This window comes from Antedon bifida, chromosome 10 (genome assembly GCF_963402885.1).
Source record: "Antedon bifida chromosome 10, ecAntBifi1.1, whole genome shotgun sequence".
In the NCBI taxonomy this organism is placed as follows: Eukaryota; Metazoa; Echinodermata; class Crinoidea; order Comatulida; family Antedonidae; genus Antedon; species Antedon bifida.
In genome coordinates, this window is record NC_136235.1 from 1868877 (window position 1) to 2157234 (window position 288358).

Sequence of the window (288358 nt, forward strand, 5' to 3'; positions counted from 1 at the left end):
AGATTGCCTAATTGTAATATACTTTTTAAAAATGAATCCCGCATTTATTGACATCTTTAGAGGTCAAAAGGTCACTGACCTTTAATCAAAAATGCAATTTCTTCTAAAATAGCTTATGAATTTCAATTTTAAACACAAAAATACAAGAAATCTTATGCAAACTAATGTTTTCTTAAACCTATAGACACAATAAATAAGAAAATTGAAGTTAACATTTTTTCAAAAATGAATATGCTGTTCATTATAAAGAAACTTGTTCGTCATTAGTAATTTGTGACAATTATGGGGTAGGGGGTAACATTTTTGCAAATAACTTAAGATTTAGTTAACAGATTTACATTTTCTTGTTATCATTATGTAGTGTATGGATTTCTTTATTGTAATATGCTTTAAAAAAATGAATCCAACATCTATTGATGCCTTTTAGAGGTCAAAGGTCAATTACCTTTAATCAAAAATGCAATTTCTTCTAAATTAACTTATAAATTTCAATTTTAAACACAAAAATATATAGAGATCTTATGTTAATGTTTTCCCAAACCTATAGACACAATGAACAAGGAAATTGAAGTTAAACAAACAAATATTCTGTGAATTTATGAAGACATTCTGTCTGTTAATAGTAATTTCTTATTAACAATTATAAGGTAAGGGGTTACATTTTTCCTAATAACTTTGTATTTAGTGATCACATTTGAATTTATTTTGGTATTAATATGTACTGTGTAGGTTGCTTAATTGTTATATTCATTTTGAAAAAAATAAAATGTAACATATATTGACATCTTTTTAGGTAAAATGGTCATTGAACATTTAAAAAATGCAATTTCGTCCAAATTTACATTAATAAAGTTTCAATATTTAACGCAAAAATACAACAAATCTAATACAAACTTTTTTTTAAACCTATAAAGACAATGGACAAGAAATTGAAGTTAAAGATTAAAAACAAATAAACATGTGTACAGTAATAATAATATTAAGAATTGTGACCGTATTAGTAATTTGTAATTATTCAAAATTATGGGGTAAGGGGTAACATTTTTGCTAATAACTTTGAATTTAGTGAACAGATTTTGCCTTTCTTGGTACCAATAAATAGTATATCAACTGTTTAATTGCTATATATTAAAACATTATCAAATTGTTATTACCAATAGATTTATGTGGTTTTTATTTTATTAAACCTATAGAAAAATATTAACCGTTTAGTATTGTTATAGGTTACGAAATAACATGACCTTTTGGAGGGTATACATTATTTGATTTATTATTAAAGATGTATTGTCCCTTGAAACACAAAAAAATGAAGATCAAAATATTCTAAATTTAAATTGGCCATATCAAAGTAATATTAAAGTTATTCACTTTAAGTCGAAAATTCGAGCCAAAAGCAACAAGTTTACGTAATTTACAGGTAAATTCGTTGGATTACATTTCGTCTGGAAAATCGTTGCGAGCGAAAGTAAACAAAGATTTCAAACCATGAGTACGCATTATGCATATGCTAATTATGATTGTTTACAACTCGTCACGGTTGAGAAGGTATTTTCACACAGATCGTGAGGAAGTTTTATGATTATGCATACAGAGAGTAGCCAAACAAGCGCGTTTCATTATGGGATATGTTTTGACTGAAAACTTTGACTGGAAGTCAAAGTTATTTTTTTAACAAAAAACGTCTGTATTTCAGTTAAATGATTTTTTTTTCGACAAATTTTTGGTGATAGTTAATAACTATATGATACTTCAAAATGACCCACCTTTTTTCGAAATCTGTTATTTTTTATTTTTTTGGAATTAGTCAAAGGGACAATACATCTTTAATTAAAAATATCGTTGATGTTTCATTGTTATTACATATTGATAATAATATTAATAAACATATCCAGCTTCTGTGTTGTAAATTGTTTTTTATAATTTACATATTCCAAACATTCAATTGTCTATAGTAATCATAGAAATGACAATTGTTTAGATTACCAATTATATCTGTAATTGATCTGTATTTGTAAATGATAAGATATTCTAAGGTTATAAATGTTCATCTCGTCTGCAAATTAGGTAGTTTTCTTCTTTTTTTTAAAAACAAAACTGTTATGGTATTGTAATACTGTATTACAGGACAATAACATTTTCCTTCATCTTGATTTAAAGAAAACAGTTAGTTTATTCAAACTCATTAATATGTCAATTTTTTAGATTTTCATATTAGCTGCAGTTCAGCAATTCACACTTACTAGGAAATTTACACTACAGCCTCAGAGACCGGTGGCGCTTCCACATACGTTTGAAAGAACTGGGTATCTCTCTGTTTTCATATCTCAGTTTGAATTATATTGGAGGATAACTCTGACACAACCACCTAAAGTTAGGTCCAGTCAATGCAATTTACACAGGAAGGAAAAATCATATCTGGTATCTTCAGAAGAGACTGTCATGTATACTTTACATTTTCTTCATTGATCACAGACGCCACTGAGCCAAATAGTGTTTCTATCCATTGTTGGATGCCCTTCACATCTCTAGAGAATACAGACTGAAGACTATAACGTGCTGTACCAGGGTACTTGGTTCTAGTATTTTTGTCAGCTTTTTCCATAACATTTTAAAAGATATTAGCGGTAACATTGATCAAAATCGGGAAACTTGCAAAGTATCACATTCCAAAATGTCAAGGAACATTGTACAAGATCATACTTCATTTTGCGATAACAAAATCATGTCTTTTTAAGATTTCCATATATACCCAGTTGTTTTAAATGATGTAGGCTCCACTGGAATTTGACGATGTAATATAATAGAATTAATTCTATTATGAATGTGTGAATTGCTAAACTGCAGCTGATATGCAGATCTGAAACATTTACCTATTGTTAATGAGTTCATTTTTGTAAACCAAGATACAGGAAATTGTCAGATGAACATTTATAGAAAAGAATATCTTTTAAATACAAATTTAATTGGTAGGCCCTAGTGTCATTTTTAAAATTACTATATAAGTCGATTAATTCATTTAAAGTACAAAATGTAAAATAATAACAATTTACACAGTATAGCCTAAAAACTAGAGCAGCAGCGTGAAAATAACCAAATACCCTATCAAAAGTAGTGGAGCTGTAGCTTGGTAATTAACGTGCTTGCCTTCCAATCCCAAGGTCCGGGGTTTAATCCTGACCTAGTGCCAGGGTTGTAACTCACAACTCTTTCAACTCCACTTCTTCACGATAAATTATAAAATAGTTTATCCATCCTGTAACTTTACGATGAAATAAATGTTTTTATAAAGCTCTATATCCTCATATTAAAACAAAATCATTATTTTTTTTTTTCAATAAATAAAATAATGTATACCCTCCAACAAGTCATGCATAATGTTATTTTGTACCCCACAACAACACTAAATACTACAATTTTTCAATTTGTCTACAGGCTTTAAATAAAACTACACAGCCACTATTGGTAATATTATTTGAGATCAAAATGTTGCATAATTTTTTGATATAACAATTTTTAATTAAACAGCTTATACAGTACCCTACTTATTGTTACCAAGAAATGCAAAATATGTTTAATAAATTCAAAGTTATTAGCAAAAATGTTACCCCTTACCCCATCATTTTAAGGATTACAAATTACTAATACGGTCAAAATTCTTCATATTGTTAGGGCCTATACATGTTTATTTGTGTTTAATCTGTAACTTCAATTTGTATTTGTACATTGTCTGTATAGGTTTAAAAAAAACACCAGTTTGTAATAGATTTCTGGTATTTTTGTGTTTAAAATTGAAACTTTATTTATGTTAAATTTTGACGAAATTGTATTTTTTGTTAATGTTCAATGACCCTTTGACCTACAATGATGTCAATATGTTACGTTTTATTTTTTCAACATGAATATAACAATTAGCCAACCTACACAGTACATATTAATACAAAAAAAAGCAAATTAGATCAGTAAATACAAAGTTATTAGAAAAAATGTTACCCCTTACCCTATAATTGTTAAACAAAGTATTATTAACGGACAAAATGTCTTCATAAATTCATAGAATATTTGTTTGTTTAATTTAAATTTCTTGTTCATTGTGTCTATATGTTTAGGAAAACATAAACATAAGATCTCTTATAAGTTTGTGTTTAAAATTTAAATGTATAAGTTATTTTAGAAGAAATTGCATTTTTGATTGAAGGTCATTGACCTTTGACCTCTAAAGATGTCAATAAATGTTGGATTCATTTTTTAAAAGTATATTACAATTAGGCAATCTATACACTACATACTGATAGCAAGAAAATGCAAATCTGTTAACTAAATTGTAAATTATTCGCAAAAATGTTACCCCCTACCCCATAATTGTAAACGATTACAAATTACTGAAAACGAACAAATTTCTTCACAATACATACCATATTCATTTTTTGTTAATCTTTAATTTCAATTTTCTTGTTTATTGGGTCTATATGTTCATGAAAATATCTGTTTGCATAATATCTATTGTATTTTTTTGGTTAAAAACTGAAAGTTATAAGTTAATATTAGAAAAAAAATCGTTTTTTATTAATTAAAGTTCAATGACCTTCTGACCTCTAATGTCGTCAATATTTGTTGGATTAACTTAGAAAAATATATTACGCTTAAGCAGTCTATACACTACATACTGATACCAAGAAAATGCAAATCTGTTCACTCAATCCCAAATTATTAGCAAAAATGTTACCCCCTACCCCATTATTGTCAATGATCACTAATGACGAACAAGTTTCTTTATAATGCACAGCATATTCAATTTTGAAAAAATGTTAAATTCAATTTTCTTATTTATTGTGTCTATAGGTTTAAGAAAAAATTAGTTTGCATAAGATTTCTTGTATTTTTGTGTTTAAAATTGAAATTTATAAGCTAATTTAGAAGAAATTGCATTTTTGATTAAAGGTCAGTGACCTTTTGACCTCTAAAGATTTCAATAAATGCGGGATTCATTTTTAAAAAGTATATTACAATTAGGCAATCTATACACTACATACTGATAGCAAGAAAATGCAAATCTGTTAACTAAATTGTAAATTATTCGCAAAAATGTTACCCCCTACCCCATAATTGTAAACGATTACAAATTACTAAAAACAACAAATTTCTTCATAATACACAGTATATTCATATTTTGTTAATCTTTAACTTCAATTTTCTTGTTTATTGGGTCTATATGTTCATGAAAACATCAGTTTGCATAACATCTATTTTATTTTTTTTGTTGAAAACTGAAAGTTTTAAGCTAATATTAGAAAAAAATTCATTTTTTATTAAAGTTCAATGACCTTCTGACCTCTAATGGCGTCAATAATTGTTATATTTACTTATAAAAATATATTATGCTTAAGCAGTCTATACACTACATACTGACAAAAAGAAAATGCAAATATGTTCACTCAATCCCAAGTTATTAGCAAAAATGTTACCCCCTACCCCAAAATTTTGTGTTGCATATTTTCCGTAGGCGGTGTTATATAATCCTAAAAATTGACTATTAAGCTGTACAATTGACATTGCTATCATGGATTTCTGAAAAGTAGACATATTAAGCTTTCCAAAAATGTATGGTAGCATTTGCCACCAATTTGATACCGAAAAAATGTCTGGCCCATGGACTATAGTATATCAATACAATAAAACTACCGTTACTATTATTGAGTTCAATAATGCTTTAATATAGTAGATATGAAGTTTAATAGTATATTATTATACTGTAGGCTACATACTCACCTATGAGTAATAGAACGAGAGTATGTATGATTGGCCCTTTTATTGTTTCTATTGATATTTAAACGAGCGTTCATTCCATCTTTTCAAATACAATAGGGTTGTATACACCCAAGTTATTTTAGCCCATTGACACTCATTGGAGCATGACGTTTTTGTTGTTTGTACGTGGTACTGTTCGTTCTATTCTCTATGAAGAGTGAATTACTTATATTGAGGCGTAGATATAACTGAAATATCCACTAATTTTAGGCATACAAGTACTATTTCATCCATAATGGGATATTGTAGATTAATTGGAAATACAGCAGTTTTACTACAAATTATATGTTACGCAATAAATGCACAGAATTCAGGTAGGGTTTTGCAAAATATTATCAGTACTATTTTTTAAGATCACGAAGAGCAGATGTGGTATGTAAAAGTGCTAATACGCATTGTGACTGGATCTACACTGAATATCGGGCTACATTTTGGCTTGATCTAATTTTGGGTTTATCAGGACTAGCAGAAATAGTACGATATAGCCTAAATGTACCTTACATTATACAGTATTTATTTCAGTGAACCTTTATTTCATTTGCTAGAAAATTGTGTGAAAGTGAACATTGTACTATAGGCCTACATAGTAAACCAAAGTGTTTCTAATACCTTGATATAATAGGCAAAATTTTAAAACAACATCTACTCTTGAGCGTTATTAATGATTTTTTTTCACAATTATCTAAGTCAAAGTGACGAATTAAATTCCAGTTCATTTTTAGAATTGTCCAAAAGTAATAATAGCATATTAATTGCCCTACAGTACTGTACATTAAATCCAAAGTTTCCAGTACTTGTTTTTACTGTACTGTACAAAGTAAACTGTAAAACATCTGAATAAATAATATCGGTGATATGAACTGCCGTTGGCATAAACATGGAAAAGAGACATTAGATTTAGAAGGACGTCGTGAAAAGGTAAACAGATTATCTGAAGAAATTGCCAGATACATCTACTAATCATTGGTTATTTTTTTATTACTGAATAATTCGATATACTGCATTTATTATTCTTATTTCTGTTATCGTCATGCAAATTAATATCCCTGACATACCGATCTGTTGAATACAGTATACAATATTCAAAGTTGGTATCTTTGTGAGTGAAGGAATAGTTTGATCGAAATGTGTACAGTTAATGTTTTGTATTTACAGGAACTATACTTTTAGTTTGTGTAACACTCCAAATAAAAAGAAAATTAACTATAAAAAGTGCTCGGTACAACACTTCAATCTGTCTATTCTTTTTATTTCAACAATTTCTATATAGTTTGACAGCAATAAAATGTTGATAAAATGCGCTGTACTGTCAGGTACGGTATTGTTTTGACAGTGATCACTCCTATTGTTGTATCAAAATCTATAATATTGATTGCACAAAGATGAAAATTATGTTTCGGAAATGTAATCAAACAAAGCTGTATGCATTTGACAACACGTTAGAGACTTGGTACTATACAAACACCTGTAATGTAAACAAAAAAACAACCTTACCGTAATAGAGATAGTATTAAATAGATGGCTATAACTACTGTTTTAAATATTCGAGGTCACATTTAATTGTGTGGCTATTCTCAGGGTTTTTTTTTTTTAAATTATTAAATTTCCAACTAATGTTAGTTTTGCATTTTCTTTAGTGTACAGTAGGCATTCTATTTTCGGTTGCTTCGTGTGAATTTAACTGGAAGAAGGAGTCAACTAATAATTATAGTTTTAGGTCCGTGTGGTAGACAAAATCATACAACAGTACTGTACGCCTACAGTACAGTACAGTACGTTGCCAATGTAGTATCAATCTTCTAGTATGTGTTTTTCATGAATTTACTGTATCTCTCAAATGATTTTCTATCACATTCCTATGGTGCAATAAAACAAAAGATTAGTGAAGTAAAAGTATTTCTGAATATTGTCAAAATATTACTTCCTTAGTTATCAAAGGTATAGTCATATCCAAAGGTATTCTTGTAACAATCGGCTTGATGAACCGTAAAATATTTCTAATAATGATAATAATTCTGTACATGAACTGAAGCGTGAGTATCTAATCAGAACTAGAATTCTATATTCGCCATTTTCAACTCAACAATGTACGTTACAGTAACTAAATATCAAACCCGAAATAGTGGTTGATACAATATCACAGCAAGTCTACAATTACAGTAATGAAATTCGCCAATACCGTCTTTTGAAAGCAAAGTATTGCTGTTTATGGAATACTGTAGCTATGTTATCGTACATATTTTATGTTCAACAAAGAAAAAAAAACCAATTGTTTCGAACCGTTATGTTATTACCAGAATTCTAGAGTTAAAGCAGTCACACTAAAGATTTGTAATATAAAATTTGCTAGGCCTAAAATACCTTTACTGTACATAATAATAGTGACAGTTTTACGTATTTTATAGTGCTAAAATCGATAATTTATAACTCAACATTGGCATTTTAATTTGCCAATATCCGTTTGTATTTGTAATAATCCGTTATAATAGGATATATCAAATGGTCTACAGTTGTTTACTGATTACTGAACTTAAGCATTCTTCCTTCTGCGATTACAGATTTTGATTATCTTTTTAATTGTTTGAATTCCAAGTAAGGAAAGTTAATCGTAAGTAATCCAAATGTAAACTATACGTACTGTAACTTTGAATTCCATTAGCTTATCAATAATCGCACTAAATCCTGCTTTTCATAGATGTATTAATCAAAACTAGCTATAAGTTTAACAAGTATTCAATACCTGTATATACTGTAGGCCCTAATATAAAATATACATTTTGGAATATTTTTACTAATTATTTTCCTTGTAGTTTTTCACAATGTATAATTAAGAGAACAAAGAAAATAATGTGCTGGTCATCAAATCTTAATATGATTTTCTAAAAGTGATAAGTTAAGCTCTGTCTACACTATCAAAGTAATTTGACAAAAAATGTGATGTAACCAAATATGGTAGTGATATGCCCAAATATGGTAGTGATATAACATCATCGTGTCCATATATGGGCACATTTTTTGTCACATACAGTTTGATGGTGTAGACCGAGCTTAAGAAATAGCACGTTATGTGTCGGTGTCACGTGGACAGATTTGTGGATTGTCCGTTTTTAACATTTTGTCTGTTCTCGTTTGGCGTAACTTGCCATGTTTTGTATTTTCAGGTGACGTGCGGTTACAGGGGGGATCTAACATATTCGAAGGTAGAATTGAAATTTATGACACCACTGAGTGGAAAACAGTATGTTTAGATAATTTCGGTATTGTCGACGCTGATGTGGTATGTCAACAGTTATTTAAACGTAAGTACATTATCTTGATAAAGCAATACGTTTGAATACTGCAATTTTTACTATTCATATGTTGGAACAACTTAAAATATTAATGCTGATATTTCTTATGTTCATTAAAGGGTTCTTTTAAATTTGACAATACACACAATATTATTTAATATACTTAATTAATTACAGAAAGTGCAATATCAGTAGTAGATGGGTCACAGTTTGGGGCTGGGACCAGTGATGATTCACTAACTGGAGTAGCATGTACAGACACTGATACAACGTTACTAGGTTGTTCTAATTCTGGGTATTCAAATACATGTAGTAACCATGCAGGTGCCAACTGCCAAGGTAAGATATTTGTAGTATTTTAAATAAATGTTTATAATTCAATTCAACTTTTATTTCAAACAAACAGTCAATATGATACAGCACATATAAATGAATAAAAACAAAAGGAAAGACATTCTATTCTGTAACAAACATCACCAAATGATGAAGGAGGGTGGACCAAGAATTATCCGTTGACATAATTAGTACCTCTCTTATTTGTAATAGTTTCTGGAATCCATCAATATATTCATGTATACAATTGTTTTGCTTGTCATTATTCTGTCAAGAAAACATTGTATTTATTTATTATTTCCTATGATTCTAAACTTAACCGAGTGATAGCTTTTAACATGTTTAATGCAATATTTTACAAATGACACAATTACTTGATTACCATACAGAATGACGATACAAATTAGATGAATATATATTGTGTAATAAAGTTTGTAACTTTGTTTTTGTTGTTTAGTTTTTGGGTACTTTGGCTGCTATAACAATGCAGTGGTGATGCCATTACAAGGACCATTACTTACTGGCAAGGTAGACTTGACAATATCTAGTTGTATCGAATCTTGTCGAACTCGCGGTTATGTGTATGCTGGACCAATAAATGGGGACAGATGCTCGTGTGGAAACACAATTGAAACACCTCATGTCGAGGAAAATCTGGTTTCAGAAACATTTTGCAATGTAGCCTGTTCAGGCGACAGTTCACAGATCTGTGGTGGAGACGTTTACACTAGTATTTATACATGTAAGTCCAACTTTTCTACAATTTACCGTTTTCTTCCTTTTATGTTATTTTTATACTGTATATTATAATTATAGATTGAAAACATGTATGCACTTACTTATACTGTTTACAAAACCGGTTAACAATTTGAATTATCAAATAACAATTCAAATCTTTCTCAATTGTAGCTTCAATCGGACAATTTGAGGGTACATACACCCTACCGGAAGGCTTTGTATATTCTCCAAACTTTCCAAGTTCCTATTTAGGAGAATCAACTTCATGGATGCTAACTTTTGAAAATCCAACAATTACTACGGTAACAATCTGGATGTTTGACGTATCAGAGAATGCTACCTTGGTGCTTACGTCTGGGACTGGTACCCGACAGTCGTATTCAGGCTCAGAATCACTCATTCTTCCACACGTCTGGACTACAGACCTGACGTCATCACTTGAAATCCGAATTGGAAGTACTACAACGCCAGAGATTAGTAACGGATTCGTTATTACATATGAAGGTTAGTTATTTGACAGTTAAGATTATATTAGAAGATCTAAAATATTGATGACATTTTATTTAGTAAAATTAAATGTTTTCTGTTAAAGACAAGGTCAATTTCCTCTTGGTAAAACGAAGAGTGTTATTCCAATCTTCCCTGGTCAAAGACAGTTTTTCAGCAACAGATTCCCTTCCCTGATTATTACAATGTTTCTAATATCAACTGAAGTTGATGTAATAAATGTGGATGGTCGATAACATTTATTTATAAAAAAAAAATTGTATCGTGTTTCCTAATATGCAAAAATACAAAACAGTACGGTAATAAAAATGGCTGAGAATAATATTTATATTTTTGTCCTCTATAATCTAGCTGTCACCGGAAGCTGTGGTGGTGATTTTGGAGGTACCTTGGGTTACATTGCATCCCCTGATTATCCTGAAGACGTGCCTTCTTCGAGCGCGACCTGCACATATTCCATTACAGCTCCGGACAATTACATCATCATAGTGGAACTCTTACAAAGATCACTGCCTAGTGGAAGTTCATTGGTATTGGTTGATGATGGTGTGATTAATAGTGTAACAACTATCGGAACGTTTGCTCCATCAACTACCAATATGGTTTCTGTTACTTTCGTTTCTAGTGCTTTGTCGCCGTCTTCATTTCTCATTAAATACACAGGTTAGTTAACCTATTTACTCTTTATATAGTAAACGCAGTTAGTCTATAAAGTTTAATAATGCCATATTTTGAAGTATCTTTCCTTTTGCACTTGTAACAGAAGACAGGAGCCACCGGAATTAGAATAATATTACTGTATAAACAAGAAGTTATTTCACTCTTCCTAGATTACACCATGTTATGGTGTAATGGTATAACCAGTTCTAATCTGCTATACTGTTGCCCAGTCATATATTATAAATGAATGCTACTACTTTGATGAATGACTGTAAAATAATGTCAGTACATGTTCCTATCAAAACTATATATAATACCCGTAGATGTATTGTAATTTCTAATATTATTCCATTGATATTGTGTATTGCTTTCTTTTATTTGAGTTGTTGTGTATTTATTGCACACCTTTGTTGAAAATATTTGTGACGCGTTACCAACATTCCTGTTTAGTTTAATAAAAGTATATCTTTCTATAGCTTCTCAAGGTCCGTCTGACGCGTTACAAACATTCATGTTTAATAAAAGTATATCTTTCTATAGCTTCTCAAGGTCCATGTGACGCGTTTCCAACCATCCCGTTTGGCACACTAGATCCAAGTGTAACTGGTACAGTGTATCGGCCTACAACGGTGTCATTTACTTGTGATGCTGGCTACTCATCGTCAGACAGTTCTGTAACCTGTATGGAAGACGGCTCATGGACGTCAGCAGAATGTACAGGTAACAATGGAACGTGTTTAGAATGTGATTGATTTGATTTAATATCAAATTAGAATCTTACCCAACATTAGGTTAGATTTAAGTCATTGCACTTGATATGACTTTACCAACTATAGACTATTAGTATATTCCTTGTAAATCATGAATACAGTAAAACCAATTTTATTGTCATTATATGTAACAATAATATTTCAATTACACGTGCACTCACACTCCTTCTTTGTTGTTTGCTGTATCTTTTATGAAACTATGTTGTTTCAGATTGTTAATAATAATGTAACCATGTTCTCAGTTAATTTGTGTTGTGTTACATATTGTGCTGTATGTCTGTCTTTCTGTTGAACGTAGTTAATTGTGATGCGTTGCCTACTATTATGTCTGGTTCTATTATTACGGGTGACGATACTGTATTTAATCCGGGTGAACAACTAAACGTGAGTTGTGACGACGGATACACAGCATCTGCATCTATGATCACGTGTTTGAACGACAATTCTTGGACGACAGTACAATGTATTGGTATGTTGTAATACTACGCCTCGACTTAAACTAAAATTGTTTAAGCCATCTCAAATGGCGTAGACAATACTATCCAGTAAAGCTTGGTTCCCACTATAGAGACCAAGCAAGTTTACCAGTAACAATCGAATCGAAAATGATCCATCGCCTGTGATTTATCAGATCACGTACGTTGCGCGTACGCCCTTGTGTTGCGTCTGTAGCGATCAGCACATGCTGAGATATGAACCATAATCTATTATTAATATAACCATACATGTATTATTGCACTTTCCCGATACCATTGTCAGTTTAGTTAGATTAGTACTGTATGTTGATGCACTGTTCACACTTGTGTTGTCTTTCCACGATGAGTATTCCCTTTGTAACAATACAATTATATCTTTATGCATGTCTTTGTAGAAGATCCACCAACCACAACAGAAAGTACAACTACAGCCATAGATGCCACTACTCAAGCTGTCACCACCGCTCCAGATGTAAGCACGGCTGCTCCAGGTGTAAGCACCGCTGCTCCAGTTGCAAGTACCGCCACTCCTGATGCAAGCACTGTTGTTGCTCCTGATGCAGACACAGTTACAACAAAGACTGTAACTACTGATTCACCATCTACTACTGCAGCTGGTGATCAACCAACTGAAGACGCAGATAGTACGACTGAAGGTTCAACAACAGTGAAGTCCACAACCCGATCTGAACAAAGTCAGTTTTGCTTATTACGATAGCATGTCTCATTTATAGAAACAATGCTTTATTTGAGTGTACTTAACATTTATAGTCTGCTGGTCAAATAGACGACCTTTCTAAGCAAACTAGTCACCCAGTAATACATATATATATTCAAAATTAAATAATGAAGAAAGTTTCGATTATCACAAAATGTAATTAGCATACACCTGTCTACACGACGCACGAAAGAAAGATGTTTAATATTTTTACTAAAATTAATTTAGAAGATGTTTCTTTTTAGTATCGTGACGCATAAAGCAATGTTATAACTAACAACTTGTTTAAATTTTGTTTTAGCTTCAGATTTATGTCGAGTCAGCCGAGATCCTATAATGCAAAGCTTAGATAATGTAGAATCTGCTAATATTTTAGCACTAAATGTTGGCAACCCGTTAGACTGTGAAGGGTATTTGACCGGTATAGAGATCTTCAGTATAGACACATCAACGGTTACCATCAGTGTACTAAGGGTATTTGATTCAGTTATTTTTCAGAAAAATAATAGGCTTAGCTCATATACTAAATAAATGGTTTATTTTTTAAGTGTAGGTATTAAAAAAACATACAATAAGCATTTAATTTGGTTTTATTAGTTTTTAGAAACGAATAATTACCAGCTGATTGGACGATTTGAAGTTGTTGGTGTGACATCTGATGTAGTAAAACACTCGTTGCCTGCGGATGAATATATTCGATTTGAAAGCGGTGATATGATAGCAACGAGCTCCAGAACATCTTCACCATTGACTTATTCAACTGATGAAGATTCGGTAGATTATATGATATGGAATATCACAGGAAATGACGTCTTTCACACTACAGAAGTTGAAAATGTGATACGGTTGACAAGCACAGACGACAGACCAAAGAGAACTTACTCATGGGCTGTTTTCATTACAGGTAGGTATTTTGGTATAACGCATGCGCAAAAACAAAACGCAGTAGTTACTTTTATTTGTCTAATTGGAAGTTTAATGAACATTTTGCGCATTCTCACATATTTCTAAAAGGAATATCATTTAGACCTGATGCTACGTACTTTAGGCTCATCGATGAAGGTCATACTATAACAACTACCGTTTTACATGTAATGAATAACTTTGCAAAACTATATTCCTAGTAGATAGAGTAACTGTATGGACTAATTTGATCGATTGAGTGATACCATATTCATGCGTATTGGCACGAGAATAGATTAGAATAGATTAGACATTGTTTTATAATTACAAATTTGTCATGTATCAGCATTGAAATATAAATATTTTGAACATAAAATAAAATAACTTTTTTAACAGTTAATCTGACGACATGCAGTAAGCCAGACATTGATAATGCTGTGATAACACCAGACATGGAAGTGTACCAATATCAGGATACGATTGAAGTTAAATGTAATGATGGCTACACTCCAGATAGCGCGAGGTCACTGCAATGCCTCGCGAGTGGTTCCTTTGAGAGCTTTGAATGCACTGGTAAGGCTCTTCTTTACTCAGTATATGCTTTACCAGTAGACCGTTTTTTTACAGTTCAGTTGAAGCTTTAAAATGAAAGTGCAAACTAACGTATAATTGGAATGCCATTGTTGTTGCAATACGCATATGTCTCATAAATAGATTCTCTCAAAAGCCACAATTAACAACTCTTTTTTGTTTTATTTCAGAAAAAGATCGACACACATTTTTCATTATATTCGGTAAGACTAGAAAGAAAAATGATAATAATATTAAATTCAGATAGAATGTAATTATCAATTTACAATATACAAAACTATCACAATAAGGTAAACACTAAAGTACAACCAATTATGAAAAAAAAAACCACTTTTCCTTGACAATATTTCTTGATTTTTATCCGTTAAGGTATTGTTTGTGTCGGTGTGTTTGGTCTACTTACAGTAATTTCTTTAATAATGATGGTATGTGTAAAAGAGAAAGCACCTGTAAGGACAAAACAACCAAAAAGAAGGTAAAATCGTACTATAAATGTGTTTTTATAATAATTATATGTTAAATATAATTGTATTTACTGTGTTAGAGGTACTGTACTAGAGAGGAGGAACTACTACATGACTACCTTTGTATAAACAAAATATATTTTTCTTACAGTACATTTGTATCAAATGGTAGCAGTCGATCAGACAATTCGCAGAGAATGCTGATACCCATAGAATACGACAACGCACGAGGTAAAGGAGTTGCTGTCAGTAATCCAATACCAATAGCTGATGAAAATCCCGCGCAATTAAACGATCTTCAGTATCCACCGATCGACTATCCTTTGGATGACGTAAACGAGGCCATCCAGGCGATCGATGAGGCAGTGCTTGGGTTTGACGTTGATAACTTTTCCCTCGCTGAATCTGGCCCAATGGATAACAGGTCTGGAGGGGACTCTACTAGGCATCACGTCACATTTTCAGATAGGAGATGAGATGAATTTAAATTAAATTATTATAACGATGTATAAAGATTGTTTTAAAACATAGAACGCAAGAACTGCAGTTAAATCATTGTGCGCATGTGCAGATTCTATAGAATCTATTATCACCAATTACACAATGTGGGTAGGTCATCGGTCGATAGCTTTCTATTAACTGTGTCATGTATATACCCATCGACTAATTAAGAAAGTAAATTTTATCAAACAATGTTACATTATTGTAATGAATAATTATTTTAGTATAATAGAAGAATACAAATTTTAATAAGTTTTATTTGTATTACAATAACAAATTTTTAGGAAATGTAGTAATTATTGTATTATTATGAAAACATAGACTTATAAGATTAAACTAGGCAAAACTTAAAGAAAAATAGATACGTACTGTTATCTATTAAACTTTCCTATGGGGTAAACTCTAAATAATAACATTCCAAATCAATTTAAATGCTATGTTTTGTATACTCTAAACGATTGCTTCTTTTCTGTTGATCCAATAGATCGAAAGTACTAACAATGGTACTTACAACAACGTTCCACAAACATTCAGTTTCAATCTACTGGATCAACAAAAAAGAAAAATTCTCCTCTATAATATTAGAATCCAAATAAAATAATTTTCAGATTACATTAAGTTGTAAGTAAATTGTCAAATAAACAAGGAACTTTGAATCATACATTTTTCTTCTAGCCATGAATATTGACCGACTTATGATAAATTAATGGCAACAACACATTGCTGTGTATATTATATATTAATTACTATTTATTCAGAATTGTGTATTTTATAGTAACAATGTACGTGTAGTATTGAAATGCAAAGGTTAATTTGATACAGCAGACATATACCGATTATGAAAAACTATACATATCAAAATATTAAATATTTTGCAGCATAAATTATACCTTAGGCCTATTTGGTATGTAACTAGTAATTCCAAGGCACCAATATCTTCCCTTTCTATATAAGTGATACGTGTCTCTTCTGATATTGGCCTACTGATAAACAACATTTAATTTAATATACTGTGACTATAATAATGCTAACATAACATAATTCAGTGGGCCTATATCACTATATTATACTACAGGAAAGATCTGTAAAATTGTCAAAACATCAATTATATTTTGTTTGAGTTATGTATTTATTTTAACTTTTACATTTTACACAACGACGTTATTTTAGTGCTGCGTTTTAAATCTCAACCTGGGGTTTTGTTTGTAAATAGTAATAGTTGGTATATAATAGTATGTTTAATCTTATAACCCGTATTTAGATTGAAGATTAATAAAGGAATTGTATTTTTTCATTTTCTTGTTTCTCTTTGAATGGTCTTTGTTTTCTTGGGAAGAAAATAAAATGAATATGATATATTTAGGCCAATGTTAAAACCACAAATTATTAAAACTATATATCAATTACTGGATTTTAATGGAGTTAACTCAGAGAGTAAGAAAGATTATAATGTGTGGAAACCATAGCTGATTAGCCAGACGAAACTGTTTTGACACATAAGTTACTTCACTGGTTTATAACTTATGAATTTTATCGCAGAAATTATATTATGTGTGAAATGTATATGGATACATACATTTCAGAGATTGTTTCCAAATCTACGTTTCATAAGCCGTTCATTTTATGATTTCATTTCATGTAGGCCTATATTATGCAGATGAGGCAAACATTTAATGGTTTGAATCAAATTAAAAATCATCAAAAAAATCTTTTATTCAGATGTTCCATTATTAGCCGCCCTCTGGAATTTATATCTTAACCAAGTTTCGAATTTTCACCTAATTGAACTTTATTGTCAAATTCTTTTGAACAACCGTAATCCACAAACAAAACCTCTCCTACCTGAAGTATTTACAAAAACCCATTGGACCGTGTTTTGAAGTTTACACAAATAACCCCATTCAAGCTAATACAAATAAATAGTGATTGTTGTTAAAGTTGAAACCTACATGTATCGCCATATTGGGTCTTCCTTTATACCAAGAACAGCTTGAAAACGGAATTTTTGAACGTGAAACTACGTACCCCGTGATGCATACTCTACTAGTTATAACCACTACCTTATTTTGTGTTCATTCTGGTGCAGCAAATATAATAACGAACTATGAAGGTTGGTGTCTTGAAGTTGTTTTTGGGAAGAAATAGTTAGATAGAATAAACTAGTACACTTACCTTATACTGTGTGTTTTACACTACAATAGGCCTACAGAATATGGTTAAGAATAGCAAAACCTTAACTTGAATTTCAAATTAGTTTTAGCTTTCTGGTAACATGTAGTACAAGAATAGGCCTACTGGTACAACCAGTATTGAAAATTAAAATGAGTGTTTGTTTTTAGTTGGTATTGGTATTAAACTGAATTAAAACATAACATTATGACATGATTACAGGGCTGTGTCTATTTTTATAAATTTAAATCACCAGGCTTATAATGTACAATCACGTCACAGTATATCTGTCAGTATATAACATGAGGTATTCAATAACAATTTGGATTATATTGCGTTATTCCTATAACTTGTCATGAAAATAAAAACGTTAGAAATTACTGGTAAAAAGGATGTTAGTAAAGCACCCTTAAAATTGGCAACTTAACTTTGCCGTATTATTGGGAATATTTTTTTATAATAGATTGAAATGTTAATATTTATTATTGTTTCTTATGAACAGAGGGGGACATACGATTAGCTGACGGTCCGAATCCGTTTCAAGGGCGTCTTGAGATATATCATAACGAATCATGGGGAACGGTTTGTTCAGATGGCTGGAACGAAAACAACGCACAGGTGGTATGCAGGCAGTTAGGTAAAGATGACTCACAATGTTATTTTTAATTTTGCATTTGATTATAATAAGAAAATCATTTTTGGTAGTTTCTATGATTTAAAATCTGTCTTTCGAGACTTTATGTTTGTAAGACTCAGGTACCAACCTGGCCTTGTCTCTCCAACAACATTTGAAAGTATTCAAAACATAATAGAAAATGTTTAAATGATAAATAAGATAAATAATACATACTAATATTTTAGGAATCACACTATTAGAAATGGTAACTCTAATTAAAGAAATTATTTTAGGTATAGTATAAGAACAATCATAATCCACACTCTTATCTACTAAAGCTCTTTCTACACTATCGAACTAGTGTGATGTGACCAAATATGGCAGTGACATGCTTAAATATGGTAGTGACATGCCCAAATATGGTAGTGATATGACATTTGTGTCACATAAACTTGATAGTGTAGACATAGCTTAAAAGGTATTTTGACCAAAACGTGAATGCTTTGGCAATTCTTAAATAATGAGTATAATTATTGGCCTATTTCTATTTATATTTTTCAGGATTTCTAGATGGAGTTCTTCTAGATAACGTGGTTAACAAATATCCCGTCACTTCAAACATTAATATATACTTATCGAATGTGGTATGTGATGGGTTAGAATCAGCATTGACTGAATGTCAATATAACGGCTGGAGTGTGAATGGGTGTAATCACGAACAAGATGTGAATGTTTACTGTAAAGGTAACGTATTCTTCCCCCGTTCATTTATAATTATCTTGTAATAACCAATTATTTTTAATTTGTTTGTAAGCTAAACTTAGTTATGGTTTTTATTTAATTTTTTTTGCACTAAAACTGCAGTAGGCCTATTCAAAAAGGAATTTATTTAAACCAACATGATACATATTTCTTCTTTCTTTCTTTCTTTCCTCTATGATGAAAACAGAATATGCACAAAAACCACTAAAAACTACTATTCTTTCCACATTAGACTTAAGTGAAAATTATGCATTATAATACTCTAGAAGCCTACGCAGATGAAATGGAATAGTTTAAATAGAGTCTACAATGAAACGTTTATTACAATCTTTAAATAACATAATTATACAATATGTATTAAGCTCTGTCTACACTATCAAACGTTATGTGACAAAAAAAATGTGATGCGCCCATATATGGACACGATGATGTCTACCATATTTGGACACATCACATTTTTTTTTCAAACTAGTGTGATAGTGTAGACAGAGCTTTAGACAGTAAGATAAAAACGGTACCAAACGATAGTAATTTAGTTTGACTTTTTTAGTCCACAGTTACAGAGGTTGTTTTGTCAGTGAATTTCCTAACTACGCTTTGACTGGTAAAGAGGTTGGAATGACCGATCCATTGAAGTTAGAAAGGTGTATGGAATTGTGTGATGGTTACGACTTCATGGGTGTGGAAGGAGGTGATTCATGTTTTTGTGGAAATGTTGCGGATGATTACACAAGGTATGGAGAAGTGGTCGCGAGTGAATGCACCCTACCGTGTGAGGGCGATAGTAAGCAGTTCTGTGGAGGAATAAGTCGTATAGCGATTTATGAGCGTAAGTGTCATGAGTTACCGCTGTATCCCTTCTCCTTGCCTTGAGCACGTTGTGGATATGTGCGCTTTATAAATCTTATTATCTTATCTTATCTTCTATAACAAATGCAATAAATTGTTTTTGAAAAATGAAAGAAAGACAACTATATATTATTTTGACTAGGTTAACCGTACTAAATAAAAGAATAGCAGCAGTAAGTAGAAAGGAGAACTCAAGGGAAAATCAATACATGTAAGAAAGTCCCCATAAAATATCATTTGATACTGATGTACCATAAAACACGGTAAATAAGATACAATTAACCGCCATTTTATTTATCGAAACTTGATCAATACTTTCTTTTTTGTAGGCTCTACTCATTTTCCGTTTTATAATGTTTGGGGAATTGTAATAATTATACTATAATACTATAAAAAGTGAATACATATGCTTTACCTTATTTGAATTAAAGTAATAAAATAAGTAATCAAATTACATATCTTAAATTGTAGGCAATTGTTTATCAACAAGTGCTTCCAGTGGTGTATTACTATCACCTAGTTTTCCTGGCCAATACAGTATGGATGACCGATGTGAGCAGCAGACAGATTTATCCATGAATGCCAAAACGCATGTGACCTTTCACCTTTTTGCGCTCACGGGTGATGACGCGTTAACACTTTCTGACGAGTTTGGAGATATAGTGACGTATACTGCGTCAAACCCACCCCTAATGCGAAGCGTTATTGAAATAGATACGTTAAATGTTGAATTTGTTTCCTCATCAACATCAAGTGGTGGAGATGGTTACGTCATAACATACAGTGGTAAAGTATTGGTTCTAAAGCGTTATTCCCATTTAGGTGCAACGCAAGGACGCACACACGCAAAGTCTGGTCGGACGTCGTTTTTATGAATCGGACAATTTCTTGTCTTGTGTGCAATATTCTTTGTCTAAGTCACTATTTGAATAAAAGTATGCCTTTAATGTTCATGTTTTTATAATACACTCCAATGGAGTGAACACTAAGATATGTCATATACAAACTAAAATGTATTTTGAATTTTAAAAAGTTATCACACATTTGTTTAAATCATAAATATTTGTTTGTATGTATGCAGGTGTTTTAAAGTGTCCGAGTTCTATAAAATTTGCAAACGGTTCTCTACTGATGGAAGACCTGCAGTTCTATTATGAAGGCGATACGGCACTTGTTATGTGTGACAATGGCTTTGTCCCTCTTCAAGAAGACTTAGTCTGTACTGAAGATGGCGAGTGGTTTCCAGTTCCTTCTTGTGTAGAAGGTAAAACGTATACTATAATTAATTGTAGCCTCATTTTTATAAAGAAATACAAAATAATCACATGAAACATGTCCAGGTTCTAGTTAAAGAAGTTGAAGAACTTCCTTCTAATCTTTACAGCTAGTTACCTCCGCCAGAATGGCGAGAGGTAACGAGGGCAGTCGGGTGTGTTTGTTTCTTTCTATCTTTGTTAGTTAGCAGGATTACTCAAAACGTCAATGCCCGATTTTAAAGAGTTTAAAGGATGGTTTTAGAGCTGTTTGGAAACACATGATTCCATTTTCATATGCCTAGGCGGAGATTTGTACTCTCTTAGTGCCCTTCTAGTTTGTTTATTTATTTCTATTTATTTTTTGTTTTACTTTATATTTAGTTACGTAAGGATCCCAGTTAGACATGGTTTCCTTCTAGTTGGGATCTTTCAACTGTTTTTATTCATCACGTGCTTGTATTATTTATTTACCTATAACAATTTACTTTTATATTGTATTTCTTACTTCTAGATGAATTATGCTATTTTGTGTTTTCAGTTGCAAATAAATAAATGTCATAACATGTAAGATGCCTGGATTAAGTACCTGTTATACTCAAAATATACTTCCCGTATCGCTTAATAAAAGCCTATAGAAAATGTTGGCAAATTAACTACCCTATGTTATATTCATTTGCCTAAGGAGCATTATCCTTATCCATTTACCTTGCTATGGTCATGTACTATTTTAATGATATCTTTTGATTAAAACATGCCTAATAAATGTTTTATCATCACAATTATTAATTTCAGTAATTCCAGGAGATCTTCCAGATGAAACAGACAACGGTATTGGAAACTTCGAACCAATTCTTCTAATGTGTAAGTTAATGACACGTTTATGATGTTACTGATTATGATGGGGTGGTATTAAGATTAACAACCGTGTATTTTGAAAATAATTATGATGATTATGAAGAAGATAATAATAATGTTGATGATTATAATGATGATGACGGTGATGATGATAGTAGTGTTTGTGGAATGATAGCTTACTCAAGGAGGATGAACCAGAAAATAATGATTGGAAGTGATTATAACGGTGGTTATGGTGATGATGATTTAATAACGCCAATATGACCCAGATAATGAAGGTGATGATGATAGTTTGTAATATACCATTTTACAGACCATCAGGCTTAATTTTTGTTTTAATTTGCTGAAAATGATTATTTTTGTGTGTTTGTTTTATTGTTAGGTGTTGTATTAGTGGCCATCCTTGGAATTGCATTTTTTATGGTGTTTATGGGAGTCATATGTTCAGGAAAAAGACAATCCAGGTATCGAAATAAGTATTAATAATGATAACTATTAATTACCTTGTATTTTGACGAGAATGGTGACAATAATGATAATATAATAGTGATTGTAGACATAATTAATAGGGAAATAAAAGCAATCGACAAGTGGTCTTCAATGTGAAACTGTCAATGATTTTATAATAGAATAGGTATAGGCTTATTGAATAAAATAAAAAATAATCTAGAAACACATTACTAACTTGTAACTATTTTCCCCCAAAACCATAGTGACAAAACACCACTCGAAAATGTTGACACGCCATCTGGATCCGACAACAGTGATTCGTTGGTGGACCGGGATATGTTTGATAGTAACCAGGGCAACGATAATCCACAGGTTGAAATAGAAGATGACGACGCTGTAAGCACAACTGAAGAAGAAGGACAATATTTATCAAATATCTATTAAACATCAACTTACATGTTGTTTGTAATCTTAAAAGTTTGAATTTCAGAATGCATGCGAGTATCTCAACAGTACACTGTCTTCGTCAGGTTAAACTAGTTTGACAAAACAATTGTGATGTGCCCAAATATGGAGAGATATGCTTAAATATGGTAGTGATATAACATCATCATGTCCATATATGTGCACATTTTCGTCACATAAAGTAGACAGAGCTTTAGAAGTCCTGTGAAGTAGGTCTATGTCAGTTGGATGTAGTATATTTGTAAAGTTCTTTTAACACATCACAAACATGGAATAGTTTTAATTAATTGAACTATCTTTCTGTTAATTTATTTAAGTAGGGCCTCTAAGTAGAGTTTGTACATAAATAGATGTATTTTAGTCATAGCTAGTATTTCTGCATAATTTATAAATAACTATAGATAGTTTATTATAGAAATAATATTTCTTAATATATTTATGTATTTTCATAGATTAAGATTGATATTTTTTTTGTGTGTCATAATAATTAAATGAACAACTAAATATTTTCCAATATTTCTCTCGAATATGGCTTATTTATCTTAAAGTCCGCCCTCTATATCGTCACACGGTTGGGTTGTGTCTCGCGGTTTTAGCGTTGAAAATAATTAAAAACTGCATATCTGTCTGATAACATTGTAGTGTAAGTTACAAAACATTGACGGCATATTCAAAAAGATTGATTGCTTTGGTATGTAATAGAAAATTGATGCTGAAAAACGTTTTTTCTTGGAATTTATTATGATTTGGTGGTGTTACAGTGTCTGTTATAAACAGTAAGTATAATTAAATGTTATCCAATTCATTCAGTAAGTGTTCATAGGATGGTTCTATTCAACTATACGCATGGATTATACACCATTTTCGGGTAATTATTAAACAATTTCTACAAAATATAGTATAACATTTTTATCAATCATTGCCTTTTTTGTATGACTGTTATCTCGAAAGAATGAAAAAAAAACAATCCCCATTAAGCTGCTCCAGAAAAAATACAAATAAATAGTTAGTTAAATCATGTTAGTCTTTTCTTATTTTTTGATTAAATTAATTATTGTTAATATTAGAAACTGAAAATGAAAGTAAAATATTTAACATTATTGCAAAAAAAGTGACCAGTATAATTATATAAGTGGTATGACGTCATAATAGGGGAGCGGTAGCATAGAATCTTTATCTTGATCTATATCATCATTGATACCATTACGTCATCATCCAGCATAACTTGATCATCGTCAAATCGATTTGCATCATAACTACTATGTAGATATTATGATTGTCATTATTGTCAATTATTACTATAATTCATCCTAATTATCTTTACCATATTTTCTTTTACGTCATCATCATAATTATTCCTTTAAACCATTGTAAGAAAACACCTAATAATTAAAATCATTTTCGCTTTGGGTTAATATTTGATAAAATACCTATTTCATTAACCCTAGTTGTGTTTTCGTTTTCTGTGATATAAATACATGTTTTATTATTAATTCAAGAAAAACAATGCTATTTCCGCCTGCATGTAAACGGGGACTTTTCCTATTTTCTAATTATTACAGCTAATTGTAAAGCAGCTGTTGTCGTGTAAATGAGTCATTATAAAAACGTTTTACTAAAAATGTGCGAGATCATTATTATCACGTAATAAACGGTTCATTTTATAAGCGCAAATGGGAGTGGTCACAGGCCACTTGGGTGAGAAACGTGTTGATTGTAAACCAGTTAGGCTAACAATATCCGACTAACATGCTGCAAGTGGGAACAATAAATGCATTCAGTAGTATTATCCGCCCATGAACTCTATCGACCAATGTTGAGTACGACGTCGCTCATAGATGCTTGAGAAAATACCGTCCTTTCTTATTCAAATAGCAAGCAACAACAATACGTGTTGAACAATCTACCAACAGACCATGCAAAGGATTCTGTAATCGCTTAATAGGTGAATGCGACCGACAAAAACCGTTAGGTTTCGAACGTATTAATTTTTCTTCTTAACCTCACAGCTGATTAAGATACTGCTGAAGAAAGAGTCTAAAGAAGGGATGTTATTGTAGCTACGATGGCTGATGTGTATCAGTTTAGCCTAGCATTGCTGTTACTATGTGTGTTACCATCGGTCCAATCTCAAGGTAAGAACGCAGGTTGCAAGACATGTACATTAGTACTATGTCTAAAATTTGTCAACACTTGAACAATGCATCAGCTTTTATAGACATAATTCAATAGTAATGTACATTTCTAAAGTATGCTCTAAATAAGTAATCGGTTAGCAAAATTAGAATTTTCTACACCGTAACATCTGCAGGATAGAGCTAAATATCACGTGTTTGTGGACATATAAAAATACATTCATAATTTCGTTTAATATATGTATCATATGACAATAGCCCGAGCTTTAATTAAACCTACTTTATTATAGAGGTGTAGGCATATTTCCACATTTGGGCCGAAGATCTACTAAATGATTAATTTTTTAAGCACAATTTGAGTATGGACGACACAGAGGGTATACAAACTTAGAAGGCCCATTAAACAAATCTTTCGTTTGAAGCCACATCTTAATGATACAGATTAGATGTTTTGAGTTATATAACGGATCCACCAAACCACAAAAGTGACCCCTTTTTTTCGTTTCTGCTATACGTTTTAATTGCATTTATCACAGTATAGGTCTATGTCTATTTTATGCAACATTATCGCTACTTCATCATCATATGCCTCCTGTCCAGTGTAGATAGTCTATTGTTTAAGGTTATTTCCTGTATGTTTCACAACATTAATAATGCCAAATAGCAAAGGTTGCCAAAGAGATAACATAACGGATAAATGAAATCGAATTATGTATTTACACATTTTTTTTATTATACATTGTCGCACCTCGTGTGGTATATTACAGGCATGCATGGAGTTAATGGTTAATATATTTTGTTAATACTCTGTCAATGTATATACCGTAGGCCTTCAAAGAGTAGGGCTAACAAAACAATGTTATTATAAACGTCAGTAAAAAAAATCCTATATGGACATTATCATATACTAAAATGTCTATTCTCATTTCAAGAACTTATCATGTTTTCTTGTAAAATGGACGAAATTAATATTAACTGTATAAGCATAGGCCTATTTTAAATTTTGAATCATATTTCGCCATTCGTGCTAAAGGAATCCAATTAAGTAATATAAGTGTCATGACAGTGTAATACGCCTATTCAATATTTTCATTTATTAGCATTCATAAACATCAATGACTATCTTTATTAAAGATTGATTTGATAATCAGTCTAATATGAAAACCACCACTTACGGACCAATGGGTAATTGTGCCGTGTGGTATTATGTATCTATAATTGCGCCTATTAAACAGTGTGCTACCTGTATTTTGATCTTTATTCTAATCAGCTTCATACCCGCCTTTTATTTTTAACCTGTTCCAATTTATTGTATTTTCTCACGTTGATTCAATTCAATTATGCCACTTTGTCTAGTATTCACACTGTGAATTCTTTGTCGTAACTGCGTGACAAAAGCACTTCAATACAAGTAAACTCGGTCCTTTATTAATACAATTTTACAGATTTTGTAATTATCCCAGACTGAACGTATTCGTATTTTATCAGTTAATGGAGGTACTGTCTAAAAAAAATGAAATAGGTCTACAATGTGTGTCATTTGGTACGTTCAAACTGAGCCAGGATGTTATCCGGCCACCGAACCGGAATTCGGGTTCAGTGTGAACGGAGCATTAATCAGAGTCGAACAGTGTGTGCCTGTGTGTAAACTGCTGTATGTATTAGGTAGGCTACACTACCGTAATAAAAACAATAACAATAGCAAGGATTAAATGATTATCTACTACCATCCATTGCATAAAATAATAATTTATTATTATTATTAGTCAGCGTTTGAAGAAACCACTTTAATTATTATTCAGGTCCTATAGGCTAAACCATCAAACCAGTTACTGAGCACGCTCAATTAATACGAGAGCTCTTGAGTATTAGCTCGAATAATTGGTATTTATCTACTATTCATTCGTAAATGGTAAACAATAGCGTAACGATGGATACGACGACCAGTATATTTGAATTATGCTTTTATCCTTATGCTCATTGGAGCTATCAACAAGTGTATCTATGATTATAAAATAACAAAATAATAAAAATATTGCTATTAAAAATTCAAAACCGATAACATTGCTGGTTTGGACTTAACACGAGCATATTGATTCCAATAAAAAAAAATTACTATGCAAATTAGGTTCCTTAATCATTATTTTACGGCGTAAGTAGGTTTCTATGATTACCATGACAATAATAATAATAATTTTTTAAAAATGTCCTTTCTATCTGCTAAAGATTGCTTTTGTTTTTAAAATGATGTAAGCTGATTTTACAATCAGAAAATACAATTTAACTATACCATATTGGTTCCAGTATAATTGTCGTATTCCACTACGTTATTTTTATACAGTGCATAATTATAGTACAGGAAAATTTCAAATAATTTCAGAAAAATATCGACAGAATGCAAATTGCGCAGCTCACTTGAAATATGGCAGTGTTGCTAAGATACATACCTATATAACTATTATACTATACCTAATTAAAATGCGTCCCAGTGTATTATTATATTCACATTGTTCTGTACTCATCAATTTGACATTTAATTACCTGTACAGTACATTATTATTCTGATGATTCATTAGCAAAATGTCAAATGATTAAACATTGTCATTTAGTACTGTATGTATACTGTCAATGGTGGATCAAGGAATGTCATATCGGGGTGCATTATGTAGGCCTATATATAAACGGAAATATCCACTTTTCACACTGTGAATTCATTGTCGTAACTGCGTGACAAAAGCACTTCAATACACGTAAACCCGGTCCTTTATTAATACAATTTTACAGACTTTTGTAATCATTATCGACTAAACATATTCGTATTTTATCAGTTAATGGAAGTACTGTCTAAAAAATGAAATAGGTCTATATAAAAACGGAAATATCAATGGTTAAACAAGATCAGATTCAAGTTATGAAGCGGAGTATGTTTTCATCTGATCTATCACTGTGTATAGTCAGTCTTACGTGGATTCGGCCCTTGATCTAATTTGTATAGATTATTTTGATTTATATCAACACATGTAAACATATTATTAAATCACAGACATATCCGGAATCCACGTAAACAGTTGAAAATGTAAGTCCTTCTTACGAATACAATAAAATATAAAGTCTTTTTAAAAAATACAATAAAATCTCCAAATCAAATTGACACTCAAGCACGTTTGGATGGTATACTTGTCATTAATGATGAGACAAATCTGACGTTAAAATTGTAATCTTCCGGAAATAATATAATATACTGTATAAAATAAACCATAAAATCAACAATTACTTAAAAATAATTAAGATAATGAATGGTGTTTCCATTATGTTTATTTATTAGTATTCTGTCAAAAGCATTTTTTAAATATTTAATGCCCAATTTCGGAAATCAAACATCGTCATACACAATTTAAAATGGAAAAAATTAAATTACATACTATTGTATTTTTATCCCATTAATAACATTAATAAACCATTACATATTAAAACATGTACTTACAGTACAGTATATAAGTAAATATAGATCAGGGAACTCATCCTCATAAATTATATTTACAGTATAGACAGATAGAGCCATCGTGAACTGGTACTATTACTATTGTAAACAAATTAATATAAATTCTTGTTTTCCGTTTCAGTGTGATATGTCGAGAATGTTAATCCATATTTTACTGTTTATTAAACATATGATTTTATATATATATAAAAAAAAACTATCGTAATATTTGAGGCCAAGGCTTCGTATCACCTTCCAATACTTCTCAATTGTTTTCCGTTTCATTGTGATGTGTCGAGAATGTAAACCCTATTTTTTAACTGTTTATTTAAACATATGATTTTTTTTTTATAATCATGATAATGTTTGAGGCCAAGGTTTCGTCTATTACCATCTTCAATATCTATCATCCTATTGTGATTAAATTACAAATATATAAATCAGTATTTTGGGCATCAAATTCATTATATCCTGATGACATTCACTTTGCTATCTTTAAAGCTCTATTTATACTATCAAACTAGTTTAATGTGTGATGTGCCCATATGGCAGTGATATGCTCAAATATGGTAGTGATATGACATCATCATGTCCATATATGAGCACATCATATTTTTTGTCACATACAGTTTGATATTGTAGACATAGCTTACATGGAATTTGAAGTTGAATTATCTTCGTCTATATTATCGTCTTTATTTAGAGTTAAACATGTGTATGTTTGTAATACTGTATATGGATCTACTGTACTATTAACACGTTGATGTCCGCCAGTAGTACTGAAAGGTTTCATTGTGACATACCAGTCAAAACTTCAACACATCCGGGTGAATTACCAGATCATGAATACATAATATTTTTAATTCTATTAAGTCTAAAATCTTAAATGAATTTGCTTGCGTCACATCCTACTATAAGGCCTCTTGGAATACTTTAACATTATTCACTCGCCGTTTTCATGTCAACGACTCTTCCAAATGTTTAACTGGATGACGTAACTAATGTTCTATTAACTAATTAGATGACGGTGATGTTCATAGCATTATTGCTTGATTTTTAAATTAATCTCGATTTTTTAAATAATTTAATCGTGGTATTCACATTAACGATAGTAATGAGGAAGACGATGCCGATAAAGACAAATAATTGAATAAATCTGCATTCATGATACATAAGGATATTGCTACCAATTTCATGTAATTTATACATTAATCATCCAATGCGTGGTGTAATGTTGTTTGTGTCCGAAATGTATACGTGGTGTCTTAACGAATACCTTACAACATCTACGTGTAGTCATCAATACAAACTCTAAATATGATATTGTATTTATCTGTTTACAATAACTACTGTAGGGTAACAGTACAGTAACAGTAACAATAATGATTGCTTTCAAAATGACTGGCATCTTAAAATTAATTCTAAACAAACATTCTAAACTGTAAATATTGTTTCAAAGTATGCCTAACGTATTTTTAATGAAATGTAGGAAACGGTTAATTATCCTTTGACGCAACAATGTCGTTTCTTGTTTACGAATGTGTACCCAAGGAAATTACGTAATTGTTTTTATTGACAATATAGCGTCAGGTCTAACAACTTATGTTTGTCTTCAATGTCATCGTTTAATGGCAATTTGTATTAATTAGCAATTTGTTTGACCTCAGGAACTACCCACCCTTATTGTTAATAGCTATTCTTTAATTTTAAAGGTCGTCGTTTGAGTACACATAATGATTTGACAAATCAAGTTATTAGTTGAACTTAAGTAATGTTTGTTGTTAACTGTGTAAATGACGTGTTTGATTTGAAGGTGATCAAATGAGAATAAACATACAAATAGGCCTAAAAAGGCAACAACAATTCATATACATAAAGAGAAATTCGTCTTAAGCTCTGTCTACACTATCAAACTTTATGTGACAAAAAAAAATGTGATTTGCCCATAGATGGACATGATATCATACCACTACCATATTTGGGCATCACATTTTTTTTGTCACATAAAGCTTGATAGTGTAGACAGAGCTTTAGAACCGACTGGCGGAGCTGCGCACTGCGTGGACTTTACTGAACTAATTAACGTATTGAATAATTAACATTATTTATAAATAGTAAACGTATCAAAAATCCTTTTTTTGTCATCTCACAAGTTAGGCCTATGATATGCCTAACTATTCGTTTGCTTCATTTTCATTCATTCATCATTTAACCTAGCATCTAATCTCCTTGGATGTACTTTTAAAATGCAAGATTGCTAACTAGATTACTTTTACTACTACTTAAATAATATTATAGTGTAACATTAATCTTATCTTGTGGTTACAGGTAACTATATGTTATTGGGATGTTTTTGGGACGATCAAATACGAGCTTTGCCTGATCTTACATCGTGCGCACCACCTTGTTTCACAGTCTGTTCAGCAGGCACGCCTTATTGCCAGACTGGTAGCATGACCGTGGACTTTTGCACAGATCTGTGTAGATCTAAGCAGCACAAGTATGCTGGTTTGCAGGCTGGAAACCAGTGTTTCTGTGGAACGTCAGGAGCAAGTTTTAGCCAATACGGTCAATATACATGCTCAATTCCTTGTGAAGGTAACAGCTCACAGATATGCGGAGATGTCTACAGAAATTCGGTGTATGACAGTGAGTTTGTATTTGATTTTTGAGGGGATTTTTTAAATTATTATATCCTATTCTATTCACAGTCATTCGTTTCAATTTTATTTGGGCAAACACATGGACTTGCAATGTGCCTGTCACACTAGGCCTAACAATATAAAAACACAATAACAATATCTACCATTATTTCTCCATTGACTACATTCACCATATCCATTCCTACAATGATCTTCCTCTATCTATCCGCAATTCATTATCCTTTTCCTCATTAAAAACTAGACTTTTCTCCAAACTATGTAATCTTTTTACAGACTTTAATTTTAAATTGTAAAATATTAGATCTAAATAATTATATTTATTATTTTTTCTTAATTTAACATATCAGTTATTTTCTATATTCCAAATTTTCTTATTCAGATTTTTAATTCTAATGTAATTTATTTTATTTATAGGCTTTTGTTTTTCTTTAACTTTTCTGTTTTTTTTTTGTATTTTGTGTATTGTATCTGTTCCGAGAGTCCCAAATAATGATCAGCAATTGCTAGATGGATCACCCTCATTAAATATGATTCAAATAAATAAATAAATCTATCCATCGACCTAGTGTTTATTCATTTACTAGGTTCACTCCTTTCCCAACTCCATCTGCCTTCATTTGTATTACCGGGCTATGGTAATTATCTGAACTTGAATGCATGTTAACAAAAGGGTTAGGATTTTCACAGCATATCAAGTGCCATGTGAAACATTATTTGAAGCCTGGTCTTTCACTCACTCACTAATTAGTAATATACAGCTTTATTGCCATCATGTACTTGTTTCTATGCGACATTTAGAAGGTTAAGAATAACACTATGTAGTGTATAATGTAAAGCCTGTTTTTTTTATTCTATTCTATTATTATTATTCTATATATAATGTAAAGGCTATTAACATAGGGTATTAACATAGGGTACCTCCGGTAAATGGACTTTACATGTCGATGTATGGGGGTTCGAATCCCATGGCTAACTTCATTTTCTTTATAGTTAGAGGGAGATTATTTAGAGGGTTAGGTTTAGTTATATTTAGGAAGTAGTTCGGCTATCTTTCACACAAGGTGTCCCCAAATTATGTACGAAAAAAAATCGCTGCCCGGAGCGACCCTTTAAACATAACAGTTGGTACTAAGTATAGCTTATCGAAAGAATAACGTTCTAGAATCACCAGAAACAGTACTTTAGAAACATTCCTTGTATTACACAGTCGAAATAATTAAATGTTTAATCAACTGAATATCAAACTCGTTACAAAAAACAAACTCTGAAAGTTATGACGTAACGTATACAAATATGCACCCTCGACCTGGGGGACATTATTTTCTTTGAAAACATGCCGCCTTTTACCCTTTTCCAATACCTGTATAAACACTATTATAATAATATTTCAGAGTGCTATTCAACCTGGGAAAATCGATTTCACAGACTGAATTCCGCCTTTGAATAAAACCGCAACATTTTCCAGTATCTATATATTTCACGTTTATACTATTGCTGGGAGACAAACAGAAAACACCAATTTCGAAACGATTTCCAATACAAGACGTCTTGTATAGGCCTACACTATATTGTAGAATTGTATTGCTACCCTTAGGCCTATTGTATACAATTGTAAAACGACTTCCTGTCATTAAAACATATCATTTTTATTGAATTAACTTTGTAAGATATAATCCTAGTCAATATGACCCTGATTTGCATAACTATAACATCTATATTTGAATACGTTGTAATTTTAGAATTATTAAAGGACAATTATTATTTCCCGTGTAAGCCTACGTGTGTAAAGAAATTAACAATGTCAATGCATACATTGTAGTTCTTTATATATTTTGCAAGTAATTGAAATGGGCCTATAGGCCTAATTATCTTATTCTAATTCATTTTACAAAACCACTTACAGTTACCTGATATAATCCTCAAAATGTCTTTATTATTAAGAATAATTGTTAACATTTATTTTATAGCTTTATACCAAGCACCAACTTGTCCACAGCCAGTTACTGTTGTAAATGGAAGGATATTACCTGGTGAAAAATTAGAATATTTTGAAGGCGACTCAATTTCATATATTTGCGATGACACGGCTTTCTTGCTCGGGGAACCGAACAGAACATGTTTGTCTTCGGGGCAATGGAACGTTCCTCCTCCAGAGTGCCGAGCGGTGTGTAACGAACCCATTGTGGGAATGGATAGTAATCGAGGAGCTCCAGCTCCAATTGAAGAGTATGTTAGTAGCGTCAATATTGCTGGTGAACGGTACACGTTATCGTGTTTGGTCGGGTACACTAGCTTGAATGACGTCCTTCTTGCCACTTGTCAGGTTGATGGTACTTGGGGCTATAATTCATCAGACACAATATGTGAAGGTATGTAAATACAATTGACATTTAATGTTAAGTATGAAACAAAATGAACTTCTTTACTAACATAATTCATAATTCATCGTGTCAACAATTCAAGGTATTTTGAATTTGTGATGTAAGCTTTGTTTTAAAAACACTATAATTCAATGGCATCTATTAATTTGTTTATGCATTCGCTGACAAAATGAAAAGTAAAGATTTTACAAATTTTCAATGAAGGATATGGTAAATAGGTGCCACATCAGCTATTTCTATAATACTATTTTAATCTTCTTTTTTTCGTTGCAGTCGTTGTTTGCCCCACTCCAACACCACAAGAGGGTGTACAAATAAGTGGCAATTCTTACTCGTATCTAAGTACACTTATGTATACATGTTTGGAGGGTTTTACGTCGTCATCAGGCAGTGTCAGTCGACAGTGTCAAGCTGATGGAAGTTGGTCAGGAATGGCTCTTAGTTGTTCTGGTAAGTCTTTGAAGATAGTGGCTCTCTAGCTTGGTTGTTGGTTGAGGATCTTGTGTCTTTCACATCAACAGGAAGGTTTTCATTGTATATATGTTGTTGCCACACAGTACGCTGCTTAGTTTAGAAAGCATTGGGTGGTTATCTATCATCTAATTATTGTTTAACGCGTGTTGAAATAAAAGATTCAAGATTAAATTATTGTCACATAATAGCATACATACCATTTTTTGCATAGCTTAAACACTAAAAATAAAAAAATGAATAAACGTACATACTACCTTTAAATTATTACTGTACAGTATTTTGACAAACAAAAATGATGAAGCTGACCGCCAAGCTGACCGTCAAGCAGAACGTTAAAAGAGAGTCTCTAAAGTGGTTATTTTTTTTTTATTCGTACGATTAATCTCCAATGCTGTTAAACATAACTAAACATCGTACATATATTGATGTTTATTGAAAAACATCCTCTGCCATTAAAAAAAAAAAAGAAACAACAATGATTACATGTTATACTCTTATTGTATTTCCAAAATGAATCTCGTTGTCTTTTCAGTTGTGTCCTGTCCTCCACCTCAAATTACTGCCGATATGACAATAACTCCTGGACCTTACTACTTCGGAGATACAGTGATGTACTTCTGTCTTGATGGCTTGTTAATGGGTGAATCAATTCGAACTTGCACTGCAGGTAGCTCGTGGTCTGGCCAACCTCCATATTGTGTAAGACGTAAGTTCATAAAATCTATTCATTTTAATTTATGGAAAATTAAAGTATATAGTATTTACTTATATTTGTTTTATTTAATTTAAATAATTTACGTTAATATTTTTAGCCACCACTCGAGTCATGAACTATGCAACCACGGCACCACAATTCACTGCAATAGCAGCCACAGGACGTCCGACGGATTCTCGAAACACACCCAGATATGTGACTACGCCACGCCCAACAACAATGCCACCATATCCAACGATGAAATTGCCGACAACCAGGAAACACGTTACAACTGAACAAGAAACTAGACCACAAACATTTCACCCTAGAAAAACGTCTATAGCACAGACAATAACAAATCGAGGAGATACGGGAGATCCATCGATAACCAATTTGGTAACTAATATCAAATCAGAATCTGATCAAGATGTGACGTCACAAGATAATACATCTACAACTAGTGAAGAATTTAATGAAAAGGCCAAAAGTGACAAATCTCCTGCAGGTAAGCAACACACCATTTCCTCTTACACCAGGTATGGTTATTGCATGTACTGAAACTTATACTGTACAGTTTCCATCAAATGCAACTCTGTGGTTGATTGCTATCAAATACAACTTCATAGTTGCCCTATCGAATGCATAGTTTCTATCTCAGCAATGTCGACAAAGACTTATTCAGAATTCATCCATTTCTTGTGTTGAAATTCTTACTCCTAATTAACTTTCATTTATTGTTGTTCTTAATAGATTTCATGATACTGATTGTTATTGGTGCTGGTGTGTTTTCAGTAATTTTACTATCGATTATATTTACCGTTGCGTGTGTAAATTCGTAAGTACTGTAGTATATATGTGTTTTACCAATACTCGTAAGAAACATAACGTATAGCAATTACATGCTCATAGACTGTCAATTGTATTCTTTTCGATATAATAATTATGATAACTCTACTGTAGGCCTACATGTATAGATGCAGAGTTTAAACTTCATTTCATCTCAAATTGTTTTAATTATTTAAAATCAAAGTCTTGATTTGGACTGTTTTGTAGTTTAGTAGATTGTATCTAATATTTTATATGATATTTTTACACAGACCAAAAAGAGGAAAAGTAAAAGTTTCCAAACCAATCAATTTCATCAGTAGTAAAGAGACTGGATCAATGATGGACATTCTTTGGCCTGAAGATATCACACACGATAGTCCACGAAGTCGAGCAGATTCTGGGCTACCTCCTTCAGATCGAAACTCGCCTAATTCAACTGATGACTCTCCAGATGCAAATGGCAATGGTGGCATGGTAAACCTAGCCTTTGAACATGACGAGACAGACCGAGGCGATGAGGCGGACCAACGAGAGGAAGATCCATACCACCGAATAGATTTTGCAGTCGTTAATGAAAAAAATAAGATCAGTAGTGTCCTTATGAACAGTGGTATCATGTCACCTGCCCCTCAAACACAAGATGACCGAACCTCTATAAGTCACAGTCGAATGAACAGTTTCCAAAATCCAGAAGATGTGGATTCCTTATACGCTAAAGTAGATATGTCAAAAAAGACTAAAATGCGTATGCAGAACGGTCATAAAGATGATGCTGTAAGTGTGGATAATCCAATATACGAACAATCGCCACCTAAGTTTCTGTTACCGGCAAATGATAACCAGTCGATAAATGGCGGCGGTGTCGTTAGAAAGACATCTCGTAGAACACCCTCAGACGTCTCGGTATCAAGCCGTACGTACTGGGCTCAGTACGAAGAACAAGTAACGAGACTATAAATGGTACCAAATTCATTGCGATTCACTATTATGTTTTCTGAGCATGCGCAGTCTAGTCGCGTGTCGTGAAATCGTCTTTATTCGACGAACTTAACAGTTTGCACTATTTAACCAGTCGATAGGTAACGAGTAACGAGACACGAGACTATGTTACTAAATTAATTGATAGTAGTGATTTACTACGCGCCACGTTAGCTCATCATTATGTTTTCTGAGCATGCGCAGTCTAGTGGCGCGTCGTGAAATAGTCTGTATATAACGATCTCAACAGTTTGTACTATTTAACCAGTCGATAGTTAAGGGGACTATGTTACTAAATTCATTGATAAGTGATTTACTACGCGCCACGTTAGCTCCTCATTATGTTTTCTAAGCATGCGCAGTCTAGTGGCGCGTCGTGAAATCGTCTGTATTCGACGATCTTAACCGTTTGCACTATTTAAAATAATTATAATTGTTTTAATCCCACCGATTTTGTTTTGATAAATGGATTGAGATTTTTCAAGAGATGTCCCTATGTCTATGCAAGTCTTCCAATTGTCAAGAGTGAATTGATGTATATAACAAAAATATTAAAATACAAATTGTTGTTTCGTGCATGTATGTTGTGAAAATACTAAATGTAAATACAAAAAATATAGTGAAAATATAGTGTATAAAAATTGTTGAGTGTAATTTAAAACAAATCTGAAATGGTCTGCATGAGAAATAAGGACTGTTGTGATTGGCTAATTAATGACATTCTGTGAGCCACAATGACCTGAGAGGTCAAAGGTCTGTTGCCGTGTCAGATTTATATATTTTTCTACCAAATTGTATTATTCAACTTATGAATGAACGATTATTAATGAATTGGAATATAATATTTGTAAGCGATATTTCTCACAATGTGTACCAAATAAACTAATATATAACACTGCTTTTGATACAGCCTGGCTGTTTCTAGTTCTCAGACTAGTAACCGCTATAACATGACTTAATTCTAATTTAATCTGTTAATTAATTTATAACATAAAATTAAGAGAAATGTGACGTATATGAGTAAGTTAAGGTTAAATGTAAGGTCACGTGCAAGATTATACAAATTATATAATTAAAAATACGATGCCTACGATTTATGTAGCCTACTTATGTAATAGGCCTACATAGATTGTCGTGACCATCATAATGACGTATCGTGATGATGTGCACATGTTGGTGCCATTCAGTCTACACTGATTTAAAAAACTTAATGTGAATATTGTATTATTTATTGTATACATTGTTGATAATAAAAGAAATATATTTTGCTCAACTTAAATTGTTTGTTTGCATTAACTAGAAATGCAGTTGTTCACTGAAAATAGTAGGCCTACGAACTGCGATCTTTATATGGGTGTGAACATTTTAAGCTTGGTCCGTGCACGCGCAATACAAACCAATTTAACCAATCACAGTTAACCGATCATCCGAACTGTCGCTTATGATTGGTCGAAGTGTTGTTCGTACGTCTTTGTGTTACGTTGTGAAGTGAAGGTAGGCCTACGACAAAGAATGTTCATGATTACAAAATTGTTTTAAAAAACATAATTTATTATTACTGAGAGTCAATTGGCTTAACCACTCGGCTACCACAGCTAATATCCATCAGTAAAATATAAAGCTCTGTCTACACTATCAACATTTGTGATGTGCCCAAATATGGTTGTGATATGCTCAAATATGGTAGTGATATGTCGTCATCCTGTCCATATATGGGTACATCACATTTTTTTTCACATAAAGTTTGATAGTGTAGACAAGGCTTAAAGCAACGACGCACATGATTAGATTAGGTTCAGATAATTCAAAATAAAGCAAGGTAAACAAGCTATGATAATAATTCATAGAAATGATTCCATTCTGTGACGTACACAGTGTTAGTTAACCGAACAAGAAAAGAAATGGTTGTGTTTTCAGAGAAAAAAAGTCATGAAGCTTGATTAAGACCGATTCTGATTCAATATTTATTTATGTTACATTTCATCGACATAGTAAAAGTTATTCATGGAACTTTGGAAAAACGAATTGGTTGCGAAACAATAAAAACAACTTAGTTCCATATCCAATTCCTCATCAAAGTTTGGAGTTTCATTTTACTGGTCATTCCACAACAACCAAAAAGAATCTTTCAATTTTTCATAGGATTTATTCTGAAATATACATTCAGATTAATAACGTAGGCCTATCATACTCATGCCATGATAATGTAAGCATTGTAACGCTAATCTCCGTTACATATAATCAAGGTTAAATTGCCTTGCTGTAATCATGGAGGAAATATTTCCTCCATGATTACAGCATGGAGGAAATATACATTTCCTCCATGCTGTAATTGTATACTTATCTGTTTCATTTTGTCATCATCGTGTAAAAACGTGGATAGCTTTTTTACTTGATCTGATTAATACACTCATAACAATTATTAATTTTATATATTGAAAACATTAGGAAGATACAATATACGCGAAGTTTATGTCCGCAAAATTTACGTCCGCGAATAAAACGGATAAACTGTTATTATGAAACCTATGTTAATCCAGCGAACAATACGCACCTTTCCCAGGAACAAAGACTCTTCCAACCCACAACTTAATTTGCATCTCTATGAATGACGCATCAAGCAAGGACTTACTGTAACAAACCCGTCGATAAAAATAATTCAGTTAGTCTATAGAAATGGCGAAGGCAGGTACTTCCGGAAAATTATATTTTATAATTCTGTTACATATATTTCTATTACACATATCGTTACCAATTTGTGATTGTAACAGTAAGTTTTTAATTATTTGTACTGTTTTACCACTGTTATAGGCAAATGTATTGTGATTGTAGGATTGTTACGGTGTTTCATTATGGTGACTGTACTCTTCTGAAGGTCAAAGTGACAGTGTTTCTTAGTTATCTTGGGAGATCCAATGTTGGTTTTCATTTTTCGTAATATTTAAATTTCATAAAGTTCCCTCGGTTGAGATAAACTCATAAAATCTTTATATTTAATAGTAATTTTATTCCTAATAGTATAAATTTTAATCATAATAGTATAGGCCTACATTATTTTATTCTGAAGTATAAATTTATTATCATTATTGTATACCATTATGTATTCTAAGAGTCTGATTTATTCTTATTTTTTTCAATATAGCTTGTGTATATCCTGGCGTACAATCAAATGGTAACACTCTACCATTCCAAGCGTCGTTCCAAATCGGAGAAATAATTACATATATATGTTATGCAAATTACGAACTTGTAGGTCAAGTAAATTTAACATGTCTGGGTTCAGACACCTGGGATGCAGGCTTCCCGACATGTGTCAAGATATGTCCAGAAATTACATTTCCAAACACGCAGATTATAGACAGTAACGTTACGTTAGATTACGCCAATGTTATCGGAGATGTCCTTGTGTGGGGATGTGAAGACGGTTACTTGTTAGATCCAGGGCAAGAGGACACACAGACGGTTACCAGATGCAAATTATTAGGATGGGTTACAGAGACTGACGTCATCACGTGTTCTAGTAAGTAGGCCTACTGTATTCCCACACTTAAACTATGATGAATGTATATTTTCCGAACCATTAATAATTAGGCCTACTCTTCCGTGGTTCAACTCTAAAACAACTAGGCCTGCAGTCTTTAAATCGTAAAATATACATATAGAAGGACATTCAGTAGGTTTTGATACTGGTATGTATCATTATTATGATATAACCTACCTACGTGTATTACTAATATTACTCTTACACTCAGCTGGTTTGTATTATAATAAATGGTAATTGCAGCCCATTATGCTGCTGTACTCAATATTATTACATTGTATAGTAGTGTACTATTTGTTAGACAAATTCGGAGAAATGTAGTGTACGTTGTACAAAAGATTAAACAATGTATTATGCATGATGATCGATAAAACATCTGAAAGTAGAATGAACTTTTCATTTTAGTCTTTTCTACGTTTACGGATCTCTTGTTTTTTTTTGCGGGTAGTCTTTTTATTTTATTCTTAAGCCTTAAGTAGACATATTATTAACTCAAATTCTGATAGGCTTATTGTTTATTCGAAATAATATTTGTCCAAGATCTTCAGAGAATTTGAAATGTGTACTATACTGTAGAATTGCTATTGGCTACGAGTTCTGTAGCAGAAAGTATTCAAATGGGTTATTATACAAATAAGAATTTCAAGGTTTTGACTGTTGTTCAAGATAATCCCCCTTCCATTTCTATCAATATGTATGAATTACACCAATGTATGTTGAGTAAGAGTCTACTTAGGGGCCTACAATAACTTATCATAAATATTACTGCTGCAACACACTAATATTTTAGAAAATGAGGGGAATTAGGAGTGTCGGACTATGGAGAAGGTGTGTGGTGTTAGTTAAAGATAATGCTACTTGCATGTCGACTCGAGAGTGCCATACGTTTGAGACAATATTATTGCATGTCGAGTAGGCCACAAACTACTGACATGATATGTTGAGTGTAGATGGAGTGTAAGTGTCCTATTTTAAACTCTTAATAGTGAGTGTATAGAGCCAGGTATTCAATACAAGTACACCAAGACCTGTTAACTGAGATTGAGGCATGAAATCCACAAAAATATTTGTTGTTGGCAAAAGGCAAAAACAGTCCTTTGTGTTAAAACTAAGGCTTTTGGTTTGTGTAGAATTCTGTTGTTATGCTTCAATGACCCATGCCTTTCTTACAAAATAAGGTTCATAAAATCAAAGGGTATTTTTTAATACCACCCATTACACCTTCCTTTTATAACAGTGGTTCAGTGAATTGATAAATACAATACAACTATGTATTCTAAAATTAATACAATACCATTATAGTTAAATTTTAGCTTTATTCGAATTATTTGCATGGTTCATAATAAAAAAATTAAATTAAACTGGTTTAAATTGATGATAGTAAAGATGCGCTAAGTCTTGGCTTACGATGCTACTTTAAAGTCAAGATCCATACATTAGTATAATTTATACATAAAACTTTATTAATTTGTAAATATTTCTAGAATCTATAACAAGTAACGTTTCCTTACAGAAATATCTTGTCCTGATCCAGGAATTCCTATTGGGTTAGAGAGAGAGGGCAACTCGTTCTTATTTGAGGATGTTGTTACCTTCTCTTGCTCCAATGCAGATGATGTCATCAGCAGTGGGTCAACATCAAGAGTATGTCAATCGAATGGCACATGGTCCGGGTCAAACCCAACTTGTACAGGTAAGTGTATATATGTTATTATTATTTAGATAAAGCGTAACACAACTATTATAAATGTCATAAAAATAAACCATAATAATGTGTAGCCACGTAATACTGTATGAGTCTTTTGTCTGGGAGTGCAAAGATAATAATTTTCCCGTTTACTAATCTATGACACACCCAAATGCTTGCCATAAGTGATTTGGTAAAAGTCTTTTCTGATCTTAATAGAATGTAGACATTATAGACTGTCATCCAGTAAATGGACGTTACCTTTTGCCTAGGCTTCATACTAAACATATTTGTTTCATTATATGATAGATGTCAGTTGTATGGATCCTGGTAATAATAATCTTACCACAAGAACTGGTGATGATACATTTAAATATGAAGCCGTTGTGACGTATGAATGTGTGGAAGGTGCTATAAAGGTGTCTGGATCAGAGTCTATCAACTGCCAATTGGACAGTACATGGTCTGGAGAACCTCTTGTATGTAAATGTAAGTGATATTAAAAATGCCTCTCAGTAGCTTCATAACACTTTGACTTTTATCCTCAATTTTATCGAATAAGGTATACATACATAGTAGATTTAAATTCTATTTCTGTTCATGTTCTAGGCCTGTAGCACGCCTTTAGTCATAAAATATTGTTAATGAAGTTCTCTTAATTGCCTTTAGATCCAGCAACTACTCAACTACCTACAGACCTCGTGCCAACAACAAGTAAGTTTAGCCTAAAGATCCTTTCTCCTTCAATCTTATATCACCAAACTTGTTCCTCGATATGTTCCATTTCGTTGCCTTCACTCCTCTGACAAATCATTGCTATCTGCTCGGTACTCAGATTTACAGAGGACAATTTCCATTTGTTGAATTCTCTCTTTGTAACGAACTCACAACTTTTGTCAAATTCACAAACTTTTAATTCTTTTATAACTAATTTAAGTAGTAGACTTCATTATGGCATGTTGTACATCTTGTTAATTAATCACATCAGTACCTTTTAGAATTACAATCTTGTATTTTATTTTTTTTTATTTTACTGTAATACCACCAACTGCTTATCTTTATTATCTGGACTATTTTTGCTAAATTGATATTAAATATTATTTAATACGAATCCTATATTCAATCTGTGGATGATTATGTTTGAAAATACATTGTATACATAATTATATATGAATTTACTTAGGTTACATCGATGACATTTCTACTACAGCTTTATTTTCAAATACTACTATTATGATGCCAACAACAGACAAAGAGTCCGAAGTCTCTGCACTACCAAGTAAGTTCATATATTTTTAGATTTCTATATTTACATTATTTTGAGCGGTGGTAAGCTCCCTCTCCTATATCCAACTAACTTTACTTTCCAGTTTTGGAATATTTAAAAAAAAATGATGATTATAATTATTATAATTGTTTATTAAACGAATTCGTTTGACCATTTTAAATTGCATTTCCTTAACATTTGCATAGATTAACTCATCGGTCTGCTACAAAAACCCGTCCGCATACAGTTTTCCCAAATGATTTTCTCTCATGATTTTCTCTCAAAATTCGATAGATAGGCTATTGCTATAAAGCTAATGTTTCCTAAAAAATAGAATCTAAATATAAATGAAACTATACGTATTCCCTAAATATAACTCTCAACTTAAAAAAACAAACACACAACTTATAGTCGATGGTTTATAATAAGGTAATAAAACAGCAAAAAAATCACTCATTGTTTCTTTTGAAAGACATTTTTAAAATTTTATTTTACAGAAAGTATACTCTATGCGGCCGCACTCGGTGGTTCTTTAGTGTTCGTGATTTTGATTGGCTCAGCAATTTGCATATTTACAAGGTGAAGTATATCCTACTCGAATGTTATAATACATTACAATACGGAACTATGACACTTTCAACTTTTAACAATTCAATCCAAAATGTTAATGATTAAGTATATTTTACCTTGAATTCCTTTCATTTTTTATACTGTATATGACATATGCTGTATGTTTTGTAGGTAGTTACCTTTTTGTAAATGTGTGTGTACTAATGTAAATTACTTTGTTAGTTTTGGATTTTATTTGGATTATTTTTATTATATTGTTAATGTTTCTCTACTGAACCACTTAGGAAATCAATGCTTTAGCACTGAAAGCGTCATTCAGTATAAAGACAGAATAAATAAATTATACGTACGATATAGTTTAACTTAAACTAGACACTTACCGTCATAAAACTAATCAATTTAAAAACAATATTAAAATGGGGTCTAAAATGTTGCGTCTTGGTCTTTACCAAGACCAAAGGGTAATACGACCGACCGAAGTACTTCACACACAAAAACAATAACAATAACTTTAAAATGATAGGTATAAATGTATTTTAAAATTTGGCTATGTTTTGAAAAGTAAAATATTAATATTAATAAAACTATTATCAATATTATATTTTTAGTAAACCGAAAAGGTCCAAGCCAAACACACATCAAAAAACTGATTGGGTACTTACGGCTAGCGTAGACGAAGAGGAAACCGAGGCTATCTATGACCTACCTGATCAGAAACCTCCGTATATCGAACCTCTCAAACCCGGTCAGAGACCGGGCCAGAAACCACCATACATCGAGCCTCTCAAACCAGGACCTGAAGGCCAAGTTCTAACTAAAAACGACAGTGTGCGAAGTGAAGGGTCGTATATAACCCCAGAGGAGTTTGTTTCAATCGAGTATCAAAACGTGCCAGAGGTTTTGACGAGACTCTGAAAAAGGCCTTACGTTGGGTTCCCGTTAGTACGCAACACAAGACGTACGCACAACGCAAGTCATTTTACCAATCGTAAACAAAAGTTCGGATGATCCGTCGATGTGATTGGTCAAATTACTTGCTGTTGGTTTGCATTACGTAAGGTTAACCTTACTGTGAGCACTGATGCTTGAATATGCCTATATCTTGAAATGTTTGGAATACGAAGCTTTCAACTCGACGACCGACGATCGTCAAAGTTAGGTCAAGTCAGTCGGCGTGTCTGGATCTAGAAAACCATCAAACGGTGTCGAGTTGGGGAGCGAGGAAGCACGACCCAACTTTTACGCATGCGCATAATAAATTGAATCGAAAGCTCCGATTATTATCGACGACATGATATAGGTATAATACTAATCGCTGGAAGCAAGTATATCTTTAAATAGAAAGTTTAATTAATAATTTCTAAAAACTTTCAACCAGTAACCTCTTATTATAGTACCTACTTGTTCCTAGTCGTTGTTTTTTTTTTTTTTGTCGAGATCTTGAATAGGTCTATTTGCCAAATTGTTGCATTATTTTGTGGAGTGGGACCATTATATAACTACTGTACTGTAGAGAGCTGTGGGCAAGCTTGTGATATTAACGTTACGTTATGTGTTCTTATTGTTATATATACACTGTGCTTAGTTTGAAACGTAATAAAAACGTTTGTTTTAGCATTTGACAACAAAAATCAGAAATTATATAATGGTAGATATGATTGACATACCACCAGAATTAGAAGATAGATTTTATAATTTGTATAAATATTTCATTTTAAATATTATATTAAATATGTATAACCTACTAAATGCAATTAGGCATATCTATAGACAGATGTTTATTCATAATGATAATATGTATTAATTATAATATGCAAATTTCACAAATGGTGCTGTGCGCTAAGCATTTACCTAGCGCCCTCTGTATGTTGAAATGCTAAGTACTGTACTTCAAATATAGATGTATAGTTAGGCTACATTTCAATGTAAATGATTTTAAATGAAAACCGTTAATGCATTATATTGTTTATCTGTTTTATTATTTTTTGTTTATAGAGGGGTTTATCTGAATCTACAGACTAGCTGGTACCCAGGGAATCTCTTGAAAATGACAAATATATAAATGAATTTATAAAACTATAAAATTCATGTTTTTTAAAGGTTTAACAAATTAATATTGATACATTCTTGAATGGTTTGAATCAGGGAGGGGTAAAATGAATCATTTTATTTTTCACCGTTATAATGTTATTAAAAATGTGTATATTTAGACTTTTAGTACAATACCATACTGTATACGTGTTTGTAGCCCTACTGTTAATATAGCGATAACAGTAATTTATGTTATTTATATGTTTATATTTTTGCATTATATTAATAAACAAAACGGATGATAACGAACGATAACGGAATGATAACGAACTTGATATTTGAAATTATCTTCTTTGTCAATATTGCACAAAATACAAAGGAAGCCAAAAACTATTTGACGACAAAATGCGTTTATGATACTTTTGCAACGGTTTTAATGTGATTTGGATTGCACGGGAGGAGCCTACACACTGAGACGGATGGGGAAGGGCATAGTTTAGATAATGTTAAGAAAAATCCCACGTCTGCTTTTGCAAAATGTTCAACATTTAATGATTTAAACTATTTAATTTCATTTAATAAGATAAGTTAAATAATTCTTTTAGAACCCCCAGAATGCACCAATTAATTGACGTCACTATTCTTTTCCAACCATCAACAAGAGCATAGGTCCACAAAGCACAGTAAGAGTGTGAGTGTATTAATTGTGTATGAAAATAACATCTTACTCGCCATAAGTACACGAGGTAATGTTAGATAGCCATAAATTGTAATATAAATAACACATTAATGTATTTTTTTTGTTTTTATGTTGCTATTTTTATAGGAGAAGAGGTGACTCGTTATATGGTAATTTCGTGGATTTGCATAGTAAAGCAAGTACAGTATAACAAAATTTAAATACTCGCGAACAGAAAACAATTTGTTGGAACAATCTACTGTATATTTCTCTATTTGTTTTAAGAAAAATAGTCCTAGGTTTCAACATAGACCTATATATAGTCCTAGGTTTCAATATAGACCTATAAATAGGTCCATGGTTTCAACAAGATGGCACACAAACATGACGAGACGTGTTAATAAGAAAATAAATAATTACGTACAGATGAGAATTTTGTGAGAAAAAATATAACGGATGGGAGTCGAACCCACCATTCCAGAGAACAATACAATATACGTTGTTCAAACTGGGTGAGCACGATAAACAATAGCTGTTGTTGTATGAACACAATACAACGTGATAACGTATTGAACAAGCCTAATCAAAGCGTCAAATTGTTAACAACGGTTTAATTAATTTTGCCTCAATTTTAGTAATTAACTGAGTACTCTGCTGCTGTAACAAGTGCGGTATGTAGTGTGAATCAACCATACTTCTGTAAAATGAAAATAAACCCTGCTGCTGCCACGCCTGATGCGCATGCGTACGGCAAACGCGTCTGTGAATTTACTAAGCAGTACATGGACACAACAAAGAGCGTATCCATAATATTATAAGCTACTTATCTCAATAAAAGGATTATCTTTTTTAGAATACCAACAAGTAAGTACTATTTTTGTTAAATACGAAAATACCGACATTGTTAATGGATTTTGTAACCGAGGTTTAGTAATGTTTATGCCTTACAGGAGCAAGTATAGTATTAGCATATAGGGCCTACATTTGATACGGGTAGTTCATTAGGATATTTTGATATATCGGGGTACTGTAAAATATAGGCCCAATGTAACTTATTAAACGTATGTATAGGCCTACTACCATCCAAAATAAAACAAAAGTTTGAAGATGAACAAAAGAATGTATTGCCTCAGTTTCAATGGAAATTGTTTATTGTCCACCTATTAGTGGAGTAAAACATTTGTAACTAAGTCAAAATTAGAATGTTACATGTTTTCTCGTTGCCATTATAAATAAATATATATTAATAAAATGAATTAAATGAACGCTGAAAAGTACGCGTTGGCAAAATTAATTTTATTTTGTCTTTTTTATGTTACTACATTAGATATTAATTCGATTAAATCTGTCATGCGTCACTTGTAACTAAATTGTTTACTAAAGGCCCTTATTTGTTTTATTAGAACACTGAAGATGGAATAAAATCATTGAAGCTAGTTTGCTATCTCACATTTGTAGAAGAGAATACACAATGTCATGTTGCTTATAGCAACAAGATGTTTGTTGTTCATGGATGTCTATCTATTATTCTTGAAACATGGTGAGTGGTTTATACATTTTTTCGTACTTTTCAAAATGCATTCACACATACATTAATTAATGTTCTATAATATCAATTAAAGATTTTCAATGATTAGCTAGGCAGGAACATGATGACTATTCACTATGACACTTGATGAAACTATTAAAGTTATACACGTTTATACACATGCAACCAAGAATCATTCAAACAAAATATATAAATCTAAAAATGCGATGATATTTTAAGAGTGAATATTTTTTTTACAGTGACGCCGGAGATGACAGATGTGTTGAATTTAAATGTAACGTCAATTTCACATACAACACCGACATCAACTAACTTTACCACTCACAACATGAGGGCTATGGCGTCATCATTGATACTGGAAGAGCAAAACATTACAGACAACACGAGCGTAGTTTTAGATGTTAATATTACAAGGTCGACTTTACCATCAGAGGTATCTTCAGTTCAACCAACTTTATCAAATATTGAGAACATCAGGCCTCCTACCGGTAGGCCTACTTCTGTGGTAGCAATGACTACGTTCAGTCGAAATACTTTAGAAAACCACACTGACTATGCGTCAAACGATACAAGTGAAAACTCTTCAGATAGCACGATGACGTCATCATCAAGTAAAAACGGCAGCAAACTTATACTTACAGAACTATACTATAACCTGACACACGGTGAGACAATCACTTATTCTGACACTCCTGTTAGTAGGCCTAGCACTAGGCCTAGCATCACGTCTTCTTCACCATATCCGTCAGAATCAGACAAAACAACTACTGACTTCATTTCCACTATTAAATTAACAGAAGAAGAAGCAGGCTCTACCATCACTGGTCAGAATAAAAACAATTCTTACGATGAGAGAAAAACTCTACAGTTTGAAGAAATAAAAACGACTTTGATTGATGCCACCGTGACGAAGACGACTAACAGCTTAAACATTATTTCAACAACAGGTAACGGAATTTCAGCAAGAATAATCAATGTTATTTAGAGTCACTTTTAAATAATTATAATAATAATAATATAAATAGAAAGGTTGTTGTTTTGACATGAAGTCGCAAATATTAGAACCTCGACAACGAAAGCAATCTATATTTTCATTTCATTCTTCATTTCAAGAATATTTTATTAAATTTTAATAATTGCAAATAAAAAGACTATTATTGGGTATCTATACTAGAAGAAACACTTCTATATTTAAAGTAAAACAAATATTTTCTTGCATTTTCAGAACAGAAAGTGGAATCTGAAGATGGCTACCACATTAGTAATTATAAATTTATATATTATATTGATTTACTTTAATTCAAAATGTAGATTACATAAAACAGGTTTTGTTTATGCTATGGAACATACTGCGGCCAACTCTACCACAACTCGAGCGAAAGCTTTGCACTGCACAAAAATGACGGTGTAGTATAGGCAAACTACGGATATAAATTAGTTTATAAAAATATAGTTTATTTATCATATTGCTTTTATTATTACTTTGTAACAGATGATGTTTATGTTCTGTTGGCTATATCACTGGTTATCATAACAATCTGGTTATTGTTGGCCTTCTTTCTGTACATTATTGTATGCAAGTAAGTAATAACACAAATTGCACAATTATATTTAAATAATGGTACGATTATATCAATATTAGGACACCGTTCACTAAACGTAATCATGTTACATTTATTTCTGTTTTTAGTCGAGTTTCATCAGGCTGTTCAACTCATAGTAGTAAATCAAGAGGTGTATACTCAAATACAGCACATGTTTCTGTAGTGGTTGCCACAGAAGAAGGCATTTTTGATGATGACGGAATTGAGATTCTTCGCACGGCTTTGTAAACTGTTTCAAGCTCGGCACGCATCCGGGCATGCCTTCTTTTTGGGCGTAAATACATTTTGTACACGTTTTTTTTAAAGCCTAAATGAACCGGTTGTTGCGGTTCAACATTTTTCTTAATAACATGCGATGGAGAAAGAAAAAAAAATGGAATGAAAAAAAAACAAATTGTGAAGACCTGCGTACATTTTTGTTTAAATCTAAATAAACAGTTTGTTGTGACTCTGCCTTCTCTTTAACATCTAACGGGAGAAAGAAAGAAATTAAGAGAAGAAATAATGAGAAAAGACACAAACACATAATTTAAAAAAGACATTTATTTTAAAATTGAAAATTCAATTAAAACGTATTAATTTTATTTTACAGTACAATGATACAAAAATATGTTTTTCTCATAAACTACATAGCAAATTAATGTATTCTGTTTTATGTAGTATTTATATAATAATTTATTTTACAGAATCTGTATATTCAAGGCTAAATGTTCGTGTTCCTTTATTTATAAATACAACACTTTGCATAAGTTGCTACTAATATCAACAAGAAATCATTTTTATATTGTTAATATTTAAAAATACTAACATTATTCAGAACCAATCTACATGCCAATCAATTAGTTGATCACCATTGATTGACCAGTGATTGGTACAGTTGTATAAGTGCTAAAGCCAATTGTATTTTGTGTTATAACTTACAAAAATGATTGTTTAAAATGAATATACAAACATAAAAAATAGTGCCTCCCTATGATGTCGAGTCCTATTATTAACACCTATCAAAAGCATTGCAATGTTAAACTACTGTAAAATAAGCTAACTTTAGTTCTATTCTTTTCAAAACTATACGAACGAACACATTAAGTTATTTTAAATAATTCAATAACATTTAAACATTTATTATCTTTATATATTACATAGCCTATGTAAATATGCAGTCAATATCTGTATAATATCCTAATAAGGCACTCACATACCAACGAGATTATATTGATACCATTAATGCTTCGAGACGGCATAATCAAGCAGTGTGTTACAATATCAATACTTTTAAGTTTATGGCATTTATAAGATTTGATAGTTCAAAAATAAGCACTGGCGGGAAAAATCATCAGTGATACGCTAACAAAATATAAGCGCGCGCGGGCGTATCCTGCGTTACTATACTACGCGCATACATTTATGAGATCTAGAAAATGTTTTTAAAAAATGTATACCTAAAGATATTCAGTAATTGATATTATCGGAATGTAGCAATCAAACAAGCCGCAAATAAAAGAAAAACATTTTTAAAAAACTGCAACTTATTTGGTTTCGGTGGATATAACCAATCAATGGAAGAACCACAATATTGATATATTTACAAGGTGTACTTTCAAATCATCTACAACGTAGAACAAGATATTTTAACGAGAATAAATAAATTATTCTTCATCGTAAATGATTTATAGTTTGTAATTGGTCTTAAATTAAATATATAGGCCTATTATAATATAATATAGCGTTAGACTATTTGGACATAAACTTGGGTTTAAATTTGCCGCCACTTGTTTCGCTTTCCAAGTGACCTATTGGTTTCCAGCCATCTGATTCATCGATTCCATTGGTTGTTGGCTCAACTTCATTTTCTTCGGTCATGTCAAACCCGTCATTTGTCGCCGCCATTGGCGGTTCAGCAAACCCGTCCAGGTAAGTAGGGTTAGGGATTGCTTCAATACTAGTAGTCTCTTTCAAAGGATGTTTTGTCTTTTTCCTAATTTTATACAAAATAATCAAGAATTAAAAATATTTAATTGTTGTATTATATACTGCAATTTCTTGTTAATTCTGGAAGATTTGATTGATTTTTTTCTGTTAGTTAGTTTCGTTGTTGTTGAATATTTCAGAGGCGTGGGTGCGGGGTGCAGTTTATGAGGACCTAGCAGCTCTATTTTTCAAAATTGTCTTAGCTCAGCCCAACCACTTGTCTTATCTCCAAACTGTCATAACAGTTCGAAATATTGAACAGACATTTATTATAATAAAATGTATGTAGTAACAGCAATTAAATTAAATGCTGTAAAAGAAAAAAAGAAAATACGAAATTAAAATGTAATTTTGTGATTACTTACTTTGCTGCAAGTATGTACGTTGCTCCTAAAATTAATATTATTAACAATAGAGCTGATATTCCAATAACTATGTACATCATCAGCATATCTATAAAACAAAATTAAGAATATGTGGTTACAAACAAAGTACAATTGTAAATTATCTAATCTAAATAAACTTTTTACAATAATGTTATACCAGTAATTAGATGTATGCCTTCCGTATCTATGACAAAACAAATTACATAGAATTTCAAATGACAAGTATATCTTAGACGGAAAATAAACAACCCAACTTCACAAAAGAACTAAAGCATGGACCCTCTATCGCGCATGCTCGACTGACTACTGGCAGTAGTTATTGTTATTGTAGTATTTAATGCATACTGCATATTACGTAATCCTGGTGGTTACGCCACCAGTATGCAAATTAGGTACGTCATTCTGAGGGATAGTAATTATCTGTATTGACAGGGTAAGAAGAATGTGAATGAAGCCGGAAGGTAAATCAACAACAATCAACGCAGAAGAACTATATTATTTGTAAGTAAACGTTTCTGAATATTCGTTATTCCATCAATTGCCAAATACCTATAGGAAAGTTTAAACTAAACGACATACGTCGATACCACGAGTTTATTTCTGCGATTTTTGAAATTCGAAATAGGCCTACGATATGTGGTAATTACGATAAGTAAGCTACAACAATGTCTAACTAAACTTTTAACAACATAACGACATTAAGTTATACCAGAATCGCTTAAAATAAACGTTTAAGTTGATCTTACGCACATAATTGACCGTCGGTATAACAGAAAATGGAACAGATAACTTATCGGTTTTTTTTATTTTATAGGCCTAAATACTAATCTAAATGTTTACACAATAATTTTCAAAATAAATACCTGATTCTCCATCAGTCTGGGCAGCATTCTGACTTTTACCAGCTGAAATTTAAATAATGATATTATTATAAGTTCTGTATCGTGTATTATAGCCTAGATGCTGTACACACATCATCATAGTTTAATGTTTATATATATAGTTTATTATAGAAACAATGCGTGTTTATCCTATTGAACCTTTTCAGTATGTCTCTGTATTTAAGCATATCGTGTAATTCCTTCTCCCAGATTTATTATTATCGCTGGACGATTTTCAGTCGAAAGAATATTGCTTAGGATTAGGCCTAATAAAACATCATATTTAGTTAGTATACTTATAGTCCATCAAACTTACTAGTAGCGGGTACTGCTGTTGACTTTGCCTGCGTTACCTCCTCATTTGATGTTGATGTTTTCATAGCTAAAAAACACAATTATTGAGAAAAGTAAGTAACGATTGCGCACATACCAGTGACGATGGTTAATAAAACTTTATTTTATAATCACAGCTACACAGACAAGCCACAAATACTATCCAAAAACAAATAATTTCCTGACGCAAAATTAGTTATTTGTAGACATTTACAATTAGCAATTGACATGACATTTTGATATCAATTTTTCAGATTATTAAACAATAAATATACATTTACACCTGTTCCGATTTACGGAACGGATGACGACATCGTTTGTAAAATGTACCGTTATTGAAAATCGGAACCGGTGTAAATGTAACGTTTGTGCGAAAAGAAGGAAATGTGTTTAGAGAAAAACGACCACCATGTTAATCATCAATCACTTACTATCACTTGTTAACTTAGTTTGTAAAAGTGTTGCTAGTAGGGTGTCAGTAGTTGTAGGCCTAGGCGGTAATGTTGTACGCATCAGCGTTGTAAGCCTTTGTGTAAGCTTCTTCAGCGTTGTCAAACCTTCTGTTGTTACGTGATCAGTTGGAGTAGGCAGTTGGGTGGTGGGGCTTTTCGTCGTGTACAGGCGAGTGGTAGGTGGTAGAGTAAAGTTCTCAGTTGTAGGATTATGTGCTATTAAAATATATTTGGTGAATTCACAATAAGATACCACAACCGTGCAAAAACAAATACTAAATACAGTCTACTACTATATTTGCAGAAAGTAAAACGCATCCTCTTGTTTTATAAACACATAGGCCTATTGTAGAAGTTAATTTAAATTAATTTACTTGAATATTGAACACAAGGATGTATGCATTGTACTTTCTTATTGAATTGTTATTAAACCACACATAGAAAAGGTGCAACTAAATTGATATGCATGCTTTAGTTTCCCACCAATCTTGAGATAAAATAAATCGTGTGAATTTCACATCTAAACTTACTTGTGATTGCTTCAGATGTTGGTTGAGGGATTTCTAAAAACAAAATAATAATATATTCAATATCGCAATGCAATCTCACTAACATAATATCAAAGTCATATGGCCATGTAGTTTGTGCTTCTATCACTATTCCCATAATTGGAAACAAAAATCATTGAATATGGTGTCGTCATGATATTTAAAGTATACAGTATTCTCTATTTAATTGGTCTCCGTCCGATATTTCAATTTCATTTACTTTGTACAACTTTAACTTCATATTATACTTTATATTTCGGTGTGTAAATATAAACAAAAACAAACGATACAATATATTTTTTTTTAAATGGTACAAACCTGTACAAACTATTGGTTCTCCAGACCAAGAGGTATTAGTATGGCAAGTTATCATTGCGTTCCCGCCTGTCTGCTCGTATCCCGTCATGCATTCGTAAGTAACTATTGCTCCAACAACATAACTGTCGCCAGTTCGGATTGAAAACTCAGAATTTGCTGGTTCCCCACACGTAGAAACTGAAATTAAATCAATACTGTATTATGTTTAGCTGTATGCAAATGGGGAGACGTCTCAACGGAAATCATTCGATTTAAAAAAAAATTGTTTTATAATCCAGCGCGGGTTTTGCTCAATTTTATGGAGAATTCAAAGTAATATAGCTCAAACAATGTAGTGGCCGATCGAGGATGCCATAGACAATAGGATTCTATATTTTGAACAATGATATTGGTATACTGTTCAGATCCCTCAGGGACAAGATAATAATAAATGAACGAAGAAGGCCTCTGTAAATGTCGATGATTAGATAATACGAGATATTAGATAGACCTGGTATTCGAATTATCAAGAGATTGTTGGAACAAATCCCAATTATTATTATTATTGTTATTTAAACTCTTCTAATTGGGAAAAGATACTACATAAAAATAAAAAAATATATATAACTAAACGTACTTGAACATGTTGGTTCTTCGCCAGACCATGAACCGCCTGCCCCACACATCCTCCAGTCATTTCCACTACTAATACCATACCCAGGTTCACATTCATACGTTACAATTGCACCATAGGTTGTCTGATCAACCTCAACGGTAATTCCATCAGGAGATCCCGGATGCATACAATCAACGACTGAAAAGTAAAACAAAAGAAACCGCTATTAAATTATGTGCATTCATAATGTAAAAAATGTGTTTAGAACAATAACAACCTGAATCATTAAGACAGTAATTGATTTTATTAGTCAATGTATTGTTTTCTATCAGTTGACATGACGGGGTCGTTACCCTTGCATTTTGGGTCAAACAAAATGCAAGCGGCCTAAATTATGCTCTTGTACTTTTTTGTCATAATAACGTAACATGATGGATTTATATAACTTATTTTTTTTACAGTCTACATGTGCTTTAAAGAATGAAAGTTTACCATCTACCTTTGCATTTCAATCAAATGCCATTATCACAAAACAAGCGGCCTAAATTATGAACTTTTTTGCATATCTGAAGATAACGTAACTTTGGCTTCTTCTAACTCCATTGATAGATTTTTATATCGTTTGTCTTACAATAATGCAATAATTCCGCTAAAAGAATGAACATTTATCATTATATTATATTAACAAGCCTAGTTAAATAAAAAAATAATAAGGTTGAAATCAAATTACTTTGGCAGTTCGGAACGCTGTCTGACCATGTTCCATCAGCCTGACATGTGATACTCTGGGAACCCATGATGTCATATCCGGTGTCGCAGCTGTATTGTACAGTACTTCCATATGTTCTTCCACTGTCCATACTTATTGCTCCGTTAGTCGGCGGTGAGCCTGGATCACTACAGTTAACAACTAAAATGAACAAATATCGTTAATAATGTAATAAAGTTTAATAATAATTGAATTGTTATTTTTTTTAAAAGATTTTTAGTTAGATATTTAGGACTACTAACTTTGGCAAGTTGGAATGTCATCTGACCATGTTCCATTAGCTTGGCAAGTTATAGTCTCTACCCCCATGATGTCATATCCGGTGTCGCATATATAAGAAACGACGCTGTTATAAGTTGTATTCTGACCAGATCTCCAGAGTCCATTGTCTGGTATACCGGGGTCTCCGCAGTTAACAACTAAACAGACACATTGTTATGTTATTATTTTTATAAACATGTATGCCTATGCACCACACAGTTCACAAACAAATTAATTAATATTAAATAATTAAAACAATAATAATTATGAAATATATATATAAATTCCAAATTAAGCTGTAATGTTTTGTTACTAGAAATTATAAGCTTTGAAGTTTATAAAAATAGACACCATTTAATTTAAGTATTAGAAAATGTAAACTACACTCATGAAATGTTTTTTTATTTAAATTCAATTAAATAAAAAATCGTTAATTCACGAACAATGATTTTAAATATAATTTTAAATGTATATTTAAAAAAAACTATTAGTACAATAGTACAGTAATATTTAAAAGTAGAAAACAGGCTAAAATTAAGAACTAATTTAAGTTATGCTTACTTTTACAAGTCGGAACATTGTCTGTCCATGTTCCATCAGATTGGCAAGTTATGAGCTGTTCACCAATGATGTCATATCCGGTGTTGCATATATAGGAAAGAACGCTGGTATAAGTTGTAGTCTGACCAGATCTAAGTCCATTTTCTGGTAAACCAGGGTCTCCGCAGTTAACAACTAAACAAAAATGAAATGTTATTCAATCAGTACAGAGGAAAGGAATGTTTCCTACTTTCTGGAGTTTTATAATGGATGAATTGTACGTTCATGGGTTAGAATTAGTGGTTCCGAAGAAATTCTTGTTTTTGGCAACTGTAAATGCCTCGTAAACATGACAGTTTTAGACATAGTCATCCTGTATTTGTTCTGTCTATCTATACTTTTTTTGTAGTTTACTTTTATATAAGTAGTAGACATATTTGTTATTAATCTAATCAAATAATGTAGGTTAAAACAACTTGATCGCTACATGTGCAAATTGATTGTATAGAATTTTTGAAACCGATTTCTTAATCGGTGTTACTTACTTTGACATACCAACACATCGCCAGACCAGCTTCCATCTTCTTGACATGTAATCATGTTGTTACTAGATACTTGATTGTAACCTGCTTCACAGCTGAATGTTAGAACAGAGTTGTACGTTTGGGAAAATTCACTGGTTAACATTACGCCTTCTCCAACTAATACTGTTGGACACTCAATTACTGCAAACAAAAGAATGATGTTATAGACATTTGGTAAGCTTTGTTTTGATAATTGTAACTGAATAGGTCAAAATTTAACATTATTATGTAGTCTTGATGGAATTAGTTAATGAGATGTACATGGATTGCAACCATACCTCCACAAGATGGAATTGATCCGGACCAACTTCCGTCTTCCAAACACATTCTGGTCATGTCACCTATCAATTCATAGCCAACAGTAGTACACGTATATGTTGCTGACATGCCAAATGTTGTGCCAGATACATGTGAAACCTCGCCATTAGTAATATTGCTCAACCCTCCACAATCCACAGCTGTAAATAGATTAATATAATTTGTAATATTAACATGTTTAAGACAATTTCTTAGCGTTACATATAACGGATAGCTCGATGAGAATTCTGATTAAACTACCATAAAATATTAATGGAAATGCTCAGTTGTCATTAAATACTACATTACTAGTTTGTTACTTTATATTTTGTACATAATATTTTTCTAGTAAAAAAGTCTATGCCAATTGATAAACCACTTTTCTTTTACTTTATTTTAATTACTCTGGAGATACCTTCACTCAAGAATCGTGTAGTAGCTTCCAAATATTTAAAGTAATAACTTTAGTATAGAACTCTGAAATTAGATGTTTCAGCAATAAGAATATATGGCCTATTTGTGTCATTTCTTCTTCTGATCCTCTCATGGTTCAGTTTCTAAGATTACTGTTATGTACTGTTTCTATATTCTTCATATGAAGTCCGAAATTAAATGAAATATGTTTTCTTTTAAAACAAAAAGTGAAAAAAACGGGATCATATAACTTACGGATACAAGATGGTAAAGATCCTGACCAAGTTTTATCTGACTGACACTGTCTTGTCGAAGAATCACTTAAAACATACCCAGCGTTACACGAGTAACTTACAGTTTTTGGGTAGAAAAACTGATTTTCATTAAGAGCACCATTTGGTGGTGTACCAGGATCTCCACACGAAACACCTGAAACAATTATGAAAAGTATTGATCTTAACTTTTAATTCAAGACTTAATCTGGAAAATGCACAGGTAAACATTATTGAGAATGGCGCCACTGCTGCATCCTACGACATGAATTCCAAGATATATAAACATACAAATTAGTAGTAGAAAGGTTGCTGTAAGTTTAACTAATAATTACCATTGCAATTTGGCAACTCTTCTGACCACAAACGGTCCTCTCGACATTCTAATTCACCACTTGCAACATCGCCCTCTGGTTCATATCCTACACTGCATTCATACGTTATAGTATCTCCAACAACAAAAGCCCCAGGATATTGAACGTTTCTGCTAACTTCTGTCAAAGAGTCTGTGTTCAACGCAGAACACTCTCTGATGCACGCCGGTTGTGTTTCTTTAGTTACATGACTAAATACACCGGAAAACCAACAATATGACTCTGTAGGTCCAACTTGGTGAAATCTTGAGTTACATGTCAACGTCACAGTGGTCTGTGAGGCGTATATTTCTTGATTTGGTGTAACCGTACCGTTGCTAAACTCAAATGATGTACAATTCATAAATGCATCATCTATAAAACAAACACATATATTTAATCAAAATATTACGTGAGACCTATGCCTACTATAATTTTTTGCACCATAAAAAAACCTCGTTGCTTCAGCGCAATACAACTCTCCAAGGAGAGTCTATTACAGCATTAAATAGGCCTACAAAATCTACGTCTTCAAAAAATAACTTCAATATACATACTTTTATACATTATAATTCTTAATTCTCCACCACACAATTGACTGTTATCTCCTGTACATGCCTCTTGCGTGCAATTACTACTTGATGGTTTACCGTTTGCTGGAGCCAATGGATCGAAATTATCTCCACAAAAGCACTGACTTCCAGCTTCCAAACCAGAGTATAAGAAACCCCGCCTGTGACATAAGTCATGGCAAAACTCTACAGTCATAGAATCCTCACTTTCACAGTAAGGCTGTTCTGCTGCGCATCCATTGCACTTTTCTTCTGGTTCTGGAATATTGCAAGAGTCTAGGCCTGGAAGTGTTCGACTTTCCGCATAATCGTAATAGCATCCTAAGTCTTCAAAGCCTAGAAATTAAACAAACGCATACATTATCTAATTTATCTTGTATACTGAAATTAACCTTATTTATGGATGAATAAAGCGATGTATATGTCTATTCGCACTTTTCATCTTAAGAAATAGGCCTACTAAGGATGCATATACTATATTATTGTTAAATTAATCTCGCAATACCACATTCATTAGTCAGGTCTGAGTTGAACCGAATTAAATATTAAAAAGAACAACACTAGAAGATACATTTTTATTTATTTATTTTATGAGTTTATATTTATCATTTTTTGGCCCTTGTTAAGAAATCATTTGCTTTGTAAAAAATATAAACTATACATTGTCCAAACTGGCTACCGTTGCATTTTACGAAATGACTAACTTTTAAGGAATTTATTGCACTTTAGACCTATATGTAACCTTAAAACGTATTTCAAATTGCTTTGTTTTACCACCGTTCATGCACAAACTTGCTATATTAAAAGCCATTTTCATACCAAACGTTAATTGAACCGAGATTTATTTTGAGAAAACAAAACATTTTAAGCCACGTTGTAAGACCAATCTTAATTGAACATTGTAATATTCTCATGTATAGGATACAATTCGACAGTCATTACTCTTATTATTACCAGTATTAGCTCTACCATTATTTAAGTATGAAACATAAATACTCTTGATAATGATAGGGAATATATTTATTTAAAATACGCCTTTACCCGATGTAAATCCCCTTTTATGCTCCTACGTACCAATAACCTAATATTTTTCTGTGATTCATACCATATTACCATTATTTAGGACGATACCTATACTGTCTGCTCTAACAATAGGGTGACACTACGCATGCTCCCAATTAACCATTTGTCTGTTGTGACTCCCCCTATAGTAGGAAATAGACACATGATGGCCGCAATGACAAGAGCAATTCAAATATTCAATAATAATATCATAAATACTATTATTTAAGTACAGCATGATAAATAGTGCCTTTCTAAAGATAGGGGGAATTTCTTGTACTACATTTTATTAAAAATAACTTTGTTAATTCCCCTATATGGTCCCCCAATCTTTAGTTGGTTTCATTCATTTTCCTTTCATCCTCTTTTATTCTCTTTTATTATTACTTAACCATTTTTCTTTCATTTATGATTCCCCCTATAGAGAAATTAGACGATATTTATACATCATTATCAGTTGCTAATTGGCTTGGAAAACAAAATTTCCATTTAAATTCCAAAATGAACAATACTTAAATATGGTGGTGCATGGCGTGAATGACTCATTTAATAAGTTAAAAACCGATAGGCCTACTATTTAAAAAAGACTGGTACAGTACATTATTAAAACAACAGATGTTACCAAACCATTATATTGATTGCAGACTCGAGAAACTATTTAATACTTGTGTGTGATTTGTACAGCGCTGTGGATATCATTTCTCGTGGCTACCACATAAGTAAATCTTCAATTATTTGGGTATTTTGAATCATGAGGCACTCAAATTCAAAATTCAAATTCTCTTTTATTAATCCTTTCAGAAATTCATTGCTTGTTTTACAATTATATAAAAATGTATAACAATATAAAAGAAGAATAGAACGCCACAAAACATGAGAAAACATTTAACAATAAACTTATTGCACTCTTCCCGCCTTGTGTATCTGTTACGATCTCAAAATACTATTTGAATCTCAAAAATCCTAATCAAGGGAGTGAGTGAATGATTCGTCAATAGAACATTGAATATTAATACTAATCAACTATGCAACTTAATCAATCCTTCATTGGGTGCAAATAAATTCAAATTATAGATATAACACCGCAAACATTCATAATACTACCGTACCGATACTTCATTACCAGTTTTTAAAATGTACATTGAAGTATATTAATACTGTATCAGACTAATTAACATAATCTCTCAAAACCAATACCACAACAATGCATTATCTATAGTATGTTTATATGTACAGCGCTTGCTATATGTAATGCCGTGAATAAGTAATCCAAATCACAACTTGTTGCTATGGTAGCGTGTCAATATAGAGGAAAAGTAATAGTAGTATTGCTTACCACACCTTTGTCGTTTACTGAATGACTAATTCTGAAATTGTAACGGTAAGCATTGGAAATAATATTATTTCAATGCTAATGTATTGAACTAAATATAATGCCGGGTACTGTACTGTATCTTTCAATGTTAATTGATTGCTTTTGTAATTAACGAGATAGAAGGCGTAATAGTAGTTAATAGTAATAGTACTTAGGTGTCTATTCTCTACCTCATTAATTTACGTTTTTAACAGCAGATAATAATGCCCAACTACTAAACCATGGAGGAAATATATATCTATATATTTCCTCCATGCTAAAACTAACACATTAATACTGTAAGGAAGAATTAATGCGGTTCTCCATTGTGTTGATGATGGGGGTTTTTTTTCAACCATTGAAAATTTAGTGCCATGAGCTATAAATACGATTCGGTAGTTTGTTATGTATTATTCAGTTAGCCTACAATAAAACAATTGTCTTTTTGTATTTGCTTTACCAGTGATCAAAGAAACGGTTTATTTGTATCCCAGGGATCGATAACGTTATGCTCTGAACTGCGCATGCCTAATCAGTAATTATTCTTCATGGCTTAATCTATAGAAACACCCATAATAATTGTTACGTGACTAAGGCTTATGGAATGGCAACGAAATGAATTTTTAAAAGTATTTGGTTTATATACGTGTAGTAGCTAAACGTAAGGATGGAAACACGAGATTAATCAAGTGGTATCTCAATCTTTGTACAGAATTGTGATGTACTATAGTAGGCATGTTAGTACGATACTCATTATAAGTAGCTGATGTGGTAGAATAGTTAAAATGTAACCGGTTATTAGTGTATGGTAATTTTCCTAAAATTCAGGTCCACCATGTTGTTCTTCATAGAACCAAAATACATAATATGAAACTATGAAAAGCCTCTAACAAGCATTGTCTCGACAAATCTGACGAATGGTTGAATAACTTCAGCAGAAAGAATAACAAACTTTAATACCCAATTATAACAAAACAAACAACAAAGTAAAATAATGACATTCATATGTAAATTTTCATTTTTACTATTATTTGACAATGGCGGTTAAAAGTGTTTACATTCTTTGTTGAGATACGTGCTGTCATGTTGGTGAATATAGCTAAATAATTCCTCCATTATTTGTATCAAATACTTCTTTTAAATAAAGCGATACGGAAATGAACTGCAAAGATAAGATGAGCCTTGAAATTATCAGAAGCACAGTCTGCTTTATAGTTATGGTGGTAAAACTGATAAGACCATTATCAGAAGATACACTGGATAGTTTCGGATAATATGATATTATATCATTGGCCTATAGCGTTTGTGCAATTTTATGTATTTTTCTTGTAGTTTTATTGTCTTATATTATCTTTATTACCGTATGTCAGGCAAAATGAATTTCCATTTTAAGTGGACCAATAACATTTCTTTAAAATAAAAAAGAGTAACTCCAAAGAAACCGACGTAAAATATAATAAATACTTGTTATACAAGCAATACTACAAGTATTTATAAGTGATAAAAACAGGCCATGAATAATCTACTGTAGCTTACATGGGTTAAAGGTTGTATTCAGTAAAATAACTGCTCTGTATGAATAGGATTTGTCCGTATTGTGGGTTATGAATTTGCATGTCAAAAGATTCAGTTTAGTGACTTTATTATAAACGTCAACTAGACGAAATATTTTACTGGCAGATAATGCCATTTAATAATCATGATTAGTTATATGTCCGGGTGTTATTAATTTGCAAATGGGGAAAAGAGGGCTTCAATCCTACCATAGGTCCATGATCCTACCATTCTATTTCCACTTTATAAAGAGCAAAAATGAAATGTGCAAAAGCTGCCGTTTATGGCGAGGTTCAATAATTTCCACTAATAATGTGTTAGAATTGGCCTGAAAAACTAATCTTAATGTTGATGATGATGATGTAGTTTAGTATAGTTCTTTAAACAATTTTCAATAACTCTTTTTCTAGAATTTTCCTTTGGCGATCAGCATCGTGTAATCTGGAATGAACCAATGTAACTAAAGTGGGATTTGAACCCAACACTTTCAACTGATACAGATGACACGTTGTTGCACTCCATATCATTTTGAATCGTCTGCAACCAGTCACGTTTTTATACCTCATGGGGTAAGTTCCTTCTTAATCGTTATACCTGTTGTCAGAGCTTTCCCTTCTTAATTGACATGTGGTTTAATATTACCACAATTGAACGACGTATAATTTCAACGACGGATACAATACATAAATTATAATATATTTTTAAAGGAAATTTGAGGTTTTCTTTTTCTGCTTGCAAAAACAAGTTTGAAAATAGCACAAACTGAACCGATGTTTCAGTGAAGCATGTAATTCAATGCGAGCCCAATGTGGCTTAATTACCGATATGATATTAAGATAATTGTTCCGGAGGATGGAGACATAATCAATCTTAACTACGCAACAGTTTCCGGATTGGAAAAATGAATTTGAAAACATCTTATTGACACCTTACACCTACTCAGTCGCGAATTATCTTTTAAGTGCCTGAATAATGTTGCTGTTAGTTTGTACAATGTCATTGTTGACCAAATCAATGTGAGCCCACGTATACACAATAACTGAAAACACTCCCTTATTATCATGATGCTATTATTAGAACTGTTGTGGAATAATAGAAACAGACAGATACTGTACCAATGCCAGACATGTTGCAACATTAATATAACTATTGGTGATACTTAATGCAGAATATATCATATTATTATAACCCACTACCCCCTTAAGCAAGATCTACAACTTTCTCAAATCTGTTTAATATAAACTTAAGGCTTTTAAAATAAGGTATATTATATTTTTAAAGCATGAATTTTCCACATTCAATTTTCATAGAATAATATAATATTAAACATTCCGTTGGTCTTAACAACATCAAAAGAGATTATTGCATTTCTAGAAAACTTTAATCAATTATTACTTTATTGTAGGATCTTGTTAATATCCTTGAGGATATATTATTGTACTTATACAAACACCTATATCCACTTAATAACAGTGGCCAGCACAAATCGCTTAATATAAAGTAAGTATTGGGCTACTGCAAACTGTATTTTAAATCTCTTGTCATTACGGTTCGCAAAATTCATAATAAAATATACCGTACGGTTTTTATTATCGTAACACAAGTTTAACGTCATACTCGTTACCATACTGTAGGCAATCATTAAAAATTCATAAATTGATTTAGTATTGTTATATTGTACCATATTGTTGACTTCACAAATACTGGCAATTTACAATTGAACTCTTCATTCTTTGAACAAAATTGTGAACGATGTATCTTAGTATTTATTTTTGGAATTTACTGTTATTTAAATTATAATATGTGTTATTATTGTATATACGTATAACAGCGTAACCGTAAATGGTACAGTAGGCGGTTATTGAAAATGTCACAAACCGATGGACTAATGAGATTCGTAGTCGTAGACCATTGTTTGGTATTCGACTAGTTCATTCCAGATTTCTTTATAAATCGATTACATTCACAAAGGTAGAATTATTTATTTCATGTATTGTCCCCCTGAAAAAATAATTCTTAAAAAAATTGTTGTTGAATATGCCATTTTAATGTCGTCTTATACTGTATCCACTTTGACCAAAAATTGTATCGAAAAAAAAATGTAGTTACCTAATAAACTGTAATTTAAAGCAAAAAGTAGTCAAATTGGCTGCCAGCCAAGGGGTTTTTGGTTGAATTTGACCATTTATTGAAAACCATTAAGTGGAAACTTTTTTTTTCTACAGAAGTGATTAACTTTAAACTACAAAATAACCTATTCAAAGTCTAATTTAACTAATCTTAATTTTTCATGTTTTTGGGGGACAATACATCTTTAATAAAACGGGATTATTTGGAAATTAAACTACATATTATTTCAGATTCCTAAATACATCGGTATAACCATGGAGAAATAAGTTATTTCTCCATGGTATAACCTAGGCCTACATCGTTATCCAAAATGTTCCTCCCAACAAATTTCGAGTCGTATCACTTGACAAATAGATTGACTGTTATGGAATTCGTTTAAAAGATTGACGTTTCGAATTTATTTTATCAAGGGGTGATAAGTTTACAGTAACCTTTGTCATCACCTGTAGTTTTTTTTAACCGTTTTTGGTAATGAAATAAAAAAAAATTACAATGAAGTGTCCTTCTCGTGATTCACCTTGTGGTTGTACGCATTGCTGCCTAGAAAACAATTCTATCATGGAAAAGATTCTAATTTGAATTCATTATTACGGATATTTGAGGATTAAAATGTTTGTATCAATCAAATCGTTGGCTTGGGTATGAGTTCGTGATAAATATGGAACTATATTCCCTGGTATTCATTTGTATTGTACCGGTATTGATTATCTTATTAACGTCAGGCTGTTTAACATCCCGAAATACTACTTTTCATACGGATATAGGGCCTAATCTGGAATGTTTACCTCCTACCATTGTATTGTTACCGAAGCTTAAACACAATTTATTCAATTCTGAATGTCAAATGCTATAATACCGCCATTCTCTTTTCTCACATATCCGTACCTAATCATCGTTTAGAAAATGAAGTGAGGCCAATAACGTGTGTTTTTGATTGAATTAGGTATGTTTAATAGTATTATGCGACTACAGTTAGTATATACATGAGTACGACATAATAACATAGATAGGGACATCATTGTACATAAAACAAGATATGCTATGTAATCATGGAGGTACCTCAATGCTACTATGTTGATACGCTTTTAAGCCATATATCACCTACTGTATTTTATCTACACTTCTGTGTTATGAGAATAAAAATAATATTAATAAACATTATGAGCCTTGGGGGAAGGGTCGCCCACATTGTTTGAAATCATCAAGTGTTTTAGGAATGCTGACCGTCAAAATAATGTACAGTATTCGTTATGTCTTCTGTTATTAATGTTTGATGGGAAAATTGTTACGGTATTTCTGTAGATGATATAAATTTGATAATAAGGGTATATCATAATAACAAGGAAACATATGAAAATCTAAAGTTTGTATAAATTCAAGATTTTTCTCTTTCAAGCTTCAAAATGGTAGCTTTGAATTATTACGTCATTTTGAATTGATTATTATCAAGTAATATTCATAATAACCAACATTGACCTAAATTATAATAACAACAATATCATGCAAAGACTGGTAGACGTGTCTGTCAGATACCTATTGAAGGTTGTGTTATTGTTAGCAATTCTCTGCTGTCATTTAAACTATATGCATAATTTTGGAGTATTGAAGGAGTTTTGCCAGGTGAATAAATACCTCTTTTAAAACATCAAAATCCTTTAGTATATACGTCACAATAGTGGGTTTCTTTATATATAACTGTTTGCTATCACGCTTCGTGTGTTCTCTATAGATGAGATCTAACGTCATTGCCAACCACTATTGTGTTAAATATTTTTCTAGGGTTGTGAATGAATAGAAGGTGCAGCGATAGAGAAAAAAACATGACGGTAGGCTTACTGTCCTAGGCCTACTCATCAATCAGAATCAGACGTTTGGTATAATAGATGCATAGGACAAAAATGTATGTTCAAATAAATACGATTTTCTTGTCACATGTGTAAATATTGTTTTTTTTTTAAATAATTAAAACCTTTCTCAAGTCTGCACAAATAGACAAAATAAAACGTTTTAAAATACGAATTGTTAAAAAAGAATACGTTGTAACTTATACAAAATGATCATTTAAAATTATGGAGAGTAAAAGTTACCAATTCTCTTGTCAAACCAATAGCGTATAACACTAGAACAGATTCAAATTTCTCAAAAATGTAGATAATTTGTAATCATAGTATATACCGCATAATCAAATTATTATTTGTTTCTGAGTATTTGATAAACAATATTTGTGAAAATGATACTAATAAACTATGTTACCAGTACTTTATTCATAATACTGTATAACCATGGAGAAAGATATAGTCCTCTATGATATAACCTACCACTGGATGTGACTCTACTTTCTGCATTGTAATAATACAATCCTGTAATGATAATAGGCCTAAAACGAACGAATGACTTTTTAGTATAATCGGGTTTTTCTTCAATCGATAATTTTTGTACTTCAGTGATAAAATACCATTAGAGAATATATTCGAATACAGTCGCTTCTGGATTCGATATGGTACTATATAAATAGAATCAGCTATTCGCATGCAGGTGAAATGGTTCACATAGAAAGTGATCCGAGTAAATGCCAAATGTTTGGTTAAAGCAATCCACATCATACAGTAATTGAAATCTTACCTGTACAAAGATGTAATAGTAAAAGTCCTAGAATTACAAACATCAAATTCGATCCCATTTTGTTTTTAAATTAATGTAAAATATAAAATGTCCCCTTGGCGTGTTTAGTCCCTATCGTCGTAGTGTCATGGATCGAGTATTCGCAAATAACGGAACCAATTGTTGAACCATACTTGTTATATACTCGGTACCATTAAACAGATTTTTTCATTGTATTGATAAATGACTCACTGTTACGTAGATTGTATCCACCCACCTAATGAATATTCATAGGAATAATTTATGCTAATTAAAAAACACAAATTAAATTTCTTAGACATAGAATAAATCAATAAAAAAAGTAATATCAGCAGTAAAACAATATTTATAACGGTTACGTTTTATTAAATATAAATAAATACGTGAGCACAACATACCTGTTGCAGAATGGTATAACCCATTCACCCTTACCTTTTCATGTAGGATTATCTATTGATCTGAATTAATCTATTGTATGTGTTATGATTCATTAATATTGGGTTGAAGTCATAAAGTAACCAATAGAAATATAGGTAGAGGTGTTGCTTATCAGTTTGTATTGAAATAAGACACCGGAAGTAATTAATAAAATGCTTCTGTGTAAAAGGAAGGAGTATTTTTGCATCATTTGGCATTTTACTTTGAAGGTCTGGTATTGACAGTTTGTAACCTTCATTAATAGGCTGACGTGTTTAAAATGGTGGAATTGTGGATAATTGATCAATTCATGTAGAAAATGTAAAACAGACGTAAATATACAGAACACATTTTACGAACGCTTAAGGAAATGAATTTTATTTCTTTATAAACACAGTCTATTCAGCCTTGTCTTTTTTCTTTCTTTTTTTTCAATTTTCTGCCATATACAATACAACAATTTCTAAAACAATTCATCCCATGCTAGTGATCCTCTAACACCGCGTGAGAATCAACTGCCCTAGCCTTCATCCGTGCAAGTGAGAGTATTCGGGTGGAGAGAAGTTAAAATACAATGTTAAATAAAGTAAAACAAAGAGAATTACAGTATATTAAATGTATTTATTCATCATATGATAATTGAATACTATAATAATAGTATAACTATTAACATAGGCCTACTACAGTAAATAAAAAGGAATTAAACCTTAGTAACATACCTACATCGAACACATCAATATCTTGACACCGTACTTAATTGTGTTGTCATTGTAGGCTTAAATATTATTTTACTTCCGTTGTATTGCTTTTCTGTGTACTTCTTTTTATTTTTTTTTCAATTTAACCAGTGCAGCTGTTATAAATAACTGGCTCAACAAATTTAGCATGAACTATCATGTAACTCAAAATAACAACATCAGCCTATGCACATATAATGATTTATTATTTTCTGATTATTATTTTTAATCAATTGGTTGCGCAAGCATCCTCATAAAAGGAAGGGACGAAGGATGTTTAATTGAATCCAAGATTTTAGACCTTGTAGATGTGTATTTACCTGGAAAGTAGGATGCAATGTATGTAAAATACATGTGGCGAAGAATAGTTCGTCGGCATTGAAGTTAATCAAAAATAGTATTTATCATTTGGAATAAAAAGACAGACGTTCAAAATCATTGTCTTTGTTGTCTTTGATTTATTCAATTCAATAGGCAATTTTAATCCCATTTTAGGTAATATTGTTATACTAACGTATGATTACTTATTATAAATATAGTTTTGAACAAATAAAATGAAAGAGGAAGGGAGAAAATTGAAATACAGCCAAGTAGAACTGTATGCCTTTTTAAAGCGATTTTATCACTGCGTTACAAAACTATTCATTTTGATAGTGTAGACAGAACTTAAGAGAATAGAGAATAGTTCAATTTGTCGTCATATTCTTACTATAGCAGCGATATTTCTATCCACCTTTGTTATTAGATTATAGGTATTGCTTTTGTTATTTGGCATACATGTAGGCCTCGCTTACATTTCATTGGTTAAGTTACGCATTTATAGTTGTTATAGGTATATTTACTGTTACCTCTAGTGTTTACTGTACACACGAAATGTGCCAGGTGAAAAAACTATACCAGTATTTTAGTATTAATCAGAAACAATCAACTGATATACACATGTAAGCCTACTTCGAAATGTAACAAGGCCAACAGCCATAAGTCGCGTGCTCTCAGAAAAAAAATGAACTTTCAAAAAGTAATGTACTTTAAAACTTTTCTGTACATCAGAAAAAAAAGTACAGAAAAGCGATAAAACGCATAGTGATACCGGACCGACAGACAGACCGACAGACCGACCGACCGACATAGTGAACTATTGAGTCGCGTCCACGCGACTAAAAATACAGCTAGCCTAGTCAAACTATTAATACACAAGTTTGTTCCCTTTATACCTCATTTAAATTTCTTCAAAAGTCATGTCTGATCTGACATCATTGTATTATAATGTGTTGAACACAAATCTAGAATATTATGTAATTCATTTCCTTCTGGTTAGCATAATATTTCAATTTAACAAAGACGGTAAAAGAAGAAAGGTTATTTTTCAAATTATGAGTAAATTTAAACAAATAATTAGAAAGGGAAAAATGTATATAAATCCAATAACGAATTACCCACATAATGAAATAAATGTGTTAGTATGTTTGTGTAAAAAATAACAATAATACAGAGATCAGCAGATAAAATATTATTTACAATGACTTTGGATGTTTTTCATTATTGAAATAATAGCCTGAATAGCATTAAAATATGGATTTGGTTTAAAAAACCCAACAACTTTCTAAACTTTCTCTCATATAATTTAATAATTTTTACATGCTGATTTTGTAGACCTGCTTTATTTGTGGCTGTTCAGAACGAGGTCTGATTTGCATCAACTGTCACATGTGCTACGGTTGCCTGCTTTATGGTGAACAAACACTATATCCTATATTTTGTTTCTGCAACAATACTTTCCATAATTACGCAACTGTTGTTTCTAAAATTACTTTTTACAAAACAAATAATTACGTAGAAATATCACCCACGGAATTCCGGAAGTAGATCAAATTGAAAGAGTTGCAAACAATTTTACCAAAAACGGCCTAAAAGCAAATAGAAGACAATAGGACATTGTGACTCTTAAACCTAGGTCTTTTGTCGACGTCACGTGCTTATATGATGTGTCATTGCACCTCACTAAAAGACTTATTCAATTTTTTTTATGATATTCAACTATTGACTTTTGGCTATTCCCTTAATCAGTGCCAAAGAATGCAGACATTTCGACACTATCAACATTTACTTACACTTACTTTTCAATTTTAAAAATACACGATATAATAATTATTATAGGATATGTATTAAAATTTACATCATTCTATTTTCTGTTCAACAGTTTCTATCCCTAAAGGTTAAATGCAGACATTTCGACACTACAACACCGTTACTTTTCAATTTTAAAATAACACAATAAGAGATTATTATAGGATATTAACATTTACAGTTTCTCTGGTATAGATTATTATTTATTTATACACAATAAAATACAATAGCTTATTAAAAACGGGTACGCGCAACATCAATTAAAACAATACTCAGTCACTTTTTTTATTTGATTACAGGTACTGTATATATATAACTACTGAGCAGCTACTATCATAGAAATATAGATAGATACACATATACATTATTAAGATAGTAATATTAGGCTAAAATAGGCTCTGATCAGGTTAAAAAAGGTTCCGTAACCTTTCCAATTCCAATAGCACGCCCTCAATTTTCTCAAATTTTCGATAGAGGTCTGACGTTAAATCACTGTACAATGCTTCGAGATTTGAACCTGTGATCATTCTGCGTACATGGAGATCGCCCCCTACTTGGACAGATCAGTCTTCTCATTTTTGCGACAGAAGCAGCCTCTGATTATCCAAAAATCGATGGCTTCCACAAACGCCACCAAACTTGCTCCAAAAAACAACCCGAGAGCGCCACCTAGATCACCTAGAAGATAAACAAAGTACCCAACTATTAAATATAGGTCTTAAGAAATGAAATAAATGCATAAGCTATAAAAAGTTTAATAACCAGACAACAAGTGAAAATGGAACCTATGAGAAAATAATGAATTAAGACTTTGCGATCGAAAGATTCGAGCTCGGAACTTTCAATTATTAATAAGACGCCCCACTATAACACCCAGTTGATCTATTGTATTCAAATGTGTCTACTTACATACTACTGAGTAAAATTCGTACGCTTTCTGTTCCTTGATTTCTTCTACATTCAGGGTCTCAAAGTATATGTCAACTCGAGCCAAATTATCTCTAAACAAAATAGAAACAATCTTCAAATGTATTAACTATTGTTATTAAAGAACTCGTTGCAATGGCGGCCTGGACAAGTTATAGTTAGTGAACCCATTCGCCCGCGGAGCCATGTCAAGACTTTAAAATGTATAGTTGATTCATTCGGTACATTCGGAAAAGAATACAGAGAAAAAATAGAATGGAAAGCGGTAAATGGTTTGAATAATTCTAGTTGAATGTTTTCGTTCTGTCTACTTTAGTATGATGCGTTTAACAGGATGTTTAACCAAGGCATTTCCTCCATGACCAAGGCAATCTAACAACAGAACACTGAGCTCGCCTTGCTGAGATATGAACTCGCCTTGCTGAGATATGAACTCGTAACTGTCCTTTGATCTTATGTCTGGCTGCGACAACAAATACCAACAGTACTGTACACATTCTCCGCGGCGCGTTGTCTGTTATTAAGGCGCATTGAACTGTCGCAGCCACAGATAAACCCTTTGAACTCCGGAGCTTAGCATCATGTTGCTAGATTACCTTCGTCTAACTAGTTTATCAAATGCTAACAACCCTCCAAAAACAGTTTAACTAATTCAAGTAGGGTAGGACTCATCCAGTATTTTGACAACCAAGTTGATATTATTGGTAGTGGTGGTAATCATTAGGTGGTATAGTGATAAACATGAATATATCATTGGTAGTGGTGGTAATCATTAGGTGGTGTAGTGATAAACATGAAAATTACAGATACGTACTTCATGTAGTCTCGTGCCAAATGTGCCAAATCAGTGGTCATGTAGGTAGCAGTTGCTTCTTCTACACAAGCATCTCTCAGATCCGAATATATATATTCGTATATATTCTGCAACATTGTATACAGTAGCATATTTGCCTCTTCATAGGTGTAATTTACTTTAACTAACGTTGTTACCATTACGCCAGTTTGGCTTCTTAGATCTTCTTTTGCCTTTTCAAACGTTTGATTATAAAACTCTAAGTTAACTTCTGTAAAATGCGATTTATCCATAAGTTCATACAGTATTATGTCACTCAGTTCATTTGTAGTGAAGAATATCAAGTCGTAAGACAGAATGGAGAATTGATGGTAACATTGTTTTTCGTATTTTTCGTAATTCGATTGTAATATAGGAAGGTTTAATTGGATCATAGCATTGTAAGCGAATACTTCAATTTGTGATACAACATCTTCACACATCTTACTTTTAGTGTGCTCCATTCTCTGTCTACAAAACAAAGTTGTAAAATGTCATATAAACGGAATATAAAATGAACTAAACAAATTAGTTTTGCTAAATTTTCCATTTCGAAAACAAGTAAATAAATACAGTAAGTAATTAATACTGGCATTTAGGAATATACGAACTCTTATGTTTTCAATAAATAGGAAATTTGTATTTTGTAAATTATCAATCCAACCCTGAGGAAACCCTTTATTATTTTAAAACATTTATTTATATTACTGTATGTTTTTGAATTGTATCAACTTTTTAAACTCTTAATGTTTATTATTTATGTTGTATTAGAGAGAAAACCTAATTGAATTTCCACAAGAAGCAATAATTTACCAATACAATCATATGGACAGTTTGTCTGAAATATAGTTGCATTGAATTCTTTAAAGCACTTTTATATAAAAATATATATCTATAATAACTATAGTATGGTATTTCCAAAATAGATTTCTCATGGTTAGTGTTTGTTATACTTACTTGACGGTAAATCCAAGTGCGAGGGCATAGTACTTGAAATTGTGTGTAACGTGGAATGTCTGAGGAACCCCGATTGATGGAAACCCACTGTAAGAATTTGACTTCAAATAACTCTCTGCCCTGCATGCTTCCTCACAAGTTGGCGTGCAGTATTCTTCGCGATGTGTGATAAATTCGTCTGCAAAGAGAATAATAATTGTCATTTATCTTTATTCAACATTGAGTTGTCTTTGCACCGATACGTTTCAAAGTTAGCAGCACAACGTTTAATAACAAACTCTGTACGAATAACATAAACAGTAATACAAAGAAATACTTACTATATTTTGGAATGTAGCATTTTGTTAAGTTTGCAGGGGAACAAAACGGCTGATCAGAATCTGAAATGATTTATAAAATTATTATTGATAATACATAGCTAATGACATGATTTATTTATTATTTATTTAAGTAAGATTTACGATAAAATTGAAATATAGAAATATTTACATATATTTAAATTAAAAATGTATATAAACCAATATATTGTTTGAAGGTTTGCATGGCGAAATCAAATGTTGATATAAAGTTTGCGGTACACCACGTATATTAGTTCTGAAAACAACTGTTGAGTTTCTCGACGTTTCGATCAATATACTTTGATCGTCCTCAGGAGTGAAAACAAATAACATTATAATTAAAGAAATGTAAGTTTATTAATCAACAATATTAATAATGGACATGAAAAGAGAATAGGTATTAGTATATAGAAGATATAAAGATTTTGTAATAAGAAAGATAGTAGCCTAATGTATCTTACTTCCAGGGGTATAAAACGTGCGACATCCGCAAGCATTCATGAAGTAGTTGGTTTGGCATTCAAGATAGCATCTTGATTGAGTGTAAGATGCGTTCTTATAATACTGCAATTGCTTCGTTCCTTCTGCAATGCATTGACCGTGTGGTGCTGGTAGCATTGTCAACTAACAAAATAATCATGTTTTTAGTTAATTACTAAAGGACATGCATTTTTAGGATAAGGATAAAGGCGACTATCTAAAATAACTTTAAAGTAAAGACATTTCCTCTCCTTGAGCGTGGATTCTTTATCCTTTCAAAATTTCGGTAACTCACAATTCCTTCATTCTTGTTTCAATATAAAATATTAATTTCCAGTAGGTTGTACATAATGTCAGTGGCTGATGTCTTTACAATAGGCAATTTAATCAACCTTGTATTGTCTGTTGTAAGAGTTAATGGTGGTTAATGAATGTCTATATTGATAATTATATTAAATTTCTGGATGATTTCCTTCAAATATAGGTTAAAAGCAAGCAATAATCAACCTGTATTTTACAACGAACACGACTTAATTGAAGCCGGTGCTAATTTTAGTAATAAATACATTCTCGACAATTATTGCGTAATTTCACCTCTTGATTTGAAATACGAGACTGTATATACATTCATAAAGTAGAATATAAAATATGTATGTTTCTCCTTCGAGAAGACCAAGACAGAACTCATGTACAAAATTTATTTTGATCTAAATTGAATTGTAATCGTGTTAATGTGTTTCGGGATCACTTTTGTTGGTGTTTTCTGTAGACTTCTTTCTTTGTAAGATTCCTGTATTATTTTTTTGTCAATTAATTTTAAAGATATTTTAAAACTATAAATCTTTCTTAATTTGAATGTATTTTGAACGCAATTATCAACATTTAATCTATTTTATCAATCTCTTATTTGTACACTTGGTTCGAAATAAAAAATAGAATGATTTCATCCATCGCGCAGTAGGAAAGACACAATAAGAAATACAATATCATTAAACAAACTGAAATCTTACGCTTTGCTTTCTTAAGCCAATCGACGCCCTCACCCCCGTGCCAACATCCACGCCTGAAGCCTCTATATTGGGAGAATCATGGTAACAATCGATAGCAATTCGAAATCCAACATTTTCTCTCGGAGCTGTTATGTACTGCACATGCTCTACGTTGAGTATCATACTTAAGCCATAACGTTGTCCTAAATACGATAAAAAAAATATGGTCACTAATGATTCTATACTTTTATAATACAGCCTATTCCTTAGACTTGCCACAAGTCTGTAGTTATTTCGAAGCCGTTCGATGCTCAAGTAGTATACGTAAGAAACGCCATATATGCCAAAATATTTATCTTTTTACTAATATTAAGTCAAAACTCCGTCGGGAACCCAGACTAGGCCTACCAATTCCTGGGTCATCATGCCTGAATGCATAAGGACATTTAACATTGTTTTTCATTTTCACACTTGTGCTAAAGAGCGCATAGAGACAATTTGTATTTTGCGCTATAGTAAATTTAAAACCATTAACCATTGTGTTAAGGTATTTAACACATATATGTTATTAGTTATAATCACTGCAAAATCAAAATCAACCAATGCCAACAAGTTTCTTATTAAATTATTTTATATTATTATTTGTTTTATATACTTATTCTACGATAATTACAATTTTAGGCCTACCGTACCGGCATTTTTAATTGACGTCATCGAAGTAGGTTTAAATACGTAACATGCCCCGTAGTTGGTAAACTCCATCGTAAAATTGTCTGGACCGCATTCTACCCCGTTGAAAATACACCTACATAATAATAAACGTATTAGGCCTAATAATTTGAAACGCCGAAATATAATGTCTTTAAAATTAATCAATTAAATCATGAATAATCTAAGGTAATTCGTTGATCCTCACGTTGAATTTATGTTGATATAGCCTAGGAACATTAAGGTGATTAAAATAGTTCTTTTGGTTTTAGATATTCATAATTGTTATTAGTTTATAATTCTTTTTGATGGATTCGAGTGTTTGATATATTGCCTTTGTCATTGTTTTTCTGATCGATTTCTGACTTCCTAAGATATAAGGAAAGGTAACATAACCCTGTAGTAATTTCCGTTGTCATTTGCAAAGGATAATACTATCATCGTCTTAGTAATTAGGACATGAAATGTGTTTTCAGCTATCGCAAGTTTCCAAAAATAATGATTAAATTTGCCAATCATTGTCATCCTCATCACGATAGTTTTCATTATCGTCATCATCCTTATCGGCATCATCGGCATCATCATCATCGGCATCATCGTGGTAGTCATGATGGTGGTGGTGGTCCTCACCATTATCATCCTCATCGGCATCGTCGTCGTCGTCATCATCATCATCGGCATCATCGTCGTCATCATCATCATCCTGATCATCGTGGTAGTCGTGATGGTGGTGGTCATCATCATCATCATTTGCATCGTCATCATCATCATCATTATCATCATCATTGTGGTCATCGTCATCATCATCACAGCTGATGCTGGATGGACCACCCTCATAAAATATTGTTGAAATAAAAAATAAAAAATAAAATCGTCATCGTCATCGTCATCATCACCATCACCATCGTCGTCATCATCATCATCCTCATCATCGTGGTAGTCGTGATGGTGGTCATCATCATCATCAGTTAGTATCTTTCTTTCTACTACAACTATCGCATCTTTACATTTCTAACATATCTTTCATCTTGTGACTATTGTAGCGAATAAATTCTTGCAGATTGGTATTGTCTGGGTAGGTTTCTCCGTCTAATTCACTTGAATAGCTATCGTTGATAGTTGAGGTAATGCCCACTTCTGGCATTATACTACGAAGATATTGAAGTCCAGTTTCGTAAAAAAGGGCGTAGCCTCCTAACAGGGGTGTTACGTCATCAAACCTATCACAATAACATTATATCTTATTAATAATAATAATATCCTGGATTTATATAGCGCCTTATGTTGTTGTTGCTCCACACGCCCTTACTATATTACATTATTAAAGGTTGATATACGTTAATAATGATATTATATCACTATACAGTTTATTCTAGTAATAAATTTAGTTAATATCGAAAATTATGTTTATGAGTTTAAAATTTGATAGAACAATCAGAATAAAATGTTCTCTTTATTAATGTAAAACATTCGTGAAGAAAAAAAAAATTCAACAAATGAAATGGCTAGGGTATACGTTAGTTTGTTATATTATGATTTAAATTATTAATAAAATCACTTACTTGAACATATTAATATTGCACACTGTGACTTTCGGAAACATGAGTTCGGATTGTATGACGTATTTCAGATTTGTGTTCGTTGGATAATCAAGGAATTTGGACACCGACGAGTTAAGTTGGCAAACAAGGCCTGTCAGTGCTAGGATCAGTATTATTATCCACGCTGTCCTAAAATTTATTTAAAAAAAATCAATTTCAATGTGTACAGTAATAATTCTTTAGTTTAATTTTTATCTTTTAATTGGCCTATAAAAATAATGTTATTTCATTTCATTTCATTTCATTTATTTCAATATCGTCATCGCAGCCTTAGCTGAATTACAAAGATATTTACATTTTCTCAATATTACAATTTGTATAAAAGTATAAAACCAATGGTGATTAAATATAAAAAAGGATGCAACTGACACCAGAAATACTGTACAGGAACATTTAAAAAGTTTAGCTTAAAATAGTAAAATTTAAAAAAAAAACACCTAAAAGGACCAATAAGAATAACATAGCTGTACTGCGCTGAAAATTGGGTGATACATAATGATTATTCATTTAGAAGCGAGATAAGGTATGGTATTGCACTTTTTCTATATCTTTCAACTCTGCATTTGGGTTGTTGATACTTTACACGTCTTAGTTTCATGTTACTTACATTCTTCACTGGAAACCATTTTCCAAAATGAATACTTTTTGAACAATTCAGAGCAAACTTATAGCATAGATTACGCCTTCTATCAGCTAAAGTGTCTAAAGAAAGATCATTGAGTGCTTGGTCATAACATATGTAATCATTACACAGTATTATTCTGCAAGCCCTTTTTTGGACAGATTCTATCATATCACTTTGTTTCTTAGTGAGACTAGAATGCCATACTGGAACAGCATATTCAACACTTATCTTATTATAACTCTTAAATACATCTACAAGACCATATTTGGGAAGATTGAACTTTCTTAATCTACACAATATATGCAGACGTTATTTAAGTTTCTATTTTTTAAATTTGTAAATTTTGTGCAAAGTTCTTTTACACAAGGTAAAAGAATTTTTGTATATCTATCAACCAAATTATGGCACAAACTTTCAAATGACACACAAACAAACTGTAGATCTATGACACTTTCAACTTTTAAAAAATCAATCCAAAATATTACTGATTGAGTGTCTTTTACCTTAAATTCTTTCCATTTTTTCCACTGTATGTTTTGTAGATAGTTACCTTTTTGTAAATGTGTACTAATGTAAATTACTTTGTTAGTTATCTTTGAATTATTTTTATTATGTTAATGTTTCTCTAATGAACCACTTTGGAAATCAATGCTTTAGCACTGAAAGTGTCATTCAGTAAAAATACAGAATAAATAAATAAAAAAAAGAATTTTTAATAATTAATATCATCTTTTGCCCTTTGCAATTTTTATAGTAATTGTTAAGTTTAAATGAATTATACAGTAATTATTACTGTATCATAGGCCTTAATGTGTTAAATCTTCGTTAAACTTTGTTTTATGTTAATCATCATTTTCCTATGTAAGCTCTTCATTTCAACTATGAGTTGTATTTTGAGTCTTTTTATACCGATTAATAATAAACAATATAAAAACAATTCATAAAAATAATGTAAAAATAATTACATAATAAATTTAAAACGAAATAAATCGTCTAAATTCAGAATTCTACATTAGCTATTTTTATTGATAATAAATGATTCTTATTCCTAGAATGAACCAATCATTTAGGATGCAGTGGTAATGCTATCATAATAGAATTATATAATATAACTTCATTTGCAATTTTTTGAGCTCCTTTTTAACGGGAGGAGTGGCGTACCCCCACAAACATACACACTTAGTGGAGTCTGGCCCAAAACGCTAAGGAAATGGAGATGGGCACCACGGCCGTTAGCATTATCTTAGGTTTCGACTTTACCTTTTTTTTTAACACTCCCCCACTCCTCCCTCAACCCTTTCAAAATACTGAATCCGCAATAATGATTTGAATAGTGTAGGTCTACTTTTTGGTTTTAAACATTATAATTGTCTCACCTTCTACTACAGTTGTTTGCACCAGTAACGTTTTTAAGTCCATGAAACGATGTTTCATCACTGAACATAGCAAACTTGTTACCACAGCATCCTCGTTTAGCATCTTCTTCTGTCCTGTCCACAGTGACCGGTTTCTTTATTTCCAATGTTGCGTCTTCTGCCAACCAGGAACCAGGTTCAACCTTCGCTAATCCCCATGCCTCTGCTATTTTATTCTGTTTATTTCTATTCGTAATGACTGACATTTCGTTAGTTTCCAAAATATAAATTGGATTTTGATTGTCAAACATTTTCCGCCGAGCGTTCTCATCCTCAATGTGCTTTTCCATAGCGTCACACATTATCCATAAAAACACTTATTTATTAAGTCTTTTAAAAGTAAACTAGTCTTATTCTCAATAAATACAAGGCGACTTTATACACCTTGTAGCTCATCGTCAGTAATGTCTTAAACCCGTTTTCCACTAGGCAAATGTATTCGAAAGCTTATGGCTTATACGCATGCGTATTCATATTTTCATCTACCATTTTTGTGACGCAAAAACGCGTAACCAATCAACAGGCTTTTAGGGTGTGTTAGCAATTACGGTAACGTGATCCTTCTAATTGATTCGCTTAGTAACTGCGATTAAATTTAAATCAAACTTCAAACGTTTATTCTCCTTCCTTAATCATATTGAACACTTCAGGCCAGTCTTATTGACTTTCAAATAACTCGTCAACATCAATCGATTTCCTCAGCTGACGTCATAATAGATATTACCGTATACACTGGTTTTATTGCAATTTGGCTAGAATTTGAATGGAATCGATTTGATAATTTAAACGTAAATAGTTGAAAATTATAAAGTTGATATAATTCAAATATAATGCCAATAAGTGATTATTGATTTTGAATTAGCATATTACTTATTAGATTGTGAAGGTAAACAGTTGTTTTCTCAGTCTGTGGTATAAGCAACTCTTTGAACTTTAACGACAGTATATTATCACAGTTGTTGCGTAAGTCTGTCCACGGTATGAGAATTAAGTCTAAAGACACTATCTGGTAGTTAGTCATTTCTGGAAGTTTAGATCCGTCTTGTGGTAATGTCAATCTATTTTCGATATTGGTTTGAGCATGTGAAAGTCAGTCTCTGGTCGTTAAAGTAAATAATCTGGCTGCTAAAACTATGATTTGATACAAACACAAATTCACGATTTTTATTCTCTTTTATCCGTGTCCTAAGAGTCTGATTTATATACATAATTTTACAAGAATACCGCCCTGTGATCTTTATTTACAATTATATAAAATTAAATACAAAATCATTCTGTTTGATATCAATTTAAAATGATTGATGTGATCTCATGTGACCATTACGTCAACACCACGCGCTCTCTTTTTTCCAAGGCAGCCCTTGCCTTTGCAGCATTTTCAACAAATTTCTGAAATAAAATGTGAATAAAAACATGATTTTCGTTTTCACACTGTCTGCCTTAAAAGACATTATTACACTCGGAGACAATTCCATTGTGGATCTTACTAAAGTATAACTGATTCCACTTTGTATTGTATAATAATAATAATGATATTGATTATTATTATTATTATTACACGATAATTGTATAACATCTTGTGTAATCCGAAAAGCCCACTATGTAAAATGCTAGCCATGCAAACAAAATGAATCAATAGAACATACCATCAGATTCTTACTCATGTAGTAAGGTTTTACTATTCCATCGTTGGCTTTACAGTCTTCGCAGAAACACAAAAACAATGTATCGATTGCCATCTAGTAACAACAACATTATTCTTATTTAAAACCAGCCGATTGTGCAGTCGGTCGCTTAAGCCTAACTCAGAGAGCATCGTACGACGAAGCCCGACGAAACGTCTTGACGTCGTCGGTGCTGTCTGAGTTCAATCCTGACGAAACGAGTCGTTTTGAGATAGCGTCGGGCGTAGTTTTTAGGTCGTCGGGTTTTATTTCTTCCGACGAGACGACCCGTCGTACGATGCTGTCCGAGTTTGCCTTTAGTCAACAGTCAAGGACAAAATCGTAATTATTACCTACGGTGTTCTGATCGGTCGTTCTGTCATTTTCTTTAGTAATTTAGTCTTTCTCAATTAAAATAATCATCAATCTTCAATTTTAATCATCATTTAATCGCATTGCTAAATTCTTACCTCATAAACGGACAGAAAAATGTGGCTGATAAGGAGGGCAAAAATGGCGGCAAGAGCGATAGGCACAGCATAGTAATTGACGTTCGGGTCATCCTAAATTGTAGATAATATTAGTGTTTAGTAGTGTTTAGTAGCTGTCTAAGAAAAAAAAGTATTACCCGAGCAGGGAGTTGTACACTCCCTGACCCGAGGCTGCAATGACACAGTTTTCCGGGGTCTTGAAATAATGTCAACAGTTTGACATTATATGCAACACATTTGACCAATCACGGCGGGATTGAGGATCCATTACTTAATAACGTTTTTGCGTTCCTCCTGTGGGAACCAGCTTTAACAGGTGGTTGTGCAGCACAGTCGTACCTAGATTTGAATTAAACTAAAGAAAGCATTCTCAGAAATACAACTTATTAAAAACATTCATATTCACCTGTAAAAATTCCAACCCGATGACGACGACGGAAGCGGCGACGGCGACTTTTCCGAGAAAGAGCAAGAAATCTCCGACCGAATTGATGGCAGCCACTCGCAAAGCGTTGGATATTAACACTGCGAAGGCCTCCTTTGCCGCTTTGCAGAAACTATACCCATGTATTGCTTTGAAACGGAAACAATGAGAGTAAGACATGTTAAATATTGTATTTGATAATGAGATCCTAGATCCTAGACCAATATCAATGTGTTCTCTGAAATATATGTCACTCCACATAGGACATTCGATTACTTAAAAGAGCTATTTTTACGATCCAAAATGTCCAAAGTATGAAGGCAACAATTGGTACCGTACCTTAAGGTTAACACATAACATACTCATAGGACGATATAAATATATTGTTTGAACTCTGTTTGAAGTAATAATAAAGTTAAATGTATTTACCAATTTCAATATAGGCATTACGATTGATGAATTTTAAAACCTTCTCAAAACACCAAAGACAGCATTGTAAGCATTTTAATATGTACTTCAACAGTTCATTTTGTGATCCTTTCAGTCTAATGTTAAAAAAAACAACATTAAGCTTAGTTTGTAAAGTAGCAGTAGGGATCTTACAATTACAATTTTTCAAAATAAAAATGTAGGGTATTGCCAGATCGGATCTCATATTACGTCGTTGGTCGTTGGATAGAATCCGCCAAAACTCGAGTCGAGTTACGCTTTGTCTACACTATCAAACTATTTTGACAAAAAGTGTGATGTGCCCAAATATGGTAGTGATATGCCTAAATATGGTAGTGATATGACATCATCATGTCCATATATGGGCACATATCACATTTTGTTGCCACATAAAGTTAGATAGTGTAGACAAATCTTAAGATCACAATGATTTGATGTGTGGCGTAATTAAATTTTTAAAAGTAGCATAGATTTCTACTGCTGTAGTTACATTATTAAGTTGCCATTCGATTATATTAGATAAATACATTTTTCAATCAGGCCAGTAGTATTATATTATCTTTTTGAAACTCGAAGAAGGTAGACATAATTACGTACACATAATATTCACATTTACAATGATTAGGAACACATAAGGAATATCAATATTAACATATTGAGAACAATAATCATGAAAAAGCACTTACTTTGATTGGATGTATCCAAGAACGAATCTAGCGAACATAACCAAGGCGATAAGTAATGATCCGAAGGCAATTGAGCCAAGATGGTATCTGAAAAAATATATTGGAAAAGATTTCAATGTTATGGTATGCTTTACAACTACAACTTTCATACACCCTGTTCCTCAGGGAGACTTTCAATGTTATGGTATGCTTCACAACTACAACTTTCATACACCCTGTTCCTCAGGGAGACTTTCAATGTTATGGTATGCTTCACAACTACAACTTTCATACACCCTGTTCCTCAGGGAGACTTTCAATGTTACGGTATGCTTCACAACTACAACTTTCATACACCCTGTTCCTCAGGGAGACTTTCAATGTTACGGTATGCTTCACAACTACAACTTTCATACACCCTGTTCCTCAGGGAGACTTTCAATGTTACGGTATGCTTCACAACTACAACTTTCATACACCCTGTTCCTCAGGGAGACTTTCAATGTTACGGTATGCTTCACAACTACAACTTTCATACACCCTGTTCCTCAGGGAGACTTTCAATGTTATGGTATGCTTCACAACTACAACTTTCATACACCCTGTTCCTCGGGGAGACTTTCAATGTTACGGTATGCTTCACAACTACAACTTTCATACACCCTGTTCCTCAGGGAGACTTTCAATGTTATGGTATGCTTCACAACTACAACTTTCATACACCCTGTTCCTCGGGGAGACTTTCAATGTTATGGTATGCTTCACAACTACAACTTTCATACACCCTGTTCCTCAGGGAGACTTTCAATGTTATGGTATGCTTCACAACTACAACTTTCATACACCCTGTTCCTCAGGGAGACTTTCAATGTTATGGTATGCTTCACAACTACAACTTTCATACACCCTGTTCCTCAGGGAGACATTCCCGGTCTAAGATATATAAATAATATTGTTTTGAATTGAATTGTTTAGGACTACTGGTAATAACACATTATCCGGAATAAAAAGTTAAGTGAAATAATAAATATTGTTTGAAGGTTTGCATGGAGAGATCAATATGTAGATATAAAGTTTGCGGTACACAACGTACAAAGTTCTGAAAAGAACTATTGAGTTTTTCTACGTTTCGATCAATTACACTTTTGTCATCCTCAGGAGTGAGAATGTAGAGCCTAGGAAGTCCAGAAGCAGGGAATTGGGTGAGACCTGGTGTGAAAGCTAAATCCAATTAAATTAATATACTAAACAATTAATATACTAAAATAAACTTGTCTATTTATTTATCTCTATTTACCTCAGAACACGGCCAACTGAGCGCAAGATAGGCCATCCCAGCGTAGACTTGTCTCGCGTGAAAAACCAGATGGAGATGGCACTGGCGATTACAAACTGTTGGCAGGCTATCATGAACTGTGATCCCCAGAACAACCCAAACAAATGGTACCACCACATATACTGTCAAATATAAATCATTATTAACATATTGACAAACTGAAACATAACGTACCAACTTCTGATAAAGATATATTGTCCCCCCTAAAAATATATATATTTTTAATTTGTTGTTGAATATGCCATTTTAATGTAACATAATAGTTAACTTTGATCAAAAACTGGATCGAAAAAAAAAAATTTTCTGAAAAAAATGTAATTTAAAGCAAAAAATACCTGAATTGTCTGTCAGTGTGACAGTGTTCTTTTTTTAATTAACCTTTTCTTTTGTCTTTTTATGAGTGAAATAATTATTTTTGATGATTTTTTTCTACAGATGTGAATAACTATATTAAAACTGCAAAATGGAATATTCAACGTCTGATTTTATTAACCTCTATTTTTCGTTTTGTTTGGGGACAATACATCTTTAAGGAATACCATTTCATACCATTATTGAGAAATATACATATTTGATATTTGAAGTTGGTCCAAAAGAAAAGAATTAAAAATAATCTTTACAAAGGAAGCATATAGTTTAGTTAATATCTAATAACTTTCATATTGAAAATAGTAAGGAGGTATTCGCTTGCGATTATATTGTGCTAATCGATTCAAACCAATTGTACTTATCGCATAAGTAATACTGCAATAATATAAGTAATAATGATAACAATTGTTACTACTGTATAATTGCTCCTTTGTAAAATTAGAGATTCGAATTGATTTGCGAAATTGGTATGCGTTTTACGAATTAATACAACATAATACAAAAAATAATTAGAATTTTGTTCGAATCGATTTCTATTATTACAAAGCATCAAGGAATGAAGTATTATTTCCTTTTTTGTTAAATAACGACTTAGAAATTAATTATTGCATTATATACTTTTATATAACATTTTTCATTTGCTCAATCTTCTTCCAAATTCACTCAAACAAAATATATTTTAATTGTACAATCGCAAATTAGTACCGACGCAGAAATTGATTATTACATTCAAAAAGTTTTGTAACTGATCACATTTTTCATTTACGCAATTCTCTTCCAATAACACTCACTAAAAACAGGTTATAATTTATTTGTATGCAAATTAGCAATTGCGATAAAGTTATATTGAATATTGGTTTTGCTATGGAACGTTGTAGAATTATTGCCAATACCTCAATCATTTTCTCTTGTTGGTACTCGACCCTTCCGTCTTCTTGTGCAACTGGCTCTCCCGATGTTGTAAGATAGAGAAATACACCTATCCAATAGCAAGTAAGGATCGCTAGAGCCAAGAACGTCTAAATAAAAGTAAAACGAACATTTTTATTTGGTATTAATTTTCTATCTTTTTGTTTTATTCAAAAGCATAAACATAGAAATAAGAATAAAGATAAGTGTTAATAATTTCACGAGTGAAGTACATTTTAAATGTTATTAAGCGCTAACGTTTCACGTTTTACTAAACGAAGTAATTTAATGTTTTCCTCCTTTTTTAATAATTATATTTTATGTGTTCTGACTGTCTTTTGCTGAACTTTCTTCTTCTGTTTCGTTTTTTGGATCTGTGTATGTGTTCGCTATCTATTTGTGTTGATCTGTGTATGTGTTCGCTATCTATTTGTGTTGATCTGTGTATGTGTTCGCTATCTATTTGTGTTGATCTTTGTATGTGTTCGCTATCTATTTGTGTGAATTCGTTGATGTTTTATCGTTCTTCGAAGCCTTGCTGCTCTTATTCTACATAAACATCCGAATCAATTCACGTTTACAGCTTTTATCATAAGCCTACTTGATATAATCACGGAATTACTCCATGATATTATAATGATGGTAAGATCTTGAAAAAAGAAGATTTATGAACTGATATGCCTACTGATTGTTGTATGTAATCCAGCCGACAAGACCCATGCGGGAGAAAGTTTATAGTCAGCAGACAAGAAACTGCATATGCTGTTTCTTGCCGCTAGACATGATACCGTACGATCGTATGTCGCTTACCCAAAATGGTTGAAGCAGAAGCAATGGTATTGCACCAATTGCCTTGCCTGATTCTTTAAACAGCGCCACCACCAGTGCAATTCTTTTACGCATAACGAACAGTAATAGCAGTAAGATAACCTATAATAAAAACAAAGAAAACGTTATTGAATTTGTCTGGGAAACCAAAAGTTAAATTGGCGAGTTTGTGGTGCGAAATGTCTGCAGTTTATTACATTACGGCAAATATATTGTAAAATGAAGTTAATCAAGTTTATACTTTCATGTTTCACGTTGACAGTGAGTCTTACATCAGTATTGGCGAGCATGATTATTGAGAGAGAGATTTATAGAAGACAATAAAAATAAGTTAACATTTACCGTTACACCTGACGTTACGCTGGCGTATATTAACATCGTCTTCACATTCTGTTTATCCGAATCTAGTTGTTCTAATACACAAAAGAAAACAAAAACATAATTATGATTTGTAAAAAAGTTTCGTTGATAAAAAGTAATATTACCGTTAATAAATAACGATTTTCTCATCTTGGTTCCAATTCTACGACGCAACACAAGGACGACGTACGCACTATCTACAGTACGTCGTTGTCATTTGACCAATCACTATCGACAGATAGATACTTGCGTTGCATTGGTGTCCATAAATTGTATTTTAAAGAGTTGGAGCTTGTGTTCACTGACTAGTATAAAATAGCGCGTTGTTACATAGAAATTACCTTCGACTGGGATCTCATCTAGATCTCTCTTGCGTAAGAACCATTGATACCATAGGTAACCACTGCCACCGATGCTTCCCATGATAAAAAACACTACCATAAACCAAATCACCACGCCTGCGAAGAATCTCAGTACAACCATCATCACAATTGCAAGACCTAAAGAAGTTTGTTAAACCGTTAATGTATACATTTTCAGATATATAATAATTTGATTTCAAAACCTCTCGCCGATAAGCGAGTATCTAAAACACGATTGGGTATTGAACAACTCACATTTTCTGATATCTTTGGCAGCGCCATGAGCAATGACTGTTGGAATGGCGCTATATAAATCGAACGATTGATTGATTGATACAAACTGTACGATGATAGGTGATTGGCTCCATGGTACCTAAAATCTTAATCTTGTTCATTACAGTTGAAAGTTAGGTCTTATTACTTATGTATTTATATCTTGGCCTTTTTTTTCAAGAAGGGGCTGAAAAAGAGTTTCATTGATCATTAATTCAAGAAAGAGCATTTTAATTGTGACTCACCAATGGAAATGGCACACAAGTAGCAAATTTCTCTCCAAGATGACTTGATGTCTGCTAACGCTTTCTGAAAGTAGATGATTCAATATATAAGTCTATCTAAACTTCCTAATCAAAACACATAATTTGAAAATGTTTTTAATGTAATTGCTCTGTTACCTTGAACCACTCTGTATTTATTAATTTCGAAGCTTCTCCAATTATGGATGAAGGAAAACATCTATATAACACGTCATCACTGAAAAAAACCCAATAAAAACAATATTGAAGATTATTCGCGTTGTTATTTTTAAATAAATCGATAAATAATTCACTATCAACAATATATGTTTCTTGTTATAAGATTGTTAAGTTCACTCACTATTCATGGGTAGCCCATATTAACATTATTTTTATCATGGAGTCAATTTAAGAAAGCAAATAGTAACTTGAGTATATATACTAGAAATATGTATAGTGCTAACATTTACATTACGGTAATTCTGGTATCCTACTATCATAATTGGAAACAGGGAGGCCCTAAAGAAAACAACAAACTAGAGCATAAACAATGGTCTTCTATCTCTTCATATCATAATTCAACGTCTCTAATTAACGAACCTTGGGGAGATCGGTAGATCGGGGCAGTCACTAATATCTCCAAACGTGATATCGGTGAAAGTTTCAACTTCGTAGGAGCAATATGAGAGGCCGATATCGGCGTATGCCTCCAGCTCTTCCACGGTACTGATGGTATCATTCGGACAAGCAGCCACGCACAGTTTCTTACTGTCTATAGATCCAGTTAACGCTGTGTCCTCAAAGTAAAATAAATATCTAGGGGGAAATGTAAGTCATGGTCATATTTATCGAACTTATGCTTAGCAAAAAAAATGTTTTAAAACATATTTGTTCATGTCAAAGTTCATTTCATAAAGACTAAAGGAACTGGTTTGATAAACAAAGCTTTCATTTTCCACTTAAAGCACGGTTTTTCTTTTAGCTGTATGTTATTCAAAATTTTAATTTTAAATGGAAATTAAACTTGAATCCGGATGGCAGGTGTAGTAGGTGTAATACAAATATTATACAAATGTATTGAGATGTACTTATGCTTATTAGTGCATCAACGTACCTTTTGTCTTTCATATTCAAGCCGGAAAGCTGTACACCTGCAATATCTTCATTTTCCTGTCCACACACGTTGCCATAGCTATCGACGCCAAATATTAAACGTTCTGGTTGGCCGTGTGTAAATGACACAAACGCTACATAACCCTAAAGATTATTGAGAGATTAGTCATATAATATTGTATAATTTGGAGAGCGGGGAAACACGCCCAATATCCTTGCATGCATAATTAATTACCATGACGTAGTTTGGTCGTCGTTCGTCTCAAATCGAAAGCTCTCTACTATCTTAATTAGAACTACACCACTCTCTATCTCACTCATCTCCCTACACCCTTAAACACCTCCCCACCCAGTGGTGGCACCAACAGAGGACCCCGTCTGGAATAGTTGCTCCTTTCAAACCCCCCTCCCCTCTTTCACCTTTCCGTCGGAGCGGATTGTTTTACGCGGAGAAAAATAAGATATTTTTTGATAAAAATAAAACAATACCCTATTGAGTGTGCCCAATTTAGGAATACCATCTGTAAAAGTTACCCCCGAATATGTTATATGCCTTTTTCCCCTCCCGTCGGGAAAATCTTGGCGCCACCGCTGTCCCCACCCCCCACGAGCGTTCTTACCATTCCACACCAGAAAGCCAAAAACAAGATACAGCAAAGTACGTCACGGCATTGTCGGTTGTCAACGACGCCATCGAACTCTTCGTCGACTTCACTCTCAGCCTAAAAGAGATGAAAAAATAAATAAATAATGCCTTAAATAAATAAAGAAAAAGAAAACAACAAAACAATAGGTAACTGAAAAGTAAGTTACATACAAGAAAAATAAGATAGGCCTACAGGAAAAAAACACATGACAAAACAAGGACATATATGGGCCTAAAATATTATGCTGAAAAAGAATCTTTAATCTGCAATAATACTCGTTTCAGTAAATCTTTAAAAACAAAAAGTATCTAGGCCTCACCTAACAAACAAGTAGATCAAGACTAGATCAAACTGTCTATATTATACAGATATTTTGAGACCATGGTTTTGAGTAATCTAATGTTTCTGATCTTCTTAGTATATGATGCCTTTTCGACCAGTCACGTTCTCATACATAAGTTTATTATGCCCTTTATTCTGAATATTACCAGTTCGCCCTCCCCCGCCCCTCAACCCCTTCTCTCCCCTACTTTAAAACAGGAAGGCCACACCTCGCGCGAACAATGAATAGGCCTGTTTACGCGCAAACAAAGCGCGGTTACCATGTCGCAATTCGAATTAAAACATGGAAAAATGATAAGAATATGAACAAGAAATATGCCTAGGCCTATATTATTATAATGCAAAATTCATACCAACATAACATGTCTTGTCAACTAAACCTAATTTTATTTTGTTAATGTGTAACTCGGTAGTTGATCTGTATCTGACTTTCTGGACTCGGTCAAGCGCGCGTTGAGCCATCGCGCACACACACGTCACAAAATAGCAACAGTGGTTATTGTTATACTTTACGTCATATAAACCTAAATAAAATTATTTTTTCTACATCTCCAGCATGCAGTACACACGTACGTAGTCATCCAGGAATTGTAAGATATACGTCATCCAAAATCTATAGCTAACCATTTTTGTACCGTAACAACATGTGAACTTACTCTAAACGGCCGAACTTTGTTATTTCCAGGCATGAAACTCATTCTAGCGGCGAGTGATTAGGTTCTCCAAACATTCATCTGTAAAAGAATTGAGATGCAATGTAAAATCTAGGCAACCAGGTTCTGCTATTCAACTAATGAACCACTAAATAAAACAGACTTGAAGACTTTACGACTCGTCGTAAGCAATCCACTTCATAAAAAAAATAAATAAAATGTTAATGTAATGCAAACTGTCTCGCATGTTCACCCACCGTTGCTTCTATAGTTTCCCCAGTTATTAATATTATGTGGATACAGTATTGTATTATTCATAATAGGCCTAGCGCCTATATAATATAATATTTCAGACAATAGGTCTATTGTAGGATTACATATACATAATTCAATATATCGATTTGTTGACGCAAACAGCACACAAGCAAGTACTTAAATACCGTATCAATTCTTAAAGCCTGTCTTAAGATATTGACGTTTTGCTTCTGTAATTCCCGACAGCTTACTGTGTAACTGTATAGGCCAATACATTTTTGATTGTTTATTATTTCGAATAGGCCTATGCATAGGACACTTTGTAGCTCCACTTCATATACATATTATATAGACCTAGGCCTAGGTTTATGCTTGCCTGCCTGCCAATTTTTAGTGACATTATGACGAATAATGTTAATAATGATTGTTTAGTGGGTCGTCTTTGGCCTAGGCATATCATGCATTATTTAAAAAAAAATTAAATCCTATGCTCTCATAAAAAGACTAGGCATACAGACCCTTTTAGAAAATAATAAATACAATGAAAAAAATACCTTAAATGTTTATTGCGTGCATGATCGAGAAGACAAATATTTTAGCCTAGGCGGCCTGTATTTCTCTGTATTCTGAAACACGCAATGTTTGTGCGCGTATCGCGTTAAAGTTCTACGGCGCTTTGATTAAAAACTAAAGAGAATAAATTAAAATCTTAAGTCTCCTTATAATCATGCATGATAAGAAACAGACAAATTCAACTAAATGTCATTTAATGTTGGTTTCCGTTTTTGAAAAGGTCGATGTGAGGTCGAACCAGTTCATTGTTTGACTACGATTATAAAAATGAAATTCAGTCAATATAAACATGTTAAATTATATATGTTTTCAAAAGGCCTAAATAAATATTCCATTTTTTTAAAGTGGTGACGTCACGCTATCTGCAGGAATTTTATTATTGCTGCTTGATAATAAAAAAAAAACACCCCATTATTTATACTTTATCAAACCTACTGTATGTATTACAAGACAAGTAGCTATACCTACTTACTCTGTTTACTCTTATTATGTTTGATACAAATTTTGAGTAGGTCTACTTACCAAGAATTGTTGGTACAGTTACTGCCTTTCAAAATATAATACAAATCCAGGACAAAAGGAAATCATTTAATAGATTATCTACCTTTCTTTGCACATTGTCTGCATTTTATGGTTATTGTTTTCAGAAAAAATATATGAGACCAATAAAAGGAGGAAATAATTATTATCGATATAATTTCTTCGCGGTGGTTGCCATCCATTTAGCCTCTTCCATTTTGTCGTCAGGTAAAGAAATGATAGTTAATTTTCAGAATTTTAATTTAAACTGGAATACATTTAAGATCAATTTTTAACTTGTGGATTTTACAAAGGCGTTTAAAAGTGTTTTTATGATACATTTATTTTTAATCTTCTTAAATTTCATATTTTAAACGTTTAAACTTCATAGTTTAAAGGGTTTTCAAGATTTTTCCTTTGTTTTATTTTGTTATTTATTTGTACTTTCATAAGAATTCGAATAAAGTCATTCTATCATCACTCTATACTATTTGACTAATATTATTATTTTAATTAACATTGCTTGCAATTTAAGTTTGCGATAATGTGATAATTCAATATAAATAAATGACGTATTATTAATTCTTCACTATACTTATACCTTTTGATTAATTAAACAACAGCCTATCGTTTGCAGTAGCCTAACCTAAGCCTAATTTCTCATGTAATAGAAATCATAGTTAACAATGAAACTCGACAAACCAAAATTAGGAAATATTTAGGCCTGGACACAATCATGAAAAAATATTGTTACTATTTAGGGATACGTATGGTCTTAGTTTCTTGTCTCTCATGGCTATACATCTCTACCTCATACTATTGGGGGATCACACTTTCCATTGAAACGAACGCAGGGAATGTTTTAACAGCCAATCCCGGCCCTTTACCTTTAGTGGACACGTTGATCCTCGAAGGGCAGAATTCCACATTTTAAATTTCGAAGAGTATAGCTAACAATAATTAATAATTAAGCAAACCTACCTACCTTATCAGCTTCGATAACTATATCATACACACTTAGTAGGCCTAAAACGATCACAAAATCTGTCATAATCCCGGAAAATCCCAACACATTATGACTAACCCAGACGAATTATTTAAGCTTTATTTAAACTTTGTATAACTTTTGATTCACAAAAACAAATATTCCTGAGCCAGGAAATTAAATCACCGCCTGACTTAACCGCTAAATAAGTAAACATATTGGAAACACGCGGCGTGACAAATAGTCGCCGCGGAGGAAACCAAGACTTTATTATTATTATTATTTAGTCAGTATATTTATTACCTCCGCCAAGGAGGTTATGTTTTCACCCCTGTATGTTTGTGTGTGTGTGTGTTTGTGTGTGTGTGTGTGTGTGTGTCTGTGAACAGCCTGGAGGCCACAGTTTTTATCCGATTCTCACCAAATTTGGCAACAATGATCTATGCCCCAAAAGCTCGAACGAGTTCTAATTTGAGGGGAAAAGGTCATAGGTCAAGGTCACAACTAACAAAAAACTATTTTACTGCCTAGAGACCACAGTTTTTATCCGATTCTCACCAAACTTAGCCACAATGACCAATGACACATCATATAATTGTGGTTAATTTTGAAGGGTCAGGGTCAAAGATCAAGGTCCACAAAAAACAAAAAAAAAGAAATAAAAAAATAATAAAAAAAAAAAACCTCAGTGGGACTTGAACAAGCGATCTCAACTGTGAGAGGCTGGATACATAACCATTACACCACACTGTCATCCACAACTTTGTAGTGTGCAGTCAACATATTTACACTTAGAACTAATAAAAAGAAATGTAAAAAAAAAATATTTAGGGGGCATTTTATGTAGGGGAATTTTACAGTAGGCGGAGGTTTGTACTCTCGGAGTACCCTCTAGTTTATTGTTATTTTAGTCAGTCTCATACAATAGTCTTGTATTTTTCGTATTGAATTAACAGCAGGAATAATAAACCGTCGATTTGGTAACAATGTTAAAGATAATATATTGTCCCGAAGAAAAAAATAATTCTTAAAATTATTATATATATAAAATATATTATTATATTATAAAATTTAATGTCACATAATAGTTATTGACTTTGACCAAAAATTGGATCGAAAAAACATTATTTACCTGAAAAACTGTAGGCCTAATTTAAAGAAAAAATTTGTCAAATTGGCTGCCAGCCAATGGATTTTTGGTGAAATTTAACTGTTTGTTTTGTCTTTTTTGTAAGTGAAAACATTTCTTTTTTACATTTTCTTTTACGAAAGTGATTAACTTAACTCAAAACTACAAAATAACCTATTTAAAGTCTGTTTTAATTAATCTTCATTTTTAATGTTTTTGCGGACAATACATCTATCTATCTATTTGGGTACACCAAATTGGATGTAGTAGGCCACCATTATAAAATCACGATGATTTAACGTCGGATCAATAGTATTATTATAAACAGTAATGTATGTATGTAGACCACTGATGAACCTCTGATAACAAACGTCACATTTTACGTTTCCGGTTTAGTATCTTGAATTCAATTTCTTGGTAATACAGAGTGGTTAATCAATATCATAATTTAATATAAAACATATCAATATTATTAGTACGTTGTCGTCAGTGTTGGATGCTCACTCATGCATGCATAGCTTAATAATTAGTTCTTCACTCTACTCTATACTATTCTTGATAAAGCGTGGTTCCCACTGGCGACGCAACGCAAGGACGTAACGCAACGCAAGTGAATTGACCAATCACAAGCGATGGCTTATTCGCTTGTGATTACTAACTGTCTATAACTTCGCTTGTCATTGGTTAAAACGCTTGCGTTGCGTTTACGTCCTTGCGTTACGTTCTAGTGGGAACCAAGCTTAATGGTTCCCACTATAGCGACGCAACGCAAGCACGTAACGCAACGTAATTGATTTGACCAATAAAGCGTGGTTCCCACTAGCGACGCAACGCAAGGACGTAACGCAACGCAAGTGAATTGACCAATCACAAGCGATGGCTTATTCGCTTGTGATTACTAACTGTCTATAACTTCGCTTGTCATTGGTTAAAACGCTTGCGTTGCGTTTACGTCCTTGCGTTACGTTCTAGTGGGAACCAAGCTTAACAAGCAATGGATTATCCGAACATTGGCTTGTCATTGGTCAATTCGCTTCTTTACGCGTTCTTTGCGTTGCATCTCTAGTGGGAACCACGCTTAAGATACCTTATTTACACCATTTTTACTCCATGGATTTATCTTATACCAACTTTTTTTATTTATCTAAATCATAGTTTAATTTCCTGTATTTAGGGATCTGACCTAGCCATCGCCATATATGTACGTGCACTAATAAATAAGAACTATTACCGCGTTATAGATAATGTAGTTATCATAATTGTAGGCCTGCTGCTGCAATGGTTCCTTGTCTCCATGCTGTAGGCCCTAATATTATTTAGTTACTACAACTTTAACTCACCTTCTTGTAAAATTAATGTTGATCAACTTGAGTTGTACGTACCACCACCAGTTCCGAACATAAAGTGAGCCTAAGACGATCTGGTAATGTTTTTATGATAGTCCATGATATCTAAAAATAGGTCTATGCTTTCGCTCCAGGGGGTCCTGCTCGGATGATACGTGTACAAAATACATTAATGAGTGTGAAAGCATACAACTATGCGGTGTTGCTATAACAGCCTATTGTTTACTGTCACGCACTGTAAAAAAGAAGCAACAGTTGTCGTGAGGCTAAACAAAATAATATCTGTCAAATGTTATTAGGCATTATCTATCCTCCGCCTCACATCCAAAATCCATAGATTAAAATATGCAGCACTCTATTGACCACTAGGCTACTAGGTTGTTTTGGTTGTATAGTCTGCCAAGTATGTGTGACGTTTTTATTGCTTACAATTTTGATTTTTTTTTATACAGGCTTGTTTATAAAGATGATTAACTACATTTTTGAACAGAAAACAAAGGTAATTATAACAGTTTTCATCCTAGAAATCTTCGATGAAAATAATTATTTCCATTCTAAATGACACCATGATCAGCAATTTGAATATAATCATTACGATACACTGCGATTTTATTGTGCTCATTGAATATGACGTCACTTGATCGGCAAGTTGATCGTTTTCGTATTTTATTGTGTGTTGTTTATATTCATTTTATAATTATTGATTTATTTCACCGTATTTTGAGAGATTTAGTCTAGTATAAAATCGTATAAATAAATGAAAGTCTAGTAAGTATTTGCCTGAAATACGGAAAATGCGGCAGATATTGTAAGAATATATTTGTTTAATTCAGAGGATGACACACACATCGAAAAGAAAATGATATTATAAGTCTGTGAAAAACTGGCTTTGTGGTTTACAAAACAATGAGTACATCGGTGCGGTAGATATAAATAGTTTACAAGTGGCCTAAACAGCATTCTTAAACATTAAAAGTAAGGCTATGCAAGGTACTGTCTGACGTATAGGTGGCGCTATCTACTGTTATGATGGATGGATGCTTCTGAATCTGCGGTGAAGGTGAACCGAACAGCAGAAGCGGCTCAGTCAGGCGGTGATTTGACGTTTGCACTCTAGCCTAGCCCTAGGGCTAGCGAATTATTTTCAAAATGGCAGAGGAAGAGAATTTCTACATACAACTATCACCAAAACCTACAAGATTTGAACCAGTCACAAAAGTGTCAAATGTATTTTTTGATGAAGCTAAACGCCAGGTAAGAAGAATGTATTGCTATTGTATACACACGGGACGTCACGTCCGTCCTTTTCAGTGTAGGCCTCCTAGCCAGGCTAGGCTAGCCTAGAGTGAGTGGGCCTAGGCTAGAGCTAGCTAGTAGGCTATAGTTTTAGTAGTAGAGAGTAGGCTGGCACCCAAACTGGAACCTGTCCTGTGGATGATGGGGCCCTACCTGTTTATCTATTAAATAATTAAACCTAGTTTAATAATAACACCAAGGACCTTGACATTTTTAGTAGCGCCCTCTATGGGTTGATGTATTTTTCTAAATATGATAGCGCCCTCTATAATTTGGACATGATTTTGTAAAAGTTGGTCTGACACAACATACATAGGCTTACTTACTAGAGGATAGGTTCAGTGGGCAAACAAAGGCCTATTAATATTATAATGCAACCTAATATTATTGATAAATTAAAAATACTATTTATTATTAGTTTTTGTATACAAACAATTTTTTAGGTGTTTGCGGTGCGGTCAGGTGGAGCCACAGGAGTAGTTGTCAAAGGTCCAGATGATAAAACCAGCACAAGTTTCAGGTACTGTAATTCACTTCTTTTGGCTCGTTTTTTTCTTGTTAAATTTCCTTTGAATATTGTTGTTTTTTAACGACCAATGCAGTATGTTTTAATTTATGGTAACTATATTATTGGTGATTTTTTAAACTAATTTCAGAATGGAAGACAAAGGAACCGTGCTGTCAATTAAGTTTTCACCAGATATGAATATTCTAGCAGTTCAAAGGTCACCCAGGACTGTGGTTAGTAGTAGAATTACATTAAATTTAAAGCTCTGTCTACACTATCAACCTAGTTTGACAAGGAAAGTGTGATGTGCCTAAATGGTAGTGATATTCCCAAATATGGTAGTGATGACATCATCATGTCCATTATGAGTGAGCACATCACAATTCTTTTGTCACATAAAGTTTGATTGTGTAGACAGAGCTTAAAACTGTTCTAAAGTTCAACTCTTCTCTGCTAAATATCCAGTATACGTTGTTCATGAACAATTATTTAGCATAAAGTTGTCTGTAATACTTACTAATTGACATCAATTACATAACATCCAAATAAATAATCATTAATAAAATATTTTTACTTTCATCAACAGGAATTTATAAATTATGTTGATTCCAAAGTGGACAATGTTGAATATTCTCAAAGTTGTAAGGTAAAGTTTTTTTTTTATTTTATTGTGAATTTTTTTAGCAAAGCAAACATTGAAGGCTGGTGTCAAAATAACATTTTTTTTTTTATTTATCAATTCTGTAATAAGTGTATAAAATAAAATAAAAAGTATATAATGTTTACTTATTTTGTATATTTTAATGTTATAATCTCATCTAATCTCATAGCCTATTTCACCCACTGCTGTGTGAAGGCCTCCTCCAGCTGTTTCCATTTAGTTCTGTTCCTTTCCCATGTTGCCGTTTCCATGTACGTTGTTATGTCGTCACGCCATCTTCTTTTTTGCCGTCCTCTTCTTCTCCCTGTCCTCGGCTGCCATAATGTTATAAATAGGCCTATATTAATATAATTATTAATGATAATATTTTAGACAGTATACATACATACAGTATGACTGAACGTATTTCTAACAATACAGTACTATTTTAAATGTAGAAGTTTTTTATGATCTTTTTAAAAATGTTCTTATAGGGTAAGAATACAAGAATTATTGGTTACAACTGGACCAATGAAAATGAGATTATTTTTATCACTGACCATGGGATAGAACTTTACCAGGTAGATTTAATACTTTTAATGCATGCTTTACTTTTGATAATTTTACTATACAAATTAATGAACCAGATTTTTTATTATATTAATGTGTCTATTTTATAATGTTTTATTTGTGTTGTTTAAAAAAAAAAATATCTGCAATAAGGATAAAAAATAACCTGAACCTAGATTCACACTGCTGACAGCAGGTGCCCTACCAATATACCATTGTTATTTTAATGGTATAATGTATGTATCAATTTTCTATGTACTTGTTAGGTGTACCCTGAGAAGAAGAGTCTTAAGTCGCTGAAAAGTTTTAGTTTATCTGTAAATTGGTTTGTTTATTTGGTAAGTACTTTTTTTTATTGTTTGGTTTTCATTATTATTACAGTTTTATTATTATTGTTGTAAATTGTTTAGTTAGCATTGTAATTTGATTTTAGTAAAGTTTTAGCACCTTCATATCAAGGTGTGCCACTGTTACCAAAGTGTATGTTCAAATAAATTATTATTATTCTTGTTTCTAAACCAACATATACATGAATATTGAAGCCTGTCCAACAAAGTATAGAGCGTAGATGATATCTTTTATATAAAGTTTAATATTAAACTATTTTTTTACAGGCAGAAAGCAGTCTTCTCCTGTTATCATCTTCTCCTCTTGGTAACATCTTTAATCCATTTCTATTCAAGGTTTGTTGCTAAAGAATAGTTTACAGTATGGTAATCCTGAAAAAAAAGATGAAATTATAGATTTTGCATTTTAGCCTTTATTAGAAAATTTTAGAGAATTTTTTCAGAGTTACGATACTTTAATTAGTGGCTATTTTAGTTTTTATTGCTATTATGTTTATATTTTAATTTTAATTTTTAAATATACTAATGTTTGTCCAGTCTGAAACTTTTGTTTAGTTTGTTCATTTATTTCATACGTTGTGTTTTTACAGCAAGGTGCAAACATAGTAAAGTTGCCTAAGTTTGAAGTGGATCTTCCAGTTATAACTAAGCCGCCCAAGTTATCATTATTAGAGAGAGATGTTTCTATTGGAAATATGTAAGTGGTTATATGTCATATCTAAAGCTCTGTCCACACTATCAAACTTTATGTGACAAAAAAAAATGTGATTTTATTTTTATTTATTTATTTTTATTTATTCAATTTTCTGCCATACACAATACATATCACTACCATATTTGGGCACATCACACTTTTTTTGTCAAACTAGTTTGATAGTGTAGACAGAGCTTTACACCGTTTAAATCTAAGAAATGAAATTTAATGTTATTTATACAAGTTATAAATACAGATAAAATATAAAAACTTTAATTGTAATGCTGTTTACTTACTTTAGTTATGGTATACTGTACATCATTGTACTAAGACATCAGCCGCGGGGACCAGGCAACAAAGGAGCAGAGGTTGTCCTGTATCAATTACAAAAGTAAGTCTTTACTTGATTTTATTTATTTGTTTTACCTGTACAGGCAAGGTTCAATTCAGATCCTTCATCATTGTAATTGTTTAATATATTTGTAATTTTCTAGAGAATCTCCTGCTAAGAAGACAGATGTTCTTCGGCTGGATATGAGTGGAAGGTTTGCTGTTAATGTTGTTGTAAGTCTTCTTTTTATAATATTTTATAATATTTATACAGGTAAAATCAAATTTATCATTCATTTATTTATCTATTTTGATCTGCGCATATGTATCATTTGTTTATGCCTTCCTTGAACAACAGATTTTTAATATTTATATATAAATTTGACAGTCATAGAGAAACTTCAAAAAATAATAAATTATTCATGTGTAAATAGAAAAATCAACATATCTAATTGTGTTCTTGTTTCTTTATATATAGGACAACTTAGTGGTTGTACACCACCAGGCATCAAAGGTAGGAGTTTTATTTTATGGTTACAAAATATTTTAATCCGATATTAACAAACTTATTTGAGTTACATAAGAATAAAGTAACTTCAAATATAGAACAGGATATCATATTCAATGTTTGGATTGAAATATTATAATGATTATTGTAGATTATTATACAGTAGTACCCCTATTAACAACCAAACAAAGTGTAGTGGTGATAGTCTTAGTGTTCAAACATATATTTCCTTTGTTTATTTCATCGGAAAATGTCCCTTCTATTAAAGTGTCACAAAAGAGGGATTCCAATATATTAAATTGTGATTTATGAACATAAATAATTAATGCAAAATACTAAACATTATTCACTATTTAAATTTGCTTTTTTAGACTTCATTGATCTTTGACATCAAACTGCCCACACCAGAATGTGATAATTATGTCAATTACCACTACCCTGTGTTAGCCCCTCTACCAATCAAACCATTCACGTTACGTGTGGCGGGTGTTCCTACTGCTTCATTGCCTGATGCTACTCAAGTCAACTGTGAACTATGTATCCTTACAGTAGAACCTGTGTGGAGACTCCTTTAGGACTTGAACAAAGTGTCGCAGAAATAGTGGTAGAATAGGGGTTGGTCGTAGTGTTAAATTGTTAAATCATTCCTTTTAAGAAAGTGTCCTTTTAGTAGGGTCCCCTGAATCATAGTGTCTGCCTACTGAATACAAACTTGTTTTTTTCCTATCTTTGTGGTTTTTAAATATACTGTAATCCAATTTTGCCTGCTAATAAAGTAGAACCCCTCCTCTGGGACAGTATTATTAAGAGGACCAAGAAACAAATGAGGGACAGTGTTTTAACACTAAAGCCAACCCATATTTACTGGTCACTTTCCACTTAATAGGGAGTTATACCATACATTTGGGAAGGAGGTTTATAGTACATGAATAAAAACTATCTTAGATAAAACTTTTATCAGCTTTTAATTTAAAATTTATATTTCTTAACCGAATACAAGATTCTCCCAATTGGGTCGTATTCCAGCCCAACATAATCATAGATGCTAAGCTCGGCTGTTTATGGCACGTTTGTCTAAAACTTGAACCTCTAGTCACGATGATTCCAGACAAAGTAAGTCACTCTTTGTTTTCTACTGTATCAGTAATAAAGTATTGTATTTTACAAATCCAAAAGTAACTTTTGTCACAAAATTACATTATTTATTTTTGTTTGAATGAAAACTAAATTTATTTATAAAAGTTGTATATATAAATATGCATTTTCTGTATAGTAATTTTATTATTTTAATACCTTTAGTGCCGCTTGATTGATTTTCTTCTTCTGCGTACTGAATGTAAATCTGTCATCTTGAGAGTCTGTCGACAGGGTAAGTCAAAGGTCAAGTTATTATTTCATCTGGCTCATTTGCACTTTAAAGAACCTAGTACATCTTTCGAGACGAGTAGGGGGTTACCCCAGTGTACTAATTCACACACAGCCACTGTCACAAACTCATATATTCACTGAGCCCTCTTGGAGAACACTCTTAGACTGAAGAGGCTATCCAGTATACAGAATAAATAAAAAAAAATACTGTACAATTCATATTCTGAGGATACAATAACATACATAATACACAGATGAAAAATGATGGGCAGAGGCAGCTTATGCAAAATACATCGCTGTATCTCAAATGAGCCAGCTAATCCCTCACCTACAGCGCAAGTGATTGGCTGAAATCCATTCTACTGCTAGGACTTACTCTGTCTTGTCTCTCAACAGCTCTTGTACCAGGTCAGCAGTGTAACTTGGCAACTATTGCTAGGATATTTGATAAACTCAACCAGGTGTACAGGAACTATTTAGAATTGGAACAAAGTGCCCAGCAGGTAAGTTAGCCAGCTTAGATATCTTTTTGATTTATTATTTCTTTATACTGGGTGACTTCTTCAGTGTACTGTTCTTTTAGAGGGTGAAACCCCACTCCCTTCCTCTCCCAACCTTTCTCTCCCTTCTCAAAGCTCACAAACAAATGCCTGTACACAATTTATCGCCCAAGTTTAGGCCTGAAATTACTGTCAATTGTACCCGTAGCTAGTTACTCTTATCCTCTATTTTTAACTATTTTTGTAGGCATTTGATGGTAGTGTATCTCGTAGTTCCTACAAACGACCCACCAGAGGCCAAGCTGTAATAGATCAGTCAGAAATGTATACACATGTCTTTTCTGTATTTGATGATACAAAGGTAAATATTGAGAAATATAATTTTATTAAAATCTTAAATCATTAAATTAGAGATTACTGTATACTCTAAATAATGCACTGTACTAATACTGTGTGCCCTAAAGTTGTTTTTTGTTATTTTTACATTGTGTATTGGCAAAAAAAGAATGAAATCAAGCCGTGCTATAATATAAAATGACATTTGTAACTTGCGTATGTATAAAATTATTAATATTCTGGAGAGAAGCTTAAAGTTTCCATAGGTAGGAACTTATTGATTAATACCAATTTATTAATTGATTTCTAGGATATTAAATATAAGTTTGTTGTTGCTGTACTTGTGGAATACATGAGGTCTTTAAATAACCTGCAAATTCCTGTTCAGGTATGTTAAAACTTATATTGTGATAGTAATGCTATTATTATTTATTCTTTATACTGGGTAGCCTCTTCAGTCAAATGTGTTTCTCCCAGAGGGCCCAGTGTATAGTATGTACTATGATGAGTTTGTGACAGTGGCTGTGTGTGAACTAGTACACCTGGGTAACCCCCTACTCATCTCGAAAAAAGGTACTAGGTTCTTTTAAATGCACATGAGCTAGATGTATGCACTGGACATACGGTTTATAGTCCTTATCAGAGAAGACTTGTTCTACCACCAGAACCATGGAGTGAGTGAGCCTCGAACCCTTGCTGATGTTATGACAACATCATTATGGTTCCACTGCTCGTCCACTCACTCACTTGCTGTGTTTGCACAATAGTAGCCACAATTGTTAAGTTATCGTCCTTAAGTTGTGGTCTTTAATAGGTATGTACTTACAGACCATGCTTATTGATTTTTAGTATAGATGTATTGGTGGCAAATGCTTATTAAAATCTGGAGTTATCTTTATCTTCAAAATCGGCTGTAATAATAAATAGCAGGCCTGCATGTTCTCTTTATTTTGCTTTTCTCTTAAGTGTTTTGCTTTAATACTATTTTCTTCTTCTCCAAATTATCTTCTTCAGCATTATCTTTACGAGTTAGTCATCAACACACTTGTCCAGAACAACCGTTTTTATCAGTTACATCAGTTCTTGCAGTACCATGTGTTAAGTGATTCCAAACCTATAGCATGTTTGTTGTTATCGCTGGAAGCCGTCTATCCACCTGCTTATCAACTAGCCCTTGACATGCTTAAGGTAACTATTGTATTGCTTGCAAAGAAGATGTTGCATCATTAATCTACATATTTCTGACATTTTAATTGTATTTTATTCTATTTTCTCTTTGATGAATAACATTAATGAAATGAAATAAACATTTATTCCCTTTCACATCAGTTAAATCTATGTTTTCTAGTACTCTTTTATATTGTCTAGCAAAACGCCAGAGTTTACCCAGTGTGGTGTTCTCTGGTGTGTGGAATGTGTTTTTAATGGTAAAAAGGAATTTGGGACTGTTTGGACTTAGATGGTTTGAGTCTGGTATGTTTTCAGAGAGTCTAGTATTGCGAGAGTTGAGTGTATTTGTTTTTTAATCACTACTGTGCATTGTTTGTCTTGACAAAATATAGCCAATGGGTTAATTGTGGTCTACCTCAGCATACATTGTGAGTTGTTGCAATGACTCGTCATCTGTACCAAGCATTCTCATTTGTCTATTGTGCTGTTTTTAAAAAAAGAAAGGTTTTCTCAATTTAATAACCACAACTGTAGCATTTTTAAGCATCAGCACACAAGCCTTACAATAATAGTACTGTACTATTTTTTTTAATAGAGAGTTACCACAGCAAACGAAGAAATTATCGAGGTCTTGCTTTCCAAGAACCATCTACTACAAGCAGTACGATTTCTACGGACTGTTGGTCTAGTCGAGGGCGCTTCTGCCAGAAAGTTTTTAGAAGCAGCGCTAAATACAGGCGATAACAGTGTGTTTTACACCGTATTCAAATTCTTTGAACAACGCAACATAAAGATGAGGGGAAATGCAAAATTTATGGCAGGTAACTTATGAATTTAAAGAGATTTATACATTATTTTACTCTCATAGAGTTATAATAATAGAGCCTAGAGCCCCAACACAGCTCGACAAGTGAGAAAGCATCAGTTATTGCTGCATCGGCCAATCAATTACGCCAGAGCTTAAATTTACCTTATTATTTGTAACTGTTTAATAAACGCAATAAACTTTTCTGATAGGTGAACATTGTGAAAAATATGTGAAACAAATGGAAGCCATATATGGAATTAAGTCAATAGTAGTCAGCAGCTGAAAAAAGAAACCATAAATGGAAGAGTGAACACAACGTAAGTATGGTTAAATGCAGCCATCTTGAAACATCAACCCAGTGTTAGTAAGTAGAGCTGTTGACCTGGGTCATATGGAATCTACAGTTGCAATAGATTTTCTAACAAATGAAATTTGTATAAAAAGGACCAAATATCTGTGTATATGGAAGTAAATGGGCGTTTCTCATTCTTATTTGAATTGCTACGGAAACAGCTTTGTAATATGATTAGCATACATTATGCAAAAGTGTGTTTAATCCCAAACCTAATCTGTTTCCGTTAATTTACATAATTGTATATGCAGACAGACATATAATCTAAAAAAGATTAAATTGTGAGAATAATTACTTTCAGTTTTCGATTATCAAAGATAAATAAATGGGAGTCTTCATTGTCATATCATACTAAGCATATGAAATATTCTCTGTGGTAGGGTGGCCAATTCCATGGTGACTGTTACTAGGCCTACTGTACTTATCAGCGACAGGAACTGGGATCTTTATATGATAGTCAAGTATCCTAATTACTTGACTTCCACAATCTCTATTATTACTGGACATAAATAAATTGAAATATTATTAATGTTTATCGTATTATATTATTAAATAAATATAATTTGATATACTATATTACTATGCTTATATATTGAATGTTTAATGTAATTATTACCCTGGAAAAAATACAGTTGTCTTCAGGGTGAAAATTGCCGTACTGCGATTCCATTTTCGTCATCGTGCCTAGTGACTACTGCTTGGTTCCCACTAGAGATCACAATGTTAGTTGACCAATCACAAGCGATGGATTATTCGCAATCTCGCTGGTCAACTCGCTACAACGTCCTTGCGTTCTAGTGGGAACCAAGCTTAAGAGAGCATTAGTCAAGCCCTGTTGTTTTCCATCAAACCCCTCACCCCCTATTTCAAAATGACATTGTAAAGAATGAAGCAACATAGCATTCCACATTGATATTTATTTTAAATTCTGTGTGCCGAGTACAGCGAATTTATATATTATTATATTCCTATCATATTAAGCCAGATTTAATCGTTAATTTGTCAATAATAGTAAAAAAAGAATATTGAAATTGAAACAATGATGTAAAATCACCTCAATAAGTGTTAGCAATGTATTTTAAATCTGAACTGCCAATTTTCAGCTGACTTTTCCGCCCAACTAAGGAAACCCGTCACCAAACTGAAGATACTGAAAGCGTGTTGAGATCCCACCATGTTAACCCCTAAATTAGTTATCAATTAAATTGTTTATTTTTAATATATTTTTTTCATATAATAAACCTTTCCCAATTTAATCTTCAAACGATCCCTTACATTCTAACCGTGTTCACACGGACTCGTCTAGTTTCGGACTAAAGCAATTAGCATCTGTCTGTACAGTCACCGCTCGTGTTCACACGACGGAATCGTCTAGTTTCGGACTAACGCCATTAGCATCTTTTTGTAGTCGCCGCTCGTATCATCTTTGATCCACTCAGACATCGGTTTGCCGTACATGCGCAGGAACTCCATTTTGGCTGTACCAAGATCAATCTGAAAGTATAGAAAGAGAAAGCGAAAGTGAATCAATATGAGAATAATAACATGACTCAAAGTCATGATTTTGAAGAAGATAACTTAACTGCTTTTAAACGTTGTTTTATGCTGTTCCTCGTGTTGTGCTTGAAACATGCAAAGCACATGCACGGACACTCGCATGATATTCTAAAACCAAAAATATAAAATACATTATCTTCCCCAACCAATACGCACATTTGAAATAAATATTATGATCGAACGCATAACCCTCCGCGTCTTGGGTCTAATATCCCAGACGCCTCTGAAGGACCAACTACAACTTAAGTACGTCGTAATTTAATTAAGAAACGGGTCCGGTGCCCAGTTTCCTCCAAATCACACTACAAAAAATACAAAATAATAAAATGTACCTCAGCGCGAGAGACAATACAACGGATCAGCTGCTGGTCCTTGGTTCCTGCACCTTGCATTGAGTCATGGATCCGTTTGGCGAAGTACGCGGGCGTATTACGCGCACATCCAACTAGAAATGGGAAAAAACAGAATTAAAAATTAATAATAATCGAGTTATTAATCATTGTCGACGTCACTTATCACCATCATTTAATCTCTATATACCGAAATCAGTGATCGAGTTAGTTTTGACTTAATATTAGTAAAAGATAAATATTTTGGCACATATGGCGTTTCATACGTATACTGTTTGAGCTTGTAAACTCGGGATGTGGACAAAAATTGAAACGCCAACTCAGTGGTGGACTAACATTAAAAAAAAGGCAATAATACAGACTTGGGGCAAGTCTATGATCTCACGGAGCGTTGTCGTCATTATATCCGTATCAATTGTCACTATTGTCAATAATCGCAAATCATCGTTATTGATTCAGTAATCGTTTCAAGAGTATAGTCATCTTTGTCACATTTTTCTCATTATGTCGACATCGTAAACAATCGGTTCCAGCGTACTTCGTCGGAATGACAACTTCGATATTGACTTCGATGGGTTGGGACAATAGGAATAGGATGATTAGCTTACTGATGGCCAGGAATCCGTCCTCTAAATCGCCTGATGTTTCGCTCTTAATTGCATCTTCTATTGTCTTCTGAGATATCTGTAACCCAAATAATAAGTAAAACGACTATCATAGTAACTATCAAGGTATCCGTTACAATCAGGATTACAAGAAGAATAAAATACTAAAGTTGAAAGTTGAATTCATTCTCACTCGTGAAAAACAAAAACCTAACAATTCGTTAGATTCTATTTCTAGTTTATATTTTGTCTTTTTTATGTATTTTAAATGTATTGGTGAATGGATGGTAAATGAATGAATAAATAAATAAAACTAAACGTACAGAGATAGTGTATATACCAACACTAAAGCTCTTTCTACACTATCAAACAAGTTTGCTCAAATATGGTAATGATATGACATCATTATGTCCATATACAGTATAGGCACATCACATTTGTTTGTCAAATAAAGTTTGATAGTGTAGACAGCAGACCTTAACACGAAACATACCTTGTCATAAGCATCGAATGTAGCTCTGAGTTGAGCAAAGCTTCTGGTTGCTAAGACACGCAGTATTTCAGATTCGTCCGTCCCCCATTTTGCTTCCCCAGCCTAATTGGTGTAAATAAATCATCATTAATATTTATTTATTTATTTTAATTAACCATTTTCCAATTCAGTAAATGTCAGTAAAACTTCAATAAACCTGTTCTATTGGTACAACTTTGGTATTGGTACATCTTCACAACATAGTCGTTTTTACCTTTTCTCCAAATATTGAAATGGTGTTGTTGTTTTGGGGCTACTGTATGTTGAAATGATTATGAGGACGGTAAACATTTATTTATTTATTATTTAATTTTTGTTTTGTATACCTTGTAGATGGCGTTGGCGTCCGCATTAGCTTTGCCATTGTCGACGGTGGGGCTTTCATCTCTGGCAGCCTAAAACAAAAATGTACACACTATCATTTATTTCATGTATTTTAAGAACACAAAAAAATGTTATCTGATGGTCATAATAGCACTTAATAACAGTCGTGAGTGAATAGTTGTTCGAACCTTGGATAATGTATGGCTCCTTCCACTCAGGATAGTCTTTAGAAGCTGTCACCTTTTTCTTGTAATTTTTTTTATAAACGTATATATAGAAATAGAAATATTGACATGATTCTCACGTAATTTTGTACGTAATTTTGTACGTAATTTGTACGTAATTTTACATTTTCTTGTCAACTGTTCTTTTTTACCTTTTTAAACCATACGTTTCATTGTTATAGATTATGTTTCTATCTTTGAAGGAAAGAATGGGCTGGTTTTATTGATGTGATTGATATTTATTTATTTATTTTCAATCTTTCTACATAGCAAAAAAACAAACATAATATAAGTATAACAGGGGAGTAGCGGAAAAGCAAAAGTATAAAACTGTCATCTTGTGATGTGCTTGACCAGCCCCTGTCAACTTGAACGATACAATAAAACCGACATTTAACAAATTTAGAAAAATACATAGAAAAATATGGTATAATAAAATGTTAACAAAAGTGTTATAAAAATGCAATTGCTATCTGAACAATCCGATTGTGTAAAAGTTAAAAATATGGAACGCTTCACGATTTTGCGCGTCATATGTGAAATGTAGACCGACATTAGGTGTTGTATTGTTCCGTTCGATATAATAATACAAACACAAACCTGGCAACATGAAACCATGAGACGTTTAAAGTGACCGCTAGTCTCACTCATTAGATCCTTTTCCAAATCCCGTTTAAATTCTGCAAAATAATTTACACAAAAACAATTTACTAATGCATGCATCTGATAAGAAAGCTTTTAACACAAATTACAAATGTTTGGCCATATTAATATATTATGTTGTTATTCAAATTCATTTTTAAATGTAGTTGTAAATAATTTATTAGACTATTTTGTGTCAACTAGTATTAGAGCTTGTAAAATTGTCCTGGATAATGGGGTCGAGTGTCAAAAATCACCCGGGGAGCGGGCGAGTTGTCAAGATGTACTAGTCTGTCTACTTAGTGAGTTCCATGTAGACATTGAGGAAATAAAATAAAGTTTTAGGTAGGATTCGTTCTAAAGCTCTGTATACACTATCAAACTTTGTGACAAAAAAATTGTGATGTGCCCATATATGGACATGATGATGTCATATCACTACCATATTTGGGCACATCACTACCATATTTGGTCACATCCGGATTAGTGGTGGTAAGCCTGTTTACCTTTCTTGTAAGCTTCCTTTATGTCTTTGATTTCCTTTAAAAAAAGAAGAAAAAGATATAAATTAGCAAAACTTTTAAACGTAAGTAAATACGAGTCAATATATAGGATACGATTATACATTTGATATAGAATATGATACATATAATTTATACATTTGTGTTATAAATTACAAATTACCTGGTTGGTACGTGTACACATTATCTCCAGTAAAGCTTTCTCGTCAGTTCCAGCACCCTTGAAATAAATAACATTAAATGCTACTTAGTATGCCATTAGTTTCCAATGCTTTTGCCTATTAGGCCTACTACAAATGTTTTAATTCCTTAGAGAGTTTATATTATGTGTACACCATGAATTAGTTTTTAATAGCCTTATCACTCATGTTTCTTATTTCGAGCAATCATGGATCATTCGTTTAAAAGTTCATAAACATTTTCGCTATTTAAAGCTGCTTTGAACACTTTCACCTGATTATAATCATTTTTAAATTTTTAAAGTAGTTTTATATCAGCTGCTGATAAGAATTTTCGAAAGCTTTTGTAACTTTCGTAAGCCCTTGATAGACACTAGGACGTTATGATATTAATGTTGGGTTATTTTTGGTTGTTGCTGGCTTTTCTAATATTGTTTTTACTCTTTATTAACTGTACTTGAGTAATAATAATCTGCTTTAGCCTATTCTCGCACTCATACAAAATACATTAGGAATTCCAATTCCTATTTCACAATTAGCGTGCTATACCTTCATAGCTCCTCGTAGAGACTTTGCGTCGTAAAACGCCGGTTTATCGAGCAGTGCTATTACAACATCCTCGTACTTTCCACCCAACTCACTTTTCAGGTCCTTCAAGAGGTCCTGAAATCAAAAGCAAACACATTATGGAATAATGTATATACCTTGTACATGTATTACCACTTTTCTTGCAGGACAACACTTTCGTATTAGGCCTAGTGCGAACTTTTTACTTAATAAAGTTTTATTATGAGTCATAAATATTAATGTTTTATTATATTAGGCGCTAGTATTAGAACGCAACAAAGCATGCACTGAAAGTAGGGTAGTTTTGTTATTCATAGTCTTGACAAAACAGGAACAATCGTTTCAGGATCTATGATACAGCAGGCCTATGATACAGCTTCCCTCTTTACAGACCGTGTTTCCTTCTATTAACTACTACCGCTTGAAGGCCAATTTACACAGACAGACGAGCGGTAACGGTAAGCGGAAAACCGCGTAGCTTGTCCTAATCTGTATATATCCAGAGCGGAAACCGTCCGTCCGCTCCGCGTTTTGTGTAGATGGTCATATAATTAATAACATAGATTTTATATTTTATTACCGTTTACCGCTCGTCTGTGTTAAATTGGCCTTTAAGCTAGTGCACACTATGTTCGAAATGAGAGACTGTCCTGTTAAATAATGAAAAACATAACGATGCACTTGTCGCGTGATAACTATAGTACAGAATTCTAATCGATTAAGTCTAGTAATACAAGTTCTGTCATGTGCCCCTATTATTGAGTATATTGTATTTCAAACTATCATGTGACCACTTTCATTCTCTTAATGTTCAGAGGTGAGAAATGTCACGTGAAATGTCTTGGAATGTAGCTCCAATTATTCCAAGAGAAAATAAAACTTAAAAGAACGTAAATCTTACATCTTTCAAATATTGTTTACCCATTGTTTAAACAAGTTTTTTTTTTTTACCTTTCCGTATGAGGTTTTGAAGTGAATCACAATTTCCTGTCTCTGAGCGTTTGATCTGAAAGCCAGTACATCGGTAATCGCCTGTTCGTCCGTTCCTTAAATAAATGTTTCGGAGAATTATTATGTACCGTTTGGTTACGTGTTCAACAGTGAATGGTATTGCTTGATTTAGTTAGACAGATAGGCCTAACGGTGATATCGTCATAAATGTACATTCAAATGAACACAATAATGCTGTGTATGTAAATAAAACTGAAACGAACAATCTATAAAATAAATGAAAAACTACCACATTGACTGACGTGAACCTGGCACATTCGGAAAGAAAAATGCAAAATCAATTTATTAATATTAATAATTTCGTGCAAAAAAATTCACATAAAACAACTGCACCGTATACATTATGGATATCACTATACCCTATAAAAAAAAACAGGGCTATATGAGCGTCACTTAATGCATGACACATTAGCAGCTGACTTACCTAATCCCTTCATTGCCTTCCGTAACGCACCACAATCCGCTTCCTTGTCAAAGCCAGCATAGCTGGTTACAGTTCCCTGAAATAAACACATGAAATAAACACATGAAATAAATATTATAAACTCCTCAGATTTCAGTATGTTATTGCAGGAAGAAATTCTCTCCCATGACCCCAGTGTCATTTATTTTATTAAATATCTACAAAATGGTTTTTTTTTTCAAGATTATTCAACTGATTATTCTAGTTTAAAATAGTTGTTTTTTGTTGGAAAGATTTGACATTTTGCTTCAGTTGTTCAACTCAATGGCTTATGGTAGGTTAGGCCTACTGTAGACAGTTCTAAGCCAGTAGTTCTGGCAAATGCACTACCCCGGGATAATTAACCACGAAGGAGGGACTTAAACAAAACCTTTATTTATTTAGACGAGATGGCTTTGAATGTAAAGGTGGTGAGGCTCGTCTAATCTGTGCAAGAGATCAGAATAAAATCAGTGCATCACTATAGAACGCAGGTATTGTGTCTTTTCTTTTTACAGCAATAGATAAGTGATTTCCAGTTGAATGCATGTGGTCACAATAGTACGGTCTTGTTCTTAAATGATTTAACTTTAAGCTCTGTTAGGTGGGTGTACTGAATAACAAGTCGTATTGTAATTTGTATGTAATAGCAATAGTGGTTTAGTAAAAATTACAAGGTCACATATAACTAACGGAAGGTAATGGAAAAGTTTACGCACCCATGACCGAATATCTGCAGACATTTGTTCTGGACACGCCCTTTTCTTAATACAGTTTGTATCCGATAGGCCTAATGTAATATGTTTTAAAGTGTAATGCATTTACTATATGTGGACCTAATTTTTGAATAACTGAAGTACTTTTTTATTTTTACCATGAAAATAATCCATGAATTTTACAGAAGTCTAATATCTATTGTTACGTACACAAACCAGCTTGCAGATTTTCAGTAAATTTAAATAATGGTTAATAATACTATTAGGATAACAACGTCCATATGGGCCGTATTATGGTAATTGTCTTATTTTAATGCATATTAAGTCAACATTAAAAACCTTACGGTTATATGATTGTATTTGGTGCAGCGGTTAACTTGACAAGAATTTTGGTACTATCTTTTCTTCCATTTGTCAAGTCTACAGCCAAGTTAAAACCCGCTAAATATTAAACACATTTCTGCCATATCAAACAATTATTTTATAAACTTTGATAGGTACTTACCTGACCTCTTGATGCCATTTTGAGCTCTAGCAGTATTTGACAATTTTACACCGGTATAACTACTTAGGCACTTCACCAACTGAATGACAGTCCTTTGCATTACAATCTCCACAACCCTTCCTCGAATCAGGCGAGTCCATTTCGTTAATAGGGAGTTTTAAATTCTTGTCAATTAAAAAAAAACTAAACTAGTTATTTTGCTGCAGTTTGTCCGTCTATGAGTAATAACGTTTACCTGGTTAAATATCGACCTGGCGATACGGGGTTTGTTTGAGCATGGAGGAAAAAATAACCTCTATGAGATGATGTCTTCTGTGTCGCAGAACATTGCCATTGAATGGAAATAATTCAAGGGATTTTAGCCGTTTTTTGTTGTTTTTTATCCTTGTAGCATATTACCGGACTTCTGCAATATGTGGTGATGATTCGAATTCAATAAAAGTGTTTGATCATACATAAACTTCTACCACAATTCCGATCGGAACTACATTGGTTTTTCCTGACGTCAAGTCTGGTTAATTGGGAAGGATACGTGATTTCAAGTTTAATTAATTTAGTTATACATCTTTATATATGCCTATGTTTTTTTTTTAAATATTACTTTATTAATAATATACCTTTTATTATTAATAATTGCAAAAAAGGAAAGAAATTTATGTTAATAATAGACTACAACACGTATATAGTGTGGGGTGGTGGGAACCACTTCTTTGGGTCCCGAATGTGTCGCCTTAAGGCGTTCTACTATTTTATATTGCTGTGATGTAGACTTATACTGGCAATGTTATTAAAAATGGATTTGTTTTTACACGGCCAAATATGCAAAAAAATAGATCGATAATTTAAATTTAAAAATACAGTTTACATTATAAATTGATTTTGTAAACATAGTTATTAAACAACAAACTCTCATATATGTCTGGTCCATATATAGAACTATTCTTTAATCGTCATATTCTGTTCATACATTATCCATCTTCTTAATAATTGTAAATGTATATTAGATACAAGACAACTAGTATTAATCCTATTATAGCCACAATAGTGAAAATGATATTATATATATATATGTAATAATATTGTCTCTAAAATCATAAATGAATCAAATTCTGTGTAACCAACATTTGGTCTATGCATGTGTCATACCAAATAAAATGATCTATAATGTATATATAGATCTTCCTTTATTACGATTATTATAATAATATTTAATAGTTCTATTATGTCTACGCATTTTAAATTCAAATCTATATCGTGCACTTAACTAATATACAGTAGTAATAAAGCTTACTAGCTTATAATGTAATAAAAGTCTACTTATAACATAATGGTCCTTTTTTCCAATGACTCGTGTACTGTATTGATCTTTCGTATATTCATAATTCATTTCATTTATTAATTTGACCAAAAAACGACAATAAAAACAGGTTAGGAAAAACAAAAGCGACCTAGGCCACTATGACTCAATGAGTAAAATATTAGAACAATATAATTGTTGTATAAATATATTTATATGATATTATGTAATCCCACAGTTAAATTATCAAGTTAAGCCGTACATTATTAAAAATAAACTTTTAAAATATCTCGAAAAATATAAATTAGTTCATTTGTCGGTGTTATCTTCTTATCTTCTTATATCTTATAATAACGCCCCCAACAATAGATAACTAAATATGTTATTCTTTCTATAAGTTGCTATACATTTCGAAGGGCACTATTTTATGTCGCGTAATAAATCTAAAAAGGAACAAATTACAAAATCATGCTATTCCTTTAAAATGGCAAGAATGACGTTTTTGTAGTCTCCACTGCAATCACCTTTTACAAACTTTTCAACAGTGTTGTTGTACTTCTGGATAAATTTCTTCTTTATTTGGTCAAGATCAATCTGAAAGTAAGACGTTTGATAGTGTTCATTTACGTTGTTTGCAGACGATAAATGACGTAATTATTGCAGAAGTAATAAAAAGAGTTTCAGTCTTTCCAATTTTTGAGCAACATGAGAAATGTGTCTCTATTGTATTATTTAGTTTTACATTATAGGACAGCTGCTGAAAATAGGCATTGTTGAGTTGCTTAAGTCTTTCGTGAACGGTTTTCTTTCAGCAATTTTTGTTTTTCTTCCAACACTGAGATTCTGGTCTTCTTGATTTCGCTTATAAACTTCATGTTTGTTTATTTATTGAAACAGTGATGTGCAAACTGGTGCTTCAATTCGGTTTAATATTTCAAATATCGTTTGCACAATACAGAGACCAGAATTTTATGAAAGGTAACATATGTAAGAAAATCTCAGAAAATGAGATATTTGATTGGATATATTTTCATCTCTCTTAGCAAAGCCGGTAAGCTTAAACAAGTACATGAAATTGAAATATTGCACGCATTTGTTTTAAAATGTACAGATGTCCAGTTGCTCAAAATTTTACCTACCTCGGATCTTGTTACGATAATGCGGATGAGTCGGTCGTCATCGGTACCAAGTCCCTTCATCGATTTGTACAAACCCTCAGCGTAGTAATCGATTACGTCATTGCTAAATTTAGCTATTGATAACAAAGTTATTGGTTACTATTTTAAATTTCGATTTTGAATTGCTAAGCACTAATTTAAAAACTAATTGTATTATGTTTGAATACATTTATTTGATCGTAGTTTTTAGATTGAAATTCATTTTTCAAGAGAAACATTTTTGTAGATATATGACTCTCTTTGCCTCGAACCTTTGCCAATATTCGTTTACTTTTGCCCTTACCAATTGTCAAGTATCCGTCGCAAAGATCTCCGGATGTTTCACTTTTGATGACATCATTAATGTTTTTCTTGTGCGCCTGAAACAATTAAAAATACATTTTTTACCACAGTTGTATTCTTTTTTCTTCAGGACCAACAATACAAAAACACAAGAAATAATCTTTACTTAACGCAGCTGACACAATTTAGAAACTATTTAAACTATTTCAGACTAATAAAATTAAAATAGTAATCGTAATAAGGTCAACAACAGATTGTAACAAACTTTTTCGTAGCCTGCAAAGACAGCTCTGAGGTGGGCGTGACTTCGGGTTGCTAGGATACGATTAAATTCAGATTCGTCCGTGCCCCACTGGTCCTCACCAGCCTAGTGATTTAGTAAAATCTTTTATTATTTCACAAAATTATATTTATCAACTGTTCGTTTTTCAATATGGTTTACATAACATTTGAAAATAAATAAATTAAAAAATAAAATAAATTAAAACAAATACAATATATTGATTTTTGCATTCTTTCTTTGGCAGAGCAAAATATCAGTTGAAATCAAAATGAAAAAATGTCAAAATTATTATACATACCTCAAACAAAGTCTTTACGTCTTGAACGACTTTATGCTCGTCAACAACATCACTTTCATCTCTTTTAGCCTGTTCAACAAAAGAATAAAAAAAAAATTAAAAGTTGTGTAATCAGTTAACCAAAACCAATAAGATGTATATCCTATTACCAGTATGTTAGAAATAATTGATGTAAATATTATTATTATTTATAGTTTTTAAAAAATATGTTAATATACCCGTTGTACATGGACAAAGAGTAATCAAGATTATTATAGGCCTACACAAAATCTGACTTTAAAAAAATAAAAATATACCGTGCACATTGAGACCAATAGACGTTTGAAGTGACCGCTTGTATCGTCCATTATGTCCTTCTCTAGTTCTCTATCGTAAACTAAAGCAAAAGAAAAAAGAAACAGTGTAGATGTTCAATACTGGTTTTAATGATTAGTTTAGAACATTTGTTTATGTTAGTTGTCGCTTGATACTGTTTAGCCGACTACTGCAAGTTAGTTAGATACATATTGCTTGTGTAGATGTCCAAAGTTTTAATGATTACTTTAGACCATTCGCGATTCTGTAGCTGTCACTAGATACTGTCTAACCGACTATTGCAAGTCAGTTAGATACATATCTAGGTGTATTATATAACACTTTATCCATAATTCATGTTGTCTCAGTCAGTAGGTTCTTGGTTCTTGTGACAGCTGTATAGAATCAGGTGTGGAAGTGGCTAGTGGTACATAATGTGTTGTATTTTCATTTTAATCTTTAATTAGATCCTTGTTGAATATTAGTTAATTATATGTTAGGATGATACTAAATAAATGTTTGTGTTACATTAAAGATGTATTGTCCCCCTGAAAAAATAATTCTTAAAAACATTTTTGTTGAATATTCCATTTTAATGTAACATAATAGTTACCCACTTTGACCAAAAATTGGATCGGAAAAAAATGTATTTACCTGAAAAAAATGTAATTTAAAGCAAAAAATGGTCAAATTGGCTGCCAGCCAATGGATTTTTGGTTGAATTTAACCATTTATTTTGTCATTTTATAAGTGAAAACATTTTTTTTTTTTTCGTTTTTTTTCTATGGAAGTGATTAACTTTATTAAAGCAACAAAATAATATATTCAAAGTCTGATTTAATTAATCTTCATTTTTCATGTTTTTGGAGGACAATACATCTTTAAGAAAGGATGGATGTAATTTTTGTAATGAAACAAGAGCCAATCAATGACGTACCTTTTTTGTACATTCCTTTTATAGCTGTAATTTCCTATAAATAGATTAATAGAATGATACTAATAAATGCACATTTATTTAGAGTATGTATATAGTGTTTGAAGTAAAGATCTGTCTGTACTATCAAACTAGTTTGACAAAAAAAATGTGATGTACCTAAATATGGTAGTGATATCCCCAAATATGGTAGTGATATGTCATCATCATGTCCATATATGGGCACATGACACTTCTTTGTCACATAAAGTTTGATAGTGTAGACAGAGCTTTAGAGTTCTTCTTGTCGGCAACTCATTACATTAATCATAATAACTATCTCTAATAAAGAGTTAAGATCGTAAAACTTAATGAATCATGTTAACCAAACCATGTTATTTTATTGCAAACGCTGAATAGCCTTTTTCACGGTCAAAGCTGTCACGGCACTTGTGTAATGTATTGTATCTACATAGTATTGTTGGATTTACATGGTAAATATAGTACTGGGTGTAAATAGTAATACTTACTGCATTGCTTCTTGTACACAAAATCTCAATCAGTACTCTCTCGTCCGTGCCAGCTCCCTAGATAACAGTAAATTAATTTATTTTACTGAACTGCAATGGCATTACTTTTATTGTAATATTAATAATGCATTGTTTAACTAAGTTATGGTGTTTTGATGTTCAAATATGCACGTTAAAAATGTTGACGATTTTGTCCATATTGGAGTGAGTGCAGAATCTGTTTGGGCTTTAGCCTATTCTCATTCCTGGTTATTTTTATATTGATGACCGAATAAATATTGTTATTATTATTATTATTATATTGTCTAGACCTACTTGTACGCACTGCGCATGTCACACCAGCCATGCAGTGTTATTACTTGCACTTCCAACTTTGAATAATGTAGGAAAACAGTAAACAAAGGATACGCTCTTGTAGACATGCGCATAAAGCTCTATTTACACTATCAAACTGTATGGGATGAAAATGTGATGTGCCCATATATGGACATGATGATATCATATCACTACCATATTTGGGCATACCACCACCATATTTGGGCACATCACACTTTTTTTGTCAAACTAGTTTGATAGTGTAGACAGAGCTTTATGTTTGTTACGCTCGTATTAATCAGCAAGCATATTAATTAAATTAATTAAAGGTTTTACCGATATTGCCTTGTTCAGGCTATGCACATCGTACTCGATCGGTGTCTGCATTAGTGCCAATATTGTTTCTTCATAATTCCCACTCAGATCATCTTTAAGATCTTGTATCAAATCCTATATAGAAACATAATTCATTCATAATTTATTATGTTGTTGTATTATTCTTATCGAAAAACATAAATAGCACCAATACCAAAAATACGAACATAAAAAGAGACGACAGTTGTTGCCAGTACCAAGGCACAGCAATGGGTACAACACAAAGATTAAACTGACTAGCCAAGTAAGTGAAACTTATTGGGCGTAGGGTATATACATAATAGGCTAATTCGCCTTTAAAGTGAAACAGTTTAATTTGGTTTCAGTGTATAAACAACTAACACCATTTTGAAGAAGTTAAGCTGATAAGCCCAAATAAACTGGCTTGATTTGTACTGGCTTATATCAATGAAACTTGTATTTAAGTTGTTTTCTCTTCATTTTTTTTAAATAGCCGAGTAAGACGGGCAATCAATACACACAATGAGTTAAATAATTGTAAAACATTGTAAAATAAAGGTATTTAGGATAGTCAGTGCTTCATCGATCCTTTTTTAAATATAATACTGCCCGTTCTAACCATAGAAAAGGATTCGCCTTCACGTCGATGACGTCGAATGTCACCAATGTTACTTTGTCTATGAAAATGTGTTACTTTCAACAAACATACTGCCGAATATAACTTACTTTGCCGTACGCTGTTTTGTACTGTTCCCTGATCTCTTGACGTTGGGCATTGGTTCGGTTAGCAAGTATTGCTGATATCTGATCTTCATCGGTACCTATGTTATAGTTTAAACGTGGATCAATATTACTCAGTTGTTCCTGACATTAAATACCCATTTTTGTTTTCTCTTATGTATGTCGATAATTTACGAGGCCTCTGAAAAGAATTGGGTAACGCTAGAATAACCCAGCCTTAATTGAAAATCCATTTAGTATTAGTAGTATATTCAATAATTAGTGCTAACGAATATATCTAATGTGCTTTTTTTCGATCTATCTATCCAGCGTCGTCTCCGACGGACCTCTCAATGTCTTTCAATCATGTCTGTTTCTTCAACAGCAATTCATATACCAAATCTGGTCTTCCAAAATTGTCGCTTGCCCTGAATTGGTCTCCAGGCCGCCAGCCCAGATTCTACTCTTCTCTCGCAATATAAGATCAATGTTAATTTGTACTTACCTAGACCTTTCATGGCATTCTTCAGAGCTTTGGCATCATCTTCCTTGTTGAACTTAGTGAGTGCTGATCGTATAGTACCCATTGCGCCCTACAAAATAACAGAGTTATTACAACCTGATGTGTATGATGTGAATTAGCAGGAGAAATAGTCACCACTGAATCAACTACCAGCACAATTTACGTGTAATAAACTACTATTATTAGGTACATGTTTATATAGTTGATTGCAAAATGCATATGAATTGTTGACGTGTTAATTAAGCTTGGTTCCCACTAGGACGTAACCCAAGGACGTAAACGCAACGCAAGCGAGTTGACCAATGACAAGCGACAGCTCGAATAATTTATCGATTGTGATTGGTCAATTAGCATACGTTGCGTTACGTCCTTGTGTTGTGTCTTGGGAACCAAGCATTTTAGCCACGGCTTACGAGTAGTAATATATTGTGCACCGTGCGCACGTAAATCAACTTAAGTAATTTATGCACTCATGCGTGTAAATGATTTACTAGTTACTATGCTATCGTTAACTCATAACCTTTAATTTACGGTTTACATAACAATAACGAATCAAGTTTTAATGTCGGTACCTGGCAATATTAGTATTTCATTTATGTATTTATATATTCTTGTCTAGATATATGCAAGTCACGTGGTTTGTCGTGTATTTAAATAGATAAATTAAGTCGTGTTTTAAAGTAAAGGACCCTACATGGAACCTCTCGATTTTTTTCGAAGTTACGCATTTTTGGCAAATATTCACAAATCGCCCACAACAAACAATCAAACGCAGATTATCCGAACGTAAGCCATATAATCGTCCACAAAGATACATCACCCATTAAGTAAACCTCAGTGGTCACCAAAAACCAAGCGCAGATCTCTCACACGTAAGCTTGAACACCATCAACAACCCAACTCACATCGGCGAGAACAATCTCCAATCGCTAAACCAAATTCGCATTGTAGTGCGCAGCTTCCACAAATAAGGCAATATTTTTCTTATTGTTAGTACGACCATATATTGTTGTTATAGTATTAACTATAGTAACTTACAGTCTAATTTTAGGCTAAAAATGAATTAAGTTCATTGAAGTTGATGAATTCAATATCATCCGTTTTCGACGAAGTTTATTGCGCGTACGCAGCCATGGCATCAATTTTCTAACGCGTGTTAGGCCTATACTAACACATTACTGTTACGAATATATATATATTCTTAAAATACCTACCTTGCTCATTGTGATACAATCTTGCAAAGAAAAAAAAACGTTATTCGATCTGACGACTGTAATAGTTCATCTGACGATTTTGGAAGTTCCTCCTTTTATAAGCGCTGTATCTTATTGGTCACATGTTGCCTATTGTGTTTTTGTCCAAGGACATCAAGGTTTGTTAAAATACAACATAGAAGTTAAAACGTACCTGGGACGACAACGTCACGTGTCGTCAAACTAATCACTAAGCAACAACTCATTTATTAATTCAGTTGTTTTGGTAAATGTAAAATACTTACAAACATACTATACGTTTTTTTTTAGGCTTGTTACATTCCTTAAACTTGGTTCTTACTTTTGGACGCAATGACGTATGCGCAACGCAATGACGTATGCGCAACGCAATGACATATACGCAACGCAATGACGTATGCGCAACGCAATGACGTATGCGCAACGCAATGACGTATGCGCAACGCAATGACGTATGCGCAACGCAAGTGTATTGACTAATCACAAGCGACAATCCGAGTGTGATTGGTCAAATTATTTGCGTTGCATTACGTCATTGCGTTGCGTCCTAGTGGGAACCAGTGCTTATGCAGTTTATTTTGATTTGATTGATAAAATATTGAATGTATCTAATATAAATTTTTTTCATAACAAGTTTCTGCTTTCACAAAATTTAAGAATATGAATAATATATTTATAGGTGGTCTTTGGCAAATAAAGTCTCACTTTTCTAACGCGCGTTTTAGAAAATAATAAGAATCAAATGTGGCTTTTGAGAACAGATTCTTAAACTGCCTCAACGTTGTTAAAAATGTCAGCCATAAGGTGTAGTGCATTCCATTAGAAATGGACTTTTGCCAAGTTTGTTTTTGTGTTTCAGTGGAGAAAAGAAGACAGATACTAGACTGGTACAAGGATATCATCACATTCACTGATACGATGCCCTTGATGAAATGAAATCACTACAAAACCTTGCCTTAAATGCATTGTATAAATGTATATAAAACAAAGCAAATTCAAGATTTCCATATTGTGTTTTGATTATCTTTGTATTAAATGCCGAAAAGGTTACAATGCAGGTCAGGTGACATACCATGGCCCAGAGAGAAGAGCTGGCATATTAATACATTATATTTCTGCACAGTAACCAAGGTAACCTATTGTTTATGAAAATTGAACAAACAACCGTTAAACATGCAGGTACAGATAACAAATGACTTTCAAACAAAAGAGCAACAAAATATAATAGGAAGATGGTTGTTAAAGCAAACAATCCGATTTAGCTTTATCCATGGACGACCCTGGAATGAAATCCATTCCATTATTATGACTGAATTTCGATAGCATTCATTTCAACACACCAAGGTATATCGAACATTGGAAATCAATCATTAAGATTGTTGTGATCTGTCAATTGTCAACAAAAACTACCTACAAAATGTGTTAAGCAAAATTAATTTAGTTATACCAGGGAAGAGTGAATTTCAATCTTCCCTGGTTTTCACTCTTAATTTCCTTGGTTATACACAAATCCCTCCACCTTGATCAAGTTTCATTTATTAGTTTAACTAAGTTAAGGTCACTCTATATGGGTTTACTTTGACCATTTTAAAAATGACATAATGGAATTCAAATCCTCTGCTCGTGTGTTTAAATTAAACATAACCCATCAATGTAACTACTTGATAAATATCTATCGATATATATCGATATTTTATCGATCATCGAACGTGTAACAGATTACAAAGGGTCACATCTCCTCTTCCATATTTGCAAGCGGTACCAATAGTTGTGCGCATGTTCCGTGATAGTGCGCTTCGATATCGTCTGCCAGGTTTCTGTTGTATATCTCGCGATATTTGAGCACAGTCTGGCAAAGATTGACCTAAGAAGATAAACAATATTTATTATTATATATGTTACTCTTTTAATTTAAAGAAATAAAACTATTCTTTAAAAATACTTCACTTTAATTAAAAAAGAACGACAAAATTAATGATTAAAAACAACATTTTAAGCGATGGCATAATTACAACAATAGTCAACATGTATAAATCAATTGATAAGAAAGAAGAAGTGTATTAATAACACTATTTTATTATCACGTGATCTGTCACACATTCGAGTTACAACTAAGTAATGTTATAATGTATATTCATGTTTAATGTTGTAACTATAAAACTACATTGTTGTGGCATCAAAGAATGGTGATATTAAATGTCATTTTCAGAAAATGTATGTTCAGTTGGAATGTCGTATTTTCCCCATGGTTATTGTTACTTCGAAATTAGTCAACACGCTCGTGGTGAACTCGTGTCATCAGACAAAATGACGTCACTTTACTGGTATCTCTCAGCCAGCATATAATTTAAATTATTCACAGCTATTCTGCAAGCTCATTAGTTATTCACCGAACAATATAAAACCATCTATATCTATGACCTTTAAAATAATAATCCTTTTGAAAATGCATATGATTCATAAGCGTACAACTGTTGATTTGAATATAGTGTTATTATGCATGATGTTGATTTCAAAAATCCAAATTGCGAATGAATAAATATTCACAAATTAGTTGTATTTGGGACTAATAAATAATGAGCAAACTGTTTCCACTTGGCGATTAATTATTCGAATGCATCGCATCGTACTTTTTTACTATTCATTTCAAAAACTTTGCATATATCTATGTATATTTTTTTTTAAATAGGGTCGCCATTTGAATCTTTATGTGTTCGTATAGTTCGTCTATATTGAATCAAAACCGCGAAAAACACACTTTTTAAAAATAAATCGTATAAAATATAAATGTTGAATTGTTTTATTGTTTATTTTGCCTATCTAGATAGTACCCTATCTCTTGTATGTTAACAACTGTAAAAACTCATGAGGCATATGTTGCGCTAAGCACACTTGACGTCACATCAATTTACGGCGATGGTTGTACGGCGAGCGCGCGCGGCGATATCGTAAATCTCGCAATACGTTGTCAAATGGTTCTCGGTAAAGTTGTCCTTTAAGAAACATGCTTAAATATTGATGCTGGTTAAAGGATAAATTGTAATTAAAATTGAAAGACATGTTAAAATATATACGTAGAAAAATGATTGTAAGTAATTGCCAATGGTCTGTAATTTAGAAAGCTATCATCAGATGTACCTTTGCACAGTCTACCAGGGTAGTTTCAACAGCTTCTTCATCAAGTGTCGTATCTGTCGCTAATCCAAGAGCAAAGAAGAGTTTCACGGCACAAAACTTGGCTTCATCGGTAATATAATCAGCTAGGTGAAAATCAGAAACATGTTTTTTTTTTAATGTTGACAATCCGACAAGCAGAATGTAATACGATAAAGCTCTGTCTACACTATCAAACTAGTTTGACAAAAAAAAGTGTGATGTGCCCAAATATGGTAGTGATATGCCCAAATACGGTAGTGATATGCCCAAGTACGGTAGTGATATGCCCAAATATGGTAGTGATATGCCCAAATATGGTAGTGATATGCCCAAATACGGTAGTGATATACCCAAATACGGTAGTTATAGGACATCATCATGTCCATATTTGGGCACATTTCACTTCTCTTCCTGGTAGTTAATAAGCCCAGAATTCACATCCCGGGATTTATGATTTATTTATTTATGAACTATAGTTATTATTATTAAATACATTATTTGACTTTTTAACTAAACTTTGCAATCGCCTTAATGATGTTTTAGATTTGTATTAGAAATACCTACCTATGTTTAAGAAACTCGCCTGTACGTTTCCTACAATCTTTCGTTTTATGTGATATTGTATCCACCGGCCATACGTCTATATAAAAATGTATACTAGATTTCGTAAGTTTTTTATTTTCTTAACCTTGTTTTCTCTTATAAATGTTTGTTTTTGATAATAAATTGGGAACAAAAATGTATTATTTTTTGTATTATTATGATAAATGAATTGGAGGTGATCTTAATTTCAATCATTCAAGTTAAGATCAGTGTATTCATTGACCACACCTATGATTTAACGGTATAATAAGCTGACCTGGATCGGCGTATTAATCGTAATAAATCGAATAACATTGGTGGCGTTTTTTGAAATATTATATCTCCTATGAGTAAATGTTCGTTTAGTCTATTTTTCTATAAGCGAATATATTCGCGCGAATCGGTTTCTGGATTGTTGCGCATTTTCCGATCACAAAAAGTATATTTACACATAGATACGCATGCGCACAATCCAAAACTTTCTAATGTGTGCGATTTGTCGTAAAGATGTATCGCATACTATTTCGTAAAATAAGTTGTAATCGATTTATGCGCATACCAAACAAACGAAAAAAAGAATTTTATAAAAATCACTTAAACATGTATGTTTTGCAACTTTTTTGTTAAAAATGTGACTTTTTTTTCATTGTCATTAAGTGAACACTTACTATTTTATATTGATTGAACACATCGTTGAGATGTGTCTTATCCTGGGCGCCTAGAAGTCGTAATAACTCGCTTACATCAGAAGAAAATACAGCCTAAATAAAGTGTTAAATATATTGTGCTCTTATGTTATGATTAAAAATAATACTAGTCTATTTCATTTTGTTTGAAGGACTGAATGAAAATAAAATCAACATTTTAGGTAACCTTGTTTACACTACTAATAATTATATTAAACATTGTTTCATAATGTAATTATAACTATAACATTTTATGTTGACGTTTTACCTGTCGAAGATTGTAGGTGTCGCTCTCTACGTTCTCAGCTTTTACCACACCATTTTCATTTCTCTGGGCCTACAGAAAGCCAGATATTAATATTATAGAAGAACCTCATTACAAGCAAATACTATGATTCACAATAGTATGATTCTATCATTCTGTGAACGTTTTTGAAGGAAAATTGCACAAGTACTGGTCAAATAAGGACTTCAAATCATAACTGACTGTGGGTCACAAGAGGCAAATTAGCCTATGTAGTACATACCCACACACAATAAGTTTCAAGTATTTTGCAAAACACATCCCATCTACGACGCGAAATAAAAACCTAAATAAGTATGAAAAAGAAGTCTCCACTTACAGATGCGAGAGATCTTAAGACATTCTCTTCATCGCCACTAAATCTTTGTACCAAAGCTTGATCTAACGATTCGCCGGTATCTGAAAATAACAACGTTCTACAAAATAGTCACATTGCTTCTATACTCTCGAAATGTACACGTTATTTAATAATTGATCAATACACTTTCACATTGTAGGCCCATATAAAATTATTAACAGTTAACCAGTTGCGTCAGACTTACTCTAGAATATAAATATATCACTGTCGAGCTTTCTTAGTATTCACTGAAGTACTTACCAAGTTTATATTGTTGTTGAATACGTTGAATTTCCTGTTAAAATCAAAATAAGTCTTAAGATAGAAATAATATAAGTATAATAATAGTATGACCAAACCTAAAACTAATATTGGTATTTCAACGAAATTCAATGTTTCCCAAATGTTTCAAGTTAAGTGAGTTACTGGTTCCCTCGCGTGGCTTTATCAAGAAAAAAAAAACCACTAATAGAATACATAATACACAACATAAGAAGAATAATAAAACAATTTACAAGAGAAAAAACATAAAGCAAATGATATTAAAGCATACAAATACACTGATCATCCCTCTTTTTAAAATACCACTTTACCTCATTGCCATTAGTGATGAGTAGTGTGCTTGCGCGATCAGATTCTTCGAGAAGTATGGATCTTTTCAGAGACTTTGTCACGTGGTCAGTTGTTCCGCCAATCAATGATGCCCAACAATCAGTTGCTATAATTGGAAATGCTTCTGACAAATCTTGCAAAAGATTCTAAAACAAAGATTTCATTTTGAAAACAAATTAATAAGTACAGGTTCCTTCTTTGTTTATATAGTTTTGTTTTTGCTGAGAGCAAGCATTACATAAATATTAATATTCATCATTCGCCACCCTGCTTTTACTCTTATTTATCTTTCCTATTCTGTATTGACATCCATATCCATTGTCTGCCCTTAGTATTTGTATTAACTTTTCTATTTGTTGTTTTCTCTTTTCATCTGTACGCCAACCTTTTTGCTTTCCCCCTTTTTTTCCAGATGTTAAAATCATCTGGGAATCTCTTAATTTATGTGTTTCTCCGTCTAATTTCTATATTTTCTAGATCGACTCTCTTCCATCTTGTGTGACACAGAGTATGGTCTTCTTGTCTCACTCTTTCACTCATTATGTCTTCTCCCGAGACATCATCATTGTGGTTACATCAATGTAACCTCTAATCTACGTCCCTACTCGCCTCTTTCATTATGTTTACTTACCGAGCCATAGGCCGCTTGGTAATATTTGCTCATACTCAGTCGATCCGTGGCGCTACCCCTTGACACGTGAACAGCTACTGCCGTAACATTTGGTTCTTTTATCACAAGAAGCAAGAAAAGAGATGTTTATGGCTATTTTTTAGATCAATATTTAACATTATGTTTTACTGTTTGGTTGGATGGTTTCTCAGTTAATGCAAAACATTTAACGTGTAATCGTGGTATTAGAATTTTAATTTGCCAATTTTTATATTTGAAGATATTTAACCTGACATCACTAGGCCTCCCCTACATGCCGCTTTTAAGCATTATTATTATTATTTCGGCGACGACACGACTCATTGACAACTTACCAATGGATAATATTTCCGATCTTATAGTTTGGATGGTCACATCGACATCTGTCTGTGGTATTGAGCACTAAAAATAATCGACAACATTTTATAAACTATTGAATAACGACATACAGGATAACATGAATGACGCATGCTATACTCTAATTATGGATTAAAATCATTACTGTATATGTACTGTATTCGTTCTCGTACTGTCCTAATAATCATTTTTACATTTTTTTTTTACAAAAGTAGTTCAAAGAATAGAAGTGAATTAAAAGAGGCAGGAAAAGTGTATCTTCAAAAGTCACAATTATTCCAAATCATCATCATGAACCAACCACATTGCTGCACACTTAGTCCCACAATCGAATAATAACTTACAATACCTGGTATACTCTATATTCGGCAGACGACACATTGCAAGGCGGCAATCCACCTGTACAAGCATCGACATCTTGTACTTCTCGTACTCGATATTCTTGCAAGTTGTCCACGCATAACGTCCATTGTGTCCAGGAGTAACTTTCGCATCTCGCTTGGCATTTATAAATACATACAGATTGTATTAAAACAAAATGTAATGCGCGTGTAAGAAACATTTTCAATTCTATAGCTTTTATGTGAATAACTTGTCGAACATACGTCAGTAAAAATAGGCCTATACTCTGTAGCTTACCACAGTTGATCTGCAGCAGACGATATTGTTGCGTCAACAAAAGTTATTGGAAGTTGATATCGTGTTCGCGCAACATCTTGCTTGGCCATTCGGTTCATTACCCGCTATTCAGTCGGGTATTATTTTAACAAAGATAAAAGTATATATTTGTAATTAACCGGATTCACAATTCTACAATACCTGTAACTAAATAGTCCGGTCAAATATAATAATTCTTTAAAAATAAATAAATATTCATATTAATTTAAAATCATCATAATAAATAGGCCTACCATGTTCAGTTTTCTGATTTATTTTTTTTTTAATTAGGAGGAGATCTTTCTCTCATATCATTATTACCCGACGATACCACAAAGTCGACTTGCATGTTTAATTTGACCGTCTACCCAATTACACCTGGTATTTACTAATTTGACGAAATACTAACACTAAACCGCAAAATAAAACACCAAAAAAAAAAGAGATTTGCTATGTGTCTGTCTCCCTCTTACGATTGTGTGCCAACAATACGTCATTCTTCAAAAACAAAAACATCCTCTCCTCGCAAAAAAAAAGTTGGCATGGCATTCCATTGAATAATTTAACACATTTTTATATTCCATCCAAATATTACTAGCCATTAAATCTGTTTGTAGCTGACAACAAATTATTGGTAAGTAATTGACAAGATATAAATGTCAAATCCGTACTTTTAGGCCAATATACTGGAACCAATATACTTAGGTACTGTAGTGTAGTAGAAGGCGGGTCGGGTACCACCACACAGAGCCCGGTACCTCCTGATACGTAGAAGTACTAGTAGGCCTACACTACTATGCTGGAGAAGTGCTGTAGTTAATTAAGTAAGGATTTGATGAAATGTAATTAAATGAAATAGACATAGGCCTAAGTATCTAGATAAAAAATAGTTTTGTTTATGTTTTTTTTATAAATATGATTTAAAAATGAAGATTAGAAGAAATGTATTAAAAAATATTTAGGAGCACAGACAGTCGAAAAGTTATTTATTTTGAAAAGAGACATATGAATGGATTGGATGATAATAAGAATAGTTAGAAAATAATAAAGGAAATCAAATATTATTTGAGTTCTTGATAATAAATAATTGAATTTAATAAATTATAATTCATTTAAATCTCCTAAAATCTTTTGTCTACCAAATCCTTAAAAATAAAATTTGGTTCAATAATAATAGTTAAGAAACATTAAGACATACATAAATTGTGTAAACTTTTTTTTCTGCAGGTAAAAAATGACAGACTTATTAGTTCCTGATACTACAGCAGGTCAAAGGTCAAATAGATGGCAAGACGAGGAGATGGTAGAGCCGTCTTGTTGCGGTCCTGTTCGTTCAAAGATTAACACTACTCCCATCAAACTACACAGCATTGTGTACATTGTCTGTGGAGTTTTGTCGATTGGATTGGGCATTACAGCTTGTGTGCTTGGCTGTACGTTCAAGGGATTGTCAATCCCAGCTGGTGTTCTGGTAAGGAAAAATGAATTGCCATAGTTTATTTAACTAAACATCATGTTCACCAGCCAGCATGTCATTTACTGGGCAAGTCTACGATGTGTAGGTGATAGTTAATATTGCTGAGTCCTCAAATGGTCACATAAGAAAATTTACTAACCATGAGGTATATACAATTGTCATTTCATACCCCCATGTACCAACTAACATGCTGTAATAAATAAAGATGTGAACATAAAGTTAAAAAAAACAACAACAAACATCTTGGATTTTAAGGTGTAAGTAGGAGTTATACTGTGATGTCATTTAAGAACTTTGGTTTAGATTCATTCAAATAACATGGCAACACACTATGTATTGTAGATACAAAATGTAAGTGTATATAAGCTCCAATATAATGTTTTCTCTTTTCTTAGCTTATTAGTACTGGTGTGGTTGGACTGTTTGTTAGAAAACATGGAGCTCTGGTACAGTACAATGATCATTATTTACATTTGTTAAATTCCCTGCTAAAAACATATATAATATAGTATTATTGTCCATTCTCAGCTGGATTTATTAGGGATGTACTGTAACAAAAGTAGTAGAGAGTTTGGTGAATAAAGAAATAAAACAATACTTTTCTTGGATAGGAGGAAGACCTTAAAATAGGCTTTAGGGTGGATGGAACCTGAAAGAAATTTAACTCCCACCATCACCAACAAAATTACTCTATAATCTTGATTGTAGAAGCATAAGCTTATGTCTTTACCAGGTGCACCCCCCCCCCCCCCCTCCCTCCAAAATTTAACAGCTATGTCTTTTTAAAAGAAAAGAGAATGAGTATTTTTTTATTTCTGCAACCCGACGGATCGTTTTTATTATATGAAATGTTTAGGCCACACCATCCCCATACCCCCCCCCCCCCAATATATAATGCTGGATCCACCCCTGTTTATCATACAGTAGTAGATTATAAATAATAATACTTTGGCTCTGAAAGTTTGATTTTATTGTGAGTCAAAATAATAATATGAAATTTGTTAAATTTCAGGCAATTGTCTATGGATGGTTAAACCTGTTTTGCTTTGGTTATGGTATTACCCTTCTTGTTTTTATGCTGATTGCTCTTCCTTTAAGAGAGGGTAACTGGGAGCAGTTTTGTTCAAGTTATGACTGCAAGTATTGGTATGGTGATGATGGCTGTTGTTATGATGAAAAACTCAGCTTAAAGGTATTGGTTATCTGTAATTCATTAATAATCATGACAATACTGCTATGAATGATATAGAGAGTAAGCTTTATTATGTTTAATAGTGTTCAGGGCAGACCACTGTACATCTGGTTTTGGTTCTTCCAAACATTGGTAGCATTATTCTTCCCAGATGTGTATAGTCCTGACAGATAATATTGTCAGTACCATTTGCTCGATTCTCTCATTAATGAGATATTGTACCAGAGACACAAATCATAGTATTCACTGTTCATAGTATTCACTGTGCATGAATGCATGACCTACAGTACAACTATCCATCTTCACTAACATAGCTCTAAAACGTTTTTTTTAGTGGGGGAATGTTTTGATTGATCTTGGAATCCTGGTTGTTGGTGTTATTGTCATGGTTACATCATTAGCAGCTGGTACTATTAGTTTACGTGACCTGAATTGGGTCAAACTCTGCTGTTTGAAAAAGAATAATATGGTAAGTCCTCTTACTTAATATAAAAAAACAAAATAAATTGGCTTGTATCACAATTATCAAGTTTTCTAAAATAGAAAACTTCAAATCAGAAACACTAAAAAAAAAAAAAAAACTCTCTCAAACTCACGAACCTTTTCCAAAAACTCCAAAATAAAAAAAAACTCTCCCAAAATCAGAAACTGTTCCATAATCAGAAATATTAGAAACACTCACAAATAGAAAACTTTTTAAAATCCAAACCTTTCCAAAAACTCTTCCAAAATAAAAAAAAACCTTTTCCTAAATCAGAAACTTTACCAAAAACTCTCCCAAAATCATAAAATCTTCCAAAATCGGACACTCTTACAAAATAAAAAAAACCTTTTCCTAAATCAGAAACTTTCCCAAAATCATAAAAACTCTCTAAAATCTGAAACTTTTACAAAATCTGAAACTTTTACAAAATCGGAAACTCTTTAAAAACCAAAAACTTTCATAAAATCATAAATTTTCCTAAAATAAAAAAATATTCTAAATCAAAGAACTTCTTTTTTGTTGTTTTTGTGTTTATACTGTAGCAAGCAGGACAAGTTGTTGTTCCATCCCAGTCTTCTGGTAAGTGGACAGAATTAAAATATCAAGCAGAATGTTGCATATCTCAATTGTATTGATTTTCTCATCTTTACCATTTAAAATTAATTAATATCTAGTATATCACTGGGCAGTTTAGAATTTCTTTTATGTCTGTCTATATTAATAATATCATGTGCCATGTATAGAGTCAGGATCAGAACCTAATGGTCAGTCATCATCATCATTCATGAAGCCATGTTGGACACCATGTGACAGTAATGGTCATCGTAAGGCCACTATCATCTTAAATATCATTCACATGAGCATTGGGGTCATCAGTGTTGGACTTGGAATAGGAGCATTAATTGTTGAATGTAGATATGCTCATATTGGAATGCCAATCTGGACAGGGATACTGGTATGAAAATTATTATATTAAAACATGAATTACCTTAGTACAGTGTAATAGCTGCTTATGTCAAAGAGCATTTCATTTTAAAAACCCACATATTTTATATTATAACTGCCAGTGTCAGTACAGTCCAGTTTACTACTGGACATTTAAGACATTTGATGTTCATAGACTACAAATTTAAAATAATTAAAAGTAAATTACAAATTGTATTCAATTTGTTATCTTATGTTATATGTTAAGGAAACCTAACACTTATTGAATATTTACTTTGAATATTTATTTACAGATATTTATGGTGACTGGTTTTTGTGGATTTCTGAGTACTACAGAGAAAGGGGCATATGTAAGTCACTTATTAGATATTAAAACTAAACATTTTGACATGCTGTTCTGTCTAAAATCAAAGTTCTTCGCTGGATATTCACTCTGTATGTGTTTTTTTTTCACTTGTTTCCAGTATTCTATGTTTAAAACTCTGTCTACACTATCAAACTTTATGTGACAAAAAAATGTGATGTGCCCATATATAGACATTTTGTCAAACTAGTTTGATAGTGTAGACTAAAGAACATAACATCTTCGTCTTTCAGATTCCTTGTTTCTTAGCCTTTTCTGTTTTAGCATTCATTATGTCTATTAACATGTTCATCTGGGCAGCTGCTAATATTCCTGCGGAACCAGATTGCACTCCAAAATGTTTTGAATGGTGTACTGATGGTACTCATAACTCATATAACTCTAGTACACCTGATCCTAGAAGATACTGCTGTGATCTTGGTGACACTTGCATTGCCAATACAGAAGCGGTAAGGCTATTTAGTTGTAAATGTTAATTTGGAATTACTTTGTTTGAAAATATTGTAATTAACATGTTTACTTTCCACAATAAAAGGGTTGGACAAGACCTCAATCATCTGAGTGATTCTGTGGATATGAATTTAAATCCCAGGGTTGTTGTTGATAAAAAAAATACCACCATATAAGGACACATTATTTGAACCCACCACCACACCTCCACTCCCAAAGACTTGTAATAAGACTTTGTTTATGTTTGTCTTGTGAACAGGACTGCCACTAAGAAGGATAGTGAATGAATTCGCTTATGGTTATCCTTGGCAATAAAAATAGAAAGAGATAAGGACACATTATTTTATTGTATTAACTGATAAACATCATTTTTTTGCAGGTAATTATAGACTGTTTAATTGTTGGCTTTGGTGTTTTGGAGATGTTGGTTTGCATGGCAACGTTTGGTCTGTCTTTTTCACAACTTAGTTGTTACATGTGTTGCCGTAATGGGTGTTGCACTAATTGTAAATGTGTTGAAACTCAGGTAAGTTTATTTATATAAATTCTTAAATTTGGAAGACTAATAATGAAGGATAAGAAATATGTATGGAGTTGAAACACATTCTTACTCATTTACTTTGTAGTAGAGCTGCAGCTTTTGTACTTGCCTTCAGGGTGCAAGGTTCAATCCTGACCAGGTTGTAACTCACAACTGTTTCTACTCTACCATCATAATATCTAGTTTATCCATCTTTTAATTTGCGAGTTACTTACCTGTTCGATAAAACTAAACTAGAAATTCATTTGTAAGATAGTAAATAATACTCAAAACAATATGTTGTGTGTTTTGGTTTAATTTTTTTTAAACTACAATTTTAGACCTCACTAGTTTACATGAGGTGTTCCTGTCACAGAATTTCTAGTCTAGGCCTATTACTATAACCCAGGTGTTAAGAAATTCATTTTGAGGTGCAAGTTATTCCCCTTTCGATATGGCTACATTATTTTTAAAAGTAACTGTACATTCTCTATATCTCAATGATTTTTGTAATTTTTGTGTGTGCTCGTATATAATATATATATATAAATACTCATTAATTAAAAACGTTATCTATTTCTTAATGATTTTTTAAGGTTTTGTAACAATTTATTTATTTGTTTTTTTTATTTTTCAGACCAATACTGCATACCAAATGGTGATGACAACCGATGGTAACCTGATGATGGTACCAGTACCAATCACACAGCATGGTATGATACCTTCCTTGGTAAACAACCAACAGATGATGCCACAACCAATGGTGATTCCTGCTAATCAATTTTGTGGTGTCCAGAATCAAACATCAGGGTCTCCTGTCCAGCCAAACATAGTTGGAGGACAGTTGCTGGTCCAAGGGAATGGACAACCACAACCAATGACGTTTCAAGGAAATGCACAGCCAATGATTGTTGTTCCTGGTCAGGCACCAGTGTTTGTTCAAGCAAATAGACAGCCAGGAATTCAGCAACCAATGGTTCCAGGCATGAATCAGCAGGTTCAAAACCAGATGCAACAAAATAACCAACCAACTCCACAAAGTCAGCTAACCAACCAGACAGCTAGCGCACATGTCCAAGCAGGGTCACTTCCACAGGGAGTTGAAGAGCCTGCTGTGGTCAGTGAAGACGCTTACAAAGGGATTGAGGTTATTCCAAACCCGACCGTCTAAATTCAATTAACAATGTTGCGGCACAAATTTATATAATATTTTTACACAGTTTTAAAATAAAACTTAAACAATTTGTTCATTTTTTTTTCGAAGTACTGTAAATGTATAGAGTATAAATATAAAAATAAAAACATATAGAGGAAACCCAAACAGGACATACATGAGGTGTCGGGTAAAAATTTCATTTTAAAATTGTGTTTAGCAATATTTCTAATCATCTAATTGTTGAGTCGAGAAACATAGTTTTTTGTATTGTATAGCTTTTTGCTGCTATGCTACACTGGCGACATTATTCCCTGCACTGAGTATGTATTATGTTTTAGGTTTATAATACAGTAATCTTGATCGCATGAAATGAATTTTAGACATTTTTAGAAAACTCTCACTACATACAAAGTGAAATTTCTATTCATTTTATATAATATTTGCACAAGATTTTCATCATAACGAAGTGTTCAAGTGAATGTATTTTCATGGGATACCCCTATTTATTTCCTGTGGAAGGAAAGATGGGAAATAATATATCATTACCATCATAGTCAACCCATATTTAGTGCACCAAACACTACATTTTGACAGTAAATTACAATTATCATCTTTAGACATTTCTAAGTATTATACAGTATTATCGGTTTTTGAAAAAGATGTGAAATTGAAAGAAAAAGTTTTTTTTTAACAAATAGCTCTAATTAAAATAAGCATATATATTGTAGTTCATCCTCTTTTCTATTCTCGTCTAATAATAATGTGCCGTATCCAATATTTTTAACATTTCCATTTTGTATTTTTAAAGTTTTGTACTGTACGTGTGAAAAGTTCTATTTTTTAGTATGCTATTTTAACTTGAAATTATATTATATAATTTGTAATTGTAGAGAAGGCATTTAGACCTGGTGGTGCTTCCTACATATAATGTATAGCTCTATTTTCAGTATTCTTGGAAGCTTCGATTAATATATACCTGATAGTATATGTGTTTTTTAGTACTAAACAAAATTGTTGATGTAATGTATCCCAAAACATAGGGTAGTTTATAGTAGTGTTTGTGTATCCTCAGTTAGACTGAGTTAAACAAATAAACATCATTTATCAATGCCTGTTGTACTGTGAATCCTTTGTGTCTATTGGCCAAATGTTGTTTTTAAAAAGTTTGTTATAATATACTTACTAGGCCTAGCCTACCTTAAATTGGACAGAATGATTTTTTTTTTTCCAAAATGAGAATTTACAAGTACTTAATGTAAAATTAATGTGCAAATCGATATTTCACTGTAAAATGTGCAATTATATTTTTTTTAAATATAGAAAAAGTTAAAATTATTTGTTGCTCCTATACTTTACATGCATTAACGGAGACAAGTTTGACACAATTTGATCAGCATATCACGTGACTTTAATCCAATGTCGTATCTCTTTGTACATTAAATGTGGCTCTCTCTGACTTTCAACTGTGTCTGTCTCCCTCTTCCGATTGGATATGAATATTACGTCATGCTTCTCAGAGAAAAACATCCTGCTCTGTGTGTGTGTAAACAAAACACGTTGATTTGGCATGATGTGCTTATTCATTTCTTGATTTTGCATAAATTGTCGAAAGTCAAATAGTTATATCATCCTAATTAATAATAGTCATTATCCGTTTGTAGCTGACAACATATTATATTGTAAGTAAATATATGAAATTCACGTCACTGCATACATACTTGTACTATTTTTTTTTGTAATAATAGGCTTTCACTACGCTTTGAGGGGAGGCTAGCTGCTAACTAAGTAGTAGCTAAGTACTGTAGGTAGGCCTTAGCTAGATAGCTTAGCAAATAAATAAATAGGCCATAACATATTATGTATAACGCCGGATTCCCATTATAACTAGGCCTAGTAGGCCCTATATAGTATTATCAAGACCATAGTTACCAGATAGAACTGAATAGTCCAGGTCCCTTGTGGCCTTAATTGTATTGATTTTTTAAGGGTGCTCCATTATTAATTGATTAAAAATAGTTATAAATACAAAATTATCGATTAAATTATTAATTTTATTATTTAATAATTCAACTGGAATTGTTATGATGAAAATACTGCTGCTTCCATATTTTATTCACTGATTTTATTCGTGAATAAAGATAACGAGAATATACTGTACCACGTACATCACCAGTTCCTATTATTTCGTTGAAACAGAAAGAGGCCCCACAACCAATACATTTTATGGATTTAGGGTACAATAGCAGCACAAAGCAAATTGTGGTATTTGAATATCAATGACAGGATTTGAATGAATGACCTTGCCCAAATAAACACTGTACTGATCAAATGACAGGAGTTATGTCTTGTGATGCAAAACAGACAGTTGTTAAAGTTTACTGTAATATTTATTGGTTACTCTCCTTTAAAACGAGTAACAAGAGTTTGACCCACACAAAATGTTTACAAAATATAGTCATACAGTAGTTACAATATATATATACAGATACAAAAAGGTAATAATGGTTCACAATTCTACAGACTTATTAACAGTAAAAAAAATTCATATTAAGGGGTGGAAATGTTTTTCAATATTTCAGTCCTATGTGTCATAGCTTTAATTAAAAATGATTTACTATTAAGTATTATTATCAAAAATGGAGCAAATTGTTTTATCTTGGTCTAAATTAATCAGATATGTTGTCTAGTAATAAGTGATGCTTAAACTCTGTTGAACCATTAATAAAAATGTCCCAACAGTATTTTAGGTGCCCATATTAGTTAAATATTTTGATATTGAAATCAGTGATTCAACAACAGTATTTCTTCAATAAAGTGACCTACATAATTACTCTATTACATTTACATTGCAATAAGAGCAGAAAAAATTCAGTCTGTCCATTCCTGCGATTAAACCCAGGCTATACAACACTGGTGAGAAGTGTATTGACTACACAGTGTGGAGAGGGTGATTTTTTTCTACACTTTCTTTATAAATATAATACAGTAACTCTCCAAAAACTGTTTCTACTACATGAAATTTGTTTTTCTGTTGTATTTTAACTTTAACAGTAAAACATGTATTTTATGTTCCAAGATGTATTCATAATTTAAAAAATATGTAAACTCTTTAATTGCCACAGCAGTGCAGTAATTTCATTTCAATATTTATTTGGTCTATTTAAGTATATACAAAACAAAAAAAACTGAAATTGGGGAGACCAGGGTCAACCTAAGTGAACTTAATCACTGTAGCTGAGCCGGTTGACCCAACCCCAAAGTCAGTTTACACATAAAAGACATAAAGACAAAATACAGTTACAGTATGAAAGTTGACGAAATATAAGAAAGACTGTAAAATAAACAAAACTAAACATTTATGGATTTACTGTACATTCTGTAGTATACCTGTAATAAACAAAACTATTATTTTCTGCAGGGAAAATGACAGAATTATTAGTTCCTGATACTCCAGCAGGTCAGAGGTCGAATAGATGGCAAGACGAGATGGTAGAGCCGTCTTGTTGCGGTCCTGTTCGTCCAAAGATTAACACTACTCCCATCAAACTACACAGCATTGTGTACATTGTCTGTGGAGTTTTGTCAATTGGATTGGGCATTACAGCTTGTGTGTTTGAATGTCTGTATAATGGATTGTCAATCCCAGCTGGTGTTCTGGTAAGTAAAAATGATATACAGTGATTGCATTAATTTTTTTTAATGTATGGTATTGTTGATGCTGCTTTTTATCACAATTTCCTTGGACACAATGAACTCTAAGAATGTTGTAACAAAATTAATTGTATATAATATAAATAAGAAAATTAATTAAAAATAAAGAAAATAGAGATAAGGTAAACCATTACCAGTTTATTGGCTGAGCGTTTACGACAGGGAACTTCAAATAATAATAATGTAAATACTGCAGTATTTTATCTTGATTTAATTTTAACTGTACGATTTGCTGATGTCATTTTGTAAACGTTCTCTTCCGCATCTTGGAAGTAATTCTGATTAACTTGAAATTGAATTGAAATTTTGTTGAATGGATACTTGATTCTTGCCACTTTACTTGGACATTAGACCGACATCATTCCAAGTATTTGTATCATTAATAATAATGTTTTTCCTTTCAACAGCTTATTGCTACTGGCGTTGTTGGACTGTGTGTAAGAAAACATGGAGCTTTGGTACAGTATTATCATCATTTACACTTTGTTTATTTCCTAAGAAAACTTTATACCTACCAAGTCTAATGTCTAATTTTGAAATTAACTAATACCAGTTTTGAAGACAATATTTGTTTTTAAAAAAAATCATAAGTTTACCTTTGTTATTGTGTTTTTATGGTTGATACAGCAATGAAATTCCTATCTATTCAGTGGAAAATTAAGCATACTGTAGTGGGGCGCTTTATTTTGCGATTTTTAAATTAAGGGAGCTTATTAAATTAAGTTACTTAAAAAAAGGGCTATATACATTTTTTTTGTCTCAGTGAAAAAGTCGACAGGTGTACAACTCCATATTCTAGCTTGATACATATTCCATTGCATTGTTGTTACAAATTTGCTTCACCATGGGATTTTTTTTTTTCGTTTTGTCCTTTTTTATGAATTCTTTCAATTTCACATTAACTCATAATTTAATATTGTTTTTCAGGCCATTGTGTATGGATGTTTAAACCCATTTTGTTTTTTGTATGGCATTGCTCTTCTTGTCTTTATGTTGGTTGCTCTTCCTGAAAGAGAAAGTGACCGGCAATCTTATTGTTCAAGTTATGATTGCAAGTGGGACTACTATGATGATGGCTGCTGTTATGCTACTAACTTCATTTTAAGGGTATGTTTTTGTTGGTTACACTACAGTTGATTGACATTTGAGGACTATCTGCAAGAAACTAAAATTGCTTTGATTATTATATTATACAGTATTTACATGGTCTAATATTATACAATGAATTGAATGACTTAAATGGTAAGAGTATTTTGTTAAGTTAAACAATTGACTCACTATTTAACAAGGTCAGAGCTGAGTTAAGCCAAAACCTTTTATCTTCAATCATGAGGTGTATGCCTCAATGGTTATTATGAACTTAATCACGTGACAAGAACACTGCTAACCATTAGAGCTTGAAACATGTTTCTTCTGTGCCTAGCACGGGAAAAAAAAGAGAAAAAAATCGGAAACATTTATCATGCTTTGACATTGTCCAGCGAGGCCATTCATGCTAACTGCAGATTGGACGAAAAAAAAAGAATCGTACGATTTCAGAAAACATCGCATTGCTACGAATCCGGATCCCGAATCAGGTACGGATTCAAATCGTACAAATTTGGCCACTGACCCATTTTGAGTGATGGTATTTTTCTCAGGGCACCGGACCGAATCTGAAAGCCTCGCTTGAAACGAAGCTGTATTATAATTTAAAATAATATGATATTACTTTCTTTTTTTTAGTGGAAGAATGCTGGGATTGATCTTGCAATCCTGGTTGTTGGTGTTATCGTCATGGTTACATCATTAGCAGCTTCTACTCTTAGTTTACATGACCTGAATTGGGTCAAACTTTGCTGCTTGAAAAAGAATATGGTAAAAGTTTTATTAAGAAATTCAACAATATATAGTAAATGTTTGTATCATGTTTATAAACTCTCTTAAACCCAGAGACTCTCCTAAAATAAAAAAAAAAGCTGTCATATGGTATTGTTGGAAATATACCATACCCTGTGAGGATGCATTTTATTTAAAGATATATTGTACCCCTAACAAATTTTAATTTTTTTTAATATGTCATTTTATGTCAGATAATAGTTATTCACTTTGACCGAAAACTGGATCGAAAAAAAAAATTATTTACCTGAAAAAATATAATTTAAAGAAAAAAATACTTAAATTGTCTGTCAGAAAAAGAGTCTTTGGTTAAAATTAACCGTTTATTTTGTCTTTTTATAAGTAAAAATGATTATATTTTTGGGGTTTTTTTTTCTACAGAAGTGAATAACTTTTTAAACTGAAAAATGGCCTATTTAAAGTCTGATTTTATTCTTCATTTCTCATTTATTGGGGGACAATACATCTTTAATATGTTGATAATTATTGAGGTTCCAAAATATATATGTAGGATAATAATATATTGTGTTATTGTTTGTATTTACACTGCAGCGTCTAGGACAAGGTGTTGATTCTGGTAAGTAGACAAACAATTAAAATATTAGATAATAACAAGTTTGTTTTAAAATATGCATTGATATATTCCAGCCTGTAATAATAACAATAATAATTTTGATTAAACAATATATCCTTCCTTAGCTAGGTTCACATTCAGAAATTATTTTGGGTTTCTTTATCATGATGTTCTACATGAACATAGCAGGAAGTCGTTTACAACAACAATAAGTCATATCCTTGATTCATCAATATGACCAGTGAACATATACGAGTATGTTTTTTTTAGCATTATACATACAATTCATAAGTCAATCATGCATAACAGATTTCTTTACCATGCTTCCTCACATTTATATCCAACCATTTTATTCATAAAATAAACCATATCTAGAAAATGAAGTACAATGAAATAATAAGTAATATCATGTGCCATGTATAGGGTCAGGATCAGCACCTAGTGGTCAGTCATCACCAGCCATGAAGCCATGTTGGACACCATGTGAAAGTAATGGTCATCGTAATGCCACTATTATCCTGAGTATCATCAACATGAGTATTGGAGTCATCAGTGTTGGACTTGGAATAGGAGCAATAATTGTTGAATGTAGATTTGCTCATATTGGAATGCCAATCTGGACAGGGATACTGGTAGGCAAATTATTATGACATGAATTACCTTAGTGCAGTGTAATGAACTTATTTCATCTAAAAAGAAAGCTTTTTATAAAAATCCAGTAACATCATTCCATCACTGGTGGAAACTGGATTTTCATAGAAAGCAAATTGTACATTTCTAGAAAAGTATACATTCAAGGTTACATCTTATAAGAGTTATAAATAAAATCCTTCTAAATAACACATCAAAAATTACCTTTTGATCTTGTTTATACTGTACGTTACAAAATTTAACATTTTAATATTTATTTACAGATATTTATGGTGACTGGTTTTTATGGATTTCTGAGTGTCACAGAGAAAGGGGCATGTGTAAGTTACTAGTTTTGTTAGATAAACAAAAATAACATTTTTGTCTTCCCATGAACAGTGATGTTCAGGGCTTTCAAATCTCTGTATAAAGTGTTATATTATGTATACTTATTAAATTGACAGTTTATTGGAATAGACTATAGATATAGAATACTATTACACGAGTGTCAACAGTTATATATGTCATTTTTTCAGTAATTTGCATTTGAATATATATATATGTATAAGTATATATAATATATGTTCGATAAAATTGAAATATTTTTCTATATGAATGTAATTAATTTTTCTTCATATTTTTTTTCAGATTCCTTGTTTCTTTGCCTTTTCTATGTTAGCGTTCCTGATGTCTATTAACATGTTTAGCTGGGCAGCTGTTAGTATTCCTGTGGAAGGAATTTGTGCTGAAAAATGTCTGAGATGGTGCTCTGATACTCAAAGCTCAGGTTACCCATATTGGTATACACCTGATCCTAGAAGATACTGCTGTGAAATTGATTATGATTTTTGTTCTGAAAATACAGAAGAGGTAATGATATTTAGTTGTTTTACTTGAAATCTCTAAAGAAGAGACTTATTTTTTTCCAAAAATCATCTGGGTAATGTTGTAGATGAGATTTTTTTAAAGAATATAATTATTTAGATTACCTTGCGATTAAATAAAGCAAAATTTACATTGATAGTGTTATTTTCTTGAGTACTCTTTCAATAATGATTTTTTTAAATTGGAAAACATATTTCTTTTTCCAGGTAGTTTTAGACAGTTTGATTATTTTCTTTGGTGTTTTGGAGATGTTGGTTTGCATGGCAACGTTTGGTCTGTCTTTTTCACAACTTAGTTGTTACTTTTGTTGCCGTAATGGTTGTTCTACTTGTAAATGTTGTGAAACTAAGGTAAGCTTATTTATGAATGATGTAAATCATAGCATGTCCTTATTTGGATGCCATTAAACATGATGATTTTGCACAAATTGTTTTTATTTTTCAGACCAATACTGCATACCAAATGGTGATGACAACTGATGGTAACATGATGATGGTAGCGGTACCAAACACACAGCATGGTATGACACCTTCCTTGGTAAACAACCAACAGATGATACCACAACCAATGGTGATTCCTGCTAACCAACTTACTGCTGGTCAGAATCAAACATCAGGGTCTGTCCCACCAAATACAGATGGAGGACAGTTGCTGGTCCAAGGGAATGGACAACCACAACCAATGGTGGTACAAGGACAGAGGCAACCAATGATGGCACAAGGGCAGGTACAACCTATGGTGGTCCAAGGACAGAGTCAACCAATAATGGTACAAGGACAGAGGCAACAAATGATGGCCAAAGGACAGGTACAACCTATGGTGGTGGTCAAAGGACAGAGGCAACCAATGGTGGTCCAAGGACAGGTACAACCTATGGTGGTCCAAGAACAGAGTCCACCAATGGTGGTCCAAGGACAGGTTCAACCAATGATGGTTCAAGGACAGAGTCAACCAATGATGTTCCAAGGACAGAGTCAACCAATGGTGGTCCAAGGACAGAGTCAACCAATGATGGCCCAAGGACAGGTACAACCTATGGTGCTCCAAGGACAGAGGCAACCAATGATAACCCAAGGACAGGTACAACCTATGGTGCTCCAAAGACAGAGTCAACCAATGATGGCCCAAGGACAGAGTCAACCTATGATAAATCAAGGACAGAGGCAACCAATGATAGTCCAAACACAGGGTCAAGGAATTGTAGCCTCTGGTCAGGTGCCATCACAACCAGGAATGCCAACACAGTCTATGTTTATTCAGCAACCAGTGGTTCCAGACGGTCAGGATGCAGGTGTGGTTCAAAGCCAGATGCAACAAAATAACCAACCAACTCCACAAAGTCAGCTAACCAACCAGACAGCTAGCGCACATGTCCAAGCAGGGTCACTTCCACAGGGAGTTGAATCGCCTGCTGTGGTCAGTGAAGACGCTAACCAAGGCATTGGGGTTATTCCAAACCCGACCGTCTAAATTCAATCAACAATGTTGAGGCATAAAGTGATAAAACATAATTATACACAGTTTAAACAATATTTTTACGCAGTTTAAAAACTAGTTATTAGTTTGAAAAGTTATTTAAGTTAAGTAAATGTTTAAGGTTTTTTATCCAAGGTATTGTGGTACTGACATATGCTGAATAGAGCTCAATTTGGCCATTTTTCAAAAAAAGGAAAAATTCATGTACGACAGCAAACTAGATGAAGTTCAGTAAATATAGTGTGTAAAGAATATAGAGATAAAATACACTTGTGCCTACCTGCTAATCTAATTTATTTATGTTTTTTATATGCAGAACAAAACTTGTGCAGTATTCAATATTTTTGACATTTCTACATTTCCATTTTATATTTAGTACTATTTTATCTCTATATGAGATAAAAGAAGAATATAGAGATAAAATACACTTGTGCCTACCTGCTAATCTAATTTATTTATGTTTTTTATATGCAGAACAAAACTTGTGCAGTATTCAATATGTTTGACATTTTTAACATTTCCATTTTATATTTATTATTTTATCTATATATGAAGAGTTCTATTTTATACTATTTCAGTGGTCCTTTGAACAATTGTATCTCTTTATATTCCATATACGGTACTCTAAACCTGTGTATTGCTCTTTAGTATTTGTGAAATCTGGGGTAAATCCCATCCAGATTGTGTTTTTTATAATACTCGGAACAACCTGAAATAATTATAATTATTTTGACAAACAGATACCCACTAATTGGGTAGTTTATTGTAGTGACCGTGTATCCTCAGTAGAACTGAGTAAGCTTAAGCTCTGTCTACACTATCAAACGTTATGTGACAAAAAAATGTGATGTGCCCATATATGGACATGATGATATCATATCACTACCATATTTGGGTACATCACATTGTTTTGTCACATAAAGTTTGATAGTGTAGACAGAGCTTTAGTTGAATCGTTTGTTTAATCACTTAGCTTTTATTGTGTACAGTGTATGTAATAAAAAAAATAATATAATGATAAAATTTAGAAACAAACTAACTGTACAATGATTGTTATAAAACAGTGATCTTTGATGTCTTGATAAACTATGCCTATTGACTGAAAGTCAAACAAATATTTTGAAAAAAAAGTTTATTATTAATACACTGTACATGGAATTAGATAGATGATTTATTGGAAGTAAATATCATTAGAAATATTGTGTTATATGTTGTAATTTTGGTGAACGGACTAAAGAATTTAAATGATACATGTTGTGATTGGTAGACCATTGTATTGTTTGTCACCCGTTGCATACTTACGTCCAGCTACTTGGCTACTATTGTTATGCGATGCAATACGGTTGTCGTAACGGAATGTGACACATACCTTAACATACGTTGTTGTACCTACAGAAGCAGCAGTGAAGTCATACAAAACGGGACATAGGTAGATTACATTTACATCTCTTGTAGCTAGCCTGTATAAGCCTGAATATGCTGTTTCAGAATTTAGTGTGAACTGGTGGGAGTAGGCCTACATGTTGGTTGATCATGTAGGAACGCAAGATACCCTGTTTGGCGTAAACACCTACAAGTTGCATCTCCTATTCGGGTTGCATCATCGACAAGATCAAGTTGTGGTAAATTGAACTTTTTTGTTTAATATTACGATTAATTAGAAACTATTGTGAACGCTCGACGCAAGATAGACAATAAGTCGAAAATTGTTTATTTTGACAATATAAAAATGTATAATTATTTATGATTTTGTATATGTCAATAAATTCAAATTTTTACAAATTTATCCTTAGGAACTCGTAGGCTATAAACTTTTTAAATAATTTTAATAAAACTATAAATGAAAAAGTGTTTTAAGATTACATCGTTAGACGCGATAAAGTGTTCCATTTGGTACATTACAGCTGGCTGCAGATGAAACTCCGACGTGTTCCTTTTAGTAGAGTCAATGTTCTATAAAAATGGTTATTAATCAATAATCTTTTATTTCAGCATAACACCATAGAAAATACCTAATATACAACCGAAAACAAAAGCATAAGTAAAATTGAAAAACTTAAAACACAATGCTCTCAGTCATCATCTGTATAGAATAAAATACAGACAATTCGACGTAATAATACAAAAGCATCCGTAAAATTTTAAGTATTAAAACATTATACTCTCAGTATCATCATCCATGTAGAATATAACTCTGAGCCCTTTAAACATTACTAGACAACAGTATTGACCAATGTGTTACTCTCTGTTCCATTCTACACATGTAATAATTAAATATAAATCGTTATGAGCCCGATAGACATTTATCAGACCGATTACATAAGGCCGACTTATTTCCAATGGGAAGCAGTCCAGATCATTTAAAAATTAGGTAGGTAGTAGGCCTAGTAATAGTATAATGTATATATACAAGCATAACAGATCATTTAGAGCGTTGCTTGAAAGCGACAAGATAAGAGAGAGCTTAAGAATAGAGCTCCATGCAGCAGCATGTTTTTGCATCGATTAAAAAAAGTGCATCCAGGTTCTCCATTTTGATTGGTAGATGCAGGATTGGGAGTGAACGTTCCGAATTTTCCGAGATAGAAGAGTGAATGTTATATTAAAGGTTACTTTTATTTAATTTGGTAAGTTTTCTAGGCATAAATGATCTGTAATGTTGAAATCAGTGAAGAGGTAGGCAAACAAGTAGTTATGACTAATTAGTTGTGGTAGGCCTACGTAACATTTGTGAACATAGATACAGCCTGATCTATGGATTATTGACAACAACGAGACAGGCTTGTGAGGCATAAAGAAAATATGACGTATGTGAAACATATAATGTTAGTGACGTTGTTCCGTCTAGTGATAAAATACGAGGCACGTGAGGCATAGAATTTGTCAATAGTGTGAGGCATGATAATAATGTGCTATTTGTATAATAAATTACATAAATTTATTTCATGCGTCACTCAAAGCGGATAATAAGCAGATATTAGTTATCCATTGGTTTCATGTGAAATTATTGAAAGTATATTGTTTGATTAATTTGTAATATCTCTGAGGAGTAACCGATTCAATTTTACAAACTCATTCCATTTTGGACCATAAAATCTTGATGAAAATGTTGAGTGCAGGTTAGACTACTACTAGACAAGAAAACAAAATGAATATCCTTATTCTGTGAGAATAAAAGGAATGTTATGTTCATTGAATAAAAAAATACAAATGAGATGCTGTAATTAATGCAAACTATTTCCTATTAAACGCCTACTGGGCGTATATTGTAGTAGGAGATATCTCCTATGTAGAGATACAGTAGTAATAGATAATCGGGTAGTAATGTGTATCCTTATTTTATTAAAGAATTACAATTTGAAATCATTTTCGGCAGGTGAAATGAATGAACAATTAGTGTCCGATACCCCAGCAAATCAGAGGTCAGATGAGCAGCAAGTAGAAGAGATGATAGAAGAGATGGTAGAGCCGTCTTGTTGCGGTCCTGTTCGTTCAAAGATTAACACTACTCCCATCAAACTACACAGCATTGTGTACATTGTCTGTGGAGTTTTGTCAGTTGGATTGGGCATTACAGCTTGTGTGTTTGAATGTCGATACAAAGGATTGTCAATTCCAGCTGGTGTTCTGGTAAAAATAATACAGTACACAGAATTGCTATAGTAAACAATGTTTAGGTCATGGTGTCAACCACCCTAAAGCTTAATTGTAATGTCATCCACCACCATGTCAACACTCTAAGAAACTGAAGGACTGTCCCATGTACCAACCTCTTCTCATCATAGCCTAACACTTCTCTAAGCTACATCCCTGTGAGAGTAAACTTAATCATGATTCAGATATGACAGTGCATACAAGTTTAAATTGAATGATTTTTTCTTATCTATTTTATAGTTTATTGGTACTGGCATTGTTGGGGTTTGTGCTAGAAAAGATAGACTTTTGGTACAGTATTATATTTTAATTTCATTTTCCTTCCATGTTTAGAAAAACAATATATTTATACTTGGTACAATTTTTCATTGCTACAAACATTAAAGATATATTGTCCCCCTAAAAAATATGGTTTTTTTACATTTTTTAGTTAAATAGTTAGTCACATAATAGTTATTCACATTGACCAAAAATTGGATCGAAATAAATATACTTACCAGAAAAGACTATAATTTAGAAACAATAGTCAATTTGACTGCCAGCCAATATTTTTTTAGTTGAATTTATCCGTTTTTTGTGACTTTATAAGTGAAAATAATTTTTTTTTTGTTTTTTCTACGGAAGTGATTAACTTTGTTAAAGATAAAAAATAGCCTATTCAAAGTCAAAATTATTAATCTTCATTTTTTTAGGGGACAATACATCTTTAACAAAATGAAAAGACCAATATTGAATTATTCATCATAAGATCTTACTAAATAAGCAAATTGTAAAAGACAACAACTAAATAATTCATATATGTTATTTACTCTTCTCACACAGGCAGTGTATGGATGGTTAAACCTGTTTTGCTTTTTGTATGGTTTTTTCCTTCTTGCTTTTATGACTTCAGCTGTTTTTGATGGCGAGAAAATGCTTTCCTCTTTATATTGTTTAGGCCTACCTCCATATAGGTTCACCTGCGATGTAAGGTACAGCAATGGTCGCCCTGTGTCCTATACAGGCTGCTGTCAATCCAGATTCATCAAAATAAAGGTAAACAAGTTAGTTTAAACATTTGAAGGAATTGGTCTAAAAAGACAGTTTTTATGAAAATTTGCTATTTAAGCCTAAATAACATGCATGATGAGTAGTCACTGATTTAGCAAATTTTAAAGAGTTCCACACTAATATTTTAACATTTAGGTCAAACTAATTGAAAGAAAGGACCTTTGAACATTGGTTGTTGGGACGTACAAAACTGTGTTAATAGTTTGCGTTAATGTTACACCAGATTGCATACATATTGCTACCGTTCTTGTCAGTTGTTTCTTTTCATATAAAATCTTATAAAAAAAAAAATAACCAGGCTTATTATAGAAGCTTTATAAACTAAACAAATATTAACCACAAAACAGATCTACAACACGACATGGTTAACAACATAATTATTATGGTTTTGTTTATGTAACAACTTAAATATATATAAATGAAAAGGCAAATTACTGATAATACTGACAATATCAGTGGCTGAATTTCAATGGAGATACAAATAAAATAAGCAAACTAAATCAAACGATAAAGTAAAACGACCAGAAAGGAAATTGCAGGGCTTTCGGTTAATCCTTCATATTGTATGAATTGTATATGCTGGTCCAATAAACGAAATGAAATGAAATAGACACCCTACTATTATACTCGTCTCAAGAGACACATGAGCATGTTGCGTAAACTGACCTACTTATCCGAGAAGACTTGTTCTACCACCTGAACCATGAACCTTTTTAAAACCTTATTATTTTAATCAGCCAACAAATAAAAAGTTTATTTTACTAATGAAAAAAAAAAGAAAAAAGTAATCAATAACCTGGTAATATTTGCCTTTTTCGCATATAAAAAGAGAACTAATTATTTTGCTGTTACTACTTATTTTATAATATGTACTATTTTCTACTATTGTACTTGAGCCAGTGGCCTACATAATATTGAATAAATGAATGAATTCTCCACTGTTGTAACCGCTTGGCCACTCCTTTATAGTTTTATATAATGTTATTTTTTAGTCTAAACAAATAGACTGCAATTAACAATTTAGGTGTGTTGTATCAAAAATATGTGTTTTTTTTTATAATTTTTTTACAATTTTCTTTTAGTGGAGGAATGTTGGTATTGATCTTTCAATTCTGGTTGTTGGTGTTATCGTCATGGTTACATCATTGGCAGCTATTACGTTTGCTTTACGTGACGTGAATTGTGCCAAACTTTGTTGGAATAATAATAATATGGTAAAATCCTCTTAATACTGAAAATAATTTGTATATTATTGATAAAAAATAATTATGGGTTATGAAACGGCAACAACTAAAATGCGAAGTTGATCCACCAGTTTTGTGTAACTTGACGTACATAAATGCTGAAGTAGGCTATGGGAAGTCATCCATCCAGAGAGTAAGGAATCGTCAAGTTTGTGCCTTGTTTGCAATGTAAATGCAGTTTAAACGCCCAATGAATTTGATTTTTTTAACCATTATTTTAAGAATGTCTTTTAACCAGTTATTTTAGATTCGTCCCCTTTTTGCAGCCAAGAAATTTAGGGTAATGTATATACATGGTATGCAAGTTGTTACGACCTCAGTGCATTGCCGTCTTTACCAACCCTTTAAAGATTAATCATATATTCAGGTTTTTTTTAAACTTAATATTGAGTTGTTGTTGTATTTCTATAGCATGAGGCACAAGTTGTCGATTCATCTCAACCTGAGTCTTCTGGTAAGTACCATACACATCGTATTACCAAATTTAATTTAATATTGTAACGTTTTATCCGCCTTGTGTGAATGGGATTGGAGTGTTATTACGACAACGATAAACAACACAACACAACAATCTGCTAAGATTCACTGATCTTTAATTATCCTTGCGACAATAATTATAAGAGTACACATGTTTCCTCATGTGTTGTATAGCGTACAGATTTTAACATTATTCGACTAATTAGAGAGCTTTTCAGATCATTCTAAGCCTTTTTAAAAAGTCCCACGTCTAACAACCTTTAATATTTTCATATGATTTACAAATTTCCATTTTTAAAAGAATAATCTTTTTTACCTGATTCATGGAAACAATGCGATATTGTCAAATACAATGATATGCAAACATATTCCATGTAGGGCCAAGATCAGAACCTGCTCAATCGTCACCAGCCATGAAGAGATGCTGGACACCATGTGACAATAAATGTCATCGTATTGCCACTATTATCCTGAGTATCATCCACATCATTATTGGGGTCATCTGTGCCTGTCTTGGTATAGCAGCAATAATTGTTGAATGTAGATTGGCTCGAATGGGAATGCCAATCTGGACAGGAATACTGGTAAGAAAATTATAATTCAATTCAATGTAAAATAACTGCATGCAGTGCATACATGTGTATTCTTGCAATATTAGAATTTATGTATGAAAACACTGAGCATGTTGGGCAATGCACTAACTTGGTGAATGAGTGTGTGTGCCGTCTATAATTGACAAAATTGAGTCTGACAGAATTGCATCCAAAGTTTACAAATAATGAATGTTTATATTACTGTGTGACACAGGGTGGGCTGTGTGATCAAGGCTTGGTATACATAACGTACCACACCGAATTATGGTACGGTATATAAAACAAAGTTTTTATCGGGACATGGTTCAAAATAATATACCTCTCTGTGGTCTGGAGACTATATTTTGAACCAATGTCCCAGCCCAACACACTATTTCAATCAATAATGGTGGAATATGCATTTTAATTTTTAATTGTAGATATTTATGGTTACTGGTTGTTATGGATTGCTGAGTACCACAAAGAAAGGTGCTTATGTAAGTTAATAATATTATTGGTGAGCTTTTGTTTCAGGATTGTAGACAAAAGATGAGTATTATGTCAACCAAATACATTATGATAATGAATATTTAGGCTTGCATTTACCTATCTTTTTATTACTGATTTTACGATTTGTTAAGATGGGTTAAGATAAAGTATCCGTTTAAAGATAGTATATCTCAACAGAAACGCTTACTATTATTCAGAATGTAGGTTCATTTGGTGTGGTTTTATAAGGTGTATTGGTCATGGACGGAGGATTTAACCAGTTTTCCTCCTGTTGGAGTGGTAGGGATTATAAATATTATATAGCTTAGTTTTAAGTTTTAAGAAGATAGTTGTGTTTACAACTACGAATATGGATTTGAAGTTTAGTGACTATAATGCTTGGCTACCAATTTTCCATAAGTCATAAATGTCCACTCCACTCTCAAAAACCTTTTTTTGTAGGGAATTTATTTGTCTTTTCAGAAGATCATTAAACTAAACAATTAATTTATTCCTTATTGGCATTCATTTTTGATAATTCTGATGATTTTTAAAATCGATGTACTATTCAATCCTAAAAGACTGAGTGTACCAGCTGCAGTATTGCATTCATTTTGATAATTCTGATGATGTTTAAAATCGATGTGCTATTCAATCCTAAAAGACTTAGTGTACCAGCTGCAGTACTGCATTTATTTTGATAAATTCTGTTCTTTATTACTTATCAATTTATTATTTGGTATGTTTCTTAAAAATAAAATTCTTTTTTTTTTTATAAGAGCATAGAATTAATAAAAATGACATTTTCTTCTTGTCTCTTTTCAGATTCCATGTTTCTTTGCCTTTTCCATTTTAACATTGGTGATGTCTACTAACATGTTTAGTTGGATAGCTCTAAGTATTGTTCAAGAACAGGATTGCACTGAAGAAGAATGTTTAGAGTGGTGTTATTATAAGCCCACTGGAAAACACTGTTGCAACTTTAAGTTTGTTTGTATTGAGAATAAAGAAGCGGTAAGGATATGTGGGTTTTTTTCTGATTCTGTTTTATAAATGAAAAATTAGTTAAAACTTATTGTTTTTTTTGGGAGGATAAATATACCTTTGTAACAACATTAATATAACCTATTGTGAGAGTGGTTTAAGTATATCGAGTGTCGTGAAAAAGTGGTGCTGCAGGACTTATAATGTTAAAATAGGAATTTTACTAAATTGTCAACCACTACAATTGTCAACTGGGTAACTATTTGTACTAAATATAGCAAACGAAAATTGTTCTTTTAATAGATGTACTCACCAACCGTACCCACTATCATGTTTATATTGTTTTTAGTAGTTCACTATGTCGGTCGGTCGGTCTGTCGGTTTTATCGCTTTTCTGTACTTTTTGAACTGTTTTGATGTACAGATAAGTTTTAAAGTACATTACTTTTTGAAAGTTCATTTTTTTCTGAGAGCACGCGACTTATGGCTGTTGGCCTTGTTTTTAATCTAATACTGTATACTGTTTATTACCCATATTAAAGTACATCATTTTTACTGAAACAGTACTATATACAGTTTCATAATTTACTGTACACCACAATAAAAATATCTAGTGCTTTCCCAACTTTCAAGTTTAGTATTTTTGAAAAATTACAAAAACTAAATCACATGCTTTTTAAATTGAATATTTGTTTTATTGAAAACGATTCTTTTTTTAGAGGTTTGTAGATGAATTAGTTTCTGGTTTTTGCGTTCTTGAGTTTTTGGTTTGCTTGGCATCAATTGGTCTGTCTTTTACACAACTTAATTGTTACATTTGTTGCCTTAATGGTTGCACTACTTGTAAAGGATGTTGTAAAACTAAGGTAAGATTATTTCTTTTAGGCCTAAGATTATTTGTATTGCTCCAGCATATAGAATATTTGTTTTTACCATGGAGGTATGTATAGGCCCTATACACTTCCATGAATTTTTTTGTGTAATAAATTGAAATTCTATTTTAATTTATATAAGTGGTGAAGGAACTCTTAAACACAGAGCACTACCTTACAATTAATTTTGAGCCATGGATTTAAGTGTGAAGGAGGCTAAACAAGATTGAGCCCCTATATATAACAACATAATATTTCCTATTCACTTGTTTATTGAAGATCCATCTTAAAACATTGTTTGATGTTTGCTTCAACAGTTTCATAAAGGGTTAGAGTACATACTAATAGGTGTAGATTTCTATTGATAACATCTTGGAGTTGCACACATTGTGAAACATTATCTGCAATAAAAGAAGGAAGAGGTTTCTAGGAGGAAGGAGAGGTGGTTGAAAAAGTTTCATTTTATGGGAAAATAGTTGTAATTCCCAAATTAATTTTCGTTTCAGACAGTATAGCCATTTAGTTGTTTATTTTTTTTTACTGAAATTACAATTAATACAATTATGTATTTAATTCAGTTATTATTTCACAACAATGATTTTTTACTATTAACAATTCCATGTTTTTTCCAGACCAATACTGCATACCAAATGATGATGACATCTGATGGTAACATGATGATGGTAGCAGTACCAAACACACAGCACGGTATGACACCTTCCTTGGTAAACAACCAACAGATGATACCTCAACCAATGGTGATTCCTGCTAATCAACTTATTGCTGGCCAGAATCAAACATCAGTGTCTGCTGTCCAGCCGAATATAGTTGGACAGTTGGTTGAAGGAAACGGGCAACAAGAACCAATAATAGCCCAAGGTCAGGTACAACCAATTGTAGTTCAATCAGCGGTTGCCCAAAGGCAAATGCAACCAGTGGTTGCAACAGGGCAGGGACAACCAACAGTAGTCCGAAGTCAGTCACAACCTATGGCACTCGAAGGAAAGAAACAACATGAGCAACCAGTGTTTGTTCAAGAAAGTACACAGCCAGGAATTCCAACATCGTCTATGTTTATTCAGCAACCAAAAGACATGGGTAAGGATGCTGTGGTTCAAAGCCAGATGCAACCAAATAACCAGCCAGTGTCAACTCACCAATGTCAGTTAACCAACCAGGCAGCTACCACACAGGTCCAACCAGTGTCAGCTCCACAAAGTCAGCTAACCAACCAGACAGTTAGCACACAGGTCCAAACAGGGTCACTTCCACAGGGAGTTGAACAGCCTGCTGTGGTCAGTGAAGACGCTAACCAAGGCATTGGGGTTATTTAAAACCCAGCCATCTAGATTTAAGTAAATTAGGATGTGCAAAAATACATTTAAAATAATATTTATACACAGTATATAAAACAATTACACCCAGATTATTTAAGTATGCAATTAGTTTGAGGCTTATGAAAAAAAATGATTTGTGATTTTTATAAAGGGAGATAGGACAAAAGTTAACCAGAATATTACTAGTTTCATTGAGCTTGAATGATAACAACAATTAATATTATATTATCACCAAAAATGAATAAAAATATGCTGTTTATAATGTATTTTTGTATGTAGGCCTTTTCACATTTCATATTGTAGCAGTGTTGATTTCATTGTCCATAAATGTACTTGTACTGCACCACTTTCTTGTAAAATGTAAACCTTTTCCAAAGAAGTTATTTATTGATTGCCATTAGTAATACAATTACTATAAAATATATAACAGATTTTGATGGAAAAACGGATAGAGGTTAGAGAGTTGCTTCTCTGTAGCTCACTAACAGTAGGCCTACTAAATCTGTGGTTACTAGTATTTGTAAATGTATAGAAAAAAACTTATACTTGTAGCTTGTCCTGTTGTTTCAAATGTGCATTATCCATTACATTTTAAATTATTATTTTGTATTGATATGCAATGATTTATGTGTAGAAAGAACTATTTTAAGTATTTTATTTTATCTAAATAATAGAGAAGGCATATGATAATTAAGCAATTGTTTAATGTGATGCCATCTGTGTTTGGTGTTTAACAGTCATTTGAAGAGATTATAATGTTACAATACATTGTGTTTATCATTTATATGCTATGCATTTTTATTATTCACATCCTGGATCATCCTACCTGTAACTGCAAGTCTGCTCTACATCTTTCTGTGTGAAATCAAGTGCTTATTCCACTATTGAAAATATCAAGATATGTGCTTATATCTAACTACAGAAAAAAATATGTTAATGTGATGCTTTTTTAACTAGCATAAATCAAATCAACAAATTCTCAAGAGAGAACACATCTTTCGGAGCACAGCAAAGTAAGATGTTTACCACAGGCAGGAGAGCTGAGTAAGAGGTATTGTGGTATTATTATCGCCAACTTGTTTAGTTAGTCGTCTTGTGCTGCTAAAATTACGTTCGTAATTTTGTATTTTCTTTCTTAATTTCTAATTTAATTTAAATGTAGGTGGCCAAACTCTGTGTAGGAGCTTTGCTCTTTTTTGGTTATCCTTTCATGTATGTACCTTTGACCCTTTTGTACAATAATATGAACAATTAACTGAAACTGTATATTCTCCAATTTGTAAATAGTTTGTCCTTAATCTTTAGTAAGATTTGTTTTCCAATTCTACTCTACACTAGCACACTTTATTTTACAAACTTTGGGAAAAGACATTTTCAAGGTTTACTAGACTAGTTGGCAATACTGCAGAAAACTATTTTCAAACATTATGCCATGGACCACCTTCTAGACAAACTAGTTTGCTGATGTTTGTGAACTCAGCCAATCAAATCACAGTTTTTATTCATTCTGCAGGTGAATAAGCCTCCAGAGTAACATAGGCTGTAGCTAAGAACAATTGATACAGTTTGCCTGAGTGTAGTTTTCCTAGTTAGATTAGCTAATCTTTTATTATTACAGAATTATCAATTTGTTGAATTTTGAAACAAGCCGACCTGCATGCATGCATTTAAAACCCGATGACATTATGGGACACGCCTAATAATTGTGATTAGTTCCATCCAGCATTAATGGCTGCACATTCAAATGATAACAGAGTTGGTATGCATTTACATAATAAACAATGGTAAAGGCGGGGATTAACCTCACTCTCTTGTAAAGCAAAAGCGTTTATAGTTCGGAGTTTCATATCCTGAAGCCATTAGTAGATTTCCACAATAAAACATTGTTGACGCATTAACTAGGTCTGTATAGCTATCAGGATATCATCATCATTATATGTAAAACCAGCATTATAAACGTAAGTAAACTGTTCTTTGCAACCATTTTACTTTGATTTTCTATTTTCGGCAGTTTTTACAATTAACCAAAAACAAGCATCAAGTTAAGATTGTGTATGAAGGTAGTTCCTTTATTTTTAATTTGAGTTTCTAGAATGGAGTGATAGTTATACTATGCGCAAAGATACATTCACAGACCGTTCAATTCTGATGATTTTCCATTATTATAAACACGGCGCCGTCTTTACGGAACGGAAGACCGTGCCGTTTTAACTCCACGGTGCCGTCTTCACGGAACAAGCATGAATGCAGCTAATGTAACCTGTCTAATTTATTTTGACGCATCAGAATAAGAATTTAGTATTTAAGAGATAGTATTTATAGAGATAGTATCCACTTTATTATTATGTTGAGATTAAAGATGTGGGGGCAGCTGCAGTCTGTCCTGAATCGGATCTCACACTGTTTTTGATGTGGGAATAGATCTACATTCCAGTGTACTGATGAACATTAGATATTAAATTGATTGATATTTAGGATTAAACTGCAGAAATAATAAAATAATCTAGAATTGTATTATATTTTTATAATGACCATAACAATGCAAAATTCAATGTCTTTCAACATGAAGCTCAGCAATACTGATAAACAGTACTATCAAATGTAAAATTAGGAGATATCTTGTATGTTCATATTAAATTAAACTAGATAGAAGGAGGGTACATTACATGTATGATTTTATTGTTATTGCTAATCTTCCCAGCAATGAAATATTTTCACTTGCTTACTTTTTTTTCCGATTTCTCAAATATAAATTTTACATTCTGGCCTAGAGTCAAAATAAATAATTGTATTTCTTTTGAGGACCACCAGAATTTATTGAAGAACAAAGTTCAACGAACAATGTTCAATGTTTCTTACTCAAAGCTGTTCACACCACTCTATAAGTTGAATCTTCTTATTATTGCATTCTTAACAATTTCACATGCAGTAAATATGTATTTTCAGGTCTGTCATGTACGTTCGAATAAAGAAATGAAATATAAGTTGGCTTAAGTGATTAAAAACTTGATTGAGAAATACAAATTATTTTCTGCAGAGGAGATCATGGATGAACTATTAGTTCCAGAGACTCCAGCAGGTCAGAGGTCAGATGGACATCAAGAAGAAGATCTGGAAGAAACATCTTGCTGTGGTCCTGTTCGTTCAAAGATTAACACTACTCCCATCAAACTACACAGCATTGTGTACATTGTCTGTGGAGTTTTGTCAATTGGATTGGGGCTTGCTGCCTGTGTGTTTAGCAGCCGTTACAAAGGATTGTCAATTCCAGCTGGTGTTTTGGTGAGTAGCAATGGTAATCTGTTATTCATGCCATATGTAATTCTTATTTTCTAACACTTAGGTAAATGTTTTGACAATTTTTAAACTTGGTAATTGTATTGTTCGACGATTTCCTGTCAGTGGCAACATTTGTTTTGCTTTTGGTGTGGGAAAAAACAAGTTTAAAATCAAATGCCATGATGTGATCTAGGGCTTTGTTAAATGTCCTTCAATAATAATCCTCTGGTTTATGTAAGCTTATGTAAGGGCTATCAAACCGCAAAGATAGTTATAACTATGTTGTGTATTGTTGTTAAGATTAATAGGCAATTCGCATCCTTATTTCATCTAGGTACCTGTTTTATTTATTTTTTTTATTATTACTATTATCATTTTCACTTAGAAACGTGACTGATTTCAAATTAAAATAATGGTATTATATGTTTGATTAGATTATACATCACATATACTTTCTAATTACATTTTTTCCATATAGTTTCTCAGTACTGGTGTTGTTGGGATGTGCATTAGAAAACATGGAGTTTTGGTACAGTTTACGATTTATTATTATTATTTATTATTATGCAAAAACATGTAGGTTGAATTCAGCCTTTTTAATGATTTCTCTTCTCACTCTTTACATAACATTCGTACATTTAAACCATTTATATTGCGTCGTATCAAACATTTCAAGGCGCATTCATGTGTAGGTCTTTTTAACAACCCTAGAAGGGGTTATCATTCACCCTAGTGAATATTTGTTTAATTAGTGTATACTGGAAATTCAAAATGGATTTTTATGTTCACGTATTCCATACATTATTCCCGCCATTATATATACAAATCAACTTTTTGCTATATCTAGACTAACACTAATGATAACCTAACTATTTTGGTGTTCAGATCTATATTTTAATGGTGGATTATTTTAAGAACATTCGTGGGTTAGGCAATTGAGTAAATAACCAGTTATGTTAATATTACAGTGGGATGGGTCATAGCAACAGATCTACATACCAAGGCAATGGGAGCCTTGGGCACACCATTCACAATTACTCAATATGATTATAATATGAATTTATATGTTTACAGGCTATTGTGTATGGATGGTTAAACCTGCTTTGCTTTATGTACGCTATTATTCTCCTGATTTTTATGTTATCTGCTCTTCCTGAAAAAGAAGGTCACTGGCATTACTTTTGTTCAAGTTATGACTGTATATACAGTCATTCTGGTCGAACTACTGGTACCTGCTGTGACGATTATAAATTAGTCTTAAAGGTAGATAACAGTAGATTGGAGTGCGAGGATGGGGACACTAAACGTAATTATATTTACAGTAACATGTTTGCGAACATCTATGGAAACAAGTCTTTGAGTATGTTTTGTTGTCATTTTATTTGTGCAAATCTGTTATATGTTTCTTGATTTTGTTTGTACTTTTGGTTTAGTATATGTTTTTGATGTAAGACAACATTAAGTGAATGTTAATCTGCATCGAATCGGTGGGGAGAACATTTTCACTGTTCTTTTATACAGATGGCCTAGTTATTGTCACGTAATAGAACCATGGATTAATGTTTTATGACGTGAATTAAGAGAATATTGTAGTTACTGACTGTTATATTAGCGTATCTTGCAATAGTACCAAATCTTTAAATAAAAAACGAATCAAAAAGGTACATTTATTGATTATAATGTGTAATGAAATAGTTTTTGTTGACACTTAATGTCAAGATATTGTTCTAGCGGAACATTAACAACAATCATTATATCTTGGTAGTATAAAATCATTGTGTTATTCCAAAGTTATTCCAACTATTATTAGCTATTTATCTGACCCAATATATCAGAGTGTGTGTAAATATGGTATTGATGAAATAATCTTTTTTCTTTTTAGTGGGAGAATGTTGGGATTGATATTGCAATCCTGGTTGTTGGTGTTATCGCCATGGTTACATCATTAGCAGCTACTATTCTTAGTTTGCGTGACCTGAATTGGGTCAAACTTTGCTGCTTGAAAAAGGATAATATTGTGGTAAAATCTTCTTTATATTATTGCATTCTTCGTAATTTCACACATACAGTAAAAATATGTATTTTCAGGTCTTTGATGTACGTTGTATTACCAAATATTCCTACGATATATTCCTACGATACTGGAGAGCAGTATCGAGTGAATATATACTTTTGTTATAAGAATGATGCTTTACGGATAAACCACCCTTTTATTTGACTTTAATTATTTTTTTTAATTACAAATTGATAGCAAGGATTGGAATCATCCTAATTAATAATTATAATTGCACAAACAATCTTAATACATTCAGTTAATACATTAAAATGTTATTCAAAAACTTTATTCATTACAATGTGACAATATAATTATTATACTGAAATGAAAATAAAGATAAGTGAATCTCAGAAAAGACAAACAAGAAGACAGAATTTGTTTTGTATGTGCGTATTTGGATATGCCATTTTGGATAGTGTATATTTAGTAAAGTAGATGTAAATGCAAAGTGACGTGTGAATATGAATGGTATTATAAATTGTATTTTTTTAAATTAGTTTTAATCAAAATAACATTTTTGTTTTAATAATTCAGCATACAGACCAAGTAGTTGATTCATCCCAAGCAAGCGAAAATGAGTCTTCTGGTAAGTACAGGACAGTACAGACATACGCAAAAGAAAAACATTTTTTCATTAGTTTTTCATAATTAAATAATAATTTAATACGATATCTGGGGACTCCCTATAAAGTTAAAAAAGAGCAAAAAAAGTTGTTTGGTATACGGTGGATTTTTTTTTTCTATGCACAAAAACAATCTGAAGTTACATAAAAACACGAGACATTTTAAATTATATAGTATAAAGTATAACTATTACTTATTAAACCTACAATGAAATTATTTATAATTATCTAATATGGAATTAACTAGGATCAAGATCAAAACATAGATCATCAGCCATGAAGCCATGCTGGACACCCTATGACAGTAATGGTCATCGTAATGCCACTATTATCCTGAGTATCATCCACATCATTATTGGGGTCATCAGTGTTGGACTTGGAATAGGAGCAATAATTGTTGAATGTAAAGTTGCTCATGTTGGAATGCCAATCTGGACAGGGATACTGGTAGGCAAATTATTTAAAGCTCTGTTTACACGATCAAACTTTATGTGACAAAAGAATGTGATGTGCCCATATATGGACATGATGATGTCATATCACTACCATTATTTGGGCATATCACTACCATAATAAAAAAAAAAGTGTGTGTGCCCAACTAGTTTGATAGTGTAGGCTCTAAACAAGAGTAATCTCATGCCCTGCTCTTGACTTCCAGTAATTTCACCACAATTCGTTGATTCTGGTCACTAAGAGAAATACAAGACGATTGATCCCATGGACCTGCATGGAGACCAGAGGAATAAAAAAAACATAGCCTACGTGAAAAAATGTCAATATTTAGGCAACAAAAATATGTGTCTTTAAAAAGGTTAGGCCTAAATTATCGGCGATATTGGGTTGTACTAAAAGATGATTACATTTAATAAATAAATAATACATAACATAAATAGTTACTATACTTTTAACCCTTTTAATAATTCTTTTATTTTATAATCAGTTTTTATGTACACTTTTTTATTTTCAGATATTTATGGTGACTGGTTTTTATGGATTGCTGAGTATCACAAAGAAAGAGGCATATGTAAGTTACTGTGCTTATTGGTGTCTTATAATAGTGTTTTGGAGGGTAGTCCGGATGCCTTTACACCCGATGTTGGTGTTGAGTTGTAGCTTAATAGTTGAAAGTCTTTGGTATCAATGCCCTAACATAATTGTATTTTTACATTCTGTTTTTTACACTTTCCTTTTCATTTTTCTTTTTCAGATTCCTTGTTTCTTAGCCTTTTCCATTTTAGCATTCTTTATGTCTATAAACATGTTTACCTGGGCAGCTGTTAAAATTCCTGATGAACATAACTGCACACACAAATGTACTGATTGGTGTTCATCTAATGAAAAACGCTTATATCACCGATACCAATATTATGATACTGATCACCCGTACTACCAGCATTATACTACTGATATTTACCCATCAATTGATCACCCTTACTACCCATTTCTAACTACTGATCACCCATACTATCCGTATTACAGCACTTACAACAACAGAGGTAACCCATACTACTCACACAATACCACCACTGATTACCCCTACTACTCATATGATAGGCCTACCACTATTCGTCCATCCAGTCCAAAGCACACAGTCTATCCATATACCACTACATACCCAGTACCTACAACAGAATACCAAAAAAGGTGCTGCCACACTGGTTACGTTTGTATTGACATCACAGAAGCGGTAAGGCTCATACAGTTTTATTTTCAAATTAAAATCATTTTATCCCACTAAATGTTGTTTACTTGTTCAAAAATAATTTAAATCCCAGATTTTGGGGACAAATAGTTTATTGCTCACTTTGGATAAACAAAACCTTTTTTTGTAAAGATTGTTTATTTAATTTAAAAAACTCTTTTTTTCCAGATAATTGTAGACAGTTTAATTATTTTCTTTGGTGTTTTGGAGATGTTGGTTTGCATGGCAACGTTTGGTCTGTCTTTTTCACAACTTAGTTGTTACTTTTGTTGTCGTAATGGTTGTTCTACTTTTAAATGTTTTGAAACTAAGGTAAGCTTATGATTATTTTAAAGCCATGGCAGTAGTACAAACTGAATCGTGTCTATTTATATCATTTAAAAATGTGCACACTTTCAAATTAAATGTACAAAAACAGATAAATATAAACATTGACTAAGAAAATGGCATTTGGTTAGTGTTCTACCTTTCATTCAAAGAGAGTAACAGCAAACAGTGGGAGCATTCGATCACTCTGTGTAGTATAACATCTCTATGCAATATAGAATCAAGAACATCTTTAGAAAACTATCAGATACAGCGAACCTACACTTACCAATATAAGAAAGTGCAATTATTATTCAACGTTCGAGTATAATTTGTTTCAACTTTTGCTTATATGTCTTCCGATTCATTTCCATTCTATCATCAAAGTGATACGACCTTTATAAATGACCACTTATACACTGAGGCTTTTATCCATTTTGAAGATTTAACTGAAGAAGGACTTTTTTTTTTGCAAACAAAATTGTGCGTACCTTTTCTAATTTATGGTTGCAGTACATTTTGTCATACATTATAGATTATGATGACCAAGTTTTTATAAACAATAATGTATTTTTTAATTTTTAGAAAGAAACTGGATACCAAATGGTGATGACATCTGAGGGTAATTTGATGATGTTACCGCTATCAAAAACACAGAATGGTACAATACCTTGGTTGGTAAATAACCAACAACAGATGATACCTCAACATATGGTGATTACTGGTCAGAATCAACAAACTTCAGATAACACTTCTCAGATAATAGGCTCTACTCCAGCATCAGAATTCGCCCAGCCAAACATAGTTGGAGAACAGTTACTGGTCCAAGGGAACGAACAACCGCAACCAATGACGTTCCAAGGAACCAATGTGCAACCAATGATTGACCAAACACAGGTACAAAGAATGGTGGTCCAGGAACAGGGGCAACAAGTGGTAGCCCAAGGGCAGGAACCACTAATGGTGGTTCAACGACAGATGCAGCCAATAGCGATTCAAGAAAAACCCATGATGGCAGGACAGGTACAACCAATGGCAGTTCCTGGGGAAAAGCAACCGATGGTAGCACAAAGACAGGTACAATCAATGATGAGTCAAGGAAATGTACAACCAATGACGGTACAACCAGTGGTTATCTCAGGTCAGAGACAACCAATGATGGCCCAAGGACAGACCCAACTAATGGTAGACAGATGGCAACCAATGTTAACAACCCAAGAACATGTGAAACCAATGGCAGTTAAAGGACAGGGGCAGCCATTTGTAGGCCATGGGCAGCCATTTGTAGGCCATGGACAGTCATTTGTAGGCCATGGGCAGCCATTTGTAGGCCATGGGCAGCCATTTGTAGGCCATGGGCAGCCATTTGTAGGCCATGGGCAGGTACAACCAGTGGTGGATCAAGGAATGGTGCAACCGTTGAATTACAAAGGACAGATACAATCACTGATACCCCAAGGGCAAATACAACCTTTGGTAGTCCAAAGCCAATTACACCAAAATACAATTCAACCAATGGAGATCCAAAAACAGGAACAAGGAATGGTAGTCCCTGGTCAGTGGAAGTCACAAGTACCAGTGTTCGTTCAAGTAAATAGACAGTCTGGAATTCCAGAACAATCTTTGTTTATTCAGCAAGACATTGGTCAGGATGCAGTAGTTCCAGACATGGATCAGAAAGCAGTGGTTCAATTCAACGTCGGTCAGGATTCAGTGGTCCAAGACATTGGTCAGGAAGTGTCGACTCCACAAAGTCAGCTAACCAACCAGACATTTAGCGCACAGGATCAAACAGGGTCACTTCCACAGGGAGTTGAAGAGCCTGGTGTGGTTAGCCAAGACGATAACCAAGGTATTGAGGTTATTTTAAACCCGACCGTCTAAATTCAACACTAGCATAGAATGAATAATTTTGCAGTTTAAATAACATACACACTAGTTAAACAATTTAACATTATTTGATGTTATATATACACAGTTTATTTGTTTATAGTTAATGATTTGTATAGTAGTCATTCGGGATAACTGGTTACTATGACTCTATAGGATGATAATAACGCAGTATATGTGTATATATGGCAATATTATCGCATAATATTTGAATTTTAAAAAGTCGATATTTTGGCCATTTTTATAATGAAAAATGACCAAATTTTGACCCTTTTATTTTTTTATATAACTGGTTACTATGACTCTATAGGATGATGAAAACGCAATATATGTGTATATATGGCAATATTATCGCATAATAATTGAATTTAAAAAAGTCGATATTTTGGCCATTTTTGAAAAAATCCCTGTACTATAGTACAGGGAAATTTTCGAAATATGACCAAATTTCGACCCTTTTATTTTTTGACAAAACTGGTTACTATGACTCTATAAGATGATGATAACGCAATATATGTGTATATATGGCAATATTACCGCATAATAATTTAATTTAAAACAGTCGATATTTTGGGCATATTTGAAAAAATCCCTGTACTATAGTACAGGGAAATTTTCGTAAAATGACCAACTTTCGACCCTTTTATTTTTTGACCAAACTGGTTACTATGACTCTATAGGATGATAAAAACGCAATATATGTGTACATATGGCAATATTATCGCATAATAATTGAATTTAAAATAATCGATATTGTGGGCATTTTTGAAAAAATCCCTGTACTAGGCCTATATAGTACAGGGAAATTTTCGAAAAATGACCAAATTTCGACCCTTTTATTTTTTGACATAACTGGTTACTATGACTCTATAAGATGATGATAACGCAATATATGTGTATATATGGCAATATTATCGCATAATAATTTAATTTAAAACAGTCGATATTTTGGCCATTTTAAAAAAAATCCCTGTACTATAGTACAGGGAAATTTCGAAATATGACCAAATTTCGACCCTTTTATTTTTTGACAAAACTGGTTACTATGACTCTATAAGATGATGATAACGCAATATATGTGTATATATGGCAATATTACCGCATAATAATTTAATTTAAAACAGTCGATATTTTGGGCATATTTGAAAAAATCCCTGTACTATAGTACAGGGAAATTTTCGTAAAATGACCAAATTTCGACCCTTTTATTTTTTGACCAAACTGGTTACTATGACTCTATAGGATGATAAAAACGCAATATATGTGTACATATGGCAATATTATCGCATAATAATTGAATTTAAAATAATCGATATTGTGGGCATTTTTGAAAAAATCCCTGTACTAGGCCTATATAGTACAGGGAAATTTTCGAAAAATGACCAAATTTCGACCCTTTTATTTTTTGACATAACTGGTTACTATGACTCTATAAGATGATGATAACGCAATATATGTGTATATATGGCAATATTATCGCATAATAATTTAATTTAAAACAGTCGATATTTTGGCCATTTTTGAAAAAATCCCTGTACTATAGTACAGGGAAATTTTCGAAATATGACCAAATTTCGACCCTTTTATTTTTTGACAAAACTGGTTACTATGACTCTATAAGATGATGATAACGCAATATATGTGTATATATGGCAATATTATCGCATAATAATTTAATTTAAAACAGTCGATATTTTGGCCATTTTTGAAAAAATCCCTGTACTATAGTACAGGGAAATTTTCGAAATATGACCAAATTTCGACCCTTTTATTTTTTGACAAAACTGGTTACTATGACTCTATAAGATGATGAAAACGCAATATATGTGTATATATGGCAATATTACCGCATAATAATTGAATTTAAAATAATCGATATTGTGGGCATTTTTGAAAAAATCCCTGTACTATAGTACAGGGAAATTTTCGAAAAATGACCAAATTTCGACCCTTTTATTTTTTGACATAACTGGTTACTATGACTCTATAAGATGATGATAACGCAATATATGTGTATATATGGCAATATTATCGCATAATAATTTAATTTAAAACAGTCGATATTTTGGGCATATTTGAAAAAATCCCTGTACTATAGTACAGGGAAATTTCCGAAAAATGACAAAATTTCGACCCTTTTATTTTTTGACATAACTGGTTACTATGACTCTATAAGATGATGATAACGCAATATATGTGTATATATGGCAATATTATCGCATAATAATTTAATTTAAAACAGTCGATATTTTGGGCATATTTGAAAAAATCCCTGTACTATAGTACAGGGAAATTTTCGTAAAATGACCAAATTTCGACCCTTTTATTTTTTGACAAAACTGGTTACTATGACTCTATAAGATGATGATAACGCAATATATGTGTATATATGGCAATATTATCGCATAATAATTTAATTTAAAACAGTCGATATTTTGGCCATTTTTGAAAAAATCCCTGTACTATAGTACAGGGAAATTTTCGAAATATGACCAAATTTCGACCCTTTTATTTTTTGACAAAACTGGTTACTATGACTCTATAGGATGATGAAAACGCAATATATGTGTACATATGGCAATATTATCGCATAATAATTGAATTTTAAAAAGTCGATATTTTGGCCATTTTTGAAAAAAAATTTTCGTAAAATTACCAAATTTCGACCCATTTATTTTTTTACAAAACTGGTTAATATGACTCTATAGGATGATGATAACGCAATATATGTGTATATATGGCAGTATTATCGCATAATAATTGAATTTAAGAAAGTCGATATTTTGGGCATATTTGAAAAAATCCCTGTACTAGGCCTATAGTACAGGGAAATTTTCGAAAAATGACCAAATTTCGACCCTTTTATTTTTTGACATAACTGGTTACTATGACTCTATAAGATGATGATAACGCAATATATGTGTATATATTGCAATATTATCGCATTATAATTGAATTTAAGAAAGTCGATATTTTGGCCATTTTTGAAAAAATCCCTGTACTATAGTAGGCCTACAGGGAAATTTTCGTAAAATGACCAAATTTCGACCCTTTTATTTTTTGACAAAACTGGTTACTATGACTCTATAGGATGGGGAAAACGCAATATATGTGTATATATGGCAATATTATCGCATAATTGAATTTAAGAAAGTCGATATTTTGGGCATTTTTGAAAAAATCCCTGTACTATAGTAGGCCTACAGGGAAATGTTCGTAAAATTACCAAATTTCGACCCTTTTATTTTTTGACATAACTGGATACTATGACTCTATAATAATTTAATTTTAAAAAGTCGATAAAACTCAGATAGATGTCTTAGATATTTTAAATTTTATTCATTTTTTTTCAATACCCATAATTTATTTAACAATACATGATACTTCTATTCACATTTGACGGTACACAACCAAACTGGAGATTAAATAACCTATGCTACATCTTGAAAAGGGTATAGTAGAATAGTAATGGTGGTTGCGGTGAGATACAATACTGTGTAGATGTAGAAGATTGAGTAGAGATGGGGGCGCTTTAAAACTGAGTAGAGGTGGGCGATACAAGACTGAGGTGGTGTGATGACAGATTGAGTAGAGGTGGTGTGATGAAAGATTGAGTAGAGGTGGGGAAGATACAAGATTGAGTAGATGTGGTGTGATGAAAGATTGAGTAGAGGTGGTGCGATGCAAGATTGAGTAGAGGTGGTGCGATGCAAGATTGAGTAGAGGTGGTGCGATGCAAGATTGAGTAGAGGTGGTGCGATGCAAGATTGAGTAGAGGTGGTGCGATGCAAGATTGAGTAGAGGTGGTGCGATGCAAGATTGAGTAGAGGTGGGGAAGATGCACGATTGAGTAGAGGTGGGGAAGATGCAAGATTGAGTAAGGGTAGGGCGATGCCAGATTGAGTAGAGGTAGGGCGATCCAAGATTGAGTAGAGGTAGGGAAGATGCAAGATTGAGTAGAGGTGGTGCGATGCAAGATTGAGTAGAGGTGGTGCGATGCAAGATTGAGTAGAGGTAGGGCGATGCAAGATTGAGTAGAGGTGGGGAAGATGCAAGATTGAGTAGAGGTAGAGCGATGCAAGATTGAGTAGAGGTGGTGCGATGCAAGATTGAGTAGAGGTAGGGCGATGCAAGATTGAGTAGAGGTAGGGCGATCCAAGATTGAGTAGAGGTAGGGAAGATGCAAGATTAAGTAGAGGTAGGGCGATGCAAGATTGAGTAGAGGTAGGGCGATGCAAGATTGAGTAGAGGTAGGGAAGATGCAAGATTGAGTAGAGGTAGGGAAGATGCAAGATTGAGTAGATGTAGGGAAGATGCAAGATTAAGTAGAGGTAGGGCGATGCAAGATTGAGTAGAGGTAGGGCGATGCAAGATTGAGTAGAGGTAGGGAAGATGCAAGATTGAGTAGAGGTAGGGCGATCCAAGATTGAGTAGAGGTAGGGAAGATACAAGATTAAGTAGAGGTAGGGCGATGCAAGATTGAGTAGAGGTAGGGCGATGCAAGATTGAGTAGAGGTAGGGAAGATGCAAGATTGAGTAGAGGTAGGGAAGATGCAAGATTGAGTAGAGGTAGGGAAGATGCAAGATTGAGTAGAGATAGGGCGATGCAAGATTGAGTAGAGGTAGGGCGATGCAAGATTGAGTAGAGGTAGGGAAGATGCAAGATTGAGTAGAGGTAGGGAAGATGCAAGATTGAGTAGAGATGGCCAAATAATATTGTAGGTGAATAAGAGATACAAGACTGTACAAGATTGAGTAGATGTAGAAGGAGTGAGCGAATCAAATGTATTGTTACGCAATAGATATTCAGGCAATTGTTAATTGGAAGATTCGAACAGATTTCTACTCTGCTTCCTCTGGCTGGCAGGGCTTAATACCAGTAAATAAAGGAAGGGTTAAAGGAAGCATTATTGGAAGATCTAAAAGTAATCTTTAGTGACAATCAATTTGCAAAAATAAGTAGCATACAATTAAAATAACGTTAAGTTAAACCTAATGCAAATAATAACAAGAACATAAATTAAATCAAATTTGTGTATATTTCACTTTTCAATACTTAATTAATTTACTTAATCTTATACTCGCATTGTTTAATTTTAGTCTTTGCAAGTGACTGTTTTCAGGAATATTACAATTACAATGAACAAAACTGACAATAATAATACGAAAATTATAAGTATACCAAACATATTATTTAGTACTTACAAGAGTAAGTCACATTATCTTTTGATAAAATATAAATTGCTGCATATCAAGCAAGCATGTTTTAGTTGGTTGACTTAGGAGTATTTTTTAAATCTTGCTCATTTCCTCAAACTAGTAATAATAACTTAATAAAGTTTCTCACTTTTCATTTATTGATATTAATTTACCAATATATGCTTGCTTATATATATGGCTGTTTTACTTTTGATTTAGCTTTTCACTTTTTTTTTTGTATCTCCATTGAGATCCAGCCACTGATACCCACAGCATTGTCATTTTTTCAGTATTTTGCCTTTGGATTTATATATATTATAAGATTGCTTCTTTTAATTTTGGTGAAATAAATTGTTTTGAAGTTTCATCTGTTCTCGGCACACTTCAGGTTATACAAGCCTGATGTGACGAGAACACTCAAAAAGCTTCTCTAAAAGAAACAAGTCAACAAAATATTTATATACAGTATAATAAATTTGAACTAAATTAATGGTAAGAGCTGATATTTTAAAATCTAAATAAATACTTTGGTTTAACATTGTGACTCTTCAGAAAACTGCTTTGATATACTTTTTATTTAAATTGCATTAATAAAAATGATACGACCTATCCTGATTGTACCAAGTAGTCTGCATAAATGATCGCAATAATAATAAAATAATTACACCATCCTTTTAAATTTAATTAATCTTAAAGGAAAACCTTTAGAATTTTGTAAAGAGTTAATTCATCTTATATCCAAATTATAATTTCTTTAGAAGATCTCTAAGCTAAAATAAAGAAAATGCTATATAAAGGACCAGATCATATACAGTAATAACATAAACAATCTTCATAATTATCAAATGATTTCTGGTCCATTATTCCACTGCAATTAGGTTACATCAGGGAGTTGTTACATGTTAGCAATGAATAATTCATTAACGTTAACCATCAATAGAAGACAATAATCTTATATCAACATACTAAAGTATCCATAGTCTAACAACCAACATAAGCTCCCACTACCATCAATTTTTATCTCTTATGTATTTTACATTTGTATTTTTCTGCATTTAAAAATAAATACTTTATCTATAGAACAGAGAACTTAATACATAGATATGGTACTGTATAACATTTGATATCCTCAGATACTTAGATGACCTTTATATGTGTAAAGTGAACTTGTATTTTAATTATTTTAATTATTTCATTAATAAATTTTTATTTGTATACATTGTCAATTCAACAATGCTTCCCTGCAATAAAGAAATTGAATTTAATTCAGAGGGAATTATATTTTTCTCAATGGACTATGTTTTAAGTACTCTATATTCCTGACAGAAAAATATAAGATTATACCAAAATAAAGGCAATATATGATATACAGTATTAACTGGACGCACCTACATTCAAGAAATGTGTCACTGTTTCAAAAGTGTAATTTCCATTCTTTCCATTCGTCTTCCATTCTGTTAAACAGGACAAGTGCGAATGTACCTTTAGTCAGCGAAGAATTATAACAGAAACGCAACAAAATTAATTATTCCTTGTCCTTACAACAAGACTAGAGTACTTTTCTGTTTTCATTGAGAGATTTAAAACTATTTGAAGTCATAATTTAAAGCGTAAATTAAAAGGTGTAAAACTTCACAATGCTCTGATTTGCTAAAAACTCGCATACCAAAAGAAATATAAATTAAAAAAATTATATTTCAATATATGCAACAGTAGTCATGTGATGCCATTTCGACCAATCAGATTATATTTACCGTAGGCTGTGCAATATCTTATAGAACATTGCAACTACTGTATCTATAGAACAGACATAATTTAGTTCAGTTCAATTTAATTCCTTTCTCTTTTTTGTTTTGCAATGGTAGCGCAATGTTATAGCCTAAATTTTGCAGTCACATATTTTCATCCGGTTTAATTTAACAGGATTGATTTCCTGGTTTAAAAAAAAAGACAAAATGATGAAAAGTGACGCTATGCTATAATATTCATAAATTCACTGCTTGTTCCATTTACCCTAACCTAATCAAAAGCTCCCTAAAAATTAATAACTATATATAATTTCCAGTTTATTCAATCAATTGAAAGAACAACATGTTGGTCAATTATTTTTGACAGTACTTCTTTTTTTCTTAAGCTCTGTCTACACTATCAAACTAGTTTGACAAAAATGTGGCCAAATATGGTAGTGATATACCCAAATATGATAGTGATATGACATCATCATGTCCATATATGGGCACATCACATTTTTTTGTCACATGAAGTTTGATAGTGTGGACAGAGCTTTAACATCACAAACATTCAACAAGTAGCTTTATAAGCAGCACCTTATGTGTTGTATTATGTATGGATACGATGCTATAAATCTCTTCTTACTCTCTTTTTCTTAGGCTTTGACGCATCTTTCCAGGTATCTGAAACAAAGTTATTCAATACAATTCTAATAAAACTAAAGTAGAACCCTCATTTTCCTGCGAAACAAGTGGAAAAAGTTTTAACCCTACACCTAAACTTTATTAAGGGTACAACCCTATATTAGCGGACACCTTTGAAGTACCTCAAATGGTTGACTCAATTTGTTGGTTCCCGAAGGTGTCCCTATAATAGGGGCTCTACTGTATTAGAAAATTAATTACTTTTAAGAGAAGGAAAGTTAATATTACAAAAAAAAATGAAGCTTAATAGTTGTAGATGCTCGCCAGCCTTGCCTCCTAAACGAAATGTTCTAATCCATGATTTTTTTTATTATTTATAAATATCTTCTAGGATTGCTGGGTAAAATATTTCTGAAATTGGTTGTTGTGAACACAAAACAAGCAATAGAGTGAACAAAATATTGTAGCTACTTTAAAAGCTTACCTTTTTTTCCTTCAGTTTCTTGTGGTTGAGTTAGTAGTGTGTCACTTGTCTCGGCCTTGGGAGCTTCAGTTACCGCTGGCTCTTGAGAACTGACAGCAGAAATACCACCAGACAAATCTGCAGGAAAGAAATGTACACATATTAAAACAAATAAAACCAATGCAGTTTAAAGGGATATCTTGTTGATAGGTATGTTAGATAATCTGGAATTACAAGATTTAAAAATGGATGATACTTGACACTTGAATGTTGTAAGGCCAGTCACTTTACTTTACTGACCATGGTAGGTGTCAAAATGTATAGGTAGGGATCAGTTTTTGCCAAAATTTGCTGGACTAAAGTTACGCCAACTGATATTAAAAATGGTGTAGGAAAATTATACATAAAATAAACACTTATCCAGTAGTGGTAGGCCTGCCATTAAAAACATGGACCAAGAGCAATTCAAACGTATATTTTGTCAGTTGGATAGACAAAGTACAATATTATTTTGTTTGCATTTAACAGATTAGTAATACATCTATATAGTATCAATAATTCGGTCAGAATTCTATATTGGGAGAACACTGGGGATGTAAAATATTACCAGAAATCTATAGTGTCTTCTTAGCTAAATTAAAACTAAGCTAGTTTGTAGAAAACTTACCCACTTCACACAAAAGCACAAGAAACGTAAGTTTACTAGAGTAGCTCTTCATCTTCATGAGTTCCCACAATCATCATGTTGATTATCATGGAACTAGTCGGTGTGGTGGCAGTATTCAGCTGGTTTTGGGTTTAGTTTTGATTGTTTGGATTTATTTCTTATATTATTTTATTGATTTATCTATTTTGTTTTTACAATGTACAAATAACACGAAAATAACCGTGTTTTGTTCTTTTATCATAAATTACTTACCACTTAGTGGTGTAGTTTCTGTTGAAATTTCAGCTGGAATTTCTTCATGCGATTTGGATTTGTTCTTAGACTTTTTATTTTTCTTCTTTGTTGGGCTTTGCGTGGTACTTTCTATTGTTTTAGGAGGAGGAGTTTCTACTGTTGGTGCTGGTTGTTTTTCTTGAATATTGTGCTCAATCTCCGATTTAATAATATTAACTTCTTCTGCTGTTTGTGGTTTCTCTGTCAGATCTTCACTGTTCTGAGCTTTCTTCTTTTTCTTTGACTAACAAAAAAACAAATTAACAACCATTAATTTAAATTTTGCTAGAGATATTTTACAACAATCAAAAGTCATGTTCAAGTTTCAGCAAGATGACGTCAAGTGAGTAAAACCATTTTCATTTGTAAAAAAAAATTCATCTATTAAAATTAAAATCCATTTTGCCTTACCTTCTTTTTACTTTTCTTATCCTCTGCTGTTATGTCTGCCTTTATCTCAATTGACTCCGACGGAGACTTAGACTCTACCGCTCCAGCAACTGACTCCAACTGAGACTCTACCGCTCCAGCAACTGACTCCAACTGAGACTTAGACCCTACCGCTCCATCAACTGACTCCAACTGAGATTTAGACTCAACCGATCTATCAACTTGGCTATCTGGTATGTTTTGTACAGCATCACTCGGCTCATCAACTTTAGTCAGAATTTCCTCCTAATAAAAATAATAATGGTAGTCTGATATAGCACCTAATACAATGTTTCTAAGCGCTTTCCACACAAATAAATGATTCATAAATATCCTAAGATAACCAAAAAAAAAGAAGAAATGCAGAGGAACTAAATACATTACTGTATAATTGCAATACGGGCAAAATTCAAATCTTTGAATCCATTTTTTCTGGTATATCAAGTTACAGAAAAGAATATCTGGTACAGCAGAGCCATATTAAGGAAATATGGGTACTAAAAAGTGTCCCCTAAATAGGGGTGAGTTGTAGAGTAATAAACCAAAGTTCATGATGTGTAGATGTGTCCTCTGAATAGGTGTGTCCAAAAGGAGGAAGCAGAATTGACACTACATAATAATATATAGTATCCCTATGATACATGTGTTGACTATTGCATTGTGTTTTTTTTAACATCAAAATCTGTATAATTATATATATATAAAAATATAATAATTGTTTTATATATCTATGTGATGTCATTATATATTTGAATTGTGACTACAATTAGATGGCATGAGTGTAAGTGAGTATGGTAAGATTTAAGTACCATACCTACATGAGTGTAGCATGGGTAGTGAGGTGCAGTATGGTAAGATTTAAGTACCATACCTACATGAGTGTAGCATGGATAGCGAGGTGCAGTATGGTAAGATTTAAGTACCATACCTACATGAGTGTAGCATGGATAGTGAGGTGCAGTATGGTAAGATTTAAGTACCATACCTACATGAGTGTAGCATGGATAGTGAGGTGCAGTATGGTAAGATTTAAGTACCATACCTACATGAGTGTAGCATGGATAGTGAGGTGCAGTATGGTAAGATTTAAGTACCATACCTACATGAGTGTAGCATGGATAGCGAGGTGCAGTATGGTAAGATATAAGTACCGTACCTTTTTCAAACTATCAACTTCATGATCACCAGCAGCACTAGTCTTCTTTTTCTTTTTTTTAGGGCTTTTTGCTTTCTTCTCTGTCTGTAATTCCTCCTCTTTCTTGGAAAAATCAATTGGCTGTTCAGCTTCTTTCTCTGCTATAGCATCATTGCCTTCTGTACGACTCTCTACCAATTCTTCTTTCTTAGCATCATTCTTACTCTTTTTTCCAGCTTTCTTAGGACTCTTCTTAATTTCTACAGCTGCAACCTTTTCTTCTACGTTTTCAGCACTCTCACTGACCTCATGTTGAGGGGCTTCTTGATTTTTAAATTCATCTTTCACGCTAATTTGTTCCTCCTCTATTTTTTTCTTTTTTCCTCTCTTTTTCTTTGACGACTTATCAGCAACGGAAACCAGCTCTTCATCTACTGCTTTAGTTGTAATTGTTTCTGTAACAGTCGGTTCAACAGCTTGCTGAGCATTATACTAGTTAAAAAATGAAAAATATTAAGAAAGGTGAAAAAAAAATGAAATTTAAGCAAAACCAGACATATTTTCAAAGTACAGTTAAATTTTCATAACGTACCAACGGGCAGACTTTCCAAAAACTGTCGAATAAAGTTCAAAATTGCCTCTAGGATGGATACAAAATATTATAATATTTCACCCAAGTAGATTCTTGAAGGATTGTGGATCATATGATATTCAATAAATATTCAATTAAACTCATGCAACATCAAGAGTGCATTTTTCATTATATGAAAGTGCAAGTTTGTATCATGTGCATTCATCCTAATTATAGGCAATCTACTTTAGGTATAAATTGTGCAATGGAACAAATATTTTTATTCGGTGATTACGTCATGAAAATATTTGGTACCATTGCACTCATAAACATTCATAATTTCATATTAAATTATATCACTGAACAAATATTTACTTCTGTATTGCTCTGGGCTGCTTGTTTGTTTTTCTTGTCTTTACGTGAAGACACTGTACTCCACTCTTCATTATCTGAAAATAACAAAATTATCGGAAACACTCAGAGACGAACTCACTGGATAATCACATGAACATTTTATTTTTGTCAATAAAATTCATAGTAATTCAGGGATATACCGTAGGCTCTTAAAAAATGTATCGGTAGGTAATACAGTATTTGTTTTGTTAGGGTGGGCACCCATTGATTTTAGATTAATTGTAGAAACAGCTACGAAAAGCTAGATAATATGACAGCTGGATATTATGTAGGCAGTAACATTATCTAAAAAAAAATACTAGAAAACATGTGTATAATTAATAATTTGAGGAAATATAGAATCTCTTTATAATTACAGAAATTCTTGCTTTAAGTATAATATATATGTTTTATTACTGTACATCCTCCAAAGGATACATTATTCCAAAGTCTAGTAATTGAGTCTTGCTCATTTTACAACAACATCCTTACCATTTTCCACCTCGTCATCTCTAATGAAGTTCTCCTTCTTGGATTCTGGTGCAACTTTTGTAGATGCCGGAGCCTTCTTTGCTTTTGTGGCTTTTTTGGGTTTTACTTCTTTTATTTCGTTTACTTCTTTTGACACCTCACTCAGAACAGGTTTGCTTGTTTCAGATTTCTAAACAAAATCAATTTCAGGAGTCTTAAATTTTTTTTAAACTAGACAAGAGGACCAGTAAAATTACATTTTTACTGGTCCTCCACTGCATTTACTGGTCACAGAATATGGGCCTATAAGGAAGGCCTTTAATTAACTTAAAAAGTCAAAATTCAGTACATTTAGTTCAGGTGTGAAATATCGTGAAGAGATCAATTGATCCTATTATTGAGATTTTATTTGCGAAGAGGACTTGTTTTTTTACTATTTAACTGTCCGCCATGCATTTAACTGGTCATTGGCCGGCGGACCAGTGTTATTGCAAACACTGAATTTATCTAACTGGATCTACCTAGATTTTGAGACTTAATAGAACATTAATGCTTCTGTGTCCCTCTTGATCAGAAAATATTCTTCTTTGATTCATATGGGCTGTATTTTAATGAGTGTTTTTTTAGTTCATAAGTTTACCATCAAACCATAAAGTATTTTTAATTTCCAAATAAAGATAAAAATGTTCATTCACACATTATTTCTGTCTTGAACTACAGTAGTTTGAATCTTTTGTTGTAAAGTTCAGTTTACATGGTGTTTTTTTTCATTATAGTTCCTGGTGTATTATATATTATTCAGCACCATGGTTACATTGCAGCTAACAGGATACAATGCTGCATTACGTTCAATTTGGAGTATATATGGGATAATTTGATTGATTGATATTGAAATCCGCCAGCATGGTTTATATGTTTTTTTTAAGTTATCTAAATGTAATTGTATTTTCTGTGTGTGTTCATCTGGGAAATAAACACAATCAATAAAAATAGAAATTATAAAATATTATTATCAATCTTTTAATATCTTTAAAAGATAGCCTAGGCCTAATTATTACAATTTAAATGTTTATTTTATACCTAGGCTAGGCCTAGACTCTAGTCGATTTGATATCAAACTTGTATTATTGTAAATAAAATATATATTATTCATTTATAGAGCCTACCTAGCCTAGTTCTACTAGCTTTCTGAACATATGTTTAATATTTACACTTCTATCTGGAAAATTAAATATAAACATATGGTAAAATTCGCTAAGCCTAGATTGTACCATACCTTCTTCCGCTTCTTCTTCTTTCCGCCGCCTTGCTGATCGCCTTTCTTTTCATCATCAAAGTCAAAGCTAGGAGGCTGGCTAGACGACTTGAAACCGAACGCAAAAACAAGACCTAAAAGTAGCATAACACTTACAATAGGAATTGAAAAATGGAGTGGAATTACATCATTAAACCCTTTCACTTCCATGCCGGCTGTATGTATTTCAGTACCCCTACGATAGCAAAAATCGGACTACCCAAAAGTCTAGGCCTAAAAATAACAGCTGTGACTCGGTCATGTGTTCGACGAGCGCGACGGATCGACGAGACGACGTGTTCAATGTCAAAGGTCAGGTAAAAATATGTTATGGTGTGCTGAGCGCGCCAACTTAACGATCCTCTCTTCAATATTGATATGGCGGTTACTTTAAATTGATTATACAAAATTATGAGACAAAGGTGGGGGGTTATTGTCTAAAATAAATAAATAGAATTGTTTTATTTAAAAGAAACCGACAAAGTTGATGGTTCATGTGCGGTTGTGGATTTTTGCAAAGTGGGCCTTTCATATTGATGACGTAATTAGAAACGTCAAAACAGTTGTGTACACGTAGTTTTTATTTCCTAATTTGTTTTTGGGAGAAGGGAAATTCCCGAACGAGGAGATTTAGAGCCGACTGAACCAGGAGGCTCACATCAGACCAAACGTCCCTCTATGATGAGCATGGGGAGGACCTACCTATCCATCATTACGTTTTAATTTCAGGATTCAGGACCATGAACAGTATTTAATCAATCTTCGACATCGTTTATAATGGCATATCATTACAATGACAATAGCAGTAGGCCTAGGCCTAAGCAGACTTCAGACGATTTGGATGTGGAAGAAGACGGTTGCCACCCCGGCCTTATTAGTAGCTCTAGTGGCAATATTATTGTAGATGGTATACCTGTGCATATTGGATCTGGAAATGAAAGACTGGGAGAATCAAATAATATTTACATAAGTGGTCATCCAAGTAGTGAAATTATTATAAACGGACAGCGTATTGTTGCTGGCGGTGGTGGTGGTTTTCCCAGAGCTGATCCACAAATCATTATTGAAGATCGGATACCCGAAACTGAAAGCATTACGTCATCAGTGGAATGTGATAATGACGTAACATTGGTTGATGGAAGGTTAGAAACGTTTGAAGATTTCCCTTCTGGTTGCCCCATGTCACCTGCTCAACTCGCCCGCGCAGGTTTCTTTTACACAGGGATAGCAGACATGGTACAATGCTTTATTTGTAATGGAAAATTAAGAGACTGGGAAATTGGAGATTCAGCGTTTGGTGAACATTTGAAGTTTTTTCCAAATTGTGAATTTGTGCGCAGACAGATGGATGCATAGGCTCGGCAATCAACAACAATATATCAATGACACTCTCTTAATAGAAAAATAATCGACAAGAATTGAAGTAACACCCGCATTAAGTTATAGTTATACTTCTGCTCACAAACTTTAAAAGATTGCTCAATAATTTAATCTTTGGCACCAGATTGTATTTATTTATTGTTAATGATCTCATTAATTATACTGTACGATAGTGTATTCTATCTGTTGCTTGTGTACACTCTGTAAAGTAAAACAATGTATATTAATAAATAAATGCTTGCTTATTGTAGACGCAAATACAGATAAGTGTGGATCGAGAGGGGGATGATGAGTTTTTTTAAATAAAAGGGGAGATAATTAAGTAATAATAAACACTAACTATAGTATTGATGTGTGCTACTAAAAAAGATGAAATTAACTGACTAAATAGAAGTGATTCAGTTATGCTGACTAGACTATCTACGGGACGAGAGATCGGAGGGAAGTTTAACACGAATGTCAATCCTTTAAAAGGACACACTTTTTGTTTGGTCCAGAATGGCCCTTTTTACTAGAAATATACATGAAGTGTATACTTGAGAAGACTTCTATATTTTATGTCAAGAAATTTTCTTTTTAAAACCAAGTAGGCCTATTTACTAATCTTACTGACGTTTATTACTAATTTAATATAGTGGCCAAGAAACATACTTATTTCAGTACAATACAATTATTGAAAATGCAATTAACAAGATAAATAAGGTATAATTGCTACTATTATACACATTTTCATGCAACATTCGATTCCGGAAGAAACCAAATAAATTAATACTGTACTAATCAAACGGTATGCCTACAGTATGTAAATATGGTATATCGATCAAATAAGTTATAAATAAATATATATTATATAGGTCTTAGTTGGTTGCCGGGGTGCCATGATCACGGTCACAAAACACTACTTTATACTTTAGTTAATTTTCGGAGACAGGGTATTATAAAACATTTTCAATAAGCATGTTATTAATGATACGAATCGATTCTTATATTTTTGTAAAAGAAATTAGATATTTATGATTTTATTATGTATATTTTATTATTGATTATATTCTAATAAAAATAATATGCTGGTTTACTTGGTCGAGTTACCGACGCTTGTGTACAGTATCTTGTACTGTGAATAATACACTAGAGTGTATAGAAACAAAAAGTAAGATCATTTATTTGCCTTTCGAAGAAATGTCGATGACAGCAATTTCTGATTAAAAAGATACATATATCTGCATAGGTTACATAAACTAAAAAAGTATACAGTAAACATAAAAAAAGATTGAATTGTTCTATTTATAGTATAGTTAGGGAAAATGGTAAAAGGCTTCCTACTTTCTAGGATTTTTATCACATAATCTATATTGTTTTGACAACTCTTGTAACATGACCACAGTGCTGATTTTGCCATTTTTCCTCTATCAAAATTAATGTAAAATGCATTGGCAGCCAAAAGCTGAATTGACAATTAATTACAAATATCAAACGTCTAAATGACATCAAAAAGGTAAAATAGACTAAAATATAAAAACATTGATCATAAACAATTCGGTTATTGCGTAATTTCATTACTCGCTCATGGTCCCATTTCAGTACCATAACTGAACTGAAACTGTAAACATAGATCGATTGTTTTTTTGTTGTTTTATTTGTAAACAGAACACTAGACGGCATTGTGCTTTTCAAAAGATTCAACTGATTGTTATCGATTGAATGGTTCACTTGATTCTATTTTTAGATTGAACGTAAAATCCAATACTAGCAACATCCGTTGTATGTACTGACTCTACTTGAATACAACGTAACGTTTTCATCGGTCGTCTACATTTAAAAGGTAAGAAAGCTGTCATGGACAATGAAATTACTTAGAAATATATATACCATGACTATTATAGGCGTTGTTTAGGTCACTTAGGCCATGATCATCTGTATTTAGGAGTATCCCGTCCTACCATGCATGCCCACGATTTTAGCGTAGGCCTACTAAACTCGTGGTGACGTAGCTAAGTAGCCGATATTTATAGATATTGGTCACGGGTTTGACTGATGTTTCTGGATGTTAACAATCTGAAACCGTCAGTAAGTGTATGACTAATTAATTCTTCTTAAACTAATTTAGGCCTACTAAAAAGTTGAAACTAATTTCTATTCTATAAAGCAGACCATAATAACATAAAGAAGAAGAAAAATATGTCATAATTGTCTTATAAATATTTCAACATTTTTATATATAAAGGTCAACCATGCATACAGCACTTCCCGAGGATGATCTGGAGACAGACTCAGTTGTGGACAATTATATAGGCGACCTAGACGGTGAAATCACACTTACCCAATCATACCATCACTATGATAGAAACAACTCATTGCTGCATCTCTTAAAACAACATAAATATACAGGTATCAACGCTAATTTAAATACTACACCAAAGAAAGAGTTCAACAAAAGATGGGGTGCCAGTACCGTACAAGAGGAAGGCTTCACAGAGCGAGAATTGGATATGACAAATTCGGAAAATCGGCTTTCTACATTTAAGTCCTTGCATAAAGGTTGTACTCTTGATGTTTCCATTTTACAGCTGGCAAAAGAAGGGATATTTTATAAAGAAAACATGTTTTCATGTTCGTTTTGTAAGTATACTATTTACGCAAACAGATATCCTAATGTTTCAGAGTTACATAAAATGGAATCTCCAAATTGTTACTACGTCAAACAGTATCCAAGAAATCCATCAATATCACACCAGTCTGAAGTAGTCGCTTCTGTTGGTTCAAGCACCCCACGTGACCACGAATTGCCAACTTCTAGAAGCGAATTTCAATCATCCGTTTTAAATCTGGATTTGGAAAGAAATATATGTTCGCCTCAATCCGCAAAAGTCATGGAAAAAAGTTCAAGTTTCGATTGGATGTCTGAACTTGCAGTTGGTCAACATGTTCCTATCCGTGTCAGGCCTATGTCTTATAAAACTGTAGAAGACGATCTCTCTCTATTTGAAAACAGATTGAGAACCTTTCGTAAATGGCCATATACAAAACCAGACAAGAAGTCAGTTGCGAGTGCAGGATTCGTCTATAAAGGTGTTGGTGGTAACGTAAAATGTTTTTATTGTGACTTGGCTCTTTTACTGAATCCAAATGACGACCCTTTCATTGAACATGCTAGACTGCTGTCATCATGTAGATGGTTTGAAGAAATGAAAGGAGATCATTTCATCATTGAGTGCAAAACAAGATGTTATATTAATCAAGGTGAGACAGAATGTGGAATACGAGATTATATGACAAATGGCAACTCACAACATCTACCGGAAACAACATTTGAAGAAACACCTAGAGGAAGGAGAAAGGACCAAAAAACCGTATCTAAAATCTCGGGAAGTTTGAATCCATCTGCAGATTCGGAAAAATTGAAACTGGATGCTAATGCAAAATCTAAAATTAAACTTGCACAAGAATTTGGTTTTAATGATGATACCATAATGGCGGTAGTAACAAAACACCTAAAATATAACAATGGTGTTTTTTCTTTGTCAAACGAAGATATGATTGAAAAAGTTATGGATGAAGATGCTGCTAATCAAGAGATTAAGCCGGATGCACGTACTGAGATGGAATATCTGATACCAGACCTAACAAACCTTACGTTAAATGACACAACAACTGAAAGTCTTACATCTGATACACTGAAGGCGTCCAATGAGGCATCGCAATCTAAAGATGATGTTGCCAAGGAACTAGAGGATCTCAAGGACCAGCACGCGTGTAAAATATGCTTGGACCAATCGGCTAACATACTATTCAGGCCCTGTAATCACCTAGTTACCTGCATTGAATGTTCAAAGAACATCAACATATGTCCAGTTTGCCGAGCAGCAATTGAAGACCGGATTAAAATTTATCAAAGTTAAAATACTTACTACTTACTCAGACGTACTGATTTTATGTGAATTGACATCAATTATCCAGACATGATCAATGTCTGGCAAGCAAATGCCATTAACTGTATTAAACAACAATGCTTAGGAGTACCATTTATCATACAATATTTCAGAAAATATAAATAATAATACGATATCCCTGATAATACGAATATAAAGACGTCAAATTATGAAATTAAAAGTTAAGATGTATTGTCCCCCAAAAACATGAAAAATGAAGATTAAATAAATCAGGTTTTTTTGTAGTGTTAATAAGATTATTTACTTTCCTAGGAAAAAAACTATAAAAACAATGTTTTTATAGTTATAAAATAACATAATAAATGGTTAATTTCAACCATAAATCCTTTGTCAGACAGCTAATTTTACTATTTTTGGCTTTAAATTAGAGTTTTAGAAAATAAATAAAATAGAAATAAAGAGTTTTTTCAGGTAAATCAATTTTTGTTAGATCCAATTTTTATTAGATCCAATGAATATGTTAAATTAAAATGGTATATTCACCCAAAAAATATTTAAGAATTATTTTTTCAGGGGGACAATATGTCTTTAAGTAGTTTTTTTTTTTATATTTAATAATATAACAATCCATTTCATTATACGAAAATACCTTAGATGAACCATCCCATGTAGGTTATTTTTAGTTTATCAAAATTAAGTTACTACATGCTTTGTTTGTTTCTTTATTTCTATTCACAAAAACATAAACATATATAAATAATCATTACAAACAAAACAAAAGAATGGAAAGGGGGGAATCTCTGAAGCACAGCTTATAATAGTAGAAACCCCCTGCTGAAAGTTCATTCGAAAAAAAAATACATATTTAAACAGAATACTTAGGCCTACGTTGCATTTTCTATAGTGCTTTTTTTCATCTCTTTATATCTAGAAAACCACCGGCGTGCAAAATGGTGTCAACGATCGGCATTCACCGAGATGCACGCAATTTGGTGATGCCAATACAGTACTACATTATTATGTATTTTAATATAATATAATAATAGCATATGCTATTTTATAAACACATTTTCTGTACCATATAATTTATTAATATGTCACCTCTGTATTAATGATCATAATAGAGTGTTATGGTAACCGTTTCATAAATATAGATATAATATTACTTGATATCAATCATGGCTTGCTTCTCGTTATTTGTCAGTTTAGTTTTATACAATATTACTTGATATGTATTTGTAAGATTGTCTTACTTTCGTATGCCTTTGTTAAAATAAACTTGGCGGAAAGACATGACATCAACAGGGCCTTGCAAGAGTTGGAAGATATCGGTAGGTGGAGAAGATAACCACTTGTGGTGGAATGAGACCGTCCTGAATTTTTACACTAACTAAACTGGGAGAATGCACCCATGTTTATCCTACAGGCCTAGTTGTGGAAAACACAAGCCTCACGTGATCAGTCATAGCGCTGCAAATAATAGAAAATCGAGGCAAACGTCACATTTGCTAAAATAACATAGGTGAGCCAATTGGAAAAACGATTTATTGATCACGACTATAGAGGGTAGGCCTACAGTAATTACAACATCACAATAACCTACATTACAGATTAGGACGACTTGGGTGAGTATACTATTATTACTGTACTAGGCTACCGTAATTGTCTATGCATTCCTTCCCCCACTTATGTCGATATGGATTATTATTCTTTGGGCTACTCGTAAAATGTAGCGATTTTTCAAAGTTGTATGTTTGTGATATTTAGTGTGGCAAATTACTGCGCATCAACATGAACAAACGTTGATGTAGATTTTCTATTTAATTATAGGTGAGAAGCGAAAGCTATTATTGTCAGTTGATTCATTCTTCTGTATACAGAGAAGTACAGTGTAATCTCGTATAGCAACATATTATTTGATTTGTATAAGGGTGTATGTTTCGCTATAGGACTACAAAATGGCTACAGGAGGACAAGACGAAGTGATTTCATCACAGGACCTAGAAGAAAACGGATTTAGTCAAATAAACAATAACTATCAGTGTTTGCATTGTAAGTTTACATTTACAGTTAATATTAATTTCTTAAGATCGTTGCATAGTTTCGAATCTCCAAAGTGTGATTTTATTTCAAAAAGAGAAAACAACACACATGGAAACGAAAACAATCCTAAGACCTCTTGCCAAAAATCCGATGTTGTGACTGAAAAAGTCAGTAAAACACGTCCACCTACACCACCTCCAAAACCTCAACATATTGCCGACAAATTCAAATCCAGGATGGAAACAAGGTGTGAAGATTCCAGCCAACACTCGAGGAAGCATCCAGTAATGCAGACAACATCTGACTCAAAATCGAATCCAGTATTGCAGACAAGATGCAACACAAATGGAAATGAACACAATCCTAAAACAGCTGACTCAAAGTCGAATGTTGCGATTGAAAAATACAGTAAAGCAGATGCCATGAAAGTAAAAAGAACACGTCCACCTACACCACCTCCAAAACCTCAACATATTATCGACAAATTCCAATCCAGTGTAAGGATGGAAACAAGGCGTGCAGATTCCAGCCAACACTCGAGGAAGCATCCAGTAATGCAGACAACATCTGACTCAAAATCGAATCCAGTATTGCAGACAAGATGCAACACAAATGGAAATGAACACAATCCTAAAACAGCTGACTCAAAGTCGAATGTTGCGATTGAAAAATACAGTAAAGCAGATGCCATGAAAGTAAAAAGAACACGTCCACCTACACCACCTCCAAAACCTCAACATATTATCGACAAATTCCAATCCAGTGTAAGGATGGAAACAAGGCGTGCAGATTCCAGCGAACAATCAAGGAAGCATCCAGTAATGCAGACAACATCTGACTCAAAATCGAATCCAGTATTGCAGACAAGATGCAACACAAATGGAAATGAACACAATCCTAAAACAGCTGACTCAAAGTCGAATGTTGCGATTGAAAAATACAGTAAAGCAGATGCCATGAAAGTAAAAAGAACACGTCCACCTACACCACCTCCAAAACCTCAACATATTATCGACAAATTCCAATCCAATGTAAGGATGGAAACAAGGCGTGCAGATTACAGCGAACAATCAAGGAGGCATCCAGTAATGCAGACAACATCTGACTTAAAATCGAATCCAGTATTGCAGACAAGATGCAACACAAATGGAAATGAACACAATCCTAAAACACCTGACTCAAAGTCGAATGTTGCGATTGAAAAAGACAGTAAAGCAGATGCCATGAAAGTAAAAAGAACACGTCCACTTACACCACCTCCAAAACCTCAACATATTATCGACAAATTCCAATCCAGTGTAAGGATGGAAACAAGGCGTGCAGATTCCAGCCAACACTCGAGGAAGCATCCAGTAATGCAGACAACATCTGACTCAAAATCGAATCCAGTATTGCAGACAAGATGCAACACAAAAGGAAATGAACACAATCCTAAAACAGCTGACTCAAAGTCGAATGTTGCGATTGAAAAATACAGTAAAGCAGATGCCATGAAAGTAAAAAGAACACGTCCACCTACACCACCTCCAAAACCTCAACATATTATCGACAAATTCCAATCCAGTGTAAGGATGGAAACAAGGCGTGCAGATTCCAGCGAACAATTAAGGACAACATCTGACTCAAAATCGAATCCAGTATTGCAGACAAGATGCAACACAAATGGAAATGAACACAATCCTAAAACAGCTGACTCAAAGTCGAATAGTGCGATTGAAAAAGACAGTAAAGCAGATGCCATGAAAATAAAAAGAACACGTCCACCTACACCACCTCCAAAACCTCAACATATTATCGACAAATTCCAATCCAGTGTAAGGATGGAAACAAGGCGTGCAGATTACAGCGAACAATCAAGGAAGCATCCAGTAATGCAGACAACATCTGACTTAAAATCGAATCCAGTATTGCAGACAAGATGCAACACAAATGGAAATGAACACAATCCTAAAACAGCTGACTCAAAGTCGAATGTTGCGATTGAAAAAGACAGTAAAACAGATGCCACGAAAATAAAAGGAACACGTCCACCGACACCACCTCCAAAACCTCCACATTTTCAAATACTAGAATCCGATATTACAACAACACGTCAAAATAAATCCGAATATGAGCGACACTGTTATCTTCAAGTGAAGTTAAATAATACTAATTATAGTGTCGTAAACAAAAACATTGCACTTGATAAAAATAGTTATGTTAAAAGAAAGGTAGGCCTACAGCAGAATGCAGGGTATAGACATTCTAAACAAACAAGGCTTAAAATGGAAGTAAGGGTAAATGCCCTCTCACAACAATTAGGAAGAATGACATTGGAACTGAACAAAAAAGACAAAATAATAGAAAATCTTCAAAATGATTTATTGAAGTTAAGACGATCGAGACGCCGTAACGTTAGAGGTAAGACTAGGGACACAAAAAACAAAGACAGACCAAGTAAATTACAAAGGAAACAAAGCGTGTTACAGCTCGCTGAGATTAGTAACAAGAAATCGAAGGCTGTAAGAAAAAAGAAGAAATACAGAGAAAAAGTTGCGTCTGATGAAGTTGATGTACTCAATGATGGGGAACTGTACTATGGATATCATGAATAAACAAAACATCATGCTGCCTAACTCGGAAAAATCAGTATAACAATTCAAAGTAATGTACAATTCAATTAATAAAATAAACCGTACTGTCGGAATAACTATATTTTTACTAATACTATTATTTTTAGTTTAGATTGTCAGACTCTGAAGCATTAGAAATGTAATGATAACAAAATCAGCCTAAAATAAATAACAAGTTGGTTTATTCAATTGTTAAACAACAATTTAGATTTTTTAAGGGGTGGCGGGAATGATTAATTTAGCATAATTAGGTTTGATAACAATTAAATGAATCTTAACATTAACTATGAATGAAAATGTTGGTGGTGGGGCACTATGTAAATGCAGAACAATCTTTTTCATGTTTTATGTACAGATCACTCCGAAAACAATAAAACATATTCCTGGTGTCACTGAGGGTTTCTGTTTTAATTTTATTTTATAATTATTATTACACAATAGTAGAATAATATAACATTGATATAAGCGTCATGTGATTATTCATAGCAAATCAGAGCGTCATAATCGATCACTTAGAACTAACAATAACGATTATTGATCAATATTCTGAAGGTTATTATTGCCACATCACAATAATCTACATTACATCACGGTGAGAGGTCCAACTTGGTAAGTAGGATTATTTTATTAATAATTCAGTTAATATTCATCACCCACCACCTATATATTGTTAATGAAAAATCATTCAACTTAAAAGGCGGCCTATGCTATACGTCCCGCTAGCTTGGGATTTCCAAAATCCGAACGCTTGGTGAAGTCTGGACATCTCTGTCGTTGCCAAATCAACGGTATCCAGATGGAAACATCATGTAGATTTTTGATTGAAATTCTAGAATACATGCACCACTTGCCATTGGTCACCAACAAATTTGTCTAGCAACGGGTTACACTCAAATGGCGTAGGCCTATGTGGTTGTTTCACAGGACGTATACAAACTCATTTTCCACTTTTTTTTACAACTGTAGGCATTAATCAATATGGCAACATCGGCAGATCTAGGTAATGGGACAGTGATTTCACCACATGAACTGGCAAGAATTGGATGTAGTCTCGATCGCAGACACAATGAACTTCGATGTTTGCATTGTGATTTTACAGTCAAAAAAAGAAGTTTTCCAATTTATTTGAAGTTGCATAGGCACGGATCTCCAAACTGTGATTTCAATATTGGAAACAACACAATTGCAAATGAACAACATCCCAGCACCTCTGACCTAACATTCCATTCCAGTATCTTGCCTAAGGACGAGAAATGTGTAATACCGCGTATAAACATGGAATCTACAAGTGTACGACCTCACAAATATCCAGTAGGCCTAATTCAGACAACAGCTACATCTAATAATAACGAAGAATTAAGTATGAAAAGCACCAAAACAACAGCATTGGAATTGGAAACAGAAGATGACCGGATGGTTAGTTTTTCCGGTTGGCCACACAGAAAACCAAACAAATGGGAAGTTTCAATGGCAGGATTCTCTTTCCTGGGTGTTGGTGATAGGGTCAAATGTTTTTCATGCGGTTTTACAAAAGATTCATGGAAACCAGCTGATGATCCTTTTTATGAACATGCAAAAACTGGAGAGTGCTCATGGCTTATAGAAAATAAGGAAAGGAGTTTAATTACAACATGTCAACGAAAGTACCAATTAGAGCAGCAGCAGAATTGTCTTCAAAAAGATATTAATAAAAACACTAACAGTTTGGGTAACAAAATAAACATTTCTGAATTGATGACTGCTAACAAGCTGGATTACAAAGATAACATAAATGCGGTTAAAAGCAAGGTACAGAATACTGAGTATGAACAGGCTAAACAAACTGATTCATCATTGCTTAAAATTGAGAAGAAAGTAGAGGCTCTTGCACCACGAATAGAAATCATGGAACTTGAATTAAAAGAAAAAGATAAAACAATAACAGATCTGCAAAACGATTTACTGAAGTACGAGAGACGATCAAGAAGTAGTAACTTGAGATTTGGAGGTGTAATCGAGGACAGAAACGAAAACACACTACATAAATTGCAAGGACTAATACAAAGTGTATTACACCTCGACGACATTGAAATTGAGAAGGCGCAGAGAGTTGGAAAAAAAGTATCTGGAAGTCCACGACACATTATTGCAACATTTAAGGATATACATCAGATGAATACCGTTTTCAGAAAATCAAAATCTTTAAGAAGCGGTAGGTTTCACGTAATGGAAGATTTGGCACCAACAGACATGAGGGAAAAGCAGAGATTAAAAGATGTTATGGATAAAGCATATGAGGCTGGATATCACCCTGAATTCCGCCGTGATGGTAAACTATACATTAATGGCAAACCATACGATCCTGAGAAATTATAGCCTGTCATAATTATACTGTTAATTATTATACTGTTAATTATTATAGGCCCACTTAGTATACTAATAATTTAGATTTATTATGTGTAAGCATATCCTTTGTTTTTAATGTGAATATGTTTCTTTACAATTTGATTCTCTATTTGACCGTGACTTTCTTTTAATTAAATGCATAATTCGTGTACCTTTTGGACAACTAGACGTAAAAAGATTAGGTTTAAATGTTAATACTTAAAATATTGTTGGTAAACTATTCGAACATAAACAAACCAGATGAATACTGTATCAAAGGAAACACAGTTTTAGGTAATGGAGGATTAAGGACTTGGCACCAGCAGTAGTTAGATGAACGTAGAAGACACATATTAGGGAGCTTCGATTACAACTGGATGGTATTCGAATTGAGCATACGCATAGGGTTAGGTAGGCTGCATTATTTACATTTATAACATTATATTATTTACAAACGGTCATTAATTGTGTAGTACCGGTGTGCTGGCGCCTTTTCTATGCATGATTAATACGTTTAAAATGTGTATGAAATCTATATAGGCCTACATTATAAACTTAATCAAGTACGAATGAATGTAACGTTTCCGTCGTATTTATACTTTGTACACATGAGAAGCGTATGAACGGCATAACAGTGGTGGTACAAATATCTGATAATATAGATCCCCGTTTAGACCACTAACAAAACTAAAGGTTTCTATTCAAATAATCCTTTTGTTCAACAGTAGAAAATGTATTTGAAAAATGAACTCGCCATTCAACAATTCATTATTCAATCACCGGGTGGTTTTGTTGTCACGTGTTTAATTGTACCAAATGCACAGGATAGAATATTAAAGGAAGACAATTTGGCGTAACATAGTGTAAATAATTGTCGCATTCTAATAACTGAATAAGCTACAGAATCTCAGAGATACAAATTGGTAAGTTTGTCATATAATCATTATCAATAACTTTCTATGGATCCTATTACGTCCTCTATCGGGTGTTTTTCACTGAAAATCGATTATAACAAAAATACTATTTACTACAAGAACAGAAAAATGTTTCAATGTAAATTGGAATTTCCAAAATCCAGAGGCTTTATGACGTGTTGAGATAGAGAGCCCCTAAATTTCCAAAGTGCATGAGGCATAATCGGAATTTTGCAAAACAACAGCATAAAAATAAAATATTGGAAGTAAATTTTGCATTTAATTCTAGGTGGGACAAATTGAACAAATTGCCAATCAACCGTCCCGTACACATTCAGAATAGGCCTACAGTACTTGGGTTTGTTCTCATATTTGACAGTCAAGAAGAAAATACTTCCAGTTACATAAATCGGGTGAAGTATGGCAACATCCACAGGAACAGTGATTTCACAGCAGGAACTGGCAAAAAATGGATTTATTCAGAGAAACAACGAACTTCATTGTTTGTATTGCAATTTTACAGTAAAAAGGGGAAAATTTTCAATTTATCGAATGTTGCATAAACACGAATCTCCAGACTGTGGTACACAAAGAGAGAACAACACATTGAGAAATGAACAAACAACAAACACCAAAACAGGTACAACGAAGGTGAAAAAAACAGGTCCACCTATACCTCCTAAACCACAAAGATACAAAAAGAATGTCCAAATTGACCAATCCCATCTCTTGCCTACAAAGACCGACATCAGTGGAAGGCTGGAAAACAAAAGCGAACGACCTCACTCAAGAAATGTTAGGCCTACAATAAGAAATACAAATCTTCCAATGTACTCAAAGCTGTATAGACATGAATCGTCTGATGAGAGTGGTAGGCCTATCATTTCAAACGCTAGAGCGAACACGCTTAGGCCTACTGAAAATGTACAAAAACCAAGCACATCCGATTCAAAATCAAATTCTGGGAAGAAAAAAGAAACCATGAATGTGAAACAAACAACTCCATGTCCGTCTGCTGTACGTCCAAAACAACGCAAGAGAAACAAACAGAATGTTCAAATACTCCAATCACATCTCATCCCAAAGCAGCGTGTTATGCTGGAAAATACAAGCGAACGACCTCACAAATATCCAGTTGTAGGCCTGAATCAGACAGCAGCTAAATCAAATAATAACGACGACTTCAGTAAAAACAACGCATCGTATGCACAGCGTGTACCTTCCAAATCATTGGAATTTGAAGATGACCGGATGAGGAGTTTTTCCCGTGGGCCACACAGAAAACCATGGCCTATAGAAAATAAGGGAAGGAGTTTCATTAAAAATGATGAGTTCCAATTGGAGCAGCAGCAGAGCTGTTTTCAAAAAGTGAAGTTAGATGATATTAACAAAAACAAAAATTGGGGCGAAAAAAGAAACATTTCTGAATTGATGACTTCTAACAAGCTAGATTACAAAGATAACATAAATGCGGTTAAAAGCAAGGTACAGAATACCGAGTATGAACAGTCTAAACAACAAACCGACTGGCTTAAAATTGAGAAGAAAGTAGAAGATCTTTCACCACAAATAGAAGACATGGCACTTCAATTAAAAGAAAAAGACCAAGCAATAACAGATCTGCAAAACGGTTTATTGAAGTTAGAGAGACGATCGAGACGTCATAACTTGAGATTTGGAGGTATAAGTGAGGACAAAAACGAAGACACACCAAGTAAATTACAAGGTCTAATACGAAGGGAATTGCACCTCGATGGTATTAAAATTGAGGATGCGCATAGGGTTGGTAAAACGGTATCTGGAAGTCCACGACACATTATTGCAACATTTAAGGATTGAATTGTTCTATTTATAGTATAGTTAGGAAAAATGGTAAAAGGTTTCCTACTTTCTAGGATTTTTATCACATAATCTATATTGTTTTGACAACTCTTGTAACATGACCACAGTGCTGATTTTGCCATTTTTCCTCTATCAAAAAATGTAAAATGCATTGGCAGCCAAAAGCTGAATTGACAATTAATTACAAATATCAAACGTCTAAATGACATCAAAAAGGTAAAATAGGCTAAAATATAAAAACATTGATCATAAACAATTCGGTTATTGCGTAATTTCATTACTCGCTCATGGTCCCATTTCAGTACCATAACTGAACTGAAACTGTAAACATAGATCGATTGTTTTTTTGTTGTTTTATTTGTAAACAGAACACTAGACGGCATTATGCTTTTCAAAAGATTCAACTGATTGTTATCGATTGGATGGTTCACTTGATTCTATTTTTAGATTGGACGTAAAATCCAATACTAGCAACATCCGTTGTATGTACTGACTCTACTTGAATACAACGTAACGTTTTCATCGGTCGTCTACATTTAAAAGGTAAGAAAGCTGTCATGGACAATGAAATTACTTAGAAATATATATACCATGACTATTATAGGCGTTGTTTAGGTCACTTAGGCCATGATCATCTGTATTTAGGAGTATCCCGTCCCACCATGCATGCCCACGATTTTAGCGTAGGCCTACTAAACTCGTGTTGACGTAGCTAAGTAGCCGATATTTATAGATATTGGTCACGGGTTTGACTGATGTTTCTGGATGTTAACAATCTGAAACCGTCAGTAAGTGTATGACTAATTAATTCTTCTTAAACTAATTTAGGCCTACTAAAAAGTTGAAACTAATTTCTATTCTATAAAGCAGACCATATATAACATAAAGAAGAAGAACAATATGTCATAATTGTCTTATAAATATTTGAACATTTTTATATATAAAGGTCAACCATGCATACAGCACTTCCCGAGGATGATATGGAGACAGACTCAGTTGTGGACAATTATATACTAGGTGACCTAGACGGTGAAATCACACTTACCCAATCATACCTTCACTATGATATAACAAACAACCCATTGCGGCATCTCTTAAAACAACATAAATATACAGGTATCAACGCTAATTTAAATACTACACCAAAGAAAGAGTTCAACAAAAGATGGGGTGCCAGTACCGTACAAGAGGAAGGCTTCACAGAGCGAGAATTGGATATGACAAATTCGGAAAATCGGCTTTCTACATTTAAGTCCTTGCATAAAGGTTGTACTCTTGATGTTTCCATTTTACAGCTGGCAAAAGAAGGGATATTTTATAAAGAAAACATGTTTTCATGTTCGTCTTGTAAGTATACTATTTACGCAAACAGATATCCTAATGTTTCAGAGTTACATAAAATGGAATCTCCAAATTGTTACTACGTCAAACAGTATCCAAGAAATCCATCAATATCACACCAGTCTGAAGTAGTCGCTTCTGTTGGTTCAAGCACCCCACGTGACCACGAATTGCCAACTTCTAGAAGCGAATTTCAATCATCCGTTTTAAATCTGGATTTGGAAAGAAATATATGTTCGCCTCAATCCGCAAAAGTCATGGAAAAAAGTTCAAGTTTCGATTGGATGTCTGAACTTGCAGTTGGTCAACATGTTCCTGTCCGTGTCAGGCCTATGTCTTATAAAACTGTAGAAGACGATCTCTCTCTATTTGAAAACAGATTGAGAACCTTTCGTAAATGGCCATATACAAAACCAGACAAGAAGTCAGTTGCGAGTGCAGGATTCGTCTATAAAGGTGTTGGTGGTAACGTAAAATGTTTTTATTGTGACTTGGCTCTTTTACTGAATCCAAATGACGACCCTTTCATTGAACACGCTAGACTGCTGTCATCATGTAGATGGTTTGAAGAAATGAAAGGAGATCATTTCATCATTGAGTGCAAAACAAGATGTTATATTAATCAAGGTGAGACAGAATGTGGAATACGAGATTATATGACAAATGGCAACTCACAACATCTACCGGAAACAACATTTGAAGAAACACCTAGAGATGCAAAGGACCAAAAAACCGTATCTAAAATCTCGGGAAGTTTGAATCCATCTGCAGATTCGGAAAAATTGAAACTGGATGCTAATGCAAAATCTAAAATTAAACTTGCACAAGAATTTGGTTTTAATGATGATACCATAATGGCGGTAGTAACAAAACACCTAAAAGATAACAATGGTGTTTTTTCTTTGTCAAACGAAGATATGATTGAAAAAGTTATGGATGAAGATGCTGCTAATCAAGAGATTAAGCCGGATGCACGTACTGAGATGGAATATCTGATACCAGACCTAACAAACCTTACGTTAAATGATACAACAACTGAAAGTCTTACATCTGATACACTGACGTCCAATGAGGCATTGCAATCTAAAGATGATGTTGCCAAGGAACTAGAGGATCTCAAGGACCAGCACGCTTGTAAAATATGCTTGGACCAATCGGCTAACATACTATTCAGGCCCTGTAATCACCTAGTTACCTGCATTGAATGTTCAAAGAACATCAACATATGTCCAGTTTGCCGAGCAGCAATTGAAGACCGGATTAAAATTTATCAAAGTTAAAATACTTACTACTTACTAATACGTACTGATTTTATGTGAATTGACATCAATTATCCAGACATGATCAATGTCTGGCAAGCAAATTCCATTAACTGTATTAACAAATAATACTTAGGAGTACCATTTATCATACAATATTTCAGAAAATATACATAATAATACGATATCCCTGACAATACGAATACAATACAAAGACGAAAAATTATGAAATTAAAGGTTACATTAAAGATGTATTGTCCCTTGAAACACAAAAAATGAAGGTCAAAATATTTAAATTGGCCATATCAAAGTAATATTAAAGTTATTCACTTTAAGTCGAAAATTCGAGCCAAAAACAACAAGTTTACGTGAATAACAGGTAAATTAATTTGATTACATTTCGTCTGGAAATCGTCGCGAGCGAAAGTAAACAAAGATTTCAAACCACGAGTATGCATTATGCATAATGCTAATTAGGATTGTTTACTTGAACTCGTCTCGTCAGATCGCGAGGAAGTTTTATGATTATGAATACAAAGTGTTTTCACTTATAAAATAACACAATAAATGGTTAATTTCAACCACAATTCCTTTGGCTGGAAGCTAATTTTACTATTTTTTGTTTTAAATTGCAGTGTTTTCATGTATTCAATTTTTGTTCGATCCAATTTTTGGTCAAAGTGGATAACTAATATGTGACATTAAAATGGCATATTCAGCAACAAATATTTACGAATTATTTTTCCAGAGGGAAAATACATCTTTAAGTAGTTTTTGTTATATTTAATAATTATAATAATCCATCTCATTATACGAAACTACATTAGATGAGCCATGTAGGTGATTTTTAGTGTATTATGAAGTGACTGCATGCTGAAAGTTCATGTGAAAAAAAAGATACATATTTAAACAGAATACGGTACAGGATAGTACAGTACTTAACGACTTAGGCCTACGTTGCATTTTCTAGTGTGTTTTTCATGTATCTAGAAAACCACCGGCGTGCAAAATGGTGTCGACGATCGGCATTCACCGAGATGCACGCAATTTGGTGATGCCAATTACATATGTATTTTAATAATTAATAGGCATATGCTATTTTACAAACACATTTTCTGTACCATATACTTTATATTAATATGTGTACTGTGTATTAATGATCATAATAGAGTATTATGGTAACCGTTTAATAAATATACATATAATATCACTTGATATCAATCATGGTTTGCCTCTCGTTATTTGGAGTCAGTTTTATACTATTACTTAATATGTACCGTATTTGTAAGATCGTCACTATTCTCACATTCGTATGCCTAAATTAAATTAAATAAAACACCGGTATGCCAACAATATAACCTAACCAGGGCATCGCATCATCAGGGCCTAGCAAGGGTGGGAAGATAACCACTTGTGGTGGAATGAGACCGTCTCCTGAAAGTGTACCTCAATTGGAGAAGGCATCCATGTATATCCTACAGGCCTAGTTGTGGAAAACACAAGCCTCACGTGATCAGTCATAGCGCTGCAAATAATAGAAAATCGAGGCAAACATCACATTTGCTAAAATAACATAGGTGAGCCAATTGGAAAAACGATTTATTGATCACGACTATAGAGGGTAGGCCTACAGTAATTACAACATCACAATAACCTACATTACAGATTAGGACGACTTGGGTGAGTATACTATTATTACTGTACTAGGCTACCGTAATTGTCTATGCATTCCTTCCCCCACTTATGTCGATATGGATTATTATTCTTTGGGCTACTCGTAAAATGTAGCGATTTTTCAAAGTTGTATGTTTGTGATATTTAGTGTGGCAAATTACTGCGCATCAACATGAACAAACGTTGATGTAGATTTTCTATTTAATTATAGGTGAGAAGCGAAAGCTATTATTGTCAGTTGATTCATTCTTCTGTATACAGAGAAGTACAGTGTAATCTCGTATAGCAACATATTATTTGATTTGTATAAGGGTGTATGTTTCGCTATAGGACTACAAAATGGCTACAGGAGGACAAGACGAAGTGATTTCATCACAGGACCTAGAAGAAAACGGATTTAGTCAAATAAACAATAACTATCAGTGTTTGCATTGTAAGTTTACATTTACAGTTAATATTAATTTCTTAAGATCGTTGCATAGTTTCGAATCTCCAAAGTGTGATTTTATTTCAAAAAGAGAAAACAACACACATGGAAACGAAAACAATCCTAAGACCTCTTGCCAAAAATCCGATGTTGTGACTGAAAAAGTCAGTAAAACACGTCCACCTACACCACCTCCAAAACCTCAACATATTGCCGACAAATTCAAATCCAGGATGGAAACAAGGTGTGAAGATTCCAGCCAACACTCGAGGAAGCATCCAGTAATGCAGACAACATCTGACTCAAAATCGAATCCAGTATTGCAGACAAGATGCAACACAAATGGAAATGAACACAATCCTAAAACAGCTGACTCAAAGTCGAATGTTGCGATTGAAAAATACAGTAAAGCAGATGCCATGAAAGTAAAAAGAACACGTCCACCTACACCACCTCCAAAACCTCAACATATTATCGACAAATTCCAATCCAGTGTAAGGATGGAAACAAGGCGTGCAGATTCCAGCGAACAATCAAGGAAGCATCCAGTAATGCAGACAACATCTGACTCAAAATCGAATCCAGTATTGCAGACAAGATGCAACACAAATGGAAATGAACACAATCCTAAAACAGCTGACTCAAAACCGAATGTTGCGATTGAAAAAGACAGTAAAACAGATGCCACGAAAATTAAAGGAACACGTCCACCGACACCACCTCCAAAACCTCAACATATTATCGACAAATTCCAATCCAGTGTAAGGATGGAAACAAGGCGTGCAGATTCCAGCGAACAATCAAGGAGGCATCCAGTAATGCAGACAACATCTGACTCAAAATCGAATCCAGTATTGCAGACAAGATGCAACACAAATGGAAATGAACACAATCCTAAAACAGCTGACTCAAAGTCGAATGTTGCGATTGAAAAAGACAGTAAAGCAGATGCCATGAAAGTAAAAAGAACACGTCCACCTACACCACCTCCAAAACCTCAACATATTATCGACAAATTCCAATCCAGTGTAAGGATGGAAACAAGGCGTGCAGATTCCAGCCAACACTCGAGGAAGCATCCAGTAATGCAGACAACATCTGACTCAAAATCGAATCCAGTATTGCAGACAAGATGCAACACAAAAGGAAATGAACACAATCCTAAAACAGCTGACTCAAAGTCGAATGTTGCGATTGAAAAATACAGTAAAGCAGATGCCATGAAAGTAAAAAGAACACGTTCACCTACACCACCTCCAAAACCTCAACATATTATCGACAAATTCCAATCCAGTGTAAGAATGGAAACAAGGCGTGCAGATTTCAGCGAACAATTAAGGAAGCATCCAGTAATGCAGACAACATCTGACTCAAAATCGAATCCAGTATTGCAGACAAGATGCAACACAAATGGAAATGAACACAATCCTAAAACAGCTGACTCAAAGTCGAATATTGCGATTGAAAAAGACAGTAAAGCAGATGCCATGAAAATAAAAAGAACACGTCCACCTACACCACCTCCAAAACCTCAACATATTATCGACAAATTCCAATCCAGTGTAAGGATGGAAACAAGGCGTGCAGATTCCAGCGAACAATCAAGGAAGCATCCAGTAATGCAGACAACATCTGACTTAAAATCGAATCCAGTATTGCAGACAAGATGCAACACAAATGGAAATGAACACAATCCTAAAACAGCTGACTCAAAGTCGAATGTTGCGATTGAAAAAGACAGTAAAACAGATGCCACGAAAATAAAAGGAACACGTCCACCGACACCACCTCCAAAACCTCCACATTTTCAAATACTAGAATCCGATATTACAACAACACGTCAAAATAAATCCGAATATGAGCGATACTGTTATCTTCAAGTGAAGTTAAATAATACTAATTATAGTGTCGTAAACAAAAACATTGCACTTGATAAAAATAGTTATGTTAAAAGAAAGGTAGGCCTACAGCAGAATGCAGGGTATAGACATTCTAAACAAACAAGGCTTAAAATGGAAGTAAGGGTAAATGCTCTCTCACAACAATTAGGAAGAATGACATTGGAACTGAACAAAAAAGACAAAATAATAGAAAATCTTCAAAATGATTTATTGAAGTTAAGACGATCGAGACGCCGTAACGTTAGAGGTAAGACTAGGGACACAAAAAACAAAGACAGACATACAAAGAAAACAAAGCGTGTTACAGCTCGCTGAGATTAGTAACAAGAAATCGAAGGCTGTAAGAAAAAAGAAGAAATACAGAAGAAAAGTTGTTATGGCAAAAACAAATGCGTCTGATGAAGTTGATGTACTCAATGATGGGGAACTGTACTATGGATATCATGAATAAACAAAACATCATGCTGCCTAACTCGGAAAAACCAGTATAACAATTCAAAGTAATGTACAATTCAATTAATAAAATAAACCGTACTGTCGGAATAACTATATTTTTACTAATACTATTATTTTTAGTTTAGATTGTCAGACTCTGAAGCATTAGAAATGTAATGATAACAAAATCAGCCTAAAATAAATAACAAGTTGGGTTATTCAATTGTTAAACAACAATTTAGATTTTTTAAGGGGTGGCGGGAATGATTAATTTAGCATAATTAGGTTTGATAACAATTAAATGAATCTTAACATTAATTATGAATGAAAATGTTGGTGGTGGGGCACTATGTAAATGCAGAACAATCTTTTTCATGTTTTATGTACAGATCACTCCGAAAACAATAAAACATATTCCTGGTGTCACTGAGGGTTTCTGTTTTAATTTTATTCTATTATTATTATTACACAATAGTAGAATAATATAACATTGATATAATCGTCATGTGATTATTCATAGCAAATCAGAGCGTCATAATCGATCACTTAGAACTAACAATAACGATTATTGATCAATATTCTGAAGGTTATTATTGCCACATCACAATAATCTACATTACATCACGGTGAGAGGTCCAACTTGGTAAGTAGGATTATTTTATTAATAATTCAGTTAATATTCATAACCCACCACCTATATATTGTTAATGAAAAATCATTCAACTTAAAAGGCGGCCTATGCTATACGTCCCGCTAGCTTGGGATTTCCAAAATCCGAACGCTTGGTGAAGTCTGGACATCTCTGTCGTTGCCAAATCAACGGTATCCAGATGGAAACATCATGTAGATTTTTGATTGAAATTCTAGAATACATGCACCACTTGCCATTGGTCACCAACAAATTTGTCTAGCAACGGGTTACACTCAAATGGCGTAGGCCTATGTGGTTGTTTCACAGGACGTATACAAACTCATTTTCCACTTTTTTTTACAACTGTAGGCATTAATCAATATGGCAACATCGGCAGATCTAGGTAAAGGGACAGTGATTTCACCACATGAACTGGCAAGAATTGGATGTAGTCTCGATCGCAGACACAATGAACTTCGATGTTTGCATTGTGATTTTACAGTCAAAAAAAGAAGTTTTCCAATTTATTTAAAGTTGCATAGGCACGGATCTCCAAACTGTGATTTCAATATTGGAAACAACACAATTGCAAATGAACAACATCCCAGCACCTCTGACCTAACATTCCATTCCAGTATCTTGCCTAAGGACGAGAAATGTGTAACACCGCGTATAAACATGGAATCTACAAGTGTACGACCTCACAAATATCCAGTAGGCCTAATTCAGACAACAGCTACATCTAATAATAACGAAGAATTAAGTATGAAAAGCACCAAAACAACAGCATTGGAATTGGAAACAGAAGATGACCGGATGGTTAGTTTTTCCGGTTGGCCACACAGAAAACCAAACAAATGGGAAGTTTCAATGGCAGGATTCTCTTTCCTGGGTGTTGGTGATAGGGTCAAATGTTTTTCATGCGGTTTTACAAAAGATTCATGGAAACCAGCTGATGATCCTTTTTATGAACATGCAAAAACTGGAGAGTGCTCATGGCTTATAGAAAATAAGGAAAGGAGTTTAATTACAACATGTCAACGAAAGTACCAATTAGAGCAGCAGCAGAATTGTCTTCAAAAAGATATTAATAAAAACACTAACAGTTTGGGTAACAAAATAAACATTTCTGAATTGATGACTGCTAACAAGCTGGATTACAAAGATAACATAAATGCGGTTAAAAGCAAGGTACAGAATACTGAGTATGAACAGGCTAAACAAACTGATTCATCATTGCTTAAAATTGAGAAGAAAGTAGAGGCTCTTGCACCACGAATAGAAATCATGGAACTTGAATTAAAAGAAAAAGATAAAACAATAACAGATCTGCAAAACGATTTACTGAAGTACGAGAGACGATCAAGAAGTAGTAACTTGAGATTTGGAGGTGTAATCGAGGACAGAAACGAAAACACACTACATAAATTGCAAGGACTAATACAAAGTGTATTACACCTCGACGACATTGAAATTGAGAAGGCGCAGAGAGTTGGAAAAAAAGTATCTGGAAGTCCACGACACATTATTGCAACATTTAAGGATATACATCAGATGAATACCGTTTTCAGAAAATCAAAATCTTTAAGAAGCGGTAGGTTTCACGTAATGGAAGATTTGGCACCAACAGACATGAGGGAAAAGCAGAGATTAAAAGATGTTATGGATAAAGCATATGAGGCTGGATATCACCCTGAATTCCGCCGTGATGGTAAACTATACATTAATGGCAAACCATACGATCCTGAGAAATTATAGCCTGTCATAATTATACTGTTAATTATTATACTGTTACTTATTATAGGCCCACTTAGTATACTAATAATTTAGATTTATTATGTGTAAGCATATCCTTTGTTTTTAATGTGAATATGTTTCTTTACAATTTGATTCTCTATTTGACCGTGACTTTCTTTTAATTAAATGCATAATTCGTGTACCTTTTGGACAACTAGACGTAAAAAGATTAGGTTTAAATGTTAATACTTAAAATATTGTTGGTAAACTATTCGAACATAAACAAACCAGATGAATACTGTATCAAAGGAAACACAGTTTTAGGTAATGGAGGATTAAGGACTTGGCACCAGCAGTAGTTAGATGAACGTAGAAGACACATATTAGGGAGCTTCGATTACAACTGGATGGTATTCGAATTGAGCATGCGCATAGGGTTAGGTAGGCTGCATTATTTACATTTATAACATTATATTATTTACAAACGGTCATTAATGGTGTAGTACCGGTGTGCTGGCGCCTTTTCTATGCATGATTAATACGTTTAAAATGTGTATGAAATCTATATAGGCCTACATTATAAACTTAATCAAGTACGAATGAATGTAACGTTTCCGTCGTATTTATACTTTGTACACATGAGAAGCGTATGAACGGCATAACAGTGGTGGTACAAATATCTGATAATATAGACCCCCGTTTAGACCAATAACAAAACTAAAGGTTTCTATTCAAATAATCCTTTTGTTCAACAGTAGAAAATGTATTTGAAAAATGAACTCGCCATTCAACAATTCATTATTCAATCACCGGGTGGTTTTGTTGTCACGTGTTTAATCGTACCACATGCACAGGATAGAATATTAAAGGAAGACAATTTGGCGTAACATAGTGTAAATAATTGTCGCATTCTAATAACTGAATAAGCTACAGAATCTCAGAGATACAAATTGGTAAGTTTGTCATATAATCATTATCAATAACTTTCTATGGATCCTACTACGTCCTCTATCGGGTGTTTTTCACTGAAAATCGATTATAACAAAAATACTATTCACTACAAGAACAGAAAAATGTTTCAATGTAAATTGGAATTTCCAAAATCCAGAGGCTTTATGGCGTGTTGAGATAGAGAGGCCCTAAATTTCCAAAGTGCATGAGGCATAATCGGAATTTTGCAAAACAACAGCATAAAAATAAAATATTGGAAGTAAATTTTGCATTTAATTCTAGGTGGGACAAATTGAACAAATTGCCAATCAACCGTCCCGTACACATTCTGAATAGGCCTACAGTACTTGGGTTTGTTCTCATATTTGACAGTCAAGAAGAAAATACTTCCAGTTACATAAATCGGGTGAAGTATGGCAACATCCACAGGAACAGTGATTTCACAGCAGGAACTGGCAAAAAATGGATTTATTCAGAGAAACAACGAACTTCATTGTTTGTATTGCAATTTTACAGTAAAAAGGGGAAAATTTTCAATTTATCGAATGTTGCATAAACACGAATCTCCAGACTGTGGTACACAAAGAGAGAACAACACATTGAGAAATGAACAAACAACAAACACCATAACAGGTACAACGAAGGTGAAAAAAACAGGTCCACCTATACCTCCTAAACCACAAAGATACAAAAAGAATGTCCAAATTGACCAATCCCATCTCTTGCCTACAAAGACCGACATCAGTGGAAGGCTGGAAAACAAAAGCGAACGACCTCACTCAAGAAATGTTAGGCCTACAATAAGAAATACAAATCTGCCAATGTACTCAAAGCTGTATAGACATGACTCGTCTGATGAGAGTGGTAGGCCTATCATTTCAAACGCTAGAGCGAACAAGCTTACTGAAAATGTACAAAAACCAAGCACATCCTATTCAAAATCAAATTATGGGACTAAAAAAGAGAGTACAGAAACCATAAATGTGAAACAAACAACTCCATGTCCGTCTGCTGTACGTCCAAAACAACGCAAGAGAAACAAACAGAATGTCCAATCACATCTCATCCCAAAGCAGCGTGTTATGCTGGAAAATACAAGCGAACGACCTCACAAATATCCAGTTGTAGGCCTGAATCAGACAGCAGCTAAATCAAATAATAACGACGACTTCAGTAAAAACAACGCATCGTATGCACAGCGTGTACCTTCCAAAGCATTGGAATTTGAAGATGACCGGATGAGGAGTTTTTCCCGTGGGCCACACAGAAAACCATGGCCTATAGAAAATAAGGGAAGGAGTTTCATTAAAAATGATGAGTTCCAATTGGAGCAGCAGCAGAGCTGTTTTCAAAAAGTGAAGTTAGATGATATTAACAAAAACAAAAATTGGGGTGAAAAAAGAAACATTTCTGAATTGATGACTTCTAACAAGCTAGATTACAAAGATAACATAAATGCGGTTAAAAGCAAGGTACAGAATACCGAGTATGAACAGTCTAAACAACAAACCGACTGGCCTAAAACTGAGGAAGTAAAAGATCTTTCACCACAAATAGAAGGCATGGTACTTAAATTAAAAGAAAAAGACCAAGCAATAACGGATCTTCAAAACGGTTTATTGAAGTTAGAGAGACGATCGATACGTCATAATTTGAGATTTGGAGGTATAAGTGAGGACAAAAACGAAGACACACCAAGTAAATTACAAGGTCTAATACGAAGGGAATTGCACCTCGATGGTATTAAAATTGAGGATGCGCAAAGGGTTGGTAAAAAGGTATCTGGAAGTCCACGACACATTATTGCAACATTTAAGGACATACGTCAGATGAATAAAGTTTTAACGAAAACAAAGGCTTTAAAATGCGACTGGTTTTACGCAAAGAAAGACTTGGCGCCAGCCGACCTGAGCGAAAAGCAGAAGTATAAAGATATTATGGCTAAAGCATATGCGGCTGGACATCACCCTTCATTCCGTGATGGAGTATTATACATTGATGGCAAACCATACTTCGGAGATCTCGAGTAAACGTGGGTACCAAACGAAGATATCAATTCTATTTTTGAATGTGATCTGATGTCTTTATACAAGGAACATACCTTTTGGATAAGCAGTTTGCCTATTCATCAATTGCCTCACAATTTTTATTTTAACCCGAAAGTTTGGTGGTATCATACATGATTTATCTAATAAGAGATTAGTTTCAAAGATTTGTAGCTGTAAATGTTAATGCTTTTATAATATAAGAATATACACCAGAATGTCGTTTTAAAGTTGTTGTAAAAACATAGACGAAAAGATGAATATGGAAATAGCAATGCGTCTGTAGGCCTAAATCACTTTACATTTGTTTTATTAAGACTATGTTAAAAAACAATTTGTTAACATATTTAAAAATCATGGGTTGAGGAAGGATGAAGCATAGAAATAGAGTATTAAAAGGTTTTCTTAGGTTGCGGCGCCCGGATTTTTGTTTTCTATTGAGAATCAAGCTTAAAGTAGGTTATTATTGGCAATGATGTAAATAACGATTATTATATTTATATATTATTTTTAAACAATATTTCAAATCAGAAAAAAAATAGGCTTAAAAATTGTAGGAATACATGATAGCATAATATAGAAACAAATAATAAAAAAATAATAATAATAATTAGATAATAATATTAACTCCGTCATAAAGGTTAAATATTGTTCTGTCTATTTTGTTTTTACTATTTCATTTTACTTGTTTTTAATTTTTGTTTTTATATTGCCTTGTAAATGAACATGTGCCGCTGATACAAAGCTGTTGTTCAATATAGAATAAAAAAAAATAAATAAATAAATCGACCATAAATCAACCTTTAACATTAAATATATGGAAATGTTTAAACTTCCTTGTGTAATTGAACTAGCTATCTACCTTTCGTAAAATGATTGCCTGCTACAGTGAGACACAATATTTCATTCTAGATTATAAATAAACAGATCGATCTGTGTGTTATTTAGTTTAGTGAGACATATGACAATAGGCCTACATATTTTGAAAAGAAATATCTAAAATACATGCGATAATGCATCAGATTTTATCACTACCTGTATGTTTGAGGACAAAGGAACCTGATGGTTGGATAAGTTACACAAACACAAGGTTTATGTTAATAAATGTGTGTTATTGAAATAATCAATATTGTATTCACCATAATTTTCTAGTTTACAAAAATAGTTGAGGTCAGGTCATAGTAACATAACAAGGAAATAATACTCAGACAATCACAAATTCCCAAACAATCACATGTTTGGAAAGAATATGAATTGACAAAAATCCATAGATTTGAAATAGAAATTGAAAACCACTGATAAATGTGCCGTATGATGAAGATATACCAAAATACAACAATATAACTGAAACAATTTTCTGTTTAATATTTGATTGTAATTTGTTATTCACTTTGACAACAAATTATTGGTTTAAACAAATATTTGCCTGAAAAAACTATAATACAAAGCTAAAAACAGTCGATCAGAATGTTGGAGTTTAATTGGACATTTTGTCTTTTTGTAAGTGAAATAATTAATTTGTTTTTTTTCTACAGAAGTGAATAAATTTAACTGAAAAATGGCATATTCAATGTCTGATTTTATTAATCATAATTGTTCATATTGTTGTTCGCGACATGCTTCATACATCTTTACTATAACTATATGGACAAAATTGAATCTGAATAGATGCCTACAGATTTTAAAGTGTTTATCATGTCATCCGCTTGTTTTTAATTCTCGCACAAATTGAACATTCCTGAGCTATTTGATTGGTTAGCCATTACCTACATCAACACTTTGCGCGAACAAATGTGACACCAGCTTTAAAAATCAGAATACAAAGAAAATCTAAAGATTTGAAATTGTGATTCATTTTATTGTTAATGTTGTCTTATAATGCAATATTTTAAAATGGTGTGCCGATTAGCTCAGCTACACAATGCTGTTATAGGGTTATCAACAAACTTTTAGTTTGCAGGTGCTAAAAACCAGGGACGAGTGAATTCACTTTTCCCTGCTAAAAAACAATAATACCCGCAGAGAGGATCATAAGGTGTGAATCTATGGTATTGCAACATAAACTAATTTAAATATGATTGTCAACTTAAAGTCCTAATAAAACAAAATATCTAAAAACAATATTAGGTATTATGGTATTATTTAGTATTACTGTGACATTTAATTTATAGAAAATGTTTTAGAATTTCTGATGTTTATAGTGAAGTTTGTGACTGATCATGGAGAATAACTTGTTTCTTCATGGACTGAAAGAAAAATAATTTATCTAAAACTAATCTACTTTATATATTATTATATTTATACAATACTAACTAAACTAATCAAATCTGTGATTTATTTGAATATTTTGCAGTGTTATGACGTTATACGTCTACTCGTAAAATGCCACAAGTGGCAGTCGACTTGGGCATGCGCATATCATAAAAATTATGTCATAAGATAGCAACCGACAAAGTTGACATGAAAATCTAAAAGTCCCTATTACTTGAATGTGAACAAGCAACTGTATATTGGTTTTAATTAATTAGTTTCTATTATCAGGCCAAGAGAAAAGATTGAAAGAAATCACAAATTTGGGCACCGCCGTCTGGCCCAAAATTTCTGTTTTCTATAAAATGGTATTTTAATAATATTACGACCATAAGAAAATTCTTGGTTTGTCAGAATATGAATAATTAATTTTTGTTAAAAAACATTTTTGACAAAGGCAATGACAGCATCATATGCTTGGCTAACATATGGCTCAACAACATTATAAACAGCAACAAAATAAGGAGCAACGAATACCCAAATAAGTCCACAATAATATGCTACAAATTCGTACACAATTTGCAGATATCTTGAAACCTCTGCCAATACGATTGGTGCCTTGGCTTCAACCTATAGAAGGAATAATTTATATGATTTTGTAAAAGTGATCGTATTTAGACATTATTTTACATATTATTTCACATATTCAAATATGAATTAATCTCATAAATAAAAGATGAACTGTAGTATGTTATCTATGGCAAGATAACAAAGGAAGACAAAGGAATTATGATAAAAATAAATTATGAAACAAAATTAAATTGAATATTAAATGAGGTCATGAAGGCTTTAAAGGAACTGAACAAATACGCTGTCAACATTTATTATTACTTTTTAAATTTTTTTTTACTACAGTTGTGAGAAATAATATTTTATCACCAGGGTTAATTTTCCATAAATTCAATTTTTTTGAAGATGTATGCGTAAAGCTCTGTCCACACTATCAAACTACTTTGACAAACAAGGTGTGATGTGCCCAAATATGGTAGTATTATGATGTCATCGTGTCCATATATGGGCACCACATCATTTTTTTGTCACAAAGTTCGATAGTGTACACAGAGCTTAAACACACTTGGTCAACCGATTGTTATGAGCACAACCTCTATCTTTGGGGTATACAAAATTAACCAGCCAAATAACTTTGCAGGTCAAAGGTAATGAAATAATAAATAGAATTCTTACCCAGGCTATTACAATTGGGATATATTCCTTAAACCATAATTGTATCGGTTGAGTTACTTCTAGGAAGTAGTTGCAGCTGTATGCCATATATTTAAGTAGCAGTTGCAGATAAGGAGCACAGAAGTTGCAGAATGTACTGTAATATTTAGGTATATTTTCAAGAAGCCACCTAAAGAACAAACACAAATTAATGGTTGAAGTTTGCGGTACACCACGTATATTAGTTCTGAAAAGAACTGTTGAGTTTCTTACTCAATATGCTTTGATTGTCCTCAGGAGTGAGAATGAATAAAAAATAAATATATTTTTTGACCTAATTTTTGGTCAAAGTTGATAACTATTATGTGATATTAAAATGGCATATTCAACAAAAAAATGTTAAATAACATTTTTTCAGGGGACAATACATCTGTAAATTACTTTAAAAAGGGATGATGCAGGTACTATAGCTAAGACTTACTTGTTTGCAATAGATGAGTAAAAGGTTATTTTGCTCCAAGCCTGTAATAGTACAGCTGTCACACCAGACTTGTTGCCAAAGGCCACTAACCGAGAATCTAACACAAAAAAAAAGTAAGTTTTTAAATATTCAGGAATTTTTTTTTTTCCAGATAAACTCCAGATAAAATAAGAATACTATTTAATTTCTATTACAAATAAAATGATTAAATATTTTATACCTGTAAATGATCCTGATGAGTAAACATCAACAAACAACAGAACACCAACACTCAAGAGGGCAGTAAATATAGCTAGTTTCCATGGAAACTCAAACCCAGTCATTCTTACTAACAGTTCCTAAAAGGGAAACAAAATCAATATGAATTTTTTTTAAACCAACTCAACTTACTGATTTTACAAAATTTGAAACCAGAAATAAAATAGAGATGAGATACCAATACCAAAAAAAATATAACAATTTACTTTTTCTATATACATACATTTTACATTACTTATATATATTTCTATATCTAGTAGCTTTAATTCATTCAAATTCATTGAATTCATTAACAAGTAGCTCTTGTATTTTGTGTCATTCATGCTTTGTACATTACCAGATGAGTGTGGCCAGCTTTGCTGGTCATATGAAACAAATTTGTAGTAATAAAGCACCATGAAGTAACCAAGTTCATAGTTTTTATTTTATTGTATTAAGCTCTACCCATGCTATTGAGCACTTTCTCCAGTTGATCTGGCTTTCTACTTAGTTATTTCCATATCTATATATTTTTGTAAATCCCAAGCAATTCAGTTTTCGCTGTGATTTTTGGATATTTTAATAAATAAATAACTAATTAATAAATTATATTTACAAATATCATTTTGTTAACATGTTTTGCATACTGTTTTTAAATGCAATTACAGTTGTGAAAATATTACTATAATGTTGTTGCATTAAACAACATATGATCAACCTACCTGACAGGTCTTCTTGCATTCATCCACTTTATAGTCACTAGAAAGATCTTCATTTGTGATGCTAAAAGCGTGAACTGTCTCATGTAGCCACGATTTTGGGATCTAGAATCAATTATCATATTAATATTTCAAAATGTTTTTCTAATCAAACACAGTAGGCTATCCTTTCTCTTTAGGTTTCTTTTACATTGATTTTTGGAAAGGTTCCAGTTGAAAAAGAAAATAACACTGACAGGGGGAGCCATATTTCGGTCTATATTGAAGAGGTCATTAATATCAAACCAATAAGATTTTCTGTCAGTATATCCTACAAACAAAATACAAAAAAACCCCAAATATGTCATTGCGCAAACAATCAAAAAACAAAATTTTGTGCCAAGTAAAAACATGATATGCCTACATATACAGATCATAGTATCTTATGTGATTTCAGTCTTAAACTTACAGTTTTGGTTTGTCCGTCCCAATTGTCAAGTAGATGATTAAGAAGTATTGCAGACTGTTGTAAGTGGGATACATAGAGAAGACGCCAGCCACTCAGACACTGCCTGTCGTTAGACAGACATCGGACAAGACACAACAGCAACTGAAATTGTAAAGTAAATAATAACAATTGGTTAAATCATGATAACCATAAATACGATGTGAATTACAATCGATAATGTTGAAATTGAAATTATTTTCCATGATGTTTTGGTGGAAAAAGCAAGCACACAACAGCAAGAAAAAGAAAAATTATGTTTTAAAAATATTGAACAAAAAATTGAAAAATCTGCAAATCTCAATAAAAAACATAACATTTACAATAATTAATAAATAAAATTATTACACAAAAATTGCATGATGTTGGTGATAGATATATTTGATAACTATAGATAACATAACATGTATCATTTTAGTGATATATTCGATGTATTTGTTCTGATAAATACTGTACTGATAAAGTGTATGTTGTTTATTATGATAAAAACAATAGTATTGTTGCAGCTTACTTCATCCTTGTATTTTGACGAGTTGTGACCTGTGAGTCTGGTAAGAAGAGAAGGAAAATAGTGCCTCAGAGTCTCTTGTGGATCCACACCAAATGCCATTTCCTATAAAAACAATCGCACATACAATGTCATTGGAAACATTACATTCAGATCAGCAAGTTCACCTTTGACCACGATCAAAGATCTAAGGTGAACTTTAACCCGATCAAAGATTTATGGATCGTATTCAGAGACATTTTGTGAAAGAGAAAAGTACATATTTCATCTCTTATACAATTGACCTCCTACATTCAAGCTGACTTGGTGCCCTTCACTATATTTGGTACATGCTGGTATTATATATTCTTGTCTTTTTTAATTCTTTGATAATGTGTGTCGTCTTGTATTGTTGAGGGTCACATAAAATCAGCTCAAGCTGGCTGGGTTACCCTCTTGAAATATGGTTAAATAGATATTCATCTTAAGTTAATATCCAGTGTGAAGTCCACACAAAATCAATACAGTTAAAGATCTTATGTTCAAATTGTTGTGTGCAGACTTGTATACAAACTATTCATTACCAAGATTGACATGACCTAAGATTGACATGACCTAAGAAGGACATGACCTAAGATAATTTGATCTGAGGTCAATGCACAAAATGGATTTGTTATCATTTAAATCTAAAGTGTAGTACCTTCAACTTTGGATATAGATCTTCTAATTTCTTTTGTAAACTGAAAAACAAAATAGACATAATATATAATTTATTATATATTTACTTGTATACAACCTGATAATGTGTTACATACAGTATCACCAATTAAATAAACAAGAAACCAAAACAATCGGCGGTTGTGAAAAAAGAGCGACTTACTTTTGTGGAAGTGACTGATTAGGTGTGAAGACAAAATCTAAAATTGGGAAGAATTCACTTGGCGTTATGTGCAACCTGGCAACTTTCTGCTTTTTCATTCTTCTGAAAACAAAATATTTGAGAGAAAGTATATTATAAATATATTTTAGACAGTGAAAAATAGTTAACTAATTGATGGATCACCAAATGAAAACAAATATTTAAACAATCAAATTACTTACTGGATTATTTCCTCAAGATAATTAATTGAAAACTGTGAAAAAGCCTTGTAGCCAATAAGTGGAAGCATCAGATCACTCCAAACTAATAAAAAAAGATCAGGTGGATTTCAGTTAGCAATGCAATTATTATAAACAATACATAAACTAGACTTTAAAACAAAATGACATTGAAAAATGGTAATAAGCACAACAAATTACTGTACATTACAAACAATATGTAGCGCTAATTAACTCAAAAAAATAAGGCAACTTAACTTTAAATGAACCTTGAAGGTAAGTTTAGTTTAGATTTTAAGTAACAGCTTTGGTCCCCATTTCCATATATTTGTTTCATTAGCATTTTGATTTCAAAACTCAAATCACAAACTGACATAGTAACCTCCACACCTCCCCGCCCCCTACATTTAAATGCTAGGACAACCTCATCCAGCCTAAATACAGACTTGCATCACAAACTAACAATATTCCTTTCTGTACGTTGTAATCAACCATGATTATATGTGTCAACAACTCAAGTTCAGTATACCTCGGTTGTACACGTAACAATAAAGTTTAATTTATCTTATTTTACCTTTAAATGCTATGTGTACATCATCATTACCCGCCTGACTGCAAACCCACATCACAAACTGGCATTGCTGTTGCATCCCCTGTTTCTTTTTTATAAACTCTAAATTCTTAAAAATAAACAAAATGGGTATTTTAACAAACAAGATAGTGAATACTGTTTAAATTTCACTGATACACTTTTGATATTAAAATCCAAATATATTAACCAATGCTTCTGAATTATATTCATTACATTTATAGAAGGTAAATATACTACCAGTCATAGCTATTTTATAGTTTAACTTTTAACTATTCTGTTGTAAAAGTTCTGAAATATTGGATTCAATTTCATTAATTATTTTTACTTACTAATTTTGTTGACTTGGTAACAAATTGCGGGTAGTTTCTAGCAAGACACTGGAGTGTAATTCTGTAGCCATAGTTAGGACCAGCTGTGAATACAACACATTAATAAGTATTTGAGTCTTTAATTATGTTTACTAACAAATTAAAACAAATATGAACTGTGTTTTGCATGCAATCTTGACATTGATTGAATATTTGTAGATTACTACACCTTATATGCTGGGAATCTTTGAGTAAGTATAGATTGTTTCAATCGATTTCTGAGCACATAAAAATTCCGCCCAGAAGAATGCAATTATTTTGGGTTATGCACTTTTTAGGCACTGGTCCTGATGCGCCACTGGTTATATTCACGCAAGATCTATTCTTTTTACAGTACAGAAAGAAATTACTGCTTTGTATCTACGCGTAACCTTTCGTAGCCCTACACGTAAATAGATCGTAGGTCATTGTTCTCCTTGGTTGGTGGGCCTTCCGTAGTAGAGAGACTGATTAAATTATCACAGTGTTTGATAGGGAAAACACACCTGACTTCAATTTGAAACAACTCGCACAAGCAGACGATCTTGTCGCGCTATGCGCGACCTATTCTAATTCTTTAGTCGCAACCAGAAAAATGAGGTCGCAAATGACCAAATACCCCTTAGTTTGCAGCCCTGGACATCTGGTATAAACTAAATTTGCTATTTGGTCTGGTATTAAAATCAGAGAATTATAATTAAATCCATGAAATTAAAAACAATAATTGATCAATTGTACTTTTTTCGGAGTCTTTCTTCATCTCCGTCATACAATAAGTAAAAAACTGCTCCAACATGGACTCATCAAACTGCTTAAAAGTTGCCACTAAGAACTCCAATTGGTTTTGATTTAATGCACTCAGAGGGTAAGCTGTGAAAAATAAGGCAAGAATAAAGCTGTATTAAATTTAAGTCAATTTTATTTTCATAAGATACATTATAACATAAAAATGAGAGTAAAAAAAAAAAGTCAAAATAGCCAATTGCTGATGAGCCTCATCTAGTATCAGCAGGCAAGGCCCAACATTTTCTTAAGCCTTGTCTACACTATCAAACTTTAAGAGACAAAAAAAATGTGATGTGCCCATATATGGACATGATGTCATATCACTACCATATTTAGGAATATCACTACCATATTTGGGGCACATTACACTTTATTTTTGTCAAACTAGTTTGATAGTGTAGACAGAGATTAATGAAATGTATGAACATTAATTTTACAAAACAATGATAATAATTAATAGTGGTTATTCCAGTGTTTTCTAATAGCTTGTTGGTTTTGCTAACAACATTTACAAGAATAAATTGGCTAAATAGAGTAAGAGATTTGACTTTTTCATATTAGATTAGGTAAATTATGCTACGATATTAACATGCTTAATTGGCCAGAATGTAATTCTAAATTGGGAGAACACTGGATGATATTAGTAGTAGTTTATAAGAGATGATGATGTGGATTTAAAAAAGCAACAAAGATGCTGTTGCGATTGCCGTTATACTGATACTGAAAACAAATTTATTATAAATTCAAAACAATACCTGGTGGTTTTTCTAAGAAGAAAGGATCTGTAATCTTGGTAGCCACATTCAATTTAACATTCAAGAAGTTGACAAACTCTCCAAGCCACAGCTGAAAAAAAATGTTAGTTTATTTATATCTTAAATAATAAATATTAATGATAAAATTATGGAGTTTGTAAATATAAGCACATATCGCTTTAATTTCAAGTGTAAATTACTTCTGAAACTGAATACTGATTAAAAGTGAATACTAACAGTGTATGGTAAGCAAGACAACTTGTTAACAAAGAGCCTGCAGAACTTAATACTATATGTGAAAAATCATCATACAGATTTTTTTTAAATAATCTAAAAAAAAGATCGCCCTAGGTTTGGTTCCATAAATAAAAAACAAAACAAAATATTTTAACTCACAGAGGGAGCATTGCTTTTGGATTTGATTTCATTGAATTGTTTTTTCATATCATTACAACTCAATGTTTTCAAAGCATCTTCTAAACATGTTACTGGAGCTGCCTTCTTTTCTTTCTTCTTTGTTTTTGCTGCTTTGTCTCCTGCTTGTGTTGGTTTCTTTCCCTGTATTCCATTAGAGGAGGAGCTTATCGTCGAACTGTTCACAGGACTTAATGGTTTCTTTTTTTTATCCAAAGCTTGATAAATGGTTTTACTGGTTTCCAATGGAGCTTTGAAATGAAAGTCAAGAAAATTTTAAAACTTTTTCAATTAAATTCTGATATTTATTATAATATATGAAGAAAAAAAAATGATATAAAATGATTTGTTTGTTGGAATAGTAATTACTATAAATCTTCTTTAAGATACCTAAATGGAAAGTGTATGAAGTTGATCTTTAAGTTGGATCTATCTTTATTTTAAGTTGGATATTTCGGTTGCGGAACAACCAAAAATCTAGTTTATGTATAGGTCTAGGCCTACCACGACCAGACTAGGCCCTAGCCTAGCTAGCTAACTGCTAGGCCTAGGCAAAAACAAAGTAAATTTATATTTATAATAAATATTTAAAAAAAACATTTTAAAACTAATTTATATAAAATAGGCCTAGGCCTAAGGCCCTAATAATCAATGAATAGCAGGCTACATTATGTATAAACTAATGATTATAAGTTTATAAATTACATTAAAATTAATCAAAACCCTAAAAATATGAAGGTCGCGCATGCACCATATGGTACACAATCTGTACACAGTACAGTCAGCAGATTGCTAGCCGTATGCTTTCTTTGTCAGTCAACCCGGATGCCAGTTCATTTCTCGGCCAACAGTAGCCTAGTCGACTGTCTTCCATACGAACAGACCACAGTCTAGCCTAGACATTTCCTAGTAAAACACCAAGTAGGAGGCCATTTCATGCCTTTATTTCTTTCAATTTAATACTAATAAACATACCAGAAGTATCGACTATAGTAGCGTTTTCAATAAACGCTTTCTTTGACGTTTTCTTATCTTTTTTCTTTCCATGAGATACGACGTCCCATTTCGCCGGCGAAGCCATTTTGACAAGAGAGATGATGTGTTGATTTTATGAATATGGAACGCCAAAACTGCCATTTTATATTGATCAAAATTTTACAAGTTAAAAACACCCTAAAGAACAATACTTTGTATACAGTTATGGCTTTATACATCATTTAAACAAAATTAACACACACATTTTGAAAAAGCACTGTATTTTAATTTTAAAAATCTAGTACTTGCAACGTTTTCACATGTTTTTTAATCATTTTTTAAAACCTTATATCAATCAATTGATATTTTACATACGAGTGTGACTCTGTTTTTGCTGAGTAAGTAATTATCATTTTGTAAAGCACAGTTTGTTTTACACATGTTTATTCAGAAGATACAATATTTTATATAAACAAAAATATTATTTAAAAAATACCCAAAACATCAACATTGAAGTTTAACGTAAGTTTAAATACATTTATGCAACTTAAAATTCATCGTCGTCATCATCTTCATCATCTCTTGCGATCTGATCTCGTTTCGGACCGTACATGGTCAACAAATCAACAATAGCATTCATTATCTTCCCTTCTTTTACGGTATTGCTCCAATTGGTCAACCCTGGACGGGTTATCTTTTTTTCCAACAGTTTGTCTAATTCTTTGCGGAGATCCTACAAAAAAAAACAAATTAATCCAAAAGTTTTGATTTTTTATTTAAAATGCATGCATGCAGTAGTACAGTTATCCAACACAAGGTCTAAAGCTCTGTCTACAATATCAAACTTTATGTGATGTGATGTGCCCATATATGGACATGATGATGTCATATCACTACCATATTTGGGCACATCACACTTTTTTGTCAAACTAATCTGATAGTGTAGACAGAGCTTACAGCAATGTTCCACAAACTATGAATGATTAGGACATTATAAATGCTAAGACTTAAACTTTATCTACACTTTCAAACTAGTTTGACAAAAAAATGTGATGTGCCCAAATATGGTGGTGATATGCCCAAATATGGTAGTGATATGACATCATCATGTCCATATATGGGCACATCACATTTTTCTGTCATACTAGTTTGATAGTGTAGACAGAGCTTAAGTCAATAAACTTATGTAAGTGAACAAACTCATTTAAACCAATACTTACCTTAACAATAGCTGCAATGCTTTCTTGGGACCTAAAAGTAATTTGATTGTCTACCGATATGATCTCAAGACCATCGTCATCAACTCCAACGTGGAGATCACCGCCAAAGAACAGCAAAGGGTACGGCTCTACTATTGTGGTATCGTGTAGGTACACCTTGAAAGAAGTAACAAAAATAGTTTATGGTCAAATATTGTCAAATCCTTCAAAACGGTTTTATTGGAATATGTATTGTTTATGTATCATATTTATTGTTGCATCTTATCTAAGGAGTGTCCTGTAAGTGAAATAAACAAACTAAAAAAAATAAGGGATAGTAATGTGATATTTTTAAGCAAAACAAAGTTTGAAATGGTGGTGTAATGCAGCGAGCAAAGGCCACTGGTTTAGCACTCCTAAGGGGCCATCCATGCTGGATTTGGGCTGCTCATGCTCTGGGCACCTTAAGTTCTGGGGCCTCTGGATTTAGCTGGTGAGCACTCATAGCCGTTTGGTTGAAAACAAACATTATTTCTTGCATTTTCAACTTCCTTAGAGGGAATACCATGTACATACAAATGTCTTTGTTGACTTACCCCGGTTGATTTCATTTTCAAGTGATACAACAGGTAATTGCTTGCAAAGCTTGTCTCCTTTGAGTTGATGGACTTAGGGTGTATTTCCACTTTGCCATCTTGTTTGGTATAGCACTTTACACTGAAACAGAAAATATAGTAGAACTCCTTATTAAGGACAACCATCTTGAGTGTAAACCTCAATACAGGGGAAACCCCTATTTAAGGGACAACCTTGTTAAGAGCACACTTTCTAGTAAACCCATGAAGTTCCTCCATGGTAAAACGATAAATATTTTAGCACCATATGCAGTGTAAACCTCATACAGGGGAAACCCCTATTTAAGGGACAACCTTGTTAAGAGCACACTTTCTAGTAAAACGAATGTATGTTTTAGCACTATGGCCAATCCATCCTCCAGGTACTGTATCTCATTAATAGGGGTACTACTGTATCTACAAGAAGCATGTTTCAAACAGTACCATAGTAATATTGGGCAGAAAATTGTCCCATTCAAAGTGAAAGGTAAACGAAAAACTGACATAAAACATATGTCGACTTTAAGTGAACTGATATGTGTTAAGAGTAATATTTTTCTATTTTTTACCGAGAAATTTGCTTCTTCTTTGAGAATCTTGATTTCACTTGTGCAACATTAGGATACAGTCCAGCGCACAAGACGGCTTTTATCAGCTGCTCATTGTCTAATAGCAAAAACAAGTATACAGATTTACATAGTAAGTAATGATGTCTTTCTGAGCTCTGTCTACAATATCAAACTAGTTTGACAAAAACAGTGTGATGTACCAAATATGGTTGTGATATGACCAAATATGGTAGTGATACGACATCATCATGTTTATATACACAACACATTTTGTTGTCACATAAAGTTTGATAGTGTAGACAGAGCTTTATAGACAAGTATTGTGGTCTGCAAAGTGATTTACCTGAGTGAATATTAGCCTCATCCTGTTTACAGCTCTTATTAAGTACAAAACCAATGTTACACAATAGCTCACAAAACTGTGTCTTCATGTTATCCAACATCTAAAGGAATAAATATGGATATAGATATATATATATATAGAGAGAGAGAGAGAGAACTTAAACAAACAAATTCATATGCAACCATTACAGCAAAAGACTCTCTAAATATTAGTTTTCTCGAATTATTATTTTTTTTATTAGAGGCTTAGGGAGTGTAGTAGAAAGAGTCGCGACTGAGTTACAGTCTTGACACTAGGTCAGGATTGAACCCTAGACCATGGGATTGGCAAACACCACCACGTTGTCAGATTCACAGAAATGTGTATGTGTGCTTTTATTTGTGTTCTTTTATCTGCATGCTTTAATTTGTGTTCTTTTATTTGTGTGCTGTATATGTGTGCTTTTATTTGTATGTTTTATATGTGATCTTACTTACATGCTGTATATGTGTGATTTTATTGTGCGCTTGCCTTACCTTTAAAGTATTCATGGACATAAAGTTATCCCAACAGTACGCCCTTTCAGCATGGGAACCCATTGCACGTGCCTCTTCCCAACCACGGAACGCATACACCATCATCAAATGATCACTTTTAGATTCATAAGACAACTTCACTTTCTGGGCATCTGCCTCCTTTTCTTTACCCTAGCATTAAAATCAGAACACACTAGTAACACAATCAACAATATCATACAACTTTGACAGATATGGATTAGTATTGAGAACAATATTTAATAATATATAAAGCTTACTGTACACTTACCAGTGGAATAAAAAATGGATCTTTGAAGCTGAGAGAAGCAGCAATTGTAAGAATCGGATCCAGACAGCAAAACATTGCTCCAAAAAGGATTAGACGACCAATTCTTGGCTGGACGGGGAGTCTAGCAAGATGGTAACCAAGTGAGGTCAAATTCTCCGTCTCATCAAGGGCATTCTTTAAATCAAAATAAAATTATGATTTTTTTGTTATCATTATGTAAATAATATTATAAATCAATAATAGTTGAAATATTGGCACATATTAAATATTGTTCTTACCATTTGTTTTAGAGCAGTCAGAGCTAATTCAACTGAACGATCTTCAGGTTTATCCATGGCTTTGTCTAGAAAATTCCTCACAAGTCCAAGTTTCAGGGTCTGTATAAAACATAAAAAGAAAAACAAATGCATTCAAGTATGGCAAATGTAATGGAGTTGTTGACTAAACTCAATCAAATTCATGCTTTGAGAAAATCCATTTATTAATAACAGTACTTCGTCCCAATTAGTGTTGATGAGTGTAATCAGGATCTTTTAAACTGGGAAGCGCTAACTGTGAGTTAACTTCATTGAGGCTTTCAAGAGGTGTGCGTACCTAGTGCTACCTTCCTCAATCTGCTTGGTAAACATAAAAATAAAGGCATTTTATGTTGCTCCAAGCAGCACACATAAACACTCAAGTAATTGTTCTCTGATTCTTACCTTGATCTGTAAAGCAACTTCTTCCAAAGGCGTCCTTTGCATTTCTGGCAACTGGTAATCAGTCATCAGACTCTGACGTAGTGTGGAGTACAGATGATAACATTCACCGGGTTGAACCCTTCCTGCTCTACCCCTCCGCTGCTTAGCAGCTGCCAGACTAGTCCATTCTGGTTGTAGGGTACTAATATTGTTCTTGACATCAAAATTCTTTTCTTTAACTTTACCAGCGTTTATGACAAACACCACGTCTTCTATGGTGATACTCGTTTCAGCAATATTGGTAGCTATTATAATTTTGCGGACACCTTTTGGTGGTTTTTGAAACACCTGTGTTGAAATACAAAGAGAAAACATCAATCAAAAACATGGTAGATTAAAATACATCAAAATTAGTAAGCTCTGTCTACACTATCAAACTAGTTTGAGAAAAAAAGTGTGATGAGCCCAAATATGGTAGTAATATGACATTATTGTGTCCATATATGGGCACATCACATTTTTTCATAAAGTGTAGACAGAGCTTTAGATAGTTTTCTTATAGAGTTCTTACTTTCTGTGGTGGACTGAGGGAAAGGTACTCTCATAAATGTAAATAAACACTTGAAATGTGTTATATTTAGAATGTTATGAACTGCTTACAACAGTACATAGATACTGGCTGCTGCAGTAACTGTAGTAGAATAATGTTGACATAGTCCCTTAGTATATTACCTCATGCACCCATATATGGACATGATGATGTCATATCACTACCATATTTAAGCATATCACTACCATATTTGGGCACATCACTCTTTTTTTTGTCAAACTAGTTTGATAGTGTAGACAGTGCCTTACCTCATGCTGGTTGACGGTAGGCATCATTGAATGCAAAGGAATAATACGATAGTCTCTTGACTTGAACATTCTTTGAGTCATCAATTTATCATTCAATTTACTTATCTGATCCCAACCAGGAAGAAACACTAAAATAGCTCCATCCTATAAATAGAATAAAACAATGTAAATTTATTTTAATTGTACTTGAATGTTAAATATTTACCATACAGTAGAGCCCCTACCAAGGATACACAGGTCCCAAAAAGTGTCCCCTGAATAGGGGTTATCCGTAGTGGTAAAACATATCCTTCCCCTTGTACTTTTGGAAAGTGTTTTTATGTAATAGGAGTGTCCCCTGAAAAGGGGTTATCCGTACTGTTAAAACATATACATCCCCTTGTACTTTTAATTGGAAAGTGTTTATATGTAATATGAGTTTCCCCTGAATAGAGGTGTCCCAAAGTAGGGGTTTCACTCAAGTATTCAGTATAGTATTAACTGTAGTATTTGTGGAATTTATTCATTATTTTGCTTCTAAATTCTACACCTACTGTACATTTATTCATTTCATCTTTAATTCGGAATAATTTACATTCATTTAGTTACACACTAGAAACTGTTATAATATACAAATACTCCTTTCGCACTTGGATACAAATAAGTATAGTTTAATGAACTTACGCCTTTCTCTCGCACAATGTATAAAATGGTTTGCAATATCATGTCGTAATCTATAACATCATGGTCCATATGCATAAGGCTGTTGACGGTCTCCTCATCCTTTCTAAATAGCAAAACAAAACAAACAAATGTATAAAACTTTACACTATCTATATATCTATACACTACTGTATACGTATATCTTTAATTTACTGGTACTGGTACTGGTTCAAATAACCGTCTCACAGAGACATCTGGTAGCCATTGACTTAAAGTTGGCATTTGGATGTGTTACTTTTAAATGTACAGTACGAGAGTGACTACTACCAAATTGCACAGTCACAAAACAACTTATAAAACAGTTCATATATACAGTTAAAACATTGCTGGGAATTATAAATTTCTGTTGAAGCAGGCTCCAATGAAGTTGCATCTAGTAAGTTGACTTTGTTGTACAACTCTATCAAGTACTGATGGTATCTTCCGACCTCTTCGTTTATTTTGTGTTGTGTGAAAAGTAAGAATTTTTGTAGGATCTTCATTTTCTTTTCTAATTACATATCTGATCCAGTTGAATTGTTGCTTGTAGACATATTCTTCTTTACAAGTGGAGATAAATCTTATATTTCTAAATACATAATGTGCTGTAGTTGTATTTGTTAAATGAAATATTTGAAATAATTATGATTATTATTTATATTTAATATTAGCTAGTGCTATATCATGTAATTGTTTATTTGTCTTTTTTCTGTTTAGAGGTGTGGTTAAGACAAGTTCTTTTACTTCTAATTTCGATCCCTGAAACAGTCCCTTTTATTGTATAATTTAATTTACTATAAATTCTTGTTATTTTTTAACTGTTTCAAACAATAATGGAATAATGGATAAAGAAAGTCTACATATATTCTCTTATTTTATGAAAATGTTAAACAGTATACAAATGAAACATATCTGTTGAAGAGTATAATATAGTATAACACACAAATAAGAACTTACAGTTTTCGTTGTTGAGCTATATATTCATCAAACATTTCCTGGTAATCTTGTTGCTTTTTCATTTCTTCTTCTCGTACTTGACGTCCTTTACGAAATTTGACCCAAACAGGCTCAAAGCGTTTGGTCTTCTCCGGAGGAAAGTATCTAATCATTCAATTGACAAACATAATACAGAAACTATCAAAGGCAATTTTAATTTTAATTAACAATATTAGCAAAAAGAGGAACAGTTTTTAATTTTATTCATTTCTTTTATTTGTATATATATTTAGGCAAATTTCCAAGGATAACCATAAGCGAATTCCTTCACTATCCTTCATAAAGGTGGCAATCCCATTCACAAGACAAAAGTATACACAAGATGCTCTACATAAACAAAGTCTTATACAAGTCTTTGGGAGTAGAGTTATAGTGTGTCATTAGAAAAAATCCTGACACTGACAGGACTTAAACCCAAGACCCTTAGATTAGAAGCCAATGAATTTTAAAAAAGTAAATCTGCTGTACCTAGTGAGTTTCAGTACATCCTCAAGAAAATATTCTTGTACTGGAAATGTAAATCCTGGAATATTTAACATCGGACAATTTCCAAAATACTCTGAAAACTTGCTTGCGTTCAATGTTGCACTCATCAAGATAAGCTTCAAATTGGGCCTAGAACACATAAAATGTGAACACACATAATGTGAATACAGAAAAAGTGAACACACAAAATGTGAACACACAAAATGTGAATTCTAAATTCTTCAAGAGTATTAGGAAATGTATATGTATTGTATCCTATGTAAAAAAAAAATTGTGCTTACCGTTTAGGAAGGATATCTCTTAACATAATAAGAAGAAAGTCAGAGAGAACATCACGTTCATGAATTTCATCTAGTATCACATGACTTGTACTATTCAAATCGCTGGGAAAAAAGGAAAAAAATTAATTTTCATACAAACAAAATTCCTTTGGTTAAGTTTAGTTCCTTTAAGATACTAACCTGTCACATTCCATCCATTTCAGTAAGATTCCTGTAGTACAATAAATGATGCAACCTTGTTGTCTAGGAAACTCAACTTCCAATCGGATTTGGTATCCACAACTGTTACCACGGCCGCAGGGCTCTGCTCTTTCTGCAGCTACACGTTGTGCAACCTAAGAAATGTTCAACAGAGTAATGTTAAATAGAGGAGCTTTAGGATAAATATTTTATTTTAATATAAGTTCAACATTTAATCAAAATAAGAATAATAATAATAATTAAATTTTCACTTACAGATATTGCACTTATTCGTCTAGGTTGTGTACAAACAATTCTGCATAATGAACCTTGACCTTGCCTTATTTGGTCATCAAGGATGAACTGCGATACCTGTGTTGTTTTTCCACAACCGGTCTCACCACTTAGTACTACCACCTGATTGGAGTTGACGACATCTAAAATTTCCTGGAAAACATGAATTACTTTTTAATGCCTAGTGTCAACCAGATGTTGACAAAGCATTTTTGTATTGTCTTGTGAAGTGAGTACCTACTCATCTAGTACCCTTTTCACATCTGCATAAATTGTTACAACTTTTAACAACTTGTAACCTGGTTTGAGCTCCTGATTTACGAACCCCGCGAAATCTCGGAAGGAATGCGTAGTTGCGCGCTATTTGATTGCTAGGATTGGTCGGTTTAATACCAGGGCAATACACGTGCGCGCAGTAAGAACTCGGAACAAAAACATGCTTTTTATCATTCTGTTTTTCTCCCGAGATTTCACAGGGGTTCCCAGTGAAATCTCGGGAGATTGTATTCACACTATGCAAACCTAGTTACAGCTTGTTACAAGTTGTTACATTTTGCAGATGTGAAAAGGGTATAAGCCAACAAGCAGTGCTTAGCAACAACACTCATTTGTTGTGCGCAACAATTTTTTAAAACATGATCATACAAGAATTGGGCAAACAAAATCTTGCTTTTCAACAATCATTGACTGCTTCAAAACTAGAATACCTGTTGCATCTTGTAGCTTGGAAGCTTCTGTCTAAATTCCTGCATACGTTTATAAACCAAATTATTTTCTTTCGATTCCAACTCCTTCAGGAACATTTCATTTAGTTCTTGATTGTCTCTCAGCTTCTGCGAGTAAAATGCTTTATTGCTGTCTGCACTTTTGCTGTTATCTATAGATACACAACCAAGTAATATATTCTAAAATAATTTATAGAATTAAAAAATATGTATATTATATAAATTGAATGTAGATAGTTAAGTAATAAATTAAGATCATTTTATAACTACTGCAAAGTAGCTTTGTATTATGTCTAGTGTATCTAGAAGTGTGATGTGCCCAAATATGGTATTGATATGCCTACATAATGGTAGTAGTATGACATCATCATGTCCTTATATGGGCACATAAACTTTGACAGTGTAGACAGAGCTGATTGGTCAGATGTTTTGCCCAACTTTTACTTGCAAATTGTTTTACTGGTGTTTTTAGTATACATTCTGCATGGTATAAATTACAATTTACATCAGAGTAAAGAAAATATATGACCAATTACTAAATACATTAAACAGTCAATAAGTGTACAATTATTATTATTAAACAGAGAATAAGAAGCTTCTGTGTTTTAAAGTCCACAACATAAAATAAGTTGAAAAATCACAAACTGTGCGAGTCTGAAAGGTCATCTCTTGTGTCGTCTGACTTGACATCTGACAACAGACGGTTGATGCGGTTTATATGACTATTCTGCATCACTACAGTCGGTTCCTAAAAAAGAAGGAGGCAGCTTGTTAGAGGGAGCTATTGATTTTTTCAACAGTTTTTATGGATTCTAGATCCAAACAATGACCAATGACATTGACACAATACATATCAGGTTTTGGGTCGTCTGGACTAGAATCTACCAAAATTGTGTCGAGAAGCTACAATGAGCTGGCAAAAAATTAAAAAATTATTAGACAGTCATTGCATCATTTAGGGCGAGACTGAGAGAATAATATTTTTTATGATTTAATTAAACAATTACCCGGTCTATTTGCTTTTGTTGTGCTTTCGCTCTTTGAGCATACCACATGCCAATCTCTCGACCTTTTAAGCCTGGAGGTGGACCACCTCTGCCACCTCGTCCTCCTCTACCACCTCTTCCCCCTCCTCCGCCACCTCTTTCCCCTCCTCCGCCACCTCTTCCCCCTCCTCTGCTGCCCCTTCCTCCTCTGTTACCCCTGTAATCTGCGTCTCTTCTATCTTCAAATCCTTCAGCTTCACGTCCATAGTGTCTATACCCTCCGTAGCCACGGTTTTCCCTTCTTGGACCACCACCTCCACGTCCTCTCCACGACCCATGGCCCTGTTCGGCCATACTTAAAGTTAGACTTCGTCTAAAAGTAGTTGATGATGTAAGCCGACAGTTTCTTAGCAGTGCCAGTGACAAAATATGTAACATTCGTTGCTCATTCTGAAAAAAATACCAATTTATGATTATGCAGTATATTACAGTAGCACTAGGCCTAGATCATAATGATCAGATTAATAAAATGGCATAAAGTTTTTAAGATTAAATTAATAATGGCATCAAAATTATTAATTTATCGCTGTACTTTTTTAGGTTTTATAATGCATGAATGGATTATTATTGATTGCGTTGGTGAGTCGTTACTTTCTTGGGCGAACTTGACCCCTCAACCTACTATACCACTGCAGCATAGCCTAGTTACCACAGCATAGCAAATAGGCCAGACCAAGCTAGGCCTCTCCTTTTAATCTCGCATACAAAATACAATCAACCATGATGGCCTTCTTTTTGCCCTACTTTTAGTTAGTTTACTACCAGCCATCCATGCATCATATCTAGGCTAGTACTAGCTAGGCCTAGGCCTACCCTTTATTTCTATACAATTCCATTTACCTCTTATTTTAAACAGTATTAGAATGTTACCACAACATAATACGGCGTAGATAGGGTGTGGGTTTAACAGATTTGGAGCATTTCGGTACAGTATCTACAAATTATTTGACAAGTGATTTGGACATTTTGTTATCATTAGTTTTTGTGTACTTTTTGCAGCCGGCCACGTTCTTCTAAACGCAATAGCCCGTGACGATTGACCTAAATAAAATACTTGAGTAATACTTCTCTACGGAGCGCCATTTATGCCTTTATTTACTTTAGAAATAGTACTACGGTAACTGGTCCAGTGGATCAAATTTGGCACCGGTGGAGCACAGTGATATAGAATTGAAATAAGTCACTCATTTTATATTTTCGTATGTTAATACACTGAGCTCAATGGACTCAATTTGGCACGAGCGGAGCACAGTGGTATAAAATAAAATGTTATATCTCATTCGTAACACTGTGCTCAAGTGGACCCAATTTGGCGCCAGTGGAGTACAGCGATATAACAGAAATAAAGTCACTAAATATTAATATATTTTCGTATATTAATAAACTGTGCTCAAGTGGACCAAATTTGGCGCCAGTGGAGCACAGTGCTATAAAATAAAAATAAGTTACTGAACTTTAATATCTTTTCGTATGTACTGTGCTCAAGTGGACCCAATTTGGCGCCAATGGAGCACAGATAACATGGAAATAAAGTCACAAGTTTCTATTATTTCATTCGTATTAATACACTGTGCTCAAGTGGACCCAATTTGGTGATAGTGGAGCACAGTGATATGAAATAAAATAAGTCACTGCATTTTAATATTTTTTTTGTATGTACACTGTGCTGCTCAAATGGACCCAATTTGGTGAACCTATTTGGCACCAGAGGACGATCAAAGCATATTGATCGAAACGTCGAGAAACTCAACAGTTCTTTTCAGAACTAATATACGTGGTGTACCGCAAACTTGATATCAACATTTGATTTCGCCATGCAAACCTTCAAACGATATAATATCCTTTGTGTTCCCTTTAGCAGAGTCAATGTTTAAAATGTCGATGTTGTTAATCTTTACATTAGAAGATTGTTCAAATCATGTAAATAAAACATTTTCCGGGCGGGAACCTAGCTTCCTCTTAGTTTGCAAAAGTAATCTCGAAAAGAACTCCATGTGGAAAAGAAGCCCACCCAAGAGTACTAAAAATGAAGGAGCACCTCTTTTCGAGATTTTATGGCATTCTATTTATGGAAAATAATGCCATGCAACTTTGTTTCTGATTTTTTTTAAAAGTCCACTTGTTTAGGCCTAAAATTTACAACCCTCAAAATATCTCTCTTTCAAAAACAATATTTATTTTCAATTCCCAAAAAAAAAAAAAAAAAATCCGTAGAGATTCGAACCCAATCTGCTAGAGCTGAGTGCACCCCAACCTGAGCATTACCCGTTACGCTACAAAGTAGTACATGACTGAACAGCTGATAATAGTCTATTTATACGTGTATTACGTAATTCATCATTACGTCATAAATATCCTATTAACCTTGTTAAAACCAAAATGACCAGTTAGCTCAGTCGGCTGAGCGTTGTGTTGACAACACGTATGTCGTGGGTTCGATTCCCATGCTGGTCGGTGGAATAGAGTTAAAGGTATGCGACCACTGTGTTTGGGGTTCACAGAATTATACGTCCCCCTTTCCACCACACATCATGAGGCGACAACATCAATGCATCTGGTGATGTGCTGGAAACGACCCCAAAAGGCTGTGGCAGGGCCTTAGTGCTGAGGCAGGGAGAGCACATTTAACATCTTTTTTTTTATTAATTTTTTTTTCAACCTGTATTGGATCTCGTAAATGTTATGTTTGTCGCCCTCAATTTTAAAAGAAATTGAATTTATTTTTATGTGTGGGTGTACAAAACGGTTTGGTATGCCGTGCGTTGTTATGCAATGGCTGTACAGGTGTAGTGGGAAAGTGTTAGTCATTCGCGGTCAACACGCGCCACACTGCTAAATTTTGATTTTGTTAATCAATGTTGCTCTGGTAGCGAATGTCCGATTCATGCAAGATATTGTATTGTAATATGAATAACGTTTATGGTAGTTGGTGTGTATGGCCGCACCGTCCCAAAATAAACATCTTTTAAACAGATAGTTTGCCTAGATGGTTTTTTATGGTGTTAATTGAGAGTGAAATAAAATAAATTATAGAACATTTGCAAAGATGCCGATTTCTAGATCAATTTTGAAGCTTAGACTAATTCCGCCGCCGGACTAAGCCTTAGGCATACGAAGTCGAGTTAAAGTAGTAACCCCACCTAAAATTTGAAGTAGCACCTGGATAGTTGAAATTTTAACATCATAATTATCATAGGTGATTATGTATATTAATAAGTATAAGTAAAGATATTAACATTCAGTAACTTATTTCTAGTTTATATCACTGTGCTCCACTGGTGCCAAATTGTGTCCACTTGGAGCACAGTGTAACATACGAAAAGATATTGAAACTTAAACGACTTCAAATTAGGTCCACTTGAGCACAGTGTATTAACATACGAAAAGATTGAATCTTAAGTGACTTTATTTCTATTTTATATCACTGTGCTCCCCTGGCGCCAAATTGTATCCACTTGAGCACAGTGGTGTAACATACGAAAATATTAAAATTGAGTGACTTTATTTCTATTTTATATCTGGTCGTGGCCATCTCTTAAGAAGGAAGTATCACGCTATATTGCCGTTTGTGCCACATATGCCAGGTTGTGGGAAAGCCAAATAAGAAAATTCCGGTAGCACCGCTTAATTGCCAATACCCGCTTTTGGGGAACAATTCAGCAAAGTCATGATAGATTGCGTTGGTTCTTTGCCAAAAACAAGGTCCGGAAATCAATATCTCCTCACTATATTATGTGCTGCTCTACGCGTGTTCCCGAAGCGGTCCCACTTAGAAATATAAAGGCAGCAACGATGGCCAAAGCTTTGATTAAATTATTCACGTTAGTTGGTCTGCCTACATCAATTCAATCTGACCAGGGCACTAATTTTAAATCAGGGTTATTCCAACAAATTATGTTACAACTGGGCATAGAACAATCAACATCTAGTGCATATCACACAGAGTCTAAAGGTGCTATAGAAAGATTTCACCGCCAAACGTTAAAAAACATGTTAAGGTCACTATTGTGTAGAATTTCAAAGGGAATGGGACGAAGAGGGGTACACTCATTTCTTTTTGCAGCCAGAGAATCTGTACAAGAAACATTAGGTTTCAGCCCGTTTCAGTTGGTTTTCGGTCACTCCGTGCGGGGACCATTAAAATTGCTGAAAGATAAGTGGCTCCAGGGAGAACTAAATAATTTGTTGGATTATGTATGTGATTTTAAGCATAAGCTTAACAGAGCGACCGTCATTGCAAAAGCAAATTTAGTAAAAGCACAAACTAAGATGAAAACTTGGTAAGATAAAAATGCAAAAAGCAGGGTTTTTAAACCTGGGGACAAAGTTTTCAGGGAAGCCCAATGCAAGCGCAACTCTACGGTCCATATGAAATCGAATCAAAAATAAATGATCTAAATTATGTCATAGAGATACCAGGGAGACGGAAGAGTAGACAGTGTCACATTAATATGCTTAAAAAGTATGCCGAAAATAAAAAAAAAGCGATGTAAAACCAATAGTGATTGACTTGTTTCGTTCTTATTTGAGTAATTTCCAAGCTTTTTAAAATTCGCTGTTTAAAGAGTGAGGATATCTTCCACTCCATAATTCTCTATATACTTCTGTGCAGAAATTGTTTTTGGACATAGAGGCCTACGTAATCAAAAGGTAGAGGCATTACACCCTGATAATTTAGACCAAATTGGCTTGGTAATTGACAGTTGGTATTGTAACTATAGGTTATTTTCTGTTTAAAGCACCCAGAAGTCACCACTTTGAAATTAAGAGATGATGAGAAGGGTTGTTTAGCACCCAGGCCCAGTCATAATTGATTTTTCCTTATTACAACATTGTACCATAGTAGTTTTGTATTTAAGATTATCTCAGTGGATCTCTATGTAGTATGTCATAGTATCTTTATTTGTCCATTACAAAGAATAAACAGAAATTTGTTATGAAAACTGGCATATCATCATATGTATGTAAATAAAACAGTAAAAAATGAATTTTTTTTACTCCCTAGTGTTAAAGTATGTATTCTTATTACTATATATTTATTTTTTATTATTCTTTTATATGTTTGAGTTTGCTACTAAGATTTCATCAAATTGAAAGTGATTGTGTTTATATGTATATTTAAATGCATATTGTATATAAAATATACTGTAGTGAATTATTAGTTTAGTTAATACAGAATGATACATTTTAATAAATTAGAATCTGAATGCTAATTCTTAAATGTTGTAATTGTTATATTGAGTAAACATGTCAGTTTCAAGAAACCAGGCCACGTAGGTAGGCCTACTGTCGCACTTTGTAATAATGGTCGTACTTTGTCATAAATTCTGTATGCTTATAGCAAGAGGAATTTTATGGGTAGCAAGGTAAACATTATGTGTCATTATTCAAGTCTTGGTGTCGAAAAACAAAAGCATAAAGTGGAATTTGCTAATTAATATTTATGGAAAGTTTGTTTGCATTGAAATAATCATTTAAGGTTCTTCAATTCCATATTCAAAGTTTTAAAAATAAAGCAAAATCTGTGTGTGAGAATAAAACATGTTAGTGTCATCAGCATAAATATAGAAAGAAAGGATGTCAGCATTAGGTAAACCATTGATATAAGAACGACAATAATATAAGAACGACCTAATACAGACCATTGAAGTGGGCCTACACCGCAAACATTGGGTTTTAAAAGCATAACAGACATTGTTGATATACTGTATGTGCACTGAAGTCAATTGGACATATATAATCTTTGAATAGGTCAAGAGTAATGCCAGGATATTACCATTAGTTAAAGAGATTTGAAAGTAAAATAGTGTGATCAAATTGAGTCTAATGGAGCATAGTGTACATCGAAAAGATGCTGCTCCCGCTGTGCCAAATTGGATCCACTGGAGCAGTTACACCGTAGTACTATTTCTATTTTAAAAGAAATATGCATAAATGGCTCTCCGTATATAATAAGTAGACAATGCCAGTTGCGTCAACTCAGCATGACGATTTACACTATTTACCAAAAGAAAGAAAGGTGTAGGTGTGTTGTGCATTCTTTGGTGCAAAGGGATTAACACACCCGGAAATAACTACCGCCGCTTAACAATCTACCCATGAAATCAGAAATTTCGTTTTAAAACTCTTCATGGTATCTTCTATAAGATAGAATGGAACAGTAACTACTGTTACTCAATCTAAATTCTACGGAACTGCATGAGACAGATAGGATAAGGTAGGTACCACATGGAGGAGATCAGTAGAAAAGTTCTTGCATTGTGCAGACACAAAGTTGTGCAGCCGATGTTCGTACTGCTGCTGCTACAGAAGCCATCTTGCAGCTCTTTATCTAGAGATCAAAGAGGCGATTAATGTTCCCACACTTTCATTGGTAAAATGAAAAAATCACACTCCCATTATTCGTATAGCGTGCGCACTAACTATGAGAGGAAATTAATATTTTTAGCGATGTAAAGTAGGGTTACAACTAGGACGCAACGCAAGCCCAAATGTTACTGAATCTCTTCCTCATCTTTTATCATCTATTGACTCTTTCCTTCATGATAATTATCTTTAATTCTTTTTTTTTGTATATTTAATTCAATTAAATATTTACCTTGCTACGTTTCGTCCTAATATTCAGGGTCCTCGTGTATTTCCGTAGGATTTTAATGCCCAAAGTGAGATATTTCACTTGATTTCACTTTATTATGGTGCTAGGATACCAAAAATGCTAGGTAACAAATTTTCACGATCTCGTAACCATGGTAACAGCCCCAAGTTCAAAATGGCGACCAAATGGCCATATCTCCATAACCCTTTTAAAACTTAGAAATTAAAATTTTACATTTTACAGTAAATTTTATTTTATGTGGGTTCTTCCCACTTTTATTTCCATATACATGTTCCTCTTTACATAAATTCAATAACGATAAGTAAAACAGCCAGAAAAGTTAGCAGAGCTTTCGGGCAACATTAGCCCTTCCTCTTTACATATATATTTTTACTCTTAAACACATTTTCATTTCTATACACTATATATATTATTCTATTATTCTATTTGCAATATTTGTTTTTATAATCTGTTTACATTACATACAATTTTTAAAAAATTGGATTCCTTTCTTTACATATTTATCACTCTTTCCATTATTTTTTCATCTGTTTAACTTGTAAATTTTACTAATATTGCATTCCTCTTTTTATACATATAATTTTTTTAACTTATTTTCGATTAAAAAACAAACATATTATTTTCCTTATTAACATAGTTCTTTTTTTACATCATCTACATACATAATTTATACTTGTATACATTTCTTAATACAGATTATCTAGTAACCCATTTTATGTTAAATAAATCCATCCATTTTAACATCTCCTCTGGGTTTGTCCCATTCTATGTTTTATCTGTACAAATTTGGCTTTGGATTTATATATAGGCCTATCTATGCTTTATTTGTACTTTGCATAGCACCCTCATTGAGTTTGTGCACTCTTTGTGTTCATAATCAGTGTACCATGGCATGTCCCACATAACTGACTATACAGGTATTGTGCCAGTTCTTTATTCTTTATTTCATTCCAGACAAACAGCGAATCATTGCCACTAACAGGCTTGTTAGTTAGTTAGTTCAGCGAATCATCACCACTAACAGGCTGGTTAGTTAATTAGTTCAGCGAATCATCGCTACTAACAGGCTTGTTAGTTATACCCTTTTTACACTATCGACTGGGAGAGAAACACGAGTTGAACTCTGGGACAATTTCCATTTACACTAGCCAAAAAAACTGCGAGATGAACTCAAGTTGCGCCCATTTACACTACATCAAAGAATATAATATCACAAGAATGAGTATTCCGCGATTTTTGCATGAGAAATTTGTAACAGAGAGCTCCAGAGAGTGATGCCCGCCCTCATAAGGGCGGATGTATACATACTAAATAAGACTTGATTTAATAGATATTATACATGTCACATTAAATAGAATTATGATAATATATTTTGCAATTGTAAACTAATTTATAATACATATTTATTAACAAACTAGTGTACATTCACTTTTACAGACAATTATTTACTAACATGCTAAGTTAGTTCACAAAAAACACCAAAAATCAATGAATCGTTACTCAGCACGGCCTATTCTTTACCATTGCCGTGTACTACTCTACGCCCGGTAAATTAAGTATTGTTTTTATGATATAAATTAGTATAAAATACATGTTATTAATAGGACAAAATGTTAAATATTATTAACATTTATTTGTTTTACCAGAAACAAGTTAAATATAGGAATATTATTAAACTATCGTTCGTGAAAACGCGTAAACACCAAGACGCCCGGTCACGCTATCGTAGCGCCCGGTTGATAAAGCAAACTGTTTATACGGCAGTTTTTACTAAATAAATTGCATAAAACGAACAATTAAATATCCAAATAGTATTTAACATGATGTTGGCATGTAGTTGATAACATTTTTATCATCGAAAAATACTCCGGTGGTCCAGCCTTTGATTAGTGAAACCTTCACAAAAAGTTGTATACATCCCAGATACATCCACACTTATGACGGCGCCCTACCACATGGACAATATTACTGTTACAGGGAAAATCGCGGATTACTCATTCTTGTGATATATATTCTTTGACTACATCGATCACCCCGGTGTTGTCAATCAAATCGCCATTGCGAGCGCACACGTGCAACTTAACTGACTATGGTTTAAACGTTTAAACACTGGAACATATCGACAAATCTCATATCAAAACATAATAATCCGAATTTACACACAATTTATTTAATTTTGAATGTATTCCAGTGTTAAATTTTCTTTGTGGCTATTAAGATTATCATTTATTATTTTAAACATTAACAATTATTTTTCTTTTTAAAGTGGAGCTCCACCCAGAAAATTGCTATTTTTCATACATTTCAACTATTCTTTAAAAATATCATCCCTCATACTTCATATTTTTTTGAAAATTTTTTCAATGAGTATGATTTTCTTTAAAATCACGCCTTTTTGCGTTTTGGGGGGATACCTTGTAATTTCCTATTCTTTTACATGCAAAAGGGGGGTATATTTGAATATTCCTAAAAAATTAATTTCTTCACTAAAAAAAAAATGTAAAATGTTTTTATATGTAATTTTTCCAGATCTTTTTATTTCTGGTATTGTTATTGCGTATACATTGCGCAATTTCGCGTAAATAGACACTTTCCCCCGTTGGGTCCAATTGGGTTTTTTACTTTGCTAGGGAGTATGATCACGTGACATTTCTCACGACATTTTTCACACTGCAGCTGGCGATCTGCTGTTGTTGTCGCGATGTTAATTTTGACGGGCGAAAAGTATATTAAAACATTCTGGATGTGACCCTATCATGTTTCACAGTGTAATAAGTGATTATGAGATTATTACTAAAATGTCAAATTTAACGAGATTTGAGAAAGACGTGGCTATATATTCAATAAAGCTAGGCCTAGGCCTACTAGCGTCTAGGTATGTAACGATGCTGCTTGGCCTCTAGCTGGCTGCCTGATAGCCTTACAGCAGTGAAGTTTGTTCTGGCACCCAATCTCGGCTTACCCATGTGCCATGATAGGGTGCCTGAATAGTTGCTTTTCAGTCAGACATAAGCTTCCACATCCGTTACTATTCTTTACTATTCTGAGCAATACCAGTCTTGTTTTGTAGAGAATTTTGTGTTTCACAATTCTTAATGTGCGAGAAAACCCAGGAACGATAAATGGGACGAAACGACCAAGCATTTTCGAACCCATGACTACAGTCCTACCTAGACATGAATTCAAGCCTAGCTAGCTAGGCTGAGCAGACGATTTAGCTAGGCCTAGCTTAAAATTAATAAGCAATTTGATTAAGATTATTATGCTGTTGTTGTACAGTGCAAATCATGATGTTACATGTAAATTATGCTGACATTTTTATCGGAAATATTACTTGGGCCTAAACAAATCGTATTAATTGTGTGTATAAACAGGGAGTTGTAAAAATTATTTTACAACTCCCTGGGGCCGTATAAAATTGATTCGCCATTTTCCAACACATAATTTACCAAAGGGGAGACATTTCACCAACGCGTTCACCGGCGACTAAAACGCGTCAGTCGCTAAGTGTAACGCGTTTTGCGACGTGTTGTAAACTAATAACCCCCAAGTTACTGAAAAAGTGTAATGTAGTAAAAAACACTATTTTCTGACCGATTTTTTAGAAATTAGTTTTTGGAAAATATTGCCATATCTTCCCTGTTTTTTGTATGTAATCACTTTCAATTAAACATACTTAAACATAATATAAGCTGAGAAAGTCTGAGTGTAGCTCCACTTTAAAATGACTGCATTTCCGCCTTGTAGACTGTACATACATTAAATAGGCCTTAAATTGTTAGGTTGGCGTAAAAATAGGGTAGGTACGGTAGGTATTTAAAGTAAAAAATGTATTTGTTAATTAGCATAACAATGTATCAATAAAGGAAAATTAATTATTGTATGGTACGTTTTCAGTTCCTAAAAAAGATATCATTTTCATCCATTGAGACGTTAGTATTATATATTTTTTTCCCTTTTTCAATAATTAGGCCTACATAGAATCGGCCAGGGTAGAGTTACACCAATATTACATTATTTTAGGCCTTCTGGTAAGGTAGAAAGCACACGAACAATTTCAATATTTTCAGCAGAAAAGAAAATAACAAACAGCACAATATCGTACAATTATTATTTTAAGCAAAAAAGGGTATTTTAAGCAAAAAACCTATTTTGTTTGCATAATATATTGTATTTCTGTGACAACATGTTACATTTTCACGTCAATGACCTTTAACAGCTTCGTTTTCACCCCGGGGAGAGCACACCGGGGTGGTTGGATTTTCCCATTTACACCAGTCAATAAAAACCACAACACCGGCGTTTAACGGCCCGGTGTACTAACAACTGCGGGGTTACACCGCTGTTACGGTAATAGTGTAAAAGGGGTATTAGTTAGTTCTGTGGTACTGTACATATCATTTCAAAACCTGAGCTGCACTCACGAGATATAATAAGATCCAAACAGTACTGTCTGCACATTGGTTATTAAATATTATATATAAAAAATTCATATTTTCTACTAATTGCATTTGTTTTAATCAAACATATATTTAACAATGCATTGCTCTCTTTTCTATAAAATACCATTTTTCACCCTTTAACATAAATTGTATTTACTCATCAATTCTATTTACAAAACATATTTCCACAAATTACCTTTTTTTTCAAAGCGTCTATTTACAATTTCTTAATAAACAATTACAAAGCATATTATCTCCATTTACAGTACAAGTTATATTCAAAATCATCTATTTACAAGGAAAAAATAAAAATCCCACTTTTCAACAAGGTATTTTTTTCATCTTTTTCTAGTAGACTTATAATCATTACTTATAGATACAGAATGCTTCTAATGTGTATAATTTATTGATGTAATTGTTGTCAGTTTCAAATAAAAGCTTTTTAAAAGAAAAAAACTGGAAAATGTATGTTTACTGCTTTAATTATTCTGTTTACCTCTTTCCATAGACATACTGTATGGTTTACAATGTCTGTTTACTGCTTTAATTATTCTGTTTTACCTCTTTCCATAGACATGCTGTATAGTTTACAATGTATGTTTACTGCTTTAATTATTCTGTTTATCTCTTTCTATAGACATACTGTATAGTGTACAATGTATGTTTACTGCTTTAATTATTCTGTTTACCTCTTTCCATAGACATACTGTATAGTTTACAATGTATGTTTACTGCTTTAATTATTCTGTTTATCTCTTTCTATAGACATACTGTATAGTGTACAATGTATGTTTACTGCTTTAATTATTCTGTTTACCTCTTTCCATAGACATACTGTATAGTTTACAATGTATGTTTACTGCTTTAATTATTCTGTTTACCTCTTTCCATAGACATACTGTATAGTTTACTACAATGTATGTTTACTGCTTTAACTATTCTGTTTATCTCTTTCCATAGACGTACTGTATAGTTTACAATGTATGTTTATACTGATTTAATTATTCTGTTCACCTCTTTCCATAGACATACTGTATAGTTTACAATGTATGTTTACTGCTTTAATTATTCTGTTTATCTCTTTCCTTAGAAATACTGTATGGTTTACAATGTATGTTTACTGCTTTAATTATTCTGTTTACCTCTTTCCATAGACATACTGTATAGTTTACAATGTATGTTTACTGCTTTAATTATTTTGTTTACCTCTTTCCATAGACATACTGTATAGTTTACAATGTATGTTTACTGCTTTAATTATTCTGTTTACCTCTTTCCATAGACATACTGTATAGTTTACAATGTATGTTTACTGCTTTAATTATTCTGTTTATCTCTTTCCATAGACATACTGTATAGTTTACAATGTATGTTTACTGCTTTAATTATTCTGTTTACCTCTTTCCATAGACATACTGTATACTGTAGTTTACAATGTATGTTTACTGCTTTAATTATTCTGTTTACCTCTTTCCATAGACGTACTGTATAGTTTACAATGTATGTTTATACTGATTTAATTATTCTGTTTACCTCTTTCCATAGACATACTGTATAGTTTACAATGTATGTTTACTGCTTTAATTATTTTGTTTACCTCTTTCCATAGACATACTGTATAGTTTACAATGTATATTTACTGCTTTAATTATTCTGTTTAGCTCTTTCCATAGACATACTGTATAGTTTACAATGTATGTTTACTGCTTTAATTATTCTGTTTACCTCTTTCCATAGACATGCTGTATAGTTTACAATGTATGTTTACTGCTACTGCGGAAAACTGCGTACTTATCCAACGTATCTGTATCTATCCTTAGCGGAAACCCCCCGTCCGCTCTGCGTTGTGTGTAAATGGTCAAGGAATAACATAGATTCTATATTTTTATTACCATGACCGCTCATCTGTGTAAATTGGCCTTTAGGCGAAAGAATATATAGTACCTCTTTTGTACCATACTAAAGGTTACTTACAGACAGTAGTAGTTTTTGCATTGCTTTTTGGTTTGATTCAGTAGGCCTATGACAAAAGTTATTTGTTAACAAATGTCGTATGTCATAAATATTTGTATATGTGGTCAATCTAGCAAAAACTGAAAATCAGTAACCCTAAAAAATTAGCGTTATGGATATGAAAATTACAGAAAAAATAATTGATTATAAAGTAAAACAATTTAACTCTTAAAAACTGAACTGATGCCTAAAAAGTACCCAGAGAAGAATTATTCAGAGAGAAAATTAGAAAAAGAAAAGAGTTTTATCAGAAGAGATTACATAATGTTCACCTTGCCTTTCCTATTTTTTTTTTCTAAGTCATTGGCACGAATAATGGTAAATGAAGACCCACTATGTCTTTAAATGAGAGGTCTACTAGGTATGTTGTTTTTATGTTGTTTTTATTTTTTAATTCAAATCAAGCAGACTCGATGTATACACTAACATTACAAAATATAGAAATAATTAAAACTTGAATTTCATTACACTAATCAGAATAAGTGAAATGACGGATTTTTAAATTTTATTATAAATCCATCATCTAGTATTCATTCTCAAATGTTATGTTGACATGTATAAAGAATTAAAAATTAACTAAAACGTTTCAGCATTTGTTTTTCATTGAACTAAACTATTATATTTTTAATGTTTTCTTTTGTGTTATTATTATGTTTTATTTATGGTTGTGTCTGAAAATCATCCTTGGCTGAATCAAGTGTAACCATGAATAATTATTTCAAAGATTAAAATTTAAAAAAAAAACACTAGGGTATGATGTTCATACGTTACACTAAAAATAAAAATTATAAATATTACTATCAATATCATGAACTGTTATTCTCATCAAATCTACGGTAATAATGCATTATTTCTTATGTTTTGACAGGAGCAATTTGATGCAAGCTATTAAAAGGAAGGACTTGAAAACAATTGAACAAATTTGCAGGGAACATCCAAATCTTTTGAAAACTATTGATGAGGTATATAAAAAGAATCATACATTGTTCATAGTTTAGATTTACAGAGAACGTTTTCTTTTTACACACACATTGAATATGGTTATTGTGTGAAATCAGCAGCATTACACTAGGCAGCAGATCAATGTTCACAATTATACATCACCATAAAATCATATTATTTTCATTATTATCACATTTTTGTTAATTTGATCAACTTCATTAGTAACATTTTAAATCTTGTAAATTCACTTTGTATTCCATATTACCTCCTTTTTTAATTAATTTTCTTATATTTTTCTATACTACACTTTTACAATTAGAATCTTACACAATTATACACTTACTGTATGACAGTACATACAAAAAGATACTGTAACAAAGGTAGACAGTAAATTTCAATATTCATAAGATAAGATATTGATAATATGATTATGATTTTGTTCATTAAGGATGGAAACACCCCACTTCATTTTAATCTGCGTTATGGAATTTGTACCTTGGAAATAGTGAAATTCCTCATACAACAGCATAGGGCATCTTTGTCATTGCAAGATAAGGTAATTTTTTTTTTCACTTACTGTATGACAGTACATACACTAATTACACAGATCAACAAAAAACAAATAATTTACTCATTTCAAAATGAAACTATTTTCAAGACTAGGTAAGACGATTCATAAGATTGTATAAATTATTACTATGCAAAGATACAGTAGACAATGATGTAAATTATAATGAAATACAACAGCATGGGGCATCATTGTCATTGCCAAATCAGGTAATTGTTTTATTTACAATAATACACAATTACTGTATGACAGTACATACACACATTTAGTAATACTTATTAAATACTTTTTTGTTTTCTTAAATTGGATCAAAAAAGAAATAATTTACTCATTTAAAAATGAAATTATTTCAAGAATAGGTATAACGATTCATAAGATTGCATAAATTACTATGTAAAGATACTGTAAACAAAGGTAGACAATGATGTAAATTATACTGTTCACTTAACTGCAATAAATTTACTACAGGATTAAGTTGCAAGAGAATACACACAGTATACTTTACCATTTGTGATGAGATGTGTTTTGCTATACATTTATTGTTTGTCTATTTAGCATTTATCAATTACTTATATAGCTGTTATCAATATTATTGAACTTATGATTATGATTTTGTTCATCAAGGATGGAAACACCCCACTTCATTTGTATCTCCGTTATGGATATTGTACCTTAGAAGTAGTGGCAATCCTCATACAACACCATGGGGCATCATTGTCATTGCAAAATAAGGTAATTTTTTTTCACAATTATACACTTACTGTATGACAGTACATACACAAATTACACAGATCAACGCAAAACAAATAATTTACTCATTTCAAAATGAAACTATTTTCAATATTCATAAGATTGTATAAATTACTATGTAAAGATAATGTAACAAAGGTAGACTATGACGTAAATTATAATGAACTTAACTGCAACAAATTTACTACAGGATTAAGTTGCAAGAGAATACACACAGTATACTTTACCATTTGTGATGAGATGTGTTTTGCTATACATTGTTTGTTGTGTATTTAGCACTTATCAATTACTTATATAGCTGTTATCAATATTATTGAACTTATGATTTTGTTCATCAAGGATGGAAACACTCCTCTTCATTTGTACCTCTGTTATAGAGAATGTACCTTAGAAGTAGTGAAAGTCCTCACACAGCAAGGAACATCATTAAAATTGCAAAATAAGGTAATTTTTTTTCACAATTATACACTTACTGTATGACAGTACATACACAAATTACACAGATCAACGCAAAACAAATAATTTACTTATTTCAAAATGAAACTATTTTCAATATTCATAAGATTGTATAAATTACTATGTAAAGATAATGTAACAAAGGTAGACTATGACGTAAATTATAATGAACTTAACTGCAACAAATTTACTACAGGATTAAGTTGCAAGAGAATACACACAGTATACTTTACCATTTGTGATGAGATGTGTTTTGCTATACATTATTTGTTGTGTATTTAGCACTGATCAATTACTTATATAGCTGTTATCAATATTATTGAACTTATGATTATGATTTTGTTCATCAAGGATGGAAACACTCCTCTTCATTTGTACCTCTATTATAGAGAATGTACCTTAGAAGTAGTGAAAGTCCTCACACAGCAAGGAACATCATTAAAATTGCAAAATAAGGTAATTTTTTTTCACAATTATACACTTACTGTATGACAGTACATACACAAATTACACAGATCAACGCAAAACAAATAATTTACTCATTTCAAAATGAAACTATTTTCAATATTCATAAGATTGTATAAATTACTATGTAAAGATAATGTAACAAAGGTAGACTATGACGTAAATTATAATGAACTTAACTGCAACAAATTTACTACAGGATTAAGTTGCAAGAGAATATACACAGTATACTTTACCATTTGTGATGAGATGTGTTTTGCTATACATTTATTGTTTGTCTATTTAGCACTTATCAATTACTTATGTAGCTGTTATCAATATGATTATGATTTTGTTCATTAAGGATGGAAACACCCCACTTCATTTTTATCTGCGTTATGGAATTTGTACCTTGGAAATAGTGAAATTCCTCATACAACAGCATAGGGCATCTTTGTCATTGCAAAATAAGGTAATTTTTTTTTTCACTTACTGTATGACAGTACATACACTAATTACACAGATCAACAAAAAACAAATAATTTACTCATTTCAAAATGAAACTATTTTCAATATTCATAAGATTGTATAAATTACTATGTAAAGATAATGTAACAAAGGTAGACTATGACATAAATTATAATGAACTTAACTGCAACGAATTTACTACAGGATTAAGTTGCAAGAGAATACACACAGTATACTTTACCATTTGTGATGAGATGTGTTTTGCTATACATTATTTGTTGTGTATTTAGCACTGATCAATTACTTATATAGCTGTTATCAATATTATTGAACTTATGATTATGATTTTGTTCATCAAGGATGGAAACACTCCTCTTCATTTGTACCTCCGTTATAGAGAATGTACCTTAGAAGTAGTGAAAGTCCTCACACAGCAAGGAACATCATTAAAATTGCAAAATAAGGTAATTTTTTTTCACAATTATACACTTACTGTATGACAGTACATACACAAATTACACAGATCAACGCAAAACAAATAATTTACTCATTTCAAAATGAAACTATTTTCAATATTCATAAGATTGTATAAATTACTATGTAAAGATAATGTAACAAAGGTAGACTATGACGTAAATTATAATGAACTTAACTGCAACGAATTTACTACAGGATTAAGTTGCAAGAGAATACACACAGTATACTTTACCATTTGTGATGAGATGTGTTTTGCTATACATTATTTGTTGTGTATTTAGCACTGATCAATTACTTATATAGCTGTTATCAATATTATTGAACTTATGATTATGATTTTGTTCATCAAGGATGGAAACACTCCTCTTCATTTGTACCTCCGTTATAGAGAATGTACCTTAGAAGTAGTGAAAGTCCTCACACAGCAAGGAACATCATTAAAATTGCAAAATAAGGTAATTTTTTTTCACAATTATACACTTACTGTATGACAGTACATACACAAATTACACAGATCAACGCAAAACAAATAATTTACTCATTTCAAAATGAAACTATTTTCAATATTCATAAGATTGTATAAATTACTATGTAAAGATAATGTAACAAAGGTAGACTATGACGTAAATTATAATGAACTTAACTGCAACAAATTTACTACAGGATTAAGTTGCAAGAGAATATACACAGTATACTTTACCATTTGTGATGAGATGTGTTTTGCTATACATTTATTGTTTGTCTATTTAGCACTTATCAATTACTTATGTAGCTGTTATCAATATGATTATGATTTTGTTCATTAAGGATGGAAACACCCCACTTCATTTTAATCTGCGTTATGGAATTTGTACCTTGGAAATAGTGAAATTCCTCATACAACAGCATAGGGCATCTTTGTCATTGCAAGATAAGGTAATTTTTTTTTTCACTTACTGTATGACAGTACATACACTAATTACACAGATCAACAAAAAACAAATAATTTACTCATTTCAAAATGAAACTATTTTCAAGACTAGGTAAGACGATTCATAAGATTGTATAAATTATTACTATGCAAAGATACAGTAGACAATGATGTAAATTATAATGAAATACAACAGCATGGGGCATCATTGTCATTGCCAAATCAGGTAATTGTTTTATTTACAATAATACACAATTACTGTATGACAGTACATACACACATTTAGTAATACTTATTAAATACTTTTTTGTTTTCTTAAATTGGATCAAAAAAGAAATAATTTACTCATTTAAAAATGAAATTATTTCAAGAATAGGTATAACGATTCATAAGATTGCATAAATTACTATGTAAAGATACTGTAAACAAAGGTAGACAATGATGTAAATTATACTGTTCACTTAACTGCAATAAATTTACTACAGGATTAAGTTGCAAGAGAATACACACAGTATACTTTACCATTTGTGATGAGATGTGTTTTGCTATACATTTATTGTTTGTCTATTTAGCATTTATCAATTACTTATATAGCTGTTATCAATATTATTGAACTTATGATTATGATTTTGTTCATCAAGGATGGAAACACCCCACTTCATTTGTATCTCCGTTATGGATATTGTACCTTAGAAGTAGTGGCAATCCTCATACAACACCATGGGGCATCATTGTCATTGCAAAATAAGGTAATTTTTTTTCACAATTATACACTTACTGTATGACAGTACATACACAAATTACACAGATCAACGCAAAACAAATAATTTACTCATTTCAAAATGAAACTATTTTCAATATTCATAAGATTGTATAAATTACTATGTAAAGATAATGTAACAAAGGTAGACTATGACGTAAATTATAATGAACTTAACTGCAACAAATTTACTACAGGATTAAGTTGCAAGAGAATACACACAGTATACTTTACCATTTGTGATGAGATGTGTTTTGCTATACATTGTTTGTTGTGTATTTAGCACTTATCAATTACTTATATAGCTGTTATCAATATTATTGAACTTATGATTTTGTTCATCAAGGATGGAAACACTCCTCTTCATTTGTACCTCTGTTATAGAGAATGTACCTTAGAAGTAGTGAAAGTCCTCACACAGCAAGGAACATCATTAAAATTGCAAAATAAGGTAATTTTTTTTCACAATTATACACTTACTGTATGACAGTACATACACAAATTACACAGATCAACGCAAAACAAATAATTTACTTATTTCAAAATGAAACTATTTTCAATATTCATAAGATTGTATAAATTACTATGTAAAGATAATGTAACAAAGGTAGACTATGACGTAAATTATAATGAACTTAACTGCAACAAATTTACTACAGGATTAAGTTGCAAGAGAATACACACAGTATACTTTACCATTTGTGATGAGATGTGTTTTGCTATACATTATTTGTTGTGTATTTAGCACTGATCAATTACTTATATAGCTGTTATCAATATTATTGAACTTATGATTATGATTTTGTTCATCAAGGATGGAAACACTCCTCTTCATTTGTACCTCTATTATAGAGAATGTACCTTAGAAGTAGTGAAAGTCCTCACACAGCAAGGAACATCATTAAAATTGCAAAATAAGGTAATTTTTTTTCACAATTATACACTTACTGTATGACAGTACATACACAAATTACACAGATCAACGCAAAACAAATAATTTACTCATTTCAAAATGAAACTATTTTCAATATTCATAAGATTGTATAAATTACTATGTAAAGATAATGTAACAAAGGTAGACTATGACGTAAATTATAATGAACTTAACTGCAACAAATTTACTACAGGATTAAGTTGCAAGAGAATATACACAGTATACTTTACCATTTGTGATGAGATGTGTTTTGCTATACATTTATTGTTTGTCTATTTAGCACTTATCAATTACTTATGTAGCTGTTATCAATATGATTATGATTTTGTTCATTAAGGATGGAAACACCCCACTTCATTTTTATCTGCGTTATGGAATTTGTACCTTGGAAATAGTGAAATTCCTCATACAACAGCATAGGGCATCTTTGTCATTGCAAAATAAGGTAATTTTTTTTTTCACTTACTGTATGACAGTACATACACTAATTACACAGATCAACAAAAAACAAATAATTTACTCATTTCAAAATGAAACTATTTTCAATATTCATAAGATTGTATAAATTACTATGTAAAGATAATGTAACAAAGGTAGACTATGACATAAATTATAATGAACTTAACTGCAACGAATTTACTACAGGATTAAGTTGCAAGAGAATACACACAGTATACTTTACCATTTGTGATGAGATGTGTTTTGCTATACATTATTTGTTGTGTATTTAGCACTGATCAATTACTTATATAGCTGTTATCAATATTATTGAACTTATGATTATGATTTTGTTCATCAAGGATGGAAACACTCCTCTTCATTTGTACCTCCGTTATAGAGAATGTACCTTAGAAGTAGTGAAAGTCCTCACACAGCAAGGAACATCATTAAAATTGCAAAATAAGGTAATTTTTTTTCACAATTATACACTTACTGTATGACAGTACATACACAAATTACACAGATCAACGCAAAACAAATAATTTACTCATTTCAAAATGAAACTATTTTCAATATTCATAAGATTGTATAAATTACTATGTAAAGATAATGTAACAAAGGTAGACTATGACGTAAATTATAATGAACTTAACTGCAACGAATTTACTACAGGATTAAGTTGCAAGAGAATACACACAGTATACTTTACCATTTGTGATGAGATGTGTTTTGCTATACATTATTTGTTGTGTATTTAGCACTGATCAATTACTTATATAGCTGTTATCAATATTATTGAACTTATGATTATGATTTTGTTCATCAAGGATGGAAACACTCCTCTTCATTTGTACCTCCGTTATAGAGAATGTACCTTAGAAGTAGTGAAAGTCCTCACACAGCAAGGAACATCATTAAAATTGCAAAATAAGGTAATTTTTTTTCACAATTATACACTTACTGTATGACAGTACATACACAAATTACACAGATCAACGCAAAACAAATAATTTACTCATTTCAAAATGAAACTATTTTCAATATTCATAAGATTGTATAAATTACTATGTAAAGATAATGTAACAAAGGTAGACTATGACGTAAATTATAATGAACTTAACTGCAACAAATTTACTACAGGATTAAGTTGCAAGAGAATATACACAGTATACTTTACCATTTGTGATGAGATGTGTTTTGCTATACATTTATTGTTTGTCTATTTAGCACTTATCAATTACTTATGTAGCTGTTATCAATATGATTATGATTTTGTTCATTAAGGATGGAAACACCCCACTTCATTTTAATCTGCGTTATGGAATTTGTACCTTGGAAATAGTGAAATTCCTCATACAACAGCATAGGGCATCTTTGTCATTGCAAGATAAGGTAATTTTTTTTTTCACTTACTGTATGACAGTACATACACTAATTACACAGATCAACAAAAAACAAATAATTTACTCATTTCAAAATGAAACTATTTTCAAGACTAGGTAAGACGATTCATAAGATTGTATAAATTATTACTATGCAAAGATACAGTAGACAATGATGTAAATTATAATGAAATACAACAGCATGGGGCATCATTGTCATTGCCAAATCAGGTAATTGTTTTATTTACAATAATACACAATTACTGTATGACAGTACATACACACATTTAGTAATACTTATTAAATACTTTTTTGTTTTCTTAAATTGGATCAAAAAAGAAATAATTTACTCATTTAAAAATGAAATTATTTCAAGAATAGGTATAACGATTCATAAGATTGCATAAATTACTATGTAAAGATACTGTAAACAAAGGTAGACAATGATGTAAATTATACTGTTCACTTAACTGCAATAAATTTACTACAGGATTAAGTTGCAAGAGAATACACACAGTATACTTTACCATTTGTGATGAGATGTGTTTTGCTATACATTTATTGTTTGTCTATTTAGCATTTATCAATTACTTATATAGCTGTTATCAATATTATTGAACTTATGATTATGATTTTGTTCATCAAGGATGGAAACACCCCACTTCATTTGTATCTCCGTTATGGATATTGTACCTTAGAAGTAGTGGCAATCCTCATACAACACCATGGGGCATCATTGTCATTGCAAAATAAGGTAATTTTTTTTCACAATTATACACTTACTGTATGACAGTACATACACAAATTACACAGATCAACGCAAAACAAATAATTTACTCATTTCAAAATGAAACTATTTTCAATATTCATAAGATTGTATAAATTACTATGTAAAGATAATGTAACAAAGGTAGACTATGACGTAAATTATAATGAACTTAACTGCAACAAATTTACTACAGGATTAAGTTGCAAGAGAATACACACAGTATACTTTACCATTTGTGATGAGATGTGTTTTGCTATACATTATTTGTTGTGTATTTAGCACTTATCAATTACTTATATAGCTGTTATCAATATTATTGAACTTATGATTTTGTTCATCAAGGATGGAAACACTCCTCTTCATTTGTACCTCCGTTATAGAGAATGTACCTTAGAAGTAGTGAAAGTCCTCACACAGCAAGGAACATCATTAAAATTATACACTTAATGTATGACAGTACATACACACATTTACACATACTTATTACATACACATTGGATCAAAAAAGAAATAATTTATTCATTCAAAATGAAATTATTTTCAAGACTAGGTATAATGATTCATAAGATTGCATAAATTACTATGTAAAGATACTGTAACAAAGGTAGACAATGGTGTAAATTATAATGAACTTAACTGCAACAAATTTACTACAGGATTAAGTTGTAAGAGAATATACACAGTATACTTTACCATTTGTGGTGAGATGTGTTTTGCTATACATTTATTGGTTGTCTATTTAGCACTTATCAAATACTTATATAGCTGTTACCAATATTACTGAACTTATGATTATGATTTTGTTCATCAAGGATGGAAACACTCCACTTCATTGTTATCTGCGTTATGGAAATTGTACCTTGGAAATAGTGAAATTCCTCATACAACAGCATGGGGCTTCATTGTCATTGCAAAATAAGGTAATTTTTTTTTCATAATTATACACTTACTGTATGACAGTAATGTAATGTAATGGTATGTGACGTTTATATAGCGCTATTTCATGAAGATCAGAGCGCTGTGGACTTAGATGTTACACCTTTTCAACAACATTCTTCTCCCCCAAGGGTCGCATCGTGTCATCGGCAGCCAACTACGGCGCCATTACGTCTGTGCACGACAGTGTGTGTGTGTGAACTAGTACACTAGGGTAACCCCCTACTTGTCTCGAAAGATGTACTAGGTTCTTTAAAGTGCACACGAGCAATATGCATACACTTTATAGTCTTTCATCCGAGAAGACTTTTTCTACCACCAGAACCATGGAGCGAGTGAGCCTCGAACCCTTGCCAATGTTATGGCTATGGATTAAGGTTCCACTGTCTTAACCGCTTGGCCACTCACTCGCAGTACACACACAAATTACACAGATCAACAAAAAGCAAATAATTTACCCATTTCAAAATGAAATTATTTCAAGAATAGGTATAACGATTCCTAAATTGCATAAATTACTATGTAAAGATACTCTAACAAAGGTAGACAATGACGTAAATTATAATGAATTTAACTGCAAAATATTTTAGAACACACAGTATACTTTACCATTTGTGATGAGATGTGTTTTGCTATACATTTATTGTTTGTCTATTTAGTATTTATCAATTACTCATATAACTGTTATCAATATTATTGAACTTATGATTTTGTTCTTCAAGAATGGAAACACACCACTTCATTTGTATGTGAGTAGAAGCTTTCGACAACCTAGCTTAGAAATAGTGACATTCTTCATACAGCATGGTGGCCCAGGCAGCAAAAAAACATGGGCCCCATATTGGAAATATATGGGCCAAAATGTGGGTCCCAGATGGATAGCCCATACGGGAAAGAGCTGCCTATGCACCCTCAATTCGTACGGGCCCCATATATGTTTGCTCTAATGAACATATGGGCCCTTTATGGGAACCTTCATGATTGCACATGGGCGACACAAGGGCCCTGTATCGGAAATGCATGGGCCAAAATATGGGCCCCATATAGATTGGCCCATATGGGAAAGAGCATGCTTGATCCTGAAGGGCCCCATATATGTTTGCCCGAATTATCTGGTGGGACATCTATGGGAACCTTATGGGTTCCTCATGGGCTACATATGGGCCCTGTATTGGATATATATGGGCCAAAATGAGGGTCTGGGCCATTAGCCATTGTCTGTTTTTCCAAACAGCGGCTAAAAAAAAACATCCTAAATTATTTATCACTAGCAAATCAATTATTTTTTCTATTCACATGTTATAATTGTTCGAACACTGAATATAAAAAAGGTTTCTTCACAAAATCTTCCAATTCCCCGATGGTAGTCCAAATGTCTTGTGTTTTGAATCAATTATTGGCCTTTTTAGTTTTCAAATCTAATAACAGCGTTGTGTTGCTCTCAACTTGCTTCTTAACGTCTTTATTTAGAATAATTAAGACATTATGAAAATAAATCTTATCTTTTTGTCTTTGTTTAAAATATTGTACACTTACCCAAGATAAGTTTGTTTAAAGAGGTTAACTCTTTGAACTGGCTCTTGTCTTTCTGACCAGTCCAATTATATTTCATGGCCAACTTGTTTGTCATTAAGTGGGCCAGAATAGATTTTCCAATTTCTGCCAAATTTCGGCCACCAATCAAACTTAACTGAGAAATCTGTAAGATAATAATTTATAATTTCATTTTGTTTATTAGTAGGCCTAAACATATTATACTTGATTTCCACAACTGATCTGATACTTTAACTTCATTTGTGTGTTTATTATCTAATTCACTTTAAACACTTGAAAAAATAAACAAATAGGACACAATAGAACATTTACATAATATTTGAAACCATTGAATGCATATTATTTCCCTTACTATTTTCTTTGAAAATTGTTTATCCTCCAGCTTCTTCTCGAATTCTTCCATATCGTTTATAGAATCCAATGAAAGTCCGTATGTCTCGGTTTCTTCTTCTGTATTTTGAGCTACTAATCACTGGCCTTTTCTGTCTGTAACTCTAACAACAGCGACGTGTTCCGCTCCACCTGCCTTTTCACGTCATTAATGCTGTTTGATAGCTTTGCCAGTACCTTAAAAACGGTTATATGAAAGCCTGCAAGATATGACGACAGAAAAAGTTTAACTTTTAAATTTTATTTTTTTTAATTATATTTTGTATACCATATTTACAATAATAGAATAGCAATTAATGGTAATGGTTTTAAATGTGTATAGCGCAAAATAAAATTAGTTTCCAAGTGTAAAAGGGAAATAATTATTACTGTTTAAACAATTTGCAGAAGTGTTATTATAAATGATAAATCAAGAGACCTAAAAAATGTAAACAAAGTATACCTTTCTCACGATCGTCAGAACTTTGACTCTGAGGAGTACTAGGCATACTACTACTACTACGATGTGGGGTTTCTGCCATTGGTGGTGATGGTGGTGGACATGGTGATAAACTTTTGTTTGTACAGCCCTCATCTTTCGCGCGTAATTCCAGGGCTTGCTTGGGCAGCGTATGCCGAGGATTGGCACACACATGCCGAGGTTTGGTACATAAATAAAAAACACATTTTTTATTATTGTTTGTTAATTATAAATATTTATTTGATAATTCACACTGTATTTACTATACTTATATAAATACTAAAAACTCTACCAAAAAAAATTTTGTGATGCTTTTAAAAAATACGACCGGACCATAAACTCGGGGAGAGAGGACATGCGGCAAAAGGCGCGCGCGGCGGTGTGTAAGAAAGTAGTATGGCGAACGCACTGGTCCATCAGGCCTAGCCTAATCTATGTTACAGTTAAATAATAGGAGATCCTAGCTAGGCCATAATGACAAATATCCTTCACTTCGAACTACGACCAAAACATGATAAAACTATCAGTAGTTCAAAATACAGATAACAATTACCTATACGATGAAAGAAGATTGATGTGATTAGTGATTGTGATCTTCTCCGATTATCTCGCTCGCCAATGGAAACAATGGCGCCTGAATCTCTAACCGGCCTAACGCTCGCGCGCGCCGCGTGATCATGTGACTTATCTGCAAGCGCTATGTGCGTTAAACATGACAGTGAGAAACTTCAACGAGTACTTTAAACGTCATGCGTTAATAAAATATTTTCACGGAGTAAATATAACAAAACAGGAAAAAACCGTACTGAGAGATATTCGTAGCTTTGAAATTCATATTCATAGGTTCTCATTAAAATTTATCATACCCATTTTTAAAATGTGCATAATTGCTCATTTCGTCAGTGGATGCACCGATTCATAATCAGCCAGACCATAAATAGATAAACTTTTTAATTCTTATAAACCCCAAATGCACTGACCCTTATGGGCAGGCTTATACGTTTTCAATATATTTCCCGTATGGTTTGGCCCATATGGTGCCCGTATATAATTGCCTATAATTTTCCAACATGGGCTGTTCCACAAACAGCCCATATGTGTTTGCCCATAACACTCCTTTATGGGCACCAAATACACTGGCCCTTATGGGCAGGCCCATATATGTTTAATATATTTCCCGTATGGTTTGGCCCTTACGGTGCCCGCATATCAATGCCCATACTTTTCCAACATGGGCCGTTCCACAAACAGCCCATATGTGTTTGCCCATAACATTCCTTTATGGGCCCCAAATGCACTGGCCCTTATGGGCAGGCCCATATAATTTTAATATATTTCCCGTATGGTTTGGCCCTTACGGTGCCCGCATATCAATGCCCATACTTTTCCAACATGGGCCGTTCCACAAACAGCCCATATGTGTTTGCCCATAACATTCCTCTATGGGCCCCAAATGCACTGGCCCATATAGGCAGACCCATACATTTTCAATATATTTCCTGTATGGTTTGGCCCATATGGTGCCCGTATATAATTGCCCATACTTTTCCAACATGAGCAGTTCCACTAACAGCCCATATGTGTTTGCCCATAACATACCTTTATGGGCCCCATATGAAACATATCTTTATGGTGTGGCCCTTATTGGCCCCATAAGGGTTAGGTATAGTAAGGGCCTGCCCATATGGCTCGGAATTTTCCCATAAGGGCCCCACAAAGTTTGCTACCTGGGGGTCTATCACTAACATTGCAAAATAAGGAAATTTTTTTTTTGCACTTACTGTATGACAGTACATACACAAATTACACAGATGAACAAAAAACAAATAATTTACTCATTTCAAAATGAAATTATTTTCAAGACTAGGTAAAACGATTCATAAGATTGCATAAATTACTATGTAAAGATACAGTAGACAATGATGTAAATTATAATGAAATTTAACTGCAACAAATTTACTACAGGATTAAGTTGCAAGAGATTACACACAGTATACTTTACCATTTGTGAAATAGTGACATTCCTTGTAAATCAAGGTGCACCATTAACATTGCAAAATAAGGTAGTTTTTTCACTAATAAACACTGTATGACAGTACATACACAAACTTACACATACTTATTACATACATATTTGTTTTTTTGTAGTGGATCTACAAAAAAAAGAAGTAATATACTAATTTCAAATTGAAATTATTTTCAAGACTAGGTATAACATTTCATAAGGTTACAAAGATAATTCTTACTATAAAATATGGTTACAGTAACTGTAACCATATTTTTATCTCACTCATGATAATGATAATCAATTAATCACTTTTTGTGTCTTGTTTATCATTAAAAATACTGTAATTAGGATTATTTACTGCATTGGGAATGGTATATATATATATCATAATATGAATAATAATATATATTGTAAACCTAACATAACAGAGTGAAATGTATAATTATCTAGTTTTTGTTTTAACTTCATGATTATTTTAATTATACAAAGATGTTTTCAGTTCTACTTTTAGTGTTTAAATATTAGTAACCAATAACAACAAAAAAACAAATAACATAATTTACATCCTAAAATATATAAAAATGTACCATAAATTGATTATTTCACTAAAAGGCATTTCACCTTATGGATCATTGCATTGCCTTTTATAGACTTCTTACTATAATATGGGGTCTATCATGCAATGGCTCGCCAATTTCCTTTCCAATAGAAAAGAACTAAATTCCACACACCATTATATGCAACTTTGTAGTGTGAAGAGATATGGACATTTTGGTTGTACCACAAATAGATTTGGAAAGGGTCCACTACCATACCTTACCAATATGTTGTTATTATTTAACAATTATACTAATATATTTATTAAAAAGTGAGAATGTGAGTTTTGAAATTATTGTTATTCATTTGATATCATTGAATTGTTAAATTTTAAAAATTGCTTTACTAATAATAAATAAATACAATAAAGGAGATAGCTATTTAATCTGCTAATAATAGCTAATTAATGGTAGTGTCAGTATATCAAGCATATTAGTCTCTTTTACACATTATTAGCATAGGCCTACTAATGTGTGTTTATTTTTCGTATATCATGTCTACTATAGAATATTGATAATGTTTTTTGATATGGGTGTCTGGATAGTACCACTCTGACTCAGTAGCCAATAGTAATTCATATTATTTCTAACTAAAACATTAATTTGTTTATAGGAAGGAAACACACCAGTGAATGTTTTCGAAAATAATAGGCGTTACGATGAAAAGGACAAGATTTTAATGTACTTTGACAGTAAGTGATGCCTTAATTTTATATTTTTGACTTGTAAGAGGTTAATTATGAACAATCGAACATTATTTGACATTGTTTTAAATTTGATATTGATATAGATATTAGATTTATTAATTCCAGCAGTATATTCCAATGGTAAATATCTTAGTTATTTACTTTGACCAAAACGTAATGATTTACACTACTTGAAATTTCCTTTAAAGCAAAAAATAGTCAAATTGTCTGTGTGACGTCATTTTGACTGTTCTGTGAAATTAATATTTTTGGTTTTTTTTCTCTACGAGAGTAAATAACTTTATTAAAACTGCATAATGGCTTGCTCAATTTTTCATTAATTTTCATTTTTCATGTTTTGGGGAACAATACATCTTTAACAAAAATTAAATTATTTATAGATGTCTATTAATAGACATTGATAAATAATTTAGATTAGATTTAGACATCAATCTTGTAAGCTGATATTATGTATGAACGAAAAAAGTGAATTTTAAATTTGAAATTGTCAAAATGTTATATTGATATTTTTATATTAGAATTATTAGTTCCAGCAGAAGTATATTCCAGGGGTAAAGATGCTATTAAAATATACAAAGATGAGCTTAAAAATGGTGAGATTGCAGTTGTGAATTCAAGATGTATGTTTCTTGGGAAAGAAGGTGCTGGCAAGACTAGTTGTGTAAAAGCTATGCTTGGTGAAAGGTAACAAATACTACCAGGGAATACTAACATTAATGTTACTCTTCCCTGAAATAATCGATAAGTGTTTGTTGTAGTAATGTATCAATAGTACTTTGATAGAAAGTCCATTTGTTTATTCAAATAAACATTATTCCCTGTTGAATTGAAGATTGAATTAAATTATTAGATGATTTTTGTTTTGTTCATAGTTCTATAAAAGTAAACCTATGCTATGATTACTTTTTTATTATTTGTACAATTTCTGTTTTTCAGTAAATAATATATGCTTCAGTCTTGACATTTCTTCTATTAATTAAGATAATGTTCAACTTTTCTGTACATTGTTATTATAGGTTCAATTCCAGAGAGCCATCGACAGATGGTATCGTTACTACAACAGTGTTTCAAGCAAAAAAGGAGGATTGTAGAAAGTGGAAGAAGGTGAAAGATGTAGATGGTGAGTCGGCATAAAAACCTCTTGGAATGCTTGGTTCAATTAAATATTTAATAACATGTTCGTCCGACTTAGAAAGTTTTTTGAGATTTGATCTCACATTAACCGTACATAAAAGACAGACAGTTAAGTATGTGTAGACTCTACATAATCATCTCTGACACTGCTTACATTTAATTTAAAACCGTCATCGATATTTAAATTATAATTTACAAATATGTTTATTTAGAAATATTGCACTACTACCGATTTCAGAAATGTGCACACCATTACAAACAATTACTTATCGTTAATTTAAATTGGTATTTATCTAAAGTACTATATCTGGTTTTTTCGCTTTGTACAGATATTGAGCTATCCAGGCAAATTCGTTCACATGCATTAACAGAAAAGGTTGATAAGAAATTAGGCAAAGGTACAGTTGGCACATTACTAAGCAATTAAAGCTTTATGGTTATTTAAGATAATCATCTGCAGATTTAAAAGGGTCGATCAATGAACATATTATATTTATCGATGGTTTTATTTTGAAATGTTGTTTAGAAAGGAAATTACTGGCTAAATTTAAGAGTGTAACGATGGGAAAAGGAAAGGTAAATGTGGGTGACATTACTAGTATATGGGACTATGCTGGTCAACTAGACTACTACATAACACACAGGGTATGTTTGTTTTTATGCATCTTTATTACTTATGTATTATGACTATTATTCTAAAATCATTTAAAACTAGGTGTGCTTCTTTTGCTTCTTTCTGATTAAGGTTCAGATACAACTAATTTAAAATTATAATAATATTGCTAAAAATGTATTCAGCAATAACAATACAATTTTCAATGTACAGTAATTAATTATATGTCTTAACAAAAACAAATAATATATGGTCTTTTTATATTTCAGTTTTTTCTCACAAATAAAGTGTCTTACTGTGTGGCATTTAATGTCAATGACAACTTGGATAAACTAGCTAATCCACGAAATTCAACAATAGTAAGTAAAATGTATTACTAGCGAATTGTTAATTCCAATACACACATTTGTAAATTTAATTTCATTATACTTTTAAAATTATAATTATATTGCATTTATTTGATTTTAGGATTCACTAGGTATGACTAATCGGGACATGAATTTGTTCTGGGTAAGGTCTATTTATGAACACACTGTTGCACGACATGACCGTTCAGAAAACCCCATTTTCATTGATGACAAGAACATAGAGTCACCTCCTATCTGTTTGGTTGCTACCCATATGGACAAATTGCCAGGCACAGAATCAGAAAAACAGATAGAGGTAATAGCTGTAGTATGTAAATACCATTTGACAAAATGTGTAGTGTAAAGTTTTTATAGTTATAGTAGTTTTATAATTATATACTTTTACTATTAAAGGCTGAGAAAATGTTTAATCAAATGTTTGATGCAATGGACGGAATGCCGTATTCCAGTCATGTAGATCGTGAAATGTACATGGTGGATAACACTGTAAAGTCACATGATGGTATTAAAAAACTTAAACGAAACGTTGGTAGATACATGAAGAAAATGGTGGAAGAAATTCCTGTAAAGTGGGTTGATTTTCAGGAAAGTTTGCAAATAATTGGAAGAAAAAGATTGTACATTACCTTGACAGAGGTAGGGGTTGAATGAATTTGGTTTTCATGTAAACATACGCAGATATAAATAAATCAGATTAGCAGTATATATACAAACAATTTTAAACAAATGGCATTTTAGGATAATTTGAAGCAATATGTGCAAATTAGAGAATCCTGTCATTTCAAATTGTTGTATGTGTACTCTGAATGTTTACTTCAGAAAGTGAATAATTATAATCAAACATTAACATGGTCGTGAGCAGCTTGTATAATATTTCCAATACAGTGACTTGTAGTTGCAGTAGCTACTATTACTGTACTAACTAGTACTTACCTGTTTAGTTATTTATTTGTTGAGTGAATTTCATGTAATACCATTATAATAAAATGTTAATTCTGTATTAGGTATCTGAGATGGCAACTCAATGTGGAATATCCGAACATGTGCTCACCACTGTGATAACATATCTGAATGATACTGGAATAATCATGTATACCGGCACTAATGAGAAATTAAGAGACATTGTGATAACAAATCTTTGCTGGATGATTGAAATTTTGACTAAAGTTATCACAGTAGTTACACCAACTATTAAAGTGGTAGGTACAGTATATATGATAGGCATGGCATATTATATATAACACTTAATTGCAAGTAAAGGTAAAATATTATGAACCTGATTAATTCTATAGTTTTTGAAACTTGTTATATTAGTTGTATATCAGTACTGTAGGTCTATTAGAATCTGTTTTACTGTGTTTTTTGTGCACAGAAGAAAGCAGATGATCGGAAGCAATTACAGATGCTATGGAAAAAGCTGACCAATGAAGGAGTTCTTGAGGAAAAGTTACTGCGTTATTTGTGGAAAAACGAAGATGAAAGTCTCTTTGATGTCTTTGTAGAATTAATGAAAGTTTTTCATTTGCTCTTTGAGAAGACAAAGGTTGGCCAATAACTATAAACTTTTAATCGTTTCTTTGATTAAGCTCTTACTAATCAGTTGTACCAATTTATGTGTAATTGTGATGTTTATATTAACAGGGAATTGAAGAAGGTAATCGGGTATTCCTGGTTCCCTGCCGAATGAAAGTTGACAAAAAAGACTTTCTGAAAGTCAAAGCAGATGACACACAAACAGTATCAATTTATCTGACTCCAACTGACTTTCTCCCTGATGCTGTGTACAACACGTTGGTTGTTGCATTCCTGGAATTGATGACTGAAAAGGGTAGTGATGATTCAGAAGTGTTCCGGAATCGTAGTGATTTCAAATTTAGTAATCACACTGTCAGTTTAGGTTCTGTCAAAATTAACCATGAAAATGAAAAAACAAATGCATTAAAGGTATGAAATTAAGAAATTTCCATTCATTATCTTATAGTTTCAAGATTTATTTAAACACAACTAGTATTTAACCGATTTAAATTGAAATGTAGTGAATACAATTTGCTTTCTGTCTATTTTGCACACTTTTGCTATCATTTAATGATTTTACATCATGATACACCAAGTATGCAAAGTGATGCATTATTATTAATTAAATCAGATGAGTTTGTTATTAATAACAATATTTTTAATTATTATTTTCCATAACAGCTTGAAATATCACACTGGGATATAATCAAGAGTCGTGTTGTTACAGTAGGTGATGCAACCGAACAAAATGAACCAGAACCAAGTGTCTGCAAGGAGGTAATCAACATGGCATCACTATTAAACAAATTTATTCTGTAATATAAATCTATAAATAACAAGTCGATTTCATATGTTTTAGGTACTAAGTTACATGAAGGAGCAACTAAAAACTGTTTGCACTATCTACGAGGGCATTGGCTACAATCTATGTGTGTTATGTACTGCTTGTAAACCATATGAGCATCACTTAATTGATCTTGACAAGTGTTTGGAAATGGATTCTGTTCCATGTGGAAGAAAGAAAGCTATGGATACTGCTCATATCAAACACTTCTTTTCAACTGGTAATTAAGATGGTTTGTTTTATCGTCATCACCAATATTTTATCATAGTTAAATTTCAATCTTTGTTCTCATCAATATTGCTAGAAAAGAAACCTTTTCTTTAAAAATGACAACCAAGGCTATCTAAGAAATTGTATATATTGTTACACTTGTATACATTGTTACACTTGCCTACATAGAAACTTGTTACAGCCCTTTTATCTACAGCTCTGTATACACTATCAAACTAGTTTTGCAAAAACAAATGTGAGGTGCCCAAATGACATCATTTCCCAGTATTTATAATTCAATTCAAATATGATAGGCTGGCATGTTTTTGTTGTAACTGTATATTATGATCTACAATTACAACATCTACAAGACATTTTAAACATTATAACAACAAGTATTAAAATAATTATAATACTATCTGTACTGTTCTTATTTTGTCTTTGTACAGAATCATCTGAAGAATCCGAGACTAAGCCAACATCTAGTAGTGAAATGTCAGACTTACAAACCAAGTTCAACGACCTCAAATGTGATCTTGGCAAACACTATGATGGTGAAAGATATCTTTGGCTAAAATGTTGCTTATTTGATGTTATTCCTAGATCAGACCTCACACGTACTGATTTCAAAGCAACTGATCTGTTCAATGCACTCCATGACAACGGTATAATCAAACCTAATGACGTCACCATCCTTTTTGAAGTTGCCGAATTATCAGGTTTGCAGCTTGCTGTAGATCTGGTAAAGCAGTATATGAAGGTTAACAACGTCAAAGGTACTGGTGAAAAGTTATCCTCTTACCGGAAGCGATTGTTTACGGCATTGAAAGAAGTGGGACAAAAGGAGTTACAAGATGTCATTGCTTATTATGGACTACGAAGATTTGGTTTTCAAAACATGTGGGACGTGGTTTTTAACTTGGAAAGTGAATTCCAGCTTGACGATGAACCATCAAAATTAAGTGCATTTGCAGCACATATTGGAAAGAAAGCAAGAAATATTTTATGTAAGTATTTAATTTTGTATTCTGTTCCATGTGGAAGAAAGAAAGCTATGGATAGGTATCGTTGGACTGTTAAGCTTTATCATCATGCATTACTTCATCATAATTATTTCTCAATCGTTGTCATCACTATTCATCATTATCAATCAAAATAAAACTATACTAATGCTAGTATTGTGTTATTGCATTATATAGGCCCTACTAAAGAACCAGTACCAAAGCTAGGATCATTGCCAGCATCAGATCTAGAGTCAGAGTTAGTGCCAAAGCCTGAGCCAGAGCTAAAGATGGTGCCAGCGGCAAAGCTAAAGCCAAGGCCAGAGTCAGAGTCAGATCTAAAGCCGGTGCCAGCGCCAAAATCAAGGCTAAAGCCAAGGCCAGAGTCAGTGCCAAAGCCAGAGCTAAAGACGTCTGTGCCAGCGCCAAAGCTAAAGCCAGAGTCAAAGCTAAAGCCAAAGCATGAGTAAGTGCCAAAGACAGAGTCAAAGTAAGAGTCGGAGTTAGTGTCATTGAGGATTTTTGGATATTAATATTAAGCAAAATAACTACATAGATTGTTACTTACTCGTTCATATACCAATTTCTACAATATCATGTAAATAATATTAAGTATTGTTTTTATACAGAATCACCTGAGGAAAAAATTCTGACAATGTTGGTACAAGTATCGAATTGGTAACCACTTACAATGCTCACAGAAGGCCGACAACACCATGGAGTTGTTTAATTTATTAAAACAGGCTGGTCATCTTACCGTAACCAACTTTAAAGTTCTTATCGATATCATCAATGTCACTGGTACCAAAGGTGCTCTTGAGGCTAACAAATGTCTGAAGAACACATTTGAGGAATCCGACCATCATGTAACAAATGTTACAACGTATCGACAGAAGCTGATAGATTTCGGCAAAACTTTAAAAAATTACGGTTTTTAGGGAAATACAGCGATGGTTAACCATGTATCAAGTGGTTGACTTGTTTGGTTCTTATTTTAATAATTTCCAGACAAACTTTTTAAGATTCGCTGTTTAAAGAGTAGGGATATCTTCTCCACTCCATAATTCTCTATATACTTCTGTGCAGAAATTGTTTTTTGGACATAGCGGCCTACGTAATCAAAAGATACTGTAGATGCATTATACCTTGATAATTGATATTTTTCCAGTTGTTATAAATATTGTATATAGGTGAAAGTAGAGGTTTTTGATTTAGACCAAATTGGCTTGGTAATTGATAGTTGGTATTGTAACTATAGGTTATTTTCTGTTTGAAGCACCCAGAAGTCACCACTTTGAAATTAACAGATGAAAAGTATAGTTTAGCACCCAGGCCAAATCATAACTTGACCAACCATAGAGTAATATAAATAAATATGTTACAGAAAAATCACAACTATTAGACCACAATTGATTCTATGTTTTTTCCTTATTACAACAGTGTACCATAGTAGTTTTGTATTTAAGATTATCTCATTGGATCTCATAGTCATAGTTTCTTTATTTGTCCATTAAAAATAATTAACAGAAATTTGTTATGAAAAACTGGCATATCATCATATGTATGTAAATAAAACAGTAAAACCAATTTGTTATTCCTATATTTTTTATTATTCTTTTATATGTTTGAGTTTGCTACTTAAGATTTCATCAAATTGAAAGTGATTGTGTTTATATGTATATTTAAAGGCATATTTCATATAAAATATACTGTAGTGAATTATTAGTTTAGTCAATACAGAATGATACATTTTAATAAATTAGAATCTGAATGCTAATTTTCAAATGTTGTAATTGTTATATTGAGTAAACATGCCAGTTTGAAGAAACCAGGCCACGTAGGTAGGCCTACTGTCGCACTTTGTAAACCAGGCCACGTAGGTAGGCCTCTGTCGCACTTTGTAAACCAGGCCACGTAGGTAGGCCTACTGTCGCACTTTGTAAACCAGGCCACATAGGTAGGCCTACTGTCGTACTTCGTAATACTTCGGAAGCAACGCGTTCTAGCGTCATTTGAGGTCTTTTTAATCAGATTTAGGGTAGCCATTTTTTCCATTTTTTATAATGCATAAATAAAATACTGCGTGCAAAAAAACGATGCGCGATGACTGTTTCAATCCATATTTTTCAATTTAAAAAATAAAAGTTCAAAGAAAATTTAGGAAAATAGAGTTGGAGGTCCCGGAAATTGGACTTATTATACTTCAAAACATGAAACAAAATATATAAGTCCCTATCATGGTTGTGACTGTGCTAAGAAATGTTTGAAAAATAGAGATGTTAGGTCCCGGAAAATGTACTTCTTGTTCTTCGAAATATGACCAGCTTTATTGTTGGGGCTGAGCTAAGAAAATGTTTAAAACTAGAGCTGCAGGTCTTCAAAAAAATTGCATTTTATACTTTGGAAACATCAGGCCTAGAGGCTTAAAAACGCAAGCGTAGACCTTTTTCAGTCGGGGAAATAAGTTTATTCCTCCCAGGTGTATGCGTGCGTACCATCTGGACTTCCGAGTGGTGAGAAGTTCATGACATACAGGATATTGAAAATGTAATAACTTAGCTATAATAAGATGTTGGCTAAGCGAAAAGGGCATGTTTTTTTGTTTAGTAATGGATGAAAAATTTATTTTAGGTGCCCCACGGTACAGAAGGTTACTTGTAAATTAAAAAATTGGTGAACATACGAACAATAACATAATTCGTTTTTGCTGTAGTGTAGCGTACGTCGACGCAGTACACACGACGTAACCGTCGGTAAACTTCGCCTGGAAAATAACTACAGTACGGTCAATGAAACGTTGCGGTTTTCTAGGCGCTGAAGCTAGCTACGAAGTGAACGCGAACGCTTTTTACTGTATATTATATTCCCCGACAAAAAGTACCCGTGTTCCCTTCGGTAACCGTCGGTAAACTTCGCCTGGAAAATAACTACAGTACACATTTTGGTCCCTGGATGAAACATGATATCACGCGTCTCGACCCAACGTTGAACGATTCGTACAAAGGGATACCGCCAGACAAGTGCGTACCTAGCTAATGTTTAGTAGTAAGTTAGATCGCTGGCAATAATGAATGCATAAAAGTGCATATTAGCCCTCTGACGTACTCTCACGGTCAATGGAACGTCGTGGTTTTCTAGGCGCTGAAGCTATAAGAAGTGAACGCGAACGTTTTTTACTTTCCATAGCAACAAATGAAATGACAGTACATTTGATTCTGTATCCATAACAACAAAATTATAATAAATTATTTATTGAAGTGAAGTGTGAAGTTTTCTGTGGTCCATCAGTTACACCGTCTGTTATCTGACGAATTAGGAATATTATTAATATTATCATTATAATAAACAAGTAAAGATATAGGCCTAACCTTTTAATACAAGAACTACAATATAGTAGGTTTATTATAGTAAATTTGAATATTCTGTATAGTAAAATACCAGTTGATTTCATTGGGTACGTAGACTACTTATCTAGCCCGAAAAATTATTATCGTATCCTCCTAAATAGGCCTACTAACAGTTATTCCAAGGTGTATGGGGTCACGGGTGGGCCTCCAAATAGCTGTGTATCCCCATATTATTATATTTCTCTAAACGTGTGTGATGCCTTTAATGTTTTGGGCCTGGTTCCTGTTCAATTGGCGTGTGTCCGATTTCCTTCGTAAAATAAAAAAAAACAAACAAAAAACAATAATGTTATATGGGCCTAAAACAACTTCAGATTAAACATATCATCACAAATCATATAATATATTATAGATAAAATTAGGAGAGCGCTAGGGTGCTTAGAACAGTGCTACTAACATTCAAATCAAAGTCATTGATTTATATAAAAAATAAACAGTAGGCATATACTGTATAACCGTAGTATAGGGCATGACTTCATTAATTATTAATAAATAAATAATAGTGAATAATCATTGTATCATAAATGTATAGGCTATATAGTCCAAGGATCGAGTACAATACAAAGACAATTACTGAACTGAATAAGAGATATAAATGTGCATATATAATATATTATTATTATATTTATAACAGAGAACTATAATAAAAGTGGGACGAACCCACACAAGACAAAAAAAAGACAATTACTGAACTGTTGTGGGTTTCAGTGACATGATCTCAATGGATACAAAATAAAATAAAGAAAAAGGTAAATCAAAACGATAAAGTAACAGCCAGAACATTTAGCAGAGCTTTTGGAAAACACTACGCCTTCATCAAGTAGGGGGTGCAATTTGTCACGGGGTACTGAAAATGTTAACTAAGCTAAAATATTCTGTATCCCGGAAAAGAAGCGAGAGTTAGTGATGCATAAAATTCGTTGAATAAACATATTTAGGCGGAGCATGCAACCCGTTACTGTTGTAATTCGATAGGGGGTGCACTCTGTTACGGGGGTACCTGAAATTTTAGAACAGCGTCAGCATGACGATTTATTACCAAAAGAACGAAAGGTGTAGGTGTGTTGTGCATTCTTTGGTGCAAAGGGATTAACACACCCGGAAATAACTACCGACGCTTAACAATCTACCCATGAAATCAGAAATTTCGTTTTAAAACTCTTCATGTTATCTTCTATAAGATAGAATGGAACAGTAACTACTGTTACTCAATCTAAATTCTACGGAACTGCATATGAGACAGATAGGATAAGGTAAGTACCACATGGAGGAGATCAGTAGAAAAGTTTTTGCATTGTGCAGACACAAAGTTGTGCAGCCGATGTTCGTACTGGTGCTGCTACAGAAGCCATCTTGCAGCTCTTTATCTAGAGATCAAAGAGATGCTCCCACACTTTCATTGGTAAAATGTAAAAATCACACTCCCATTATTCGTATAGCGTGCGCACTAACTATAATGAGAGGAAATTAATATTTTTAGCGATGTAAAGTAGGGTTCCAACTAGGACGCAACGCAAGCCCAAATGTTACTGAATCTCTTCCTCATCTTTTATCATCTATTAACTCTTTCCTTCATGATAATTAGGTGATCATTTAGAATAAAATGATCACCTATTGTTATTGTATAAAATCTTTATTAGGTGATCATTTAGAATAAAATGATCACCTATTGTTATTGTATAAAATCTTTATTAGGTGATCATTTAGAATAAAATGATCACCTATTGTTATTGTATAAAATCTTTATTATTTTTTTTTAGTTATCCGCATTCAGCGGATAACTCCTTGGAACTGTCCTGTTTCATCTTTTTTTTTTTTTTTTTTCTGTATTATTCTTTCTTTCTGTCATTTTTGTGCAGAGCGTATCTCTAAAACTTGTAAAGTTAACATTTCATAACTTTGTTAACATGTGGGCATTCACGTGAAGTTGTGCTTTTTTATTTTTGAATGACGTCAGAGTTGCGCAACATGACTTACGCGCGTTTTAACGAATTTCGCGTATTTAACATAAATCGAAAACCATATAACATTTGAATTTAAAACTTAGTAAAAGTTTAATTTATATCTTGCGCTAACTGACTGTGAAAAAAAAATGGCATGTTTCACACAAAGTTACGCGCGCACGCGCGTTTCAAATTTCAAAATGCGAAAAATCAATTTCTAATCAACTTTCTACGCGTTTCATGTCATTTTAAGCATGTAAAAAATTCCCACGCGCGCGCATATTTTTACGCGCGCGGTGCGCACGTAGCATTAAAAACAATTGTTTTCGCGTGATTTATGTTTTTTTAGCCTTTTCTAGTAATTTTACCAACTTTTAAACATTTTTTACTTAAAATTACGTCATACGGGCACGTTGAATTGGATAACTTACGTGCGTTTTTGATGAAAAAGTTCAAAAATTTGTCAAAATTTGTCAAAATTATACCTTTTTTTAAACAGTCGTAGTTTCTAAACTAAACGGTAAAAGTTATTTTTATTACGTATTCTGGAAGTTGATGAGTTGTAGATATTGGATCATGCATTAATATGGCTAACCGGACATTGTGACGTCATCGTGTGGCCACGCGAATATAAAATATAGGATTTTTGTATCTTTCGTCTTAGCGTATCACATTTAATTGAGCGCATCTTCACTTATCCGTTTTCCAATTTCACCCCGATTTTGATATTTTGTAGGTAAATGAACTATCTTTCGTATGAGTTAAAAATATTTTAATTCTATGACGTCATCATGTTGAAAAAATTTAAATAACGTGGGTCACTTATTTTCTTCTTTAAAGTAACTTTCAATCTGTTATAGCTCGTCAGAATAAAAAGCTATAATCATGATTAAAACGTTTTCTGGAAGCTATTGGATTGTAGATACGAATTCAAGTGAACATTTTTCCAATCCGATGTTGTGACGTCATTATATGGCCAGTTGAATAAAAAAAGTCGTATTTTCATCTTTTGCGTCATAGTTCATCACATTTAAAAGAGCGCGCATCTACATTTTACGTATTCAAATTTCTTCTACACGTTAACATGTTGTTGCTGAGATAATGTACTTCCGAAATTGCTATCTTAGTGTTTCATTTTGATACCGTCGCCATGTTAAAAATAAGAATAAACGGGGGGTCCCGTAATTTCACCTATTCTACACTGTATGTAACATGTATACAGATTATACCGTTTGCACTGTATATACTATATGACACAAAATTGACAGAATTCGGCACTAACAGCATATGATATTCTTCAGTTCAGCTCATAATGCCCTAATCTTTTTCCGTGTGCAAAATTCCAACGTATGACGTGCGCGTGGCGTTTGTCGTGCGGATAACTAACTCGTCACTTTGACGAGTTCAAGTCTAGTCTTTTTATTGTTTCTGTACACTATTTTGTGTAACAATTATCTCAAAAAGTTTAATGTCAATGATTACAAAAATTTCAGAATATCTTTCAAATAATATAACTTAATCCTAATAAGCTTTCCAGCGTGATCACTCATCCGTGACGACATTTATACGCCATTTTGCGAAATCACATTATCAATCATATCTCCATAATTCATTATCACATATTAATGAAATTCACTACACGTAAACTTCAGATCAAGGGTAAAAATATTAGCAAATAAAAACGCACGCGCACGTAGGTTCATGCGCGTGATATCGCGCGTTAAAAATTTAAAACGCTCAAAATTAAGTTTTGATCAATTTAGAGCATGAATTAGGCCATTTGCGTGTTTCAAAAAATTACTGCGCAAAAATGCGTTTTTGTGCGCGCGATACTTAAAAAGCGTAAAAAATATGAATTTTTTTTACAAATCTCATTCTACTCACCATCCTTAGTACATTCACCAAATTTGAGTCAGTTCCGACTTAAAATAACGCTATACGAGCACGTTAAAAATAACAAAATGCGCACATTAATTTTACAAAAGTTCTGAAAATGGTGAAAAATAGGTCTTTTTTAAAATGAAAATAATTCTTCAGAATGCAAGATGACCCCCGATTTTTTTAACTTATTCTGGAAGCCATTGAGTTGTAGATATGAATTCATGTACACATTTTACGTACAAAATGTTTTGACGTCATCAAATGGCCACTTGAATTTAAAAATTAGGATTTGTTATCTTTTTGTGTAGATTATCACATTCAACAGAGCGCATCTTGGTTATGTGTGCTCGAATTTCGCACAACTTTCAGTATGTGCTTGCTTAATTAATTATCTTTATCATGAGTTGACACTATCTTCATTTTAATGACGTCATCACGCGTAAAAACTTGAATAACGTAGGCCGTGTAATTTCACCTTCGCAGTAAATTTGAATATCTTACAGCTCTTCAGAATTGAAGGTTACCTTGATGATTATAATTTATTATGAAAGCTGATGAAATGTAGATATTAATTCATATAAAAATTAAGCCTATCGGATGTTGTGACGTTAACATATGGCCAGTTGAAGTGAAAAAGTAGTTTTTTCATATTTTTCGTCAAAGTTATACACAATTCAAAGAGCGCGCACAGCGCTTCTACGTGCCAAATTTTTTTCCAAATCTTATATTTTTTTGCTCAATTAATTATCTTTCGAAATTGTCATCTTAAAGTTTAGTTTGATAACGTCATCATGCCAAAAAATTAGAACATGTGTGTCCCGTAATTTCACCTATGCTACACTGTATATAGATATACAGTATATACTGTACATATTGTATATGGCATATAGGCACAACTCAGCACTATAAGCATATAATAGGATGACATACATCAACATTTTCCGATCGTATGTTAACGTACGTGCATGTTTAAAAAAAATTAATTTCAGTAAAATGATAAAAATGATCACCTATAATTCGTCAAAGTGACGAATTAAATTCTAGTTAGGTGATCATTTAGAATAAAATGATCACCTATTGTTATTGTATAAAATCTTTATTATTATTTTTTAGTTTATCCGCTGAAACTCCTTGTAACTGTCCTGTTTCATCATCTTTTTTTTTTTTTTTTTTCTGTATTCTTCTTTCTTTCTGTCATTTTTGTGTCACGCGTAACTCAAAAACGTGTAAACATAACATTTTATAACTTTGTCAACATGTGGGCATTCACGTGAAGTTGTGCACCCGCTATTGTGAATGACGTCAGAGTTGCGCAATGTGACTTACGCACGTTTTTATGAATTTCGCGTATTTAACATAGATCGAAAACCATATAACATTTTAATTTGAAACTTAGAAAAAGTTTAAGTTATATCTTGCGCTAACTGACTGTGGGAAAAAAATGGCATCTTTCACACGAAGTTACGCGCGCACACGCGTTTAAAATTTTAAAATGCGAAAAATCAATTTCTAATCAACTTTCTACGCGTTTTATGTCATTTTGAGCATGTCAAAAATTCCCACGCGCGCGCATATTTTTACGCGCGCGGTGCGCACATAGCGTTGAAAACAATTTTTTTCGCGTGATTTATGTTTTTCCAGCCTTTTCTAGTAATTTTACCAACTTTTAAACAATTTCGACTTAAAATTAACGTCATACGAGCACGTCGAATTGGATAATTTACGTACGTTTTTGATGAAAAAGTTAAAAAATTCCTTAAAATTTGTCAAAATTATACCTTTTTTAAAACAGTCGTAGTTTCTAAACTAAACGGTAAAAGTTATTTTTATTACGTATTCTGGAAGATGATGAGTTGTAGATATCGTATCATGCATCAATATTGCTAACAGGACATTGTGACGTCATCGTATGGCCATGCGAAAATAAAATATAGGATTTTTGTATCTTTCGTCATAGAGTATCACATTTAATAGAGCGCATCTCCACTTATCCGTTTTTCATTTTAACCCAGATTTTGATATTGTCTAGGTCAATCAACTACCTTTCGCATGGGTTAAAAATATTTTAATTTTTTTGACGTCATCATGTCTAAAAATGTAAATAACGTGGGTCACTTATTTTCATCTTTACAGTAACTTTCAATCTGTTATAGCTCATCAGAATAAAAAGCGGTAATCATGATTAAAACGTTTTCTGGAAGCTATTGGATTGTAGATACGAATTCATGTAAACATTTTGCCAATCGGATGTTGTGACGTCATCATATGGCTAGTTGAATAAAAAAAGTCGTATTTTCATATTTTGCGTAATAGTTCATCACATTTAAAAGGGCGCGCATCTATATTTTACGTATTCAAATTTCTTCTACACGGTAATATGTTGTTGCTGAGATAATATCCTTCCGAAATTATTATTTTAGTGTTTCATTTTGATACCGTCGCCATGTTAAAAAATGGAATAAATGGCGGGTCCCGTAATTTCACCTATTCTACACTGTATGTAATATGTATACAGATTATACTGTTTATACTGTATATACTATATGACACAAAATTGACAGAATTCAGCACTAACAACATATCATATTCTTCAGATCAGGTCATAATGCCATAATCTTTTTCTGTGTGCAAAATTCTAACGTATGACGTGCACGTGGCGTTTGTCGTGCGGATAACTAACTCGTCAAAGTGACGAGTTTCATGTCTAGTTTTCTTTTTATTGTTTCTGTACACTATTTTGTGTAACAATTATCTCAAAAAGTTTAATGTCAATGATTACAAAAATTTCAGAATATCTTTCAAATAATATAACTTAATCCTAATAAGCTTTCCAGCGTGATCACTCATCCGTGACGACATTTATACGCCATTTTGCGAAATCACATTATCAATCATATCTCCATAATTCATTATCACATATTAATGAAATTCACTACACGTAAACTTCAGATCAAGGGTAAAAATATTAGCAAATAAAAACGCACGCGCACGTAGGTTCATGCGCGTGATATCGCGCGTTAAAAATTTAAAACGCTCAAAATTAAGTTTTGATCAATTTAGAGCATGAATTAGGCCATTTGCGTGTTTCAAAAAATTACTGCGCAAAAATGCGTTTTTGCGCGCGCGATACTTAAAAAGCGTAAAAAATATGAATTTTTTTTACAAATCTCATTCTACTCACCATCCTTAGTACATTCACCAAATTTCAGTCAGTTCCGACTTAAAATAACGCTATACGAGCATGTTAAAAATGACAAAATGCGCACATTAATTTTACAAAAGTTCTGAAAATGGTGAAAAATAGGTCTTTTTTAAAATGAAAATAATTCTTCAGAATGCAAGATGACCCCCGATTTTTTTAACTTATTCTGGAAGCCATTGAGTTGTAGATATGAATTCATGTACACATTTTACGTACAAAATGTTTTGACGTCATCAAATGGCCACTTGAATTTAAAAATTAGGATTTGTTATCTTTTTGTGTAGATTATCACATTCAACAGAGCGCATCTTGGTTATGTGTGCTCGAATTTCGCACAACTTTCAGTATGTGCTTGCTTAATTAATTATCTTTATCATGAGTTGACACTATTTTCATTTTAATGACGTCATCACGCGTAAAAACTTGAATAACGTAGGCCGTGTAATTTCACCTTCGCAGTAAATTTGAATATCTTACAGCTCTTCAGAATTGAAGGTTACCTTGATGATTATAATTTATTATGAAAGCTGATGAAATGTAGATATTAATTCATATAAAAATTAAGCCTATCGGATGTTGTGACGTTAACATATGGCCAGTTGAAGTGAAAAAGTAGTTTTTTCATATTTTTCGTCAAAGTTACACACATTTCAAAGAGCGCGCACAGCGCTTCTACGTGCCAAATTTTTTTCCAAATCTTATATTTTTTTGCTCAATTAATTATCTTTCGAAATTGTCATCTTAAAGTTTAGTTTGATAACGTCATCATGCCAAAAAATTAGAACATGTGTGTCCCGTAATTTCACTTATGCTACACTGTATATAGATATACAGTATATACTGTACATATTGTGGCATATAGGCACAACTCAGCACTATAAGCATGTAATAGGATGGCATACATCAACATTTTCCGATCGTATGTTAACGTACGTGCATGTTTAAAAAAAATTAATTTCAGTAAAATGATAAAAATGATCACCTATAATTCGTCAAAGTGACGAATTAAATTCTAGTTAGGTGATCATTTAGAATAAAATGATCACCTATTGTTATTGTATGAAATCTTTATTTATTTTTTTTTTTATTTTTATTTTTTTTATTCTTTCTGTACACTTTTTGTGTAACAAATATCTCAAAAAGTTGAATGGCAATGATCACAAAAATTACACAATGTCTTTCAAATACTTTAACTTAGACATAATAAGCTTTTCAGCGTGATCACTCATCCGTGACGTCATTTATACGCCATTTTGTGAAATCACAATATCAATCATATCTTTACTATTCATTATCACATATTAATGAAATTCACTACAAGTAAACTTCAGGTCAAGGTAAAAATATTAGAAAATAAAAACTTGCGCGTTTCAAGGCCATGCGCGTGAAATCGCGCGTTAAAAATTTAAAAAGCCCAAAATTAAGTTTTGATTAATTTAGAGCATGAATCAGGCCATTTGCGTGTTTCAAAAAATTACTGCGCAAAAAAAATATTTTGCGCGCGCAATACTTAAAAAGCGTAAAAAATGCGAATTTTTTTTACAAATCGCATTCTACTCACCATCCTTAGTACATTCACCAAATTTGAGTGAGTTCCGACTTAAAATAACGCTATACGAGCAGGATAAAAATGACAAAATGCGCAAATTAATTGCATCAAAGTGCTGAAAATGGTGAAAAATAATGCATTTTTAAAATGAAAATAATTCTTTAGAATGCAAGATGACCCCCAATTTTTTTAACTTATTCTGGAAGCCATTAAGTTGTAGATATGAATTCATGTACACATTTTACGTACAAAATGTTTTGACGTCATCAAATGGCCACTTGAATTTAAAAATTAGGATTTTTTATCTTTTTGTGTAGAATATCACATTCAACAGAGCGCATCTTGTTTATGTGTGCTCGAATTTTGCACAAATTTCAGTATGTGCTTGCTTAATTAATTATCTTTATCATGAGTTGACACTATTTTCTTTTTGATGACGTCATCATGCGTAAAAACTTGAATAACGTAGGCCGTGTAATTTCACCTTCGCAGTAAATTTGAATATCTTACAGCTCTTCAGAATTGAAGGTTACCTTGATGATTATAATTTGTTATGAAAGCTGATGAAATGTAGATATGAATTCATATAAAAATCAAGCCTATCGGATGTTGTGACGTTAACATATGGCCAGTTGATGTGAAAAAGTAGTTTTTTCATATTTTTCGTCAAAGTAATACACATTTCAAAGAGCGCGCACAGCGCTTCTACGTGCCAAATTTTTTTCCAAATCTTATATTTTTTTGCTCAATTAATTATCTTTCGAAATTGTCATCTTAAAGTTTTGTTTGATAACGCCATCATTCGAAAAAATTAGAACATGATGTGTGTCCCGTAATTTCACCTATGCTACACTGTATATAGATATACAGTATATACTGTACATATTGTATATGGCATATAGGCACAACTCAGCACTATAAGCGTATAATAGGATGGCATACATCAACATTTTCCGATCGTATGTTAACATACGTGCATGTTTGAAAAATATTGATGTCAATAAATTTATAAAAATGATCACCTATAATTCGTCAAAGTGACGAATTAAATTCTAGTTTTTTCTTTTTATTGTTTCTGTACACTATTTTGTGTAACAATTATCTAAAAAAGTTTAATGTCAATGATTACAAAAATTTCAGAATATCTTTCAAATAATACAACTTAATCCTAATAAGCTTTCCAGCGTGATCACTCATCCGTGACGACATTTATACGCCATTTTGCGAAATCACATTATCAATCATATCTCCATAATTCATTATCACATATTAATGAAATTCACTACACGTAAACTTCAGATCAAGGGTAAAAATATTAGCAAATAAAAACGCACGCGCACGTAGGTTCATGCGCGTGATATCGCGCGTTAAAAATTTAAAACGCTCAAAATTAAGTTTTGATCAATTTAGAGCATGAATTAGGCCATTTGCGTGTTTCAAAAAATTACTGCGCAAAAATGCGTTTTTGCGCGCGCGATACTTAAAAAGCGTAAAAAATATGAATTTTTTTTACAAATCTCATTCTACTCACCATCCTTAGTACATTCACCAAATTTGAGTCAGTTCCGACTTAAAATAACGCTATACGAGCACGTTAAAAATGACAAAATGCGCACATTTATTTTACAAAAATTCTGAAAATGGTGAAAAATAGGTCTTTTTTAAAATGAAAATAATTCTTCAGAATGCAAGATGACCCCCGATTTTTTTAACTTATTCTGGAAGCCATTGAGTTGTAGATATGAATTCATGTACACATTTTACGTACAAAATGTTTTGACGTCATCAAATGGCCACTTGAATTTAAAAATTAGGATTTGTTATCTTTTTGTGTAGATTATCACATTCAACAGAGCGCATCTTGGTTATGTGTTCTCGAATTTCGCACAACTTTCAGTATGTGCTTGCTTAATTAATTATCTTTATCATGAGTTGACACTATCTTCATTTTAATGACGTCATCACGCGTAAAAACTTGAATAACGTAGGCCGTGTAATTTCACCTTCGCAGTAAATTTGAATATCTTACAGCTCTTCAGAATTGAAGGTTACCTTGATGATTATAATTTATTATGAAAGCTGATGAAATGTAGATATTAATTCATATAAAAATTAAGCCTATCGGATGTTGTGACGTTAACATATGGCCAGTTGAAGTGAAAAAGTAGTTTTTTCATATTTTTCGTCAAAGTTATACACAATTCAAAGAGCGCGCACAGCGCTTCTACGTGCCAAATTTTTTTCCAAATCTTATATTTTTTTGCTCAATTAATTATCTTTCGAAATTGTCATCTTAAAGTTTAGTTTGATAACGTCATCATGCCAAAAAAGTAGAACATGTGTGTCCCGTAATTTCACCTATGCTACACTGTATATAGATATACAGTATATACTGTACATATTGTATATGGCATATAGGCACAACTCAGCACTATAAGCATATAATAGGATGGCATACATCAACATTTTCCGATCGTATGTTAACGTACGTGCATGTTTAAAAAAAATTTATTTCAGTAAAATGATAAAAATGATCACCTATAATTCGTCAAAGTGACGAATTAAATTCTAGTTATCTTTAATTCTTTTTTTTTTGTATATTTAATTTTTGTATATCATATTTGTTCTTTTTTTTTCTGTATACTCACAGCTTTTTACTTTATTTGTTTATAAAATTATATATTTATTTTAGTTAAGATCATGGGACTGCTGACTCTTGTAGTTACAGTAATTAGTATTACGTTAGCAGTCCCTGACCAATTCATCTTTGTACATTGTATATTATGTTTTGTTGGTCAAACAAATAAATGAAATGAAATGCTTGTCATTGGTCAATATGTCGTACGTTTCATCCTAATATTCAGGATATGAATGTGAGGATACAAATAAAAGCACTTGACTGGATTGTTTGAATACTGTTTCTTTGTTTGGTATATCACACGCGTGTATTTCCATAGGATTTTAATGCCCAAAGTGAGATTTCACTTGATTTCACTTTATTATGGTGCTAGGATACCAAAAATGCTAGGTAACAAATTTTCACGATTCCGTAACCATGGTAACAGCCCCAAGTTCAAAATGGCGACCAAATGGCCATATCTCCATTTCCCTTTTAAAACTTAGATATTAAAATTTTACATTTTACAGTAAATTTTATTTTATGTGGGTTCTTCCCACTTTTATTTCCATATACATGTTCCTCTTTACATCAATTCAATAACGATAAGTAAAACAGCCAGAAAAGTTAGCAGAGCTTTCGGGCAACACTAGCCCTTCCTCTTTACATATATATTTTTACTCTTAAACACATTTTCATTTCTATACACTATATATATTATTCTATTATTCTATTTGCAATATTTGTTTTTATAATCTGTTTACATTACATTTCACATAAAAGTTGTATTCCTTTCTTTACATATTTATCACTCTTTCCATTATTTTTTCATCTGTTTAACTTGTAAATTCTACTTATATTGCATTCCTCTTTTTATACATATAATTTTTTAAACTCATTTTCGATTAAAAAACAATTAACTTATTTTTTACATCATCTACATACATAATTTATACTCGTATACATTTCTTAATACAGATTATCTAGTAACCCATTTTATGTTAAATAAATCCATCCATTTTAACATCTCCTCTGGGTTTGTCCCATTCTATGTTTTATCTGTACAAATTTGGCTTTGGATTTATATATATCTATGCTTTATTTGTACTTTGCATAGCACGCTCATTGAGTTTGTGCACTCTTTGTGTTCATAATCAGTGTACCATGTCCCACATAACTGACTCAGCCTATACAGGTATTGTGTATTCTTTATTCTTAATTTCATTCCAGACCAACAGCGAATCATTGCCACTAATAACAGGCTGGTTAGTTAGTTAGTTCAGCAAATCATCACCACTAACAGGCTGGTTAGTTAGTTAGTTCAGCGAATCATTGCCACTAAACAGGCTGGTTAGTTAGTTAGTTCAGCGAATCATCACCACTAACAGGCTGGTTAGTTAGTTAGTTCAGCGAATCATCTTCGCCACTAACAGGCTGGTTAGTTAGTTCAGCGAATCATCGCCACTAACAGGCTTGTTAGTTAGTTAGTTCAGCGAATCATCTTCGCCATTAACAGGCTGGTTAGTTAGTTCAGCGAATCATCGCCACTAACAGGCTTGTTAGTTAGTTCTGTGGTACTGTACACATCATTTCAAAACCTGAGCTGCACTCACGAGATATAATAAGATCCAAACAGTACTGTCTGCTCATTGGTTATTATATCTAAAAAATTCATATTTTCTACTTTAATTGCATTTGTTTTAATCAAACATATATTTATCAATGCATTGCTCTCTTTTCTATAAAATACTATTTTTCACCCTTTAACATAAATTTTATTTACTCATCAATTCTATTTACAAAACAAATTTCCACAAATTACCTTTTTTTTCAAAGCGTCTATTTACAAAACATATTTTCATTTAACAATTTTTTAATAAACAATTACAAAGCATATATCTCCATTTACAGTACAAGTTATATTCAAAATCATCTATTTACAAGGCAAAAAATAAAAATCCACTTTTCAACAAGGTATTTTTTTTATCTTTTTCTAGTAGACTTATAATCTTTACTTATACTGTAGATACAGAATGCTTCTAACGTGTATAATTTACTGATGTAATTGTTGTCAGTTTCAAATAAAAGCTTTTTAAAAGAAAAAAACTGGAAAATGTATGTTTACTGCTTTACTTATTCTTTTTATCTCTTTCCATAGACGTACTGTATAGTTTATTTACAATGTATGTTTACTGCTTTAATTATTCTGTTTACCTCTTTCCATAGACATACTGTATAGTTTACAATGTATGTTTACTGCTTTAATTATTCTGTTTATCTCTTTCCATAGACATACTGTATAGTTTACAATGTATGTTTACTGCTTTAATTATTCTGTTTATCTCTTTCCATAGACATGCTGTATAGTTTACAACTTCAAAACGTGCGAGGCATATCTTAGCGTGCTGTACTATGCAATGATAGTATCAATCAATTATTTATACTTTTATAATATATCTAAATAGATAACCCTAACCCTCAACAGATATTAATATATGTCATCTGTATACCCTTTTTGTATTATCTCACCAACACTCTTCCGATGACAGTTGCAAATTAGCAATAATTAAATGACTATTCGGTACTTGATTGGTATAAGCTCTTTGATCTTGGATGTAAAATAATGTCTAATTGCTGCATAAATTTTGTCTTGCCTCACCTGCCTCACTGCCAATTGCACTACTAAGTTATTATCTACACAGACGTGGCTATTATGGAAGCAGGCGTGTTAGTAACAACCTTGTTTAAAAAAAATAAAATAATGACTTTTTTAAGTAGTTTATATCAGCCTTTGCTTTTACGGATTTTTTTGATAGCTTTTTCTTGATTGACACTGAAGTGTTTAAAGATGTATTGTCCCCCAAAAACATGAAAAATGAAGATTAATTAAATCAGACTTTGAATATGTTATTTTGTAGTTTTAATAAAGTTAATCACTTCCATAGAAAAAAAAATGAAAAAAAATAATGTTTTCACCTATAAATTGACTAAATAAATGGTTAAATTCAACCAAAAACCCACTGGCTGGCAGCCAAGATTGGCCATTTTTTTGCTTTAAATTACATTTTTTTCAGATAAATACATTTTTTTTCGATCCAATTTTTGGTCAAAGTGGATAACTATTATGTTACATTAATATGGCATATTCAAAAACAATTTCGTTAAAAATTATATTTTCATCTTTTTATCGTGAATAATGTTGCCGAACTTCCAACAGCAAATAATGACTACAGTATTTATATTTGTCTGCAACCTGACGGATCGTTTCTATCATTTATGAATTATTTAGCAACCCAGCCCCCCACCCCCTCAGTCTATAATCCTGGATCCGCCCATGGGAAGTGTACAAAGTGTAGAGACTTGATATAGATCTCAAAAACAGTAAATAATGTATAAATATTTATTGTTTTTGAACATTATTGTCGTTGAAAAATGATAGAAAATACAATGTCTCTAACACAACATTTTTATTTTTCCAAAACTACAGTCATACCTAAATTGTTGGTACATTTTTTCAAATACCAGTACATTCTTTACACTGGTGGTAATACAGGCCTATTGTTTGTTAACAAGAGTCTGTTACATTATTTCAATGTCGAGTACTATTAAGGCCAATTTACACAGACAAACGGTGACGGTAAGTGGAAAACTGCGTACTTATCCACCATATCTGTATCTATCCTTAGCGGAAACCCCCCGTCCGCTCTGTGTTGTGTGTAAATGGTCAAGGAATAATATAGATTCTATATTTTTATTACCATCACCGCTCGTCTGTGTAATTGTCCTTTAGGCGAAAGAATATATAGTACCTCTTTTGTACCATACTAAGGTTACTTACAGACAGTAGTAGTTTTTGTATTGGTTTTTGGTTTGATTCAGTAGGCTAGCTATGACAAAAGTTATTTGTTAACAATATTTTTTTATGTGGTTAATCTAGTAAAAATAATCAGTAACCCTTAACAATTAGTGCTATGGATATGAAAATTTCAGAAAAAATAATTGATTATAAACTGATGCCTAAAAAGTGCCAGAGAAGAATTATTCAGAAAATGAGAAGAAAAAATAGTTTTATCAGAAAAGATTACATAATTTACACCTTGTCTTTCCTATTTTTTTTTACTAAGTCATTGGCACACGAATAATGGTAAATGAAGACCCAGTATGTCTTCAATTGAGTTCCAGTGGTATGTTGTTTTATTTTTTAATTCAAATCAAGCAAAGACTTGATGTATAAGCTAACATTAAAAAATATAGAAATAATTAAAATTTGAATCAGAATGAGTGAAATGGATGGATTTTTTAATTTTATTATAAATCCACCATCTAGATATTCATTCTCAAATGTTATGTTGACGTGTATAAAGATGTATAATAATTGAAAAACAATGAAATGAGTTTACTAATGTAATGTAATGATATAGGCCTACTTTTATAATTAAGAAATCAACCTTTGTATTTGAGTTCACAAACTTGACCCAGGAAGTCCAGAGGGGAGTTTGTCCAGATGTTTTAAATGTCCATTTAGTTTATAAAAGAATCCCTAAAGAAAACACTTAGTTTAACATTTGACCTTTCCCATCGTTAAACCAGGAGAGATTGACACTATTTAAGTACAGATTTGACAGTGTCATCCATCATTGAAATACCTTATTATACCGTTAATCACTCCCACTTAAACACCCCTGGACCAACTTAGAACCAATCGTTACCCTCACAGATTACGTAGTGACATATGTAAATGAACCGAAGCCGATATACTCCCAAGTTTCAGAAGAGCCCAGACACACCTCACAGCCACTTTACAGAGCACACACCTCACAGCCACTTTACAGAGCACACACTTCACAGCCACTTCTTCAGAAGAACACCTTACAGCCAGCATCACTAATCCTCTGTTCCTTAGTCAGTTAGTTATTCAATTATTGTATCAAGTATATTCTGAATAAATAATATATGTTACGACAGCAAAGCGAGTAAAGAGTCTTCCTTACAAAGTACCTCATAACAACATTATATTACATGGTGGAAGACCCAAATTTTACAAGGGACAGAGCGAGGAAACCAAAATTTACAAGAAAATTAACATAAAGACAAGAAGCAGAAAATAAAAGCAAGAGATAATTTCTTGAAACAGATAGAGAGAGACGAAGACGAAGAAAACCAGCCACCAGTCAGATAATTGTTTGATAGGAGAAAACCGAAAATTACACGAAGACAAGCTAAAATTTATATTTTAATCAGACAAGCAGAGTTTTTTTTTTCAATTAAGCAGTTAACTGGATCAAGAGAAGCAGAATTTTTTTTTCAAGACAGCATTTTAACTGGATCAAGAGAAGCAGAATTTTTTAATTTCGTATAACCGTTTGATGAAGATAAAGAAGATAATCAAGGAAGACATAAGAAGACTCAAGACGGAAAACAGAAGCAAGCGGACAAGAACGTTTCGTTTGGACACTTTCAAGTTTTTTTTTAGAACGTTTTTTTAACATTTACTTTTTTTAATTTTGAACTTCGAGCATTTGAACATTGATGAACACCTTTCACATTTTTTTTGAGTTCGTTGTTTGAAAATTTGAACATTGATGAGCACTTTTAACATTTCTTTAATTCGTTGTTTGAACATTTGAACATTGTTGAACACTTTTTTGCATTTCCTTTAATTCGTTTTAATTGGATCCGAAGCATTGGGGTAAGTCAAAACCATTTTGAATTGTAACCCTGTGTGAAAGTTCATGGTATACACTTAAAATTTTTTTTAAATTGTTAAAATAATCATAATAATAAAATGAAACCACCGATAACAACGAACACATTCAGAATACCGTTAACGTAGTAAATGACGAAAACAACGTTTAATTTGTCGACGAACATGATAGGACACCCACCCAATTGCAATCAGATACCTTTACACACCCAACTAAAGTAGAACCCCTTAACTTGCAACCTTACATTGACTGTGTAGAGAATAACATGGGATTAGCAGCCCCATTCCAAATGAAAGAAGAACAAATTAAGGAACAAACTAATTTAATTATGACCGCACCTAATGATTCAAATATGACATTAAACCGAGGTAGATTTAAAGCAGGACATTTCCAAGTTTTAGTTTCTTATTCTAAACCGACTTCAGCCAAACGTAACACCAATAAAACAAAACACGAATCTAATGTTCGAAAATTTTGGTGGAATATCGACAGATATAACGATACAGATAAATTGATTAAAGAGATTATTAATGATAAACAGATACCGATAAGTGGATCGCCAAAACGATTCATAAAACGTTTGTATAACGCAACAAGTTACTGATTTAATTTTTTTTGCAAGAATTTTTTTTAATTACGACATTTGCTAAATTAATGATAGCATAGTCTACGTATTTGATTTGATTTGTTTAGTAACGATGTGATTTCAGTTAAAAGAGAATTGAAATTATGATTAAGTATTGATTTTGTAACGAGTTTGATAATGATTAATTTTGAATTTTGATGATCGATATATTGAGATATTGAAAAGAACGACAATCATTTTGTAACAAATATTTTGTTTAACCTTTGAGTCGTTAATCTCAAGCATTAATTAATTAATTGATATACAAGAACAGGAGATTTTCTTAGTACTTTAATTGTTTTTTTTACATTAAGTACAAAAGTCGAATTTGTCGACCGATTGAAATCGTAATTACCTGTGAATATAAATGCTTAAATCGATAAAGTTGTGATGATAACGATATATTGTGGATAAGTTTGTGTCAGCGGGACACACACATTTGTTTCTTTTAAAGTTTTAAGTGATTAAGTTCGATATCTTGAGTCGATTGATATTGATTTTAGGCTAATCAGCCACAGTTTTCTTGAGTTTTATGTTTTAATTTGATTGATTATGTTTGAAGGCCATTAATTAGAATGCGATAAGTTGTCGCACGATTTGATGTATGTTAAATGTAACATACCATTTTAAGTTTTGTATTTTTATTTTTGACCGATTTTGTTTGATTTACGCGAATACCGTTATTATAGATTAGAGTGCATAATTAACAAGAGTCGACTTCTTGACCGACGTTCTTTAGGGAAACCCAACCGTTGTGATGTCTTTATTTCGGTAATCCGAGTGTAGCATGCCTCCAAAGCAACGGACCCACAATTATGTCGATCTTGAAGAAAACTTTTGTTTTTTATACATTTTTTTTTTCCAATTTTTTTTTATAAATTCCGGAAATTTTATACCAAAATCATTTTTAATTTCATTTTTTTTAAGAGAGAGAGAGAGAGTGAAAGTGATAAGGTTACACTTCAGAGTCAATGGTTTTGACTAACTCAATTTTTGCTTATATGTATAATCATGTTTTTTTTCTTTTATATAACTTTAATTTTGCATGCCACTATTATAACCATTTTTATATTTTAAATAGATTAAAAAAAAAAAAGGGGAAACAGAGGGATGTAATGTAATGATATAGGCCTACTTTTATAATTAAGAAATCAACCTTTGTATTTGAGTTCACAAACTTGACCCAGGAAGTCCAGAGGGGAGTTTGTCCAGATGTTTTAAATGTCCATTTAGTTTATAAAAGAATCCCTAAAGAAAACACTTAGTTTAACATTTGACCTTTCCCATCGTTAAACCAGGAGAGATTGACACTATTTAAGTACAGATTTGACAGTGTCATCCATCATTGAAATACCTTATTATACCGTTAATCACTCCCACTTAAACACCCCTGGACCAACTTAGAACCAATCGTTACCCTCACAGATTACGTAGTGACATATGTAAATGAACCGAAGCCGATATACTCCCAAGTTTCAGAAGAGCCCAGACACACCTCACAGCCACTTTACAGAGCACACACCTCACAGCCACTTTACAGAGCACACACTTCACAGCCACTTCTTCAGAAGAACACCTTACAGCCAGCATCACTAATCCTCTGTTCCTTAGTCAGTTAGTTATTCAATTATTGTATCAAGTATATTCTGAATAAATAATATATGTTACGACAGCAAAGCGAGTAAAGAGTCTTCCTTACAAAGTACCTCATAACAACATTATATTACACTAACCTAAATTATTATACTTTTATGTTTTCTTGTGTTTATATTTTGTGCCTGAAAAACATCCTTGGCTGAATCAAGTGTAACCATGCATAATTATTTAGAAGATTAACATAAAATAAAAATTTTAAATATTATTATCATGAACTGTTATTCTCATAAAATCTACGGTAATAATACAGTAATGCATTATTTCTTGAATTTTGACAGGAATCATTTGCAACAAGCTATGCATAATAGGGACTTGAAAAAAATTGAACAACTTTGCAAGGAACATCCAGATATTTTAAAAAATTATAATGAGGTATATAAAAGGAATTTTTTTATAGATTTACAGAGAACGTTTCCTTTACACAAAACACACTTGTGTGAAATGATGCTATATGCTATAGATTTATTGGTTGGCTATTTTATCAATTACTTATATAGCTGTTATCAATATTATTGAACTTATGATTATGATTTTGTTCATCAAGAATGGAAACACTCCACTTCATTTGTATCTGCGTGATGACAGGTACTGGCCTTATACACCAGGTACCTTAGAAGTAGGCCTACTGAAATTCCTCATACAACACGGTGCGTCATTATCATGGCAAAATAAGGTAATTATTTTTCACAATTATACATTTACTGTATGACAGTTCGAACACAAACTTACACATACTTATTTGTTTTCTTGTATTTTATGAACAAAAAAGAAATAATTTACTCATTTCAAAATAAAATTATTTAGACTAGGTATAACGATATAAAGATACTGTAACAAAGGTAGACAATGATGTAAATTATAATGAATTTAACTGCAATAAATTTACTACAGGATTAAGTTGCAAGAGAATACACACAGTATACTTTACCATTTGTGATGAGGTGTGTTTTACTATAGATGTATTGGTTGTCTATTTAGCACTTATCAATAATTATATAGCTGTTATCAATATTATTGAACTTATGATTATGATTTTGTTCATCAAGGATGGAAACACCCCACTTCATTTGTATCTCTGTTATGGATATTGTACCTTAAAAGTAGTGGCAATCCTCATACAACACCATGGGGCATCATTGTCATTGCAAAATAAGGTAATTTTTTTTTTCATAATTATACACTTACTGTATGACAGTAATGTAATGTAATGGTATGTGACGTTTATATAGTGCTATTTCATGAAGATCAGAGCGCTGTGGACTTAGATTTTACACCTTTTCAACAACATTCTTCTCCCCTAAAGGTCGCATCGTGTCATCGGCAGCCAACTATGGCGCCATTACGTCTGTGCACGATAGTGTGTGTGTGAACTAGTCCACTAGGGTAACCCCCTACTTGTCTCGAAAGATGTACTAGGTTCTTTAAAGTGCACACGAGCAATATGCATACACTGGATCTACGGTTTATAGTCCTTATCCGAGAAGACTTGTTCTACCACCAGAACCATGGAGCGAGTGAGCCTCGAACCCTTGTCAATGTTATGGCTATGGATTAAGGTTCCACTGTCTTAACCGCTTGGCCACTCACTCGCAGTACACACACAAATTACACAGATCAACAAAAAGCAAATAATTTACTCATTTCAAAATGAAATTATTTCAAGATTAGGTATAACAATTCATATAGATTGCATAAATTTCTATGTAAAGATACTCTAACAAAGGTAGACAATGATGTAAATTATAATGAACTTAACTGCAACAAATTTACTACAGGATTAAGTTGCAAGAGAATACACACAGTATACTTTACCATTTGTGATGAGATATGTTTTGCTATACATTTATTGGTTGTCTACTTAGTACTTATAAATTACTTATATAACTGTTATCAATATTATTTAACTTATGATTATGATTTTGTTCATCAAGGATGGAAACACCCCACTTCATTTGTTTGTGCGTTATGGAAGTTGTACCTTGGAAATAGTGAAATTCCTCATACAACAGCATGGGGCATCTTTGTCATTGCAAGATAAGGTAATTTTTTTTTTCACTTACTGTATGACCCTACATACACAAATTACACAGATCAACAAAAAACAAATAATTTATTCATTTCAAAATGAAATTATTTTCAAGACTAGTTATAACAATTCATAAGATTTCATATATTACTTTGAAAAGATACTCTAACAAAGGTAGACAATGACGTAAATTATAATGAACTTAACTGCAACAAATTTACTACAGGATTAAGTTGCAAGAGAATACACACAGTATACTTTACCATTTGTGATGAGATGTGTTTTGCATTTAGTGGTTGTCTATTTACCACTTAGCAATTACTTATGTAGCTGCTATCAATATTATTAGGTGATCATTTAGAATTCTAAATGATCACCTATTGTTATTGTATAAAATCTTTATTATTTTTTTTCTTTTTTTTTTTCTTTTTATTGTTTCTGTACACTATTTTGTGTAACAATTATCTCAAAAAGTTTAATGTCAATGATTACAAAAATTTCAGAATATCTTTCAAATAATATAACTTAATCCTAATAAGCTTTCCAGCGTGATCACTCATCCGTGACGACATTTATACGCCATTTTGCGAAATCACATTATCAATCATATCTCCATAATTCATTATCACATATTAATGAAATTCACTACACGTAAACTTCAGATCAAGGGTAAAAATATTAGCAAATAAAAACGCACGCGCACGTAGGTTCATGCGCGTGATATCGCGCGTTAAAAATTTAAAACGCTCAAAATTAAGTTTTGATCAATTTAGAGCATGAATTAGGCCATTTGCGTGTTTCAAAAAATTACTGCGCAAAAATGCGTTTTTGCGCGCGCGATACTTAAAAAGCGTAAAAAACATGAATTTTTTTTCCAAATCTCATTCTACTCACCATCCTTAGTACATTCACCAAATTTGAGTCAGTTCCGACTTAAAATAACGCTATACGAGCACGTTAAAAATGACAAAATGCGCACATTAATTTTACAAAAGTTCTGAAAATGGTGAAAAATAGGTCTTTTTTAAAATGAAAATAATTCTTCAGAATGCAAGATGACCCCCGATTTTTTTTACTTATTCTGGAAGCCATTGAGTTGTAGATATGAATTCATGTACACATTTTACGTACAAAATGTTTTGACGTCATCAAATGGCCACTTGAATTTAAAAATTAGGATTTGTTATCTTTTTGTGTAGATTATCACATTCAACAGAGCGCATCTTGGTTATGTGTGCTCGAATTTCGCACAACTTTCAGTATGTGCTTGCTTAATTAATTATCTTTATCATGAGTTGACACTATCTTCATTTTAATGACGTCATCACGCGTAAAAACTTGAATAACGTAGGCCGTGTAATTTCACCTTCGCAGTAAATTTGAATATCTTACAGCTCTTCAGAATTGAAGGTTACCTTGATGATTATAATTTATTATGAAAGCTGATGAAATGTAGATATTAATTCATATAAAAATTAAGCCTATCGGATGTTGTGACGTTAACATATGGCCAGTTGAAGTGAAAAAGTAGTTTTTTCATATTTTTCGTCAAAGTTATACACAATTCAAAGAGCGCGCACAGCGCTTCTACGTGCCAAATTTTTTTCAAAATCTTACATTTTTTTGCTCAATTAATTATCTTTCGAAATTGTCATCTTAAAGTTTAGTTTGATAACGTCATCATGCCAAAAAATTAGAACATGTGTGTCCCGTAATTTCACCTATGCTACACTGTATATAGATATACAGTATATACTGTACGTATTGTATATGGCATATAGGCACAACTCAGCACTATAAGCATATAATAGGATGGCATACATCAACATTTTCCGATCGTATGTTAACGTACGTGCATGTTTAAAAAAAATTAATTTCAGTAAAATGATAAAAATGATCACCTATAATTCGTCAAAGTGACGAATTAAATTCTAGTTGAACTTATGATTATGATTTTGTTCATCAAGGATGGAAACACTCCACTTCATTTGTATCTGTGTTATAAACCTTGTACCTTGGAAATAGTGACATTCCTCATACAACAGCATGGGGCATCATTGTCATTGCAAAATAAGGTAATTGTTTTATTTACAATAATACACAATTACTGTATGACAGAACATACACACATTTATTAATACTTATTACATACTTTTTTGTTTTCTTAAATTGGATCAAAAAAGAAAT

General features: G+C 32.6%; 22 protein-coding genes and 1 long non-coding RNA gene across 32 annotated transcripts; 13 read left to right on the forward strand and 10 right to left on the reverse strand.

Annotated features, from left to right (window-relative positions):
• Positions 1-5938: 5938 nt before the first annotated feature.
• On the forward strand, positions 5939-23904 carry LOC144854548 (uncharacterized). Its single transcript, XM_078712494.1, has 24 exons — positions 5939-6119; positions 8967-9104; positions 9273-9434; positions 9886-10170; positions 10338-10670; positions 11025-11336; positions 11874-12053; positions 12402-12572; positions 12975-13274; positions 13599-13771; positions 13895-14201; positions 14597-14773; positions 14962-14994; positions 15161-15266; positions 15407-15725; positions 17689-17866; positions 18428-18562; positions 19103-19285; positions 19854-20132; positions 20624-20938; positions 21234-21416; positions 22201-22269; positions 22646-22727; positions 22977-23904. The coding sequence occupies exons 1-24, from the start codon at positions 6041-6043 to the stop codon at positions 23155-23157; spliced, it is 4680 nt and encodes a 1559-aa protein (XP_078568620.1). The 5' UTR covers positions 5939-6040; the 3' UTR covers positions 23158-23904.
• Positions 23905-24841: 937 nt separating this feature from the next.
• On the forward strand, positions 24842-38091 carry LOC144854118 (uncharacterized). The gene is made up of 8 exons (XM_078712007.1): positions 24842-25313; positions 31123-31443; positions 33425-33826; positions 34112-34288; positions 34845-35018; positions 35125-35511; positions 35757-35841; positions 36104-38091. Exons 1-8 carry the CDS (start codon positions 25244-25246, stop codon positions 36789-36791), a joined length of 2304 nt encoding a protein of 767 aa, XP_078568133.1. The 5' UTR covers positions 24842-25243; the 3' UTR covers positions 36792-38091.
• Positions 38092-39488: 1397 nt separating this feature from the next.
• Positions 39489-44947, forward strand: LOC144854125 (beta-2-glycoprotein 1-like). Its single transcript, XM_078712016.1, has 8 exons — positions 39489-39582; positions 39955-40332; positions 41867-42046; positions 42350-42529; positions 42710-42754; positions 43224-43319; positions 43805-43886; positions 44486-44947. Exons 1-8 carry the CDS (start codon positions 39489-39491, stop codon positions 44790-44792), a joined length of 1362 nt encoding a protein of 453 aa, XP_078568142.1. The 3' UTR covers positions 44793-44947.
• Positions 44948-46383: 1436 nt separating this feature from the next.
• LOC144854124 (uncharacterized) lies at positions 46384-50141 on the forward strand. Of its 3 annotated transcripts, none has more exons than XM_078712014.1 (6): positions 46384-46654; positions 47991-48127; positions 48376-49083; positions 49362-49397; positions 49629-49716; positions 49827-50141. In XM_078712014.1, exons 2-6 carry the CDS (start codon positions 48064-48066, stop codon positions 49966-49968), a joined length of 1038 nt encoding a protein of 345 aa, XP_078568140.1. In that variant the 5' UTR covers positions 46384-46654; positions 47991-48063; the 3' UTR covers positions 49969-50141. The 3 variants fall into 3 exon arrangements, with proteins under 3 accessions (XP_078568140.1, XP_078568141.1, XP_078568139.1); XM_078712015.1 differs by lacking the exon at positions 46384-46654 and adding an exon at positions 47376-47451 and having other exon boundaries at positions 48046-48127; XM_078712013.1 differs by lacking the exon at positions 46384-46654 and adding an exon at positions 47386-47451.
• A 124-nt stretch (positions 50142-50265) lies between these two features.
• Positions 50266-68142, reverse strand: LOC144854117 (CUB and sushi domain-containing protein 3-like). Of its 3 annotated transcripts, XM_078712004.1 has the most exons (17): positions 68006-68142; positions 59269-59619; positions 58694-59086; positions 58342-58515; positions 57654-57833; positions 57337-57516; positions 56813-56986; positions 56233-56409; positions 55952-56131; positions 55243-55419; positions 54627-54803; positions 54291-54323; positions 53740-53976; positions 53292-53357; positions 52958-52999; positions 52074-52161; positions 50266-51715 (listed from the first exon to the last, which is right to left on the reverse strand). In XM_078712004.1, the coding sequence occupies exons 1-17, from the start codon at positions 68061-68063 to the stop codon at positions 51472-51474; spliced, it is 2931 nt and encodes a 976-aa protein (XP_078568130.1). In that variant the 5' UTR covers positions 68064-68142; the 3' UTR covers positions 50266-51471. The 3 variants fall into 3 exon arrangements, with proteins under 3 accessions (XP_078568130.1, XP_078568131.1, XP_078568132.1); XM_078712005.1 differs by lacking the exon at positions 57337-57516; XM_078712006.1 differs by lacking the exon at positions 53740-53976.
• On the forward strand, positions 52422-96612 carry LOC144854129 (uncharacterized). The gene is made up of 3 exons (XR_013614512.1): positions 52422-52595; positions 63664-63822; positions 96564-96612. It is a non-coding gene; the product is annotated as an uncharacterized LOC144854129 (long non-coding RNA).
• On the reverse strand, positions 71733-78257 carry LOC144854436 (acid-sensing ion channel 1A-like). Its single transcript, XM_078712394.1, has 11 exons — positions 78098-78257; positions 77543-77755; positions 76520-76632; positions 75849-76030; positions 74820-74982; positions 74341-74400; positions 74021-74198; positions 73046-73534; positions 72214-72305; positions 71847-71982; positions 71733-71780 (listed from the first exon to the last, which is right to left on the reverse strand). Exons 1-10 carry the CDS (start codon positions 78136-78138, stop codon positions 71855-71857), a joined length of 1659 nt encoding a protein of 552 aa, XP_078568520.1. The 5' UTR covers positions 78139-78257; the 3' UTR covers positions 71733-71780; positions 71847-71854.
• On the reverse strand, positions 81333-96185 carry LOC144854119 (choline transporter-like protein 1). Its single transcript, XM_078712008.1, has 18 exons — positions 96106-96185; positions 91308-91385; positions 90283-90384; positions 89664-89806; positions 89150-89365; positions 88709-88787; positions 88553-88616; positions 88014-88172; positions 87655-87725; positions 87295-87414; positions 86469-86594; positions 85168-85328; positions 83892-83978; positions 83185-83300; positions 82738-82904; positions 82311-82403; positions 81823-81915; positions 81333-81565 (listed from the first exon to the last, which is right to left on the reverse strand). Exons 2-18 carry the CDS (start codon positions 91347-91349, stop codon positions 81497-81499), a joined length of 1908 nt encoding a protein of 635 aa, XP_078568134.1. The 5' UTR covers positions 91350-91385; positions 96106-96185; the 3' UTR covers positions 81333-81496.
• A 551-nt stretch (positions 96613-97163) lies between the features above and the next one.
• LOC144854679 (regulator of MON1-CCZ1 complex-like) lies at positions 97164-106108 on the forward strand. Its single transcript, XM_078712622.1, has 20 exons — positions 97164-97365; positions 97851-97927; positions 98064-98148; positions 98502-98561; positions 99050-99136; positions 99392-99463; positions 99740-99808; positions 100063-100169; positions 100468-100557; positions 100661-100730; positions 100975-101010; positions 101376-101541; positions 102005-102117; positions 102304-102373; positions 102769-102875; positions 103120-103233; positions 103519-103596; positions 104223-104396; positions 104974-105199; positions 105396-106108. The coding sequence occupies exons 1-20, from the start codon at positions 97261-97263 to the stop codon at positions 105467-105469; spliced, it is 1980 nt and encodes a 659-aa protein (XP_078568748.1). The 5' UTR covers positions 97164-97260; the 3' UTR covers positions 105470-106108.
• Positions 106109-106435: 327 nt separating this feature from the next.
• LOC144854682 (annexin A7-like) lies at positions 106436-113840 on the reverse strand. The gene is made up of 12 exons (XM_078712624.1): positions 113714-113840; positions 112475-112550; positions 111991-112085; positions 111022-111135; positions 110457-110513; positions 110279-110312; positions 109731-109810; positions 108909-108977; positions 108544-108645; positions 108054-108129; positions 107428-107540; positions 106436-107032 (listed from the first exon to the last, which is right to left on the reverse strand). The coding sequence occupies exons 1-12, from the start codon at positions 113729-113731 to the stop codon at positions 106910-106912; spliced, it is 957 nt and encodes a 318-aa protein (XP_078568750.1). The 5' UTR covers positions 113732-113840; the 3' UTR covers positions 106436-106909.
• A 785-nt stretch (positions 113841-114625) lies between these two features.
• Positions 114626-122002, reverse strand: LOC144854681 (annexin A13-like). Its single transcript, XM_078712623.1, has 12 exons — positions 121897-122002; positions 120665-120752; positions 120166-120260; positions 119440-119553; positions 118789-118845; positions 118283-118316; positions 117348-117427; positions 117052-117120; positions 116736-116837; positions 116472-116547; positions 116150-116262; positions 114626-115604 (listed from the first exon to the last, which is right to left on the reverse strand). The coding sequence occupies exons 1-12, from the start codon at positions 121903-121905 to the stop codon at positions 115482-115484; spliced, it is 960 nt and encodes a 319-aa protein (XP_078568749.1). The 5' UTR covers positions 121906-122002; the 3' UTR covers positions 114626-115481.
• A 1431-nt stretch (positions 122003-123433) lies between these two features.
• On the reverse strand, positions 123434-129159 carry LOC144854549 (annexin A13-like). Its single transcript, XM_078712495.1, has 11 exons — positions 128947-129159; positions 128576-128642; positions 128223-128317; positions 127573-127737; positions 127241-127274; positions 126962-127041; positions 126607-126675; positions 126321-126413; positions 125635-125710; positions 125053-125174; positions 123434-123778 (listed from the first exon to the last, which is right to left on the reverse strand). Exons 1-11 carry the CDS (start codon positions 129157-129159, stop codon positions 123644-123646), a joined length of 1149 nt encoding a protein of 382 aa, XP_078568621.1. The 3' UTR covers positions 123434-123643.
• Positions 129160-129762: 603 nt separating this feature from the next.
• Positions 129763-136904, forward strand: LOC144854649 (uncharacterized). Its single transcript, XM_078712587.1, has 11 exons — positions 129763-129888; positions 130482-130725; positions 131127-131177; positions 131744-131923; positions 132258-132392; positions 132950-132986; positions 133151-133362; positions 133646-133702; positions 133950-134165; positions 134546-134692; positions 135324-136904. Exons 2-11 carry the CDS (start codon positions 130489-130491, stop codon positions 135855-135857), a joined length of 1806 nt encoding a protein of 601 aa, XP_078568713.1. The 5' UTR covers positions 129763-129888; positions 130482-130488; the 3' UTR covers positions 135858-136904.
• Positions 136905-137387: 483 nt separating this feature from the next.
• LOC144854648 (uncharacterized) lies at positions 137388-146246 on the forward strand. The gene is made up of 12 exons (XM_078712586.1): positions 137388-137521; positions 139261-139499; positions 139961-140011; positions 140481-140660; positions 141279-141410; positions 141984-142008; positions 142429-142637; positions 142920-142976; positions 143284-143505; positions 143727-143870; positions 143965-144327; positions 144358-146246. Exons 2-12 carry the CDS (start codon positions 139266-139268, stop codon positions 144988-144990), a joined length of 2250 nt encoding a protein of 749 aa, XP_078568712.1. The 5' UTR covers positions 137388-137521; positions 139261-139265; the 3' UTR covers positions 144991-146246.
• A 126-nt stretch (positions 146247-146372) lies between these two features.
• On the forward strand, positions 146373-165825 carry LOC144854647 (uncharacterized). 5 transcript variants are annotated; one of them, XM_078712581.1, is made up of 11 exons: positions 146373-146618; positions 148373-148626; positions 148891-148941; positions 149473-149685; positions 150783-150914; positions 151356-151398; positions 151800-152005; positions 162601-162657; positions 162841-163320; positions 163504-163647; positions 164227-165825. In XM_078712581.1, the coding sequence occupies exons 2-11, from the start codon at positions 148378-148380 to the stop codon at positions 165523-165525; spliced, it is 2874 nt and encodes a 957-aa protein (XP_078568707.1). In that variant the 5' UTR covers positions 146373-146618; positions 148373-148377; the 3' UTR covers positions 165526-165825. The 5 variants fall into 5 exon arrangements, with proteins under 5 accessions (XP_078568707.1, XP_078568711.1, XP_078568708.1 ...); XM_078712585.1 differs by lacking the exons at positions 162601-162657; positions 162841-163320; positions 163504-163647; positions 164227-165825 and adding exons at positions 152434-152490; positions 153308-153496; positions 154186-154332; positions 154971-156770; XM_078712582.1 differs by lacking the exon at positions 146373-146618 and adding an exon at positions 147386-147623.
• A 5462-nt stretch (positions 165826-171287) lies between these two features.
• Positions 171288-179068, reverse strand: LOC144853645 (uncharacterized). The gene is made up of 8 exons (XM_078711387.1): positions 178784-179068; positions 177529-177697; positions 177019-177092; positions 176094-176564; positions 174920-175183; positions 174488-174752; positions 173590-173706; positions 171288-173144 (listed from the first exon to the last, which is right to left on the reverse strand). The coding sequence occupies exons 1-8, from the start codon at positions 178970-178972 to the stop codon at positions 173089-173091; spliced, it is 1605 nt and encodes a 534-aa protein (XP_078567513.1). The 5' UTR covers positions 178973-179068; the 3' UTR covers positions 171288-173088.
• Positions 179069-179414: 346 nt separating this feature from the next.
• LOC144854550 (E3 ubiquitin-protein ligase XIAP-like) lies at positions 179415-184438 on the forward strand. The gene is made up of 3 exons (XM_078712496.1): positions 179415-180151; positions 180433-180473; positions 182406-184438. The coding sequence occupies exons 1-3, from the start codon at positions 179579-179581 to the stop codon at positions 184078-184080; spliced, it is 2289 nt and encodes a 762-aa protein (XP_078568622.1). The 5' UTR covers positions 179415-179578; the 3' UTR covers positions 184081-184438.
• Positions 184439-194799: 10361 nt separating this feature from the next.
• Positions 194800-196467, forward strand: LOC144854551 (inhibitor of apoptosis protein-like). Its single transcript, XM_078712497.1, has one exon. It carries the CDS (start codon positions 194800-194802, stop codon positions 196465-196467), a length of 1668 nt encoding a protein of 555 aa, XP_078568623.1.
• A 5019-nt stretch (positions 196468-201486) lies between these two features.
• LOC144854553 (uncharacterized) lies at positions 201487-203272 on the forward strand. The gene is made up of 2 exons (XM_078712498.1): positions 201487-201526; positions 201884-203272. Exon 2 carries the CDS (start codon positions 201896-201898, stop codon positions 203270-203272), a length of 1377 nt encoding a protein of 458 aa, XP_078568624.1. The 5' UTR covers positions 201487-201526; positions 201884-201895.
• Positions 203273-208078: 4806 nt separating this feature from the next.
• On the reverse strand, positions 208079-217210 carry LOC144854406 (transmembrane protein 214-A-like). Its single transcript, XM_078712354.1, has 16 exons — positions 217097-217210; positions 216104-216372; positions 215708-215798; positions 214905-215036; positions 214149-214231; positions 213802-213907; positions 213231-213312; positions 213010-213111; positions 212830-212869; positions 212154-212255; positions 211607-211747; positions 211162-211263; positions 210423-210540; positions 210203-210299; positions 209743-209911; positions 208079-209127 (listed from the first exon to the last, which is right to left on the reverse strand). The coding sequence occupies exons 1-16, from the start codon at positions 217200-217202 to the stop codon at positions 208933-208935; spliced, it is 1935 nt and encodes a 644-aa protein (XP_078568480.1). The 5' UTR covers positions 217203-217210; the 3' UTR covers positions 208079-208932.
• Positions 217211-217405: 195 nt separating this feature from the next.
• LOC144853762 (ATP-dependent DNA/RNA helicase DHX36-like) lies at positions 217406-227843 on the reverse strand. 2 transcript variants are annotated; one of them, XM_078711585.1, is made up of 20 exons: positions 227693-227843; positions 226814-227242; positions 226452-226554; positions 225789-225958; positions 225064-225234; positions 224788-224942; positions 224608-224709; positions 224309-224455; positions 223802-223945; positions 222827-222929; positions 222164-222307; positions 221327-221653; positions 220904-221002; positions 220626-220799; positions 220337-220507; positions 219822-219921; positions 219479-219575; positions 218892-219012; positions 218317-218472; positions 217406-217829 (listed from the first exon to the last, which is right to left on the reverse strand). In XM_078711585.1, the coding sequence occupies exons 2-20, from the start codon at positions 227228-227230 to the stop codon at positions 217644-217646; spliced, it is 3087 nt and encodes a 1028-aa protein (XP_078567711.1). In that variant the 5' UTR covers positions 227231-227242; positions 227693-227843; the 3' UTR covers positions 217406-217643. The 2 variants fall into 2 exon arrangements, with proteins under 2 accessions (XP_078567711.1, XP_078567712.1); XM_078711586.1 differs by having other exon boundaries at positions 227723-227837.
• Positions 227844-240258: 12415 nt separating this feature from the next.
• On the forward strand, positions 240259-263307 carry LOC144854471 (uncharacterized). Its single transcript, XM_078712430.1, has 35 exons — positions 240259-240284; positions 240792-240885; positions 241314-241421; positions 242058-242165; positions 242523-242627; positions 242991-243095; positions 243448-243555; positions 243911-244015; positions 244379-244483; positions 244836-244943; positions 245580-245687; positions 246045-246149; positions 246513-246617; positions 246970-247077; positions 247433-247537; positions 247901-248005; positions 248358-248465; positions 249102-249209; positions 250037-250144; positions 255782-255860; positions 256394-256559; positions 256892-256995; positions 257339-257407; positions 257536-257654; positions 257892-257981; positions 258091-258285; positions 258384-258626; positions 258995-259189; positions 259363-259533; positions 259632-259934; positions 260187-260282; positions 260365-260569; positions 261009-261566; positions 261759-262026; positions 262190-263307. Exons 1-35 carry the CDS (start codon positions 240259-240261, stop codon positions 262197-262199), a joined length of 4803 nt encoding a protein of 1600 aa, XP_078568556.1. The 3' UTR covers positions 262200-263307.
• Positions 251285-252117, reverse strand: LOC144854472 (uncharacterized). Its single transcript, XM_078712431.1, has 3 exons — positions 252067-252117; positions 251697-251859; positions 251285-251397 (listed from the first exon to the last, which is right to left on the reverse strand). The coding sequence occupies exons 1-3, from the start codon at positions 252115-252117 to the stop codon at positions 251285-251287; spliced, it is 327 nt and encodes a 108-aa protein (XP_078568557.1).
• Positions 263308-288358: the final 25051 nt, after the last annotated feature.

Coding starts and splice junctions, on each gene's coding strand:
- LOC144854548 (XM_078712494.1), top strand. CDS start 6,041: ATGGGATATTGTAGATTAATTGGAAATACAGCAGTTTTACTACAAATT. Junction 9,435..9,885: donor TGCAGGTGCCAACTGCCAAG/GTAAGATATTTG, acceptor TTTGTTGTTTAG/TTTTTGGGTACTTTGGCTGC. Junction 12,054..12,401: donor GACGTCAGCAGAATGTACAG/GTAACAATGGAA, acceptor TGTTGAACGTAG/TTAATTGTGATGCGTTGCCT.
- LOC144854118 (XM_078712007.1), top strand. CDS start 25,244: ATGGCTGATGTGTATCAGTTTAGCCTAGCATTGCTGTTACTATGTGTG. Junction 33,827..34,111: donor ATCAGACACAATATGTGAAG/GTATGTAAATAC, acceptor TTTTCGTTGCAG/TCGTTGTTTGCCCCACTCCA. Junction 35,019..35,124: donor ACCTCCATATTGTGTAAGAC/GTAAGTTCATAA, acceptor TAATATTTTTAG/CCACCACTCGAGTCATGAAC.
- LOC144854125 (XM_078712016.1), top strand. CDS start 39,489: ATGGCGAAGGCAGGTACTTCCGGAAAATTATATTTTATAATTCTGTTA. Junction 39,583..39,954: donor ACCAATTTGTGATTGTAACA/GTAAGTTTTTAA, acceptor TTTTCAATATAG/CTTGTGTATATCCTGGCGTA. Junction 42,530..42,709: donor AGAACCTCTTGTATGTAAAT/GTAAGTGATATT, acceptor AATTGCCTTTAG/ATCCAGCAACTACTCAACTA.
- LOC144854124 (XM_078712014.1), top strand. CDS start 48,064: ATGTTGCTTATAGCAACAAGATGTTTGTTGTTCATGGATGTCTATCTA. Junction 48,128..48,375: donor TCTATTATTCTTGAAACATG/GTGAGTGGTTTA, acceptor TTTTTTTTACAG/TGACGCCGGAGATGACAGAT. Junction 49,717..49,826: donor CTGTACATTATTGTATGCAA/GTAAGTAATAAC, acceptor TTCTGTTTTTAG/TCGAGTTTCATCAGGCTGTT.
- LOC144854117 (XM_078712004.1), bottom strand. CDS start 68,063: ATGGGATCGAATTTGATGTTTGTAATTCTAGGACTTTTACTATTACAT. Junction 59,087..59,268: donor AAGAATTATAATGTATAAAA/GTATGTATATTG, acceptor TTTGTTTTATAG/ATGATGCATTTATGAATTGT. Junction 55,420..55,951: donor CAGCGTTCCGAACTGCCAAA/GTAATTTGATTT, acceptor TTTACTTTTCAG/TCGTTGATTGTATGCATCCG.
- LOC144854436 (XM_078712394.1), bottom strand. CDS start 78,138: ATGTTTCCGAAAGTCACAGTGTGCAATATTAATATGTTCAA. Junction 77,756..78,097: donor TGCAATATTAATATGTTCAA/GTAAGTGATTTT, acceptor TTATTGTGATAG/GTTTGATGACGTAACACCCC. Junction 71,983..72,213: donor CGAATTTTACTCAGTAGTAT/GTAAGTAGACAC, acceptor TTTATCTTCTAG/GTGATCTAGGTGGCGCTCTC.
- LOC144854119 (XM_078712008.1), bottom strand. CDS start 91,349: ATGAGTTTCATGCCTGGAAATAACAAAGTTCGGCCGTTTAGA. Junction 90,385..91,307: donor ACAAAGTTCGGCCGTTTAGA/GTAAGTTCACAT, acceptor CATCTCTTTTAG/GCTGAGAGTGAAGTCGACGA. Junction 87,726..88,013: donor AGATGAGATCCCAGTCGAAG/GTAATTTCTATG, acceptor TTTGTGTATTAG/AACAACTAGATTCGGATAAA.
- LOC144854679 (XM_078712622.1), top strand. CDS start 97,261: ATGGCAGAGGAAGAGAATTTCTACATACAACTATCACCAAAACCTACA. Junction 99,137..99,391: donor ATGGGATAGAACTTTACCAG/GTAGATTTAATA, acceptor TGTACTTGTTAG/GTGTACCCTGAGAAGAAGAG. Junction 102,374..102,768: donor CTTGAGAGTCTGTCGACAGG/GTAAGTCAAAGG, acceptor GTCTCTCAACAG/CTCTTGTACCAGGTCAGCAG.
- LOC144854682 (XM_078712624.1), bottom strand. Junction 109,811..110,278: donor AAAGGAAGCTTACAAGAAAG/GTAAACAGGCTT, acceptor ATTATTTTGCAG/AATTTAAACGGGATTTGGAA. Junction 108,130..108,543: donor CATTCGATGCTTATGACAAG/GTATGTTTCGTG, acceptor TTTGGGTTACAG/ATATCTCAGAAGACAATAGA.
- LOC144854681 (XM_078712623.1), bottom strand. Junction 117,428..118,282: donor AAAAGGAATGTACAAAAAAG/GTACGTCATTGA, acceptor CTTTTGCTTTAG/TTTACGATAGAGAACTAGAG. Junction 116,548..116,735: donor TCTTTGCAGGCTACGAAAAA/GTTTGTTACAAT, acceptor TAATTGTTTCAG/GCGCACAAGAAAAACATTAA.
- LOC144854549 (XM_078712495.1), bottom strand. CDS start 129,159: ATGTTTCTTACACGCGCATTACATTTTGTTTTAATACAATCTGTATGT. Junction 126,676..126,961: donor TCTTAAGATCTCTCGCATCT/GTAAGTGGAGAC, acceptor GGCTTTCTGTAG/GCCCAGAGAAATGAAAATGG. Junction 126,414..126,606: donor ACACCTACAATCTTCGACAG/GTAAAACGTCAA, acceptor CACTTTATTTAG/GCTGTATTTTCTTCTGATGT.
- LOC144854649 (XM_078712587.1), top strand. CDS start 130,489: ATGACAGACTTATTAGTTCCTGATACTACAGCAGGTCAAAGGTCAAAT. Junction 131,924..132,257: donor ATGAAAAACTCAGCTTAAAG/GTATTGGTTATC, acceptor CGTTTTTTTTAG/TGGGGGAATGTTTTGATTGA. Junction 132,987..133,150: donor TGTTCCATCCCAGTCTTCTG/GTAAGTGGACAG, acceptor TGCCATGTATAG/AGTCAGGATCAGAACCTAAT.
- LOC144854648 (XM_078712586.1), top strand. CDS start 139,266: ATGACAGAATTATTAGTTCCTGATACTCCAGCAGGTCAGAGGTCGAAT. Junction 141,411..141,983: donor GCTGCTTGAAAAAGAATATG/GTAAAAGTTTTA, acceptor TTTACACTGCAG/CGTCTAGGACAAGGTGTTGA. Junction 143,506..143,726: donor GTTCTGAAAATACAGAAGAG/GTAATGATATTT, acceptor TTCTTTTTCCAG/GTAGTTTTAGACAGTTTGAT.
- LOC144854647 (XM_078712581.1), top strand. CDS start 148,378: ATGAATGAACAATTAGTGTCCGATACCCCAGCAAATCAGAGGTCAGAT. Junction 148,942..149,472: donor CTAGAAAAGATAGACTTTTG/GTACAGTATTAT, acceptor CTTCTCACACAG/GCAGTGTATGGATGGTTAAA. Junction 163,321..163,503: donor GTATTGACATCACAGAAGCG/GTAAGGCTCATA, acceptor CTTTTTTTCCAG/ATAATTGTAGACAGTTTAAT.
- LOC144853645 (XM_078711387.1), bottom strand. CDS start 178,972: ATGGAAGTGAAAGGGTTTAATGATGTAATTCCACTCCATTTTTCAATT. Junction 177,093..177,528: donor AGATGACGAGGTGGAAAATG/GTAAGGATGTTG, acceptor TGTTATTTTCAG/ATAATGAAGAGTGGAGTACA. Junction 174,753..174,919: donor ATAAGAAAAGTAAAAAGAAG/GTAAGGCAAAAT, acceptor TTTTTTTGTTAG/TCAAAGAAAAAGAAGAAAGC.
- LOC144854550 (XM_078712496.1), top strand. CDS start 179,579: ATGGCATATCATTACAATGACAATAGCAGTAGGCCTAGGCCTAAGCAG. Junction 180,152..180,432: donor TTGTGCGCAGACAGATGGAT/GCATAGGCTCGG, acceptor TGCTTATTGTAG/ACGCAAATACAGATAAGTGT. Junction 180,474..182,405: donor GATCGAGAGGGGGATGATGA/GTTTTTTTAAAT, acceptor TTATATATAAAG/GTCAACCATGCATACAGCAC.
- LOC144854551 (XM_078712497.1), top strand. CDS start 194,800: ATGCATACAGCACTTCCCGAGGATGATATGGAGACAGACTCAGTTGTG.
- LOC144854553 (XM_078712498.1), top strand. CDS start 201,896: ATGGCAACATCGGCAGATCTAGGTAAAGGGACAGTGATTTCACCACAT.
- LOC144854406 (XM_078712354.1), bottom strand. CDS start 217,202: ATGGCTTCGCCGGCGAAATGGGACGTCGTATCTCATGGAAAGAAAAAA. Junction 215,037..215,707: donor CTTCTTAGAAAAACCACCAG/GTATTGTTTTGA, acceptor TATTTTTCACAG/CTTACCCTCTGAGTGCATTA. Junction 209,912..210,202: donor TACTCATCTATTGCAAACAA/GTAAGTCTTAGC, acceptor TTTGTTCTTTAG/GTGGCTTCTTGAAAATATAC.
- LOC144853762 (XM_078711585.1), bottom strand. CDS start 227,230: ATGTTACATATTTTGTCACTGGCACTGCTAAGAAACTGTCGGCTTACA. Junction 222,308..222,826: donor ACATTGTGCGAGAGAAAGGC/GTAAGTTCATTA, acceptor TTCTATTTATAG/GATGGAGCTATTTTAGTGTT. Junction 221,654..222,163: donor CTACCGTCAACCAGCATGAG/GTAAGGCACTGT, acceptor ATTTCAACACAG/GTGTTTCAAAAACCACCAAA.
- LOC144854471 (XM_078712430.1), top strand. CDS start 240,259: ATGTCTTTAAATGAGAGGTCTACTAG. Junction 244,016..244,378: donor CATTAAAATTGCAAAATAAG/GTAATTTTTTTT, acceptor TTGTTCATCAAG/GATGGAAACACTCCTCTTCA. Junction 247,078..247,432: donor CTTTGTCATTGCAAAATAAG/GTAATTTTTTTT, acceptor TTGTTCATCAAG/GATGGAAACACTCCTCTTCA.
- LOC144854472 (XM_078712431.1), bottom strand. CDS start 252,117: ATGGAAGAATTCGAGAAGAAGCTGGAGGATAAACAATTTTCAAAGAAA. Junction 251,860..252,066: donor AACAATTTTCAAAGAAAATA/GTAAGGGAAATA, acceptor ATTATCTTACAG/ATTTCTCAGTTAAGTTTGAT. Junction 251,398..251,696: donor TTTAAACAAACTTATCTTGG/GTAAGTGTACAA, acceptor GTTTTTTTTTAG/CCGCTGTTTGGAAAAACAGA.